A 218,368-nucleotide genomic window follows, 5' to 3' on the forward strand; every position below is an offset into this window, starting at 1 on the left:
AAAATGATTTTTGGTGATAACTTAATCTTGCTGCTTTTTTTCTCATTCAGATTTTTCTTGTTCTTGTTCATCTGGTTCTGTGGACCAAGTGCTAATATCCTGCTTGCCCTGTGCATCCTTGTATAACTTGAAAAAAATCCCCTGCTGTGTTTTTGCATGCAAGATCAAAAACAGATATTTGCTGAAATATGTGGTGATATGAACTGTGCATTGGAGGTTAATTTGTGCCTCTAGATTTGTTTCTTTCTCTTTTACTTTCCTTCTTGTTATTTAGGGTTTTTTTAATATTTGCCTCAATTTTCATTCATTTCTCTTCTGTTCTCACACACACACTGTGGTTCCCCTTGAATTCTGATGATGGAATGGAATTGGATCTCTGTGCAAAACCAAAATATTATTACATTAAGTTATTTTTAGGTTCCCCAGAACTCTTGAAATAAATATATATTACCCTGTACGGTAAAATGGAAATTGAAGATGAAAAGAATGACAGTAAAACAGTATTAGTACATATTAGTAGTTTAGTATCAAACTTTTCCAGCAAAAGGGTATTTTGCCTGGGCAAAGACTACAGGATGTTGGCCAAATACCTTCAGTTAACATCAAAATGTTTCAAATTCTTTCATAGCAATTAGAGCAGATTGGCCTCAGTTATCATTAACAGTAAATTTAAATTAATCTAAAGTTACTCTATCCATTTACTGTCTGGTAGCTTTTATGTGTGTATAAGCACTGGTTATCCATGGTTTAAAGATCCATAAAGTTCCATATGGGATGCTTTGCTGTTGTGCTGAGTCACTACCAGTAGTCCAAAACATTCAAAAAGGACACGTGTGCTTTCCTGATTTCCACGTTCCATATAAGTTTTTTAAAATGAACTGTTTTGGATTCTTTTTGTCTGCCAAAAGGTGAGGTTCTCATTTAATCAGAAGACTCCAGGGTGATCTTAAATTACCCACACTTTGTGCTGCTTTATCATAACTGTTTTCATCTTCAATCTCCATTTTCCCATGCACTGTAGAACATATTATTTCAGAGGTCTGAGGAAATAAGAAGCCTGAGGAATTAAAAGGAGTAAGAAAAACTGCATGTCTTGTAAGACCCTACTTCAAAAAGTGATTAGGGGCTCCTCTGTCCACCAGATAATGTGTGCTAGGAGATCATGTCATTCATCTGCTTCCTTAGCTAATGTTTTATGGGTCTGTGCTATCTGCCTGCTTAGGTATAAACAAATGAGTAAAATCCAAAAAAGCAGATGAGGTGTGTAATACCTCTAAGAAAGACACAAATCCATTTGTGTGTGATTTGCCAAGCAATTCAAAGATCCACAGGGGGAAAAAAAAATCAAAATAAGCAATAAAAAGGAAATCTTCAAGTTGATGGTAAATGCAAGGCATGACTTAAAATCAGAAAGCCCAGCTGAACTAGACTTCTTCCCTGCCTGCCCACCCCCAAAGGTATGGAAGCCAGCAAAAAATATTTATGAGGAAAAGTAAATTTAGAGCAAGAAGGAGTAAAAAGACAAAATCCACCAAGGTGCCAAGTTATCTCGTTCTGTTGACATGAGAAAGAAGTAATACTGTTTCATTGACAAGAACCTCATGCCCTGAAAGATTTACAGATTCTCTTCCAGCTCATCTTAGAGCTGAATTATGTCATACATGCTCCTGGTCCAGCTCTCAGTGTCACTTGACAAGGTCAGAGTTTCCACTTGCTTTTCTTATTGAAAGAAGTTTCTGACTCTTACGTTTGTGAAAAAAAACATGACCCATGAGTAAGTGATGCAGTGTGAGCTTATGCCTGCAGACAATCTGAAATTCTGTTCGAAGGGAGGAGGAAGATTTGCCTATCGATTTCCTGGCTGCACAAGCTGTATGATTTGCCTCCCTCCCTCTCTAGAGCTCACTGCAGGTCAGGTAGTGCAGATACTGCAGGGATACAGAGGCTCTTCTACATACCTTGCAATTGGATTGAAGCCCTCTCTCACAGTCTCTGTGTAAGAAAAGCATTCATGTGAATGCACAGTAGGCATAGGGCACCCACCCAAAGGGATACCCTGTTAGTAACAGGGCAAGCAGAGTTTCCTTCCAATTCCTGCAGGGAACAAGAGGATCTCTCTTTCTGCGGTAGGGGGAAGGAAGGAGCTCCATGCTGCAGCTGCTGCACCGGGCAGGTCTACTTTATGGCTATCCCAAGCAGAGTGTGGCATTTAAGGCACTGGGTAGGGCCATTGATAGTGACAATGTCACATAAGGCTTAGGGTCCTGGATTGCCTAAATCTGGGGCCATCTCCTTCGCTGATCTCCAGACTACACACTGGACCTGGACAGCTGGTTTGCACTAAGTTCAACCTCTTGATTTGTTACCAAAATGTTGTTGGGTTCCCTTCTGTTCCTTTTCCCACTTCCCTTCTACTGCACACAAGGGACTTCCAGTCCATATGCAGTATCATGTCAAGCAGGTGGAAGGGAGACTGGCTGAGTGAGAAACCAGGAGTATCTGTCCTGCTACGCACTCTGATAAAATACAAACTACATGGCTAGTAGTGATACTATGCTTTATCTCTTCCTAATGTTTTGTCTTTTGCTGGGAATCAGCATTAAAATGTATTACAAAGTTTTACCTCAAGTACTGACAAATATTTAGTGTTGCTGTCAGTGTTATGGATCAGTTTCATATGATGATGACACATTTTAAGACTCCTATTCTCACTGTCACATGACTTTGTGTCCCTACATTTTAGTAATTTCAGAGCAGTGTATCACCACTCTACTAGCTCATTTTGTGCTGTGTTCAGCAGCACATATTTATGACATGGTGAGTGAAGAATGAAGTTTTAACTCGTGTCCTTAACTAACCCTTAAGTGAGGGGATTAACTGCCTGCCACATTCTTTTACTAAGTATTAATCACTTAACATTATTTTCATTTTTTAAAAAAGGCTTTTGTTTTTTTAATATGTCAGTACACAATTTTGTTTGAAATCATGGGGTTTTGGGGGCTGGTAAGATATTGGTCTAACCATTACTGTTGTTGGACTGACAAGGGACCTGTCATATTACTTTTTGTGTGAAGGAAAAACTATGTGTTGATGGGCTACAGTTCAGTTGTCAAGGTTCGCTCTTTCTTCACAAACCTGTCTTCCTGACTGCGGTAGAGTTAAAAAAAATAATTATAAGTTTTTCAAAGGATCACCCACATACACATGGTATGAGAGTTCTTTGTTGGTTTCATTTTATTTGTACATGACTCACTCTTGGCAAAATGAGTGAGCCTCATGAGCCTGTAAAAATTCTGTTTGGATTAAATGATTTGCATTAAATGATTTATAACTGCAAGAAGGGTTTAATATTCCCTGTAATTCCTTAAGGAAAAACAAACCTATCTTATTCTTTCAAGTAGCTATTGGTTTCACGCCTGCTACTTCAGACGCCATCTTCCTGGCTCAGGTTGATAGCTGTTAATGAGACAGGAGGTATTTTTTCTTCCTTTCGCTTCCCGTCTCATGAATTAGAGATCAGTCGTGGGGCTACACTGCCATCCTTTTCCCAGCACATCCTTCCGCTTGACCGAAAGCGGGCAAACGCGCGGCCTCCCGAAACAGCCTTGCTTGTTACGAGCACGCGACGACTAGCTCCGTGCCCTGGTTTCGGCCGGGCGGAGGCCGGGCAGCGACGCTCTACGAGACCAGCGTCCCACCGCTGTGTAGGCCGGAGCCTGTCACCCTCGCCTGCCCGTCGCGCACCGATCGTGGCCCAGGTAGCTGCGGAGGCCCGGGCCGAGCAGGCCCCGCGCGGTGCCAGGCGGGCAGGCCTGCACCCCTCCGAGGGGTGCCCCTCCGGGGAGGCGCACGGGTAAAAAACCCCGGAGAGCGCAGCAGGATGCGCGAGGCGCAGCCAAAACGCCCTTTGACCGCGTGCTTGCGCGAAGCGGCGGCTGGCCTGGGCACCCGCTTCCCGAGGCTCAGGCGCAGCCTCCAGGCGCGCGGGAAAGTGACTGCGAGGGGCTGCCGGCCTTCGGCCTCCGCTTATGCGGGCCCCCCCCGGTGCCCCGCCGCGAGGAGGCTTCGTGGCCGCGCTGGCTGAAGCCACCGACACGCGGTTTCGACGCCGGCGGCTCTGAAGCGTTGCGGGTCTCCCCGCGGAGGCGGCTCGTGGCCGGCCCTCTCGGCCCGCCGGGGGGGGGGGGGGGGGGCGGCCGCGGCGGGGTGTCCCGGCGCGGCGCCGCCGCCCCGGCCGCCTGCCGGGAGGATGCTGCCCCCGGGCGCGGAGCCGCGAGTCCCGCCGCCCGGGCCCTCCGCGGAGCCGGGGGTGACTCGGCGGCGGCGCCTCCGGGCCCGCCCTGCCCCCAGCGCCGCCCGCGGGGCCGCCCGGCGGCGGGGGGATCCCGGCCGCGCGGAGCTACAAGTGGCTGCGGCGGGGCCGGGGGCGGTTTCGGCTCCGCCGCGGTTCCCCCCCCGCGCCGCCCGCCTCCCGGCGACCCTCTCCCCGCCGCGGAGGCAGCGCGGGCGCGTTGCGTAACGCGGCAACGCCGAGGCGGGTCGCGGCGCGGCGGCCGGAGGTGAGCGGCGGGAGGCGGCGGAGGGCGGCGGAGGGTGGCGCGGGCGGGGGGAATCCAGGTCACGTCCGCAGCCAGACGGCGGCGGGGAGGCGGGAGCGGCGCGGCGAGAGGAACGGCGCCGCTCGCCGCGCGGTAAGCGACCCGCGGGCCGGGGCGCGGGGCCGCGCGGAGCCGCGGCGGCGCCGCCCGGCCGCCCGCGGAGAGGTGCGGGCTGTCGTCGTCCTCGGGGGGCTGCGGGCGCAGCGGCGGCGCTCCTCGCTTCCCGGCCACTAACTGTATTTAGCCGCTCGCCGCCGCGGTGCGCGGGCGCGGCCCCTTGCGCGGGGTCCGGTCTCGGTTTCCGCGGTGCTTGGCAGTTCCCACGGCCCAGGCGATGTCGGGGAGGTGGGGGGCGGAAAGCGCGGAGGGGGGGGGACGGCGTGTTTGCAAGGTGGTGTGTGTTTGCTGGCGTCTTGTTGCTATTATTATTATTATTATTGTTGTTGTTATTGTTGCAACATAGGTGGTGTTTCTCTGTTAAAAGTTTAGCCATTGAAGTTTTATCTGACTTTCTAAAGCAGCAGACAACATGGGGGAAAAAATATTCCTGAAGTCAAAAGCCAAATGCGTTAATTGTTAACTATAAATAGAGAAGAAAGCTTGAAAGCTGATGTGGGTGGGTTGATGAGGGAGAGCGTGAGTAAAAAAGAAAAGGGAAAAAAAGAAAAACCCCAATATTAAGATGCCATTTACTGGTAGAAATGGTAACACCTGTTCTGGTGAGGTATAGTAACGTAGTAGATCGGTGGTCCCCCGACACCTTGTTTGCCCTTCTGTGATCAAGTTAGTGTAAGGAGCAACACAGCTTTAAAACGTTCTAATAAATACTAATTCTGACTCAGAAGGGTGAAGGAGACTTTCTACAGCATCCACATTTTCCTTTTATTTTTATTTTTAACATAACACAAAATCCATACATACGAACTGGGCCATCTGCTAGTTGCAGCAATATATTTAGCTTTTATTTATGAAACTAGTCTGTCGTAAATATGAGTTTGCATAATTGATAGACTGTGGATCTTTTTATAAAATAATTTGCTTTCCTTTTACAGTTCAGTACTGCTTATGTGTTGAGACAATTTACTAGATTTTTCTGGTTCCTGTTTTGCCAGCTCTAGCTTCCGAATAAGCATTTGAGGGGAAAAAAACAGAGCAAAGGGATTGTTGTCTATAAGAAACTTCCATAGTAAAACAAGTAATTTTCAGCTGTAATCAATACAGTTCCAGTAGTTAGTATTGCCTTATGATTAGAGGTTTCGGTTGTCTCTCTTACTTTGGAATGTAAATAATAGAAATATTTAAATGCATAGGAATTTTTTTTAAGTGACCCTATTGTTAAAGGAAGCTGGACTAAAACACTGGAAAGTGCAACCCTTCATTTTTTTGTAGAACGGCTGTTTAATGGACAATAACAACAAAAGTTTTGTGAAACTGGATATGCATACTTCCTTCCTCACAAGTTTTTTTTTTTTTTTTTCTTTTTCTTTTTCTCTCCTCCCTGATAACTGGCTCAAAATCACCCTTCATAGTAATCCTGGGACCCTTAAGTTAGTTTCTGCTTTCCTTCAATTTATTTGAATTGGTGACCTTTGGATGAAATTGTGTGTTCCATTGTTACTTGCTAAAGATGGACTGATTTAGTGCTGAGATCCCTGATGTGAAACCGAGGTCACTTCAGCTTGATGGTCCCGATGAAATTTAAACATTCAATGGCTCTGTGTTGGAAAAGAGAGGTTTTAATTGTGGTATACATCGGCTTTTAACTTTACAGATTCTGATGTTCAGAGCTGAACCAAAGTCTGTTAAAAGTCAATGGAAAATCTCCCATTGATTTTAGTGGTTTTGGATCGTGTCTTATATGAACTAGCGTTGAGCACATCATGGCTGCGCTATTTTAAAGTGTTCAGTGCTTTTGGAATTCTTTGCATATCCAAGTCGTTATGTAAAGTCAAATTTATTGTGCTTTATACTTCTCCTGTGTGGGAACATTCTTTTGCTGAATAGAAAGTGATGTTGGTGTTTTTGTTCATTCTACTATAGGATACTGCATTAATTTTATTATACGATCATTTCCTGTTATGTGAGGACAATGTGTATGCTTTTTCCAAATTCCCCATAAAATGACATTTTAGAAGAAGTGAATCTGCTTTCACTGAAGGTTGCTTACCCTGAAGGCAGGTTTCTTCAGGTATTTTTCAAAGAGCTTATGATAGTGGGTCATCTGAAGCAGTGAGACATGCTTTCTCTGATGTTTATTGTACCTCCCCCTGTTCAGTATATTTTGTTTGCTGCCTTTTTTTTTCTTTTTTTAAGGTGAAAGAGGAGCAAGTTGTTAGTGATAACAGATACTGGTATTCCATAAACAAGCTTGCAGAATAAAGCATACCTGTGGTAGGCATATATCCTCTTGGCTTCCCTGTTGTTGATGATGAGTAAGATTTTTTTTCTTCTTGGCTATATGTAAAAACCCAGCCAAGAGAAATATAGGGAGGAGAAAGATTACTAAACTTAAATCATGGAAGTTTGTCATGGTTTATTGTCTAGCGTAGCCTGTCTTTAAATTTGATTTTATCTGGAGGGAAATCAAGAGATGAAACCTCAAAAAAGCCACCTGATCCGAGGCAGGGCATCCTCCAGCAAGAATCTCATTTGCTACAGGAAGGGTGAGACTAGGAATTTTGGCTCCTTGAAAAAGGAAATTCTGTAGCTCATTATCTCTTCTGCATCGTATGTGTTGGTTTACTGATTTGGGGTTTGCTTATTACTAAAAGTTGAAGAAGGCAAAAGAGGCATGAATATGAAACAAGCCTAAGTAAATAGCCCAGGATGAGGGAAGGCGTTATAAGGAAGGCAGTACAACTTTTATGAGCCCTCATGTCTTGGATTTCCTTCTAGGACTTGAAGTTCTAATTCTTCCAGCAAAACTAATTCACCCTTTAATAGGAGATCTCTGTCGTGGCAGAAGGTAGTACCATATTGCCATATACGGAGTAGTACTGCAGGGAGAATTTGGCCTCTGGAGGAAGGGAAGAAATAGTGCTGGGGGAGCTGTTCCACCTGCCCACGTGGAATGAGGCAGGCGCATGTGGAATCTTGCTTTTGCCTTCGTTTGTAGAGAATATGGTCAGGATCTAAATTTATGGATTTTACTGTCAGACTGGGTCTAAGGACCAATCAGAAAAGATTTTCTTAAAATTTCCACAGTGCATCTTTTTTTCTCCTCCTTTCCAAATCTTAGAAATGCTTACCTATGCAGTCCTCGATTCTCTCCTGCATGGCCCCATTCAAATAAATAAATGCTGTACTGTAACTCTTCACACTTATGACGACAGAATTCTGCTAAGTCATGAAGGTACTCCATATTGTATCTGCTTAACTGAAGTACGGCCTCCATATGTCTGAGTAAGTCTGTACTGTATAATACAGTAAAGGTATGTTAGTCCAGGAGTCTGCTTGGATTAATTTGTCCCATTAAATAAAGTAGGATAATCAACATTGCCATTAGTGTGACAATATTGCTTCTGATGCTTTTTGAACTTGTCATTGTGCAGTGGAGAAATAATTTGTGTCCTCTTTGGGATGGGTTGGGACTTTGCATATTTTACAGGGATAACTAAACAAGTAACACATGTATTACAAGAGCCTTTGTTATGAAAATCAAGGGCAGACTATAAATAAACTTAATTTCTATGTAAAGATTAAAGAATGGTATTTCTTCAATTGCCTGTTGTTCCATCAGTTGCATGTGGTCCAAGAGGACATTTTGAATAAATTAATTGAATCTTGCATAAGTTGTTTCTCTCATTTAATTCACAACATGTGAATGAGATTGTTTCCATTACTCATTACAGCTACTTTACTTTAAAAATCTTATGGTAGGGGGCAATGAAAGTAAGAAGATTGGTTGAAAAGTCGGTTCTCTTAACCTTTTCAATTTATGGTCACTCTGCCAAGATGCATGTAACAGCCTGCAACTAGACACGATGGAACTGTAAGCAAATAAAATGCTTTTTTTTAAATTACGGAAATTAAATTATATATCCAGTTCTGAATGGTCTTTGATCATAAAGACCTCACTTTATTTGACCTACTGTAGCTTATTAGGAATTAAAGTTCCTGTGCAACATAAAACAATAAATTAGACAAAGAATAAAGGAATAAACTGCAGTTTAAAAAAATCATTATTTATCCATGTGTCTTAATATGCATAATTGTAATAATTTTTACTGATAAACTAAAATGGCAAACACCCTTATGTTATAATTAGGTTATATGCATGAAAGCAGTGTGATTATTCTAGATTACAGAACTGTACTGTGTCCTCTGGTGAACCTAACCCCAAAAATTAGGGTTCTGTTTTCCACTGGAAGAACTAGAGGGACTGATTGTCAAGCCATGTAATAGGAAGGTAGAAAGCAGGGTAAGAAGATGAGTGTCTTCTAAAATGAATTTAAAGTCAAAATGTAAGTAAGTCTTTCATTTGCTGGATAAGTAGGGAGTAGGTTAGTAAGCGTAGAACCAAATCGCTTATAAATATGTGTACAGAAGGCATACTTTTTTTTCTTGGAAAAAAGATTGTTAATTTTGTTCGCCTGTTGAATATTTTTGTCTAGTTTAACACTGATGTTTGAATGCCCCATGGATTATTTCATGGGAGTTGGTAGCCCTAGAAATGAACTGTAATCCACAGGTTGAATACAGAGGTATGGCACAACTTTACTTGACTGTGAAATATGCTTCAAAACAGCTTTGATCTAGGAAAATAAAGGAGCTCTTTGAAGAAAATCAGAAATAGTTTTCAACTAGATAAGTAGTTGGATCACTGGGCAGTCAGTAACTGATATATTAGTTAATGACACGCATGCAGATGAGCCATTTTTAACATAGTCACAAGAAAAATGTATTTCTTTGGGTAAAAACAGCTGCTTTCATCACCATTGCAAGACTGCTGCTTTGAGCCATGTGTCGTGTTTGCCTTCATTATCCACAACTGTGGAGTATTCTCGAGCTCTGGGCCTTTTCCTTTATCATGTTTCCTGGATTTGCAGACCTTCAGATCTCACTTCCGTTATCTTGCCTGTGCACATTGCTCTCCCTCAGTGTAACTCCTCACCTCTCACCCGTGACTTTGCATTATTTCCCCTGACTCAACTATGCCAGCTACTGTACTATGTGCTCCATCCAAGCTATACTTTAGCTTGTGTGAAATGCTGCTGCTTTTAGGTTTCATACCTATATTAAATTCAAAATATTTTTTCTTTAGTATTGCTTTTTCCTCTGGCCTTTAATACAGTCCTGTCATTCCTGGTCTATTTGCCCACTTCCTTGCAACTCTTTATGGGCAGGATTGTCTTCATGTGACAGCCTACCATCTGTTTTCTAGTTTTAGATTAAAATAAATTTATTTCCATAGTTTATTATTTTACTCCTGGATTTAACTTTTTATTTAATTTTTATATACCATACCTGTTTTAAAAGAAATCAGATGCATTTGTATGTAAGGTGCTTCGAATTAATTAGGAACTGTAGCATTTCTGTGTAAGTCTTAGAATAACTTTGTTCATAGTTTCAGAAAATGCAGTTGTTAATCTTGAGTCATCTTTTTTTTAAATGAGGTGTCTTATTTTCCATACTGCATTTATTCTACTATATAAAAATAAGGTAACGCACATTATCCAATTAGATAAACAGGTAAGATTCTGTACTGAGTTGTATCAGTGTAATTCCAGAATATACAAGCACATGCACAAATGCATTAAAAGAGTGTTAGCCTATAAAACATTCATGACAAATTTCAGTTTTAAAGCAAAATAATTGCTTGCATTAAATATTAAAGTATAATTTTATTTCTACAAATATATGGAAAATTGTAACTGAAACACAAAGTACTTCATGTGCAGTGTTAAGCTACATGATATTTATGCTGCACTGTTTTGTTGATGTGACTTACTGAAATGATTGGGTTATTGAAGTGCTTGCTGAATGTGACTGCAATAAAACAGCTTAGCTGGGCCAGATGACTTGAATCATCTGTTTAACTGTGTAAGTTGCTGATTATTAAGGCTATGATGTCAAATACTGAGGAGATGATATACCAGAGTTCAGGTTGCTTATGCAGTATTGATGAAGGTATCTTCCTGTATATGCAGATAAATTAAGGTTTAGAGTCCATATATGCTACTGCTTCACTTTTCAGGGTGCTTAGCATTATGTAATACTAGCTGTGTTTGAAAACTGTATCTCCTTTCAACTTTGTTTGAAACTATGAAACTTCTGAACATCAGATCCCAGTGAATATGGTTGGTTATGTAGGGTATGTGGAGCATGTCGTCACTGATTGTAAATTGTATTAATGTAATAATTTATCACTGATCATTGTGAATTTTGATCTGAAAATCACTTAGGAGCTCTGCAGCAAGAAGGGAGCACATCTGATTCTCCAACTCAGCATTTGGCTGTCTTAAACTGTGCAATTCTTTCCCCCGCCATCCCTCAACCAAAGTCCTCTACTTGAGATACTTCATACTTTCCACCTTTGCCAGAAATAGGACAGGGATCCTAGAGACATTTTCATTTCTTGAAGAGTCCTGTGCATGGAGGAGCCATCCTCCACCTGGTTTCCCGGAGGATCTCCTTTTGGTGGCCCTGGTTGCTGACTCTGGCAGATGTTGCAGGCAGCTGCTATGCTCCTGCTGTTTGCAGAGTGGATTGCACTGTGATTGGAGTTGTCTGCTGCCTGGTCCCTTCCGGCAGCAATCGTCTTGCCCCCGGAAGGGATAAATCAGTGACAAGTTCTGCTTGCCATTGTGTTGATGAGACCCTTTGCTCTTGTTTTCTCATCCTTTTGCATTTCTGAGTGGGTTTTGTTTTGTTTGTCCCCAATCCCCTAACCTTTTTCATCTCCCCTCCCTTTGCAGTTATGTTGCGTATGTATGCAACCACTGGCATGCTTTGTGGAGACTTTGGTGAAAAACTGATCTGATAGCCCCCCAAAATGTATGAAGTCTTCTTTCTTGCCAAGTCGGTTGCTGCACAAGATGTCACCATGATGGCAGCTGTCTTCGTTTCCATTGAACTGTGGGAGAACCCAGACACTACTTTGTTAGTCAGACCTCTGCTGCCGTTTGCCTCTGGGGAAGCCCTTTTCCTTTCATCCTTTGCCCAGGGAAAATGAATCTCTCTGCCCTGTTGTCACTCTCCTGGTAGGATGTAAGGAATGTGCTTGCAGCCACTCTGGCCTTAACTTTTCCAATCAGTGGATGGTGGGAATGTGTTCTGTGAGGCTGAAGAATCTTTTACTGTGATCCTTTCAGGAGGCCTTGTATCAAAGCACTCTGAAATTTTGTGAAGGTAAAAGTGCTTTTTCTGCTTGGAAACCAGGCATGGAGGAAAATGCAGCGATTTGTAGCAGGGAAGTGCTGAATTCCCTAATTCCCAAGCGAGGGAGGAGGGTCCTGATAGTATCCTCCCTATGGAGTTGTTTTCCTCCTGTTCTCTCCTGACCTACCTCCAGCTAGATGGATATCTTAAGCCAAAGTGATTAGCCATACTTGGGAGAGGGACGGTTAGGCTGAGGTGCTTCCCTTCTCCTGCTACTTCCTCTGCTCCTTTCCGCTGCCTTATTTTCTCTTTAGAGTGTATTGCGCATTTCTTATATGGGCGTACAGGTGTTTGTCTGTAACCCCCATTTTGTGGAGCAGCTCTAAATGCTGTAAATGTTGATGGTGTGCGATCAAACCAGCTATGACTGAACCTGCTGTGGTTATGGAGTGTTTCAAAGCTTCCCCCTTCCAGTCTAATAATACATACATTGTGGTCAAGCCCTTCGTTTGCCTTTTTCATTTCATTTAGTGCCCAGTGGCCAGCCTTTGGGAGTACTCTTGTTGGCATTTGGTGGGGCACTTTCATAGCTCCAAACCAGGTGACATGAAACAGATGGAGCCTTGCCAGCCCACCTGGGCCAAGGTTCTGGTCCAATGGCTGAAAAAGGAGGAGCAAGCAGGCTTTCTCCAAACTGCCCCAACTGAGCCTTGATGTGACAGTCCGCTGCTCACTCTTGGCCTCTCCTCCTTCGCCCCAGATGTCATCCAGTTTGCCTGACAGGAGTGTGGAGGCCGCGGGGCGAGGACACCATAGCCAGCTGGCTGGCAAGGCTCTGAATTTCTGCAGGTTCACTGAGCTTTCCTGGGTGAGCAGGCAGACAGGGCTGCACTTGTTTGTGCAGCCAAGACCATACCTCTGGCCTTCAGGCTCTGCATTGGCTTCTTTACAGTGCCTGTTACCTGGCATGGAAGTGATATGTCTGTTTTCAGACGATTTGAGATCTTTTGAAATGCCTAATAGCTGAGAAATTCAAGAATCTGAAACAAAAAAAATTTTTTTTTCCCAAAAATTATAATATTTTCTGTGGAGCACAAATAAACTTTGGTAGCCCTCCCCCTCCCATTTTTCCACTTCTGATCAGATTTTTGCAGGGACAACAGAAGATTAATCCTTGGCATAAGGGCCTCACATGCCAAACTACCAGTTCTGCTCCAAGGAATAGGAGAGCTAGAGTAGTTCAAAGCAGAACAGTCTGAAATTTTGCATATAAAAAGAAGAAGCTATTTTATCTGGCTACTTCTGCAGAAACAGCTAGGCCATTTTTGACTGAAATTTCCTGAAAAAGTTCATTTTGAGATGGGCAATCAGATATGGGATTTTTCACTTTGCATGGTTAGAGATGAGTGAAGTAATAAGTAATTTAAGATAAGGTCATGTAATGGGAAGTGAGCACACTTTAAAAACAGGCTGGGCTACCAGGCTGGCCCATAATAAATCCAGGGGAGTTGATACAATTCTGAATTCATACCAAAGTAGCAGAGAGCAAATCTTACTTTTCTCTACACAAACAACTTAAGCTGCACTGTAACTTCAAAAAGTGCCCTGTACACATCTTTCATGCATGCAAAGAAGTTGCCAGCTTGCTTAAAACCAGAACCATGCTCTGGACTTTGCACATATGGAGCCAGTGCTCAAGACCAAAGCCTTTGATCCTGCATGCAGAGTCAGATGGGCAGAAAAAGGAGCCAGGACTTGACTGCTATTTAGAAGCCGTTTTCTGATCATGCTCTGCTCACAGGAATGTGAGCGTAAAAAGCCACATTTACATAAGCAAACTACTCTCTGAACTCTTGCCCTCTGCTCTCCTCAACCTTTGCTGCCCAGCTTTGCTTCCAGAGCTTTTCCAGAGATCCCTTTCTTGGGTTGCCTGTGCCTCTCTCCAGAGAGAAACCGAAATTCTGAAGGCCAGAAAATGGTGGAATTGTGGCCACAAAACCTGCGATCTGGCAGGCCATCTTCCCTGCCCTGTTACTGCACTTTCTCGTGAGGCAGCCCCATGGGACCGGCATGGACATGGGCTGGTGGCGAAGGCATGTACCAGGCATCTCCTTACTTTTACTTGTAGCTTGAGACCATCTGCAAATGGCAGGTGAAAATTCATGCCCATAAGTTCACATCAATTTAACCCATGTTCTGCAGCAACACTGCAGGCTGACTTTCTTCTAAGGCGCTTTTTTTTTTTTAAGAGTATTTTTTATATAATTTATTTCCCTAATTTAAAAAGATTATCGGCAAAACTTGTCAGCAGTTTAGCTTGGAGACAGAAGGCAAAGGGGAAGTGGCTTATTGACATAATATGGCTTGCTGTCCAGGCAGGCATAACGTGCAATGAGACGCAAGGTTTGGACTCAGTGTTGGGATGTTCAACTCCACGCCAAGTTAGAACTTGAGCTCAATCTCTTAAAAACATGTCTGTGTAGATATAGCCGTAGTCAGTTTTGATGATCATAACACTACAGCTGAATGAATTAATTGACGGTGCAAGAAAGGTATTTAAAGGCAGACCTTAAACACTCCTAAGTCCAGACCTACAAGGTCAAATCTACAATCTCAATCTTTCTGTGTTTTGTTGCTGTTTCCCGATGCATCATTTCTAATCTCGTCAATATTTCTTTAAGCCTTACTCCTTTAAATAGCTTTGGATGAGTGGAATATCCCATACTGTTGTGAAGATCTCCTGAAATTAGTGAAAACTCTTTGTGAACATGGGACAGCTGAAAGAAGTAAATGCACTGTGTACCCTACACAGTGCTAAGCAAATCCGTGTTTGAAAAATAATAGTAATAGAGTATTACTGGGATCCTACAGTGTTTGCTCTCTAAAGTAGTCTAATCTAAAAGAGCTTGAAACAATTTGAAAATTAGGATTGTGAAAACCTTGATAGATTTTTTTTTTTCTTTTTTAAGAGAAAAAAGTTTTTAAAACCAGAAAAAGCAGCATCCAGGAATTTGGACCAGCATTTGAGAGATTCAACTTGGCAGATGTGGCAAGGCTTTAGAAGGAATAGGACTAAGATTTGGCCTATTGCTGTGTGAAGGTTAAGAGCTGCAATCTCTGTTCGGAGATCCAGATTTCACAACATTTGAGTGATGGTGTAATAGGAAGAAGGGTGTGGGCAAAACTACAGAGTGACATATGAGTAATTCAAGACCTCACCTGTTTTCCCATCTGGAAAGCAGGGCTAACTGGGGAAAGCAGATGGGCAGATCAGAAGTTGCAGTTTAAACGCTTCCTTTTGCTGAGCTGAGTTTTTAAGAGAGCTTTGTCTGTATTGAGGATAATCTTTAGGGATTCGTGATTATTGTACGCTTTTTATTTCTGAATGGGTATTTTTTAATTGAGTCTAGAAAAAGTGATGTTTGGTGTTATTTGTTTTATATACAGTATCAGAATAGCAAATTTAAGCTACTAGGAAGATACAGTGAGCAGATGCCAGCAGTCTTTGTGATACTTTACTGTTTACTTACCTGGGATGTGTTTTATTTAGTAATGATCCTCATAGTGAATAACTTATCTTTTAATAATATCAAAGGGGTGGAACTACTGTCTCATTTCAGTGTTAAAAAATCTACCTGAGTATCAGAGACGCATCACTTTAAATATTGCCCCAAAGTGAAACATCAGGAAAAAAAGTAATAGTCCCAACAATGTTTTTTAAAATCAGTGTTACATATCTTCAAACAATACACATTTTCCTGCAATGTTTGAAAATCAGGATTTGGGATCCCAAAATGAAACTTAGTATAGTCCAGCTGAGATTGTCTTCAGTTGTTCTTATTGCTTGAGAAATGCAAAAATAAAGCTAGGTGATATAAGTGGAATGAAGCTTAATATTTTCCAAAGTTCAACAGTTCTGTGAGCAAAATGATCTGCTTAAAATTATTTCCATCTCAAAAATACATTGTATTTATGGTACTAAATCTGGAAGTTATCAGTGTACCCAGCCATCTGCATCTGTATATATGTCAAGCCTAATATCTTGATTTAAGGATTAAAATTTATACTGAGCTTTTCTTTGTTTTTCTTCAGACTTTTGCTGTATCACCTGTTTTTTCTATTGTAGAATGGAATCTCATTAGTGAATTTGGTTGGATTTCCCGTTTACTGATATCTTTGTGAAAACTTAGTATAAACATGTGAATCCTTTTCTTATAAGTTTATATGTCACTTAGTCAGTGGTATTAGTGTTTAAAGAAATTAATGCTCTTCCCTTTTTAATCCAAACTAATGTCTTCTAATCAATGTTACAGAATTCAACAAATATAAGAAAAACTACTGAATTAATATACTGTACTCATTCGTTATTTCTAGATGTGAAACACAGCACCTATTTTTATTTATTTTCAGTATTTTATGGATCAATAGCAGAATTTCTGGTAGCATGTATTATATTTTTTGAGTTAATAAAGTTCATTTTCTGTCAAAACTTACTTTCCGATTCATGTTTCTCCTGCAGTACTCCCTGTCAATTAAGAATAATTTTATCAGTTTGGTTAACATAAAAAAGTTGGGACATTATTAGGGTATCTTGGCCTTGATGTTTCTGTAAGAGGTTAAATGTTTTGAACTGGCTGTGTTGTCAGCAGAATCTGGTCTTCTCCTAGAACAGGTAGGACAAATATGTGTTTAGCTCAAAAAAATAAATTGGAGGAAGTAATCAGTAAAGCAAAGAGAGGTGTAGTAATAGTAAGGAAAAAAAAAGAATAACCACACACACAAAACCCCCAAATGAAGCAATGCATTGTCATGCAGAACACTGTCTCTTTGCTGATATGATTTATGGCTCTAAGTAGAGGTCATTACATCACTGTGCAGAGATCAGTTTTTCACAGCATTGTACCATCTTCCTATGGCCCATACATGACCAGTCCTAGAACACTATGTTTCTTTCTGTCTACTCCTCGTAGTTTACTGTTTTTTTGTTTTTTTGTTTGTTTGTTTTACCTAGAAGAGATTAAATAAGAGAGTTCAGGGAGGAGTCAGAAAAATAATAAAGGGAGTGAAGGGAATGACATTAGCAAAGACTGAAAGCTATCTATATAAGTATATTGAGGGTGCATGTCTAAATTGTCTGCTAATAGTTGTAAAGAGGAACTGCAAAAAGTGAAAAGATTTTTTTTTTTTTTTTGAATCTTAATAAAATAATCTCTTACTAGGAGGAATCGAATGAAGATTTTGGTCTGTATGTGAGAGGTGTTATTGCTTTGGAAGTGATGAACAGGAAACCTTTAAATCTGAGTTGTTTAAAGTACCAGCAGCTGTGTAATATGGAATGATACTATGTTGATAGTATGAGGGATAGGTAACTTTTGAAGTCCCCTCTGGTATGATTATTTTTGGTAATTGTGATATGTTCTGTTTTTATGTGATGAACACTAGGCCTTTGACCTAATTTAATTGTAGAATAACAACATTGAGAAGATCGACAATTTATAACATGAAAAGAAATAAAGGAAAATACATTAAAGTATTTCCTATTTTTAATGTCATTTTTCTTAATGAGACAGTTGAAATAATACAAAATAAAATATAGCAAAACCAGGATTCTATTCTATTTGCCTGATTTACGTACATATAATCTTAAAAGTGCCATGTGTCATTTTAGTTTTTATTTTATTTTTTCTTTGAGCTTAAGACTGTGGCAGTGAAAATGAAGTGAAGTAGAAGTGTTCAGATTGCACTGGTCTTTTCTTCCTTTTTCTTTTCTTTATGGCAGGATTTTAAGTGTTGAGGATTGTTAGGGAAGACCCGTCATCTTTTCTATAATGATCATTGGCAACTAAAGCTATTAAGTGCCTTTTCAGTAACCTTAACAATCATCAGTCAGCCAAAAAATGACTAGTATCTCTTAGAATTGTAGGTTACATTGCATGTGACCCTGATACATGAGTGTAAGTGTCTGTAATTTAAGAAACTTGTAGGACAGGTTGTGTGATCCATTCTGTCAATGGCCATTTAGATAGCTGCCTGCTTCTTTTCTGAAAAGGCTATTTAAAAAGTTAACACAATTTTTAGAAACTTGTGATTTAAAATTCCATTATCTCAAAAACCTGAACTGTGAATAACAGTATGTAGGTTGTAGATTAGTCAAAGGATGAGAGATTGTGTCAAAACCAATACGGTAGGAGAAATACATAGGGAAGAAAGGGAAAAAAGCACCGCTCTCCCTCATTAGGACTACGAGATGGGGTGTATGTTCCCCTAGCTGCTCAGTGCAACAGCCATGCAGCCCTTTCTGTATGGTGGCCGTATCTAGCCTTGGACAGAGATGTCATTCATAGCTGCGATGATAAAATTTCAGTGCTCTGACCAACTTCCCAAAGAAATCTGAAGCAAGTATTTCATACTCACGAATTTTTCAAATATATCCTGGCTTTGTTAACATAGAATTTAGCATGTCAAGAGCATTAGTCCTAACATTTGGACAACTTTCATTTCCACTGTCATTCTTTGTCTTTTTCCAATATAGCTATGCTCATAAACAAATCAGGTTAATTGCGTGGTTCTCCTATCTTCAAATAATTCAAAGCAGGCAAAATTGGTTTTCTTTATATTCATAAAAAGATTGTCCTTTTTTTTTTTTTTCCTAAGAGTCCAGATTTATTCTGTTTTTAGTCTTCACAAGCAGACACTTCAGAAGGTTAGATGAAAAGGTGGAGTTACAGCAGAATGTTTATGACCTTTAACGCTTGCAGTTGTTCCGAGCCACCACTCTAATACCTGCAAACTTGCCGCAGGAATCACTAGCTTCCCTTTCATTTTTCTTCTAAAACCGCTGATGAGTTTTGCAGATGTTTGGGATGCTGTTCAGCATGTCTGGGAGCAAACTGTTCCAGGCAAACTCCTTACAGACAAACGGCATTTTGAATGGATATGATATAAGTCTATTTTAATAATTTACATTCTCCCTTTGTGCCAGAGTAAGTTTTGGAGCCCAACTGTGAAATTAGAAAAATCCAAGGGAGCATTAGAAATAAAATGTATATGTAAAGAAGCAATAATGAAGGGGAGAGTATTTCACCACAATCAGTGTTTGTCTGGAGATGAATTCCCCAAGAGTAAATTCTTAAAGTATAAAACAGTATATGTGCTAGGAAGTCTTCTGATAACATATATTACAAATGAAATGTGTAATTGCATGTGATAATTACAATGTTTGATTTACAGTACAGTTGGGCTTTTCTGCCCAATTACCAATACGTAGAGTTTCAACATTCAATATTGCTTATAAATATAGTGTAGTAACCCATGAAAAATGACTGAATTGTGATGACATGCTTGTGCTGTGGCATCCAAATAAAACCCCACTCTTCCATTTGTTCCTCTCTCTATTTAAGGTGGTATTCACCTGCCTTGGTCATACACAGAATTCACAATAATGCCCCTTTCAAGGAAGAGACTTGAATAACTTGAGTTTCTTAGTAGGAGATCATGGAAAATGTGCCTGTCTTTCTCTTTCCTCACTAACTTGGGACTGTGAACTCCAGTACGAGACAGGCAAACTTTAAAACAAAAAATAGAAACTGTTTCAAGGGATGACTGTGTGCCTGGAATAAGGCTATAAGATTCTTGAGAAGAAATTTTTCCTTTGCTTAAATTGTAAGTTTAGAGGTTAGAAGTCTCAATTTCCCATGACTCCTGGAACATGTGAATTCAGGAGGAGAAAAGAGAATTGAATGAGCTCAGTGTATTATATTAGTTATGGTGCTAATTCTGCTTCCCACTAACTTCAGCATGCCTTGCATGCCTGTGGAAGTGTAGTGCATCAACAGTATGTAAGGATAGAAGCTCCTAAAGTATTTCTCTCTTGAATACCATCAGATATTACAGGAAAAGCAAACACTCTGCATTTGGATCTTAAAAGGCAACAAGGGAGAGCCTACATTAGGAATTTGCAATTCTGTTATATTAGGATTATTTGCATGTCTGTAAATGATGCTTTACAAACATATGAAAAGAGATACAGCCTTTCCAAGATCTTCTAATGTATTTTAATTTGATTATAGTTATTTTCCATAGCATTCCTAATTTTTAACACTTAAATATGAAAAAATGCACATAAGTGATTCAAATTTCAGTCCTGCCTGTTTACCCTTGTTAGAAATTATTCTTTAACTCTGTATGTTTGCTTTTTTAAGGATATCATGATTCATTATTTACTCATGGGTAATCATCTTTAGTAAACAGTGCATCTTGTGAGAGCTAATACAGAGCTTCATGTGTATCAGTTAGAAAGAGACCCTTAGATTCAAAAGTTCCTGCCAGCTGTCACCCCCACAGCTAATATCAACTCATAATATTGAGCTAGTCACAAAATACCAAAAAAAAAGAGATTGTGTTTGGAGAAACATAAAAGCTTGCAAATAAAACTCAATAACATGCATAACTTCAGGTCTCCAGCAAGATGTATCAAGGCATATAATACTACAGATTTATATTTGATATTTTAGTAGTATGTTTGGTTGATATTTTATACTTCTTTCCCATTATTTTATGCAGTTTTTGCTTTCTTTAACAAGGAAATACTTGAATCCTGTCTTTGTTCTGTTATGAAGAAAAAATATCCTTTGCCTCTACTACCAGTTACTTTCTTTAAACTGATATTTTAGGTTTGTGAATCATTCCCTTCTTGACTAAGTGATGCTTCTCTGATTTTGTCTGCTATTTATAAAAAAAGTGAAAAGATTTAACTCATGAATTTTGCATATAGACTACAGGCTTACTCTTTGGGGCCAAATTCTGTCCCTAGTTACAAGTCAATGTCTCTAGTTAGTTGTCTGAGTCAATGCAGCATTATGAATGTATTTCAGAGCAGTACTGAAACTTAAATGTTTTGTTTCTATCATACTTAGGGGGGCAGGAATTAAGGAGATCATAGATAAACTGATCATAAAAATAGATAGGAAATAGAGGTTCATTTTCCAGTTCAACATGCTGCTGCCAGTACTGAAGCAAGAGTAAAACCATTACTCACTGCCCTACGGGTGCTGCACCCTGCAATGAATGAGTACCATATTTTTAAATATCTAGTAACATTATGAAAAACTGAAGTCAAAGCAGAAGTTCAGATCTTAATTAGTGAAACTGCCTTTCCTTCTTCAGTGTTGTGAGCCAGAAAAATCTGATTACGTATTAAACTTTCAAAACAGATTTTTTTCTTTTCTTTTCACTCCTTAATATCAGCCCATGAAACAAAGAGTGAGGGAAGGTGTAGTACTGGAAGCAACTTTAAGTGCATTAATTGGCTGGTTTCAGGTTAACTATGTCCCTCCAAAGTTTTACATTTAGAGCAGCCTTTACCCCTATATTCTTTCAGCCTCCAAGATTTTCTGTACTTTGAAGTTAAAAACCAAGTTAACCTTTGACCAAGAATTTCAAAATCACCTCATGGAAAGCCCATCCCTTTTATGCTGCCTGATAAATGAAAAACTCTCCTCTGCTTAGAGAACTCAAAAAAGCCTCTGCAGAAAAGACTTGAGGCTTTATTAATTCTGAATTGCAGCTTATCTGGATAGTCCTTTTTAGGAGAAGACATCCCAGTAAAGTATTTTGAAGCTTTTCCTTGCTTTTTGACCTCTAGAATAAAAAAAAAGGCAAAAATAATTAGAAAACGTTAGTAGTGCTACTGTGATATTAGTACCTTATCCACCATTGGAGCCTGTCTGGTAAGTAAGAGATTGTTCTCAGCCTGATTATCTTGAGACCTGTCTGAAATAAAGAAAGCAAAACCAAGGAAAACAGAAATACAACCCCCCGTGTTTTATAAGCTTTAATGAGGAAAATGATTCCGTTTGTACTGAGACAATTTCAGGTTGATTTGCTTCCCATTGTTTGTCTCATTCAGCATCTGTTTTCTGAAAAGAGGCAGTGTGTCAGCCACTGCTCATTTGAGGTAGCCCGCTCAATCCAGTGGACACCGTCAGTCTTCTCAGCTGCTTTACAACATTTTGATGGAAGGCAGAGAACATTTTCTGGCATACGGATATACCCAAACATTTTATATTTGAAATTCCAGTTGCTGATCTCTGCGTGAACATCATGAGATTTCTAAAAAAAAAAAAAAAAAAAAAAAAAAAAAAAAAAATTGTTAGTAGCTTAATGGATTTATGTCTTTCTCATCTAATGTTTTTCCAAAGTGTCTTTGACATTAGAGAGTTCACAGACACACTTTTATGCTCTGATCTGTTTACAAGACTTTTTCTGTGTAAGGGAAGAGCTGGGAATCTATATCGCATCGTTAAGCCCCCACTCTTAGTGAGCCGGCAAAGCTTCCAATCCCATGTTACATTTATCTCAGTGCTCTTAAGATGGAGCTTGACCTGGAGGGGGCTGTCAGGTGCGCACAGTAACATTGGCCACATTGTTTAGAAAATGTGCAGTTCTTGTACAAGAGGAGGAGATTTTCAGGCTGAATGACAGTCTACAAAACTGGCCAGTTGTTTAGTTCCTTTCATGCAACCTTGGGTAGCCTGGTCAAGCTTTGCAGCGCCGCCTTTGCTTGTATGCTCTATGCTGATGCCTCAGGTGGAAAAAGCCAGAGCTTTCTTTGAATGATCTGGCTTTGAGAGCGTCAGAGTAGGATGTTTTTAGTTCCCCTTGAAGAGGTGACAGTACACCTTGAGGGAAAATTTTGTCTAATAGAGGCAGTGTTCCTTATTATGGGGTAATCAGCGTGAGAAGACAGACACAACACAAACTACCACTTACTGTAAGAAGTGGTTAGAGAGGTCTTTTAAGAGAAGTGCTAAACATGTTTGGCATATATACACAATAAAGTGTCTCCTGTAAGACTCATTCTTCTTGTGTTGCCTAATCAATCCATCTAGAGCACATTGTTTTTGAAGGTTTGATTTCTTTATGTTTTGTATCTCCTTTTGATACTCAGATGTCTGACTGATGAGGTGTTTTGATGCTATGTGCTGTATTTATAGCCCTTATGAACTTGTCTTGCAAAATCACTAGATTTTAATCACTTGCTGCTTTGTGTACTGAATCCTAAATATGCAGACTTGTTGGCACTTACAGAGCTTTATTTGTCTATCAAAAAATAGTGAAAAATAAGTCTATCAAAGCTGGCTATCTTAAAAGGGTTAGGATTAAGATATCAGATTTACCCTGTGGCAGCACAGCAGTGGATAATAGTAGATAGATGGACGGATTGGGAAAGAATTAACTCTTAAGTCTTGGGGTTATAAAACCAAGGGTCTAAACTAACTTTTTGCCAGAACAGGTCTGTCATTATCTGTTCTGTCATTTCTGAGGGCAGTCCCTGATCTCTGTGATCCCACTGCTGAATGCCATTTTGGAAATCTTTTCAAATGTAGTTGCTGCTGCTAAGATTGCGTGCAGGTAAATGGAGTATGTTTGTGGTTTAGTGAAGGCGTTGATTCAGGCTCTCGGAAACAATGCTCAGTTTGCATTTGTGAAGTTATCTCTGCAGCCATGGTGTTAAGAATCACACTGGTTAGGATTTCTAAATGTGCCCCAAAATGGTAGGGACTGAGCACCACTGAAATTTAAGGCGAGGCAGGCACCTAACTTCCTAGGATGCAGCTGTAGATACTCTCATGTTCTGTGTGATGCCTGGGCTTTATGATCATTATAAAATTTTTGATGTCTCTAACAACTATTTCCTGGCTTTTTCACTTTTCTTTCTCTTTTTCTTTCTCTTTTCTTTTTCTTTCTCTTTTCTTTTTCTTTCTCTTTTCTTTTTCTTTCTCTTTTCTTTTTCTTTCTCTTTTCTTTTTCTTTCTCTTTTCTTTTTCTTTCTCTTTTCTTTTTCTTTCTCTTTTCTTTTTCTTTCTCTTTTCTTTTTCTTTCTCTTTTCTTTTTCTTTCTCTTTTCTTTTTCTTTCTCTTTTCTTTTTCTTTCTCTTTTCTTTTTCTTTCTCTTTTCTTTTTCTTTCTCTTTTCTTTTTCTTTCTCTTTTCTTTTTCTTTCTCTTTTCTTTTTCTTTCTCTTTTTCACTTTAATTTTGAGAAGGAAATATTAGGGGATTATACTGGTAAAACTTAATGATCTTGCTTGATTTCTGAAACCTCAGCATTTCTTTTTAGAATTCCATATTTATCTTTTAAATTATGTTCTGTGGAAAGTTTAAAAAGTGCTTGGAGAGGTTACTAGGCTTAGAATATGAGCAATGTTAACTAAAACAATAGTTCCTATTGAAGCCTGCTGAATTGATATCTGTGTGGCAACATAAACATGCAGCAGCAGTTCTGGAAAGGAGCTCAAGAATCTGATACCTCTCATCTCTTTGTTACTAAAATATCTTAAATATGGTGAAAAAGCTGAGAAGGCACCTTATCCACTTTGTTGGAGACGGACAGTATACTGTATAAAAGCAAAAGTTTAGCTTGGGGTTTACATAACAGAAAGGGGAAAATGTCACTGCAGATTATACTAGTTGCACTAAATGCTTGTCTGTTAAAAGCAATTTATTTTTTTCCTGCTGTGCTGGCATATAGAGCTGCTGTCTTCTGTGCTGTAGTGTTAAACCAACACATTTTCAGCTATGTTGAATTCTTCTTTCAGAAAATCTATTTCTGTCAGTCACTGTATGGAACTTGCTAGGAAATCCTAATATGAAAGTTCTGTGTCATGGAAGCAGTCTGCTTTCCCACCAATCTCTGCTTTTTATTGTCTTTTAAATGAACATCAAATTTTGTGCTGTGCAACAGAAGCAACTATATGTAAACTCAGGGCAAAGCAGAATTTAAGAGTTTTATGTCAATACTTCAAGCCTTGTCCAGGGAAAAAACTGCTACTTATGATAGTTTTGCTGGGTAAATTTTTTTTTTTTTAAGATTTTGACCATTAGCCCTTCAGTGCTAGTATTCAGTGCTAGGAATATGATGTGTTTGATATTTAATCTCCTGGATGCTCAGTGCTTGAAATGGGCTAATATGGCATACCATCATTTCAAAGACGTAGACAAGACTTCTATTATCATTATTTTGATTTTTCTTCTAATATACAGGCAGAAGCTGATTAATTGTAAGAAATCTAAAATACAGTAATTTCTCCAATTTAAGAAATAATGTTATTTTGTGTGGCTTTGTGCATTTTTTTTTAACTTATCAGTTGAAAATCTTTGTTTTATTTTAGGCAAAAAAAAAAAGTAAGCTGCTTTTTTTTTCGAATTACAGTGCTACTCTGATAATAGTTACAGGGATTTAATTTTTGCAGGTTTTTTGATACTAGGTACAGGATCTTAAATTTTCAAAAGTGACTCATGATTTGGCCTAAGTCCATCTTTGAGTGTGTAACCTAAAACATCTGAAAGATGGTGTTCAGTTCTTACTGGAAGCAAGGTTCCATTAAAGATATCTCAGTTTGTGAGCAAAATGCCTGGGCATCTAAAATCACCACTCATTTGTGCAAATGTAGCTTGATAGGCTTCCCTTTCAGGCTGTGACTAAAAGTTTTTCATTATTTGAAAAAATTAAGAACAAACAAATTCTTACATATATTTATGATTACATAGTATAATGTGATGTGAGCGTAGTATAATTAATGATAAAATATACTGTATTGTAAAACAATTGTGCGATTGCCTGTATTCTTGCAAAGGGAAGGGAAAAGGAGTTACTGATGGCTAAACAGTGTGTTAGATTTAGCTAATCTGTATGCTACAGTCAGACAGATGGTAGAGCTGCATAGTTTTAAACTATTATGTTCTTGGTTTCCTAAACTCTAGACAATTCCAGACTGGATAATAGGATTTTTACAATTTTCTCTTTACAGTCCTTACAGCATTGAATAATTTAGTGGCTGTTTCTCCTTTTTGCTTTTCATTAGTGTTAAAGCTGCTACAAACAGGTGATTAGTCAACAACAAACACGAGTTTGTCAGTAAATGATTCATCAAGGCTGAAGCAGGGGGAGGCAACAGGAAAGACGCTGCTGAATGGAATGACATAAAAGAAATGGGTAATTCTTACAGAGTAAAATGTCGACCCTAGCAAGGGTCCTCAAAACAGCAGCACTGAGATCAAACATGCACTTGAATGACAATTTCTCTGTTGATAGGAGAAAGTAGAGCACTGTGTGTATGCCTGCAAAGGAGACATTTTTCAGAATTTGCCATCAGTAAATAACTTGGAGGACAGTCTGAATCAGTACATTGTCACCAAAGTACAGCTATGAAGATAATCAATTCACAGACATTAGCTCTTTGATGTGCTTCATTCAGAAGCAGTGTGTTTCTCTTCAGTGCTAAACCAATGGTAAAAATAATTTGAAGATTTTAAATAAAAAGGTCTGATTTTTTTTTTAATAGATGACACTATCACAACCATCTTTTGTATTTACAACATCACTTTCAGCATAGCATAAAATGAGCAATTTAAAAATGATTTAGGAGTTCACCATGAATATATTATATTGTGTGTGACAGGTTTACAGTTTATTATAGTTTTGAGTGAAGAAATCAGGTAAAAATTACAAGAAGAGCTAAAGTAATTCCATGTAGCATAGCAGAAGTTTATGACAATAACCTGATGATAACCGTCAGCATTCAGTAGAAGACGTGTTCATAGTTAGTCATTTTGATTCTTCACCGGTGAGGAAACCACAAAATATTCTGTCCAAGTTGTTAAAGATGCCATCCAAAATGCGGTCCAAGATTTTGATTAAAACAGAGTATGCTTTTTGCACATTGAGATGTTATGGCTGGATCTAATTAACGATGAACAATTGGAACCACAGGAGAACAAAATAAAGTAATGATTCAGATAAGTTATAGAACTTTTCCATTGCATAGTCCATATGACTTATCCCAAATACCAAGGTCATAGATTGAGTCTGAAATAAGAAAACAATGTCAAAATATTATCTAGAACAAAAGCTCTTCTAGTTTTTAAAAGGAAGAATGCAGATTTCTACTCCATTGTACCTTAGCTGCAATATTCAGCTGCTTTGTTGTATTTTACTTCTGATGCATTCCTCAGAAAAGGATTTCTTCCTTATAACCGGGAAGCAAAGCATAGTATGAGAGCCTTTTCTGGATGAATTAGAGAGAAGAAAGTAGGGTATTTTGTGACTAATACTGCCTGTGGACATGGAATCATGTATCAAAAGCGATCAGGTTAGAAGACTACAAAACTCTGCCTCTTCCCCATATTCTCTCTGAGTTTCTTGACTGCCCCTCTCCCATAGTGGTGGGCTTTGCACATATCTTTCCCCTTCAACTCCACTGCTGACTTGGAAGAGGAATGGAAGCGATGCTCCCCATTTCTCCTTCCTGTCAAACCATGGTCACTCAGTCCCCTGTGCACCGGGTTGGCTGTGTGTTCCTCATGCCATGTCCTTTCTCCTGGAGTATTCCCGTTGCGCTGCCCTCCCGCATCCCTGTCTAATTCGGGGATCCATGCCAGCAAGCAAGACATTATAATTAGTATTAAAAAAATGTTCTACATGGGAGACATATTACTCAGGGTATTAACATCTGTTGCATTGGATCTGGATTTCTTTTTCCTGTCAAACTTACAGTACTGCCTGTTGTCATTCAAACAAAAAATAATAAATCAGTGAATTTTTAGTCACATACAGCATTAGTAATTGTTTCTGAGTGTGAAGGGTAACCTTAAAAATCCAGTACATGCTCTGCATGATACTGCCCACCAGTAATTAATTACTTACAAAGTTTAGACTGTGATATTGCATCATTGATCTTAGAGATGATGTTTGGGAAAGTAATTCTAGTTTTATCTACTGTAGCTTCCTGAATAACTAACAATCAGTTTCTCACATGTTCAGTTAGTTTAACATAAGTCAGTAGGATCTCAGGATAACTTTATACAGAAGTTTTTGACTTTGTGATTCCTTGCTCAATATTTTATTGTGAAGAGATGTAGAAGTCTTCCTGACTTACCAAGAACAGAAATTGTAGTAGCCATTGATAACTAAATAAAGTAGCCATCAAGAGCTAAATAAAGGCTGTGCACCATACGGTAGAATAACTTCTCAGTTAGATTCTGCTCATAAAAGATATCTAAGTTAAACTTAGCATCATCTTTAGTTGAGACAGTGGGATGCTTGAAGTCATCTTTGCCTTTGCATTTCTGTCATGTTGGGAAAAGCTGGCAGGCAGCTCTGCCCCGGCATGCTTTGGAGCACCCTCAACCACCACTGGCTGGTACTGGGCACTTGGGGGATACTGTGCTGCAGGACGGCTCTCGGGAATGGAGGCAGCTCCTGTCCCCAGGAGGCTGCTTGTGCTGCGGATCAAACACTGGCTGCATCCCCCATGGCTGCATCCCACTCCTGCCCTGCAGCGTGCCTTTCCGGTCCGGACGGATCAGCGCCGAGGCAAGACTAGTATGCTTGGTTTTGGTGTTGTGTTAGTCTGCCAAAGCGTTGTTGTTCGTGTGTTTATGGCTCTTAGTCTCAGTGGACGTTTTGGCCGGGAGCAGGCTCACTGATAAGCCGATCTCTTGTTAACATGTGTTAGACCAGGCTGGTCCTGCTGGGTGCGGAGGAAGGCACCACCTTTTGGTCTCCGTTCCCAGTTTGCTGCCAAGACTTGCTGAAGCCGATGTGCTTTGGCTGGTTGCTGGAGTGCATCATCCACCTTTAGTGTGGTTTGCTGCTTTGGGCTCAAAGTTTGCTCTGCTCTTTTATCACCATTTGCTAATTGTAAAACAGGTATATGCTACTGAATTCAACCTACATAGGAGACCTTGGCAGAGACTGCAGACATCCTTTATGGATGACACTCATTCAAAATTCCTTTTATGATAACAGGGTATAAAGGGGTCCTTAGGGTAAATGATGATAATGCTCAGAGGATTTCTTTAAAAAATGGTTTTGCATATAGAATTTCTTTTAATGCATCCTTATGCATAAACCCTCTCAATATAATTACATCTTTGTAAATCCCTGTTATTTGTTCTCTATTTGTAACAAAGGATTTGTCTATTGAGTTACAACTGCAAATATCTCAAAAGCCCAGCGGCTGAGCATTATCTGTGATATGTTGAAAAGAAACGAGTAAACACCATTGTCTTTCTAAAAATACAGAAATGTAAATTAAGCTTTTTATGGAGTATCTAAAATGTGGAAAATACCATTTTCTGCTTTTGTTATTAAAATCTTTTGAACATGTGACTATGAATATTTACAATTTTAAATTCAGCTACTCTGACAGTTTTTCTTTTCTGATCTCTTTTGCTAGAAATAAACATAAAAAGGCAAATGCAACAGAATAGCTTTGATATATTACTATGTAGTTACTAAAGAAATGTCTAAATCTGTCAGTTTGTCTCTTGCTCAGAGTTTAGCCCAGTTCCACCTTTCAGAAAACCAGGAACTTCAGCCTGCTTGACCTTAGCTCCAGAAAACAAAACAAATACAACTTCTCAAGGCTTTTATCCTGTTAGATTAGCAAGCACATGTCCATAAACAATATTTTGAATTTAGTCGTAGTTGGTTACCACTAGCAAATGTTATTATTGTCACTAGCAATGTTTACCACTGTCGCTTCACAAATCATGAAGAAAAGTTAGACAGCTGCAGAGACTAATTAAACATTAAAAGTGATGGTAATAGTTTAAATAGTCAGGTGGTAAAACCTAAGGTTTAAAGGACCTATTTGTCCTGAGCAGGAGGAAAGGGTTATGTGCACTGAAGAAAAGTACTGTCACAGAGGGCTGATAGAGATCTTCAGATGCTCCCAAACCATCCTTTGAACTCTTGCCTTTCAGGGAAGATTTATACTGTGCATGGGGAAATGTTTTCCAAAGCCCTTCTTAGAAATACTTGTTTCTAATTCATTATCTGTTTGTTAAACAGGCAGCTAAAGCTGCCATTTGCAAAACACTTCCCAGTAGAATTGCCAGCCTGATGATTACATAATGTTGTTGTACAATACTGCTTAAAATCTTTACTGGCCAGTTAACAAAAAGAAATGACTCTCCTTTTTAAGCTTGCTTTGCACCTGACTTTGAAATGCCAGATTCCAATTCTATTGATTCTTATGGTATTTTTCATAGCTTTCCAGATGTGTGCAGAGCATAAGGACATATTTCTTGCTCAGATCATGCAGCCTGTGGCCACCCTTCTGAACTGGGCTTAATTGCATTGGGACTCTACTGGGGCATGTGTTATACAGCTGTTTAAAAATAAAATTGGGAGAAAGAAATGTAACAAACAAAAAAGCTCTGTGGGATCTTAAAACTAAAGATAAAGCAGCTAATAATCATGGTAAACTATTCCACAGTACTTTTTTTTTTTTTTTGCTTTTTCATTATATAAATGTATTAAATCTCTACTTTTATAGAACTTTTTTTTTTTGCTTTAATTTTGGATGGGAATCACCACAATAGCTGCGTTCCAATGTGTAGGTGTTATGGGTGTTGTCCACCATTCCAAGGAAAACATGGAATCATGAACTTTGTTATTAGACAACATATTTGGGGGGGGGGGGAAGCAAGCATTCTGGATCTATCACAAATTGGTGGAGGCTGCCAGGCTTTAAGCTTTGGGATGTGTTGGGTTGGGACTGATATCCTGGAAAAGACAGTATATCAAAGTCTGTCACGGTTCATTCCAGGACTAAATGATGACTTTCTCTGGCTGGGGATATTGTGCAGTGAATTTACTGTTTATTAGTTCTTGAGGATGCTAGCCATCTTCATTCTCCTGTTCCACAGAAAACAGACTAAGGGAGAATAAGACAGCTGTAATCATTTTCTTTGCAGTGGGGTGATTATAAGCAGAAAAATGTGTGCTTTCTGATAAAGGGTTTGATGGTCCAAGTCTTAGCTCTGCTGTAGAGTATGTTTACTCCAACTTGCAGACAATGATTAAAATCATGCATCTGGTGTAAAACTAGGGATGAAATTCATCTTGGCTGTCTCGACTTGTCTGCTCTGTAGGTTACTCTTCAATAAGCTGATGAGAAAGACAGGCCCCTCCCGGGTGCTGCTTGTACCACCAATCTCAGGAAGTGATAAGTTCCACCAATAACCACAGTATATGGCTAAAGACATGTGGGATGAATTCCCCTTTCTCCTGAAAACTTTGTATTTTACCACCTTCATCCACTGTATTTAAAGCTTGGATGTACTCCCAGATTTGAATATTGTTAGTTTTTCATCTCATCTTGGGCAATGCTCAGAAAAGTGGTGAACACAGATAGTTTAAAAATATGTATGAAGGCTGGTTTTCAACAGCCTGATGCCTTTGGTAATGGGTTCTTGATCTTAGGTCAGGTTTCCAATGCCTGAAGTCAGTGGAAGGTTTTGCATTGACTTCAGTGGGAATCATTGCATTGATTTCAGCAGCACTGGGCAGGGCCTTACAGAGATGATATTCTCATGTATCTCTAGAGGAAAAAGAAAATTGGTTCTAGGGCATATGGTTATACTAGCCACAGAGAGAATGGCTGCCTTTTTCTGAGATCTGCTTAGCTCTGTTGAATTTAATGAAATCCTTACATTAGAATAATACATTACCTTTTCTTTTTAATATCACAAATAATGAGATATTTAAAGAGTAGAGAATTGAGTTTGTGGATTTAAAACAATTAGTTTTGGTACATCTTGTATTTTAAAAGTAATCCAATTTGTCTTTTTTTTAGTCAAGGAAAATTTGTCCTATAATGGCATTAACATATATAATGTCATTTAAACATTTAAAAATCTGCTCTAATAGAACTTGAAGGGCTAATAGCCAAAATATCTTTTAATCTTGTAATTTCTTCATTAAAACCAAAGTTTGTAATGGAAATGCTGGCAAAACAGAACTGTCTGTGGACCCACTGTTTACTGGAGACAATAATAGCTTCTAGACAGCTTATTCTTAACATTTTCACGTCTTTACCATTAAAGCAGCTGTGAGTTCTTAGCTGCTTAGAATGGTTATAGACAACACACAACAGTAGAAATGATGATTTATTTTTTTTTTACCTCATTATTCCATATTCATGTTCTGAACAGTTAGATCAAGCTACCTGGTTGAAAGCTAAGACTTCTTTAGAATCAGAAGAAGACTAGCTTGCAAAAAGTCATTAAACTTTATGATTTCTGTGATAGCCAGTCATCAAGAGCAAGAATAAATAATGACTGAAGAAAGAGGAATGTGCCTGCACACTCAGCCCTTTCTTTGGGAAAGGGACAAGCTTGAAACAGTGGCTTTATGACTGTTGATGCTGTTAGGGTAGCAGAATATGGACCCTGTGTTCTTCTTGCAGTTGGCAATTATGCGTAGGCATATATGGCTGTGGGTGGGGTTGTATTCAGTTTTTCGGCAATGATGGTTAATTTTAATCTGTATGTATGCCTTATATGGAGCTATTTTATGTGTTTTCTGCCTTCCAGCTATGATCTTGTCTTTGCTGCCCAATCTAAACATGGGCTTTCTTCTAGCCTTTTATCCTGCAGATAGCATATAGCAGCATCATAATTATGATTAGCATTGCACTAGTAGTAAACATTCTTTAGATGCATCTGTAGGTTCCAAGGAGCTTAGACTATATACATATGCATATCTACAGCCTAGGAATACCAGTATAGACTGAGTCACACTAAGGAAGCACCAAACAGTTCAAGGCATGTTGCGTGCAGTTTGAGAAATGAAAATCTGTGTCACAGTTTAGACTTTGGCATGCTGCAGCCATGACTTTTCACTCTTCATGGTACAACTTGCTAACTACTGCAAGTGCTGGAACTGTGAGTCAAAAATGGTGGGATGGGAAGATTCAAATTACTTTTCCGAGCAAGCAGAGTTCCTTGCATCTTGAGGAAGAACTTTGCTGAGGGAGGTCAGTGAGATTTTGCCTGCTGTTTTTTTCAGAAGTTTTCACGGATGTGCATTTTAATTCTTATTGGGAGCTGCTAAACAGCAGATCTGAAAGCTAAATTTAATGGAGTGGCTTCAAGAGTGAAGTTATTGCCTGGTCAGAGTTCTTGTCCCCCCAACCCTTTCTTTTCTGTTGCTGATGGAATAAGTATTCCATGGACTTTCCAGGCTCAGTTGGCTTTCTGTGATCTTTTGCGATAAAGAAAATGGCAGTCGCTTTGCTCAGTTAGTCTCCCCGTGGACCTCTGAACATCAGAGACTCCTACAGGGACTGCAAAAGTAGGCTGAAGCAAATTCTAGGATGAGAGTGAATCTGTCTGGAAGACTGAAGTGATTGGCATCTTCTGCTAACTTTAAGAATTATTGCACTAATTGTTTCTTTCTAACTTGAGAGGTCTGTGAGGGATTTCAGAAACCTAGAAGTAATTTTTAATAGGATGAATGGGATTTTGTTGGAGAACAAAATATGTGTAAGAGGAAGAGTAGTGCCCTCATCCCTGCATGTGACACCAGTTCAAAGACCTAAGGAGAATATGTTGTTTATATATAAATTATGTGGAGTGCCCCTCAATACCTTTTCTCCTCAAGTGTACTGGGTAAGTGCTAAATCATTTGGAAAGAACTTGTTTTAGCTATTTGGGTGTATTCATTATAGTGACCAAAGCCATGTTTTGGTTAATGCTGAGATATGCTGCCATAGCTGTAACTTTGCAGTATCTGCTAAACAACATGCAGCAAAAAAAGATGAAATAATAATGACTGAAATGAGAAGGAGCCCTTTCATGTATACAGCTCTGTGCAGTCAAGAATTTTCTAAGTCTGGTAAAGGAGGAAAACTTTATATTCATCTATTCTTCTGTCTAATCAATTTGGCAGAATTAGTTTTCTGCAGTTCCACTGGAGTCAGTGGTGATATATGGAGTCTTTTCTGAGAAAACTCATGAACAGCATCAGTAGCCAAGTGCCTTGAAAAAAAATTTGTCAGCAAGGTTTTTTAGTGTTAGTTTCAGTATTTATGAGATTGATTCATAAGGAGTTCTGAAAAAGATTAAACTTGCAAAAAGATTTATAATTTTTCTTATCTGAATTGAGAGGATTATGTTAAATAACTCATTGAAGTTATGGAGCCTTTTGTCCTGGAGTGTGGACAGTTGTCTGCTTAGTTAGACTCAAATGTATTGATGGGCTTTTGAGGCAGTCTACTAGAATCCCTCCAGAGTGCATCCAAAGTTAATACATTTGATGACAAGCAACAAGTACAGTTTTTACTGTAAAGAGGTATATACTTAGAAATATGACATATCTGAATATTGCCAAGAAATCTGTCTTCCTTTTTTGTAGAGATCTTCCCCTCCATCTGAAGTAATACTGCCATTAAGCATGGAAACAGTGTAGACACTTAACAGGAAATGTGACTTTTTAAAATGTGCTTAAAATAAGGAGCCCACATGAAATTCTTTGCCATAGTGTCAGAGGAACATAAGACAGGAAGTCTCCTGCAGGAGCAGCTGAACAGTAGGTGCCTCACTTATCCAGGGTGCTCTCGAGCATGCTGGAGTGAAGGTTATTTCCACTTGGATAGAAGCCTGATCATCTGAAGAGGGAGAGAAGCTTCCTGCTACCTGATAGGGGAGCAGTAACAGGCCCTTCTTTCTCTAGGACATGGTCCTCTTGGCCAAATGTCTTCTGAGACGGTCAAGCTAGGCAGGCTGAGGGCCCCGTAAGAACATATGGTGAGAGGTGTGCATGGCCCTCATTATAGGTTGCCTGTTATCAACAGCTAGATCAGATAAGGTAAACTTATGCAAACCATTCCTTTAAGTGTGTTAGGATTTTTTATTTTTTTTTCTGGGAGACATTAAACTTGCCAAAGTCATCTTTCATTCTTCTTTTAAAAGTACGTAGGATGAGTTAAATATGCTTCAAAGCAGCCTGTGCTGTGAGTGTTTCTAGCATAGAAATACTTTGCTTCAAAAGCTGTGGATCTTGACAGAAGTCCAGACTTTTAGTCTTCTTCAGACTTGCCTCTGTACCTGTTTGTGGTTAAAACAAGCTGTTCTGTAAGATATTCCTTTCCCTGCCCACAGAGAAGCTTTCTGGTCTTGTAAACTTTGTGCTATGGACCACTGTAGTATTGGGACAGGTAAATAATAAAGAATCAAAGACATAATACGTCCTCAGTTGCACTCTGGCTAGCTTCAGTGGATGTTTTGCCTGGGAAAGGTAAGAAGGATTAGGCTCGTACTGTAATAAATTCCATTCAATCCTATTGAAACCCTGGGTAGCATCCAGTGATACAGTAACTACTGGTTCTGTCACTTGGTTCCTGTAATGTATGCAAATCCTCTCTTAAATTCTCCCTAGTGGATGACCCAGACCTAAAGCCAGATTGGTAAGTGTGAAGTAATCTGGTACCGATGCATGCTTTAATAGCTGATTATCAGGAAGGGTTGTACAAAATCAAACCCATTAATTTTTATATGTTTTACTGAGTAATAAAATGACCTTATAGAATTCCTCTTCATTTATAGGTGTACATGTGCAGATACTCAGCTGTGGTAAATCAAACATTTTAAATCTCAGCTCTGATGAGCTGATTCATAAAAACGAGATCTCATGCCTTTTGTCAAAATGAATGTTTAATCTAATGAATTTCTGTACTTCAGGAGTGTCTCTTATTAAGCTTACTTGTTCTGTTTCTGGGACAGGGTCATTTTACAGGTCTCTTACAAAATACCAGGTAAACATGCTCAAAATTAAGGAAAGAGGCAGTTTTACTCTTCACTTAAGCTTTGCTTGCTTTGGATTGACAGATTTACAGCCATTCTTTGAAAACTCCTCTGCCTCCCCGGGCAAGTAGTATTTTTGCTGTAGAGCTGAAAATTCATGTCTTCAACCATTGCATTGATCATATGCTTTGAGGCCAGGTTTTTAATTTAGCCTTGAGAAAGATGAACAAGTTCTGTTCTTGTTTTCCCTTTATCTGGGAAATTCTAACCATATTGATTGATGGCTAATGAAGTGTACAAAAAGTGCTAGAGGCTGAGATGCTTTATTTATGACTCAGCATGATTTTGTGTTTCAACAAAAATTGATAATAATTGCCAAATTCCATTAGATTTGGCTTTTTGTTTTCCATTTTATGCTGTATATTATGCTCATGTAGAAAATGAAATGAGATAAAGTGTGATTCTCTTCTTGCATGTCTTAGTGGGGAAAAATTCCCATTTATTTCAAAGTTACTGGAATCCAGTTCCCAATTGTAATACTGATGCCCATGAATAGTTCTCTTCAGTTACAAAGGACTGAGCAAAACTCACAAAAAACTGAAAGGTTAGTTATATTAATATTTTTGAAAGCCTCAGAATTCATCAGTTATTCTGAGTCACGTTGGAACTTTTTCAGAATAGTATTAAAGCTCGTTTGTTTTTCACAAGTCAGGATGTCCATTGATAAGCTATCAATGGTAAATGTGTCATTTGGAATGGATTAGTTGAGGCAGATGTTTCATGAAATGGCTTGATGTCTTCATTCTTCTACATTTGCCATTGACCCTTGCTGTCTTGGGATGGAACAGAAACTAGTTTCTTTAAAAAAAACAAACAAGCAAGCAACAACAAAAAAAAACCCACATTTCAGGCTGGGACAGTCTCTGAATGTGCATATTGCAATGCAAATGCTATCTTATAATAAAAATTATCAAGTGTCAAATCAAAGTAAAAGAACTACAAATAGTGATCATAAAATACCACTTGCATTGAAAAGAAACCTGTAAAGTGTGCCTGATCAGCCTGCAGTTCAGGTGATACTGGATACAGTCAACTGGATACATTGTTTGTATTGATCTTCCCAAAGCATTTGAATATTTGTTTGGGAACCATGGCTAGTTAAGAGAAATAAATAAATAAATAATAAATGTCTCCATTCCAGGATGTGAAGAATGATTAAAGTAATGGAAATTCATTTCAGTTATGTAACAGAACCATAGTTTTTATGTGTAAATTGAAGTAGAACTGAAATAATTTCAGAAAGTACTTATTACCAAATGGATCTTTAATACAGATTTCTTTACTCTTTTCAGTGAAAGAACTGAAAATGAAGCTCTAATAAGGTAAGGCTTCTTTATTCCACTTTAGTAAAATATTAAGGTTAATTACAGATAATTTTAACGAATATGCTCAGCATTTCAGAGTAGATACTGGATAGTATGGGTCAGTATGTTAAAACACAAATTAAAAAGGAAAGGAGACACTATTGCAGGAATGAGTGTAATAGTATTTGACTATTTTTTATTGCTGCTAAGTTATTTTTTCCTTTATGCCAGTGTTTAATCTTTTAATTAAAATAAGATAACTGCATAGATTTGGAAAATTCTAATGTCTTCTGAAGAATTTAGAGAGAATTATTTTTTCAACAGACATTATAGTTTTCATTACTCAGGCAATTAAAATGGTTACTTAAAAGAAGTTTCTTGCAGTTTGAAAATGAAATATTAGAGTATATGCTGATAAAATAAGTGACTTTGTATCCAAAAAGTTTTGGGGTTTTGAGATGTGGAAATGAGCGATTATGAATTATAGAGTTAAATCTCTGTTTCTAGAGAAGGATTCTCTCCTTAGAGTGAACATCTTTTCTTCTATGTAACATGAGTCAGGTTACATTCTGGAAATAGGTTTTGTATGCATCTGCTAGATAAGCAAAAAGGCAAAAAAGGTCTTTCTGTATGTTATCAGATAGAAGAAGGATTTTTTTTATCTTTTTATTTCTGTGGTCACTAGTGAGGATGCAGAGATTCATGTGCTGTGTTAGAGGATATAGAAAACTGTACACTTATGACATTGAGCAGCAATGTCAAGTCACATATAACTATGTGTATGATAGCAAGTTGTTCTGACAGGCAGCTGCAGTATGAACTTGTTCAGAGCATAACAGAAATATCCGGTTACTTTTCAGGCACTATTTTTCAGGTAATAGTTTTAATAGCCATTCATGGTGTATTGGGAAGGGAGATGTTGTTAGTTACTGTTTTCTTTTCCTCCTGTATTTGCCTGTCTTGTTTTTTATCAGCAGTTAAACTAAAAGCTTTCAGAGTTGTTAGCTGGATTCATTGTATCTATGTCAAGTCAAACTTCTTCCAAATAGAAGTGTCATTAAAAGGTAGGATTTTTAAAGCTGCTGACATCTTAAACCAGTAAAAGTTGATATACCTACATGAAGTGTGATCCTGATTTGCAGAAGGATGTCCTTGGAAGAGGGAGACTAAGAAAAAAATCAGTTAAGCTATGCAAAATTTAAACTGTTTGAAACCACAAGTGACTAGAAATGTGAAATATTAATGAAAAAAACAGAAGAGTTGGAAAAAGTAATGAGGTGTTATATGACATTATTTGTTATGGAAAATTTTAAAGCGGTGTTATAAATGTAAATAGCAGATGCTAGCTTTGGATTTTCTTTCTCTGTATTAGTAAATGGAGAATATGTGTGCGTGCATGTGCATGTATTTGCAGGTGCAAAGGCATGTACATATATGATGTATCTCAGAGACAGCAAGATGCTACTGTTCCGCACCAAATTCATGCAAAAGACTGAAAGCCCTTTTAGAAAGTACAGTCAGTTAAAGAACTTTATGTTTTGAGAATCACGTGGGTAGTACAGGAATATAGTAAATGCCAGAAGAAATTCTAGTTCTGAGCAGTCTGTGTACACTGATCTCATCAGCTTCCATGATCCAGTGAGGACACAAGCTCCCCTCCCATCTCCTGACCAGGATTCAGCCATACAAGAACTGGGCAAATGTTGCAAAAACGAATTAAGCTTGCTCTGCTTGTAGTTGATCATCTAACACAAGAGAGCCTTATGTGGTGCCTCTGAATGCTACAGTAATATAAATGCCTAAGTAACGTGACTAAGTAATATAGCATGACAGCAGTAGTGGAAACTTGCAGATTCTGCTTCCCAGAGTCACAACTGGAAGTAGTTTAGGGTACATATTGCTCACTCCTGGATTTCTGCCTTGGCAGTGCTTGCAAAAGCACTGGTTCGTTCTGGTAACAGGATTTTTATGTGATTTTAGTACAAATAGTAGAAAACCACCTGCCAGAAGCCATTGATTTCTTTGTGTTAACTAACGTATTTGGTAACTACCAGTCTGGTTTGAGCTTGAATTTATCAGTTAAGTTAAAAATGAAAGTCCCCAGATTGCAGTGGTATTTCTCTGAAATGTTCAGGTCTTACGAAGGGATTACTGCTATGAAAGCTAGAAAAAATTGTTAAAGAACATCTTTAATGCCTCCTCCTTATATTTGAATTGACTTTTCACTTCAAGTGTACATAGCCAAAATCTATCTACAATACCACCAGCAGCTGCTGTACGTTGGATTCAGGAATCTCTGTTTTGATTTGCCAAGTAGGCAAACTATTTATCTCAAGTAAGAGAATTTTGAGGTGTGATGTGGTTAGTATCTAAAAATATCTATATAAGGAGATAGGATAGGACTCCAACAGACAAAAACACAGCGAGATAAGCAAGACAAGTTCATGTTGGAAATACGGTACCATAGGGGTAATTAACCATTGGAAACACTTAGAAAGGAATGTGGTAGATCACTTAGAGTAATTAAATCAAGATTAGATCTCTTTCTGAAATATCTCCTAGTAGAGTTACAAGTTCTTGTGCTTTGTAAAGAAATTGCTGCGTGAGGTATTGTATATTATGGCCTGTGCCAGGCAGGAAGTCAGACCAGATTATCATAATAGTTCCTTCAGGCCTTTTAAATCCACATATCCCCGAACAAAGGCTCTTATGTGGTACAGGCAGGCACAGAATTTCCAAAATCACAGCTGAAGCAGGTCACTCTTGTTTTAGTGGTGACTTACCAAGATCCACTGAAAGGTTGAAAAGTCCTTGAGCAGGTCCTTGAAGAAACTCTGTGGTAGGTATAATGCTGCTGATTTTGCAGGCTTTGCGTGCTGCACTGATGCATAATAGTAATGAGCTGATTTCTGTTAAAATTTGATCAGTCTACACACACACTTTTCTGCATAAATGTTCTAATATTTGTCCTGACTTACTTAGTTGCTTGCATTTTCTATTAAGGTCCCTGAAAAGTAACAATTTATATATGATCTTTATTGACTCCTCTGCGTGATATAATTAAAATTCTGAATGAATTTGGATTTTTTCTGGTTATTCTGTGAGCATAATGCCATCTTTAACATAGGAGTTTATGTAGTCAAATGTTATATCTGAAATCTTGGTATCTATATGAGTAGGAAGGGTAGGGTAAATTTTTAGCAGATTATGTAGAATTCCTAATGTAAAATAATTGCTTTCCCCAAAACTGAAGAAGAACAACTTGTATGTTTGCTCTGAGGCCTCCATGAGATACTGACAGCGTGTGGAGGACACTAGTCTTTTAGCTCTTATTGCTAGAGGGAAGTGCATCCTGGTTTTACTGGATAAAAGATAGTGGATCCTTTAATAGAAAATACAGAAAAATGGTTGTTCAAAAAAGTACTTTTATGTGCGTTAAGAAGCACAAAACACTATTGAACAAGAATAGCCCTGACTCCTTTCTGTTATTTTGGTAAGCTCATTATTAATTTTAATATCTGAAATTAATCAGGAGTTACCATGCAAAATCTTGCAAATCTTGCAAATAGAAAAATCCATCAAATTGAGATCAGAATTAATGGCATCCTACTGTACCTATATCACATAGCATCTGTTTCAGGAATTCAGAATGTAACTCCGCAGTAATAATGGCAGGAGCAACAGCTAAGAGTCTGTGTTGGCCATATGTACGCATAAAATAATTATTCAGGAGAATTTTCATCCCTAATTCTGTCTGTTTTAAAAAACCTGTGAAAAAGCTATGCTGTAAAACCTTCTGAAACTAGAGGTATATAGGGGAATTCCAAGGGGAGCCGAGGCAGATCAGAAGATTTTTTTGTTCATGCTCCAAAATATATCATCCCTGCCCTACTGATCGAGTCTAGGCACTGTATACCTAACTTGCCATTCCTGTATTCTGACTGTCTGTGCTGCTCTGCCTTCCTGGAATGACTGTCCCAGAACCACATCTAAAACATATGTACGGATTATTATATTATATACATACAGATCACACAAATGTGGTGAATATTTATTTTCTGGTACTTTAGATGTCACTGTTTGGTAAAGGTTGGCTTTGACACCTGCAGTTTAAACTAGAATTAGGCAAATTATTAGACTAAGACAATAGAAGAATAAAAATGGGGAAGAGAAATGCCATTGTAAGGTGGCTGAGATAAAATGGATCTGTGTCTCTGTGTATAGAGGCCACAGCTGCTTTCATGGACAGCTGAGCAAAAGAGAGGTTAGAGGGGGCAAGAGACTGGAAAAGGATAAAAACAGTGAATTAATGTTGCTAGTAGATATGGGGTATGGTGAAGTAGAAAGGAGAGAAGGATTTTATTAGTCAGGTATCAAACAAATTTGGCTAATTGCTGTACAATAACACTTGTTTGTGATGTTTTTTACTATGAAGTTTCTTACCCACAATCTCTCTTGAAAATATATGTTACATACCTAGGATTTTCACAAATTATTGATGATCACAGTACTAGCTGTGGAGAATATTTCAAAACAAACTCTAGGATGTCTTTATTTCACATATTTCTGCTACCACAGTGTCACTCTTAATGGATACTTCAGTTCTGAAAGGAGTGCTTTCTTTCTTCGTGCCATGGAAGAAAATTGCTGTTTCCAGTAGCAAATGTGTTTGAGGCAACAAATTGCTGCTGTTTTCTTCTGTGGGAAAGCTCATGTTTAAGTGATTTAATGTGAAGGAAAATAGCCTTCCATACCACAGAAGAAACTCCTCTACTGGACAGTGGTACATGAGGCTGCAAAAGTAGTTTTGGTTTTCACTGAGAGCTGCAGGGGCATCTCTTTCAATGCAAGCCATGCTGTAAAAGCGCTGCAAAGGGCAACAAGAAGAAGGTGCCCCGTGGTCTGGGCAGTTCTTTTGACTCGTTTCAAGTGCATTGCAAGTCCAATATCTATACTGAAGAACGGTGCTGGCATCAAAAGCTCAGTTTGTTAGTGTTTACAAGCTATTGAGTCTTGTTTCCTGAACTTTGTTTACTTAATAACCTCTCTACAAGAATCTACAATTTTGTGTGGGTAGCGTACTGTTCTTGTACAAGAAATAAATATACCTTTTTTTCAATTCACACGCTAGATTAGAGCACAGTTAGGGTGAAGAAACACTCTGATGCTTATACTGTACTTGAAACGTCTGCTCAAATAAGAGTTAAGCATGCTGTGCTCACTGTTACATAATCCTGCAAAAAGTGTTGATTCAGGGAAATTGTAATGTGGTGAGAGAACCAGATCATCTGGAATGTTCTCCCTTGCTTAATGGAAATATGGCTCTTTGTGACTGGTACACTTAAAAAATAGCAGATTGTGTATATATACTCATTGACTGAGTCCAACTTGAACGTCACGATGATGTTAAAATCCCAGGGCATCTGGGTCCTGATGTTTGTTACAGTTCAGGCCCAGGAGGACAGATGTGACTTAGGGAGCAGTAGACTGGTACATGCTGCTGCTACCAGGAGGGATTTGCATCCGGACGGTGTTTTATTTTTATCTTTAGAATACTGCTTGTGAAAAATTGCCAGGTTAGCCAGAGAGATAAATTGCTGCCAGCGAAGGGACAGCCGTTCGTTTGAATACATCTGCTTCAGCTTTCTGCGTGAGCCGGCCCAGTGAACGGAGCGGGCTCCTAAACTCTAGCTATGGTGAAGAGAGACACGATGGAAGGGTTGGTTACTTGCCTAATTCTTCTGCCTGTGTCTTTTCGCACAGTAGCCCCTCTGTTTCTGCCCTGAGGGATCCTGCTTACTGCAGAGTTTTGGAGACTACTGCACCCAGCTACTTGCACTAGCTAAAGCCTTCCCACAAAAAATATGGGATTGTAAAAGTGTATGAGAATGTGGCACATGCTATGAAATGCCTATTGTAATATACACCTAATTACAGACGTACGGCTAAGAAGGTAAATTAGAGGTTGGGAAAGTCAGTGTTCACTGAGTATCATTAGTCCCATCCTCTGTAAGCAACACACACCCTTTCTCTGCCTTTTTTTAAGGGTCTGAGACTCCAGAGAAAGTCTGTCTTGAAGCTGCTGCGGATCTAAATGGTGTTGGCTAGATTTGCTTTCAGGTCATTTTCATTCAGCAGCATCCCCAGAGCAAGCTTTGGTTCTGTTGTTTCAGTTTCCTCGTCTGTGGCTTGAATCCAGTGCTCTTTCTTTAACTGCATTCTATATATACTTGTCCTTTGAGTCGTACAGCCCTCCCCTCTCCAAGTTTAGGATCTCGGTTGTTTGTGCTGTTGTGTGGGAGACTCAGTGTGAATTATTTAATTTTGTGAATTGAGGTAAACCGACAGTAAAAACGTATGCTGCAGCACAGAATGTTCTCTAATCACTTATTTGACAAGTGCAGTTTAATTATTTAGCATATCTTGTAAAAGTAATGAAGTCCTCGTAACATGAGACTTAACACTCTGCTATTAAATTTTCCCTGAGAGGTGGGAACAGACTGCTGTATTTTTGTGTGCAAATTGAGAGTGTGCAAACTAATGAGATTCAGCTAAGAATACGTAAAAGGTGCTGGAACCTTTTACTGCTTCTTAATAGTTTTGCTAGTAGGTAGTAAAACCAAAAGCACCCCACAATTAGACAAGATTCTGCCTGTGTTGGCAAACCAGAAGATACTGTCTGATGCTTTGCCAAAATCAAAACAGTTTTCTTGGGCCAGCTGTATTTTTATTGATTGTTTAACTTAGTAAGAGGAAAAGCCATAAGTCACAGGCTTGCTGAAGAGGTATCATTCAAAATAATTTTCTGTAACATGATAGATTTCATGTTTCTACAAAATAAATATTTAATCAGCACTAATATTTTTAGTTCCCTTAGGCAGCTAGAGATTTTGAAGTTCTAACTTTTTTTCAAGGAAGTGCTAAATAAGTATTATGCAATCTAGCAGGAAGTTCAAAGTAAAATGCCTGTATATCCCAGAGTTTTTAAAAGGAACTTTAGGTACACAGACAGCCAGGACTGATGGCTGATTTTGGTTACTGACAGAGAAACAGTGTATTTCTAAATTAAAAAGGAACCTCCCCCAAAAGGAAAAGAACCCCAAAAGATCAACATAAACCAAACTGCAAGCCAGCATGCCTTTTTGGTTGATTTGGGTTGTATAATAAACCAGATTTTTTCCCCAACTATTATATATATATATATTTTATATATATATAATTTTTTTAAAAAAACAAAGGATACATAGCCTCAAATGTTTTTCTTTTCAATTACAAAGCTGCCTCATCATGTCGATTCAGTGTGTGAAGTAGAAGTTCTAGTGACCTTTGATAGTCACACTTACAGTTTAGTTTCTAATTCCTCAATCTTATGTCATATACTGGGTTCGTTATTTAGAGGCTTCACTTGCATATTACATAAGGATACTGTACAGAGGGAGAATTTCTAATCCGAGCTGTTCTGCAAAGAGCAGCAGCAGAATTTGGCCCCATGAGAGCACAAGCTCTTGGAGGGCTGCTGGGTACTGATGAATTTGGGGTACGGTTGGGTGGGTCACAGGCTGCTTTCTACAAAAGCTTCAGCTTCCATGGTCTTCATCAGATGGAATAGTAGACAAGGACGCAGCTTTGTAAAGAAATTGCTGCGTCCTCCTGTGTTTTTACTTGGGATGGGTGTTTTTACTTGGAATGATTTTGTTTGCAGTACTGTATTTTTCCCCAAAATGTGTATCTGAACTACAGACTGAGGGTCTTTATGATGTGTTCCCTTTCTGCTCATCTGCAGAATGATAAACTGTAGTATATTCAAGAATCAGTAAGAGCTCTTCCTATATAACATGATGGGTGGGTCTGTATTTGTAGTGAATCAGTCTCGAGACAGTCATCGTGTTTGCATTTAGGAAAACTTTCAAGACACATCTGTTCATTAATGCTCTCTCTTGATCTGTTGGAAACTCATTCCCTTCCTTCTAGTCATTAGTGTCTTTCACTCCCTTTCAGCAAATTAATTTAAAAACCAATCATCCCTTTTTTGATTTAATAATCACAGGAAAAAAAAACTAAATAAGGGTAAAATAATAAAATTACAGGGGGGAAAATTGAGCATTGTAAACTTACACTTTAAGTGCCAGTGTGCATCATAGAAGAGCAGCATGCTTTTATGAAACTCACCCAGAAACCAAAGAAAATGTTTGCCACATTTGGCTGTCACCACAGAAAGAACGTTGAATTTTTGCTGAGTATTAGAGAATCAAGTTAAAGCATGTCTTAGTTCTTTACTTACATGTGTACTACTGAGAGAGAGTCCTACTGAGCAGTTTTGACAAGTTTTGATATCCCTGACCTCCTTTCCTAAGGAAGGAAGGGATATCCTTCCATGCTAACCATATATACCACTAGTCTTACCCCCTAATTGGGGCTGATTCAGAGACCCTTATCTCCAACAATTGCTGAGTGGATTTGTAAACTCTAAGGACATATGGGATAGTAAAAAAATTCATTGTAGACTCATTAGTGTAGAGCCACTTCTGTGCAAATATAGTAACAGAACTAACCCATCAAGATTTCCTAATAAGTAGCCACAATGCGGATGTATATTAATCCTTACTTTCTTGAGATACAGGAGGTTGTATTTTTCTGGCAAAAATTCCATTGCTGAAAATCAGTGGGAAATCACTGGGATTTATGGGAAGAGCTCCAACTCAGCTGGCAGGAGAAGATAAGTGAAAATGGCAAGGAGTGCTACCTTTCCTAGGCAGCCGGTCCTCTACACCTGCTGGAATGGGAAAATGGCAGGTTGACCTTGATGGATTCCCATTTTGCTTGAGTAGATTCGATGTTCTGTGTCTTCAAAGGTTACTTGAAGGTAAAACTTTCACGTATATAAAAATACAGAGGTCAAACATGAGATACTGTGAAATGTATTAACATGAATAATTCTGTTTAAATTTTATTATTCACTGCTTCCTTGAAATAAAATTAAAACAGAACCTGCACTGCTTCTTTATTCTTGTGGAATCCTTAATTGGTTCTGATTGGCATAGGAACATACTCATTTTATCAAAGTATTTTAGATCCTCTTAACTGCTTCTGTTTTCTTTCGAATGTCAGTATAGTTTGTTTAAGCCAATTCTTAAGTTAAATGGAAATTGAACAAACAGAAGCTATTTGAAGCTTCAGAATGATTGTACACTTATATTTATGTAATCAGATAGAGCCGCATAGCTGACCAGAAAACAGTCCTTAGTGGCTATTCAGAATTCCAGTTTTTCTTTCAGTTCAACAGCTTTTTAAACTTCCCTCTAGTCTTATGCATCATTTTATATGATTTAACTGAAATCCTGAGAAGAGAGAGGAAAATGAACCACGGACATGGAGAAATGTGCAAGGACAGATTAAGAGTGAGGTTTCACATAGGAGAATGAAGGAAGCAGTGCTTGTAATAACAGTGGTCGATATGCATCGGTTGGTGCTACTTGGAATGGTAAATTGGCGTATAGGAAATACTGTATTGACTGGAAAAGAATGGATGTCAGGAAAGATGAGATTTATTGGATTACAAGTGTCTTCCTCAAGGACAGCAAGTGGCATAATTTTCCAAAGAAAGTGTCCCTATTCTTTTGAAATTGGAAAACTTTATGGAGTAAATACTAGAAAATATAAAAACAAAATCTGCACTGCTAGAGGTATGCCCTGCCTGAGCAAAAGCCTTTTATACCTCTGTTTTCTGACTTGCTTGAAACAACTCCATGAGCCTGATTCAGACTTGGGATAAAATCATAAGGAATGTTTTCTCTCTCCCCCCCCCCCTTTTTTTTTTCTTTCCCCCTAAGTGTTGTTATACTGCAGTTTGGCTCTGTCCACATAGGCTGGAGCAAGCTGTGTTGTAACTTGCTTTAGCCGCCACTGAATTTAACAGCTTTTGGCTGTGTAGCTCATGCCTTAGGAGAACTCTTGCTCATCTGTTCCCTGAGCCAAAGGAAAACTTCTCCAGTTGCTTTCCCAGTGTTTTCTCTGGCTAGAACACATAGTTACTAATTGCTAGGTGAAGATATATTATCTTTAATCATCTTGCATTTTTTTATTTTCTGTTTGTCCTGTTGACATGTTTTGAGACATCCACTTTGACTAGAATGGTGAAAGAGCCCTTCCAAAGTAGGTTCTTTTTTTTTTACTTTGCAACCCATACGATTAAATTCTTCCATTGATGGGGAAATTTTTTTTTTCTTGATGTAAATGTGTGGCAGTTAGTTGAATGCTGTGGTACTCAGTCACATTTCCCTATTAAATGTATTTCCTCAAATATTATTTCTTAACAAAAGGATTTATCTTTGGAATCTTGTTCAGAAACTATTTTATATGGGTTTCTTAGCCCTTCACTATTAGCTGTTAAGCAATCAGATCCTACTGGCATTTAATCTGTTGCTAGAAATAAGTCTACTGGCAACTTCTTAAATAGACTGTCAATAAACATTTGGATTATATTTTGCAAGTATCACTTGCAGATATTTGCCTATTTGTTAAATTTCAACTTCCACTTCAGGTTAGATGAAACATAAACAATTATTTAGCACCTCTGGCTATGAATTAGTCTAAAAAGCAAGTCAAAGCAACACTGGCAAATCAGGGGAGGATTTCTAAAGTTTTAGAAGGAACAGGGAAGGCTTACACTTCACTTCATCTCCATGAATTGTATATCAAGTATGGATGTAGGCTTTTACTCTAATATATCCTTTTTTTTTTTCTCTCTAATATATCTTTTTAAAAATATTTATGATAGCACTGGTCAGGGTCAGGACTGTGCCGTGTTCTACACTGTTAAGGGAAAGAATGACTCTAATTCAAAGCCAAGTAAAAGTTTCCTATTTTTTGCCATTGTCTGTGGATCCAAATCCATGTGGTACTTTGCAACAGAGGTCATACATAAATGTGATCTGCTAGAAAGGTGTTAATAGATTTTTCTCTAACTAGCTCAGGTAAGGCTAATGCAGTTAGGTGAGGTGTAAGACTTGCTGTACCTCAAACCTGAGTGGTAATACACTGTCGAGTCTCAGGGACATTTCCTGGCAAGAAGTGTCTAGCAGTTTCAGATTTCGTGGTGGTTTTATGATGATTTGAAGAACAAAACCTTCAAACTAATTTTCACTTATGTTCTAAAGCAGTTTTAGGCAGAGGTCTGCCAAGGTCAGTAGGCCAGAATGCAGCAACATACTTAGGCAACTTAGCAGGGGAAGTATATACTGGGTTGTATATTTGGTCTGCTTCTTTTTAGAGAAATCACTATGGAAATTATGAGAGAAAATTAATTAGTTATAAATTGTATAGTGTTTATAGTGGATCAGTGTTCCAAAATCTTAGCAACAGTGAAAGAGATTTCATGGCTCTCATGAACTATAGATCCGCAGGAATAATTAGATTATTCAGCCCATAAACTGTCCATTTGTGTCTTTGAAAATCTCCCCTATTATTAACAATTTAATTTGCTGCCTAAATCCTTATTTATGTGAAAAAACTCAGTATACTCTTTCTGGTTGTGTCTGTGTGATTTTTATAGCAGTTTTGCTGGATTTTAAATTTTGGAGATAAACAAAACATTCTGGCACTCTGCTTTCCTGCATTTCCTTGTTTGTTTGTTTTTTAATCTATGCCTTGCATTGACGGTGCAACTGATATACTTTACATTTTTAAAACAAAGTGCTATTTTTAGTATATAATAAAAAAGTTTGGATGACACTTTACTTTGTACCCCCTTTCTTGCACATCCACTTGTCCTTTGAAGATCAGTCCTTATTATTTGTCCTACAAAATCTGTTTTCTTTCAAGGTGAAAAAACAACAAAGTGCAGTTTAGATTGTATGATCCTACTCCTTAATCTGGTTTTAGTCCTTGCTTGATGGGAATAATCAAGGGCTGTTTTTAGTGCTTTGATCTGCAAAAGATAACCTTGTTAAGTTATTAAACTACATTTTCTTTTTAGCCATGTGTTTCTGCAATCATTTGCAATTTTGGAGAAATCTCCAATAATATGTTCTGTATCTGAGGTTTATGTAAACTTGTTTTTCTCCTATTTCATATGCATCAGGAGTTATATCATAGTACCTAGCCTCCTACCAGAAAATGAAGACTACACATACTGGGCTTTATTGATCTCTGACATGAAATTCATAATGATACTTCTTTCATTTTTTTCTGTTTAGGTATGGGTCCATTTTCCTTTAAGTTCTAGTAAACCTCATGTACAAGTGTTCCTTTTCTTTACAGTAACTATCTTGTTTTTCTTTCACTGGTTTTTACATGATTTTTCTTGCAATTTCCAAGACTTATTTGCGGTTGTCAGTGGACTAAACTTCTTGTAGCGAAAGGATATGAAGGAAGTTTTCTGCCTTTGGTCACAACTGAAACCTTTCACCTAGGTGAGCTTAGTTTAGACTGGGTAGATAACTGCCTTTCAGATGTGGCCAAAAATATAAAAACTCAGTGGTTGGAGGAAGCCAGCACTTAAAGAAAACTGGGAGTATGGATGGGTTTCATCTGGGCTGTTTTTTTTTCCTTAAAAGCGGAGACAAGGAAGGGTGTGCAGTGATGCAGCACTGAATGAAGAATAGCAGAGAAGACACTAAGGCGGGATGCAGGAACAGAGGGAGATTTACTTACTTCAGTGTTACCTGATAGAATTTACTTTTATATGGAAATGCCACCTGACAAAGCCAAGTGCTACAGATGCAGCTAGAGGCAGAGAGGCACTGAAGATGTGATGGAAGAGAAGAAGCCATCTAGGTGGCCAGACTGCACAGCTGTATATAAAAATACCAGCTGGAAGGGAGAGGTCTTGGAGAAAGCTGACCACAGATATATGTGGCTAAAACGACAGCACAGCGGCAGACACTAATTGTTGGGGGAGAAATGAAGTGAAGACAAGTTTGTTAGAGAACTCAGAGGAGAAAAACGCAGAAAGAGATGACAGCAAGGAAGAAAGGGGGCACCAGAAAAAAGGAAGGTGAGATGGAGATAACTATAGACTTGAGACTGAAGAGGAACAAGGATGATATTAAAAAAATGGGGAGAGAGAATAGTTAGAAGATAGTTGGGCTGCAGCAGGAGAAAAAGAAATAAATATGAAGATCTGAGATTCCTAACAATACGAGGAGGAGGCAGATGTGTGTGTCTGAAGCCTCCTTTTCCTGAAGTGGAAAGACAGATCTGTTAGCAGAGCTTAGCTAGAGGAAAGAATGGTGTTTTGTTTTCCAGAAGCAAAGAAACCCCATACAGACATAGAGCTGGAAAAGATCCCGAGGAAGAAACTTCAGACAAAGATCTCTGTATCCCTGCTGGAACAAAATGAAGGTTAATATGTCAAGCTAGAGACCAGCTCTCAAAGAAGCTGTGGCTGTTGTGGTATCAGTAGAATTGTTTTGATCCCTAAGAAGGAAGGTGAAAGAGTGACAAGCTAATGAAGATCAAGAAATAGCTATGAAGAACTTAGGGTCATTCAGAGATTAAGAGGCCTTCACACAAGGGCCGTGTCTGTACTAGTAAATTAAATGGTACTAGAAAGCATTCCCCCCCCCCCCCCGAAATCAATCGCCTCTACTGTTGACTCTCCCTGGCATAGCATTGGCTTGTATCTACCAGAATTCACCTGAACTATTCCTGGATAAAGTTTGAGAGTTACCCTGGGACTACTCCCAGTAATCAGCTTGGAATCAGCCACCCTGTTTTGGAGGGTAAGAGAGTTTAAGAGGATGGCACCAGTGCCAGCTGGCCTCAGCAGTCCTGGGCATGTTTATTTTGCTAACAAAAATATAGCTGTAACGGGATCCCTTCAGTAGATGCAATTTGTGGAAATTTTGGACACTGCCTGTCCTGGGTGCAAGCTATGACAGCCAGTAAAATCATATTTATGATTTCATATTTCATATTTTATATTTATGAAATATAATTTCTTCTTAAAGGAGTTACTGAGCTGAGATGTGGAGAGGCTATCTCAGGTTTAGTTTTAGTATAGTATGAGGCCACTATAGAAGATACAGTTATAGAAAAGAAGCTTGGACCAAGTACTCATTTAATTGTTTCTGTTTAAATTTAATACAGGCATAAGGGGAAAAAAATAAGGCTCTTTCTTACAGAAGGGCAGGCCATGAAATTAGGAAAACAAGTTAGTGAGGTTGGTAGGTAGCGAGGTTGGCTGGATTAAAAAGCCTAGACATTTAAAAGCAGAGAGAATATTTTTAGGAACATCAAAAATTTGTATCAAAAACAAGGGAAAGCTTTAGACCTAATTGGGTAAGTAGCCATCAATGTAATGTGATCCCTTAAAAGATAAACATGAGCATAAAATTGAATAGAATAAGGTGAAGATAGTGGGACTGTGAAAATTCTGCAGTCAGAAAAATATGCAAAATGAAATTTAATGTGTTGCACTGTATGTAATTCTGGGCACTGAACTCAAGAAAGATAGATTCATACTACAACAGGGGCAGGAAAGAATTTTTGAGAGCCTGTATGTTAGCTGAATAGACTGGAGAGCTTGGCTTGTTTAGCCCAGCAAAGTAAAAACTGAGAGATGATAAGATAGCTCTTGATAAATACATCAGGGAGGGGACTGCTAGAGAGGAAAGCTGCCTAATTAAGCTAAACCGTGTTGACACATGAACAAAGCTAAGAGTAACAAATTTCTGTTTTAGCAGAAAGCAGTCAATTGACTCTGAAACTAAGCTAAATTAGCCAGATTATTAGGGAAGCAGCATGCATCTCAGTTGGTGTTTCCTAAATGGATTCATAAATGAGATCTGTTTGTAACCAGAAGCAGAGACGGTGTTCTCTGGGGAACTTCAGAGACACACGAGAGGAATTGCACTTTCCTTTCAAATGTCCTCATTTCTAAAGAGCCAAATACAACATCTTTGGACTGGAATGTACAGGGTAGTTCAGTGGTTCTCTTCTAGCATATAATCAGTCTTTCACCAGTCATCCCACTCATGTAGATCCTTTCTACTTCAACTCTGTCCTTTAGATTTGCTCTGTAATGAGTTGATATTGTATAGGTTCTTAATGGCTTTGCTATCACAGGTGCTGTGCAGGTGTCCTGAATGACATCAGGTGTTCAGCTCTTGGAGAAGGCAAGCCCGCAAGTGAGCTCTTCTGAAAGAGTGTATCTCCAGGCATAGTAAGTTGTATCAGTGTTGCATTAGTTTTTTCACAGTGTAATGAGTTGCTGGAGTAGGATTTCATGAAGAGCATTCAAAATATGGATCAGTGCAAGATTGTGAAATGTTTTGTTTGTGCATGGCTGAACTTGAATGTGAGGTGATAATAATACCCCCAAATTCTGGCAGAAATAAATTTTAATGTATTTTTTTGTTTTTGTTGGCCTTTACATATTTCTATAAATACTGTGCAGTTGAATGAATACCAGACTGATGAATGTGGAAGCCTGCCTGTCAGTGTTTCAAAGGGAAAGCTTAAAAATATAAATAGTCTTAAAATTATAAATAGTCAAATCTCCATACTGTATTTATCACTGACCACTTTCTTTTTCCTTCCATTGCTTCTCCCATTTTATTTTTAGTGATGCTTGCTTAAAATAGTTCTTTGCTTTCCTGTTGGCGATTAGATGGCCACTTTGGAATCCAAGTAATTTTTAAGCCAGATGGTGTTAAAAAAGAGTTCCTTACTTGGGCAACGTGAATTTGAAGTCTTGTCTGTGCAGGCCTTCTTTAGTAAAGCAAATCATCAACATAAAATGAAGCACTTCTCATCCCAGCTTTGTTCAGTTGATTTCACATACGTATTCCTGGACTGGTTTCAGAATGTGACTGACTGTGTCTGACTGATTGTTCAGCACCTCTGGTGTTTTTTTTTTTTTTGGGGGGGGGGGGTGTTTGTTTTTTATGGTGATGTTATTTTGCATACCTCACGTAAGCCTATAGTTGGTTTTAGCTAAATTGCTGGAATTAATATTCTGTGCAGATTTTAATATGTTGGTGGCCACAGCATTTTTTGTTAATTCCATAATTTCTAGAATACACATGTGCTTGTGTTGACATCAACTCAACAAGAAATCTCAGAAAATATACACAGGTTAAAATTTTGATGGCCCATGGGCCTAAGTTTAACTTCATTGTTACAAATGCGGTCTACTGGCCACTAATCATTTGTGTTGTTACATCTTTTTTCTGTGTGTGTGTGTGTGTGTGTGTGTTTGTGTGTAAATATGTAATTTTAAAGTAGGGGTAAATCCAGCAAGAGCCACACTGCTCTTTGGTCAGGCTTGCAGGCCAAAGCTAATCTTCCAATGTTACTTGTTCATAGAGACAGCTAATGCATCGCATTCAGATTCAAGAAGGGTAAATAAGTCTCAGGAGGGACAAGGTGGTTATCTGTACACTGCTTCAACCATTGCTGTGCTTCCAGCAAGGCTGCCTCGTTCTGAAACTACTCATCCCTACTCATTTGTCGAGACTTTAAGAGGATGGGAATGTGGCCACCATACAAGATAGCATATTTGAAAAGGGCAAGAGAAAAGGAGAAAGAAGGAAAGAGGGAGTGGGGTGTAAGGCAGGAGAAAGGTTGAAAAGCTGATAGTAACTCTGGTGCTATGTTTATAGCCTTGAAACCACCAGCTGCCTATCCCAGTGTGTTCAGAAGTCCTGGGATTTCGCATACTCTGCAAACAACAGGCTGATCAGTGTGTCTGCTGGCAAACCTCCTGGGAAACAATCCCACCAGTTTTAGTACAAGCTCTCACAGGGCCATGTCTGTCTGAAGGGTTTCCACAGCATTTCTGCCTCAAAACAGCAGGGCAAGATGAGAGGGGTCTAAGGTTCCCACAGGAGCATCTACTGAGCCCTATGGCTGTGAGGGGACTGTGACCAGGCAGTGCAGAGATGCAGTTATTAAGGCAAATAAGGTCACAGGTGGTATCTCTCACTCCATGCTTTGGTTTCAGCCTTTATTAAAATGCTGCCATGGGAAGGAGGAGGAAGGAAGCAAGGTGGGAAGTCTTGCCGTCTTCTAAGCATGGCAGAGAGCTAGGAAGCAAGTGGGCTGCTCTGTGCCCGCATCAACAGCAGCAACAGGCTCCCTGTCACTTGGGTAGCAGCAGTGATTCCCTCTCATACCAAGAGAGATAAATGACCTCTCACATCACCTCGTCCCCAGCAGCCAAGAGGTATCTGTATGGATGAAAGAGCTGGACCCACTGCTCGATTCAGTCATGCCAAGCCAAGCAAAGGCTTGTGGATGGTGTTGGCAGCGCACCAGGAGCAGTGGATCTGGGAGTTAAAAGCCATTATGAGGAGAGCTGATGTTGCTGTCCCTGAGAAGTGTTGTCTCCACCTGAACCTTGGCTACTGTCGTCACCCCGGCGAGGCCACTTGTACCGTGAACATCTCACAGCTGCAGAGAGGCAGAGAAAGGAGCAGGAATGTGTTCTGCAGCTGCGTGTGAAAGGTGCGGGGTGCATTGCCTTTAGTCACTTAGGAAATCCCTGAAATAGCCAGCTGCTGCTCATATTCTAAAGCTGTTTTCCTTCCTTTGTCAGGGGGGAATATTTTTCCTGCCAGTAGGCCCTCATAAAGATGCCTCGACTTTACATCTGAGCAGATAGCTAATGCGTCCTAGCAATGACAGGTAAATGGTCTGTGCTCATGTGGCTCCCAGACTTGGGGAATCTTTGAATCACTTAATCATCGATCTTTATATTTATGCTTTAAGGCATGCCAGCATCTGCAAGCTTTTTGTTAGTTTTAAATGCGATTTGTATAGTTTTATTTTTATACAGTGCCTTGGGATGCTTACTCTAGCAGGCTCTTAAAATAGGTATAACTTAATATGCTGTTCAGACTTCTCATTAATCTGCTTGTCTTCACTCTTACCCAGAGGTAAAATACAAAGCCTACAGAGTGAGGAGTCTGGAATAAAATGATAGAAAATGGGACTCTGAAATAAAGACATTTAGCAGAGAGGACTCGGACTAGCAGTTGAGGAAACAGAACAGGATGTTCAGAAAGTCCAAGCCCTTTGGCATGAATCTGGGAGCTTGGAACATAAGCAGGACTACAGTGAATCTGTGAAACAGTGTTTGTCTTCCTAAACTAAATGCTGGAAAATGTCCATTTCTCACTTCTCCTTTGCCAGCACACTGATATCTATTGTAGCACTCATCTTCCGTCTTCTTTATTTTCAAAGAAATATTTGATTTTTATTTAGAAGTTATTTGTGTTTCCCACTTTCTTGTGGTACTAATATATGATCTTGTGACTATGAGACTAAAATTTGGAGCCTTAGTGTTTGTTCCTGCTGTGCCACACATTTTCATGATGTTTTTGTTTTGACTGCAGCAGTGGGTTTGAATGACTGCACTTTGACTTTACTCCACCAAGGCTGTGTCTACCTAGGTAAATTAATCAGGGCCAGGACTCGTATTTGAGCACTCTCTTATGATTGTCCATATTGTTTAATTTCTAGCACACCCCGTGACATGGTTTTGGCCCGTACCAACTAGCACACTCCCAGATGACACCTATGGCATGATTCAGGAGATGGCATGGGCGAGGGACTGTTCTCAACAGGCGTTACTGAAAAGGTAACCGTGTTTTGGAGGGGAAAAGAGTTTAGTCATATGGATATGAGCTGGGCTGTGCCATTTTCTCCTGGGTCCTGGTGCATTTTATGTACTAGGCCTGTCTTGCTCAGGCTTAGCACCTGAGATGCTGAAATAGAAGCTTTTGCTTCCTAACTGCGTTACTAGCACTGTTATAAGCAACAACATAAAGCCACCTTTTCCTCCCCGTGGGCCATCTGCTCACAGGTTGCTTACAGCACCACTTACATTGGGCTATGATCTTTTCTGTCTGAATATGGGGCACAGTTCAGGTTGTATGTCATGCTAGGAATACAGGAAAAACAAATGCTATGAACTTGAGTGAGCTTTCTAGAGATCTTCTGTGATGTGGCTAATTTGCAAGCAGAGACACCACAGTAGCTCAGAAACCCTGTGTTGTCACCGGCCCACAACAAGTTAGATAAGTAATTACTCGTCTGGTACATATGTATTTACTTATCACACAGGGTCACAGTAATTGCACACACAGATCATACATTTGCTTGCACACATGGATTTTTTGAACATCACACCTGTAGTTCATTTTTCTGGCTTAGTTAGGAGCACTTCATGTGAAAACAGGTAATGTTTGCTTGCCTCTGAGAATAGCTGTGAGACTTCTAATTTTTAAAACCATTTGCAATACTCTGTTGGAAAGCATTGTTTAATTTTGGAGCACTGCTGAGGCTTGGGCTCAATGTGGTCTTGTAAAAATTGGTTGTACGTGATATGCCTGTTTGTGGTGTGTAATATTCTTCATAATCCTTTGTTGCCTCCTTTCTGACTTTGTTTTCTGTTGCCTGAGTTTTTAGTTGCAAATGGAGAAGTTAGTGAAACCAGAGTCTTCCCCAGTCAGTCACTGTTAATATTATGTGGGTCATTTATCACTAGTTGCTGTAGGCTGTACAGACTTGTTTTTGTCTTGAAAACAATAGGATTGGCTGCACAGTGAACATGTATTTAGTGTCAAGATTTAAGCTTCTGATCTGTTTTTTGGTACCTCTGAAGCAGCAATGCAGGAAACCACTGCTGAGTCATCAAGACTAACCAATATAGCTTTTCTTTATCATGACACTTTGTGTACAGTGCTGTTATTGTGGGGATTAGAAACAGTGAGCAAAAGGAATTTTGTTTTGTCAGTGCAAAGTGAAACAATGTTTTTACAAGAAGGTTTGGTGAGCAGTTTTCTTCTGAGACTAGCAAGGGCCGTGATGATAGCAGTCATGCAGAAATTGTTAAGAAAAAGAAAAGCCCTTAGAGAGGTGCAGAACCAGATATATATATAAATTGTGTTTACAGTTGTGTATGCCAGCGTAGGGACTGCTCTCAGTATTTATTAGCTGAAGAGCCTGAAAAGTCAGTCTGGAAGGGATCATGCTGACTACAAGTTTCTCTAGCCTTTGGTGGTGCCAGCTGCAAAAATAGGCAAATCTGGCTGCAGCGAAGGGGTGTGATTGGGCAGCTCCAATGCAACTGCTGCCCCATGGGCTCTTCTGAGCCTTTGGCTGGGAGCCATGAAATGCATCTCCCTGGGGAGGAGGACTGTTGCAAACAGACCTTGCCCTTCCCTGCCAGTGAATTCTTTTGATAGTAGGCTGGCACCAGAATACCTGCAATTATTCATCATAAAGCTGCAGTGATTTCCCCTCTTTGAGATCAGTATAGGATTCACATTGTTTTCATCGATTGATATCTCAGGTATTCTCTTTTAAAAGGTCTCGTTGTAGCAGCCACTCGTTAGTGGTGGCACTGTGCTAGGCCGAAGGCCAAGTAAAAACATATTTCTCAATTTCTCACTCTTCTGTGGCCTAAACCAAGTACTAACAGCTCCCCATTGACTTTGGTGGCTGTTGATTGGATCAGGCCACTCAGTTGTAGGAGTTAGAGGACTGGAGAAGTAGCTCATATTTTTACTAGTCTAGCTTTCCTAAAGAGCAGAAGTAGAAGCACTGAAAGGTCCCCTGCACTCCCCCTGCTCAAAAGGATACCTTTGAAATAGGATGTGTGTTCACAGGTGAAGAGGTTAACTGTAATAAAATAAGCCTTTCCAATACTTTGGAGCACTTTCTCTTTTCTCACGGAATTATGGTTCTTGGTAGTCTGGTCAACTCACTGTGTAGAAGATGGCTTTGCTAATGCCAGCGAGAAGAGTCTGATCATCTGATGATGGAAAGTGTTTTGCTGTAAGTTAGGAGTTAGAAAATTAAAATTGCTTTAAATATACCATCCTTTTACAGTTTGTTAATTAATCCCTTCAAAAGATTAATTGAATTTAATCTTTCTTGTTCATTTTATTTACTTTATATAGGGAGGGGAAAATGTTGGGATCGTTGAGGGAATAAGAAGTCTCAATAAGAGCCAGTCCTTTCTGCAGCCAGAAATTGGACTGCAGCAAGTGCAGGTAGACCAGAGCTAGCTCACATGAACTAACACTTAAATTGTTGCTGAAGGAAATGCCAGGTCAGTGGGTAGCCCATACTGGAGCTCATACTGCTGTATTACTTGCTGCTTTAGCAAGATTAAAATCAGTGCTGCTGTGCCTACCTAGCTCCTTTGTGAATGTAATGGAAAAAATACTTGAGAAATCCTCAACTCACAGAAAACAATGGGAAGTTCACACTGTTCTCGCTGGGCTGATTTTTGGCCTTTTCTGCACTTCCCTGCAGGACAAAGAGCTGTCTTGCCTCAGTTTCATCAGTGTTGTTCAGGCATCGGTTGTTCAGCCCACTACTCCACCTGCTTCCCTTTTCTTGCACAAGTGCCAAAAATCACAGATGTGGAAATCTTGGACACTGGAATTTTTTTTTGCAGTGTTCATGACAAAAAGGCAGTTGGCCTCAAAGATCAGAGGCGTCTTAAAATAAGGTAAAACTCTTAAGTATATCCCTTTTCATAAAGCCAATTGTTTATTCAGAAGACTGCAGTGAAGTGCTGTACCCTCAGCTGGAACAGCCATTCCTCCTCTGCAATGACATCCGGCTGCTGTTTAGAGATGGTATGGTAGTTTGAGCCACTTCGGCTCATTAGCTAGGATTTTCTTCAGTTGCTGAGCTTTATCTTGTTTTCTGTAGCCTGTCCCCTTAAAAATATGGTAGCTGTCAGTAGAAAAACAACTGAAATAAAAGGTCAGGTTTGTTTTCTGTTTTTAGGTACTATGGTTCTATAACAAAGGGCATAGATTTTTATTCAAACAAATAATTTGCAACAGCTGGAAGGGAAGGGGAACAGCCATGAGCTGCAAATGAAATTACTGCAATATAAGTCTGTGTTCGCTGCCGGAGAATCATCCCCTGCAACCCAGCAGTGGTGCAGAGATTTCAGGGATTATGTTCGGATTAAATGTCAACAAGAGCTGCTCCTTGGCAGGATGCCAGGAAGGTCATATGAGGAAAGTCCCAAACTTGCACTTAAGTAAATTGTGTTCTGCTTAATACAGTTAATATGCTGCAAATCTTAACACAGCTAATGACTTGCGTTAAGCAAGCTCATCATAACTCAATCTTTTAATTTAGGTTGGGGATTTTTTCTACTTTACAGTATCTAAGAATTCACCAGCAATTTTATTTGGGGATTATGCCTCTACTGTAGAATTTTTTTTCTTGGAAACATGGCGTAAGAAATGTTAGTCTAAAACTTCTCCAGCTCTTTGGCATGTTCATTTTCAAGCTGTACATAAAGGGACTGATAATCTGCTGGTACTTTTGCAAGGGTTATTATTACACAGAAACATCCCTGTTATTTCTAAAATTACGTCCTAAATGCGACAAGCGTATGACACTTATGGGGGGGATAGTTTATTATTGAGAGGATGGGATGAAAAAACAGATACAAATTATATAGTTTGGAATTGTTCTTTCTGTTTATTTATCCATGTTTGGTCTGTGCTAGTCTATATTGAATTAAGAATGTATTTTTTTTTGATCTAATTTAATTTCCTTTGCAATGGATTAAATTTAAGTACAACAGGACCTTCTTACTCTGAAGGGTATTTACATGTGGAGTTATAAGGCCTTAGCTATACCACTTGAAGTGAACACTGTCTTAATCTATTTGTCATCTCTGAAAGCTGAAACTATTTTAAAATTGATTTTACTAATTCCCCTTACTACTCTTCCATGTGATCCTACTGCTGCAAACTATTTAGGCTATATGATACTTTTTTTATGTTCCATTTCACTTACTCCCTAGCTCTGAATTCTGCCCTACTGTGGGTGCGTACCTTCTGTTGGTTTCATGGGCATCAGGTTTTATTGTGAGACTTTTGGAGAGACTTTCTTGAATGTGACCGATACGCTGAATCAGCTCAGAGCTGTTGGAACAGTTTTGCCAGTGTGCTTCAGTATACGCTGCATTGCACCAGGTTTGCCTCATGTAAACAGGAGCAAAGCTCAGAGTCATTGGCAAAAGCAGCTGATGTTTCTGTGGATTCAGGATTCCACCTTTCATTTCTGATTGTATATGCATCCCATATTTGTAAACCTAATTTTATTTATACTTCTTGCACATAAATATATACTTATACACATGTGTGTATGTATATATCTGTAAATATATGTGCGTTTATGTGCATGCTTAAGTTTTTTCCCCTTCCTTCTCTTCTTTTTTCCTATCTTTCCTGCTGCAGTGAGGCAGTAGGGAGGGAAAAACTGTTTTAGCCAACTGTGGCCAACATTGGCATGGGAGGATCTACAAAATGATGAGGAGTATCTTAAGGATGGAATTTGGGAGATAACAATTAGAACTGTTAGATTCTGGAAAAACTTTCCAATAATGATAGTGGGATCAAAAAATCAGACTGAAAAGTATTACAGCCATGGCTGGCTGCAGTAGCAGCAACTAGGCTGGGCGACCCATGCTTCTGTTAGAAAGGTGCTTCTGAGTTTTGCACTTAAAACAGATTCTATCATTTTGTTATTCATGAAGGATATGGCATGCATCCCTCAACTTTCCAACACTTCTTTAAAGTACAGATCAAAAAAATTATAATTTACAAGTCCTTTAGTTAGTATGAATGAATAAGGTAAATTAATACATTATTTTTTAACAAAGTTAATGCCTTACATTGTACTGTTTATTTGTTCTGAATTACGAAATTAATAGGATTTTTTCCATTACTTTCAGTAGACCTTTAATTAGACTATAGTCAGTGGAATCCTACCATCCTGCAGCCTGAGACATGCAGTAATAAGTCAAATCTTATTTGCTTATTTGTATGAAAGTAATATGACAACAAATAGAGTCTGTTAGCATGCATTATCTTTTGTACTGTAAAATATGCAAATGTTCCAATGATTATAGTTCTAGCTCAGTGATATTTTAAAAACATGATACAGTGTGTTTCTCTGATAAATTGAGTTAAAGAAAAGCAGCTTCATGTTTACATAATGCTTTTACAAAACACTCCTTTTATTTCAAAATAGAATGTGTGTTCTGTTTAGGAATGTGTTGATAATAAATCTTCATTTACCTTATTAAGAAACACTAGTGTGTTCTGTTAGATTCAGAAGATCTTTAAAAAAAAAAAAAAAAAGCACTTTCTGGACTCCTGTTTGTTTTAACGGCTGGCTGCAACAGCAGGACTCTGGGCCCATGGTTTCGTAGTTAAGGTGCTGCTGAGATGTGCAGTTAAAACAAATGCAATTGTTTTGTTGTTTATAAAGAGTGCAGCGTGTCTCCCTTGCTGGGCATCTCAGTGCAGCGGTGGATGTGCGTGACCGTGTGTGCCGGCCACCCAGCTGCAGGTGGGAGCTGGGCCTGGGCTGCTTGGGGTGTAGGTTGGTGCTGGGCGTGCGTCTTAGAGGGAGTGCTTAGGACTGCATGGGATTGCATCCACTGTATCCTGTATTATCTCAAGTGTTTTATCCTAATGTGAAAAATGAAGTATGCTAGGGAGCAGTATGTATGCCTCCCCCTTTCCCAAAAAAGGGAAAGATATATTTAAACACATGTAACGATAGAAGAATTAATTTCCACTTAACTACGATTCCATCCAGACTGTCTCTAGAGTTTCTCTTCACAAAACCAGGTAGTGTTACTAAGCACCTCTTTGCTGGGTGAAATAGCCAGGTGTGCCTTGTGTGTAAGCAAATGGTTGTAGCCTGAAACATTGTTTGAGATGCTTCATGAGTCAGATGATTCACGACTGCAGTAACGAGATTATTCATTGTAGGCTCTTCATTGTGACAGTGGTCCTTTGTTTTAAGTCTGCATTGCATATGTATTATACTTCCGATTGCAAATTGCTTCTCCTGCTACAAAACAGCATTGCAGCAGGGAATAAAAAGTGAAGGTCAGTGCTGTTAAATTCAGGATGTTACTCAGTGCTGGAAATAATTAGGAAGGTTCATAGTTGAGTTAAGCTTTAATCATGACTTCCATTGAGATGCTGCTGCTTCCTATTGTTTCTGGGGACTTTTTTTTTTCCTTGAGCTGCTGATTAGCACTGGGTAAATACTGCTAAGAGCACTTGGTCATTCATGACCAATTAAGAGGTGTTCTCTCTTGACAGTGGTGATCCTTTATGTGCACAACTTTTTGTTTAAGGACAGGAAGAAGAAAAACCCCAAAGTTCTTCAGTGTTTTGATTCAACTTCATTTTAACATTTACTTAAAATCTTAGGTTTTTATAAAATGGTGCTTGTTTCCATAAAATAACCACTATTAAGTCCCTGCGTTACAAGGTGATTATCTGCTACTGCAAGGTGGTTCCTTTTGTGGTGAAACCATGCCCAGTGTGTTTTAACCTTTGGTAACGTTTTCCACTTCCATGTGATTAGGATTTGTGTACTGTACAAAGTGGTGGTCAAGCTGTAACCAAAAGGAGTTGTGCCCTCAGACCTTTCCTTCGAGGGGAGTATTCCTATGTAATTCTTTCTCTGCTTCATGTGAAGCACCTGCTGGGACATTAGTCCTCATCAAGGCAGGATGGGCAGGAGCTGGCACTAGCACCTTGCTCATCTTACAGGATCCCTCCCACAAAGTTTGCAGGTTGTTTGGGGTTGTCCTGTGTCCGCTGTGCAGAGGGGAGGCAAACTTTGCCACTGTGGGAAGGATTATGGCGAGTCCCTGATGACAGCTGTAGACAGTATTTCTCCCTCCTGAAGTGCTGCTTGTGAGAAAGGTAGAGGCCAGCGTGTGGGGCTGACAATTAAGATGGGATCACCGGAGGCATTTTCTGCAGTAAAAGTCTAAAATAACTGTGTTTTTGATGGAGGGTGTTGGCAGCTTGTAAAGAAAACATGGAACAAGCTTAGTTCCTGAAAAGCATGACTGCAGCTGAAGTCATCCTTTTGTTTTTAATTCTCTGATGCCAGGTTTTATTCTTGGAATTGAAATTTCCTTCTGTTTTCATTTGAAACCTTACTGTTTGATGTAAGGTGAACAAGTCTTTAAAAAAAAAAAATCCTGTGCAAGCATTACATGAACTCTGTCTTATGTTTGGGCATGTGTGTTTTTTTTGTTTTTAATATTACTTAATATATTTCTACAGAAGAAGATTGTTTAGGTTATCTATTTTAGCTAAGAATTTCCAGCCCAAATATAATTTGAATTCCAGGTCATTTTGTTCCAAGCTAGTGTAATATTTATGCACTCACTTTCAATGATTAAAAAAAAGCAGTTAATTGTTTGACATGAAGAATAAAGAGTTCTCTTCTGTATTATCTGAGGAGTTATGACAGATTTCTTTTGAATGTGTAGCATTCAAATTATACATCAGTAAAGTAACATTTCATTATGTTATCTGTCTGCACTTCTGTGAGCAATTTCATTATTTTAATAGAAATTCACCGTCATCTGGATGGCACTTTTTTATATTTATTGTAATAATTGTATACATATGATTGTGTAGTTGACTAGAGACCTACATTTTTTGCAGCCAATTTTCTGCACTATTACTCTTGATATGCTTGCAAGGTAACCAAACATAAAAGTTGAATTTCTACCATACGTTTTGGTGATCTCTGAAAGTATTCAAATTTTAATTCAGATTTCAGCCATTTTTGTAGTAGTTGACAAAAATTCTTTCATTATCATCACTGAGATAATCAAATTCAGTATATTGAAATGGTGATCAATTTTTTGAGAGTTATTCATTTGAGAATGACATGAAATGAGAACAGGACTTCAATGTTAGTATTTGCCACAAACAGTTAAATGTCAGTAGTTACTGTTTACTTCTTTTGCACATCTAGATCAGGACTGTTCAGATTGTAGGCTTTCATCTAGATCTGGACCATGACTAAATTTGACCTTGCTCTTGCCACAGGAAGTTTCTCAGGTGCTGCTGGAAATGTGGCACTTCTTGCTGATTTTCCAGTGTCTTGGGGAGCAGATTCCCCATTCCTATTTGTCAAGATTGTGTGCAGCTCCTGGCTGGCCAAGAAGCAGCAGATCCGGTGCACTACAAGTAGCTGAATAAACCTTAGTAAACAGAGTAATTCAGATTAATATAGTGTTATCTTGTTGTTTAGGATAAAAGATTGTCTTTGAATGGAAGACAAAAAAAAAATCTAACCTGCATGATCATGTTGTCAGTGAACTTCTTGATATGACAGCCTTGTTTAAAAAAAAAAAAAAAAACCTGGTGTTTTTCAGAAGAAAGAAAATTTCTGTGAAAGCATATGAAACCTTTGTTGTTATGATCCGAAGTCAGTTGCCTAGTTTAATAGGTGTTAATTTTTTTTTCTATGCCATGTTTGAGGAAACCCTAAGGATCTTATGTTGAATGTAAGTATGATGGATGCCACAAAATATATTGCGAATCAGCGATATTGACTTCTGATATTTTGTAGACCATTTGTAAAAGTGCAAAGTGAGTAATAATTACATTGTGACTGTAATGATACTTATAAGCTAGAGCTAGGGGAAGATCTCCGTGGAATTGCTAAGCCTTACATTTCAGTTGCCTTATTTTTTATTACATTTTGAGGAATTCACAGATATCTCTATTATATTTTTAGTGTTACAGCAAATGCCAGATTTTAAACTCCATTCAGCAGGACCACTGTAACACAATTATTGAATGTTCACAACAGAGGAAAAATATTGAAAAGAAAACCCTTCCATTTCCAGTTTCCTAGGAACTCTTGAAAGAAACAGTGACAAGAAAATATTTTTTTAAATCCTTTGACAGTGCCATTCAAAAATGAAATAATTCGTTATCTTGCTTATTACTCAAGCACTTCTAGGTAATGGTAATCTTAAACTCAGGATTATTCATTGCTAAATTTATTAATAACTCTACAATTGTATTGTCTCATTGTACTTCTCTAAAACAATCTACATATTTTATATATTTTTGAAATGCAAGGCAGTCTTCACAGGTTTTCTCTTTTACTATCACACCGTGCCTCATTTTTTGATTTATCATATAGAAACTGACATGAAATTTAAAAACAGTGCCTGATCAGGTAAGAGGAAGGAGGAGAACAGATAAATTATCCTTAAAAACGAAAGGCACAATAAAGTCCAAAACCTAGTTAAGTTCTTGACTGAACTTTGAAACATTTATCTAGATCAGCTCTTTCCTCTGTGAGCACTGTAAAAAAGAAAATCTAGAATTATCTGTCCCAAGGTTGAAGCATATCATCACTGGTGAAAAATCTATCTGTGGACCATTCATTGGTCTATATGTAACATGCTTAATCATCTTATAGTTTAATTCCCACTGTTTAATCAACTACATCAAAGAAATCATCAGCACAATCAAAACTGCTTGACAGGTTCACCCAAGAGATTGTGCTTTGAAATGGGCTATGAAACGTGAGTTTCCTTCTTTTGATGCTTTCTCTTTGAGATGCTCCATGTGAGATAGAGCAGTGCAAGTTGCCACCATTCCTGATCTTTCTGCAAGATTTCAGCCTGGCAGCTTTTATCAGGACTGTCTGAGGCCCAAATATGTAAAGGAAAAATAGGTATGAAGTACCTATGAAAAGGAACTTTAAAATATTTTTAAAAAACATTGAGTATAATGTTTTCACTACATGCTGCACTTCCATAGTCGTGCACATTTGGGTAGTACTCTTGCAGTTAGTGATTTTTGTTAGAATGAAGAAGGTGCCTGTGATGAAAGTACAGCATAAGAGTAAGCTGTAAATACTCATTATGTATTTATGTATAGTAGTTTATTTGTATCAAAATTTGCTCCTTAAGATCTTAATAAATGCTGAGGAAGGAGGGACCTTGTTTTTCATGTGGTGGAATAAAATAAAGCACCACCACTAAAAGTTTTCAGTACACTTTTAAAAGAGTTTCCTTACAAGCCTGTTTTTAGCAGTGCTTTACCCAAAAGTGTCTTTTCCACTTTTGTCACTTTTTATCAGCATCCAGCAATAATTATACTTCAAGAGTATCTTCATTTCTTTCCTATCTTCTCCTGGGTTTGGGGGTATTCATTTGGGGGTGCTCTCTCCCATGCATAGAGACATCAAAATACTTGTCCACCCAAGTGTTTGTTTTCAAGACTTTCCCTGAAACAGGATTTTTCTATTACTTCAGTTAGTGCTAAATAACAAAACATTTTCTTGCTTAGTTGGAATGGAAATGTATTACCAGGCTCATGAACTTCTACAGAGAATTGTAATTGCTCAATCCTCAATGTAACAATATGGTCAACACACTTTTTGGATACTTAGCATCATTGTTCTCTATTACCATAAGAATTTGGAACACATATGGTGAAGGCCATTACAGCACACTATTATTAGGATGCATTTCCCTGTATATCTCTGTCTGAACAATTCTGACTTTGGACAGAGTGCTGGTACAATAGTGTTTTTGTACCATACTCATGAAATGTTAAAACAAAGCTATATACCTGAAGAGGGATTGCTCCAACTGCTGTATATTTGAGTTTTGCCAGGAGACAGTGTTATTAAGTGTTCTGCATGTATGTACATTTCCTAATAACTCAATTTTATAAGGAATTTTTGGCTTAGTGTGAGTGCTTGGCAGCAGAGCTGGAGTGACTGACCTTCAAAGCTGAAGAAGACCTTTTTAATCTATTTGGTTAATTATATGGACATTTGATTATATTGATGCTTTCAATCTTCTGTAGACAGTAAGGATGGCCTGAATCAAAACTTTAGTTGTCAGAATGTTTCACAACAGTGAGTAAAAGCAACCTGAATGCATTTTTTTAACTTCTTTTGTCTTGATTTCTTTTAATAAACTACTGTACTTGGAAAGATTACTGTCCAGTCCATTTGATGTAACTCCAAAGTGCATCAATGAAGGCGGATACCTTGGTGGGCAGCGTCACAAAAATCTTTTGGAAGCATCCTTTCATCTAGTGATGGTGTGTGGAATCCCACAGCGATCACCTTCACTAAATGCTACCATCAGTTTCCTAACAGAAGGCTTATCAACATCAAATCTGAATCATGAAGCTTGCTTTCGATTTATTGCAGTCTCATGTTTTGGAATGTTACTAAGGTCTCAGTGCCAATGCGTTGATGGCTAGTGATATTTGAGATGTCACAGAGGTTGTCTGACTTGGCTTCCAGCAGTGGCTCTCAAAGGATATCTCTGAAGGGAGATAACCCCAAAAGAGGGTTGGGCTGATACCTCATAACAGAGTAGCAGTGGGGTAAGCCTTTTGTTATTTTAAATTCATGTGTCAATTTTTGCTTTTGTTTCCATTTCAGATTTTTGTTTCCACTCTTTCATATTACAAATAAGTGATTTAAATGTTCCTTTAAAAGGGGACGAGATTGAGAGCAAAAATACCAGGTGCTTCTCACAAAAAATGAATCTTGGACCTAGTCTTGTTCAAGAATGGCCAAGTGGCCAAAACTTAATAGTTGTTGAGGTTTTTTTCCTTTGTCTTTTGACATGGAGATTAGCAAATGATAGAATGTTTTTTATTTTGTCTGACGGTCTCCCTATTATAAAATTGAAGACTTATTAGGATAATTCACGGAAGCTTGCAATGCATTTTCTCTTGGATGAAAACCAGAGGGTTCCAGCATGGTCGTTCTGGCACAGTTGATATATTTTACAAAACAGGTGTCTGCATGTGTATAATACATCTAGTTGTGCTGGTAAATCTGAACAGATAATTTAAGAGTATGTATTTATAGAGAGCAAGACTAGTCATTTACTATGTCAATAAAACAAAATATAAGCAACATTTCTGTAATGTGTATAATGTGCAGTAATTCTGTAATGTAATGGCTCCATTGTGTGAGCCATTTTTTTTAAATTTCTGTTCAAGATGTACTTTGATCCAGATGTTTGTATATTTTCTTTTGTCACTAGCTGTCTTTCAGTTAACCTCTGCAAACATGATTCTCTTCTTGCTTGTAGTGTTGTCAGCCAGTCAGATAAACAGCTATAATCTATGACAAGGGGTATAAAATTAATGAGAACATGGAGAACTGAATCATACACTTTAAAAATAGGTAGTCGACTAAAATCATCAATTGTTGCCACATAATCTTGTGCTGCACAAAGAATGTGCATTTGGGGGTTCTGTCAAGTATAACTGATCCACATAGATCTTCTATATCTATATTTTCATACAGAAACAAGGTTTCTTTGCAATAGTTCATGAAGCTGTAGACATATGTATGAATGTACCTACAGTACTGAATTCATGTAAGAATTGGTGGAAAATGAGGATACACATTTTTTGGTAGCAGTAGGCTCATATCACTGAATATGAGATGTATGTAATGGAACCTCAGTGCTATGAACACCTACAGCAAAGGCAGGAAATGCCTGTACCAGCAGGGTCACATTGCCAGGGTCACTTTACCATATGATGTTCCAGTCTATTCTTTGAAATCAAGAAAACTTTTTAATCCAGGCCTTATAATTTATATCAAACTGTTGCTAGTAAGTTACTAAGATTTATTGATGTCTCAGGTATTATGGAAATCTTAGAGAAATGGGCTGGCTGTTTTACTGCAGTAAGATTCATCATTAGCATTGTGATTATTTTTTTTTAATACATTTTCTTATATGTTTTTAAAGTCTCAATCCTTATTTCAGATAGATGCTCCCTGGGATTACAATTATAATTATAGTCATATTCATTTGGAGTCCCATGACGCCTGAGTTTAGGAGCATAAATTCCCCACATCGTCCATCTGAGATGCCAGATGAAAGTGAGGGGGGTTTTCAGTGCATTGTCTGAAAAAGTAGATGTATGAATTCTTTTCAAACTGGGAATATCCACTGTGAGTAAAGCCTTCTCATATGTGCCCTAATGCTGTCACAGTCAGTCAGTCCTAGAATCTAGTTTTCTTAGCTGTATGTTGTAGAGAGTCTGCAGTTCTAAATTCAAGCCTGCAGAAAACACAAAGCTTTGATACACATACAAAATACTGTGAGAATAATCCATGTGTTGTGCTTTGATTCAGCTGTAATTATGTTTCATGACCAAGAAGTGGAAGGGAGTGTGATTTGCACAGTGTTCTAGTCTGACATGTTTTTTCATATATTTTCACTTTACAACAATATTGGAGCTCTTCTACTGTGTACTGCAGATCTTTCCTAGATGAGGGTAACAATGATGGCAGCAAGAAAACCATGATATTGATGACAGTGTTCGTAAAAGAGTTATGTGATAATCCACCCTAAATCAAATGATGATGTATGATAAACAAATACCTACCACAAAGAAGAAAGCATCAAGATGTCTATACTTTGGTGAAAAAGTGAAATGCCCATTCACTGGTATGCTGCATTTCCCTTGGTTGTCATATGCATAGATTGAAAATAATTGCACCTAAATCAGTGAAATCTTATTACAGCTCTGCAAAGGATGGGAATTATCACCCTGCAACTTGTTTACTGGAGACCTGACAGTACAAATTCTGAGGGGACAGTATGTTGTGGTCTCACCATATTTGGCATTAATGTGAACAGTTAAGGAACTAAAACAAAATAAAAAATGTTTTTAGCAATTAGTTACAGAACTGGCTGGAAAGAAGAGATTTCATGTGACTCAGATTCTTGCATCCCATGTTCTCAGGTTACCAGTCTTTGGACATATGCTGGTTATAGGTCTGAGAACAAATGCCAGCTTAAGCTAAACACTGGCATGAAGATAATATTTGTCTGATGGCTTCAACCTTTCCTGCTGATTGCAGGATGTAATATATTTAGATAAGGAATTATTTTTCATTGTTTTTATGTATGTTTGTACGTACAGAATGATGTAGACTTTTATAAATAAAATATGCATAAATCAAATTATGTGCAAATTTTTGTGTATGTTTTCAGTTTTTGTAAAAATCTGAAGCTTAAATATATCAAGATTCCATCTTACTGTAACATTTTTCATGCTCAATTAATGTTAAACTTTATACTTACTACCAATTCAATGTGTAGAATAAAAGAAACATGCTTAAACATTCTGTCTACCATTTCTATCCTCAGAAAATTCTGAGTTTTAATTGCCTGACTCAGCCAATATGTAATGACCCAGCATTTCTGCTGCTAAAGAAAAAGAATGATTTGTTGTGCAGAAGTTGATGGTGCTAATCGCCCCACCCAGAACTGTTTTCCGGCATCTCTGCTTATTTGGTGGGACATGTGGTGCTGATGCGGGCGTAGGTGACCCAGCCTCTGTACTCAAATGCCTGAATTTGCTGCAATAAATCCCAACAGCATGCGAATATGTGTGTGATACGTGGTGGATGTAAACTGAATGTTATGCTTGTAGTTTCCTGGACTTTATTTGAATGAAAATGTGAAGCTTTTTTTTACACCTTTCAAAGTGAAAATGAGAGGAATGAATGAAGAATTGGACCAGAGCTGGATTAATTGTTCTAACACCAATTTTTGAGTGAGGTAGATGTATGAAAATTGGATTGAAATTACCCTGCTTTTGATTTCGAATTGGAGGAATTTTTAGATGCCAAAACTAAGAGAAACAGAGGATCAAAAGTTACCATCTGGTTCACTGAGAACATTCCTGTGCTTTTGGCAACACCGACTGCATATATTCCCTATAATAAGATGATCAATATAAAAAACAATTTGTCACCATGTATTATCTGTTTTGCTTTCATGGTACAACCTCTAGGCTGCAGGTACATGTCACCTGTAAAACAGTGACAAAGACAGCAAGTATGACAGCAGTTTAAGGAAGGAATAAAACAGATTTTATTGATGGTATCTCCAGTTTTCAGAAAGAATCACACCAGAATTTGACACTGTAAAATACATGAAGTATTAGCAAGACCCTTCACAGTAGCCTTGATTTGTGATTTTTTTTTCAATAATGATTCACGCTTTCATACCAGAAGAGAAAGAAGCTAATTAAGTTCTATTCAAATACACATGAAATTTGCTATAAATAAAATCTTGTAATAAGTGCTACTTTAGGTTATGTTATTCATGTATCAGCTTCAGAAGAAAATTCCAATTATAACCCTAGCATGACAAGTGGTTTATGTTATGTTCATAGCACAGATAGCATAATAGTTTTCCTACTCTTGATAGATTGGTAATTTACTGAATAGTGGCATGAGATACTGTTTTGTTTTATGGCTAAGAACACAGCACAGTTCTAATGCTCAGTATTTTTCAGACAGAAATGGTTTGTATGCTGTCTGTGTTTTATCAAGGTCTAGTGCTATATTTAAATATGTGTTTTACCTTACTGATTTGTCAGCTTTTCATAACCATTTTCTGAATTTTCTCAAATACTCCCCTATCCCAAATCACTCGATCTATGTTGTAGTTCCTCAGACACCAAGTCCTGACAGCTACCTGTCCTGTATGATGATTAATGCTTTTATTCTCTTACAGAAAATGTAGTTAGAGGACAATGACTTAGCTTTTGGGTTGACATACTCTTCAAGCTTACTGCAATACTCTTTTCTTTTTATCTGCTGCCGTCATTTTATCCAGGTATTATAAATGCCTCTTATTTCTCTCCAGCTAAACTGCCAGCTCTCTCAAAGATGGAATACTGCGCCTGTTAGCCATATAAAAACTTGTTGTCTAGGAGGGGAAAAGAGGAGTTATTCTTCTTAGTCAGCTTAGTGTGGGAATTTGAAGAGGCAGAATGTAATTAATTATCAAGCTTGAATTTTGGCCGAGGTACTGCTAAATTAAGAGTTACAATTTATGAATTAATTTCATCCTTATGATGAGAGGAAGAGCAGGAAGGAGACATGAGAGTGGGATTTTAGGTTAAACTGGAGAATTTGGACTCTTGCTGTGTAATGTTTCAGTTACCATTTTAAGCTGTACTGCTTTATGTGACTGTGATGGGAGGACAGGGTGGGTTAAAGAGGATAACACAGGTTCGAATCAAATTATCTGCAGGAAAAAAAAAAGGTTAATTATACATAAATCAACCTCACAAAAAACAACCAGAGCATGAAAGAGCTACAGTGCATGCCCTCTGCCTTTCACAGACTGTTTCCAATTCACTTGGTGCTTTGTGTTGCTTTTCTGAGGCAATTCTTTTCACTTTATGTTTATCAACACACATTTTGTCATAGTTTGTTGATGGTAACTTTTGGGCCAGATCTAGCAAGTCTTTAATGGACTGTTTAACAACTAGATCAAACATAAATCAAGTATAAATTACTTTATATTTTATTTGATTCTAGAGTTAATTTTTGTAGGGAAGAAAGAGGCATCAGTGGCATGTATCAGTACTGCATACATCCAGAATTGCAGGGGAGGAGAAGTTACGCGTCTGTCCAGGGCCACTCTTCTGCCACGTTATGGGGAACATACAGCGCATCAGGCAGCACTCAGGGGAGTAGTTCAATGCAGTGGGGGAAACAGGACTAGGGAGTGGAGGATCTGCCAAATATAACTCTTGGTGTTGTAGAAAGTAAGTTGTTCTGTTCCTTTTCATCATCAAAATATTTCAAATATTATTTCATAGATTACTTTAAAATTATGGAATAAAATTATTCAAGGTCTTATTTTTCTGACTCTCTCTATCTTGTTTTTATGTATTTGTCTTCTGAGATGCATCATATGCAAAGTCCCAATATGTTTCTGTTCTTAAATGTAAGAAAAACAGTAATTCACAGAGAATTAGATTAGTTTTTCTTCTGTCTCTAAGGAAGTGCTTGTATTCTGAAAAGGTTGTATCACTGTGCTGTGTAATGATTCTGCAGTCCTTGTGAAACGAGATGTACTTTGTCCTTTTAAAATTAGAACTACTTAAGAGACACCGCAATTATTCCCAAATTGCAAATCATCTTTCTCCTGAGAGAAGGTGATTTTCCTTGCTGAAAGAAAGTTGGCATTAATAAGCTCATAATCAATGATAGCAGCATTTGTCATAATGGGTATTGAAGTTTGTATCTCTGAGAGTAAATGATAATGTAAGGGGTAGGAACAAAAGAAGGGTAGAACTGCACAGCCAGTGTTCCTTTTCATATTCTGTCTTTTAGAGTAAATCATTGTATAACCAGCTAGTTGTGTAAAATGTATTTCCCTTTGTCACTGCTGCAAAAAGAACAGTTAAACTACATATAAAGTGAACTGAAGATTGAAAAATGCTTTTATCACCAGTAGTTAATTTTTTAATCAATGTATTTCTATTGCATTTCTAATACATTTCTATGTGTAATTGGTGGGTACAACCCTAAGCCCACAGTCGTAGAAAGTCTTCTGCTCTGTTTCGTTATGCTTTGATTTAGGACCATAGTATGAACAATGCTTACTCTTTATTGAGCAACAAACAAGAAAGGTCAATCATTTACCTTTCTTGTCTTTGTTGCTCAATAAAAACTTGATATTCCTTTATGGCTGCTGCTTAAAAATCAGAATTAAACTACAGAAATCAGTGAAAACTTTTAGAAATTCTCCTGCTCTGAGGCAGAGCATTTATCCCATTTCTCAGCATGCAGAGAACAACGATTCAGGACTTCTGTGTTTTTGCTGCTCCTTTCTGCATGGTGACTTGGGGTATGCCTGCCTGACAGTAACTGCTGTGACTGCGCTATGCAGTGCAAACATGCTCAAGCTAAGTTTAAACTATGTAGGCCTGCAATGGGTAATTTAAATGCAGAGCCACAGAACTCGGTGTAGACTCATTTACCCTGCTTTTCAGGTAAATTTTGCCCACGCTGACTCTGCGCTACTATAGTTACACAGTAAGTGGCTAAATTAAGTGTGCCTGCACTGTGCTATGCAGTGGCTATAGTGTAAACAGACTGTTTGTCTTTCGAAAGCTTTTGTTTTAACATTTTGTTCTTGATTCTGATTGGTAGTTCCAGGGTCCTCTCCCCCAGGTCTTTTTTAAATGAAATTGTCTATAGCTGGATTTGTAGAGACACAGGGAAGATTTTCAAAGACACAAATGACAAGTAAACAAACACCTGTTTCCCTTTAAAAAATTTGGTGAGAGTTATCCACTTGATTGTCATTTGAGGTACTTCAAAATCTTATTTCTCAATTTTCATGTAGGTTTCTAATCATGGAAATAGGGTAAGTTTATACACACTTTAAAAAAAGGAATCTTTGCCTGATAAATAGAGGTATTCGATAGTCTTATTTCTGTCTGCAGTTATGGATACTTAGACCCTAAAGTAGAGGATACTTGCATGGAGGTGCCTAAATATTTAAGAGCTATTGTAGTCCCTAACTGAGAACATTACCTTTGCATTGTCCATTTCTGAGTTACCATGTTACATTACCCTTTTCAGTGCAGTTCACTTCCAATTCAGTGTTATACACACCCAAACACACACAACACACTGAGTTTGCAAAGTCAAGGACTACTCCACCCATGTCGCTCTCCAGCTGTTTCTTCTCATAAGCTCATTATCCAAGTCACTTTACCCAACTAATTAAATCCCTCTTTGTTTTGTGTCCTCACCAGTGGATCCGACTCTCCATCTTCTGCATGAGTGGTCTGTATGAGCCAGGAATACCTTCTCTCTCCCTCTCCCTCTCCCTCTCCCTCCCCTCTTTCCAGTGCTAACCCTGTACTCATCCAGTCCTTTCCTCCTCTCTGGTCTGGCTCTTGTTCCTCCTGCTTGGAAAATCCAGCTGGTTTTCCAACATATGGGTGCACCCCTGGGAACATGGGTAAGGCTGACTGCTGTTCCTGGCTGCAGCACCTGAACTGCGTCCCAGGCTGCAGCACTAGGAGCACCAGCTCCAGGGAAAGCAGCTCCAGTTCATCTTCTGTGGTGAGGCTGATGCCCCACAGGCTGGGCAGCCCTGGGGTGGAGGGACTGTGCTTAGTGAGAACAGGCTTCTTGGAGGCCTTAAACTTGCTGTTTAGCACGTCTGATTAAGACTGTGAAGGTTTGACATGTCCCCAGATATGAACAGGTTTTACCTGGCCTGGCAAAAGGCACTTTCCTGACCAAAAAGCATCTTTTCCCTGTTAAAAAACAGAAGGATATTTGAACTTCTTAAAGGAGAGGCTGCCATGTATTATTTTCTCACTGTAAAACAAGGACTTTATTTCCTGGCCATTATCTTGGAAACCCTTGAACAGTTTGGGTTCATGTACAAAAAAAATAAAATAGCCTGAGGCACATATCCAACATGGAAGGTTTCAGCCCAAACAATTAGTCTGGCAAAATTATAAGCAAGTGGAAACTGGATCCTATGGGAAGTTTTGGATAACCCTTATTAAGATGCTGTGTTACAGCTCCCACCTATGTGTACTGAATTTGCAAGAAAACCTTCTTTTAGACGTGGATGAAAATTGCACACACACTTAGCTGGTGCACTCTGCTGAAGTGCATGTCGCTTAATTAAATATTTCACTTAGGTGCATAAGAATCACTCTATATGACTGCAGCTAATTGCATATGTTGTTAAACTTGTTAATTGCTTATCAACTAATTGCCTAGCTTGAATTTTATGACAGTAAACTGAGAACCAAATGCTCAGTGTCCTCTATAACTATTACTACTAGACATATTAGCATAATTAGAAAATTTTTGTCCATCCTCAAAGATGTACAGTAAATTTTTTAGATAAAAGGTCACTAATTGAAATGTTGTATTGCAATTAATGATTCAGGAAAGCCTTCAGTCTTCGTTCTTCTAATACCTGATTTTGGTTACTTCCATATTGCTCCAGCTTATTTATTTTGATGGGCTCACGTTGTACCATCATGCTGAGTCTGATGTTCAGCCTTTCTGGGTCAGAAAGGCTGAAACTTCCTGGAGAAATAGGGAGTAGGTGAGAAGGAGGGTGTTGTGCAGAGATCAGTGATCTTGATTTTCAGAGGAACTGTTTGCAGGAATGCCTTAGGCTCGGAGGAATGCTTATCTCAGGAGATCGCTATAGCTGCACTCTGGGAGGTGTACCTGTTTATGGGAAGAGCCTTCTCACGATGTCATAGCAAGAGCTGTAAAAATTTGGGTGGACTAACTGAACCCAGAGAATCATTGCACAGCATTAAACAATTTAATTTGTGAGTTAGAGTCCAGGGATCTCTTCTGCTTAGTCCCTTGGTAGGCCTGGTAGATAGTTGTTGGGGAAGGAATTAAAGAAAAAAAATAAGCAAAGCATTTTGAAATTCAATGTCTGTGCATGGCACATACGATCAAAGTGTGCTGGAAACCTTTTGCAAGAGAACAGATGTGCAGTTAGAATAGTGATTTGTTGTTTGGACAGTTTCTTGAAGGGACTTGTAGGGAAGAAGAAAGATGGTTCACTGAACCTTGAGATGATCAATGATCACTACGAGAATGATGGTTACTTTTCTGGTTTTACTCACTGTCCTGGTACACGATCTTTCTGGTTTGGCCCAGTTTTTTCTCCTCTGCCAGTCTTCTCAAGGTGGGCAGAGCTCAAGACCATTTTGCCTTACTACAATGGCACCATGCATTGTGGTCAGTCTTAGAGTAAGAAGAAATGCTGGGAGAAGGAACAAGAAGGAGATGGTGGTGGGGAGGAGAGGAGGGAGAGTACAGTGGTAGAGGGAAACAGAAAAGATTGTACATTAGGGGGAAAAGCTGGTTCTCATGTGGATTGAGATCTGCACTATATGTGCTGATGTGCTGATCATGGTGATCATGGTCAGTGACCTCATCCATGTGCAGGTCTGGATATTGCAGTGGTGAAGGTTTGCCAACAAAAGACTGACTCTGGAGGAAAGTGAAGGCTTACTATTTTTGGCAGAGAATCTGTGCTCCTTGTGGAGTCACTTGGAGACTTGTGAAGATCATGAATCTTACAGTCTTTTCCCTTACAGAGCTTTAAAGGTGGATGGCAGATGGAGTAAGTTTATCCTGTAGTTATTTCATTCCCTAGCTAAGCCTGCTTTCTATTTGTGCCTGGGTGAGCTCATTCATTTGCATTCCCATATTTCTCTCTCTCTTTCTTTCTTTCTTTCCTTCTTTCTTCTTTTTTTTTTTTTTGGTCCAGATTGTCTTTTATTATAGACCCTCCCCCAAATCCAATATCAGACTTTTAAATCTGTTTAGACACAGAGACAGTAGTGATAATACCTCTTTCACATGCAGGCTAATCCATGTTCCCGTAGAAGGCATCGTGACAGTCTAGATCAGAGATTTCAGTCAAAGCTTAAATGTCTGTCTCTGCAGGTGCTCTCAGCCCTATGTAGGGCTGTCTAGACATCTTAGGACTTGATGACTAGCTCAGCCCTCCATACAGGGAAAGATGTGCTAACGGGAACCAAACGGATTGCTTTTTCTTGGCAGTATTATTCAGCCCTGCTCAGAATGTGCCAAGGCCTCATAAAATCTTAAGCTTGTTCTTAGCATAGTTCTGGGATGGCAGTGGTTGTTATTTTTGTTTAGAATTACTGATTTTAAGTTCCTTTAATAGTCTTCCTTATAACATTCCTTGTTAGAGCTTATTGTAGTTACTCATGAAACTTTCACGTAATATCCACAGTTCTGCAGTAAAGGTAGAACCGTAGATCCCTATAGATAGAGCATTTTCCCACAAATTCTTTACCCCATCTGTTTTCAAATTAGATGATGATGGTGGAAGGAGAAAGAATAGCACAATAAAACTCTTCTGTTGCATTACTTATGATTCTCGTTGTGGGGGTACAAGTCTTTAGTCAATTAAATCCCCCCCCCCCCCGAATTCTTAAATGTCTTTGTGCTGTTACATGTATCTGGTGTCATTTTATCAGCTAAAATAACTAGACAGGTTTTGCATAATTTTTAGATATATACTAGATAAGCAAATAATAACAGAAAACATGAAAGTATTGTTCAAATTAAGAATTAAAAGTTGATGTAACCTGGATTTGAGCCACATGAGTCTTCATAATTTAGATCATGCAGTGGGGAAAATAACGGAAAGGAAACCCAAGTATATTTTTAAGTACCTTCCAGATACTACACCCAATTGCTTTGGATAGATCAGAATATTATCTAAAATTTTGTATTTCTTTTTGTGATCATCCTTTTCATTATTACTGAGGCAGTCAGGATAATATACAATCTGTGAGCTGTCATTTTTCCTGCTAGCTGTAAAAAAGTTGTTCTGGTAATTTGTTCTGGAGCAGGTGAGTGTGACTGTTCTTATTGTAGTCCTATTTTTCATTTCAAATAGAGATATTAATCTGGCAAGCTGTACTTGATTTGTGTTTCAAAAAAAAAAAAAAAGGGGGCCGGTAGGATATCTGTAGCCCAAATAGCAATAAAAGATATTAGCTTCTTTAATAACAAGTCATCCCTTCTTCTCAGTGTGGTTAATTCCACTACTTTTTTTTTCCTTTTCAACTCCATTGAGGGTTGGTATCCTGAGAAGACCTCCCTTCCTAGCACGTTGTATCTGACCTCCCAACAGTAGTACTTGTTTACCTAGAGGGATAATTGTTTTCTGGAAAGCATCCAGCTGATAACTTACTTTTTCATTAGACCCCTTTTCCTATTAGTTATCTCCTGTCAGTTGATCTGTGTCATTTGATAAAACTAATTAGGTAATAAAAGACTGTTCCTGAACTCCTCCCTTAAATTTTGGCATGGTGAAATGTACTTCTTGGCACGTTGGTCTTCCCTCATAAAGACGCCTTCAGTTGACAAACAACATTAATCCAAAAAAAAAAAAAACAACAAGCCAGTTCATGCATCCTCTCTTGATATATCCCTTTGCCAGAACAAAATAGTTCCTAGCAAATTATTTGTACCAAAGATAGTGACATAACACTGGCTCTGTTTTAGAGTTTTGCAAATGTTTGCAGAGCATCTCAGGAGGCCAGACTAAAAATACTCAATGAAACCATTCAGCATTCTACTAAAAGCATTTTGTTTCCTAGGACTTTGCTCCCTCCAGAAAATAACCTCCCACAGTTGCATTACATTTATTAGAAAGTGATGCTGCTATAAGGTAGGAGCATCACATTTTATATTTTATATAAAAATTTAACTTAATTTTCAGGTTTCTTCTTTAGACTATGTACTTGTTTTGGTAAAAAGGAAGGAAAGTGTATTACTAACTTCTGTCTAAAATACACTTGTCCCATGAGTAAGAGGCTAATCAGATTTTCCTTCATAAAAGTTTTTGGTTTGAGAGTTTGAGGTGTCATGGTATACAACATTTCAATAGATAACAAAGAGTTGCCATATTGCCAATGGCCTCTGCTAAATCCTAGTGAGCTTGAAATTGCGTGAGGACCCTGCTGGAATTTCTTCTTGATTGTTTCATGTGTGCAGCTCAGGAAAAGGATGGTCTGAAAGCTTGTAAGATATTCTTGTTCACCTCAACTGATTCTCAGAAAATCAGGCTAATTGTGGCACGGTACTGGTGTTGGCTTCCAATGTTCTGCTAAGATGTGGGCTCCATAAACATTAGTTTGTTTGTGGTGCTCCTGTGGAGGAGAATTATGTCCAGGTCCACAAGGGTCCAAACACGCAGCTCTTTTGAGATTTTCTGAATTTTTTGGGAGACTGTTGTCCAGGTTTCAAATATTTTAGAAACTTAGGGATCAGTTTACACAGGATGCCCAAAGATGGGCATCTAGCACCTTCCAAGGTACCCCAGTGTATTCAAGATAACCACATGTCCTGGCTGATGGTACACATGACCTACCAAGACTCACACAGGGGCCAGAGCAGCAGGTGGAGGCAAGGCAGGATACCTGAGGTCGTGTGTGGACAACAACTCAACCCCTTACCTGGTCTTGCTTCCTTTCTCAGCATGATTTCAGCTTGGAGCAAATGCACTGAAGCTGGTAAAGTAAGATTGACAGAAGGATCTTGTCAGAATCTGATCTGTATTTTACACTCAGAAGTGTCATTGCTCTTAAAACAGTGGCTTCGACGTGTTCATTATTCAGTGATAAATGCGCTAGCATTTTGGTTAGGACTGAAGAAAAGTTTTGATATTAGTTGCATTTTTACTGTGTGCTACACTCACTTCCATGTCAGAATCACATACCATGAGGGATGTTCAGTATCTTTTCTGCTTGCAGAAATTTGGAGTATTACATCTTCAGGGAAGCAAACGCCACAAAGTAGCAACATAGGAAATTTTAAAATCAGTGGTATGATAAACTCAGTACCACAGCATATTTATAGGTGAATCGTGATAAATTATGGGAAAGACAGTCAGATGCAATTATAGCGATAAGAAGTGAATATTTAAAAAAAAAATGAAGTTTATACTTTAGTTTGTCCTAATTAGGTTTGGAAAAAGTTTTAACTTGTTTTCTGCCCCTGGATATTTTCTTGTATCTGCTCTAGATGCAATTACAGCAAAGTCTGTTTCAGGTACATTTAGCTTGGATGCGTAAAATGGTTATTATCCCATGAAGCTGCTGCTCTTCCTATCAGGAACACTCCTGAGCTGTTGTATTTTATAGTTTACTGTATTGATGTAAGCTCAAACTTTGGACTATTTTGACTAATGTACCTTCTGTCTCAAGAGCAGATTTCATTTTGCATTTTTAGTATTAAATGTAAAAATTTTCAAAGCAAGTGCCTGTTACCACTGCTAATGAATTGAAACCACGGACTAGTCTGCCATCATGTCTAATCTGATAATTTCTTCCTAGTCCAAAGAAGCTGTGGAAATCCAGGCAACCAAGCCTCTTCATCCTGTGTGACTTCATTTAATATACAGTTCATTTGCACTTCGGGTACTTATGCAGCCTTCCTGGGTGAAATTCAGTGCCCTGAAAAGACCCTGTAAAAGGCTCGTTCAGATTGTTCAAGCGCTTTGTAAGTGGTGTATCAGTGAATTATCTTGCATGGCATGAACTGTGTCTTACTGTGAAGAATTTCTCCAGGATTATAAATTTGCTAAGGGATAGCGTTGAGAGTCTCTGTATTTATAGGCATACCTGTAGCGCGTGGCAGTGTGACATCCAATGCCTCCACCAAGAGTGGAGCCAGAATCGCTCCCCTGGCTGGGCTGCGAGCTGCCTGCCCGTGGGGGGAGCGAGGAGGTGCAGCAGTGCCGGAGAGGTGCTCCTGCCAGCCAGGATATGGGCTGTTTCTGGCCTGAAACCAAAACAAGGGCACAGATAGGGAGCAGAGGAGGCTACAGCCTGGTTTTGAATGGAGTTGCTGTTGGTTTCTCTGCCTCAGCTCAAAGTTTAGCTGTGGCCTAAAAGCTCTGCAGTGATTTCAGTGTCTAGTCCACGGCAAGGGAGCAAGTCTGTGCAGCTTTTACAACTGATTATCCTGGAGTCCTGTCCTAGGTCAGGCAAAAATACACAAAGAGGTGCAGTGTAGGAGCCCTGCTGTGGATATCGCACCAGGAGACAGCATAGCATTTCTGCTGCTTTTTTGTCTGGGCAGGACAAGAGAGCTCCCCTACCTGCGGCCAGTTTGTGCTGCTGATAGAGTTACAGCTGATTAGATGAGCAAACCTCTTCGTGCTGAGGAAGCTGACATATGAAGGCAGTGCCCTTCAATAAAATGTGTCCTTTTAATTGCATATTAAAACCATGCTATTAATGTATTGTGATTCAAACCATTAACATCCATATTTTCTCTCCAGTCTTTTATATCATATAAGGTCCACAAACACTATCTATATTCATAAATAGGAGTGCATAGCTGTAGGTGTTATTAGTGAACAAGGACAGCTGCTTCCTTCTTAGCTAGCAGCCTTGCAGCTTCTTCTCACAATTTCACAAGGTGTCCCTTACACAGTGTGTAAGCAGTTGCAGTGGCTTCTGTAGGGTTTCTTCTGCAGTAAGGATTGCTGTTGTGCCATAAGATTCTTTCAAAGTAAGACCAAAATGTGCTTAGGTAAGGTAATTATTGTAATTTTTTCTGAATGAACAACTCGGAGAAATGCCTAAACCTGTTAGGAAGCTTTGCAGGGAAAAAAATGACTGATTTCACTCTTGTGCTAATGTAAGCTTTGCTGACAGTTCAGCAGTGGATGACATTTTACAGTGCTTTCATCTGATGCTAAAAAAAAGCTTTCTGATGTATGTCAAAGTTACATAGAATATAAATAACAGCTAAGATTAAACATACCTTTTGCAAAGAAAAATTAAAATTGGAAGGACAAATACTAAATCAAGGTGAGAATGAGTTATTTGTAACAGTGACTTTTCTTACATGCAAAATTTAAGATAGAAGGGGAAAAGGGATAAAAGCTAAATAATAGCTAGCACTAGTAAACAACATTTGTTTTATGGCCCTTTGAAGAAAGGGGCATAGGAACTTTAGTGAATTCTGTAAGATCCATAAGAGGAAGGGATGGTCATGCTCGGTTTACAGATACTGCAGCTGAAGCAAACTTAAGTAACTGTCCATGAGAGAGCCGAAATGAAATCTGACTCAGGTATTCCTGGTCTCTAGCCTTGTTCTCAGACTGCTGAACTGTCAGTGCAGACTGAGACCAAAGTATCAGGGAGGTCATAAAGTTCTCAAATTTTAACTCTTTTAGCAACATTGATTCTTTATTTGTAACAGGCATCATTTGTACCACAGATGCATGGAAATGGTTTTAACATGTTTTCTTCCAAAAATAATTTATTTTTAGAAACTGCAGAGTTTTTCCCTGTTCCTACCATTTCCTGTGGTTTTACTCTGGGGCGTGATACATTAAGAAGGCTACTTGTGTGATTAAGGTATGAGAACAGAAATGGTGAATCGTGGGTTTTAATTTCAGCTCTGGGTTTACAGATAGAAGTCAGTATGTGAGGATCAGTCCTGCAGATATATGAAGAACTCTTTTTGTGTTAATTTCCTCTTCTGTAAAAGAACATTTATCATATTAGAAATATGTAAAAGTGAGGTTATGTTGAGGTTTGTAAAGCACTGTGGGATCCTGTGTGAAGGGGTCCATAAAAGTGACGTTAAATCAGTGAGAATGTAGGAATGGTGCCTTCACCTATAGTAACCAGCGAGAGAATTAAGCTAAACAGGAACAAGCCATTCTGGAATGAGTGTTGACACATGGAGTTAATTGAGAACAATTAAGCCTGTGTGTAGACAAGATCTACATAGCTCATTTGAACTGAGTGGTATTATGTGAGTAAGGAGTGCAGTATTAGGTCCATTGTTTATAGATTTACCTAATGCTTTAAACTATTTGGATGAATGGTGTTACACGAATGTAAGTCATAATTATTATTTAATTATGACCACATGTTTACTTTGAACTTAGTCCTATACATAATGTATAGAAGAGCCAGGATAGTATTGCAGCTTCACTGTGTAAGCTACTGTTTGCCAAGCAGCATTTCGCTAATGGTTCTCTTTTCATATGTTGAAAATGTCTCTCTAAAACCATGAAGTGGCACAGGTTATGATGTGTAATAGGCAAATAGCTTTAAATAAAAGTACCTTCAGCTAGAACATTTTGAAGCGGATGTATCTGCTAACTGATTAGAATTAATACTATTAGATGTGTTTGTACATAATTTCAAAACATCTGAGATGCCAGTGTTTCATTCTGGTAATATGCAGAGCACAGAAAGCAAATCTCATAGTATGATTCTTGGGACCAGGAGTGCTACAGAATTTCTATAATTCATGTGTTGAAACTTGCATTTACATTTAAAGGTTTAAAATGTTATAAAATTTCAGACTCTTTAATCTATTTTTTTCACTTCTAACCAAAATGAAGTTATTCCTTCTTTAACTCCATGTTTTGAGATTTTCCTTTGCTCAGATTTTCTATTTCAGATACTGTGGAAAGCTTGCAGATAAGTTTGTGGGTGGCTAAAGATATAAGCAGGGAAAATGGCTTAGTGGGGTTTTTATGTTTTTATTTTTTTAAGGAACATGATAAGAAATATGATTTTGAAGGGTGTAGAGTATATCCTTAGGTTGCAAGAGATGGGATCCTATTCTATGCTTTTTACTAAGTTAATGCTTTTTTTTTAAACAACTAGAGAGAATGGAGAATTGTAGCATGTTCTTTTAGAATGCTTTTAGTGCTTTGAATTGAGATATCTCAGTCTCTTCATGCCTGATATTTTATAGTGACTGTCAGTATGTGAAATAGACCCCTTTTAAGCACAGAAAGAATAAATGGGCTTGCATGAGGGACAACCTGGCTGTTTCAAGACATAAGAGAGTCTTTCCTTTGGTCAGTCATTTCTTCCTTCCTAAATCCTGTACCGTGACTGCAGCTCACATTTTTCCCATTGTTTAAGGCTGTTGTTTTACTCTGCAGACCAAGCTACCCCCTGCCTGTAGGTAGGCTGCTTTGGGAACCCTGCTCACCAGCATGTAGAAGGCCTATGAGTCTCCTAGCTGTGTCAGGCTTGAGGTAACTTGACACTTACTACACATGCTCATCAAAAAAGCATGCGTTTCTTCTGTGTTTCAGGCTTTTTGTGTTTTGGTGGGCAGCATGGATTCAGGATTTTGTCCTGAATGCCCATTCATTTTGTGGGGAGATGACTTTTCCCATGCATTAAAAAAATTAAAATACTCGATCATTTAGAATAAATGCGTGTTTTCTGAAGGAAAAGGGGAGAGGTACTGACTCCTGTAGGAGAGAAAAAACTTTTTAAAAAGTCATAGGTGTTCAAGGTTTGCCTAGACTTTCTTTCACATGAAAAGACGTTCTGTTCTAGGTAACTATTTCTAGTTGAAAAAAAAGTATTTTGGTAGAGGTACTTCACGTTTTATTTGAAAAGGTTTCTGAAAGGAAGTTTGGTTATAAGAAACCATCTCACCCCTTTAATTTATTATTTTGATGTAGAAATGAAGGTAAAAATAATTTGTGACTGCAGTTTCGCTGTGAGGGCTTGAGTTGCTAACCAAGGCTTAAGCATTCCTCTGCCATACTCTGTGTTTTTCCAGCTCTGCCATATGACTGAATGTTTGAATACTGTAGTGTCAACAGCTCCTTGTATTTTCACTTGATACAGTTGAGCAAAAGCTTTGACATTCAGCTGAAATATTTGAGGAGCCATTACCAACATAATTCTGCTTCTTAAGTAAATCTCATCTTGGTGCTTGAAATCTAAATGGATTAATATTTTTAATGTCTTGTTTACAATGCTGCCTATGAAAGCCTGTATTTGTCTACTTGCCAGCCTTCCTTCTTGGCCAGAAACCATTCTGGCTTGAATCTCCAAGCTGGGCTTCCATCCATTTTCCTTGAGTCTCGCTGGTTCCCTCCCTTTTCTTCAGGGGTTCTCTGGAAGATTGTCAGAAGGGCTTTAATTTTTTGAGCAAGTCAGATTTTTTTTTGACTCCCAAATATTTCTACCCTGGCCCTGAATTTCACAGTTTGCCAACTGACCACAGACAACTTGCCCTGGTGTTGTTACAAGAAACACATCTTTTTTCAGGTTTTGATGAAAACAAACATAAAAACAAACTAGTGTTAACTTTGCCAGTGGACAGAAAAAAAAAAGCTTAAAAAAAATAAGTTTGCACTGCGTTTGTCTTGACGTGGTGCTAAGCAGCCCTGATGCAGTAAGGGTGAGGTAGCAGATATCTCATAATATGGTTTATAGATTATATTATACTGCAGTATTTTGCAAGCAGAGCCATGCTAGCTGGGGCTGCAAAAATAAATAAGTAAATTAATAATGACCTCTAGGTACTGTTGCTGTACCAGCAGATTCCCGGGGATAGATACAGCAGTGCCATCAGATGGGCAGCTCTTGGGAGCTGGGGAGGAAAGGTAGCTACACTAAGGAAAAACCTTCTGACAGCAGACTCTGCAGTCTGATAGCGCTGCCTTGGATAAAGTTGCTGAGAGTCTTCAAGGGTAGACAAGCCTGTAAATGAGAATCAGGAAACTTGCTGAGCACTATGTAAGCCAAAATGCTAAAGCAAAAAGAGAGTGAGTTGTTAGAAAGTAGAAAAGAGGGGTGTGTGATATCAGATCACATTACAGTGCAATTATGCATCTGTAGGTATGGTGAGCCCTCACTTCTGAGCAGGCCAGCAAATCCTCGCTAGTGGTTATTTTGATATGTGATACTCCGGTGCTAATCTGAGAAGTCAACTGCAAAACCAAAAAAAAAACAGCAACAGCAACAGCCTTTAGCTGACTCGGGAGCATTTGGCAGTGTCCGCCGCCTTCTTAGAAATGGAGAGTGGATATGTGCTAGCCCAGTGACAGGATGAATGGTTCGTGTGAGCGCTAGCAGGGACCTTCCCACCATCTCCTGAGTTTGGTACATACGGAGGGAAGAGATGGTGTGTCCTTGCAGGAATCCTGAGACCTCTAATGAAGCAGCCCCCTAACAGCAGCTAAAAATCCTCCTTGAAGGGAGGCCTGGAAGGAGATTTGCTGCCCGGTCTGGTGTGCGAGTGGGTGCCGTGGGGCTGCCCCAGCAGCCAGGGGTGATGCGGGGTCCCTGCCGTGCCCGTCGCCCCCCGCCCCGGCGTGCGCAGGAGCCCCACTACCGAGGCGCAGCTCCCCTGCCCCGTGACATCCGCACATCCCCTCCCTCGTGAGACAAATAACCGGCCTCTTCGAGCCTCCCTTGGCGTGTGTTCACCTGGAGATCTGATGTGTGGGTGGGAGGAGATAGCCGAAAGCCCCTCGCTGCTCTCCCTGAGGGACTGCAGGCAAGGGACAGCCTTGTCTTAGGAGCGAGTGAGTGAATGTATGCTTGCGTGCATATAAGATGCTGATTTCTAAAGAGGTTTTAATTTGTGATTCTTAACCTCCCGTTGCTTTTTCAAAACATGGCATTACTCATAATGGAATGGATTGACAAGCTGAAATGATCTAGACAAACATTCATTACAGATATAGAAGTTTTTTGTGTCCTTAATGTTTTATAGTCTAGCACATCTGGCATTTAAAAATTATAATAGCACTATAGAGGTGTAAAGAGCAATGATAAGAGGAAGGGAAATTTGGATTTAATCTGTGAAACAGCCAAGTGTTTAGCCACCCTTTATAAATTATTAATCTTTTCTCTGCTGTTCAGAAATTATTTGGAGTCGTGCATTCTCAGCATTTAAAAAAAAATCGTCTTGCCTTTTTTCAGATGTCAGAATTATAAGACTAATGTGCAAACACGAGTGTGTTAGTCAGGAAATATGCCAGTGGAGGTGGCTGCATGAGTGAGTCTGTAGGTAAACAGAAATAAAGTTAATTGGCAGTTTTCTTGTACGGCTGGGTAGCTGAAGTCCTTCTCACTGAAAGAAATTTTCTTTTCCCGTTCTCCTTCAACGTTCTCTTGGAAGGATTGTCTCAAGGGAAATGAGTGAGTCAGAAAATATGCCAAGTTCATGTCACGGCTGTTTCGGCATTTCTTTCTCTTGGTGGCCTCCAGGAGCTTTATTGGCAAGTGTTTTTAAAGGAAATGTTGGCACAGGAAGGCCTTATTGTTTATGTCATGAAAGTCTCTTGGCGTCTTCTGCCTTGTTATTTTCTCCCTTAAATGGGGAAATTAGGAGTGGGAGGGGGGGACTGAGAAAGGAGAAGACGAAAGAAAAAGAGTATTAACTGCCAGCCTGTGGAGGGTTGCTACCAAAACTGTCCTCTCTTCACAAGAATGTATCTTGGTGAGTACTTTCTCTTCTTTTTCTCTGTTGCTGTTTTGCAGGCTCTGTTTCAGCCAATGAACTGATATCTAAATGTACGTTTCCTCTTCAGGCTTTTCAAGATGTGGTATTTAGAAAGCTTTTTCAAAGACAAAGGCCAATGGTTTTCTGGTGGGCTTTCCTCTGCCAGCACAAGAGCAGGTCAGGCAGAGACAGGCAGATGCGCAGCTGAGCTGGAGTCAGAGCATTGCCTCCTCCTCGCACTCAGAGCAAAGTCCGGTGATGGGTCACCAAGGATGTTTTGCTAAATTCTTTGCACTTCTGTGCAAGTTTTGCATACAAAATGTGGTGTGATTCACAGAAAAAATTTTGAAACTTCTGTGAAATAGATTTGGTGGGTATGGACAGGAACAATAGCGAGAAGCTGACAGGGTCTGAAATGCTGCCTGTTGAATACCAAAGCTAAAAGCAAAATCATTCATTTAAATGTATACGCATTCTTAAAACAGAACCCCCCCCCCACAATATTTATTCATATGCACTTAGACAATTTTGGCATAACATAAAAGCACACAAAAAAAGACTAATGTCCAGTGCAGCAATAAAAGTTACTATAATCTGTTATCTTCAAATTAGGTAAGAACGTTGTGTAGTCTCTGAAGATGCTATTAAAGACAAATGTTAACATTTCAAAGAATGTATTAATATTTAACATTTTGTGATTTGGAAAGTGAAAAATTAACTTTGCGCTTGTGATATGTCATGCCAAAAAGTCTGTTTCCATCCCAGGTTTATTTTTATCTGTGATATTGCCTCTCTGATTTTTACTTGTGGTGCTCAAAGATTTAGAATGAGAAATTCTTCCCATTTAACACTATGAAGATATGTCTTGAGGTACCAAAAGAACAAAACCCAATTTCTTCTGGATTTGTTAGCAGCAACAAAAAAATTTAAGGCAAACGCTTATTTTTGTGAGCTGAATATAGAAAAACTGACATCTAAGCTACATTTTTTTGTACCCAGTTAAACTAAGGATTGTCTGCTGTGGGATTAAATATCTATTTCAAGATTGTGATGCAGTTTTTGTGATGTCTCTTCAAACACTAAGTATTTGTTGGTACATAATACGTCTTTTTATTGTGGCATCTTACATGCATTTTGGTGATGCTTTTTTGGAATGTTCGTTTTCAAAGGAAAAAGAGACGAATACTCTTGGCTCTTAAAACCTACATTGTTTCATTTTTCAACTCATTCATGTGTTTTTGTTTTCTGTCCTACCTATTTGTGGGCCTATGCAAAACTCTGTAGTGTTTAATAGTTCGATTTGTGGAAGCTTTTCCCTCACCTCCCCCTCCCTTCCATTTTTGCACTTTGATCTGTTCAGATCTTGTCTTTGCTTTCTTTAAAGATAGATAGATAGATATAGATATAGATATATAAAATAAAATGAAGCAGATTATTTTAGAATAAAAGTTCTTGTGTTACATGCATCTCTAGACCTGAATATTCTTAGAGCTTGTTATTTTTTCAGATTTGGGATCTTGTTCAGACTGTTATAGGAAAAGTAAATGGCCGGCAGTATTAGAATTCAGGGAACTAGAACCTGGATTATGTTTGCAAAACATCTCTAGGAACAGTGGCTATGGCTCTTATATCCCTGCCCTCAAATATTTTTACCAAGATTGATCCAAAGGAATTGTTTTATAAAATTATAACTATAAAAAAAAGTCTGGGAAAATTACCCCTTCCTGTAAGCACTAGCTCATTTATTTGTAATTTCTTTAGATGAATGGGAATCTGTAGCTATATAGTCACTTTTAAAAGGACTTTCTAATTAGGTATCATAGAATAAAACATAAGATTTTCCCATTTTTCTGTTTATCTATGCATATGTCTATAGCTATGAAAATATTTGAATAGTCATAAGCATCTCGAAAGATCAGCACAGTAATATTTATTGGAATAGTACTACAATTTTTTTTCTGGGTTAGGATCATATGCCTTTCTCTGTTCTAGCTGTGAGAAGCCTTTGTGTTTTATTTTTTGTATCTCATTTCATAACATGAGAAACACCAAACCATAAATCAGGGTGTGAATAACTGTACTTTGGCCTTTGTCTACTATTCTGTTTACCAGTCAGCCAAAATTCTTCAGACGTTACAATAAAAACACAATATTAAATCATCAAACTATACCTACAGCTCCAGCGTCAAATACAGCATGACAACATTGTTTCATTACTATGTGGGAGCACGAAGAGAAATACATTAGAGCTCTGTAAATAGAGCTGGTTAGAAGTGTTACAATGACATTTTAAATGGAAAATTACAATTTTCTAAACATGAAGAATTCAATTCAAACCATTCTGAGTTGGATAAACCCTTGCTAAATCCAAGGAATATTTTCCAGATGACCCTGGTCTCATCCCTACCAAACAGCTCCATAGTTCGGTGCTTGGACGCGCTCTCCGCCTGCCCCAGTGCTGTGGGAGGCAGCAGCCGAGGAGAGTTTTTAAGACTTCTGTGGCCCCATCAAATTGTGCTACCCAACATACACAAGATAGAGGGGAGAGGGAGGGAAGGTGAGAGTGGAGTGACCTACTGCCACTCTGAGAGACCTTATTTCCTTGGGAAACTGCATCGAAAATATCCTTCTCCTCTGTCCCCCAGAGCTTTGAAATCCCTTATGTGCTTGGAAGCCTTTGTTTCAGGCTCCTTGGTTGATATTAGGATTGTTTGCTTCCTTTGTAGTGAAGTCTAAGAAAGCTACCTTCATCATTTCAAGAGCTTTCTCCCCTTTTCCCCCCGCATTCATTTTTATTGCATTGGAGAAGGAAGTAAAGAAAAAATGTGCACAGGTAATAATGGTCCTGTAAAAATTTTTGCCATAATTCATAACTGTTCATTCTCTGACAGCCAGAAAATCCACTGTTTCATGTGTGTAAAGAGCTGATCAGAATGATGAATGTTTTCAAATCACAGTTACAGTTTAGCACTGCAGGGTGGAAGGACTGGGAACAGCAAACAGATCAGAAGTTAGGACTGTGTTTTGGATCATGCAGGCTGAACAGCATGGCTGAACAGCGAGAAGTCAAACCTCACAAGTCAACTTCGATTTTCTGAAGGAGGCAATGATTTTGTGAAAAAATGTGATCCAGTTACTATAACCTACTTGGTTTTCCAAAGTTTTCAGTAGGATTCTTTCCTGGAGGCTCATGAAGAATTGAAGTTGCTATGGTATGAAAGGGAAGCTCCTCTCGTGAATTAGTAAGTGGTTAAAAGTTGGAAAACAATGGGAAATAAATGGTCAAGTTTTACAATGAAGGGAAGTCACCAATGGAGTCCCAGAGGCATCTGTCCAAGAGTCTGGCTTGCTCAGCGTATGGAAAAGGGGGTTAAAATTGAGGTGATAAAGCCTGCTGACAATACTAAATTATTGGGAGTGGTAAAAAGTCAACTAGGAAGAGTTGCAGAAGGATCTCACAATACTGAGTGTGACTGAGTAATAAAATGGCAGAAGAAATTCAGTGACAATAAATGTTAAGGTTTTTACATGGAGGAGAATTACAGTGATGATGGACTAGCAAGCACTCAGGAAAAAAGATGCTAGTGTTGAATAGATGGTTTTATAAAGATAACAGCTGCATGCCCGTGAGAGGTCAAAAACAAACACTGGGAATTTATAGGAAGGGAATAGAGAAAAAAGCCAGAAGATATCACATTTTCTATGTCTCACTCTATCACTGACTGTATTCAAGTGATGGGATTTTTGTCTGTTCTGACCTGCGGGATCTTTATGTCTGTAATGTTGGAGCATATGGAACAGCTTTCAGTAAAGCAGCCTCTGGTAAAGGTGCTTAGGAAAACAAAAAATTTTGCCCTCCTTAACTAGATGCATCTTGCTCTGGCATGATCTAGAACCCCTGTGATAGTGAAGATCAGATGAAATAGACTCTGAATTTCTTTTTGTGCTTTTATTGTTGCGATATTAATGTCTATCAATATTTTAACACTTTGATGGAAGGTTCTAGCAGCTAATCTTATTGGTAATTAAGAAAGAAAAATATATCTGAAAAATATAAACAATGTCTGAAACCTCATGCTGGAAAGAATTACGAATGTGAATAGCTTTATGTAGAACAGAAGTCCTCCTTAGTAAATGAGGACAGTTCATCTGGGGAAAGTTAGCGTACTTTGCTGTAGCATGCGTGTCTTCCATTGTGTTTTTATTCCAGGACGTGCTGGTCTCAAAGGACTTTCTGAATGGGTGGATTCAGATGTATGTGCGCACAACTGTTATACTTATCAGATCCTGTATTTATTCCTGTAACTGAGCAATTTTACCCAGGAAAACCTGTGATTGTAGCCATTAAGTGCCAGTATCATGTCCATAAACATGTAAAATTAACTAAGTCGCCATAGATACTTTGCAGGTACAATAATTGCTCACATATTTACATACATCTCAGTTGTTCTCTTAGTTACAAACTTGCACATTAAGTGCAAGCAATGAAATGCATACTCCACTTAATTTTCACTTTTCCCTCTCCATCCATCTGAAGATTTCAGATGTTTTATAGAAGAAAAATATTCTAATCATGCCTTTATGAGGTGATCGGTCTCCGAATCATTTCATTTATAGTTGTATGTTGTTAAAAAAGCCCAATTTCTGACAAAAATTTTTGCAAAATTCTCTGTATCACAAAAGCTAGGGATTATGCTGACCAAACTGTACTTCATAATTCTGAAGTTGCATTCACATAACCTGAAAGATTATTATTGCTTCACTGATACAAAAAAGATAAGTTACGATAATGTTATTTTAATGTTCATTTAATAGTTATAGAAAGTAATTTTACAAATTACTTATATGCTCCAATTTAAATAGAAGAAGATTGGAGTTCATGAAAGATAGAATAATCTTTTGACTGATAATCAGTGTGTTTTTTCTTGGAAAAAGTATAAATGCTAAGATTGCCACTATAAAAATAGCTTGTGCATAATGAAAGATAATGTTATTTCTATTTTACTTTATTTCTCATTTTTCTCTCTGACGTTTTGAATGAAGTCTTAGTCTGTAGAACTAATATCATAGGTAAAACAGAAAGATAAACTTTGTCTTTAGGAGCTAGTTTCGTTACTTAATTGGGCATTACTCAGAGCAGATCCATTTTTAGCATGTTACATCTGCATACTGACCTTTTCTGTGCTGTGAATGAAAACTGGTGCTATGATATGCTCATTATTCCCATAAAATACATTTCAGACTTCATTTTGAATATATTCTTATGTGAGCAATAATGGTATCTAATTCATTACAATAATAAAAAGGTGGCATTTACCTTCTAGATAGCTGAAAAATTATCATTTCAAAGCTAAGTCTTACTTTCAGAAACACTGACTGCTTGCATCCTCCCTCTGACTTCAGTAGCTGTCAAAAAAGCGCAGAGCCTTTGAAAGTTGAATCATCTTATTCAATGTAGATCTAGGCATCAGGTTTAAAATAAGGGGGTGCCTAAGTGTTTTTGTTTGTATATATTGACTAAAGGGACACCACTAAAAATTCATTTGGAATAATGTCAGATATAAACTTGAGATAGAGTAGCTGTTCCAGATGAACAATACAAATAGGCACTTTGATTCCTCCATCAGTGTGATCTCAGCATTGTTTAATTTAAACCTGAAAGCCATATTCCAAAGGAAAGTATCCAGAATGGTTAATGTGTAGATGGCCCTTGGCAATGACTGAAAAACATGCACATCACTACATAGTTCTGCTGAGGTTCCAGGCGGAGTACTCGGTCCGGGTTTGGGCATGGTATTTTAAGAGAGATACTGAGCAATAGGAGAGAGTCTAGATGAAAATAAGAAGAAAAATTAAAGGCTTAGGAACCTTGAGCTTTGAGTAAAGGTTTAGTGAAGTGTAGCTGCTTAGTTTTGCAAAAAGGAGACTGGAAAAAACATGATAATAGTTTTCAAGAAGTGTACAGGAGGTAGCTCTGAAAGGGAGGGAAATTCAACATTCTTTGGATGAAACAAGACACCAAGAGTTTCATTTGCAACAAGAGAACTTGATATTGGGAAAAACGTTCTCACTGAAGGCAGAGGTGGGACACGCTTAGAGCAGGTGTGATCGTATGAAACAAGCATAACTGGGCCTGGATTTACAGGAGACGTACACCAACTAGCAATTCTCCTTTAGTCACGCTCAGTGAAGCCTACACTTTGTGTCATGCAAGACATGCTATACTCATCCCAGTAGGTATCCTACAGCATACCAGAATTTATATAAAACCCTAAAAGATGAAAACCCTTTCAAACTTTCCTGTCCTTCACTACTTCAGCCTGCCTCAAAACCATTTATCACAAACCCTGCTCACAAATCACAGAAATTATAGTCGTATCCATCCTGCTAGTGTGTCCATGTGGACAAACTGAGTAAATCCACTGCCAGATTGGAGCTAATGCTTACATTGAGAAAATGAACTTCAGACTCATTGAAATACTGAGAGCCCACTGAAGCTGTAATTGTCTTTAATACAAAGCTTAAAGGTTGTTTCATTTGTATGTACAAATTTGTGAAAATGCATGCAAATTTTACTATTTCAGAGAGAATATTCAGTGTTTAACCTTCCGCTGTACTTTTTTGGAAGGAGAAGGAAAGCTTTCTGTCCTTCACACTTGAATGTTCATTCTGAATGACTTTTGCTGTACAATCTACCATGGCACCTCATTTAATTAGCACTTGCTGCTTTTCTTCTTCAAAAGAGAATTGTAATAGTGGCAGACTTTGTGTCTTAACTACCATGAGATGTAGATGGGAAAGACTTCTGTAACATTTATAGCTTATCAGCTTGCGGCAGTGTGGTTGCCCATGGTTCTTGCTGAACAGCGAATGATATAGTGCAGAGTATTGGCAAGATTAACAGACCCAGACTTTTTTAACAGCAGGCTGACTTGTAATAGCAATATAGAAAAGGAATAAGAGTGTTAGCACATACTCAGTAATGTAGCATTGTATTGAAATTAAACTCTTTTGCAACCAGCTGTAGAAATATGCAAAACCCAAAGGTTTATATTTGCAGATCAGAATTAATCCAAGTGATTAGGGATTGAGCATTGCTAAAACACTGAAGCCCTAAAGGGGGGGGGAGTTCATCATTGACCTTATTTTGGGAAAGTATTCCCATTTGAGAAAAAGGAGCAGAATATACTTTTCTCCAAAAATGTTCCCAACTCTCTTGGAAACATCCAACGATATTATTTCTAACTTAGAGTCCTTGACAGTGCTTTTGTGGCATCTTTAACTTTCATCCTGGTTGAATGTAAAATATGTTTGGTTTTTGACAAAAATGATTATCGTATAAAAATGCTGAATTAAATAATAGTAATTCTGATGTCTTCTGATCAATGAATTCCTCTTAAGTTTTCTTCCTTATTGGTGAAATTATTTTCTATATGCCATTTGTTTTGAAAGCTACTGACACTTGCTATGGTTTCTGACTAAGAATTTGCTAATACCGGATTTTCATTTAAAGTTTCTGATTTGGAGATACAAACAACTCTAAGGATGTGTAATCTTTTGGGAAATCTCTAAATGGTGAGGACACAGATAGACTCATTTGAGGTGAATCACACATTATAACCATTCAAGTCATACTTCAGCAACTGAAGTGCTTAAAAACACCCACTGATTTCTTTCTGTTTCCTGACTCTTAAGATGAAGCTTTTGGAGACTATGTGAAGGAGGGATGAAGAAAGATTACCAAACTGAATATAGGCTTTACCTGCATTCTTTCAAAGAGCTGAGCTCTTGCACACCATTTGGAGGGACCAGTGACTTTATTTGGAGCTCAAAACACTGAATACATAAGAGGAGTTCTTTGCTGGTAAATACAAGAAGGTTTTGCCTTGTAAACATATTCTAGAGAGTCTGACAACTGGTTCTGGGATGGTTGATAGGGGTCCCTATGGCATCTGCAAATGGACCCGCTCAAATTGCCCAGAGTGAGAAATGCCTTGGAAAGAAGTGGAAGCTGAGTCCCACCCCAAAGCTAGGTAGGAGTGAGTTTGAGCTAAGCATCAGTCCTTCTGCATGTCAGAATTAATATCTACAATGTCATTTCTGCAACAAGCCAATTCAGGTCAGTGTCTCTCTTACAAAAACAGGAGGAAATGCCCTATGCACAGCAGAACGGAGGTTGAGCGCTGAGACATTCGTATTCTAGTCTTTCATCCTCTCTCTGATTTGAACTCTGGCTTTGTGCCTCTTTGATAGGTCGGTGGCTGGGTCCATGGTGGGGGTTTCTCAGTATTCCTGTCAAAGCTGTTCTTCATTTTATATAACATATTTAAATATTCCCTGGAATCACTGAGAGAAAAATGTCAGTGTCTTCTCTTACGGGAGAAATCTATGCCATGTGGAATTGAAATCGGCCTAGGATTGTTTTACATGGATTTAAATAACAGAACAAAACATAACCAAATATCCTTCAGCTGTGAAGGAATATTGAGAGAAACAAATATTTCCCAGCACCAAGTGAGGCTCATTTGGTGAATATACAAAAAAGATTTCTTCAGGAGGTGAATTGCTTTGTCACACAAATTTTGTCAGAAGGAAGAATATTTCAAAACAACTGAAACTTTTAAATAATGTGTACTCATATCCTGGTAAAATTTAAAATGAAGCCCCTTATCTCAATCAGTGCATTTAAGCTGTGAGATGGTGTACGAGGAAGGGTTAGGGAACTGCAGATGAGCACTGTACTCCATCTTCTCCTGGGCGGTATAGGCAGTTTTCTTCTGTCAGCTGCTGCCTACCTTGCTTGCTGTCTTGAACTAGTTCTGCTTTTCAGAGAAAGAACATATACAGTGGGTAGAAGTTCTCTTGACTTAAATGAGAACAGGATCAGGCTATGATTCAGGATCGAACTTGCCAATTTTTACTTCTGCAAAGCTGGAGTATTTCAGTTGGGAATCTGGTCTTTACAGACCCGTCTAAAGCAGGAAACTGGATGGTCACTGTGAAGAGGAGCTTCAGTTGTGATCACTCCTGGAGTGTGGTCGTGTGCAGGTACAGAATGTCATATGTGGGTTCCAAATGAGATCCAAGTTTCACATAAAAAATCTGGGGAGGTATGATTACCGCTTCTAGGAATTATGGAAAGGTGTTCTCCCATATATTCAGCTTTTTTTTTATTTAATGAAATCAGTGCAGCCTCTTTCCATCTGATTTCATTGATTTAAAAATCTATTGGGGATTCAATAAATTCTAATAAGAAACAAAATTTATTTTACCTGCATGTCAGAAGTTCTCCCCAAAGTGCAGTCATAAAAGATGTGTGCAGGGTGTTTTGCTTTATTTTACTTGTAAATAAGATTTTTGATCCTGAATGTAGGTTGATTCACTTCCAAACTGTTGGCTACTTCAGTGATGCACAAATCCCTTAGAATCCTGGCAAATGGAGCTTTTTCTTCAGCAGCTTAAAATTTTATTCCTATTAAAAATGCAGTATATATAAAATAACCCTCTCCATGAGAGAGTGTTAAAAAAAAAAGTATTGTATTGTTAAATATTCTAGTGGGCTGCTAAACCAAACAACAAAAATGCTGGCAATGGCTAAGATTGAAAATCCCAGATTCTGGTTAGGAGTGTCTGGATTCTCCAGTGTTACACTGCTTGTGCAACTATTTGCATTTGTAGCATTTAACAGTGCTTTGCTGTGTTACAAATGTAAATGCGATACGAATGCAGGATGTGCTATTTAGTGGAGATTTAACCGCAGTCCCTGAGAAAATGGAACAGTTTTTCATAAACACCCTGTAATGAGTAAGAAGCAGTAGATCTCGTGAATTTTTCTGGGCTTACAGTCACTGTAAGTGTCTTGGTGTGGAGACAGTCAGACGACTTCTTGCAAGCTGGTCTCTGGATTTTATTAAGTCTTCTCCTCAGTGAACAAGGCTCTTTTTCCTTCCTTCTCTATCTCCACTTGATAATTCTAGGAGTTGCCTTTTATTTTTGAGGATATTGACTCTTGTAGACAAACTCTCTTTCTTCTCTTCTCGCTTCATATTTGAAGCAAAAATTGAGAAGCCCAGCTGGCATCTGAAGGCAGCGCACCTATCTGCCGTAGATCTAAGCCTTTGTTATTTCACTGATTGGCATCAGTAGTCTACGTTTGGAGTTAGGGATCTGTGTTTCTGTATTTCTGTCTCTGAGGATAAGGCACTACATATACTTTTTAAGGATGAGTATGTGTGCAGTATGTAAAGATAGTAATACCTACAAGGAGAAACCATGTCTGGATTAATCTAACTGAAAAAAAGATCTAATAGTTATTTTAAATAAGTAAAAAAACCCGAAATGGAAAGACTTCTTGTTTTCACCTAATCCCTATTGTTGTAAAAATGACTTTCAATGTAAGAATGCAATAACTTTGTGCAGTATTTTTATGAAAAAGATGTGCAGTTCCATTTTTCTACCCATTCTGCTGCTCACTGAAATTGAAGGAGTTAACTCCTTCATTGTGACAAGGCAGGCAGTGAAGTGACTTCTGGTGATTCTGCCAGCGTACATATGTTGAGTAGAGGAGATGACACAGTGTTCCTAGGAGAGGAATTCCTGCTGGCAGTGCGTGCCGTAGGAAGAGGCTGGGAAGATGCTGTTGCCATCAGGCCTGGATTGGGATGCTCGATCCATCTGCCTTGGATATTCTTCTGCTGGCCAGGGAAAACACCGTCCTGCCTGGCCCTCCCAACTACGCAAGCAGGCCGACACACAGGGTGTGATTGGAACAACAGATTTGGATTATTGTCCTGATTTAGGCTGCGGTGATCAAGGGCAGTGCTGCCTGATAGGTGTTCCTGGACAGCCCCAGTTACATCATTTGCACCTCCCACACCTTTTTCCTACAGATACCTTCTGCCATTCCTTGACTCCCCTCTTTGCTGCCCTTGTACCTCCCTTTATCTGCCCTAGTCTCCTCCCAAATAAACAACCCTCCCCTACTTACTCTTTCACCCTTGATCCCAGTTTTTCTACATCCATACCCAAATTTAGTATTTCTCATACTGTTACCCAGGTAATTTTGGCCTTATGTAACATTACTACATCCTGCTGGCCTTGCAAGATTGTGCAGAGGGTCCCCCTGACTCCCCTTCTGTCAGCTGTGACATTGGGCCATTTCTCACATAACTCCCCTTTAATCGTCCGTGAAATCCAGCCGTTCCTCACGGTGTTCTCTGTAACTTTTGTTGGCCTCTCCCATTGGTAGCCATCACGTCTGGCAACATCTCATGTCAAGTCCATAGTTTTTCCCACCGATTTGGCAAGATGTCAAAGGGGAGCTGAGCCTAGGGTATTTGGCAAGCAGTCTGTTTTGTCCCTAAATGTATGCCCCTAAATGATGTACTCCTGTGGACAAATACTTCGGGCCCGGTTTTGAAAAAGCCTTGTCATTGCCAGTTTTATCTCTTCCAAAGGGTGAATCTCCAACAAAGGACCGAACTCTTCCTACCTGGTGAAGGAAGTACAGTAAATAAGAGGATGAAGCGAAGGAATAAACTCAGACTAGCAGACAGAAAGGCTTTCCTTTGTAATATATGACGGCCTGGCTACTTGCCCAGAAAGACTGTATAAAGTAAGGTAAAAGTTGTATAAAGGTTGCAGGAGTGACAGTCCCAGTAGACTTCATTGAGTCTACTCAATAAAAATTAGTGCACATAAAGAGGTAAGTACAGAATTTGGCACAAGAAGTTATTCTTTGTGTCCAAATTCATGCAAGAGGAACATGGTACAAAATAGTTGACATCAATAGAAAGACTCCCTCTGCTTCAGTGGACTTTAGAGCAGACCCTTATCTTTTTTCTTATTATCTTAATGCTGGCAGAATGACTAATACAGACAAATTTTCTAATACTGACAAAGACCAAAGACATCTTAAATCTGTGCTGGAGAAACAAATAGAATATTTATTTCTACAGCTGTGTAAGGTTCTCATGAATTGTAGCACATAATTCTGTATAAATATAATATAAAGATGAATATATAATATAAAGATGAATAAAACTGAAATGAAGAAATACACATAAAACATAGTAAAAGGATATGTGATTAAAAAAAAGAAAACTGGAAGGGACACGCATATTTTGGCTGTAACTATTGACCACAATAGCTCAGAAATATAACCCAGTGTAGCTGTGAATTCCAGCAAATGGATTGATTATAGTGATGTCAGATTGTTCAGGAGATTGCTGTAGTACTAAAACGTTTCCAGTGATCCAGTATTCTCAGCGTCAAGCACTCAGGAATCGTGAGTCAGGTCATTACTGGGGACTCCAAAAATGAGATTGGTTTTAGTGTCTTGGGTTTGGTGTTTTTTGTTTTTTGGTTTTTTTGGGGGGGTGTCACATTTAGGTGATGTGTTTTGAATGTAGAGAAGGTGAATGCTGAGATTCACTTGTATGAGTGTGGGAGGAAGGGCTTCTTGAAATTAGCTAAAAACACGAGACTCATAATATTTTGAGGAGAATTGATTACAGGGAGGCTCACCTGCTCTTTTATTCTGAATTTTTAAGTCTTTTTTGTTTGAATTTATTGCCTGTATGTGAGTAAGGACAATACTGCAATAGGTACCCTGGGCTATAAAGCTGTATTTTTTTTGCCTCTTTGTAAAATCCTAATAGTATGCACATCTCACTTCTGAGAGATCTACAAAGAAGTATAAAAAATAAACTTTTTAAAGATATAAAAAAGATTTGTGAAACAGAACGAGGTTTAATTTGGTTAGAGTATCTCAAAGAACTTTTTGTATAAGGTTCTACAGCAACTTCACAGATATTAAGCAATTAATCACCCTGTAGAAGCTACTACATTTTGTGCTTATCTTATATCAAACTGTTTATCATTCAGACCAAAGTCTCTTAGCTAGTAAATGGCAGAACAAGACATTATGTCTGTGAATCCTCTTCTGAGAAGGTTTTCCCATAAAAGCTATCAAGGAGTAAGTTTTCCAAATCACAAAATTCCTTCAGCACGGTTGGTTACAAATACCTTCCATGGATTAAAGGGACAATGTGAAGTGCTTTCTCACTCTGTCAATATCTTCAGGGTTTCTTTAATGAATGTACTTATCTGCTTTTCACAGTAAACATGTTCGGTTTTGATTCCCATAAGGCAACAGCTCAGAAACCTCCATAAAGTTTTTTTTTTCCACAGAAATTCCACTACAAGCTTTTGCAATCTCCACATATTGTATCTTGGCACAAAATAGTACTTCTGCTTATGATTTGCATCATTAAATATCAGATTGGCTGCTGGTTGTGTTTGTAGGATACAACAAGAAATAGCCTGTTAAATCTGGCTGGTTGGTAAAATGGGTGTTTGTTGAATCATTGTGCTACTGTGTTCCCACATCATAAAGAAAACAGAGTCTCATAAAGCTTTTAAGCTGTAAAATAGAATTAAAGTTAATGGCAAAAAATATGCCTGAGTGTTGTAAATAAATTAAGAATAACTTTGATGACATCTAGAAAAGGGATCCCCAAAACACTGAGTAGACCAGAAATGCGATCTATAAAACCGTTTTGAAGCAAAAAATGCGTGCTAAGTGTATATAATATTAATAATAGTAATTCTGATGGCCTATCTGTAGATCTTAGTAGCATACTGTAAGAACTTAGGTGAGTATTATTATCTCCACTCTATGGATGAAGAAGCAGGGGTACTGTAAGAATAAATACGTTTTTAACACAGAACATGAGGCGGTGCTGACTCCAATTCCCATTCCAACTCCCAGCTTTAATTATTTTTCTATGAGCTTCATTTGTTTCTCTTCATTAGCCAGAACTTGTTCCTTCAGCAGAAGGTAATTTGGATAACACTGAATATAGATTAGATCCATATATTAATACTTACAAAACTGATTAATTCTAAAATTGCTCTGATAGCTTAGCCCCTCCATATCACTGGATGGGAAGATGTCTACATCCATAATTTAGATTGGTTTACAGCTTTTAACACTTTTGATATTTTACTGCTTGATCTCCAAGATGTTGTGGAGAGTGACAGAAAAAGGATGTCTCTGATGCTTTTTTTTAGCACGTTTCCAGATAAGAATGATGGGAAATACATGGGCTATCACTCGTGGATCATTTATTTCCGCTGGTCTTTTCCATATATCCGTGTGATGCTGCTGAGATAAATCACTAGAAGCTGCAGTGTCAGCATTGCAGAGCAGACATCCCGTTCTGCATCTCTTTCTGATGTAAGTGACATAATAGTGGTCTTTGAGGGTCTGTCTAAAATCAAACTGAATATTAGTTAAGTTGAGATGACGCTAAATGGAAGAATGAAATCCACTGAAAAAGTAGCAATTTCTATCATGTCTTGTGGTAGGGAGTCATTTTGCTTGCAAACCTCCTTTTTTCATTTTTTTTGTTTGTTTGTTTTGTGGTTTTTTTTTTTGTCTACATTTTCAGGGCAATTTTTCCCTGACATAATCAGAGGAAAAACTCATCTGATAACTTGACTTGGATAATCCTCACTTTTGCATCTTCCATGCCCTACTAATGCAATGTATTTACATAGAACTTTAGAATGGAAACTCTAAAATGCTTTGAATATATCCAATATGCTGCAGCACTGGGAGCATGCTCCTTTTTAGTGCTTATCTTGCTGCTGGGGCTCTGTACACAGGTCAGATTCGATGTCTTGCTGCTAACTGTCAAAGTCATCTGTGTCAGGTGTCTAAGACAGAGTTTTCTCTGAATGGTGATTTTCTCTCTTAGCAGCTGCATTCCTCAAGGTTTTATTCTTCAAATGGCAGATTCACAAGAGCAGTAGACAAAGACTGAGTAATAGGGCTGTGACTTTGGAGTTTGGTATGGGAGCAGGCTAGAATGCTCACAGGTCTGATTTCCTTGAGAATGAAATGTAATGTTCAATTTTCTTGTTTCACATTCATACAAAAAAACCTAGAAACTATAAACAGAAGGAGAGAAGAGAATAGGGCAAAATGAAAAGAGAGAGAAAAAGCAGGAGAGAAGAAAGAATTGTGTTAAAAAAAAAAAAAAAAGCATAGTCCCTCCCACTAACTCAGCAGAGGAAAGAAACTCAGATTGATATCCTGTTGGGACTTCAGTTGTATAGCCGTCATGAAGCACTGGGATATTATGGTATTGAGAGTTCAATAAACTTAATAAAGGGAGCATGAGGACACGAGGAAGATGCTGTTTCCATACTTCCTGCTCTGTGCCCTCTCAGGAATCCTAAAATTACTGCTTTGATGAATACATTCTTAGGTCCCAATAATATCTATCAGAGGTTGAATGCAGCTAAGGGTGAAACTGGAAGAATTTGAGGGTACCAAACTGGTAACTGGCAAAGCAGGAAAAGCAGAAGGGCTGCAAATGCCAAATGCAAACCTGAGGTGAAGCAAGTGGTGTGGAGTGGGGCTTATACTTGAATTTTCCCTGCCTTGTTCTTTCCTGGCTGTTCTCCCAAAGGCTTGGGCCTGTTTGTGTGTCGTCTCCAGCATGGATCCCTGTCTCTGTGCAGCTTCATATAGGTCACACCCAAAACTGTCTGCTTCTTCATTCATTATACTTCAGTAATTTGGTTTTCTCTATCAGTCTAAACTTCTAGAATTCTTGCTCACATCCACATCATCATAAGATGGCTGTATTAGTGTTAACACCACCACTCTTAAGCATATTCAGAATACAGCTATTAGGAATATCTTTCTGAGTCATAATTCAATTCCATTACTGCATCTTTCCCCCTCTTCCCCTTTTTCTAATCAAAGGTAAACTTTCTGATTTCATTGTTCAGCTCTGCACAACAGGTTTATCCATTTATTGAGCTTTTGATGGCTTCTCTCTGACAGGCAGTGCTGTCTCTGAAGGCCGTCCAGAAACTCCTCATTAAAAATTTAAAAGTCACCACTTTGCCTCCCTTTCTCCTTTGCATCATTCTGCAATATCTTGTCTTCTTCCTCTGCACCTGCAGGTGCTGGCAAAGTGGATGCAGAGATCAGGTGCTCTGCTGAAACATGGTACAAAGAGGAACAAGGATGGGGGTGTCAGGTGAAGTCTCTACGCATGCTGCCTGCAAAGGTTCAGGTTTACTTGGATCAGTCATCAGTATGAATGCAGCAGTAGAAATCTGGCAGCAACAAAATGCAGCAGTGCGTACCAGGATCTTCCAAGTGTGCACCATGCCTTCATAGCTCATAACTGATGGTAAAGACACATAGATGACATAGCAAGCAGAAAAGTTTTAATTGCAGCTTCCTAAGTGGGTTTTAAGGGTTATCCAGGTGTTCTTTGTAAATGCCAATAATTTCATACACTTATTCTTTTCTAGTAGGAGCAGGGAAGAAAATATTTAACATCTAGGCCAATCTCGGATTCTAGCACTATTCATGTATTCTCACAATAAAGTCTACCTGGGAAGTTCAGCTTGCTAAATCTGTCGACTTTCATACATGTGGACCTTATCTGTTAGTTTATTTGACCCATAGTTGTGCTTAGGATAGCCCAGGTATGGCCTTGGGTTCTTGTTGGAAATATAGTCTTATATCCAATGTACCAATACCAGATTCTTGACTTTATTCAATACTAAAGTGAAGACTGACTTCCCCAAATTATATTGGCATTGGAAGGAGGGGGCAGAATCCCATGATGGGAGACGGGGATGCGGGAGGAGGAGGGCTGTGGGATCCCCTCCGTGCAGCAGCAGGCAGCTGGGAGATCATTGCTGCCGTCCCGCGTGCTGGAAAAGCCTGGATGGCTCATCCTGCACCATGGCCATGCTGCCCCAAAGCCTGTCAGAAAGGGAGCCCTGCAGCTGCCCTGGCACGCGCTGGCTGACTCTGTACAGGAATGAACCTGCTGTGCTATGGATAACAAAATCCTCAGCTTTTATGGTGTTTTATATGAACATATTAAAATGTAGTAACTCTTAGCCCTGCATTTATAACTTCACCTCCTCCCCCTGTGTCCCATGCGTACGCCTTCTCTGTTTTCTTTATTTGAAGTTCAACTATTAATATAGAGTTGTGTTGCATTTCACAGTGTTTTACGATATAGCAGACTGAGCATTTTGGTGATAGGCATTTTCTAGAACTCTTAGCATAATTATTCCTTTATTAAAATCATTTCAAGAAACAAAATAATGCCTCATGTGATCTAATATTCAAGAAATAAAAAAAATGCTTCTCATATTTGCAGTAAACTTTGTTCCATTACACTCTTAGACCTTAAAATCAAATCACCTAAGGAAAGCAGTTTAACTTTTCTTTATCGCAAGCAATTTCAGCAGTTTTGCAGAGAGCCACCTGTAACTCAGTTTCAACAGCTCCCCATTCATGACCCCATACAACCATACCAGGAATAATAAAACCTAAATAAACCCTACTTACTAGCAATTAAAGTGATTTAATTTAAAATAAAATGACAAATGCATAATGGGTTAATTACAAAGTAAGTAATTAGCAAATAGGATGGAAAATGTTGAAAGGTTGTGGACTTTTGTTGTTTGCTTGGGAGAGGGAGTGAAATCATCAGTGATTAAACTTTTTCTTTTAATTTCTATGCCTGATTCTACTACTGTTGGATGTAAATGAGGCAGCAAACAAGAAAAGAGGTTTAAAAAAAAAAAAGAATCACTCCTTTATCAGAAATACTGAAAGGCCATTGTTAACACTGAGGCTGTGTGATCTGTTTCCAATCTGCACCTGAAAGTATGTTTGCATCCATAATCCTTCTGCTTAACATTAGGATATGTGCCTCTTTAAAGAAAGAAAAAAGGTGCTCTTTCTTATCTTCCACCCTGAGCACTGGGGCCCGAGTGAGGTCAGTAAAAATGATAGGAGAATGACAGAGTTAGAGCACACCTCCTAGCAAGCTGTGCCTGCATTGCGGAGTAAAGGAGTAAATTATTTAGTTGGGAATATGCCATAATGTGTTTATTCTCAAAAATTGAGGCTAGATGGGAACAGGACTTTGAACAGGGTAACTTTTGAGCTGTGAAAATCCTCAGCTGAGATCCAGTTAACTTTATGCAGTGCTGGACGTATATATAGAGCCATTACAGAGGGTGCAAGCAATTTTCTGTCAAAATAAGCAAAATAGGGGCTTTTACTTCATTTTCACAAGTATTATTCTTTCTCTCCATGACTCCTGTCCGCCCAAAACCATAAGCAAATGGACATTTAGATCATTTTAATACAGTCATATTTTATGACCACCAGCTTACTGCCAGGTTACTTGAAACTCCTTATTTATTTATAATAGTAATAAATATATTTATGTATGTATAAAACATGTGTTTTGTATTTTCACATTGCAGAGGGAATGTTTGCAGAAAGTTTTCTCCAACTTGAGCCTAATTGTTAGTGGAGTCATTGAATTTTTCTTTTGAAAAATAAGCTTTTGGGTAAACCTCAGAAATAGCAATATGAGCTTCTCCATTTCAAAATATCAATTAAAACCAGGCAGGAATTCTCCTTTTTAAATATAGCTGCCCTCTAACCTAATTACATGTCCACCAGTAACCATTAGCATAATTTAACTGAATTTCCTATAACAGTCACATTCTTCCATCATCCCTTGTTCTCTTTTGAATGTGGTTATCATGTGCTCGCTTTCCTGTCCCTTAGCCAAGCCATACTTAACTCTCAACTGATATATCTGTCGGTCCAGCCCCATAAGCATTTAACTTTACTTGTCTGTCACTTCTATTATTGATACTTTTTTTGTGTCTATGGTACACAGAACTTCATACAATATTGCAGGTATGCCCTCATTATGCCTTAAGGGATATCTGCCTTACTGGTTGATATCATGACTGAACTTACCTATCTAGAAATGCACTGTCCTCTTTCGGTGCATATCATGTTGTCAACTTTTGTCTAATGCCCATTTCATTTGAGCTGCTTCTGCGCTGGCGGGTAAGTACGCAGGACCACTGGTTTGACTTGAAAAAGGATCTGGGCAGATTCTTAGCTATTCTTTGTCCCTCTACCATAGGTTTTGCTGACTAGGGATACATATTTCCGAAAACAAGCAACTTCTTGTTCTTGCCCTGTTACCTTAATTTTGTTGACAATAAGCTTCTTCAAAGTTTTGCCCCCACCAGAATTAGAGATGATTTTAAGCCATACATTTCAGTTCTGGAATTTGTGCTGACAATTTCAGAATTTGATAGTATTATGATTCTGCTATCAGTTTTAGGGCAAGTAGGTTCAGGTATGGAAAATTATCAAGTCAGTCAATATGCAAAGCCTATGAGGCTACATCCGTAGTTATAACACCATTTCTCTTTTCTTTTTGGATGTTATTTGCAAAGTTCTGTATATTTGCATACTGGAGCTCAAAGCCTGAAATATAGACAATGATTTTTCTGTATTTAGAATGTCTTTTTGAAAACAAAGTGCTGACTCTCTAAAGCTCTGGTTAAGAAAAGCATAACGCCTAAAGCTGCATTAATCCTGCTGTTCATATCCAAGCCCCTGAAAATAGCTCAAAACAAATGCCAGTACCAATCTTTAGGTAATACTTATCCCCATTCAATAGAGTGACATTTGTAGTTTGGAACACATTCATTTCTGCTTCACTTATTTTTTAGGCACAACATATATAAGATACATTGACAAAAATAATTCTTGTTAACAAGATTCAGCCATGTGCCTCCCTCCTGACATTTAGAAAACATTATTTTTCTTAATCCATTTCATGATGAGGGTAGAAAATCACCACTTTCAATAAAAGTCTTTGAAATATGGTATCTTTGGGATTATCTTATGTTATTCAGTTTTACCCGGATTTACTGGGTAATTCAAGACAACCTTCATCTAATACAGACTTTGCAATGAGTAATAAAAGAAATTAGAATGGAAGATAAACTGTCCCTTGTTGAAATTTCAATGAGAGCTAATGTTTCCTGGGTTGACAGAACAAAACAGAAAAACAAGAAAAGTTTTACGTCAAAGCAGTTGTCTGAATGAAACTCCCATATGCTGGAGAATGAACATGTAAGCCGTGAAGTGTCTCTAAGGCCCTTCAAAAAACACAGGAATAGTCACTTAAATAAGAGCTCTTTTATATTACCCCCTTTGCTTTGCCATCATCATTAGCCCTCCAGGATCCTTGTTCAGTTGGATATTTATGCAAGTATGTAAAGGTCTTTCTGAATTAAGGCCTAAATCTCTAACGGTAAACATCTCTTAATGTGCAGTTACAGATCAGCTACTCTCTTGTAAATCTGGCTAGTTTTCATTATATGGCTTTATGTTAAGAGAGTCCCTGAAGGAGAATATTTGAGATTAATGCTCCAAATATGCCATTTTGCTTTAACATGATATAAACTGATGTGTGAAGTTATCATCACCCCACTATGCAACAACAGCAAAAGCAGGTGGAGAGTGTCTGCGCTTTGTGTAATTCTTTTATGCCATAGGAAGACATTAATGTAGCTTGAAAAACTCCTTGATCGCTGGAGTAACCTCATGGGACATTAGCTCCTGTGAGAGGACAAATTTTAATAGAGCTGGTCTGCAAAAGCAAAACACGGATTATCAAAATAGTGGCTAAGTGGTGCTGCTTCCAGTTTTGTGCTCCTCTTATGCCCTCCTGTGTACACATATAGTAGGCTGAAGTAAAGTGCTAGGAAGCGGAGATAGCTGGTGTTTCAGCAAGGGTGGAAGCAAAGCAGAGAGAAGGCTGCAGTCCACTTGTCTGATAGTTTTAAACTGCATATAAACAGATTTTTTTAGGGCCTATACATCTAAGGTCAAGAGCTCCACACAGTGATAATCAATGATAAGTGATCTGAGATACTCTGTAAACAAGATACCATTATTCATTTCTGTAAATACTGGGCAAGAGAAGCATTACTTACTCGGTTTTCTGCTTGGTATCCAGGTGGTTTAAAGATAATGTTAAAGTCCTCCTCTGCTATGCTAGATGCTTCATATGAGAACTGTTTTTAGTGTGTTAAGACCACTGGGAGAGTGACAAAAACACTAAAACTGTTTTGCAGCCTTTTCTTTTTGGCTAAGACAAAATTACTTGTAATATTTTCCAGTAATTTATAAAAGAATACATTTATCCCAAAACAATAAAACATTAGGTTCTGATGAAATCATGAAAACAGCTTCTATCTTGCTGAATTACAACCCTACTTTTTGTGATGCTGTGGAACACCTACATTTTTTGTAGATGTGTTCAGCAGGGCAGCTTTACCATCCAGCCAGTTCTGCAAACCATATGTCCAAACTGAAGTCTCACCAGTGTGGTGCTATAGAAGGAATTATTTTGTCCATCTAAATTAATCTAAACTGTTCACCCTGCAGTTCTGCTTATTAAAACCTAAGTGCTTTCAAAAATTTGTAAAGCAACAAGGTTACAGTTATAACTTGTTGGGCTTATTGTTTGCATATAATACTTTTCTGGCTTTTGAACTGTGAAATAGCTGCTGAAACCTTCACAGAGCTGAACACCTATCGCATTATGGTCTGATCCTGACTGATGCAGAGCATCCATAATCTTGACTTATTTGTGCTCAGCAATTCTTAGGGTATTTTAGAAGTGAGTTAAAATAGGAAATTCTGAGCCTGAAAGGTAAAATCAGTACCGTGTCCTAAACAGTACATGTTCAGGGTCATTACTCTGTGTGAAGAGGAAGGAATAGGATTAGACAGAACTGCTGAATATGCATATTATAAAATTAATTAATTCTTTGCCTTTATGATAAGGTGCTTCAGGAGAGGACGCATAAAATGTTTAAATAGATAATGCACTGTATTTTTGATCTTATACTTTATTGCACCATCTTACATCCTCATGAGTTGAGCAAGCCCAGCGATACAAAGTATGAATCAAAGTTCACTTCTGAGCTTGTGCCTACAAGCTAGTTGTGATGCAGCCTTTTCATTAAATGTATTTAGAAACTGGATAGGTTTTTATTTCTCATATGAGGCATGGTTGTTCAATATGTTTTATAAGGGAGAGAATACTGCTTGCTCATTATATAGGTATCATGTACCATAAGCTATGGTCTAACACATTTTCCACTGAATATGTATTGGCACAAAACCCTCTGTATAACTCAGCTCCAAAATGTTACTTTTGCTTTGCTGTTGAATATTGAAAACAAATTTAAAAGTTCAGTTACAAATCAATACAGCCCATAGCCCGGCTTGTCATTTTTTGTGATGTGGAGTTGCCAGTTCAGATTTTCTCACTAAAAATGGAAGTTAAAGCGAGAGTAACATTTGTGGAGGGAGTTTACAGAACAAAATGTTCAGATGACACATCAAATAATTCGCCACCACAAAGCCAAGATGACCCCCAAGAAAAATAAAAGTGCCATGGCCCATGCCAAAACAAAGCATGAGGGGATCATGTCCTGGAGCAGGCAGTCGAAACACGCTGGAACATTCCCCTGCGCTTCCCAAGTGCCCAATTGCGAAACTGCAAGAGCTGCTTTTCCAAAGGGACGTGGTACAGCTGACTTTAGAAGGGGGATTGCTGGGCTCAGTGGGGAAACAGTCGGGCTCGAGCAGGATCCCCTGAACTGGAATTGCTCTTACGAGGTCACCCTGCTATGCAAGAGTGTGTCCGGTCTGAAGGTTGTGGTGTCCTGCGTCACGTCCTCGTAAAGGTCAAGGTGTTACAGCCAAAAACTGTTGACTGGGGCACCACCTCTGAGCATTGCTGGTGTTATTACTGGGATATTTGAGATTTAGTGAAGATTTTGTTCTCCTCTCACTGGCTGGCTTTCTATTTGTTTTTCCTGTAAGACACAATCTTGTGTCTGTGGGATCCATCCAATGTCCACAGATACAGTAGTAATGCCACCCATTCGTGAACTTACTTCCAAAAATGAAGAAATTAGCATAACAGAGTTTAAGATATTAAATTGTTTCAATTGATTTGTTTTTCTCTCCACTTTTTGAACCTCTGGAGGAGACCCACCTGCCTATAATTTGACTTCAGGTGTAAGCCTCTAGTGGCATTTTCAGATTCAAAATTCAGTCTAAGATGTGTTCAGAAAAACATGAATCTCCCAGTCAGAAAGGGGTTCCACTCACTTCTCCTAAACTGTTTTCTCCCACTCCAGTTGTCACTATTTATCATTCTATTTACTCTCTTCACATCTCTGCTTCCCTCACTGCGTCCCGTTGTCTTCACAGTCTCCAAACCATAAATGTACTCCACTCTGTCCTTCTACGTAGCATCTTTCCCAGCAAACCCCTGCAGATCTTCACCTCATTTCTGCCCCTTTCCAGTTTTCTTACCCTTTTTAATCTCCCCAGTACTCTGTGCTATCCAACTTTTGTCCCCTTATGCTCTGTTTTCCCTGGGTGTCTTTGCAGAGCTTCTCTCGCTGCTCATGGGGTTTGTCAGCCAGCTCCTGGCTGCTGCCGCTTCTCGGGCCCACAGCAGTGTCCTGCTCGGTCCTGGACATGCTGGCAGCCTTCCTCTCCCGTGTGCCGTCGCATTCTTCCTGCCCGCTCGTGGTCTCAGCAGGAGGCCCTTCCCCTTGAAGGCAGCCCAGTTCCAGTCGCATTAGAAACAGCGAGCATTAGCCTGCCAAAACTAGCTGCCACTGCTTAAATCTGAAGCAATGGAGTAAGGATGAAAACCCTCTCAGTCCTCATCCCCCAAGCACTGTAGCCCTTTTATATATTCATTATTTTAGTCAGTGCATTTGTATGTAGGCGGAGGCACTTGGTGAGAGTGGGTGAACGCTTCACCACATTGATTAATGTTAATTGGTTAATCACCTTTCGTTATGAAAAAAGAAAGTGTGTGCAATAATTGGCAATATGGCTTAACAGCATGCCTAGACTGGAGACCAAAGCCTGAGAATTAATTCCAAATATGGCCATCTCAGGCCGGTGGAGATTAAAATACCAAAGATGTGCCTTTTTTGATTTTTGGTCAAATAGGAGTATTCTTTTCCTGATATGTGACTGTATATCTGAAACAAAATTCAGGATATCTGCATTGAGAGAATAGAGTAAATATTTTGCTGCTTTCTTTTGAGGTATCCAGTATGAATGTGAGGGCTATGTTGTTAAAAAAAATAAAAAATAAAATAAGGCTGAACTCTAGTGACTGAAAACAGCATGCTACCCCTTCGGCTGCCTCTGCTCTCTGGTGGGGAGATCACGTGGAGAGCTGGGATACCAACCTCTGGGGTGGCCCTAAATGGTCTGAACTTGTGACTCGGAACCATGAGACCCTTGGCTAGCTCTTTGTGGACAAACAAGAGTGCTCAGCGCATAAAGGATCATCTAATGAAGACTGCTTTCTGTGTTGTTAGCAAAGCTTAAACATAAAAATTGTGTCACTTGTGGAAAGAAAGAAAGTTATTCTGTAAAGTCCAGGAAGGCTCCCATAAATTCTTGGCCTGATGTGGTAGAGGCCAAGACTGTGACTCATCTGCCTCGTTCCCATTTGTGTCCATTCACATACTTTTTAGTTGCAGGCACTGAAAAAGAATCCAATTTTATCCTGCATCTTCCATATTTATGCAGCCTTCTGGAGGAAACTGCTATAATTAATGTAGATACCACATAGAATTCTTCCTTGCTTAAAGTAGCACACAATGCTGGGTCCTCAGAAGACATTCAAGGTTTTGGATACTGGAATGGTAAATAGTTCTGTACTTCCACAGTGTTTCCATCAATGTGCTACATCCTTAGAAAGAAAAATAGGAAATAACTTTACTTCTGGCATATGAAGTGCAGGAGAAAAGAGTCATTTTAAAACATTTCCCATGCATTTGGAAAGACTATTCCAATCATTGTCAGGTACAAAGCAGGTATTACAGATGGGCTCGTTTGCCATGTTTATATTGGCAGTTGCTAGACTGACCGACTATTGGAGATCTCATCTTGCTAGGTGCTCTCCATTTACGTAGCAAAAATAATACCTGCTCCAGTAAACTGATTTGTAGACAGATGTGAGGAGAATAAGAGGATGTACACTCTCCGCTTTAAACTGTGGGACAGAGGAAGACTGTGCCAAAGTCAGATATCTTAGTATAATGCTTTAAACAAAAGACTATCTTTTCCGTCAGACATTTCATAATTAGTTTTTTACACAAGTGACAACTTCCTTCATGCCAAATCCTGGTCTCACTGGGAAAAATGGCAAAACTCCCAGGATAGCTAGAATTTTTCTCTTTGTACAGAATTCATTGAGGAACTTTGTATTTCTCCTTTTTTCTACTTCTTTTAATAAGTTGGCATATAAACAATAATTTTAGGATTAGTAAGTAATTATTTACAGGAGAAACAATTTTTATTTAAAACACTCAATTGTTTACTTCAGGAGTACTTATGTGTCACTGAGTCACCAAACCACAATTAAATTCTGGGAAATGGCTCATTGCTGAAGTTCTTTGGGTCCTGTGACATGGTAGGATGGATCAGATTCTGATTTTAATTGGTGTCCTGATCTAAATTTGTATCCTCTTTAATCTTTTGATTGACAGACCGTAAAGGAGTTTGGAGTACCACAAGATGTCAGGTGCAAAAGAAAAAAGTTGTTGGCGGCTCTGTTGTGCTGTTTGTGCATAGCAAACATCAAGCAGAGTGTCTGCTTTTCTCCTAAGAGTTTAAGGAGATGCTCCCTTTTCTGAGAAGAGCCCAGAGTCCCGGGTAGTTTGCTTGGAAGGAAAGCCAAAGAGAAAACGCACAGTCAAACATGTAAGCTGGAGGATATTTTACCAGTTCCTGCTATAAAATTTTCAGTTGATTTTACTTTGCATTTGCTTTACAATTACAGTAAGCATTAAGGGTTTTGGAGTTTTGGAGATGCGGGCTTTTTTTTTTTTTTTTTTTTTTTTTGAATCAATCACGAAGCAATTTTGAATCTTGCAATAGCAATTAATTTAGTTTAAAGATTTACCGGATAAGCCAAGTTAATGTAATGAGGCATAAAATGTTGAAAAAGATACAGCATAAATTACAGTGAAGATAATAGAGCCGTTAAGGCAGAAGGTCTAAATTTGCATGGGGAAAAAAAAACCCGCTGCTGTTCAGCTCGCTGGTCAGCCAGGGACGATGCGCAGCGCTGTGATTTTCCTCCTCGGGGTTAAACCAGAGCGGAAGGCTCAAGGAAGAGGGGGAGCCGCTTCGCCCCCGGCCGCCCCCGCGCTCCGGCGGCGCCGCCCGCGGCCGCCAGGGGGCGCGGCTCTGCTCTGCTCTGCGCGGCGCGGCTCTGCTCTGCTGTGCTGTGCTCTGCTCTGCTGTGCTGTGCTCTGCTCTGCGCGGCGCTGCTCTGCCCTGCGCGGCGCTGCTCTGCTCTGCTCTGCGCGGCGCTGCTCTGCTCTGCGCGGCGCTGCTCTGGGCGGCGGATGGACCCGCGCGATTTGACGCCGCGTTTCTGCCGAAACCTTGCAATGTGTCCGTCCCTTCGCCTTGTGGAGAGCAGCGATAAAGCGTGAGGTGGCGGGCGTATGTGTGCCTACGCGAGGGAAACCTAGGTTTTTTCCCCTCAGCAGGATTTTTCTCTGCTTTGCTAACGCGGTGACGGAGTTGGTTGATGAGCTTAGGTGAAATTGCAAGAGTGCGCCCCAGATACATTAATTATATGGTGCATGTGTTTGCTCTAACTCACCTGCTTTCTAATTCTGGTTTCATAGTCTGTGCCTAAATAGAGCAGATGCTCATGATGTCCTTTTAGCCTGCTGTTGATGGAAGATATTTCAAGGACAAGAAATGCTCCTAAAGAAACAGCAATTAAGTGGAAATATGAACTTGGCTGGGTTGCTGGGTGTACAGAAGGAACCCAAAAAAAGATCAAAATATGGTTCATGAACATAAAATGTTGATTAGGACAATGTAAGAGAGACTTTATTTCCCCTATAAAAAGTCATTTACATGTTAACATTAAAAGATAGATTTTTCCTGATAATCAGAAGAGCTTGATTCTGATCTCATGCCAGTTTTACACTGCCGTTAGGGGGTCAATTTTAAGCCCAGAGTTTCTTATTTTAAAAATTCTAATGAGATCTTTTCTCTATTTTGGAATAATACCTGTAGGATTGTCTCTGTTTGAATTGGGTTGTCTATGTTTAAACCAGAGAGAGAAGCAGGATGATCAAGCTGGGAAGCGTTCTGGGGGGAATAAGATTCCTGAAAGAGGGCGTGCTGCTTGTGGTACCCTTGGTTGAAAAGTGGTGTGGCTAATATAAATACAGATATTGCAGAACAAAGATGCTGTGACTGGTATCAGTGATTTTTCTCCCCAACACAAAATTACCTTGCAGGGCTTCAGTCTTTGCTGCTAATCAGAAAGAAGTACAATCAGTATGTCAGTATGTATGAATGTACATCTGAAAGAGGGAGGCAATCCAAATATTAAAACCATGACTTCAGGATACCAAATTCAGTTCCTTACAGCTACTGTTATTTCTTTAATAAAATGGAAGATGCCATTGTTCAGAAGCTGAGTTATAAGTACATATAAATCAGTTTGCTACACAAATGAGTAAAATGACTGACTTGCATTTCAGAACTTTGTAGATGTTAATAGACTTCTGTGCTTCAAATGATTGAAGAAGAATCAGTATAACTGTAGGCAGAGGATTTCTAATTCCTCTGAATCCTCTTTTCTTAATGAATCTGAGAATAATGCACATGTATCATTAGAAACAGTGAGATAAAAAAGAATTTGTTCCTGAAGTTACATATTAGACCTAAAGGAACTTTTACAGAAAATTAGGGGAAAGTGTTCCATGAAGTGAGCAGAAGCAGTTTTTCCACATCAGCAGCTGTCAGCTGTACAAGCTCATTCTTTTTGACCTTGCCTCCAAAGCCCTGGTATCCACAGATCTTCCAGTCCAATAGGATTTTGGACCTAACTTGCATTCATTGCCCTATGCAATGCAACAAGGTGCATTGAATTTAATATAATGTGTTGTGACATCAACATGGACTGTGGTGTTCAGGATCCAAAACATTCCCTCCTGTTTAAAAGTTAACATTATTAACATAATTATTATACATACTTGCATTTATGGATGTGTTACATGGGGTGTTTTTTTTCCTTTTCTTGGCAGGTGACATTGGTGACAGAAGAAGAACAAGAATGATTACTTATCCATAACTCCCAGCAGTATGTCAGGTAACCATATTTCCTAAGAGCATCTCTACAATATTTCTTGCTTTTTTGGAGGGTTTATTATTCAAAATTTACTGCAAAATGGTGCTTTTAAAAAGTTCTGATTTCACTGGTGCTGGGAACTGAAGTCTTCCCTCTATGCAGAGTACATAGATAGGAGGCATGCAGTAATCTTCCCCTACATTTTTCCCCTGAAACTCCTATCCTCCCTGGGTTTCCTTCAGCAACAGTGCTGTATTTTATTCTAAATGCACATTTCAACTTCAACTTTTCCTGTTAGAACTGCCAGAACAGTGACAGTTTCTGCTGACTAGGTTAGCATAAGTTATTTTGTAACATGGACACATTCCCTGAGGTTCAAAGTGAGACAGTCAGATTCACTTTTTATTGATTGCTAAGCACTCTCCAGATAATAATTGACCAGGTCTGTAGGTAGGCTGAAGATCCAGAGTTAAAAGGACGCTTAACTATTTTAAGTCCTATTTACCATCTCATCCCTTTCAGTTGTAAAGTACTGGAAAGCTATACATGAATTAGCTGTTTCAAAAAGATATATAGGCTAGTCCAAGAACAGGATGTCCACAAAGATTTGGTTGTTATGTGGAGATGATATAGAAAACCAGAGAATTTCAGATTTCTGCAATAGTTTTCAATATTCATCAAATCACATAAGAAAAAGAATTGTTCTGCTGATATTGTTTGTCAATGGCATTTAGCTGTTGAAATATGTATAAATAGATCCTTTTAAAAGCCTATTTGTAAAATGCAGCATGTGTTACATAGGGAAAGTCATAACAAACAAGCCTCAGTTCCTGGTGTTATGCTCAAGGGACAGTTTATTTTTACTCTCTGGGCAGTTCAAATATCCTTTCTCCTACCCTAGAGAGCTCCCATCCCATTGTCTGGTGTTGGCCAGCAAAGGTTAAAAGCTGTATCCACCAACAAGGCTGCAATTTTACTTTTGGGGTTCTGAATGTAAGGTGGAGAGTAACATTTAATGAACGTATGGAGGAAAAACAGAATATTGTTTAAATACATGCTTTAGTAGTACAACATATTGTTTGCGTATGTGTTTAATTTCCATGCAAAGGTGGATCGTCTGAGTATTCTTCTTGTGGCTTCTTTGCCATTCTTTGAAGCAGAGTTTGGGCACAGATGGCAAGACGAGGGCAGAGGGCACCACAGCTTCTGGTGAAATTAAGTTACCTTGTCCTTGATTGGTGTGTCAGGCTCGGGATCAGCATCACCGCCACCTCAGAACTGGGAGGTAATTTGTATCCTGAGGCTAGGATAGGCAAGGTCCACTGGAAAGTTTTTGCATTCTTCTGTAGTCATTCTTGGCATGATAATTTAATTAAACAAATACCTGTTTTTGCAAGAAGTTGTGGCATTGACATATAACTCTCAGTCTCTCCAGCTCGCTCACGTGCTCTGTTCGGTCTCATGTCACAGTTTTGTTTTTTGACCTTTTATTACAGGGCTTAAATTTGCTATGGTTTTTGTGGGCGTGTTTAGTAGCTTATGCTGCGTGATGGCAAATGATGGGGTCTAAAATGCAGTATACCCGCTTTACCTTCGCCTAACCTGTACAGGTTGTAGCGCCAGACCCATCCTCCTGGCCTTCCCCTTGCATGGCAGCTGAGCTCAGTGGAGACAAAGCCTAATCGGAAGTGCCTACATTTTCAGCATTTCTTTAGAGAGGAGTGGGCAGAACAAATATGTGCAAAGAAAACAATTGCCAGACAAAAAAAAAAAGCTCATTGAAGAAGAAAAGTGTTGGTGCAGCTGGAGATGCCCAGGGCTTTCTATTAGAAACAGTTTATATTTTCTGTTTCCCCTTATAGGGATGAAATTTCCTACATGAGTGCGAATGCAAAAAGAAATATGGATGACATAAAAATCTTTCAGACTTCTGGCTGTGTAATTACCACAGGGCAGAGCCAGATAGGACTCCTTTCCTAATGAATGAAAATAAAAACTTAGATTCTGTTACTGAGTCACTGGAATATGAAAGCAGAATCTCATCCAAAACTAATCCAGTTGCCTAAAATAATAGGCTGTATTATACTGGTTTTTTGGTAGGTCATTTCTCTGTGCATATGTTACATTTTTATTGCAGTAAGAATTTTTCTTCTGTAGGCACTGCCCAAAGCCTCCAGTTTCTAGTGCAGTCTGGAAGAGTTCTGTCTGAATGAAGGTTGTAGAATTTGGCCTGGGGGTACTAGGCTTTACTACATTTTACAGTTGCCATAGGAGAAATATTTTGAATGTTTTGACATCTCAACTTCAAAAACACACTTTGATTATTTCGTAGCCCACATCTGTGAGTGTATATGCCTTTGGCTTTAATAAAGAAAGAGTTCAAAATTTCCAAAATGATATTGGGAACTTCAAACTTTTCTGTATTCAATTCAGGTGACATGGAAGGATTTCAGAAAAGTAAAAACCCATTATAAATGTGTACATTTAAAAATAAAAAGTTAAATAAATGCACTAGGTACAATATTTTTATGCAAAAAAGTAAACTCAAAGACCAGTGTTAACAAAGTCCAAACTACCATCACTTTTTCTTAGAATGCAGTCAAAATAAAGTTAACACAGAAATGCAAATGGGGCTAATGAACCCCTAATATTGTGTACTTGATTGGCTTTAGAAGCTGACAAGTGAAAAGGTGGACTTACAGGTTTTGCAGTCTCTGTGCTCATCAATATACTTTTGCAACCATGCTAGTTATAAATGTCCAGGCTTGCCTAACCTCTTTGATGTACACGTAACTCAGATGATGACCAAACATTCAGATAAAGTAATGATTCAGGAGGGGAGAGCTGGGCATAATATGTCTTGCAGTTGAGACAGACACGTTCTGTTCTCGTAAGCTTGGTACAGCCATAAATAAATAGTTTTCAGACTACTGATCACACACGCATAAAGCAAATCTGAAAGTTCAGCTTTCCTATTTTGAAGCCTAATTTCTTTAAACATTTTGCTTCTTTTATGATCGACTCAGTAGTAAATCTGATGCTTCTAAAGAACAACAAGAGAAATGCATTTAGGGAGTGTGAAATATACTTTATGTATATGGAAGTAACTAGAAAATGCTCAGTTGGATGCTAGCATTCCCATAGTCCATCATCAGCTTTACAGTTAGCATCAGAAATTGCAGTGAATGGAGTCCTGGAGAAAGATTATAAGCGTTTTAAAAATTAGTCCTATTTCGGCAGTAACTACAGGTCTGTCTGCCATACATTTGTACAATAGAATAGGAAATTTAAAAAGTTGGAAAGTAATGTTTTCCCATTGAGATGATACAGTACTTTCAAAGAAATAAATATACAGCATATCTTATAACAAAATTCTTGCTGTTTAAATATTGTAGTGAAGCTTCTGGCTGTAGCATCGTCGTTCACTGGCACTAATCTACAACTGAAGGCTTCTGTGTGTCTATTTACTCCAAGACACAGGACAAGCCCTGAGACAGGCCTCCATCTTACTTCACTTACTGGAGTGAAAACTGGAGACGGAATTCAAGAATGGGTTCTAAAACTTCAGAAAATAAATAGTATTTGCAGAATATCATAGATCTCGATAATGTCACCTTCATGGTCTGTGAAAACAGAGTGTAGAATAATGGTCTCAGCGAAATCCAGAGCAACTCTTGCACTTCAGTGAGGCCAGGATTTTACCCTGAATGTGTTTTGGTTTCATAATCGACCCCAACATTGTGCTTCTACACTCAAATATTCACACTGTTCTATTTGATAATGACTGTAAAGTTAGATCAAGATAGGAATTATAATAAAATTAAGTGCTTACTTTAAGGAATATAATTTAAATGTCATAAATGCATATTTTCAGTAAGTGGAATTTAATATGCAGTATTTCTTTTAACAGGTAACTCATTTAGAGAAGAAAATTAATCAGCTTTTATGCAAACAAATGCATTTGAAAAACAATATTTCCCAGGGGCTTGCATGTAATTTCCAACAACTGGGAAAAATAATAAAGTAGGATAGAAGAGGATCTCTTTTTGAGTCTTTTCACTGTAATGCTCACTAACCTGTAAATATGCCATTAGTTCAGATGGAAAATAGTTTTGTTGTGTGACATCAGATGAGAAATGATTTCTCCTAAATTTCTATAATGATTTTCCTAGGGTAATTTAATTTGGCATACACCACTGTCTGACAGCGCAAACTGTCCCACACTTCTTGTCCAAAAGACCACGATAAAATCCCATTAACTCAAATGTATTGTTTCTTTTAAGTAATAGACTTTTTAGAAGGACAGTAAATACTTTAATATAAGGTTTTGTTATGCCAGGATTCAGCAGCTTTGTAATGAGCTTTTGGGGATTTTCAAAAGGTTAACAAGATTTATATTGTGGGATGTTTTTGCATGAAGCTATGAATCACTCCATGATGGCTCTTATTACTTAGAAGCATATTTCTGAATATGCAGTTAAAAATATCACACTTAGTAAGTTCTAGGTTACAGACATTCTGGTTTAATTTTAACTTTTTTGTTTCAAACTTTAATGTTTTACGTGATTTTAAGAAGTGCCATATAAATACAAAAGTTTCAAAAGGAAAGTAGTCTGTATAACATTTTGTAATGTTTCAACGTTTTATACAATTCTCTAATAATATGTTGGGATTTTCTTTCACTTCATGAAAAAAAAAAGGTTCTCTGAAATCATTATTTCTTTGGGAGAAACAGGGTGGTGTTTCAGTTTGGTACTTACAGCTCAAGAATACCTGCTGCATTTTCCAGAAAAGATGCACACGTTTTTCAAAGAAATAGTATCTGGTTAGGTTTCACTGTGAATGGAGCAAACAGACATGTATTTTTTTTAGTTTTGCAGCATCTGGTAGCCATTTTTTTAAGTATGTTTCATTCTGTTAGTGTTGGTATTTTTTCCTTTTCCATTGCTTTCAATTAACAACCAGTATATTTGGTCCATTTCTATAATCCTTTTCTGTAGTGGAAAGGAAAGCTTAAGGAAATTGTAGTGGAAGAGCCACTTCTTTTAAAGTTAGGTTTGAAAACCAGAGATGCTTCTTTTGGGAAACTTGTCTTTCTGAAATATAATTTCTGATGGGAGCAGATTGTTAAGTGTTAGAAATTTTGAGTTCCATTCTTAGACTGTATAACACTGTGTTTTACTGCTGCCATAGGTTAGAGTGAGTGCACAGTGCTGTTAATATAACTCATACGTGTTAATTTTGCATGAAAAAACTGTAAAAATAGTTAACAAACAAACAAACAAACAAAATGTCCTTGTGTTTTTCCGAAGTTTTCTCCACTAGCCTATAAAACAAAACACTTTCCTTTGCTAAGCTTACCCTTGGATCTGCAGCCTGCCATTTTATATTATTCCTAAGCCTGGCTACGAACTGCTGCCCAGTTCTTCTGATACCTCAGAGCAATGAGCTCACACTTCTTGTCCTTTATATATAGTTGTATATAGAGAGAGGACAGTGATTTCTGGGGCCGATGAAAGCTGACGATGAACTGTGGGAGTGCTACTATCCAATCAAGCATTTTCTAGTTATTTCCATGCAAATAAAATATATTTTACACTCCCTAAATGGATTTCTCTTGTTCTTCAGAAGCATCAGATTTACTACTGAGTTGATCATAAAAGAAGGGAACGTTTTAAAGAAAGGTTTAAAGAAATTAGGCTTCAAAATAGGAAAGCTGAACTTTCAGATTTGCTTTGTGTGTGTGTTATCAGTAGCTTGAAAACCATTTATTTTAGGGCTGTACCAAGCTTCAGTTTATTACAGGTTCTAAAGAATCCTCTCCTCACATTGCCGTTGGTCTTTCTGAAGATGTCTGTGATTGCATTATTTGGGTAAACTTCATCATCACTAGCTGTTTTTTGGCTTTCACAAACTCATTATATCTTTGTCAAGACTGCTAGTTTTAGTACCTCTTTTTTACTTGACCATTGCTCAAGCCTCAGTTCTTGAACAGGAGTTTTTGGTAGTGCTATTTCAAGATGCAGGATTTCTTTGAGCAATTCTAGAACAAAAATGGCTTAAATTATTTAATCTTCTTGAAAAAACAATGAGCTTCAATTATGTGCACATCTACCCAGGATTTGCTGTTAGTAAATGGTGGCTAAATACATTATCCATTCCTCCCTGGGTGGAGTTTGAAGGTCCAGCGTGAGGAAGGACCATCCAAACTGATCTGAGAATCAAGACTTTACAAAAACTATGGCAGTTATTTGAAAGGCAACTTTGTTTCCCAAATGGTTGCACTATAATTTATACATTTTTAGGATCTTTTTTATGAAATTTTGATCCAGTAATCTGGAAATAATGCTTTGCCTTATCACTTAATTTGTTTTAGTAGGTTCCTGGGTATTAAAAGAATTACCTAACATAACATGAAGAGAGTAATAATGCATCGCTATCCATAAGGACATCAGGTTAACCTTGGTTAAGAGGCTGGTTAACCTTGGTTAAGAGGGAGGTGGTTCTTCACATAAAAGGGAGGCAGATATTGGAGCTTGTTGCCAAAGGATGTTGTGGTTGCAAGAAGTTTACATGGTAGGAGCCTGGAGTGTCATTTTAAAGAAGGATCGTTTGGGTCTTACTACTGTGTAGATAGGCTACATGGGTTCAGGAAATCCCTTGGGTTGAAAATAGTTGGCGGTTGGCAGACTGTTGGGGAACTCTTACATGTGCTTGCTGTGTCCTTCCTCTTCCCCTGGCATGCACCGATGGTCACTGCTGGGGCATAGTAACCGAGCTGGCTGTTCGGTTTGAACGGCACGGGCGTTCTTGTGTCCTCAGGTGTACGCTGCTCCCCAAGAAACCTCCCTCCCATGCGTCGTGTACAACTAGGAGAGGGTCAAATACCTTTCAAGTGTATGTATTGTGTAATGCCACTTTCCCAGTTCCATTGTATATCCAAACATCTTACTGCTTTTTCCCATATACCTTTGGTCATTCATTTCTTTTTCTTCTAGTATTTTTATCAGCTCTGTAGCTGTCACAAGCTTCCATATCCAGGTACAGAACTCCTGTTCATTTCTCTAGCTAGAAGGTTTCAGATAGTGCTTTATATACCAAAACCCTGAACCATTTGCTTAGAAGCTGCCTCTGGTTACCTTGCAGATGAGCTGTCACATTCCTCTAGATAGTCTTTTCTTGATTAAATTTTTTTTTTCTTACATTTAGAAACTTGAGTGCAATGTCAAGCCCAGATTCCTGATGAGATAAATAAGTGTCTAGTATTTCTTTAATAGTTAATAGAAATATGATGTGTTTTTAAAAAGCAGTTTCAATGGTTCATACTGAACCATCGTTTATGTTATCTGGCAGCAAGAACCAGTATAAAGCTATTGCACTGTATAGTGCAAGTTTGTTAATATTATCTTTTTTATGTATTAAGAACCTTTTACATTTAATATCTGTGCACCATTTTTCATAATGATTTAAGCTTTGTCCAAAAGATTATTTGAATACATTGAAATATACTTCAGTATATTTAAAACTATATTCTAAAATGTAATATTTAAACATTTTATAATATTGCCACAATTAAAGGGAGATTTTCCTGTCATGGGTTAAATAATCCTGGTGCTGTTTGCTTCCACAGACATAAGCACACACATCTTTCTGAAATACCAGAAACGACATAGTGGTTTCAGTAGACATCACTAGTTCCACATTCTCACTCAAGTCTTTTGTCTCTCATTGTGCACTTTTGTCATATAGCACCTGTTACTTTTACATTTTAAAATTTGAGGATATAAATCACATGTTCTCAAAGGTTTTTTTAGCACATTATATGAAATCACGGTTTGGATATCTGTAAATAAGAATCTGGCCAGTCTGTATTAGCTCCATCCATCCATGCTCCATCCTCCTCCTTACTGAAGCAAACACAAGCCTGATTTAAAAGTTAGGAAACTCCATTGAGAAATGTTTCCATGTTTGATAAAGAAGAAGAAGAAAATATATTGGTGTTGTTCTGGAGAAAAGAGAAGGGGAAGGGGGGAGAGGAGGGCAGGAGAGTAGAGAAGAAGAGAAGCAAAATGAAGGAAAGAAAAGAAAATGCTCTGAACTGCAACACTAATGAGAAGGGTAACCTTAGCCTCGTCTGGCACAGATAGTTTTCTGGCACAGATAGTTTTATCATTCCAAGCATAAACACACATGTAACTCACTCGCTTTTACTGATAGTTACTTTGCATGCTCTAAAATGCTTGTACAAAACATGAATCAGGTTCTAATTTTACTGGCTGGGAGGTGATTGCAGCTTTTTTATTTTTTTGTATTAAGTTGTTAAGTAAAAATCATGTAGTGTTATTGGACTGGTCCATACAAAGCTGGGCTGCTTGATCAACCTACTATGCACTCCTCAGTCATAATCCTGATTGCATTTGCCTTAGCTGATCTCTTAGAAACCAACCCACTTCGATGTCCTTAGATGCTTGTATACTTCAATGTTTAAAAAATAGTAAAAATGCTTGCACTTGCTGCTCAGTTTGCAGTACATTTCAAATATTAGAAGAGGTAAACCTGTATAAAAAAGTCACTTTTCTCAGTCTTTTGTTTTCCAATCAAGTCAGTTAGTGACAATTTAGAGACTGCTAATATACTCATCTACGGCTGTTATTTTGATCAGCTACAAGCTGAAATTCTTGAAGGGTGTGAGCAGTTTTGGAAAGTAAAACAACTGTTTGTTGTGAGAGGAGATGTCTTTGTAAATGTAGAAATGGCAATCCTGTGACGTCCCAGAACTGGTGATTTACCTGTTGCCTCAGGGCTAAATGATGGCCTGTTGCTGAGGGTGAAAAAGAAAGAAAGAAATGCTTGCGCTCCCCAAAAATGTGTGAGCAGTGTAGACTGTGTGGAGCGGGAAGCATGATACTCTGATACTGCAGCTTTCACTGCCGATGCATCTAGTTGGCAAACTGGAGCTAGCGCTGTATAAAGCAATAATAATAGTAATGGTAATACAAATGCCACTCTTGCGCGTACCAAGCCAGATCCTGAAGATGGGACAAAGGGTGTAGCTCTCAGGGTACATCAGGCAGGATGTAATCCAGTGCCCCTAGGTGCCTTCACCCTAGGTTAAGGTGAGTACGTTGAACGGGCACTCTCTTAGTGCTCTTCTCGGTACTTTCCTGCGCACCCTGAGTTTTTGTCAGGGTCGAAGTTGGGGATAGCTGCACAGCTCACTGCAGTAAGAGCCCCGTCCTCCTGGCAGCTAGGACTCGCTGCTCTCGAGATGTGCTGCAGAAGGGAGAGGCTTTTCCTATCGCCTCTACCACAGCTGGCAGATAGAGGAGCGGAAAGAAATGCATGTGACTGTTTGAGATGGAAACCAATGAATTATTCTGCTGCTTTTGCAGGCGTTTGTGTACTGCTGCTCAGATAACACTGCATCTCTGAGGGCAGACCATCCCTCATGTTCACCCATTAGGAGTCTTAGCTTGGTCTGTAATGAACAGTTTCTGAGGATTTTTCCTTGCCTGTCCTTTTAGGTTAGCTCGATTGGCCCTTCGTTGCTTAAACTTTGCTTCTTCTCTAAAACAGCCTTACCTTTAGAGGCACTCTGATGGGAACCTGAGAAAGTCTTTTGAAATGTTGGCTGCTCAGGTGTCGGTTGCTGCCACAATATCCTACTTAAATACCTCTGAAATTACTTGATGATTCCTTTACTTAGGTTGACAAGAAAAAGCTCTAGACCCTTCTTATTAGTCCCTCTTTACTCTGAAACGGGGCCTGTGGTTTTAGTCGTAATTCACCCAGGAGGCTGTCCTGCTTTCACCCTTGATTATGGCCATTTTAAGAGTAGCTAGAGGGAGAGAGAGATACTTCTCTCACAATTAGGGAGCTCAGACAAAATTAAATTAGCATACTTTATTAAGGATAAAATCAAAAAACCAGAAGCAGATGTAAAAGATTTAAACTGCATTCTCTGTTGCAAAAAATCTTTTGAAAAATTCAAGTGAGATTTGTTGAAAGAAAAGGAGTAGAATAAATAATGTCATCCTGTAGTGAAACTGTAATTTAACATCTTAACAAGCTGAATGGTAATTTAGGTTATACATATGTGCTGTAGCACAGAAATACAGGAAAAGAAGACAAAATATGAGATCCCTCCGTGGTAGTTCCTTAATACTTACTCTCCATCTAGCAAAATTTGAATGCAGAATGTCCCTGCGGACTTAAGAGAATTTATGAAGTAGAAGCTTGTAAAATTAAATAAACTGCAGCTAAGATAGGAATCAAAGTAGTGAGACAAATTTCAAAGGGAACTAAAAGGAAAGGAAAGCTAAAGCTGCTTGACCCTGGGTTAGCCGTTGTGCAGCGCTGCCTGGGCAAATTCCAAGGGATAGAAGCTGTAATAGCAACAGGTTATTCTCATCACTTAAATGTGCCCATTACCATATTTAAAAATCCCTGAGATGCTTTGCAAACAGAAATAGGAAAATATGTTTTCATTTTCTTTTTTAAATTAAGTTTTAGAGTTCCTTGCTACATGTAAAAATCTGTATGCATTTTGTGACTATCTCTCTTAATCTTTAGGGAACACAAGTTTTACCATTGTGTGTAACTGTGTTTTTAAATGTACATTTTTTAATTTAAATCAAAGCTAAAGCAAATCCTCATGATATAGGCTAAAAAGACAGCATAGATATTCTTTAATATCAAAGATAAAGTTGGGGAAAAGATGTAGCAATCTATGCCTAACAAGACTGAACAGTCTGGATTATGAGTCACTGATCTCATTTCCAGGATGAAAAGCAAGAACTGTGTAAATTATTTAACTGAGTTTTTTTTTCACAGAGTAGAGGCTTAAGTGGGGTCAGTGGTCTTTTCAAGAAATTGGCAAAGCATAAGATATCTGTATTTATGAGAGAAGCATAGACATGCCTATATATATGTGTGTGTGTGTGTGTGTATGTGTGTATATATATATATATGTTGCACATGCTAGGATCCCAAATTTATATAAATATATTATCCATAAATATATTATCCATGCAGGGAGATAACTAGAAAGTGGAAGTAACTGAAGGGCACATTATCTGAGGTTATAGAAATCCTAGGAGGGCTGGGTTGTGGTGCGCGATTCCTGTCCATGCCAAACAGAGGGAGACGGCCACGTTCGGTTTGGATCTTACAGGGAAGTTCCATTCAGCTCCCAGAGGGTCTTACCAGAACTATCCAGTCTTTCCCTCTAAGTTTAAACTTATTTTGAGGTCTACCAGATCTAAAAGTGTTCAAATTAGGAAAACAGAAAATTTTCTATTTCATTATTTTCCTTTTAAAAAAATTTTTCCTAGTATTTTCTGGTTTGCTTTCACTATTCTCTTTTAAATCTGATTATCCTCCTACAGATGATATTCTCTTGCCGTATTACCACAGTTAAAGTCACTTTTTAATCTTACTAATAAAAACAAGTTTGAACTAAGACCAGATCTATAGAGCCAGAAGTAAGGAGGTAAGAACAAATTCTTTAGTAATCTCAAGTGCCTTATGCACCGAAGGCTGTGTTGCCAGATAGTTTCCTATTCAAATTCATGTTATTGATGTCCAACTGAGATACAGAGGGTAGAAGGAATGGACCTTAGATTTCAAGCATCAAGTGAGCTTAAACTACAAGCAGAAAGAAAAGCATGGATTTACATTTGAAATTAAATATGATATTTAGAAAAACTATGTATGTGAACAGGGATTAAGATACAATAACAGTATTTAATACTGACCATAATTAAATCTTCAGAATATGTCCTATATTAGCAATGTTCCACTTAATGGAAGTCTTAAGACAAAACTTTTAAAACTAGCAATAGTATGATAGTTCTGGTAACTGAATTCCAAACTTATTTTTAAACATTTTTATCAGAAAATTACTGACTTGGTATGCATTTATTTGCTAATATGAATATCAGTGACTTTACTAAGTGAAATTTATGTAAAATTTACTCTTAGGTCCCTCAAAAATAGCAGAATCTTACAATGATTTTAACCACAATGGATATCAGTCATCAAATGACTGGAATTTGACATTTTCTGCATGCAAGTTATAAAACAATATTTTATTTGAATTTGGATGCATATAATCTAAAATAAAATAATTTCTTTAAATGTGGAATATCATCTGTGAAGTGGCATTTCTATAACATTTAGTTTTGCTGCCCCAAGAATAGAATATGGGCTGTATTTAGATTTATGGATTTATCAACTGATGCTATTTCAGAGCCTTCTGTATAAAAGAATAAATAAATTTACCTAAGCTTTTTGACTAGTTAGATCAAATCATGCTGCTTTAGTGGTGTTATCTACAGAGGACCTGAATGTCCAAGCTCCTGTGATAAAATGCGTGTCTCTGATACTGCCCTATGAGCACCACTAGAGAAAGGCAGGAGGTATCACAAGCGTGACGGCTAAGCATGCCCACATAAGAATGTAACACTTAGGTAACAGAGTGTCCCTCAGGTCAGCCTACAATAAGAGCAAAGTCAAACAAGGCTGAATCCTTGATGTTTTGCGTTTTAAGTATCTGAAAATTGTTCACGACCAGCCTCGACCTACAAGACCTCAAATGATCATATGAGCGAGGCAATAAATGGGTGGTAACTTCCCCTGGGGCCCATGTGCTAGTTGTGGTGTTGGGAAAGTTACATCTAGCGTTAACCTGTCCACATAGAGCTGCCTACTCGTTCAGGCTTCAGAGATGCGGAAATTTTATATTTAATGGTACCGAAGAGAAACTGTGGTTGCTGAAGGGGCATGGCTGAAAGGCTTGGCATCGTACCAGTGCGGTCCGGTGGAGATGCATGGGAATACCATGGCACCGGGACAACTGGGGAACCACTTGCTTTCCAAAACACCACACCTGAGCAAGATTTTGGCAATGCCAACAGTCTGTAACCCTGCAGTATTTGCCAAACCTCCAGAAAGTGGCCTCCTGTCCCGGGACAGACTGATTCACCTGCCTGACAGAAATCAGAAGTGGAATGTAGTGGGCATAGCAGAAAAACATTTGTGTTGGAAAAGGCGTTCCAAAATTGATGATATCCCAAGGAGCAGACAGCAGCTTTCACGATGTCTACATGCTTCAGCTTGGACGAGCACAATTTTACAGCCAGGCCATACAAAAGCAAACTTTCAAGTCATGTCAAGTGCCCGGGAATACCAGACAGAGAAAAAAAAGTGTAAAGGTAACCAGCATTATTATACAGAGCATAGCAAATATTGTGTTAGGAAAGAAAAAAAAAAGGCCGTTATATCTGTGTTTATGGTCAGGGTTTTGGCCACTGGTAAAAGCATTATTGTGTGGGGGATGTTTTCTTGTTATAGCTTTTTTTTTTACAGCAGGATTAATTACAATTTTTAGCATTTCTGTTTATAGGAGTTAATAGCTTTTTAAAAGTCCTGATGACAATGTGATAAGTACTTAATAGGGTTTTCAGTGTGATATATAACACAAAACCATTTCTATTCCTGTAGACCTTTAAAAATTTTTTTCTCTCTCTCTCTTTTATGGTCTTGATAAGCTCATCAAAAATCCTTGCTTTTGAATCTGGACTTCTTAAATAAAGTATATCCTTGATATACTAAAAATGCAGACAGAGTAAAGCATTCTTTTAGTACTTTCAGGAAGCTCCTCTCTCACCTGTGACTATGTTGTTTTGCTTTTCCTTCTTTGTTATTATTAATCATCACTCAAAGCCTTAATAAGTGTCCATATAGAACACATATAAATGAAACTTTATGTTCTGAATATTCTCTACCTCAGTAGTCAGGAGAATTGACCATTTTCTTTCTAATACGTTTTTTGTTTGTTCATGTCAGAGTAGCACTGAAAAAAATTCATTTTAAGAATCACAGTTGCTTAGGTGTTAGCACAAATTTAGTGTTGAAGTCATTTTTATTCCATTTGAAACTGGGATAAATAGTTCTTCATTGTTCTTTGCCCCCCAAAATAAATACTGCATATTGGGAGGGAAGGACTAAAAGTTGTTTTCTTTTACTTAAGTCTTGCATCACTCCAGGAAAACAGATTACAGTGTCAGGAAGGATATCACCTCATGAAAAAGTTAAACTGGTCTAAGTACCTGATTTCTTTAGATTTAGTTGCTCTTTACCTCAGAGTGCCTCTTTGCTAACAGATGTCAGGTGTTGATCACTTTAACGTCTTACAAGGCTGTCCAGACAGTTCCACCCAAGAGTCTGTTAATCAGGTTGTGTCGAGCTACGTTAGCTAGCTTTCGGCTGTTTTATTTTTGAACAAATGGAACTTTTTCCCTTAAAGTTCCCACGTGGGGCTCGGGGAGGGAGCAACTTGGAAAAAGTACATATTTTAAGTATTGGCAGTTACTTCTCGAGAGATAAGCCATCTAATTACCGGCTGTCTGCTAACAGGGTCTTCCAGTTATGAGCCATGGGGGGACTTAACAAATTGGGTTGTCTGGGTCACAGGTCTATAATCGTGCTTGCCAATATTTGTTCAGAGATGGTCTTAAAAGTTGTCAAACACGATTCAAGGATTTGTTAGCCAGTTTGTTGGCAAACCTCTCAAGGAACAAATTCTTTCTGACAAGACACTGCTACCTACATATGTCGTGAATGATAGGAAATAGTGAAGGAAAAAGGCAAGATAAAACCCTGGAAGATTCACGCTCATGAAAGAGCAAATTCTGTTCTCTGTAAACCAAATTTATTCAAGGTGTCAAATATTATAAGGGAGGGCTGGGTTTGTAGTGAATCTGAACATTTAAATATAAACTATGACACTCTCTGTTATCCAAACAGACTAATGAGTCTGAAGTGTTTAAATAAAAGGCACATCACACTGGCATTTTATGAGTCACATGCAGATTTAGTGGAATGTCATAACCAAGGTACAGCAGGCTTTGCGGGAGAAGCAGGTTTAGAGAAGGGACTAACTCTCACATGTTGAGAAAAGCAGCATGCTGTTGTATAAACAAGACCTTCCTCAGGGTTACACTAGAGACAGCTAGTTTGACGTTTGCTGCATCTGTTTCAAACCCAAAGAAATGATTTTATGCCAGAAAGCTTTGCCTTTTTTTTTCCCTCAGCTGTAGCACTTGCTATAATAAACATATTATAGACAAAATGCCAATTTTTAACATCTTTGATTCCACTGAGAAATACTCCACGATCTGTCAAATGCTGTTGTAACTTTACTGCAGTAGAATTGCATAAATATAATTACTTCATAATTTAGGCACAATTAGAGTTTTTCAAAATAAGATGAATATTATATAGAGATGATTTTCTGTTCTTATACATGTTTGGTGTTATTTTGAAATTTCTTTCTTAGTTGAGTTTTCTCTCTTAGTTTAATCTATAACACTGTGCTATCCATGAGGGTCAGAGCTGATGTGATAAGCTGGTATCTAGATTCCTCAAACAAGTTTTTGCATGACTCATTGGATTATTTTGGAAGGATCATTTTGAGTCTGTTCTGATCGCAAGGCATAAAGTAAATGAGTAAGGTAATGCAAATATATACACTGACAGGAGATGGTAACTCATTATATCATATGGACATGGAGATAGCTATATCTGACAAATGATATGTATTGCAAAAGCCACATTAATACTTCTGCTGAGAGGCTGTTACAGTTTTCAGTGTATTGTCTTTATGATGCCCAGAGATATAGACTGTCTGGGATGCATTGCATATTATGTGGTCTGAGTGCTAAAAGTGCAAATTTGCCTTCTTCTTGAAGATCAATGATCTAATAATGTTTTTCCCCATAGCCTTCATGAGAAGTGGCAGACGGAGTGCATGCAAAGAGAAAGACTATAAATAGGAAAAATAAGAATTATTTTGTAACATGTAAAAATACGAGTGTACACAGTTGCTGGAAATCCTTGCAACTGCATGTTCAAATGTGCAAAACTCTTTTTGACTAAATACTGTATTTTTTCTCCATCTGTATGTATAAAGTGTAGACACAATCAACATAAAATCCTTCCATTTAGTCCTTCGAGCACTCTGCTCTGTCCTGTATAATTTGAATGCTCTGTAATACCTCCCACAGATAGATATTGCAGCACCTTTTAAAAGCAGAACATAGGGGCCTTACCTGCAACATTGACGAAGCCAATGCCATAGACCAGAGGTGCACAATTTAGAAACAGCTGGGAGAATATAACTCTTCTGGGTCATATGCCATTTGCACAGTTGCACAAGTAGCAGATGTACACAACAGGAGTAGATTGTGTGGAGTAACACTACTTTCATGTGTGTCAGTGATCTGGGTTGTTCGAGGTATTGTGTCGAGAGGATCATCCAAATAGGAATACTGCTTTTTCTTAAAATTTCTGTGGGTTAGTTTTGTTATTTTTTTAATCTAGTTAAGTCACAAAAGAAGTTCAGCTTTGTGGGATGTTTGATTGTTTGCAATCAAAAATTTTAATCAGAGATTTTAAAACACGAGTCCAGGAAGAAGTGTATGTGCTATTATAAAGCAGTCTCCCTGCAGAAGTCTGGTTTCAAGTATTCAAGTCCTGACTGTAGTTCTGCTTCACTGGCTTCATTGCACTCACTGCTGATTTACACCGAGGTGGGTATTTCAAAACGTTTGGGGGATATTCAGAACTCCTGTTTAGCAAATAACCTTCTGTTCTTATAAAACAATAAACTGAAACCTCAGGCAGTGAAGGATGCAACCTTTGGATCCTCTTCTGCCTCCGTATCAGAATTTCTGTTTCATCACCGGCCTGTTTGTCCGCACCTGAAGTTTTATTCTGCCAGTGATTGATTTCCACATATTAGCACAGTCAAGTACTTGGGAACCACTGAAATTCCAAATGTGATACTGCAGTAGTGAAAGCAATGAAAGCTCAACATGGCATAATTCAAAGACTCCAATATTCAAGTCAGAATACAAGACTGAAACAAATTTTGTATATATTACTTTCTAGTCCGGTTTTGGACTTTAGGTGAAGATCCCATCTGACTGTCTTTTACCAGATGGTTTAATTCAAAGTGCTACAGGAAAGGGACCTGCAGGATTGGACCTTAAGAGATTCCACTAAAAATGTTCTAGGAATTTTTCAGTTTTAATAATGATGTTAAATCTTTGCAGTGTTTTTTGAACTGATTTGTTTCCAAGGGAACAACAATCTGCAGTGCTATAAACCTCTTTTGATGTTGGCGCATTATAGGTTAGAAAACCTCCTTCCCTGGCAGTGTTTATCATTCATTTTTTGTCAAAAAAGGCTCTCATCCACTTTGCTTTCTCATTCTCCTCAGTTTCTTGTAGTTTAATTTCCTTGTAACATTACAGTAATTCAGAGAAAAGTAGTACATATGACACATGTCTAAGCATTATTGACATAGGATTAGAAAACAAACAGTGTTTGAAGAATTGATCTTAGAACCAAAAAAAATTCACAGGCAATCCCATATCGTGATATCATCTCCGCCAGTGCCATGCTGGCTGCGACTGCTCTGTCTTCATATATTCTCAATTCTGTTTAGTTTTTGGATAACAAAAGTAAATCAAGTAAGTGGGAAAAAGAACCAGAGGAGAGAAAATTCTTAGGAATTTTGCCTCATCTGGCAGAACAAATCCACAAGGGGAAAAAGATCTGCTGAAAATTTCCAGCTTGGTTCCCAAAAGCTGTTTTGGGCAGTGTTGAGCACCCTGCCCTCGAAGCAGCCGGGCACTTTCTGGGGCAGCTCAGTGCTGCACAGGGAAGGGCTATACCCGATAGACGTGGCTTTCGGTGAGGCTCCAGGTCCAGCTCGACGCGGGCAGGGCAGCTTCCCCGCAGGCACCAGACACCACGGCTGCTCACTGATCTCCACTGCAGCCTGGCTCTCCCTGGCTCTGTCTATTTCTGTTCCTCTTCCCTAGCTCTGGGCTCCATTAGTCTGCAAGATGTTCTTCATCAAATGGGCGATGTCATGTCTTTGTCATGTACCGCGTAAGTCTTCTCGAACATTGACCCCAGGGTACATCTACCATGGTGAATTTAGAGTCCTCTCATTGCTTGCAGTTGCCTTTCCAGCACTGGTGTCACCCTGGAGACTGGCATAGACCAAACTAGCTATTTTGCCCGAAGGTCGTGTATTCCTTTTTATTCTTCAATAAAAAAGGGTCTTAAACCAAATAAAAAACTGTAATGTGCTAGGCAATTGTGATCTGCTAAGTGAAAGTCAAATTTCTTGGATTAGACCACCTCCTGGTAAAAACATGTGGGTATTCTGCTCTGCTAACCTGTAAAATACTGCCTCGCCTTTATGCAGGATCTCACATAAATTCCTGTTAGCTGCAGTGGAGATCATTTTGTGGTAAATGAAAACTCCACGTATTGTACATGTTGAATGTTTACTTTCTGGGGAGTTTGGAGAATTAAACTCAGCGCGTTATGATTTTGTAGGTATTACATTTGTATGTACTACGGTATTACCAACCAGTCACATAAATAGGTAGGGTTTGGGGGGTTCTATGTAAACAAGTATTGCAAAGTTTCTTAGGAAATCTATGTAAGTTCAAATCTTATTCTCACAGAAGTAAACTGTGATAAAAGCATAACATTAATTTAAAGTATTTGTGAACTTATAAATCTTAAACAGAGAATGCACTTCTAAAAGCATTTCTGACAAATATTTGTCAATACTTTCTGACATGTGTTTTCAGTTTGTTATGATGACTTTTTTACATAAGGCTTTTTCTTCTCCTGGAAAATAAAAGAAAATAGGCTTTTTATCTCTGGACATATGAATAAATGTAGCTGATAAAAATGTAGTGCACAAGCAAATCACCATAGTTATAAAGGTTCTCAATAACTGAGCACTTACCTTGAGACACAGGCATGATTTTTATGAAGTGCTGAGCATCTGTTCTTGAAAAATCAGATCTTGCCTAAGACATGCTTTTTATCTCAGACAAAACTACTGTTTGGAAAATCTAGATCATAGACTTGAACTAAAATGAAAATTAACTTCTAATGTGTGCTTTATCACAATATATTTCACAATGTTATCTGTTGAGTAAGATCTTTGGTAAAAACAGCACTGAGAATGAAGGTTCATTTGTGTTTTACTTCTGAGATTTCAGTAAAAACTCTCTAAGTAATCTTAATGGAGTAAGTCGTTACTTTAAATGATGAGAGTGTTACTACACTCTCGGTGTGGTAAACTTCCAGAATGAACTTCCAGTTCATTCTGGAGATAACTTCATTGACTTCAGTAGAACTGATCTCAATAGAGATCATTTTGACTTAACAAATGCATTATTATTTTGTGAGTTACTAAGGGTGTGTTTTAGAGATGCTTCTTTTATAGTTAGGAAAACAAAAATAATCCAAGAGTAAAATGCAACTTCTCTGATGCTCAGAAGCAGTTACCCTGAGATCTCCTAACCTATATGCTGCATACTAATTGTCAATGCTCATTATTTAAAAAGGTTAGTTATGGTTGTGCATTGGAAAAAGGGAGAACATTTGTTTTTGGGCTCTTTAGAATAGTCTGAAATATTTAGTAATACCAGCTAGGGAGAAATATGTACATGTTCAGTGCTGATTCTTATGTGTTTCACAGAATTTTGAGGACCATTTGAGTTTATGTTCAGCTAGGTTGCTGGAGGTATACTTAAAAGTCTAGATGAAAAGGGGCCAACGTACAGGCAGTTTTGGCAATCTTGTGTATTGTTTAAAATGAGTGAAAGAACAAAATTAAGACTTCATTATTAAATCAGTAATTCTGCTTTCTAATAATAAGAACAGACATTAAAGAGTGATAACATCTTGTTACTGATTTCACAGGAGTTTTATCGTATTTATGCTGTGCCGCAAAAAACCCATACTTTAGCTAGTAAAAAAAAGGCAGCTAGTGTAGTATTGAAAAATCCTTTAGAAAAAAAATAATGGGTGATCAAACACAATGTATGAACCACATTAATGTTTGGGGTGTGTTAAGCAATTACAGGATCATATAGTATTTGTTTTAATGGCATTGAAATGTACATAGCTCATATGTGAGCCAAACTAAGCAAGAAAACCTCCTTCCTGTGCTCAGGTTGTTGTTGCAAAAAATACTTTTAGAAAAGTACTTCATTACTGAAACATAAAAGATCATGAAACAAAATAGCAAAACAATTAGTTTATTGGTAATAGTTAAGCAGTGTCCTTTTTGCTGATTAAGTCAAATTATTTTGAAGTTTCCCACCTGTTGAACTAAATAGAAATTATCTCCCCAAATCACTGAAGTTTAAAAAAGCTGCTTTCCTGTAAATGCATTAACAGGCAGTAGGGAGGATATGTGTGGAAGACTGGGGAGATTCATGCATGTAGTTCTATAAAACAAAATCAATAAAGTCGATGACAGATTAAGTTGCTAAATTTTGTAAAACTAGACTACTGTTTGGGTCATCAACACAGCGCTATTGGATTTTCTATGGTTCAATGCTGAAAAACAGCATTATTGATTTTAGGATTTTCAGTGTATCCCCTCTGGGAGTTCTTAAGCAGTCTTTATAATGCTTCACACTTAAGTTGACAACTACAGTGACATAACTGTGTCCTCGCCTTAGTAATCATTTTCTAATCATATTGCAAAAGGCTGGAAATGGTTTATAAAACAATTATTGCAGACAAACAGTGGAACAGGAGGTTGTCGGGACGCTGCTCCTTTGTCTGGTGGCTGTTGCTACCTGCCTGCCATCTTCCTGTGGAATTAACTTACAGTCACAGATTAAGACCTTTGACTGTCATAAATCTGCTTCCCAATATGTTTGACTGGCAGGGGAGTTCACAAGCCATCCCGATATAAATAGGATTTTAGCACATCAGGTGCTGCTCCAAAGTAGAACTGGCTGTTTTGCAGTCGACTTTGGTGGTGTTGTATATTCATTGCTCCTTTCCCATTCCATGTGTATGCATGCCTGTGTGTGTGTGTGTGTGTGTGTGTGTGTGTGTGTGTGTAAAGTAGGAGCTGAGATAGGGTAACAAAATGAACTGCTGTATGCAAGAAATATGTGAAGTGCACCCAGCTGCTGGGAGCAATTGCTACATGCAGTCCAGTAATTATTGCACATATATCGAAGATAATCAGGGTTACAGCAGTTGTGATGCTCAGGTCCTGCACAGTAACAACATATATATGGAACAGGCCTGGGCGGTGAATCAGCCTTATACCTGTAGTTACCCTGGAAACGTGTTTAAAAGCGAGTACTCTGACATGGACATGGCCCTGAATCAGTACAACCAACCTGAATATTTCACCGAAGAAAAACCTACTTTTTCTCAAGTGCAGTCGCCATCGTACTCTCAGAAGAAAGGTAGGGGCAATTTATTTAAATACCAAAAAAACCTATGTTTTTGTTTTTGTTTTGCTTTAAACTTGCAGTTGCATCAGTTGGCTCAGATACATCTTTGAATGTGAAGGCTGCCTGTTCAAAATTGAAAGCAGCAGTAACATAGGTTGCTAGGTGATTGTAAGGTTTTCTGTGAACAATGAGGATTTCCAAGCACTTTTTCTTAATCTATAAAAGACATTTGCAAATATATTGCTTGTTTTCTGCTTTTTGTGGCTATTGAGTTCATTTACTGTACATCTAGATAAAAAAGTTTCTCTTCTGAAATGTCGTCAGTATATATTCTTCAGCTTTAATCTGTGTTTTCTACTTACATACAAACAATTTGTGTGAGTCCTCATTATCACTAAATGTGAATTCTCTTTACTCAGTAACTCAGCCTCAGGCAAAATATTTTGAAAATAGAACTGCAATTATGTATGGGAAAAAGGTTACATTTAATAGAGTTACTCTCTTTTAAATGAAAACTGTGTCGTTTCTGATTATGCAAAGCAAAAAAGACAGGACATTCAAGAATATAGCTATGCAATAAAGATTCTTCTGGAGCCGAAAAGTTCATCTAATCAATATGTTTGTGAGAGCTAATTAGAGTGTAGTATCTGTTCCCTTAGAATTAAATCATTGCTTGTTTTCAGAATTTCTTCCTCTGCTTTCAAGTAAGCAGCGCAGGTATCACTTCTCAAAAAGAGCCCAAAATGCTAACAACCACTTGAAAATGTTTTCAGTGTTACTTGTTCTGAAGTCAGACAAGTGAACTGGCACATGTAGAGCATATATTCTCCATAAAAGTATATTCCTTTAAAGTCACTTAAATAAAGAACAAAAATACAGAGTCTGTTCTACCTATATAATATCATTTTTCTATTAAGACCAAATTTCCTGTATGCAGTTATTCAGAAACAAAATGAATCCGATTTAACTAGCTAGATAGAGAACGACACCATTTACTGTTTTTAAAGTGGCTTTGTAGTCAAGAGTAGCCTGTTTAAACATATTAATAACACGGAAAACTGAAATATTTTCCTTTGTGCAGGAAATATTCATTAACACCTGGTGCAATAAAACTGTACGTTCAGTAGAAAGTGTCTTGATTTGATACTTTGAACAGTATTTCATAATAAAGGAAATATCAGAAAAATAATCCTGCACTAGGAAGCTGTAGAGAACATGATTAAGTTGTAGACTAAATGTAGTTGTGCATAATGTGCATTTTTGTATTTTGTAGCATTCTAAAGTCTTTTTTAGGCTAATTTTATATTATTGTGTTTTAACCAATAAATTTATAACTCTTCATAGACTTTTCCCATGTGTCATTTTGATAAAAAACTGCTACACAGGATTAACTTAAAGAAGATAGAGGCTTACTATTGCAAAGACTATTGCAAAGGAATATATATTTCATAATGTGAAAGAATCTTAAATGATAATTGCTGTACCTAGGTCAGAGCTTTAAATGAGTTATTTCAGTACTCAGACATCTGATACATTTAATGCCCTGTTTACAGTTTTCTGCTTGTTTTGTTGAAAGAATACAGGGTTATTTTTAAAAATTGCTTATCTGCTCATGTTTTCTACTACCTCAGTTTCACTTCAAATTTGCAGAGAATTTTGTTGGAAGCAGTTGCTCGAGCACACTGTTAATTGATCTTTCACAGAGACTGAGCAAGGTTCTTTCAGCCTCTTTACAGCTGTGATTACTGTGATAATCAATAAAAAGTTGCGTCCCTTCTGTCAAACCTTTGCAAATGCTGAATTTGTTAAGCAGAATAAATCTAAAGTGTGTGATGTGCATCTTCTCTCTCTCTCTCTTTTTTTTTTTAATTTCCATCTTTTAACCAAGCTATCATAAAACTAATGAATCTTTTAATCCTGTCCCAAGAACAGAAGACTCTGTACAGGGCATGTGTGCCTATATTGATCCAAATTGATTTGGGGGGGGGAAGAGGGAGTTTTTTAGAGAAGCCTTGGTAATAGCCCATTGAAGCAAAATTAAGTCCCTGAGCAGGTGTCCATGAGGAGTCTTGATTGTTGCAATTGGTATTTCTGTTAGTCCCCTGAAACTTGTAATAATCTCAATGCCATTCATGCTGTTCAAATCAGATTGTACTTTACAGTAACACATGGAGGTTCTTCGTGTCAAAACTTCTAGTTTCTAAATGGTCAAAATCTTCTTTAGTTTCCCCTCTGGGAAGATAAAAACATCATTTTATGTGCTGAGAAAAGCTAATGTTTATGAAGGGGAGTTTAATTACTTCTGTATCTATATGTCACTTTGAGAGAATTAAGGAAATAACGAGAACCGAAGACCCAGATGATGTGAGTGTTGCTAAAGGGAAAAAAACAGTACCTAGAAAGTATAGCCAGATGTTCAAAAATATAAGAAAACACTTAAGCTGCTCCAGATATAACTGTACACTAAAAAATATTATTTCTTGATTTTCAGTTACAAATTCTGATGAAAGACTTGAATATTCAAGGGAAAAAACTATGCTCCAGAAAAGCAGGGATGGAAGTGTGGTTTTAGTTTTGCATCTTGTTGTTCTGCATCTTCTGTGCTGTACTATACACTATTAAAAGACAGGAGCACAACATTCATACAAGAGCTTACTATTTTATTAAGGAAGTATCTCTGGATCCTGATCCTAACTTAAAAAAATGACAGCCAGATATACTTTGTCTTCTGCATGAGGCTGTCAAATCTAGTGGGCAGAACAGGGCTGATGGTCATGAGAAGGGGGTGCTGTTCCTGGGTGTGTCCCAGAGAGCTTGCACCTGTGTTTTTTCCCCGCACTGCCTCGCAGTGAGCTTGCAGTGGGGTGCGCTGGAAGAATGGTGCTCCTTCGGAGGAGCCCGTGACCTGTTTGCCTTGCATAGATGCTGAGTGCTGGACAAAAGTGTCCTTTCATCTCCTTGTGCCGTCAGTATGGGGAGGAAGAGTACCCAAGGACACTGCAGTCCAGAAACTACTGAAGAAACAGTTACAGAGGTCCAGAAACCTCGGTATCCCTCTACTGGGTATGTGTGCAGAGTTGTCGCCATTTGGACAACATAGGAAGTAGGTCTGCAAAATTAAGGCTTTGGCTGGAGGTCGCTTCCCTTTGTATAGCCATTTCACAGACAGAGTTAACTGTAAAATGCGCACTGATGTCTATAAAATTAGGCTTTACCCCCAGGCTCTATGGAGGTGGACCTCCCTAAGTAACTAAAAGCTGCCCCCAGAAGTAAGAGTTTGCAGGTTTCCTGAGTCACGCTACGGCAGTGCAAGATACTCAAACCTATTTATCTCTTTTTTTCCCTAGATTTAAGGTGAGGTTAAGGCCGTGTTTTTAAGGGCCCTTGGTATGGTAGGTGAATGGGGCTTTGAAACTTATTATTGTTATTATTGTTATTATTATTATTATTGTAATTGTAATTGTCATTATTATTTTCCCTTATATTTTCTCAGACAATTTACATGCAGCTAAGAATACATAGTGTATAATTGCTAAGGTATGCTAGTGAATTAGTCCAAGCTGAGTTCTCAGCAGTGTGAAAACATTAGAGTATTTTCTGAATAGCTAAGAAAATACAACATGGAGTTTATGTCAAAATGTCTTCTTATCAGAGCAGTGAGTGTAAATTGAGCATATACTCAAATATATATATATATATATATATATATATACATACACTCATATATACAAAGGAAACTGATTATTTGTCATCTTTGACCTTTGCAGAAGTGTAGCCCCCAGTAGGGTAACAGTTACCTTTTGTCTTAAAAAATGATTATTTTTTGTAGAAGGTGCTTTTGACTACCCATTTAAGGAGATAGCTGTAATCGTCTTATTCAGCAAATCAACATGCATTTGGAGTTATATCTGTTTCATTTTTAATAAAAATTTTGCCAGTGGAAAAAGTGTTTTCAGCTCCTTTACTGTAGCCATTGTAGAAACAAATGAAGGATGGGAGAGTGAGCAAGGTCCTACTTGGCTTTTGCATCAGCAATAAAACTGATGTTCAATAAGACTTAGATTTCTAAGTGAGTAAGTTACTTGTGATACTAAGGCATGTTCTCTGAAAATATTTAAATACTTTTGAAAATGTTATGTCCAAAAAGCAGAATCCTTGATATTGGTCATGAATGAATGAGAAAAATCGCATGGTCTGACTCTTGAGCATTACCTACAGTAGTGTATTTTGTGCAGGTAATGGATGAAGTACACTAGAGATCACAGCAGTTTAAATGATAATGCAGGTTGGGCTAAAATGTTTTCAAGAACATTTGTGCCAAATGCAGCATCCCAGTAAGGATTCTGACTCAGCCCAAGGATTTTGGGTTAACACAGAAAAGTCAGAGTGGGAAAAGCAGCTCTAAAGTGTTCTAAATCCTGTCTTTGCAGAATTTCTTGCCAAATTTTAGTTATTTCATAAATCAAAGAAAGTCAAAAATCAAAACTGTGGACAAGTAGTCAGCTAACAAGAAATGTGTGAATCTGTTTAACAACATTCTGCATGCTTCCAGACTTGATGGAGAAAAAACAATTTTTCTCAGTGGGAGTAATCCTATCACTGTTTTTGTATTGGAAAGATTTATTACAAAAAGATTAAATTAATGTTCTAATGTAGCAAAATCAGTGGCAAAGGAACAAGAATGGAGTATACTTTTTCTGACTCAGCTCTGTGCTTTGTCCAATAAAGCACTATTTAAACTTTTTTACTATGTATTTTTAAACAAATGTATCAAGGATGACATCCGGATGATTCTTGTAATTTTTTTATAGTTTGCAATGAGTTACGGTGTGTCTATTAAATCAGTAGAACAACAGTATGAATTTTCTTTTCAGTTCTAATACAGTTCAGAATTCTCAAAGTAGTAATTAATTTATTTTTTTTTCCATTTTCATACTCCCATGTATAGCAAACAGTACCAGCTTACTGATTAAATCCTAAACTTCTTATTTTATTGACGTCTGTAGTCATGCAAGTCATACAAGATAGGGAAAGAAGGATTTCAGGATATATCTTTAGTACATTACCCTGTGCCAAAGCACAATAAAAATGTGCCAAAATACTGAATAATGGTCTTAAAACACAAGTGTTCCTGTGAAATAGCAAAAATGCCATTTTCTGATTGCAATAAGTCTAAGTTGTATCAGAAACAAGCTGATAAGTAACATCTGGTACGTAGACATAATTTTTTTGAGTCCATGTCACACGCCCCTATTCTGTAGTCAGATACAGTTTGGGTCCCAGAATTTTTTAAGGTGTGGTTTAATCCCTAAACTAATATTACAGTGTCCGATACATTCGTGCAGGTCTGGATATGTAACATCCCTGCGACAGTACTTTGCAATAACATAACTGCAATTTGTTATTCAGTTTTCTCAAACTTTCTTTTTAAGTGTGTGCCAGGTTCAGAATGAAAAACAGTATCATTTTTCAGGAAAACATTTGCTTGTGAGTTGCAGAGTACTTTTTGTGTAGGGCAGAAAGCTCGCAGTGGGGAGGAGGGAATTTGGGAAGAGTCGGCATGGCCACTTTACAAGACCACCTTTAAAAGACGCCGTCCCTTGTAACCGCAGCACAACCTGTCTGCACAACAGGCAGTCGGCCTAAACAGAAGGGATAGCAGGGACGGAAACACACCACTTTTTATCCTGCACCTTTGAAAAGGAATGTAATTTCTCAAGAGATGTGGATGATCAAGTCTCTTGAGTCTTGCAGGTTTTGAGGAGACAGATTTACTAAGAGATTTTTGAATTGTTTTCATTTAGTTTTTCTTGGGCCTTCTTGGGCAGGGGGTGGTGGGGGGAGGATAAATAACAACTGATTTTCTCTTTTGTGTCCCTCCAGTCTATTACACTGTCTGGGGTCACATATACTGCTTTAAGGTATCGTTCCTACACATGGTAATTTGAGAATATAGGCATGCAGTAGTAATGAAACAAGCTGCCTCAGATCAGTTAGTAGATCTTGTTCGGTCCGTATGGCTGCTGGGACCTATTCACTGTGCATTTTCCTTTAGAAAGGCATTGTTTTTTGCCATACTTCTACAAAGAGTGTTAAAGAGTTAAAGTGTAAAAGCTGTTGTGGTTCACTATCAGGACGGGTTATAATGGATTATACTACATAAGACTTCTTGGATGGGGGCAACTGGTCCTGCTGAGTACTTAGGCTTGCCAAGACAGTCAGATTAGACAGGCTGGCAGGTTGGAGTCTGGAGAGCCAGGGAGTTACCTCGGACTGCAGGGGAAACACCAGGCACGCCAAGGGCAAGGTCACTTCTTGGTGCTCCCCATTCAAAGCAAAGATCAGGAGTGGGTATCAAGATGAACAAGGTCAAGTCATACCTGACAGATAAAAAGTTAACTGTGAGGATCATACTGTATGCACCAAATGATAGTCCCAGAGGATGACAGACCACAGCACACATGGGCTCAGACCCAGTTCGGTGGGGTCAGTGTTGCTTTTGAGTGGTTCCTCTTAACCAGTTACTTAGTAGTTTCTGACGAAGAAAAACAGGATGAGATATCAACACCAGAAGTAGGAACCCACCCAATGTTTCCATGGGATTTGTCATCAGATATTCTTTAGTGCTAGAGCACCCGGGTTACTCTGTCCAGACAGCCTCTGCTTCTTCCAGTAGGAGCTTGTATATTTGGTCCAGAATTATTAAACACATCCGTGATGTTCAAGTATTTGCTGACATGATAGGCAAGCCTCTGTTAGTCTACAAATCCTTTGTTTTCCCCCCAGAGCTGCAGGGAGTGAGAGAAGAGGTCTGTTTCTTTGCTTCATCCTCAAACTCAGTTCATTCAGCCTCCTTCTGCTCTTTGACTAAATGCAGCACATACCTCTGCTGCCATCCATGACTTCCCCAAGAGTCTGCATCGTGCTATTCATAGCTTCCATGCTGGCATCACATTCAGAAAAGTACCATTGAATGTTTCTCTACTACTACTGTTTCAAACACTGAATAGTAGCAAAAATTGTGTATCTGCAAGTCTGGAAGCCAAAATTGCACTGAATTTAAGCACAGGTCAGATTGGATAGTTGTAACAATTAGAAAATATTTATAGTGGAAGTTAAGGTTTGCAAGAATCGAATGTGGGTCCCATTATTCCCCTTGGCCTGACGTCTGTTTGCCTGAAGCATGTATCTTTTTAAAACTCTGCTGAAGGTCCAATTTTTCTATTTCCTAGTAGTTTCTGATGCCATTAGCTGCTGGAGGGAGGCTTAAAAATGAACAAAAGTGTGAATATCACTCTCAGGTTTTTAATAGAAAGGTAAAATGTTTATTGCACACTTTTATTGTCAGTGATTTCTTGGGATAAGAATTTTTTGTCCATGTTGCCTGTTGAATCAGTGAAGGAGTTCACAGTATGTGCTTACCTTGTGATGTGGGCATGGTCCTCCAAAGGTAATGAACATCATATTTCACATTTAAGTAACTTAAAAATATATCACTTAATACTTCTGATATAGCAAAATTGGGAATGTGGTGTCATTTAGGGATGCCATTTTTAATTTCTGACTAGGGCTGCCTATGGGAGATTTGTCTTCTCTGCCAGACTGGAAACTTTTCTGGGTTGAACGAAGTCATGAAACCCCAAGAGGGATAGGGACGCCAGTGGTCACGTGTGCAGTCTACTGTCAATATTTAAGGAGGCAGTTTAAACAAGTGATGTCCTGCTCCTCCAGTAAAACAAAGCTGCCATTACATGAGCAGTGCTAACCAGATTATATACTTAATGAAATATCAAAGCATTTAATTCAGAAGTAACTCTTGAGGAAGCAAGCAAGGGATACTGAATTTTAGAGGATAGAACCTATGCTATGTTAAGGCTGGGTTTCATGACACCAGCAATAACAAGAAACCCTTAATCTTTATGAGAAATTCAGTGGAAGATTCTGCTTCCCTTTGCTGCTTCTGCTGCCTCCGGCATCAGCTGTGTGAGGCAGGTGTGAGCAAGAAGGGGGCAGGACAGAGATAACTGCCACCGCTAATCCTCCCCTGGCACAAAGTCCTTTAGGAGCCAGTGATGTAAATTGGAGTAGAAACCCTGCTGTCTCTCCTCCCCCAAGGTCACAGAACCAGCTCCATGTGCCCACCAATCTTTGTGCAAGCACAACTTGTTTGTAATGGAGAAACACAACCTAAATGTAAATCCAGTCTTTTGCCATATCATAGACTGATACCGTATGTCAGTAAGATCTCCGCCAGTTCCCCCACTCGCCTTTCAGATTTCAGGAGCTTTAGCAAAGCTGAGACACAGGCATCTGGGCATGCCTTCAGAGTGCTCCTGCTTCCCAAAGTTACGTAAGGGGGTATTTGTGCCTATCTAATTTTAGGTCCTCTTAATTATGCTCAAACTGGACATCTAAAATTGATAGTACAAGTATTTCCTGCCATCTTTCTCCTTTACTTACTCCTAATCCACTCATCAACCCCCAGAAAGTTCACTTAATTTAAGCTCAATTAATTTCAAGTATTTTCTCTTTGATTTGGCTGTTCCTTTCTGGAAAACCTCTGTCAAGTGTAGTCCTACAAAGGCATTTTAATTAAGCTGCCAGCTAATGAGCTGCCCCTCTGAGGTGTTAGTCGCAGGAAGATGATGGCCATCCACCTTGCAGCCTCCTTCGACTGCCTCACGCCATGCTAGGGCTTGCTACCGGTTGCTGTCTGTGCAACCATGGCATGCCACGTCTCCAGGCTGTCCTGAGCCTTGCTGCTCCGAGTGCTGCATGAACACCGCAAGCTTGGTGGCGAGTTTAACACATTGAGCTACAGATGGGTTCAGCAAGCCAAGAGAAGGGACAATGTTACAGCTAGCCACCTCCAAGGGACTCTCCCTCTTTGCATACCTAATAATTGCTCACAGTCGCCTGGTTTGGTAGGAATCTACCCTCCTAAAGCTGCATTGTGCTGGGGGGTTTAAACAAGTAAGTCAAAGGCCAAGAAATCCATTCAAAGCACGGACATGTAAGTCAATTATCGTGCTGCTCGTTTCCTCCTTTTCTGCTTAGAGAGAACTTACTGTTTTCTCTCAGCCCAGGTCCTGTGCAGCAAGGTCTCACAGCAGTTCAGCATCACAGGACAACCTATCCTTTTGTGAATAAATCCCATCAACCATTTCATACCTCATGGTTTCACCTCTCATGGTTGGGATGGAAGATGAAGAAATATTATTTGTAAGCACAATTAATTTTACAAAATCATCATTTTAGTATGGTGCTGTATGAACAATTTAACAAAGCTCTGGGAGCAGTTTTTGCCTCCCAGATAAGTGTGGAAAGGGTTCTTTTCTCTGAGAGGAGAGTTAATTCACAGTTATTTTGCATATCATTTTATGGACCACCAGAAGTACTTACACCAGTGATTACTCAATTACCCTGTGCTTTTTGTCAGGTAAAATAGGAAACTGAAAGCATTTCCTGAATCAGCCCCTTCCCCCTAAACTAGCATGGCTTGGATAAAATAGGCATGGAGGAGAAATGGCCATTTGTCTGATACAAAAAGACATCTGCAAAATACCCTTTGTCTTTTTGTGGATGACATACCTCACCTGGATCCCTGGGAAGGTGATGGAGCAAATAATTCTGGAAATCATTTCCAAGCATATTATGAACAAGTAGATGATAAGGAGTAGTCAGCATGGATTTATGAAGGGGAAACTGCCTTACCAACTTGATAGCCTTCTACGATGAGGTGATTGGCTTGGCAGATGAGGGAGGAGCAGTGGATATTGTTTACCCTGACCTCAGCAAGGCTTTTGACACTGTCTCCCATAACATCCTCACTGGCAAACTGATGAACTATGGGCTAGATAAGTGGTCAGTGAGGTGGACTGAAAACTCACTGAACTGCCAGGCTCAGAGGGTGGTGATCAGTAGCACAAGGTCCAGTTGGAGACCAGTCACTAGTGGTGTCCCCCAGGGGTCAGTCCTGGGACCAGTACCATTAACCTCTTCATCAATGACCTGGATGAAGGGACAGAGTGCATCCTCAGCAAGTTTGCTGATGATACGCAACTGGAAGGAGTGGCTGATACACCAGAGGGCTGTGCTGTCATTCAGGGGGACCTCGATAGGCTGGAAAGATGGGCAGAGAGGAACCACATGAAGTTCAACAAAGGGAAGTGCAGAGGGATGCACCTGGGGAGGAATAACCCTTTGCACCAGTACAGGCTGGGGGCCAACCAGCTGGAGAGCAGCTTTGCAGAGAAGGACCTGGGGACAGCAAGTTGACCATGAGCCAGCAATGTGCCCTTGTGGCAAAGGAGGCCAACAGTATCCTGGGCTGCATTAGGAAGAGCATTGCCAGCAGGTGGAGCGAGGTGATCCTCTCTCTCTCCTCAGCCTTGGTGAGACCACATCTGGAGTGCCGTGTCCAGTGCTGAGCTCCCCAGTACAAGGGAGACATGGACATACTGGAGCAGGTCCAGCAAAGATGACAAAGATGATTAAGGGACTGAAGCATCTCTCATACAAGAAGAGGTTGCAAGAGCTGGGACTGTTTAGCTGGAGAAGAGAAGGCTTAAGGGCGGGGGGATCTTATCAGTGTGTATAAACACCTGATCAGGGGATAGACACAGACTTTTCTCAGTGGTGCCCACTGACAGGACAAGAGGCACAAACTGAAACACAGGAAATTCCATCTGAATCTAAGAAAAAAACTTTTTTTACTGTGAGGGTGGCTGAACACTGTAACAGGTTGCCCAGACACCTCTCTGGAGCAACTCCTCTCTTCTGTGAAGTCTCCATCCTTGGAGATATTGAAAACCCAACTGTGCATAGTCCTGGGCAACCTGCTCTAGGTGACCCTGCTTGAGCCGGGGGGTTGGACTAGATGATCTCCAGAGGTCGCTTCCAACCTCAACCATTCTGTGATTCCGTGGAATATTTACTGTATTTTAATAATCTTACAGGTTATGTAAATAGCTGCTCTTTCCACTATTCCCTGGGGGTGAATCTGGGAATCTTTGTATTGCATCTTTACAGAGATAAAGAGAAGTTATGTATTATAAAATATATAGGAAAGTTATGTATAATAACTCCATTAATACTAAGTTGTCGGAACACTTTCTTTGAAAGCTTTATACTTTACTCTGTTTCGAAGTTCTCTTTAGTTTAGAATTACCTTTTGGTTGCTATCAAAATTGTGTTTTGTTTTTTTCCTCAAATTGAAAATATGTTTATTATATCAGAACAGATGTCATAATGGGAAAAGAACCAAGCATATCCGATGTTTTTCCTTGTAGTAATACTTGATTCCACTTGTTGGGTGTCTGCTAAACCACTTCAGAAGAGAAAATATCATTCTCACACATGCACATACACACACACATATTTGAATGCCCACGTATTTTGCCCTGAATTCAAGCTATATGAAACGGTGCTGTGGAACACACCCAGGGAAGGTATGATTGATCCAGCTTTCACTCTCTGTTGCTGGAGCTTTGCAAACCACACCTGCAGAACTGTTTTGAAGCAAATGAGCTGTCAGTAAATATTTCTTCATAACAGGCCTCTGAGTCACTTTGCAAGCTGGAATCTCATCTTACTGCAGTATACAAGCATCTGAGTTTTTTTGTGAAACAGGAAAGAGAAATATACTGTATGTTTCACTTGTTTATTTTTTTCACATCAAAGCCTTTGAGGCAAAAATAAATATATTTATTTTTCTGAAATATTATTTCATTCACGAGAGAGTAATCATGTTCTGACTGGTCCTTCTTGACCAGTACATGCTGAAACAGTTTGAAAAATGGAAGGTAACACAGACTATGTTTAAATTCATCTGTAACATTGTTTGCGTGAGCTTTTTATTCAGGGAATTCAGCCAGTGGTTCTGCGAGTTCAGAAGTGTGGGGCTGCTAGACAAGATCTGCAGTGGATTTTAATATGATATTTAGTGTTTATATGCCACTTTCTTTTTCTTTCCAGGGTATATACCCAGTTACTTAGACAAGGATGAGCTATGTGTAGTATGTGGGGACAAAGCCACCGGATATCACTATCGCTGCATCACTTGTGAAGGTTGCAAGGTAAATGGCCCGGTGGGGAAGTGGGAATTAGAAATACCTCTCCAGCTCCTTCTCCATTTATACAGACTTCCTGAACTGCACTGTCAAATAAAACAAAGACAAGATTAGAAGCGAATAAGAACATCCAGTACTGATGATAAGCTGTATTTGGCTATGCTGCTGATCTTCATATGCATAAGGAATATAGTTGATTTTTGCAGTGTTTGCTTTGGAAAAGAAGACAAAGAAGTTAGATATTTTTTGTTGTTGTTCAACCGTTAGCTTTCATTTTTCCGTTTTTAAATGTTTCTTTGGCCACGTTCTCAGCCAGTGCTCATCAGCATTCTTCCGGCGACTTCAGTGAAGCTGTTTATGCAATAGTTGAGATTCTGCCTGAGAATTTGTTGTGATTGCTGGTGTTGCTGTGCCTCTCATAGTTACCATGAAAGATCAAAAATAAAAATCCTTTCCACATGTTCATACAATAGTAACATCAAGCACTTTAGAAAGCATTGACATCCAGTTAAAAAACTTTTTTTTAATTATTTGACTTCTTAAACTTAAGCATATTGAAATGTGCTTTTGATCCTAAACTGGCTCTCCAAGCTACATGAAAAAATCAAAGAGATTGCTTTGAGCAAGTAAATAAAAAAAAAAAATTGAGTAACATAGTCAAGCAAATCTTAAATGATTTCACTGCCATAAATTTCCCTGAATAGCCTGAGATCCTGTAAGAAAGCTATTCTTTCCTGCAGGAAAAAAAAGTTTTTCTGAACAAATGGGACCACACACGTTATGCACTGGTGTCATGGGACTAAGCCACAAAAGTCATACTCTGTTCATCCCCAAAGTCTGGAATATTTGAATCTGAGATTTTGGTTTTGGATTGGCTTCAGAATCCCACATCATAGTAATTTTTACATTGAATTAGCTCCTTCAGTTGTACAGCTTTCCCACAGTTAAATTTATGAGATGGACAAAGACCTAAATATCCTATGTATAGCAGGTTTGTGGTAAATTCATAATGGTTTTATACACATGTAAGTATATATGTGTGCATATGAAAAGTATTTATATACAGGGAAAATTCTGGAGCAGAACAAATGATTCTTACACATTTGTATTCCATATACCAGACTGAAACAATACATAAAATGTATGAATATGACTTAATTGAGGTACAACGACAAGAAAGCAATAGTGTGGCATTATGAAATAGCTCTTTCTCCCAATCTCCCAACTAAACAGCTGGCCACCAACTTTTGTGCTAAGGTTTTTGTTAGCTATTATAAAAATACAGCATATAAAATCTACTTATATCTTCAGATACAGTTCTTTTGTCTGATGTACAATTTGAAATAATGCCTAATGCACAAGAAACTGAGCTAATAATTTGCAACAAGGAAATAATTTCTTTCTCCTAGTTATAATTGGCTTCCAAACAGACTCTCTTGTTTTGTTTTGTTTTGTTTTGTTTTTTGTTTTGTTTTGTTTTGTTTTTCTTCGTGCAAATGTATTCACTAGACAAGATGGTTTGACAGCTCTTTTGTGTGGACACTTTCAAACCATGCTTTGGGATATTTGCGTATACGTTTCAAGGTGTATGATTTATCTTCAAGGTTATGTGTAATCAATTCTGGATAAATTAGCATTTACTAGTTGCTTCCACACAAATTATTCAATTTTATAACTACATTAATCAGGGCTGACAGCCAAAAATTTTCTTTGGCGAGTGTTCTCATGAACAAAGCATCCCCTCACATAATTTCTGAAGAATAGATAGTAAGGAATGTGAATGCAATTAAAGCAACATTGAGCTGTGATGTCACTGAAATATTTCTTCAAGTTGTGCTTATTACATCTGTTGCTATATAGATGCAGAGTAAGGGAACTTAAGAAAAGAGAGGTTGCCTTACAATCAAATGTGCTTGCTTTTCTTAGTGGAACTCAGATTTTATACTTTTTTTGTAATTACACTTGCTTTCATTATAGTTTGGAAATCCCATTTCCATACTTTGCTATGTGCACATGTGAAATTTCAAATGGAATATAGGAGTCTGAATCATCTGTTAGAGGAATCAAATGTAGCTGTATGCTTGACTGTAGCTGTGCACACCTATTTATGCATATGCAAACATGGACAGAACACAAAAAGTGAAGGTGGCATATAAATTTGTTTAAAGGCACAAAGATTAAGGCTAAAATTGATAGAGAAGTGGATAATCTGTGATGAAGTGTTTGCACAAGTATAGAGAGAACCCTCCTTATCACGTGGTATCTAGAGATGATCAAAATGTTTTTTACAAAAAGTTTCTGAGAAATATAAAGAAGTGGGAGAATAAAATGTCTGGTCCCAACACAACTGGTGAAGAGCATTACAGTAATAAAGCTAGAGCTACATTAGGTACCATGAAAAGTTTGGAACACAAAAGTTCAGTACCACTTTCTGAGATTCAGCAGAGATTGCTCCATTTCCTGCTATAACAAGAGATTACTCCATGTTCCCGGGCATCCAGAGCCACCTTTGACAGCTTCAGGGAGGAGAGAGGCAGGTCCTGTCTCTAGGATTTCATCTCAGGGATGAGAGTGGATCCAAATCCAGTTGTTGGGTAGATGAGAATATGAGACTTGATCCAAACCCCACATTAGGCTATCCTGCCTTTGATTAGGATGAGGAAGTGGATGAGGCCTTCTACAGACAGCTGGAAGTAGCCTCACAATCCCAGGCCCTGGTTCTCATGGGGGACTTCAACCACCCCGATATCTGCTGGAAAGACAACACAGCTAGGCACAAACAGTCCTGGAGATTCCTGCAGAGCATTGGTGACAACTTCTTGACCCAGGTGGTGGAGGAGCCAACAAGGAGAGGTGTGCTGCTGGACCTCGTACTAACAAACAAAGAAGGACTGGTGGAAGATGTGAAGGTTGGGGGCTGCCTTGGCTGCAGTGACCATGAGATGGTGGAGTTCAGGATCCTGCGAGGAGGCAGCAGGGCACCAAGTAGGATCGCAACCCTGGACTTCAGGAGAGCAAACTTTGTCCTCTTCAGGGACCTACTTGGAGGAATCCCATGGGTGAGGGCCCTGGAAGGAAGGAGTGTTCAAGAGAGTTGGTTAATATTCAAACATCACTTCCTCCAGGCTCAAGAGCGGTGCATCCCTATGAGTAAGAAGTCAAGCAAAGGAGGCAGGAGACCTGCATGGATGAGCAAGGAGCTCCTGGCAAAACTCAACCAGAAGAAGGAAGTCTACAGAAAGTGGAAAGGGGGACAGGCCACTTGGGATGAATATAGGAATGTTGTCAGAGTATGCAGGGATGCGACGAGGAAGGCTAAGGCCCGTTTGGAATTAAATCTGGCTAGAGATGTCAAGGACAACAAGAAGGGCTTCTTCAAATACATCAGCAGCAAGAGGAAGACTAGGGAAAACGTGGGCCCTTTGCTGAATGGGGTGGGTGCCCTGGTGACGAAGGATGCAGAGAAGGCAGAGTTACTGAATGCCTTCTTTGCTTCAGTCTTTACTGCTCAGGCCAGCCCTCAGGAACCCCAGACCCTGGAGGCAAGAGAGAAAGTCTGGAGAGAGGAAGACTTTCCGTTGGTGGAGGAGGAGTGGGTTAGAGATCATTTAAGCAAACTTGACACCCACAAATCCATGGGCCCTGATGGGATGCACCCACGAGTGCTGAGGGAGCTGGCGGATGTTATTGCTAAGCCACTCTCCATCATCTTTGAAAGGTCATGGAGAACAGGAGAGGTGCCCGAGGACTGGAAGAAAGCCAATGTCACCCCAGTCTTCAAAAAGGGCAAGAAGGAGGACCCAGGGAACTACAGGCCAGTCAGCCTCACCTCCATCCCTGGAAAGGTGATGGAGCAGCTCATCCTGGAAGCCATCTCCACGCATGTGGAGGAAAAGAAGGTGATCAGGAATAGTCAGCATGGCTTCACCAAGGGGAAATCATGTTTAACCAATCTGATAGCCTTCTATGATGGGATGACTGGCTGGGTAGATGAGGGGAGAGCAGTGGATGTTGTCTACCTAGACTTCAGCAAGGCTTTTGACACTGTCTCCCATAGCATCCTCATAGACAAGCTCAGGAAGTGTGGGTTAGATGAGTGGACAGTGAGGTGGATTGAGAACTGGCTGAATGGCAGAGCTCAGAGAGTTGTGATCAGTGGTACAGAGTCTAGTTGGAGGCCTGTAGCTAGCGGTGTCCCCCAGGGGTCAGTACTGGGTCCAGTCTTGTTCAACTTCTTCATCAATGACCTGGATGAAGGCACAGAGTGCACACTCAGCAAGTTTGCTGATGATACAAAACTGGGAGGAGTGGCCGATACGCCAGAGGGCTGTGCTGCCATTCAGAGAGACTTGGACAGGCTGGAGAGGTGGGCAGAGAGGAACCTCATGAAATTCAACAAAGGGAAGTGCAGGGTCCTGCACCTGGGGAGGAATAACCCCATGCAGCAGTACAGGTTGGGGGTTGACCTGCTGGAAAGCAGCTCTGCTGAGAAGGACCTGGGAGTGCTGGTGGACACCAAGTTAAGTATGAGGCAGCAATGTGCCCTTGTGGCCAAGAAGGCCAATGGTCTCCTGGGCTGCATCAGAAAGAGTGTTGCCAGCAGGTCGAGGGAAGTGATTCTCCCCCTCTACTCAGCCCTGGTGAGGCCACATCTGGAGTACTGCGTCCAGTTCTGGGCTCCCCAGTACAAGAGGGATGTGGCACTACTGGAGCAAGTGCAGCGAAGGGCCACAAAGATGATTAGGGGACTGGAGCATCTCTCTTATGAGGAAAGGCTGAGAGAGCTTGGCCTGTTTAGCTTGGAGAAGAGAAGGCTGAGAGGAGATCTTATCAATGTGTATAAGTATCTGAAGGGAGGGTGTCGAGAGGATGGGGCCAGACTCTTTTCAGTGGTGCCGAGCGACAGGACGCGAGGCAATGGGCACAAACTGAAACACAGACACTTCCATCTTAACATGAGGAAAAACTTTTTCACTGTGAGGGTGACAGAGCACTGGAACAGGTTGCCCCGAGAGGTGGTGGAGTCTCCTTCTCTGGAGATATTCAAAATGCGCCTGGATGCAATCCTGTGCAATGTGCTCTAGGTGACCCTGGTGGAGCAGGGGGGTTGGACTAGATGATCTCCAGAGGTCCCTTCCAACCTCAGTGATTCTGTGATTCTGTGATTCTGTGATTGGGTTCAGGCCAACAGGTCCCAGTCTTGCAAAGACTTAAGACCAATGCTTTATACAACTCATTTTGAGTTTTCAGGTCTTTTTGTTATTAAGGAAGAAAGAGCTGTACTCCTAGCTCAAGCTGGATGTTTTAAGATAAAATTCTAATGAAGACAGTGCTCTTCATTGTTTTCAAAGGAGTTAGGAAGTCGAGTTTCACAGTGGTCCTGGTAACATGAGCTGGGTCTAAGTGGGCTTAGTATGTCAGGGTGGTCCCAGATTGCTTTGCTGAATGTGGATGGTCTCAAACGAAGGTGAAATCTCAAACTAAAGTTCAGTCTAAAATTTTTTTTTTGCAGCCTATCTTGTTCACATTACTGCGGTCATGAGAAATGATTCAGCTCTCTCTGAAATCAGTGACAAAACTCATTTTGAAATTAGTACCAGGATTAGGTCCATAACTTTCAGAAAGAAATTGTGTTTAATTTCTTTAACTAAGGCCAGATCTGTGGGATGTATAAATCAGTGACTTCAGTGGAGCTACATTAGTTTGCACGATCTGAGGATCTGACCTCAGATCCTACTGCAGTTGGCAGTGATATCTTTATTGGTGATGTTTGTTCTGAATACAGAGGTTGCGGGTAGGTAAATATGAATGACTTCTTCTTCTCAAAAATACAAATCATTTGAAAATTATAGATCTATTATGTTGAACCAAATGCAAAGACTGGGCAAATTGTGTTTGACTGCAAAATTCTTAGTGTTGCCTAGATTTGTTTGGTTGGTTGCCTGGTTATTCAGCTTTGATGGAAACAATGGAGGAGAACTGTTCATTTTTAATCCCTTTAAGTAGCACAGGTTACTTGCACACAGCCATTTTTACTAATTGCAATAACAGAAGCTTCCCATTAATTAAAAGTATGTATATGTCTTTTATATCCCTTGAAATGATTGTGTAATTTAGAAGTGGGCTTGAAATAAACTCTCTAGTCCAGATTAAAAAAAAAAAAAAGTCAAAACATAAGGCTCAAAGGACTTCAGGAAGACATATAGTCAATCCTGTATCTCAAGACAGCATTCCTTATGCCTTTGCTTATCTCAGATGTCTATATATTTTTATTTTTTCATGGAGAGATGTTTCATGAAACAGAAATACCATGCACTAGCAGACTGTTTTGTTCCTTTCCTCTTTGAAAGTTTCATGGAATAAAGTATTTTATCTTGCATATTTAGGTGCATTCATACCAATCCAAAGTGCCTCCCAGTTCAAAAAATTGCACAGTACTAATGCTTTCCAATTTATTTATTTATTGCACTTAGGGGTTTTTTAGAAGAACCATTCAGAAAAACCTCCATCCAACCTATTCCTGTAAATATGAAGGAAAATGTGTGATAGACAAAGTAACAAGAAACCAGTGCCAGGAATGTCGCTTCAAAAAATGTATCTTTGTTGGCATGGCAACAGATTGTAAGTATACTTCTCTCTTTTTTTTCATTTCTCTTTTTGTTTATTTGTTTGCTTAAAGTGCATTGATTGGTGAAGGTTGTTTAAGTAGAGCAGAACTGCTAGCATTTTTTGGTTTTAATAATTTGTACTCCAGAATTATGTTCATTGCATCAAACCACTTTCATAGAGCTATAATCTCTTGTTTACACTTTACCAAACCAGACCTTTGCCCAGCCTTAGCAGCCTGTGCAGCACCAGGAATGTTCACTCTCAGGAGGAGAGGAGGGGGAAATGCATCTGGATGGACACTTTGCTTGAAAAAAACATCTTGTTTAGAAAATTCTGGAGGATGTGAGATTGAATGTCATTGTATGAGTCATCCTGCAGTTGTTTGTTTTATTTTTAGCCATGAAGAAGTTATCTACTGAAAGGAACTCTACTCGCATTCTAAAGAACTAGAACATATGGCTGTAAGATTAACCCTTAGGGGTCTTCTTTTCCTGCCCTTGTGCAGGGATTTACACTAATAACTTCAATTAGTGTAGATGGGAGAAACTCATGTAAATCCCCCTGTGCATTAATGTTAATGATTGTTACCACTGTAATCCTCAGCAGAAAACTGAAAGGAAGACAGACCCAATAAAGAAAAACAACATAAAAATGTTCTAGCTTAACATTTTTAATTGGTAATTTAAGGTATAACAGTGTTTCCTGTATACAGGGAAACAGAAGAAACAATATGATTTCATTTTAGCCAGGCAGAACTTCAGGAGAGGGAATTGGGTAACTCGAGATCGTCAGTTCAACCCCTGCCCCCTCCAACAAATCAGACAATGATTAGCCTCAGCATTTTGGCACCTGTATGGAGTAAGAAGTTGGTCTGGGTCTGATTCTTACCAACACGTATCAGTACTAGAAAGCCACCTCTGTGGATAGCACGTATGGATGTGCCAAAGGAGCTGTCATTGCCTTTTTCTCAGTCCTCCAAAAGCTTTTCTGTATTGGTTTTATTTACTGTGAATAAGCAACTAAAGGCAATGATAGTATACATAATATTTCGAGAAAGGTAAGTCATTCTTTGCAATCTAGGCTTTTGAGAGATTAAAGTTTGGAGAGAGAAATAAGAGAACTATGTCAACTCCAGGCTGTCCCAAAGTACTTCTTTACCAATTAGCTAAGGTGTTTGCAATCAATTAGTGCACCAGGCATAGAAAGAACCAACGATCAGACAAGCCTAAGAGCTTCCTGCCATTTCTGTGTGCTTTTGCCCCTGTTAGTGGTGTTGGATGACAGCAAGCGATTGGCAAAGAGGAAGCTAATAGAAGAAAATCGCGAGAAGAGACGTCGTGAGGAGCTGCAGAAAACAATCGGGCACAAACCAGAGCCAACAGACGAGGAATGGGAGCTGATCAAAGTTGTTACTGAAGCACATGTGGCCACCAATGCACAAGGAAGCCACTGGAAGCAGAAAAGGAAATTTCTGGTAGGCACAGTGGCCTTGTACACTGCTCTCGCTGTCACGTTCTTTTATTTCCTTCAAAGTCCCTTCCTAAGATGGCAACCCCAAAGAGGGTATATCTGCAGGTGTGTCCACGTGTATGAGAAATGGATGATTTCTACTGTTACTGCTTGCTTATTCTTGGCTGAACCTCAATATCTGATCAAACCATGTATTTCAAAAGATAAACAGCATGTTGCTGAGTTAAGGCTTTACCAGCTGGACGCCCTTAATGTGCTATGATTAAAAAAAAGCAGAAAAATAGTTTGCCTGCTGATTAATAAGTGTATCAGTCTGTAATACATACTATGTCTTTTTGTGTACGTATGTATTCAGGGATAGTTGTTTTCATTAGGGACTAACATACAACATATTGTAAATGTTATAAAACAACAGCAAGTTTTAAATGGAAGCTGATATTTTAAGTAATAACTTGTGCTTTTTGTTTTCTCATTCCAAAGTGAGCACATTTCTTAAAATAAATTTGACAAAGAGGAATTAATTTCAGTGAAAGCAGGATGATACATACACTATAGCATTGGGATGGCATACTGTAAGACTGAGGTTTTCTGCTTGTAACTAAGGATCAGAAAATACATGGTGGTGTGTGATGCTCAGCCTTAGAAAAAGATTTATTTGATTTTTCTAAATTGATTTTTAAAGGAAATAAGGGCAGAATACAAAATGCTTAGACAGCACAAAAGAGGGATTGGCAACTGCATGTCAGGAATACAAGGGGGTCTTTAATAGTCTGTGTATACCAAACCAGATAGAGAATGTTCATTTTTTGCAAGCCTAGGTTCCTGCTGCCTAACTCACAATGGGAATCTTGATTTACCATTAAATTGCTAAGAGAAATTTTCTATTCAAACCAGCTGATCCCTTTTATAATATTTTGTTAATTCCAGTGTCAGTGCTCATATTTTTGTATGTGTGGTCACATGTTTGTATTAGCATGCAGGGGGGAAAACCCAGGGGAAAAAGCTTCTTGTTTGCCAGCAAGAAGTAACAGAATTTTTCCAATTTTGTTGCACAGCAAGTTTTCCTTCGTTGCTTTTAACAGGCCAAAAGCTGAAACTTGTTCTTTAACATCAGCTGCAATAATGCATTTTTTTACTTGGACAGGAGTATTGTTCCTTCAGTATCATCTGGTTTGGGATAAAAATCAGGGAGCTGAAGAGCAGGGTTGGGAATGAGGACATGGGCAGAAAGCTGGCAGGGGCAAGGCCACCGTAGCGTGGTGGGTCAGGGACATGCAGGTCTGACTGTGTAGGGAGCGACGCTGGAGGGAAGGAGCACCCAGCACAAGGCTGCCAGGGAGGGCCAGGGGAGATTTGACAATGGGACTCCTGGGAGAGGGGACAGCTGTGGCAGAGAGCAGGGGCTGCAGCTGCAGCGGGCGATTCAGAAACCATCAGGAAATTCCACAGTTGGTTCCTAAACCAGACCAACCCACACTTGGTGCAGCCCTGGCATCGGGGCCCCCTTGGATTTTGCCGTGGTTTGCAGGGAAGCATAAACAACTCATTGATGCCTTGCAGTGGGCACAGCAGGGGAAGGGGAGGCTGGCCTGAAAACCTCTATGGGGGGGGTCTTGGCAGCCACCCAACAGAAGCTGTGGAAGAGTCAGAGGAGGGTCTGCAAGCCCCAGGAGCCGTGGTCAGTCATTAGGCAGCTGAGGCTGGTTCTCCAAGAGCTTCTTTGAGGTTGGGACCTCTTTCCCTGTTGAGGTGAGGTAGGTGGTGAAGGCTTTCCAGCTGCATGCCTGTCTGGAGTGCATTGGTTTTAGCTAGTGATCTTGACTTCTTTGGACTTTCCCAAGAAAATGTTGTTTTCTCTTTTCCTCCCTATCAATGTTCTGCATGGTTGTAAGCATTTGGTCTTCTTGCTTGGAAGTGAGGAAGATTGTTTATCATGAGCACATAGACAATGTAGTTTCATTTCCCAAGGTTCAGGGAGGGGGGAACCTAGAACTGGGATTATTTGAGCTTTTTAACAGGAACCCCTAGATAATTGAGGCCAGTCCTCTTGTTCTTTTACAATTGGTGCTTGTTTTATTAGTGCGGCGCTGAGTTTTTTCCTGGAAGAAGTTAGGTTTGGATTCAGATTGATGACAGAGCTGTGGAAGGGTCTTTTATGAAGTGTTGCTTTAAAAAACTATTGAGCACATGTTTTTATTGTAGACAGCAGTTTCAGCAGCTCCCCTGCTTGAGTGCCCTTATATAAATGTCATGAGCTCCGTCAGTCTTAAAGGCATTCTTCTCTGAGTCTTATGCGGCTTTTAACTTTCTAAAGTGAACAAAATGGAACCTTTACATAGTGTTTGGCAGGCCTTTTATAACTGCAGAGCTGTACTTAGCAAACAGAAGAACAGCTTCAGTATGTGTTCTTTAAAATACATAGTAACACTGACAAACTGTCATAGAATCAGGTGAACAAATCAAAATGCAGCTGGAATAAAAAACACTCATGCATGGATTCTGATCAAGACTTTCATTATGTGTTCCTATTGAAATCCTCAAAATAGGATTTTTGCAATGGAGAAGCCTTGAGCTGAAGTCATGCAGAAGATGATTTTCAACCTAAATTTTATCCGGATGAGTTCAAATTATGTTCAGTTTATCCAGACTAGCTTCAGATTAGCCTTTTCTTAGTCATCAGTTGCTTTAGCCTAGTTCTCAAAATAGGCCTTGGCAATTGCCAGGAGCTCTGTGATATTGGGCAATCTCTCCTCTGGGAGAGATTTGAGAACTTCAAGTAGGTGGGAGAGCCCAATCCTGCAAAGTAAGCATCTTCCAGGCGATGATGAGGCACCTCAGCTCCCTTTGGTTTTAAGGAAACTTGAGACTTCTCAGCACCTGTAAGAAACTAGATTATCCCTATATTTTTTAGCAAAAGTGCACAAGCTACACCCACAAGATATTCAGATACAGGCACAAGCAAGAAACTGCATGTGCACAGAAATGCAGCAGCCCACACAGCATGGGTAGTGGCATGCCAGGCACCCGTTTCTCTGTGCAGTCACCTCTTCCACAAATGCTGTATAAACAGATTCACATTTTGTGGCATAATGGGCTTTACTTAAAAAGTGGATAGTATTATTTCTTAATTTAATAAAAATGTATTGGTGAACTTTAATAGCATATCTTCCCTTGCCAAGCAGGACTTTCTAGATCAAATATTTGATCTAAGGTAGATTGTTCCTTTATATATCTTTCTTTATATCCTTAGCCAGAAGACATTGGACAAGCACCAATAGTCAATGCCCCAGAAGGTGGGAAAGTGGATTTAGAAGCCTTCAGCCAGTTTACAAAAATTATCACACCAGCGATTACAAGAGTGGTGGATTTTGCCAAAAAGTTGCCTATGTTTTGTGAGGTAAGAAAACCATCTTGCATCCCTTCTTTATCTACTGGATGTTAAATTCCATTCAAAATACTGCTGGCACTGAACCATAACAGGCATGACTTTACTAAAAGATCAGTATGTTTAAAATCAGAAAAATTGGAGAATTATAATAGATGAGATTGGAATTATCTGGGTTTTATTTAGTTTTGTTTTTCATGTAACTACTGAATTCCTGATTTTGTTGATCTCTTAAGTCATCATGATTCATTAGGGACTCGAATGTGTCTTTAGAGGTGGCCTTGAACAAAGCCAATGAGCAAAAAGAGTTTGTCTAAAAGTATCTTTGATACATTTCATCAGATCTTCGAACACACAGAGTTCCCTCGGTGCTTCCTGGCTGCTTGGCAGTTCTGATATTGTGGAGATGGATCTATATAATAACAAATGCTTCAAATTCAGGAAAGCATCCCTATCCAGGAATGGCAATTGCCTCATTGTATTCCCTAGGTATGTTTTTCATGAACAGGGAGGGGGTATGCAAAAGAGTCTGTAAAAGTAATGGACTGTCATTCCATGCAGATACTCACATGTAAAATATACAGTACATAGTCCCTTTACTTGGTTGCACATTAGGAATACTCAGGCCCTAGGCTAACCTGTTTACACTGAGGTTATCCCTTTCAGTGGAGGTCCAAACACAATGGCTGATATTTTTCCTGACTTAAACTGTATCCTAACTGCAGCCTGAATGTAACTGAAAATAACTTGTCTTGTGAGTCCCTTAGGATCCACAGCCATGGGAGTTTTAATATGGAAATATCCCCACTCCAGCGTGGAAGGATGCCTGCCTGCGCTCCCACACTGTAGAGCAACACTTGACTCCACTGGTTAAATGCCAAGAGAATGACATTGAAAATGGGAGTAACCCTGCTAAGAAGTTCTTTGGGCTCCCTAACACGGGAACAGCTTTTCCTCCTAATAACTAAACATCAGTCAGGAAAGAAGTTTAAGGCAGCCATAGCATTTTACCCTTTTTTGGCTGACAGCTTTTCTTTAAGGTCAGTCAAAGAGAGCTATTTATGTCAGCTAATGGTCTTTACCTCTTCTGGCACCTACAGAATAAGAGGAGGTAAATATCAATAGTTGGCATAGTGAAACAGCTCTCCCTGGCTAACCTCAGCATTGGCTCTATCAGCCAAGAAAGCATGAAATAGTGGCCAAGCATGAAGATTTTAAAATAGGAAGAATGTATCCATAGATCAAGAGGCCCCTGCAGCACTCAGTGTCTGAGGGAAGCTGTCTCCTCCGATTTGGTGTCTCTCGGTGGGAAGTTGCAGTGACATTCCAAGGTAGTCTTTTTAATTTAGAAAGCTTTGTCAGTCACACACAGACTGCAGTGCCCATCTGACATCTCGTGCCCCTCCTGACTACCATGGGCCCACTTGTGTCAGAGCTGAGCAGAAGGCATGGATGAAGAAATTAAGGAGTTGTTGGGCATGACCTCTGTAGGTTACACAGCTCGGCTAGGACAGGCTTTGTTTACAGCTGAGCCACTTTGTGAACCTGACACCCATGTACAGCGAAGTCTGATGGCAGAGTGAGGGACAACTCATCATGAACACAAAAGAGTAGGACAACTGTCTTCTAAGCTGTCATATAACTCCTGCTGTAGCATAAAGAAAATGATAAATGTTTGCTCCCTTTTGAAGGGGCACATTCCTGATAACTTTATTTAATACATTTATGTTTTTTAATCCATGTTTTTTTCTGAGAAGCAACACTATGCGGACTGTGAATTTGTTTAAGAGGAAAAGCCCTCCTTTCTCCCATAGGATCTGCCCAGCATTCAAACATTATCACAGTTCCTAATTGCCACAGAGGATGTGACTGCTGTAAATCTCTACCAAGGAGAGGCAGAGCAAGGAGCATCCATGGCCAGCTACGTATCTGTGTCTCCTTTTTCTTCTTTCTCTCTTTTTTGCACACATACACAAGCCATCAAAGCACTGTGACTGCCCAGCATAGCTCATGTGTGTCCATTGGCCTTTCATGCAAGGGACATACCCCCAAAGCAAGAATCTAAACATAGAGTAATGGAAAGATCAAAAAAACTTCATTTTCTTCTCAGTATTTCTTCTGTTTCCTTATTGCACTTCCTTCTGCTTAGAAAATGAAGACTGCCTGAGCAGCATTTAATCAGTTTGATGTGGGTTTAGGTGTCGCAGATATCAGTGCTTCCATGTTGGGTAAGGCTATGTAAATAGCCTTCTAGATAGCTCAGCTCAGCTCCGTGGTGCCGAGTTCACACGTGGTGGCTACCAGTACACCCTGCCAAGGTGAACACCTCAGATTACTGCCTTTTGCTTTTGCTCCCTGCAGAGAGAGAAGGACAGACCTATGTGTGGCTGAGGTTAGTCACATTTGTCTACCCCACTCCCGGAAGGTGCCCTGGTCGCACCACTCAGTGATGAGTGTAGGATTGAACTCTGCATAGTCTGGAACAGAGCTGATGTTCAGGCCCCCATCCTTGGTAAATGCTGCTGTTGGTAGATTGAAGCTGAGGCATGGTGTCCATGAAGCTGGTATCCGGTGTATCCTTCAGAATTAGGAAAGAAGGTGAAGGATGGGCATAATCAGCTCACTAGTACCATAAAGAAGTTCTAAGAAAGATTCAAGTAGGAAGAGAAATTCTTTTTGATTTAATGGCTCAGTGAATAAAATAGCTGAACTGTCATGTAATACCTTACTATCATTTGTCTATCTCTTCCCCCATTCTTCTTTCTGCTTATTCTTTCTTCATTTCTCTTTTTTTCTTCCCTTCCCCCTTTCTTCTGCTCATGTCCCTTTTTTCTCTGCAGTTACTCCTTTTTGATATCTCTTCATGGTTGCTTTCACATGTCTTTTTTTTATTATTTCTGGCTCTGTTTCTTTCCCTACTTCAGCCTCAGCAGCCAAACAGTGGTGGTGTCGTTGGCAGCTAGACTGCCACTGTGCTTATGCAGCCCTCCACAGGCTACTGCTGAGCTCAGAGAAAGTGATTTGCCCTGAATAGGATGAGTCATTTTTCTTACGTATCAAACACTTTACACCTGAAGTTGACATTGCTGGAAAAATAGCTGCGTGATTCAATTCCCCTTCTGACTGTGACAGGCTTTGTGCTTAAAAGTTTAACAGGCAACTGCTTTTCACCAGTGTTAGGTAACACTGTGTTAGGTCCAGCATCCGCTCTATATGGTTTTACACCAGATAAATATAATTGCTTTTTGAGTACACAGTTGCCACATAAACTTATAGATAGTTTTTTCATTCTGAATTGCAAATCAAGTAATAAAAACTTCATATGAATCAGAAGTGGATGGATTTTAGCCTCCTTTCAATCTAGGGAGAATTGATTTGCTTTTTCATAAACCTGACCCATTGCTGTTGATCTAATGACAGCCTCAAAATAGTCTTGGTGGTATTTGCTATCATTTAATTACCTACTAAAACATAAAGACATGCTATAAAGATCACATTCTCCTACTGTCCCAGCATCCTGGCAGTACCTTATTAAAGAACCTACATGCATCAGTTCAGACAGCCTACCATTTTTAATGTTATGGAAAAGAGAAGTCTTGCCACATGCCCTGAAGGTTATGACTTATGCACCAGCATAAAAACCGGAACTCTACAACAAAAAGCAATTTTTTATTCCCTGCAGAATTTTCTGTCTGTCTAGTGATAACCAGGGAGATGAGCCTCACAAGGCGAAAATAGCTTAGTAAGTTGACTGTTGTTTGAAATGGACTGTGAGAATTAAGAGTACATGCCCCACTGACTGAGGTATTGGTTCTAGATACAGAATTTTATTTCATTCTTTTTATTTAAAAAGCAGTTCACTCTTACAGACCCTCCCAAGCATCATCTTTCTTTTTCACTGGTCAGGTGAGAAATAAGCATGGCTGGCAATGAGTTTAACTGGGATAACTAGTGCCTTTATCAGCCCCAATTATAGTTTAGTCTATTCTGCCAAGCTGTAAGCTGAGGGAGCTCAGGAGCGGCAGAGAGAAGGGTAAACAGTTGAAAGCAGTGACCACTTCAGCTGTCTCAGATCCACCCCTGATGCAAGACAAAACCCACAGTATATGTCACCACCAACCTGGCAGCTGGCAGTTCTACTTCATCCTTCACACTCTGTGAAATGTTCTGCAAAATGGAAAGCTACTTTCTTAATGTTTATTAGACTTAATTTTATAAAGCTCCCACAGACTAAGGGTTCCCACTTCTGCAAGCTGGGTCACTTCGCTTCCATTTCTGAACCAGCTTGGTTTGCACTGAATATCTTGCCCGGGTCCCCTTCCCCACAACTGTATGACTGCAAGATTTCTGAAGGGCGTGTGGGACATTAATGCCCCAGGAGTTTCTAAAAGTAGGAATGTGAGTCTTGGGAGTTTTGTGACATGCACTGGAACTGGCCGGTCAGCAGGATGTTTGTAGTGTAACTGTACTATGTGATGTAGTGTCCTGGGGTGTTGACTACAACTTCGTCGTCATGGATTTATTATAGTTGTAAAACCAATTCAGTTTGAAAAACACATCTTTTTCTTTGCCATTTATAATTTCTGCAGCTGCCATGTGAAGACCAGATCATCCTTCTGAAAGGCTGCTGTATGGAGATCATGTCACTCCGTGCAGCAGTTCGCTATGACCCTGAGAGTGAGACTTTAACACTAAATGGGGAGATGGCGGTAACAAGGGGCCAGCTGAAAAATGGGGGTCTTGGAGTGGTATCTGATGCCATTTTTGACCTGGGCATGTCTCTCTCATCATTTAATCTGGATGATACCGAGGTTGCCCTTCTTCAGGCTGTTCTGCTCATGTCATCAGGTGAGGACAGAAACCCCACCATTTTGAAACTTATTAGTCTTTGTCACAAACCTCTCCTTAAAACAAATAGAGTATGTTAGATCTTGTTGCACTTACTAGAGTAATGTGGGTGAAATTCTCTGTCAAAATCCTGATACAGCTTAAAATTAGTTTGGTGAACACTAGAAAAAAACTTCAGAGAGATGGGCATAAAAGTGGCTTTGGTCACACACCTTGTTCAAACAGTGTAGTGACTTAGGGAGGAGGCAGGGGTGATCATCAGAAAGAGATCAGTGAAAGAGCTGGTTCTGAGCCAATTTGCCTTGGCTGAAAAATTGATAATTAAACAACAGTCGTCCTCATAGTAAGTTCTCTTTTCCCCTAGGTACTGTCATGCACTGGCTGGGAAGTACAGATCATACACATTTCCATCAATCTCACATGCTTAGTTTGATATACCTTCTTCTTTTCCTACTTAGCAGCACCACTGCTTGCTAACTGGCATTTGAGGGCTGTGCAGTTAGTTTTCCCACACTGGGACCATTTGCAACTGGTCTCTTGGTGAAGTGATACAGCAGCAGCTTAGGCCATTTCATATGATTTCCAAAGGGTTTCTTTCCTGACCTTCTCAGATCCAGTATGTTTTCAAATATGCTTCCACTGACTGTGCCAGCCCAAAGAGGAAATTCCATTCTTGGACAGTGACAGATTTGGCCAAGTTTTGTTTTAAGACCACTTTAAAGACTGGGCGCTGAATAATCCATTGACCAGTGATTTATAGGCTTTAACTGCAGCCAGGACAGTAAGGTTTCCACATTCATCACAACACAGCACTTGACCTTCCCAGTGAAAACATTTTGATTTCTTTTTAGTTTCCTACACAGTGATATATAAACAGGGGTTCAGAAGGCATTTTAGAGGTGCTTTCCTCAAAGTGCCTCCTGAGGACTGACTTGCAGAGGGAACTTTTCCAGCACTCTGCTGGGTGCTGGGTCAGACAAACTGCCAAACCTTTGGCCTTTACTGTTCCTTGCTGCTCCAGAACAATTTCCTTTGCAGCTCCCCTGTGGATCAAAGCTTGACACCTGGTCAGGCTGCAGCTAAACAGACATGAAAGAATTGTAATTTAGATTTCTGACAAGGAAATCTAAATGTTCTGTACTAGTTGTTTTACAGCATGATATAGTTAGAGGCCTCAGCTAAGATCAAGGATTTGTTGTTGCTCTAGTCAGTGTAAGGAAAGACTCCCCAAACAGCTATACTCTAAGCAGGCAAAACAGACAAAGAATGAAGAAAGGATTATCATCCTTTTTAACAAGGATAGTACAGAGGCACAGATAAGTGAGATGTCCAGGGTCAAAAAGTTGTCTGTGGCAGAGCCAGATGTCCCAAGTCTCAATTCTTTTTTCCTAACAACTGGATCATCCTCTCTCTCTTGATTTTTTGATCAGGCATTCATTAAAGTAAACGGGTAATAACAGCAGTTCTGTTCCTTTGTATCTACAGATCGCCCAGGTCTTGTCTGCGTTGAGAGGATAGAAAAGTGCCAAGAGGGTTTCCTCCTGGCATTCGAACACTACATTAATTACAGAAAACACCACGTTGCACACTTTTGGCCAAAACTGCTGATGAAAGTGACAGACCTGCGGATGATCGGAGCCTGCCACGCCAGCCGCTTCCTGCACATGAAGGTGGAATGCCCAACCGAACTCTTCCCTCCGCTCTTCCTGGAGGTGTTTGAGGATTAGAGACTGGAGCACTCCCGCATCCCCATAGCACTACTGGCTGCCATTTCATTCCATTGCCCAGCTCTTCGGACGTTTTGTTTGTTCTTCTTACCTTGTTCTGCTCTGTTTCTTGAGGTGGGGTTGGGTTTTTGTTTCGGGTTGCTTGGGAGCTGTTGTATACACATGGATGAAAACATCCCTTTAATGCGGGTACTTGTGACTATTGCAGTTCATTCCTCCATCCTTTGATGCGAATGCTTAGATAGCTTAACAGTGAAAGTACAAACAGACCAGTCTCATTCACCAGCACTTATGTGGTCACCAGTTCATGTGCATCATTGCTTGGAGAATTTGGGAGATAAATTGAAGTGACAGAAAATAAATTGGCCTCCAAATTAAAGCGGCTATTGGTAATTTGACCCCGGCAATTCTATCTAGTATTTTGCAGGGCACAAGTGACCGTTTCATGAGATGAAATTTCTAGTCTTCATGGTTGTTTCTATTGTAGCAACCGCCATTATGATCTAGGATCTTCGTCATCATCATGATCCCGTCATTATCTGAGGATTGTCCAGCAGCTATGATTTAACTGTGCCCCATAAATCAAATATTTAAAAAATACAGAGTGGTAGAAGGGACTGACTCATTTTCTTTCCATGTGTATAAAAAAAGAAAGTACTATCCTTCAGTTCTTACTACATTTGAACTCCAGGTAACTTCACTGGAAAGTCTTTCAGAGTAAGGAGGGAAATTTGATCCTCTGAGGTGCTTTTCCTGAGTGGAGGGGGTCTGCTTTTTCCAAGGTGTGTGGAGCACTCTGAAGGAGTAGGCTCCTTATCAAGCTAGCAGGAGTTATTCAGGGATGTGGATGATCACAGAATGATGATAAGGAGAATGAAACATTGTGATGACCTCCAGATGGGACAGAAACCAACTGTGTTATTAACAATGCTCAAGACTGTACAGCTTTATCCCAGTAATACAAATAGTGTTGCTTGGCAGTAATGTTTTGTTTTATATATATATAAAAAGTTTATATGCACATATATATATAATTTTATATATATATAATTACAAATCTTCAGCAGATGTCTTAAGCATATTTCTATATTTTTATCTTTGCTCTGTCTCCTTTTCTCACCCTCTCCTCTGTGTGTGTGCGTTTATGTGTGTTGATCACCTAGGTTCTCTCCCTCCTTGGGGTGTGTATGTGTTTTATTTGGCTAGATTCTCTTTTGATTCCTTTAAATAATTTATTTCCATTAACTGCACTAGCAGGAACTGAACTGAGCAATGACAGGATGTCCTGCTGCCGAAATCTGCACACCAGTACTCACAATACTGGAATGTTTGGACCTGTAATGAGGGCATTATAGGTAGAGGTTCTTCTCCGTCATCCATCTCCCTTCAGGGGTGTTCTTCCCTGGAGTTTGTAAACTTGATATTAAACCATTCTCTGAATTTGTGTGATACATCAAAAGCATCTTTCTATTCTTCCTGGGAACTCAAAGACTTTGTTCGCATATTCCACACTTCCTCATATCCCACATTCTGTTGTGTTGTACATTCATTTGTATCCGTTTCTCTGCTATTTATTGATATATTGCCTGGCAAGTCAGCGGGCATGGTTAGGGTGGATGTCTTGACTTTCAGAGCTCATGGCCCACATTTAAACCCTTATGTTTTGCATTTATCTCCTCATGAAAATATGATACTCAGGAACTTATCTCCTAGATGGGACACAATGCGGGGGGGGGGGTGTTAAATTCTTTCCACCTCTGTTTTACTATGTCAGTGACTAAAGCCTTTGAAGGGTTATAGGCTCTGTTTTCAGGGACATGAAATCTCATTCTCCCTGTTCTTTGAAATCATATGCACCTGCAATAAGTTGTAAGCATTGATGTTACTGCACTGTACTGTAACATACTGTTACTGTGTGGGTTTGTGCCCATAATTTTGTGAGAATATAAAACACAGCGGGGTGTTTAGGGTTTTTTGCAGGTAGCAAGGAAGTCAGGCCATTGGAAATTTGCCCTTAAATGTTCGGTGATGTTGAAGAACATCTGTTGTGGGCTGTGTTTGCTCCATCTCCAAGCATATGTTTTAATGACATGTCTCTAGTCAAATCCCTTATACAGCAGTGTGTCTTGTGGACAAGGAGTTGAAAACTTTTTAGCCTTTTGGAACAAGAGGCCAGACAATGTGGTGAACTAGCATGCATTCAGGTCTGCAGAGTCTTGCTCAGATGAGCAGCACCAATAGTCAGCAAAGCATTTTAGCTATCTGATTTGGAAATGGCTTGAGAAGGCACTGACAGCATATATGGAAAGCAAAACCATTGCACAAAACTTAATCAAGTCAGTGAGGATGTCAGATATTTTTGGAATGTTAACTAAAACAGCTGATCCATTACTTGCATCTGTACCAAAAATGGCTGGCAAAAAAGAAAAGAAGTATATGTCTTTTGGAGATTTGTTTCGCCATGGATCTGAGGATCCTGCTGATGCCAGTCTGAGCATCTCACCTGATTACTCCTAAATGTGAGCTTGGATTAGTGTACGATCTTTTGACTGTGTTGCAGAGACAGAGGATAAAAAACATTGTTTTTCTTCTGGGTGTATTCACAATGACCTCACTACAAGGTCCATGGTGCTTTGTCTATTTTTCAGAGCTCCAGTTCTGGGAGTCATGCTGCTACTTGAGAGGTTCAGCTCTGATTAAGATCAGCAATTCTCATCCACTGGGTTATAAAGAAAATCAATAGCCTAAACATTAAATAATGAGATGGGAAATAACTATCCAACAGTGACTTTGCCTAGCTCATAACTATTGGAGCCCTCACTTCTGGTTCTTGAACGCTTAGGATTGACAGGATTGCATTAATCAAAAAATAAAGATCAGAGGTTTAAAAAAATGTGAAAGAGCGACTGGATTGACTTGTGGAAGCTGCAAGAGATGAAAGAACTTGAAATGCCCAGAACAGAACTGCAGTTTTAGACAGTGCTGAGAATTAACCCGTCACACACTGGCTGCTGCAAAAACAGTTGGTGATACAGGAAGCTGCTCCCCCCAGGATCTACCGTGACAAGATACGAAATTTTAAAACACAGCCTGCATAAATGGATGTCTGAATTCAAGCACCTAAGCTCATTTAGGCATCCAAGCTAATGGCCTGACTTCCCAAGATGCTGATGCAGTTTGGAGTTGTGGGTAATCAGGGTTCAGAAAATCGGGCCTACTTCCTTAGAGGACTGCAGATGGGCTGAAGTGCCTAGGGTTTGGCAACCAACTTTGAAAGGTTTGGCAGTGCTTTAAGCAGAAAGGACATATAGCAGCATATTTTTCTAATGTTTTAGATTAAGTTGGAATCTGGCACTGATTAAGAGAGGGGAATTAGTATTCCTCAGCTGAAAACTAAGATCAGGCTCTTAGTTTGACATATTTGATTTACTGACATCTAATGGCCTGACTCTGATCTCCTACCAGTCTTATTTTGTGCGACTTCATTGACTTCCTCAGTACGACTCCTGATTTACGTGATCATGAAAACAAAACTAGAACATGAGGACGCTCCTGCAGACTCTTTCCAGTGGATACTGACCTTAGTCTTGCGAAGACTTGTGGACATACCTGCTTTAATATACCAGTGGTCTCAAGCCATTCTAGGATTGAGTCACTGGATTTACCAGTCTGAGTAGCAGACATCAGTACTGCAATCAGCAGGGTTTGTGGGAACTTGCCTTTTGACTGAAATAACAAACCTGCGCTTTTCAGTGCAGTCCATCTGATGGTGCCACATAACTCTCATTTTTGCTTTGTGGTCTATATGTGGGTTTTATATAGAAGATTCTTCCTATCAAACCTGATTGTCTTCATTCATGTTTTTGCCCTGAATAACATGTGCGTTTAGATATTCATTTCATGTGTAACCTCACTTAAGTTATGATATTTATAATGACATATATAGTGTGTGATAATGATTTTCGTTTACATTCTGCCAAAATGTAGACGTTAGAGTTAGACCTCCAAGGTCCAAAATCATCCTTGAGCAAAGTGCTTGTTTCTTCAGAGACAGGCATCAGAAAGAGGAAAAGCTGTCCAGAAAGAAATATTTGTATCAGAAATCTGCCGAGACAAGGCTGTAGATCACAAACAGAGCATGTCATTGCTAGTGATGTATTTTTATGCTATGGAATTCTAACCTGTATGTGTCATATTGACTTTTTGCTGCATGAATCATAAATTATAAAAATCAGTCTTATGGTTTTGAGATGTAGCCAGCATTCCTAAGGCTAAACCTTTTTCATTGACAGAATCAAAATCCACAACCAAGGAACATACTCCTCTCACTGTGAGAGCAATTGAAGTGTTCAACATTTATCTTTTCACAAAGGCAGAGGCAACAGGACCTCTTAATGTGTCTTGTTATTGTGATCATCTGGAAATGATTGCCAGACGTTTCCTTTTGATATAGCAGTGAAGTGATCCGTATTTAAATTTTATAGAGAGAAATTTTATTCTAGTGTGATAGAGATTTATTTTCCACTTAAAGATTCAAAACAGTGTGAGCACATTTTTTTACTATGGTATATTTTTGCTTTAAAATTAAAAACAACAAAAAAAAGGTTTGGCCTTATCACAAAGTTTTAGTGTGTCGTATAGATGTTAGCAAATGCAAAAAGTATGCATTATTTGTGTGTATTCACATTGACTGATGTCGCCTTCAAAAAGCAATATTGTGCAGGTAATAAGTTGTTTGTGACTGTCCATTGCACAGTTTACCTTCTTTAAAAGCTAATCTTGTTTATGCACAAGACAATCAAATATAAGTCTACATCAGCACCCGGGTGTAGATTAAATTTATGTAAATTACTGAGCACAATGTTAAACATTAAAAGACACTTTATTTAATTATACATTTAATGTTGGTAAAGATAGTATCAGGGCATGAACTAGCTGACATACTGTAATTTCTTTTTCTCCTTTCTTATTTCCTTAGCACTCTTCAGTTTTAATTTGCTCATAAATACATCAAATTAGTCATTCATGATTTTCTTTAAGAGAAGGGTGGTTTGGGTTTTGTTCATTTGTTTTTATGAAGTTAGTTGGGAGCACTTCTTTCTTTGTCTGTGAGGTTTGTGGGTTTTGCTCATTTGGTTTATTTTTTTATATCAGTTTCATGCCCTGAGGTAAGGCAAACATTACACAGTACAGTAAAAAACAAAGTACTTTGGATGATGTATTTTTTTGCAGACAGTGTTAAGTGATATGCTAGATTGGTAATATTTTTTCAGCCTAAAATATATTAAAAAAAAATCTGTGATCACAAATGTTTTAAACTATCTAAAGAGAAAATTTGTATATTTGGGGGAAGAAAATAATTTTTACTTGGCTTTTGTAAGCAAATATTAAAATGTAATTATGAATATAGTGGGCATAGATAACTGTGTAAGCTTGAATTCTAAAAAAAGAAAAAGCTTATAACTGAAAAGTGGTTCTGGTCTCTCTGTTTGCTCCAGAATGTGTAGCCACTTCTGTCCCCCACTTTGAGGATGCTGTAAGGGGGAAAATAGGACCCAGGGCAGAATGGTATATTGCCTCTAACCTAACATTTCTGTCCTTCTGCATCCCTTTCATCACATATCTTATATCTTATCTAATCTTCCTCTGCCCTCCCCTCCCCAGGGCTTCCAGTCAATGGATTTCACTTCCCCGCTGTTCGGATGAGCCAAACTTAATTCACTTCAGTGAACTGACTCATGATTTATGTCTCACTCAATTACATTTTTAAGGGAACGCCTTTTTTTTATTTCTCCTTTCCTACTCTAGACGAGGCTGGTGTGACAGGAGACATAGGCCTCCTCTCTTGTCACCCTTTCTATGTCTCAGTCTATTACCTGTTGGAGAAGGTTTCTTCGTTCAGATAGTCTCCCTATTCTTATATTCCTTGGTAGTTTTGGATTTCCCCAGGTCTCCCATCCCCCTCAGGAAGAAAAGCAAGACCTGGAGCCTGGGAATGCCATAGTGCCTTGGCCCGTTCCACAGGGAAACCTCTTTAACGCTGTTGTTTCATGGTGATTTCCACAGGCATTTTATTGGCCGACTCCAGCTAACACTCTTGGGTGCCTTCCACGTGAGGCACTGAGGGCCCTCAACTAGAGGCTGAGCTTCCTGACCTCCCTCTCGCCGGTGCAGGTGGGAGCGCCTTCCCCGCACAAGGGCTCGTGTCCCTGAGCAGCGCTGTACGTGCACCTCCAGGGTTTGCTCCTGCCGTTGCCCGTGGGAATAGCGCTGGCCTTCAAAGGCCAGAGCTGGCATGTTCAACTCCAGCGCCTACGGGAAAGCATGCAAATCCATGCTCTCCCTCAAATTAAACCCATTAAAGCACTTAAATTCAGGCACCTGAGCGTGCAAGCATTGCCAAAGCCTCCGGAAGGGTTGCAGTGAAGTTGAGAGTGGCGTGGGCTGCTCAGGCCCTGCAGGACCAGCTCGGCAGCGAGAAATTGGTTTGCTGCAGAACAACTTGTTTACTTGACCTAAAGAAGCAATTCTGCTCCCGCGGAGCTCTGTCTATTATATTGGTAGTGACATGAAGAGGCTTCATTGTTTTTAGCAGTGAAATTGTGCTTTTTGAAAAATAGCACGAGGTGCGTGGGGAGGAGCAGAATTCTGGCTTGTTCTATGTGTCTTACTGTGTGCTTTTATCATTGCAAGGAGGGAAATACAAGGTGGTGGGTCCCAGGCCCTGAGCACTGGGCACTGTGCGAGTGAGCGTGGTCTGAACAGTCTGACGAGAGCTGCCTGGTGCCTTTGGAATCTAGCTGGTTTCTAGTAACTCAGCAGGTGGCAGCTGAGGGGACCCAAGAGTATACAGTCTGAGAAATGATTCATGCCTCCACTGTCTAAAGGTTTGAAAAAAATACTAGCGGTCAGCACCCTTCTCCACTTTTCCACCTTACACGATGCTGAATCTCAGAGCAACAGGTCACTTGCGACCAGAGCACAGTGATATCAGAGGAGCTTCACAGTCCCCTATGAACTAGTGAGCATTAAATCCCTGCTTTCATGGAAAAAGCAATGTCCATTATGATACCTAGTGCTGGGAAAAATGGCCAGCCCAGGATGCCGGGCCATGTATTGCCTCTCAGCATATTCCGATTTAACCAGCACTTAGGGAGTGACCACGGGGAAAGAGGAGTCCGCACCTCTCCGGTGCTTCTTGCTTCTCCACAAGCTCTTTCCTGTCGTGTTTGTGAGGTTGCTTGTGTGATTACTCATGGTGATGGCAGACGTCCTGCTTGGAGGCCTCCAGAACAAGGCCCTAAGCACCGTGCCAGGAATCGGGGTGGGGGTATGGACAACGAGCACAAAAGTGCTGAGTGGAGGATGTGAAGCAAGGCAGCTGCGTCTCCATAAAGGTGAGTGGGGCTGTTGAAAAGGGAGAACAGCAAAATGCCATTACCTTTTGAGTCTTGCCTGGTCAGAAGCCCGAGCTCTGCTTTGTAACCTGGAGCTGGGTGATGGAGAGGTGGCCAGTTATCAGACATGTTGGGAATCTCTCCCTTCTTTGGAGAAAACATGAGGCTTTGGAGAAACAGTAGTTTAACAGACAAATTCAAAAAAAAAAAAAAGAAAGAAAGAAAGAAAGAAAGAAAAAGAAAAAAAGCCATGGGAAGCCCTTGTGACTCATTTCTGGCAGCTTTGAGGCATCTGTGGTCAAGCAAAACCCAAAGGCTTGTGGGATCCCTGAGTCAGAGGGACCAAAGGGAGGGGGAAAAAGGCTCCTAGATCACCCTGACCGTGTGATACCTTGGAAAGACACCAAGTCACACACTTGGAAAAGTGATACAAACTCAGTAGCTTGCTGTGCACAACCAGGGTGGACTCTTAGAGGAAAAGCAAGGCAATCTAGACTGCGCTGTGTTTGCAAAACACAGTGGGGGTTGTGTTTTTTGGGATTTTTTTTGAAGAGGGTGTGGGGCAGAGCAAATCAAAAGCAAAACCAGCAACAAGTCCTTTCCCCACAAGTCAGCGGAGTGGGTTTGCAAGAGGCTGTGTGAACGGATGTGGCAGAAAGAGTAGCTTTAGGCAGTGTGCCTCTGCACTGAAATGCTCCCTTTGCAAGAAGGAAAATCAGTTTTGCAAAAAATTGCAGAAAAGCAGTATGTAAAGGGGAGTGGGAGGAAGTGCATAGGTTCTACGCAGCAGCAAGGTCTTTGGCATCTCTCTGCTCAGAGGTAGCAGCAAAAAGAGGAAGAAGTCTTTGCTGGCATAACTACAGAGGCATCTTCACTGCCTGATGCAAGATTTGGAACAAAAATGGGAGCTGGTACATACAGGAGTGCGCATCTAAAGATGTGGTAAGTGTTTGAAGAGCAAAAAGCTATGTTTAGCATAGAGAGCGAAAACTTGCTCTTACTGGAGCTGTAAAAGTCCTTGATATAGATGTTAAAACACATCTTCAGGTAGAGGTCTGAATTGTTTGAGGCAACGAAGTACCTGTTGTCTAGGGCTGAAAACATGCTCAAAGTAAGGTCTCAGAAACAGACTCCCTGCTCCAAAGAGTGAGAGCCCAGAAAAATCAGAAGTCAAAATAGAGACAAAGATCAACAGTGAAGAAAAATACAGCAATACCTGAGGATGGGACAAGTCCTGGCAAGTGGATAAAGCACTAAAAAAATGAGAAGAAGGGGGGAAGGAAACACCGCTATTAGAAGAACCCAAAGAGCAGAACAAGATGCAGGCTCAGGGATGAGAAGTTCAGTGCGCACAGGGATGTTACATGGTCCAGACCTTTCCTAGGTTTGTTTGCTCATGATGAAAACACACATGCTGGCTTTATATGACTCTTCTCTCTGCAGAATTAGCCGCCTTGGGAAACACAATGGGTAATGCAAGCTGGCTTCGTGCTCTGGATCAGTGTTTGCGAAGGCATGATGGCCCAGCTGTGATAACTGCAGGTAATGGACTTTGCAGCTTTGTCAGGCAGCGTGGCTCTAAGCACATGGTCCCTAAGAGCCTGCTTAGCAAGTGCTCTGGTGGTATTGAAAGTGTAGATGCTGAGAGAGGCCAAAGGGTCAGACATTTTCTCTTAGTTTCGCTCTACTTAATCACTACAGGTGAGCATCCTTCAAGCGGGACCATTACTTGCTGCAGAGGGGAGTATTTTGAGTTCTGGTGTGGTCTTAACAACAACAAGAAAAGGGCGGAAAATAATGAAGGGGATCTCAGAAGCCAAAGCCTTTGCATCCAGAAGGCAGCACTATAGATAATGGCAAAATGTGGGACCAAGGCTGCAGTCTTGGTGAAGTTGTTCCTCGTTCTTCTGAGGTGCAGGAGAGATCACAGGTGTTGTCTTTCGTAAAATACACAAAAGTGTACTCTGGGTTTGAAAAGAGCAGCTCTTGGCAAAGCCAAGAGATCCCTCAGAGGCAGTGAACATGAGCAACAGAGACCTTACAAAATGCAAAAGCGTGTAAATGCCGGAGGCCTGAGAAAGAGAGGAGCTGGGACCATCTGGCTGTGTGTTTGTGTCACCAAGAGTCTTGTCAGGTCCTCTTGGGCAGAATCTTGCAATGGAGACAACTGTCCTCTTCAGACACTTGGAGGAGTCCAACTGACAGCAGCCACCAGCATCTGCCCCTTCCTCCTCGCTCTCTGCCAGCGGTGGTTAACGAGTCAACCAGGCACCTTCCTTCACCATCACCTCGGTGCCCTCTGGCTGAGCACAGGAGTGGGATTTATCAGGGCAGCCTTAAGGCCGGCGCGTTTGCTACCTCCCCCTGGCCCTCTTGTGCTCTAGCCACTAAGTTCTGCAGTCTGGAAACCACAACCTGCTGGTAGCTCCTAAAAGGCAAGTGTGAGGGCAGGCCTCCGAGCCTGTGAGTGGAAGCGATGGCTCCAGGCTGGAGAGCCCAGCTGGGTTGGAGTGCCTGTATGGGCCCCAGCGAGAGGGGCCAGGCTGGCCGCCCTCTCCTGTGGGTCAGCCCCTGCTCCGCGTGCAGGCTTGAACTCTTGCTCTGAGACGACCAAGTCTCCCGATGGAGGGTGCAGCAGCGGGGCTGGAGCTCAGTGCTGGTGCCAGCCTGCAGGTACCTGGGGCTGTGCAGGACCTGATCCCCGGTTTCCACACGCACACACACACACACACACACACACAGAAGTAGGAAAGCCTCTGCCAGAAAAGCTGGTTTGCAGAGCAGAGGGGTCATTTGTCCATGTTCTCCCCTTGCCCATCACTCCCACGAAGAGTTCAGCTGAGCTGCTCTTATGCTGTGCGTACATCTGTGCAGCCAGGACCTGCTGTCATCTTTTGGGCAGGATTCATGCCCCTGATGGCTGTGCGCTGTAATCCTCCAACTTGTGCACCGGGAGAAACAGGGCAGCCCAACCATAATTGCTTTTGCAGATGTGCATGACAGGAGCAGTGCTCAAGTCAGCTGGTAAATTCCTGTGGGTTGTACGGAGGGAGACAAAGTCTGTACTGCAGCAAAGAGCCCCAGGCCTTAACCCTTTGGTGCCTGGTTGCCTGCATGGCTTGAGCAGCCTGGAGCTCACATCAGTTTGTGTTTTGGCTGCTGCCTTCCTCCTGCCTAATGAGCAAAAGAGGTAGCTTTGCCTGTCCATGTCTGAACAGCTGCAGTGGTGCTTCCAGGGGCTTGTGGGAGGGTGTCAGAGTAGGACCCAGAGACTGTGGTGTGCAGCAAAAGGCACCTGAGATGGCAAGAAGGGAAGTGACTACACTGGGTATTGGGCTGTGTGTATCAGGTTGTAAGGGGGAGTTAAGCAGGCCTGTTCCGGCCCCGTTTTCCAGCCATGGCAAGAAGGGCTAACCCTGAGGGAAAGAGCTGCTCCAGCCGAGCTTCAGGAGCCTGGATTCAGTCAAAGCAGCAGCTGATGGTGGGCTGGAGGCTCCTGCTATTACTGCCAAGTGACCACTAGCCGAGGCCCTGGACTGATCATGGCTTTGCTGCAGCACTCAGAAGAGCCAGGGCAGGCGCTCCCACAGGGCTCCTGTCAAGGGAAATGTGGCCTCGACCTGCTTGGCCAAAAGGAGAGCAGAGGGACACAGTGGGTAGCTAATGAGTGTTGTGCTACGCACTGCCAAGTACCTGTGCCTGCCGACAGCTTGGCTAAGGGAAGCCAGCAGAGACTGGCTGCCTCATTCGCAGCCAGGCATGAAGGCTGAAATACCAAGCTCCAGCGGGAGGAGCTAAGCAGAGGTGTCCAAGCTGCCACAGCTGGAGGAACAGCGAGAGGGAATGCGAAAGGCCACCACCAGTTCCAAGAGCGTGTCTCAGCATGACCAATACTATTTGTGGACATCCTCTTGCTAGGTGTCTATGGTTGGAGGTAGCCAGCATCCCTGTGTTTGAGAAGAGACGGAGCACAAAGAGATGAGAAATCAGCTTCGCCAGGGTGTTGAGATGCTCCGATTCCTTGTGAGATGCTTCTGGCTGTGCTTGGAGGGTCTGACTTCTGTCTCAGTGCTGGGAAACTGTGGTGGTAGCAGGACTTCAGTTTGGCCTCCTGAGTCCCAGAGAGCACACCAAAACTGCTGGCATCTATCTCAAGCCCAAACTGGGCTTGTTGCTGTCTGTCCCCCAGTGCTGGGGCTGGCCCTGAGGCTCTCCCTCAGGACAGAGCTCCTGAGGAGGCTTTGCTGTGGCACAGGCAGGTCTCCCAGAGGGGCAGCTCCTCTTCATAACTGCCTGGACAGTGAGCAAGGTCCTTTTCCATTCAGTCTGAGGCAGCTTGGTCCATCGCCCTCACATCGTCTCAGTCCTAACCACCGTTCTCTTCCAGAGTTGAGTCGTGTCAGGAGAGGGCGGGTTTCTCTGCCACTGCAGAGTCAGTGCCTCTCCTGCAGGATGGTGAGAGACCATTTGCCTTCTTGGCCCCTGGCACCCAAGGAGTCTCTCCACCAGGCAGTCTTCAAGAGCACGATGAACTGGTGCCTATGGCAGCTCCAGGCTCTGTCGAGCACTTTGCAGGAGAAATGGCAGTTTGCACCTCTCTGAGGGAATGCTGCTCTCTCCCTGGTACATCCTCCCACTTCCTCCACCCCAAACTTTTTGCATTGCAGCAGGACAAACAGGGCCTCCACTCCCTTAAACATCCTTTGAGGGCAGGTCCCGGCATCAATACTGTATACACTGCTCTATTTGGATACAGCACGTGTACAGAAGAAATGTCCCCCAGAGCTTTCCCTGGAAGTTGTTCTGACAGCAGAGGCGGGATGGGGGAGAACAGTACAGACTTCTTCCTGCGACGCCAAGAGCTATAGAGCTGGAGAGACAATCACAAAAGTCTGCATGGGGGGAATAGGTGGCAACGACAAAGACAGAGCTGATGCCTCTGAATCCTGTGTTTAAAGCACAGAGCAAAGTATTCTTTGCCATGAGTCTACAGTGTTAAAATGGGCATCTGGTTCTTGTTATAACCCCACATTCACTTGCCTGTGCTTCATTCAGAAGTATCCTGTTGCTGACATTTGCAAGTTGTGAATATTGTTGCTGAGACCCCCCCAGGGAGAAAAGAAGTGTGAAGGAAAAGCTGTTGGAGGCCAGAGTGGGAGGGGATTTTGCTCCCTGCAGAATTTGTGTTTGCACGATGACTTTGCACTTGGCACAGGGCTAAAAACCCAAGCTGGGCTGATCCATTTCCGATCCAAGCCACAAAAACCCTGCACTGAAAGACAGGTGAAGACTTCTTCTGATTCCCCCTGGAATCAAAGCCCTTCTGGGTCTGACGGGTGTTGGGTGCCAGGGACTACTTCAGAGCCCAGGCTGCCATGCAGTGAGAGCAAGTGAACATCCATGGTGAAATCACCACGTGCCTTTAGCAGCCTGCAGGCATGCAGCATGGTGAGCCAGGAGCCTTTACAGGCACCCGCCAGCAGTGACATAGGAACTTGGCTGCTGAACTGAATTCAGTGTGGAAGGGGCACACAGTGACCACTCAGGGTATGAGGCATGGTATTCTTCTTAATTTCATTTTTATTTAAAGTTCTGTTAAAAAAATCAATACTGAAATTAAATTATCATCCAGTGTTAATTATATCTTGCCACATTTTTATCTGCTCTGATCTGATCTGATTTGCCTCTAGTCCTGGCTTCAGACATTTGAGCGCACCTACACACTCTATTATTCCCACGCACTTTTTTTTTCCTGAAGTGGGGATGATAGCGTTTTTTTAACTTCAGAACACAGCTAACAATCTTCCCCCTTTTTTCTTTTTTGGTGGGAAAGAAGGTGGTAATTAGAATCTTAATCAGGAAGTGCCTAGACAAGATAGATGTCTAGGATAGGACAAGAGGCTGGGCAGACAAGCCAGGTTTCAGAATCCCAGTCATAAGCCAGCAGCTTCAGTGATACATTTCTACTCCACTTGTGCAACAGCCAACCCCAGTAATATTTTCAGGGACACTTTCATGGTTTCTGATTTCACTAAGAAAGTAGAGAAGAAATTTTTCCTTTTTCTGGGCTTCCAAAGAGACTTAGAAGAGGTCTGACTTCCACAGGGAAGCTGCTCTCAGCTCTTGAGGTTTGTAACAGTTGGCACGAGAAGGGAAGAATCTCTCTTTGTGCTGTGTCTACTGCAGAGGAAATGCTCTCCTCCTGCTCGATGCAAATTTTACGCAGAGAGATTGATCGATTGGGGGACACTTGCCTGCTGACCATTTAGCTTTCACTCCTGCATCTTATGTGCATGCTGATGCCTGGGCATTTTCTTTCTCAGCAAAGGGTAGTAACTCTTGCACTTGGATGGGAGGTCCGGTGCCAAGGTTTGTAAGAGAGCAGGCTATTCTGGGTGTGTGCTAGCACTCTCTACAGAATGGAAAACTTCTTCAGTCTAGAAGTACTGTAATTACAAAAACCTCTATTCTTTGTGAGAAGTAGTAGAGTTTTCTTGTTGCTTTTGCAAAAACTCAAAGGAAGTACAAGTGTGGATGTTACTGAGCCCTACTTTTCTGCTGACACCAATCTGTAATTTGTGCCTAGTTCAGGTGCCTGTTCAAACCATGTGTCTGGAAATTGAGGCAGAATATTTGGACCTCAGTTGTTCAAATGTTCTTCTCATATGGAATCATTGCTGTGTTATGCTGTGAATGTTGATTTTGCAGTGATGTAGCATAAGCGATAGTTCTTTTTGACAGACATACCAATATATTGATGCCAGAAAACTTTAGTCATCTAAAACCTCCCTGCTGAGAAATGCAGCCTGGCTGTGAGTCCTGATGCACTCGGCTTCCTGGCAGAGCTTCCATAAAGTCCAGGATGATTTTAGTCTGATTCTGTCCAGATTTCTTTGGGCCATTCAGTGGTTCTTGCAGAACACGGATTGCAGGCTGCTTGAAAATCATGTAATTTTTTAAGGTTCCAGGCAGATGACTATGCCCTGGCCTGCCTTTAAGCTAACTGAACAAGACATGAGAAACTGCTGGGCATGACATGAGCAATTCCCAGACATGACAGCTACCAATGTGGGAGGTCAACAAAAGTTACACATAGTGCCGTGAGGAGTGGATGGATTTCACAGATGGTTAAAAGTAAGTTATGTGAGAAATGATCAAACTTCACAGACAACTGAAGAGGAGTGTTGGGGACTTTCTTGGGAGTGGAATCCTGCAAGGCCAACAGTGCCTAGGTAACCATACCGGTAATACCATATAAGGCCAGGATTACCTATGTAATGTTATCAGAAATACCAAATTTGGGTGTGGATGCAGCCAAATTGGGATCAAAGGGGAAAAATAATAAGGTAAGGGTAGTTTATTTGAGAGACGAGTGGGGTGGAGAAAGGGACGGTCAAGACATGGGAGAAGCGATAGTAGATGCAAATTATGTAATCGGGGCTGTCCTTGGGTACCTGTCAGACAGCCCTGCCCTTTATCACTGCAGCCTGGAGCAGAACGATAAACTAAACCTGCTCTTCTGACCATACCACGCATGTCTGACTTGTTTCCACAATCAGGAGATCTGGAGTGCATTCCCTTTCTAGCAAGGAACACCCAGGATGGACAAATGGAGCATCCCAGTATCACCATGTTGGTATCTGTTCCAGGCCTGATGACATCAACTCCTCCCTGTCAGTCTAATATCAGCCTAGCTGGATTCGCAATACAAATGTTGGTTACACGCTTCATAACAGGCTGATGGCTTTGTTGTGAAATGCTGTGTGTCTAATGAATCACCTTGGAAGGTTTCTTGTTACTCAGCCAAGATGTAATGGGGAGAGCAATGACAGTCTCTAGACACAGACTGCAGGATGCAGGCTGATCTTGTCCTTTTGAGGACTCTAGGCACAGAAGTGCAGTGAGAAGCTCAGGGAGTTTTTACACTGTTTCCTTTGGATCTTCGTTTGTGACTGCACACTGGACTGGTTGGAACATTATGTTTCAAACTGGGTTAGACAGAAAGTAGCATTTCCAACCAAATTAAATGCTTGGTAAAAAACACTTCTTCTTTCCTGCAACCATCTTGATTCTGCAACTCAGGCACTCTTCTTCAGAAACAACACTGCAGTTTTCCCTGGGACTGCAGCATGGGGCACGAAAACAGGGGAACAAACACTTCCAGCTGGAGCAGACCAAAAATGATATTTGGAAATAGAACCACAGGAGCTCACGAAGCTCGTAGATAATTCTCTCTCTCGCCAGACTCCCTCTCGCGGGCCTTCTCATCTGCCCTCATTGCACTATGCCAGAGACTGTTGCAGGAGCTCCAAGGTCAATGACTCCAGCCTGTGCAGGAGAAAGGGGACACACAGCACCCGCTCCACTGGCTTCTAGGAAGCATCGCTGGCATTTCTGACAGAGTAAACAGAGAGGGGAGGGGAACTGAAAGCCTCCAAACTACTTTGCCTAAACTACCCAAAAAGTCACAAAGAGAAGAAAAATTCAAGGTAACCTAAAGTAGGGCAAACTCCAGGACAAGGAGCTTGCCAGACTGTATGACAACCAGGATTCAGAAATTGTCTGCTCTGACTTACACTTCTGCTTCTTCTCAGCAGTCTTTAGATTTCATGAGTTTAGCTAGGAACACTGTAGTTTAAATGGAGGAGCTTTGCCCAAGTCAGTAGCAAAAAGTACTGGAGAGCTGGAAACTCCTTAAAACAAAAAAACAGGAAACATCCTACACCACAGGAATCCTGAATGTTCAGTTTATACAGGATTCACTGATTGGAAAATGCTAAATATTGACTGTAGGGTTATAAAAATCATAAATGTTCCTTAAAAAAGCACATGAAGAGATTTTTTTTTTTTTTTTCAGGAAATGTGAGGTTGTCCAGCTAAAAAGTATGATTCGCCCATCAGTGGGGGAACTCTGAAATTCTGTGACTATGCAAAAAGCCTAGCATAAGTGTTAAAAGATTCACTGGTTCAAGAGCTCTATTGAATACTTTGTGTAGCCTCTAAAGCTTAAAAAGGGATGGTGAAGCTATGCCATTAAGGCTGGAAAATGTCCGTTTACTTTTTTCAAATACCAGACAGTCCCTTGGGAGATGAGGACAGACCTTAAATGCCTGCAGCAGCCTGAGCCATTCCTGTACCCAATCTGGATGTACCTCAGAGCTAAGCTAACACCAGGCTGGTGCTCGTGAAGGGCAGAAGCAAGCCCTTCTCTCAGACCAAGGCTGGGTGTCCACCTTGCCAGGAAGCTGATCTTGAACCTAGGGCTCTGATCTTCAGGAGCAGAGATGCTCTCGCTCACTTCTTGCACAGCCCTGAGGACAAGGATCTGGCATTGCGCTGACTGGGAGAAATGCCTTCATCCACCTCCTGGGGCCAGGCAGGCGCAGCCAGCTGCCAACAAGATTTGCATTTGGCCCAAAGCCTGGGGTCAAGACCAGCAGTGGGAACAAGAACAGCAGGAGGGTTAGGGGTGGCTGCCACACTTTGTTCCTTCCTGGGTGTTATAAGACACACAAAGTTAGGATGAGGGCCAGGGCCTGCAAGGCTGCCTTCTGCTACGTGCTTGGGAGGTAGGTGCACTGTTCCCTGCCAGAGCCTAAGGCATATCCTCTCAGGGCAACCAGCCCTTTGGCTCCCGAGCTCTGCAAACCCCCCCAACTGCGCCAGCCCAGCTCCCCTTTGACTGCAGGGGTCTGCAGCACACAGCTATTCATGAACTCTCCTGCCCCTTGGAGAGCTCACCCAAACTCAAAGCTCAACTCCACCTCACAGCCTGACAACACTGATGTCATCCCATCACTGCACCTGAGAGAGACAGAGAAGAGAACGAGACAGAGAAGGTCCTGAGCGCCTGCATCACCTCCATCTTAACCAAACTTTAATCTCAAATTGCCACCACAGCACAAACACTTTCCGCCGAACCCCGGCCCAAGACAAACAGGAGACACCTCCAGCCTGCATCTCAGTACTGTCGGCCTCCCTGGACTCCAGGGCCAACTCTGGGACTGTTCCTCCTGTCCTGGGCCTGGGTGCTTAATCCTGTCCTCAGCCCCAGCCATACATCAGAGGAAGCAAAACAATGAACTTGCTAGCTGAGAATACTAATTCCCACCCGGCCTGTGCTGTCCCAGGGCCTCTTTCCTGGTGTTCTGGGTACACAGAACCAATGCTCCATCTTCCAGCATTAACAAAGCCCTTCTGTACATAGGAAATTTGCTGCTTTATTTCAGGAGGTCTCATTTCTTCTGCTTGGGCTTTGTTATTTTTTACCAATAACTTCATTCTGCCTTTCTACAAAACATGTCATGTTCATTAACATGCAGTTTTAACTCTCTCTTTTTCCATTTGTTTTCCTTGCAGGGTGATAATACTGTAGTTTTTACAGTCACATAAAAGTCCTGTGGCTGCCTGTAGTAATAAATTAAGATATTCATCAAGTATGGTTTGTTTTTTTGATGTTTTCATTCACCTTGAAAGAGTGGGATTTTATGCAGAAATAATTGAGGAAATTAACTATCTAGGCAATCTTAGGTAGAACTTAATAATGTCCTTATATGCTGTGTATTTAAAACCAATAAAGCAGTAACACAAGAGGTTTCTGTTCTTGCTCATTTTTTTGTAAAATAGGTAGAAGCAGTTACAAGTAGACTCTGCCAGGCTTGCCAGTATCACAAGGACATGAAAATCTCAACTGTCACGTGATCCAGTGGGTTGCGGAAGGAGATGCACTTCCAAGTGGGCATGAGAGCTGTGAGTCTAGCCATACAACACGTGGGACTGGAATGCTATTATGTCACTGGGCATTTTATCTTCTAACCTGATTTTTTTCAAACAGAGACCCTTCTACCCAGCAAATGCTAAGCTGCAGCCCTAAGCTGTGGCTTCTCTCCTATTCTGTTATTCTGCCTGCCAGATATACCCACCAACAGACTGCAAACTAGGCCAACCAGCCTTTTCTGAAATGTGGGGTCACGAGCTAGAAAGGAGTTCTCTTCACCTTGTTCTCAATATATTTTTGAAGAAAAATACTAGGCTGGAGCCAACCAACAGAGCCTATTCCCGGTGGATGAGATCTGAGAGGTCTAAAGAATATATGGAAAGAAGTGGTAAGACTTCATTTATATGCCAGTCAATGCACCTCCCCAGAAGTGGACTTGCCTTCTAGCCTTATTCCTCTGGCTTGGAACAACTCAATACAAAGGAAAACTAGGTAATGCCAGAGAGCACATATGCTCTCAGTAATAACCCCTGATCATTGAAGAGCAGGATGGCAGAGAGAGATGTAAGTTCTGTGAACTCTGTTACAGCAATTACAATAAACGTAACACAGAATCAGAAACAGGAGGAGCTTCTACTTTTAACACTTCTTTAATTATAATGTCCCATACATACGGACAGGAAAGGAAAGAAACACACTGTGAGGAAAGAGTTGCTAATCTCAGCAGAGTATAGGGAAGGTGTTTATAGTTTGGCACCCTCTCATTTTTTCCTTAGGATGCGCTGCGTTTTACACTAGAAATAAATTAGGCACCTTTCTCAATTTTATTCAGAGAACTTAAGAGAGAGATGGAAAAATGGCAGAAATTTTAAAGAGTATATCATCAGTAAAAAGATTGCACAGTTTAGCATTAAAAATTTGAACTTCTTTAAACTGTACAAAAGCAAAAAGTGACAGCTTTTGGTTGCCTCTCACAGGTTGACACATACATTACCAAATGTACGTATACTACGTTTCTATTCTATTCCAACAAAAGGCAATAGCTTTTGCTTCAGATGACAAGACATTTATTTCTCCTATGCCAGAGTAATTAAAAGCAAAGCTGTAAAAATTCTGATTTCTCAAAAGATTTAAGTTTCCTCATCCCTGACTTTCTTTCTCCAAGGTACCATTTATAAATCTTGACCATTCATAAGGGACACTCCATTTACAGAGTGATCTGGCTCCACCAAGTGGCGATTGCTGTGATTGCTGGTCTGCAACCGGAGCTAAGATGGCACAAATGGGTACTGAATACTACACCAAGTCAAAAACACTGGCATTTCATTGGAGAGTTTTCAACTTCAATAATTCATACCTCTTAAACAGAATATTTCGTTGTGGCATAGATGATAAATGAAGGTGCTGAAAAGGACTTCTTATTTGCCTCATTTCTGTTGGATAATGCTGAAAATTTGTTTTACAGAAGTGTCAAAACTAACTACAGCAGTAATACCTATGGGACAAATCGTGGTAGGGTGGAAGGGTGGCAGAAAAGCAAACTGTTCCCCACAGATTACCTTCACAGCCTTTCAGATTCCAGCAGGTATGTAGTTCTAGAAAGTGCGATGGGAACATGAGGAGAGTGCAGAAATGGCTGTGTGGTCTTTATCATACAGAGGTCTGAAGGAATTTCCATTGGAAGGCTCAAAACAAAGTAGAGAAGCTTGCTGACATGTAGCCCTGAGACAGGATGTTCTGTCTATCTATTCTGCATAACCATTTTGGGGAAAAAAAAGGGTATCTTGAAAGAAGAGTGAGGAGGCTGAAAGCTGGGGACAAATTATACACAGCCAGGCCGTGAAGCTTTGGACGCTGTCTGCAGCAGCTTTATGAACCCATTCAGAGACCCTATGCTTATCTTTTATAAGTGTGGAAGGGTGTGAAAAAGTAGATGTGCTGAAACCTGGAACTGTTATGGTCAGATGTTAGCATCTGAAGCTTTTTCATTATCTCTGGTTTCCTAGTCAGCTGAATATTTTTCCATACACAGTAGGGCTCCCTTTAGCACCATTAGTATTTGTATTGTTGTCATTTTGGGTGAGGAAGGCTATGGAGGAGTCGAAGCAGGTTGTATTTCTTTAGGTCAGAGTTCTACTTCAGTGAATTATTAGCAAAGAGACAAAATTGATTAGCAGCATTTACCAAAGGTATGCTGGCTAGCTGTGAAATTAACTGTTGCAAACCTATGCGCACAGATATGTGTGGGTGGACACACACACACCCCCCAACACAGAGCATGTACAGGCTTTTAGAGAGAAAGTTAACATCTTGGGTATTATAGTTCTCTCTGTTATGCTCCCCAGCTACAGTGGAGCATATGGGAATGTATGCATGGTGATGCAGATCATGCTTATTTGTGTGTTCTCAGTTACATGTCCCTTTGAAAAGACTGGATGAGGTGAAAGAGAATGGGAAATTACTCAGCATGCTCAAGGGGAAGAAAGTCAGAGAGACCACAAGAAAGAGCGGACAGCCTGGCTCCAGAAAGGATGGAAAGAACTTCCTGGATGGGGCTAGACAGCAATTGCTGCTACTCAGAAAGTCACTGAGCTGGCTGGAGCCAAGGATCCACCCACAAAAAGTTGGTCAGCAGGGTGAGAACTGTGTATAAATCCTGTTCTGATTTCACTAGTTGCTATCAAAAAAATACAGAAATGCAACTGTTCAGATAAAGTGTAGCTTCTTTTTAGTTTAGAATTTTTTTGGTCTTTTGGGGGAGATCACTGCAAGATGAAGGTTTGAGGCGTTTCCACACCAAAGCTGTACTCTGCTCTGCATCCTGTCACAGGAGGGAATGGACAACTTTGCAGACCAATAGCAGCTGCTACTGTCCTAGATTCTGGTATTATTCTGAGGAAGGGCAAGGGTCTATGAATGAGATAACAAGGAAAATCACCTTTGGGTTTGAATTGATTTCTTTTGAAGATCATAGAGAGAAACTTTTTCCTGAAGTTACATTTTTGCTTAGATTAGTTGTTATCTTGTCTAAATCTATCTTATTGTGTTAAAAAAAAAAAAAGCAAAGAGAAAGGATGAGAGGGTTTTTTTGAATTTTTTGAATTTTGTCCCTCTGAAGAACAGGAAGTTTTATCTTGTTTCTTTCCCAGGCTTAGTCCAGAGGCCTGTCCTTGGCATTCTTAGACATTATTTATTTTCAGTTACAGCCTTGTGGCGTGTTCATAGTGGGAAAGGCAATCCTTGGAATTTCAAGCAATACAATAAGACTAACAATGTCACATTCCATTGGCCCATAAAAAGACATTTGTCCTAAGGTTAAAAATCCTAATTATACAAAATTGAAAGCTGAGTGATGAGGAAATAGCATCCAATATTCCAAAATAGAAGCAGAGTTGTTTTTCTCATATGACGCCAACATGCACACAGAGCACTGTTATTAATTCTTCCTGTCCTTCATTGTGCTATATGAGTGTCTTGAGGAGCCAAAAAAAGATTGTACAGTACTGCTACGAGGCCTCAAATATTTGTATTTAATGTATACATATGGAGTAAGCATGTTTAAAGAGAAAGCTAAAAGGAAAAAGAGGAGTGCTAACCCCAGGTTTGCTCACATAAATCAAGACTGTTTCCACCAATGTCACAGTACTTCCAGTGGAGCTATATAAGAGCAGGAGCTGCTAGCACTCTGCTCCCCCAGCATCCAGGTTTTCTGCATGTGATCATTATATGGTTAATATTCAGCTCTCAGATCATGATAGGCATTACCATGACAGTTCTACACTAACATACTCTGTTGTACCTATGTATGAGTCTCTTTCCATTATGTCAGATATCATCATCATGATGATTCACCATGCAGATCAGAGAGCAGATTTTTGTCTCTTTATACTGCTGTTCTATTAGTGTCTTTGAGCTACTTATTCAGCAGAAAAAAATGGGGAATAATTAGAGGAAAGCCACAAATTTATAAAAACACAATAAAGAAAATCAGTTTTGATAATGATCATCCCATTCAAGAGCTACTGAATAAAAAAGAAATGATACAATTATTTTGGCCATTTCCTTACTTAAAGCTACCTGAAGACTGAGAACTATTGGTATGTCTTGCTTCAGTCATGTGGGGACAGCAGTGGGGTGTTCCTGGGCTGGGGGGAGCCTGCTTTGAGTCGAAGGGTATTGGGAATGCTGTGTTTGTTTGCTTGCTTCTGACTGCATGCTTTATTACTGCTGTGTAATGGAGAAAGCCAGGAGTCTAGTCAACTGACATATGATTTAATCAAATTAAGATATATACTCAATAGAAAATTTCAGAAAAAGTGAAGTGCTAGTATACATTTTATTGACTCATGTTTCCCTCTTTGTTCACTATATCTGCATGGTATCAGTGTTACTAATTCGTACACGTACTTTCGTAGTAGTGCTATGGGATTAAAAGCTTCTTTTACAATTCTAGATTTTATCTGAATCTAGAATGAAAGATTTCTGTGGCAACTTAGACCAGTATATGTTAACATATTAATAACAAATTATGCTTGTAGTAGAAGAGACAGCTGTATCTGACCTATATAATAACCAGTGCATATATTTCCTTCTCTGGAATTTCCCCCATAAATAGATGAAAATATTTATTAATCTTTTGCCTACTTACATATAACAAACTGGTGAATAATTGAAAGGATTTTAGAATAAATTTGTACATCAAAAAGACATTGATACAATTAATGTAGCTATGATGATTTAGAGCATATGAATTTTACCTTAATGAGACATGTGGTCTCATGCTTCAATTAACGCATGCTTGTTTGCTTTTATTGTGTATGTATTGTTTCAATTGTTAGTATTTTAAAGTATTTCATTGAAAGAAAAAATATAAAAAGTCTAAAAAGATCCATAAATATTTTAGCCATAGAAACGGAAATGATATCCCAGAACTCCAAAGCACAACAGTCCTGTGTGCCAGTCTCTCCTTCCATCCAAAGGAGGGAAACGTGTACAAGAGCCCCTTCCAGCTAAGGACAGGAACAGAGTGGACACGTTGCAGTATAATTATATTTGATACTACACATAATAGTGTATGATGTTTACTTTTTTTCTCACACTGTGCCCCTTACTGCATTTATCATAGTTTTCAAACCATTTCTTGTTTTGATCAAAGGAGTCGTCTATTGGTCACATCCAGTACCCTGACCAAGCTGAGTACCCTGATGTTTCTACACCATTGCTGTGTTTGCCTAATGCAGGATCTGGCCATGGGGAAGCTGCAGCCAAGGTGGGGTATCTTCGTTGGGTTTCTGGAACACACCCAGCTGCCTGCATCAATAAAAGCTTGCTAGGGGTCATCAGAGTATCGCTGCTCTTCTGCCTTGGTCATTGCCTGCATGATCAGTAGGCATCATCAAAATGAGTTGACAAAACCAGATACAGTAGGTCTAACCAGTTGACCTTACAAAGCTGTATAAGTTGTTCCTGTTATTGAAATCAGCAGGAATCTTTAAACCATTTTTCAGGAAGGGCTGGGTTATCAATTCATCTTACAAGCATCCAATAAAAACATTAAAGTCCCATTTACTTGAAGACTTTGTTCATAGAAACACCCACAGCAACTAATTAACGCTGCATAGGGTATTACATATCTGGCTGCTTGCTTAGATGGGAAAGATGACACCTTTCTGATTTACAAGCCCTTTGCTTAGACCTCTAGCAGAATGTGCTGGATAACAGCATGCAACACCACACGCAGAATGGACATCTAATGAGCATCCAGAACTCTCATTGAACCACAGGTCCCGTTCTTTTAATTTAATTTAATTATATGATATAACTCTTTCCATGCTCACAAGGAAGCCTCAAGCCTGAGCTGAGGGCACATCTTTTAATCCTCCACCAACTCCAATCACTGTAACAACTGTCTTGCCACATGAATATATCTACTAGCAATAAAATAATCTAGACAGAATGGAGCATCAAGCTTCATAAAGAAAGATGCTAAATTGCTTACAGTAAAGAGTCATTTGAGCTAGAAAGATTCACTGCTAGGGATCAGACATTATAAACAGTACCAAATAATACAAAGGATGTAGCTTGCAGATAAGCTAATACAGTAACAAAGAAATACAAATGTTTAAGATATGAGTAATGTAGAAAGGAGCACAATCTGGTAACAGTTAAAAGGAAGAGGAGATTATCAGAACACAGAATTTAGACATTTAGAAACAAAGGATGATCTAGGGAAACTTCTCAAAAGTGTTTCTCTGAGAGCTGTAACAAACTTTGTGGGTTTCAAAGCAACAGTAAGAAAAAAGTGATGAGAGATTATTTTATCTTCACACAAGTATGCTCACAAAGAAAAAGAGCAAGTAACCACGACTGGTTTTTGGATGGTGAAGAAGAAAGCATTCTTTTTCAGTCAAACACAGCTCACTTAATGTATTCGTGTCAAGCAAATGAAATGGCTAATAGCTAAAAGACCTTATCGGCATTGCTGTAAACCACTAATTGCTAGTTGGCCAAATGCAAAATGTGTTAGCCATAAGTGAGGCAAAGTTTATAGAGAAAAGTATTATTTTGGTTAGACCAACTGCTGTTTGATTGGGGGGGGGGAGAAAGCTGAGTCTAATTATTAATCAATTAGATAATTTTAGAGATAGCTGTTTGGAAGAGATCAGATAAAATTGTTAGTCCCTATTGAATGGAGAGGTATGACTAACTACTGAGGTAAAAAAAAGTGAGAGGTTTGTAGGATGTTAGTATAAGGATAATTGTACAATATCATAAAACCAGCACTCTGTTGAGCATGTGATCAATATCCAGTAGAGCTCTTTTTTCCCAAGCTTCCCAAGGAACTATTGGGGAGGGGAGAGGTTGAGGTTTGTTTGGAGGAAGGTTGGTAGTGTTTGTAAGAGCTAGGAAGGGTACACAGCGGGCCAGAAAGGAGCAAAAAAAAGAAACTAAAATGTTGTTTTGGGTTTGTGTGACATTACAAACTAAAAAAAAGGCTCTAATATTATCTAATTTGCTCATCATTTTTCGTGTTGGATCCTAAAGAAATCATGACTCTTTGTGGTATCACCTCATAGCTCAAAAAGAGTTCTTCACACTGGATAATGAAAAATGTTTCCACAGCGGTTTATTTAATAGAAGAAAACCTAATCCCAGCTTTATCAATGCAAATCAACAGTAAGTTAAATAAATAAAATAAATAAACCAATTTACACCACTGTAAAAGTTATGCAGATAAAGCCAGCTGTTTTGAGCTAGAGAAACGAAAAATACAGACTCTTCCAAGCAGAGGGTAAGCATGAATGGATATGTACCATGACTATGGTTTCCATTCACAGTCTATAAAAGTTTTTCCAGTTTGAATTCAGCTTGCCGCATCATATCTGAGTTGTAAGGAATATAATTAAACAAGTACAAAGAAAACAGCATAAATTCTAACACATCTTTTAGGAAAAAAATACAGTAGCTTGAAGGACATGCTCACTTCTGAAGTATAAGACTACAAATTATCTATGCCACAGTTAATGAGTTTTTCTTACTTGATTTTTCCTATTCTAAATCAGAATTTAATCAAAATTCAACAATCCATGCTCAAGAATAAGCATGGGATATACTAATCAGCTGGATCAGTTGAAGGCCAAGGAAGTAACAAGTTAGAAGTGGAACAGAGAGTGATAATTACGATGTCATTAAAACATAAGGTGAGGAAAATAAGCATCCATACTTTTGTAATCTAGCTATGGTCTAAAATTTGTATGTGCTACAGACTTGCTTCAGCTACTTAATCACAGTAAGATTTATTTTGCTGACAAAACCAGTGAATTTTTTTTTACCAGTTCTTGAAAATAATTCCACTGTTATAAAACAAGTATGTTCTGTCTTTATTAACCTGTATTTACATCTGAAAATTCTATTACAGTAAACTTAATTTTCTGACTGGAAAAGAGAAGAATCAGTGTGGTAGAAATAGTTCATTGCTGCAAAATATATTGTTATTCATTAAATTCTGACTTTTTTTTCCTTGAAGGACTTCCACAATGTGCTGCTGGAGATGGTGAAATACTGGGAAATGAGATGGAAGCTGATAGTAACAGAAATGAGCCTGCTCATTTTATTATTTCAGAAGTCTGCCAGCAGTCTGACAATGACATTTCCTTAATGAAAATGGCTCCAGACAAAGGTAAACAAATCTAAGTAGAAATTAGATATAGTTTTTAAAACATAATTACTGCTTTTGAAGTAATTGTGAAGTAATTTTCACTTATTATCATAATGAGTATACATTAATGTCAGTAAAGGATAAAGCTTTGGAATGAAGATGCCTAGCAGAATAGAAGAAATAGAAGATGCTGTTGCTTATATATCTGCAGCCTACTTTCATTATACAACAGCCAGTTCAACAGTCAACTACTGTTCAGTGGTGTACTAGTGTTTATGTAATCAACAACAGTTCCAAAGCAAGAGATTTAGAAAACCGACTCAAAACCAGGTGTGGTCTGCAGCTGAAATTCCAAAACTGCAGTGGTTTGGAGGAATTTTTAATCTGTAGTCCATTTATAAGTTGCATTCTGGAAGCTGAGTTAAATAGATGTTACCTTAGTTGCTACACCTTGGGTCATTCAAGTCTTTCTAGAAAACTTAATTTCAGCCTAATAGTTGAAAAGTTCCAAATCTGTACAAAACTTTTCCTTTTTTTTTTTTTTCTTCAATTATAAATGTTACATCAGATTTTTTTCTTCAGGACAAGGTAGTGTCAGAGCTGGAAGATGATCTTCAAGTGAAGAAGAGAGGCCAGTTGACAGTGTTGCCAAAAAGAACGTTCATCACTGTTCAGAAGTGAGAACTCCTGAAGTACTTAGCACACGTGACTTGGACCATTCAGAGACACCTAATTCAACAAGAGGGTTTCCTAAATGGGAGGAAATGAGAATTGAGGAAAGTCTAGAGAATTGTACTGTAGGAAATATGATTCCAGTATTTTTCAAGATGTACTTAGGAAGAGGAAAAAGAGGCAATCAGAAGTACAAGTTGAGAGATCTTAAGAGGATCAACATAAATACTTAATTTTACTTGAATGGAAAGCTGTCTATAGGAGCTACAGCTGAGAGTTACTTCATATCTGGCCCTTTCATACATATTTTCTTTTAAGATCCATATTTGCCTGAATTGTCCTAAGTGAATATTAATATAGCATGCCTTACTTATTTGAACAAGAGAACATTTTGAGCCACTTTGTGTTGCCAACGCTGCTTCATCACTGCAGGGTTGGAAAATAGTATTACAAAAGAATTCAAGTAGAAACAGACTTCCTGTGTTGCCACATGATTTGTTTCGCAGTCTATTACCTGTTGGAGAAGGTTTCTTCGTTCAGATAGTCCCCCTATTCTTATATTCCTTGGTAGTTTTGGATTTCCCCAGGTCTCCCGTCCCCCTCAGGAAGAAAAGCAAGACCTGGAACCTGGGAATGCCATAGTGCCTTGGCCCGTTCCACAGGGAAACCTCTTTAACGCTGTTGTTTCATGGTGATTTCCACAGGCATTTTATTGGCCGACTCCAGCTAACACTCTTGGGTGCCTTCCACGTGAGGCACTGAGGGCCCTCAACTAGAGGCTGAGCTTCCTGACCTCCCTCTCGCCGGTGCAGGTGGGAGCGCCTTCCCCGCACAAGGGCTCGTGTCCCTGAGCAGCGCTGTACGTGCACCTCCAGGGTTTGCTCCTGCCGTTGCCCGTGGGAATAGCGCTGGCCTTCAAAGGCCAGAGCTGGCATGTTCAACTCCAGCGCCTACGGGAAAGCATGCAAATCCATGCTCTCCCTCAAATTAAACCCATTAAAGCACTTAAATTCAGGCACCTGAGCGTGCAAGCATTGCCAAAGCCTCCGGAAGGGTTGCAGTGAAGTTGAGAGTGGCGTGGGCTGCTCAGGCCCTGCAGGACCAGCTCGGCAGCGAGAAATTGGTTTGCTGCAGAACAACTTGTTTACTTGACCTAAAGAAGCAATTCTGCTCCCGCGGAGCTCTGTCTATTATATTGGTAGTGACATGAAGAGGCTTCATTGTTTTTAGCAGTGAAATTGTGCTTTTTGAAAAATAGCACGAGGTGCGTGGGGAGGAGCAGAATTCTGGCTTGTTCTATGTGTCTTACTGTGTGCTTTTATCATTGCAAGGAGGGAAATACAAGGTGGTGGGTCCCAGGCCCTGAGCACTGGGCACTGTGCGAGTGAGCGTGGTCTGAACAGTCTGACGAGAGCTGCCTGGTGCCTTTGGAATCTAGCTGGTTTCTAGTAACTCAGCAGGTGGCAGCTGAGGGGACCCAAGAGTATACAGTCTGAGAAATGATTCATGCCTCCACTGTCTAAAGGTTTGAAAAAAATACTAGCGGTCAGCACCCTTCTCCACTTTTCCACCTTACACGATGCTGAATCTCAGAGCAACAGGTCACTTGCGACCAGAGCACAGTGATATCAGAGGAGCTTCACAGTCCCCTATGAACTAGTGAGCATTAAATCCCTGCTTTCATGGAAAAAGCAATGTCCATTATGATACCTAGTGCTGGGAAAAATGGCCAGCCCAGGATGCCGGGCCATGTATTGCCTCTCAGCATATTCCGATTTAACCAGCACTTAGGGAGTGACCACGGGGAAAGAGGAGTCCGCACCTCTCCGGTGCTTCTTGCTTCTCCACAAGCTCTTTCCTGTCGTGTTTGTGAGGTTGCTTGTGTGATTACTCATGGTGATGGCAGACGTCCTGCTTGGAGGCCTCCAGAACAAGGCCCTAAGCACCGTGCCAGGAATCGGGGTGGGGGTATGGACAACGAGCACAAAAGTGCTGAGTGGAGGATGTGAAGCAAGGCAGCTGCGTCTCCATAAAGGTGAGTGGGGCTGTTGAAAAGGGAGAACAGCAAAATGCCATTACCTTTTGAGTCTTGCCTGGTCAGAAGCCCGAGCTCTGCTTTGTAACCTGGAGCTGGGTGATGGAGAGGTGGCCAGTTATCAGACATGTTGGGAATCTCTCCCTTCTTTGGAGAAAACATGAGGCTTTGGAGAAACAGTAGTTTAACAGACAAATTCAAAAAAAAAAAAAAGAAAGAAAGAAAGAAAGAAAGAAAAAGAAAAAAAGCCATGGGAAGCCCTTGTGACTCATTTCTGGCAGCTTTGAGGCATCTGTGGTCAAGCAAAACCCAAAGGCTTGTGGGATCCCTGAGTCAGAGGGACCAAAGGGAGGGGGAAAAAGGCTCCTAGATCACCCTGACCGTGTGATACCTTGGAAAGACACCAAGTCACACACTTGGAAAAGTGATACAAACTCAGTAGCTTGCTGTGCACAACCAGGGTGGACTCTTAGAGGAAAAGCAAGGCAATCTAGACTGCGCTGTGTTTGCAAAACACAGTGGGGGTTGTGTTTTTTGGGATTTTTTTTGAAGAGGGTGTGGGGCAGAGCAAATCAAAAGCAAAACCAGCAACAAGTCCTTTCCCCACAAGTCAGCGGAGTGGGTTTGCAAGAGGCTGTGTGAACGGATGTGGCAGAAAGAGTAGCTTTAGGCAGTGTGCCTCTGCACTGAAATGCTCCCTTTGCAAGAAGGAAAATCAGTTTTGCAAAAAATTGCAGAAAAGCAGTATGTAAAGGGGAGTGGGAGGAAGTGCATAGGTTCTACGCAGCAGCAAGGTCTTTGGCATCTCTCTGCTCAGAGGTAGCAGCAAAAAGAGGAAGAAGTCTTTGCTGGCATAACTACAGAGGCATCTTCACTGCCTGATGCAAGATTTGGAACAAAAATGGGAGCTGGTACATACAGGAGTGCGCATCTAAAGATGTGGTAAGTGTTTGAAGAGCAAAAAGCTATGTTTAGCATAGAGAGCGAAAACTTGCTCTTACTGGAGCTGTAAAAGTCCTTGATATAGATGTTAAAACACATCTTCAGGTAGAGGTCTGAATTGTTTGAGGCAACGAAGTACCTGTTGTCTAGGGCTGAAAACATGCTCAAAGTAAGGTCTCAGAAACAGACTCCCTGCTCCAAAGAGTGAGAGCCCAGAAAAATCAGAAGTCAAAATAGAGACAAAGATCAACAGTGAAGAAAAATACAGCAATACCTGAGGATGGGACAAGTCCTGGCAAGTGGATAAAGCACTAAAAAAATGAGAAGAAGGGGGGAAGGAAACACCGCTATTAGAAGAACCCAAAGAGCAGAACAAGATGCAGGCTCAGGGATGAGAAGTTCAGTGCGCACAGGGATGTTACATGGTCCAGACCTTTCCTAGGTTTGTTTGCTCATGATGAAAACACACATGCTGGCTTTATATGACTCTTCTCTCTGCAGAATTAGCCGCCTTGGGAAACACAATGGGTAATGCAAGCTGGCTTCGTGCTCTGGATCAGTGTTTGCGAAGGCATGATGGCCCAGCTGTGATAACTGCAGGTAATGGACTTTGCAGCTTTGTCAGGCAGCGTGGCTCTAAGCACATGGTCCCTAAGAGCCTGCTTAGCAAGTGCTCTGGTGGTATTGAAAGTGTAGATGCTGAGAGAGGCCAAAGGGTCAGACATTTTCTCTTAGTTTCGCTCTACTTAATCACTACAGGTGAGCATCCTTCAAGCGGGACCATTACTTGCTGCAGAGGGGAGTATTTTGAGTTCTGGTGTGGTCTTAACAACAACAAGAAAAGGGCGGAAAATAATGAAGGGGATCTCAGAAGCCAAAGCCTTTGCATCCAGAAGGCAGCACTATAGATAATGGCAAAATGTGGGACCAAGGCTGCAGTCTTGGTGAAGTTGTTCCTCGTTCTTCTGAGGTGCAGGAGAGATCACAGGTGTTGTCTTTCGTAAAATACACAAAAGTGTACTCTGGGTTTGAAAAGAGCAGCTCTTGGCAAAGCCAAGAGATCCCTCAGAGGCAGTGAACATGAGCAACAGAGACCTTACAAAATGCAAAAGCGTGTAAATGCCGGAGGCCTGAGAAAGAGAGGAGCTGGGACCATCTGGCTGTGTGTTTGTGTCACCAAGAGTCTTGTCAGGTCCTCTTGGGCAGAATCTTGCAATGGAGACAACTGTCCTCTTCAGACACTTGGAGGAGTCCAACTGACAGCAGCCACCAGCATCTGCCCCTTCCTCCTCGCTCTCTGCCAGCGGTGGTTAACGAGTCAACCAGGCACCTTCCTTCACCATCACCTCGGTGCCCTCTGGCTGAGCACAGGAGTGGGATTTATCAGGGCAGCCTTAAGGCCGGCGCGTTTGCTACCTCCCCCTGGCCCTCTTGTGCTCTAGCCACTAAGTTCTGCAGTCTGGAAACCACAACCTGCTGGTAGCTCCTAAAAGGCAAGTGTGAGGGCAGGCCTCCGAGCCTGTGAGTGGAAGCGATGGCTCCAGGCTGGAGAGCCCAGCTGGGTTGGAGTGCCTGTATGGGCCCCAGCGAGAGGGGCCAGGCTGGCCGCCCTCTCCTGTGGGTCAGCCCCTGCTCCGCGTGCAGGCTTGAACTCTTGCTCTGAGACGACCAAGTCTCCCGATGGAGGGTGCAGCAGCGGGGCTGGAGCTCAGTGCTGGTGCCAGCCTGCAGGTACCTGGGGCTGTGCAGGACCTGATCCCCGGTTTCCACACGCACACACACACACACACACACACACAGAAGTAGGAAAGCCTCTGCCAGAAAAGCTGGTTTGCAGAGCAGAGGGGTCATTTGTCCATGTTCTCCCCTTGCCCATCACTCCCACGAAGAGTTCAGCTGAGCTGCTCTTATGCTGTGCGTACATCTGTGCAGCCAGGACCTGCTGTCATCTTTTGGGCAGGATTCATGCCCCTGATGGCTGTGCGCTGTAATCCTCCAACTTGTGCACCGGGAGAAACAGGGCAGCCCAACCATAATTGCTTTTGCAGATGTGCATGACAGGAGCAGTGCTCAAGTCAGCTGGTAAATTCCTGTGGGTTGTACGGAGGGAGACAAAGTCTGTACTGCAGCAAAGAGCCCCAGGCCTTAACCCTTTGGTGCCTGGTTGCCTGCATGGCTTGAGCAGCCTGGAGCTCACATCAGTTTGTGTTTTGGCTGCTGCCTTCCTCCTGCCTAATGAGCAAAAGAGGCAGCTTTGCCTGTCCATGTCTGAACAGCTGCAGTGGTGCTTCCAGGGGCTTGTGGGAGGGTGTCAGAGTAGGACCCAGAGACTGTGGTGTGCAGCAAAAGGCACCTGAGATGGCAAGAAGGGAAGTGACTACACTGGGTATTGGGCTGTGTGTATCAGGTTGTAAGGGGGAGTTAAGCAGGCCTGTTCCGGCCCCGTTTTCCAGCCATGGCAAGAAGGGCTAACCCTGAGGGAAAGAGCTGCTCCAGCCGAGCTTCAGGAGCCTGGATTCAGTCAAAGCAGCAGCTGATGGTGGGCTGGAGGCTCCTGCTATTACTGCCAAGTGACCACTAGCCGAGGCCCTGGACTGATCATGGCTTTGCTGCAGCACTCAGAAGAGCCAGGGCAGGCGCTCCCACAGGGCTCCTGTCAAGGGAAATGTGGCCTCGACCTGCTTGGCCAAAAGGAGAGCAGAGGGACACAGTGGGTAGCTAATGAGTGTTGTGCTACGCACTGCCAAGTACCTGTGCCTGCCGACAGCTTGGCTAAGGGAAGCCAGCAGAGACTGGCTGCCTCATTCGCAGCCAGGCATGAAGGCTGAAATACCAAGCTCCAGCGGGAGGAGCTAAGCAGAGGTGTCCAAGCTGCCACAGCTGGAGGAACAGCGAGAGGGAATGCGAAAGGCCACCACCAGTTCCAAGAGCGTGTCTCAGCATGACAAATACTATTTGTGGACATCCTCTTGCTAGGTGTCTACGGTTGGAGGTAGCCAGCATCCCTGTGTTTGAGAAGAGACGGAGCACAAAGAGATGAGAAATCAGCTTCGCCAGGGTGTTGAGATGCTCCGATTCCTTGTGAGATGCTTCTGGCTGTGCTTGGAGGGTCTGACTTCTGTCTCAGTGCTGGGAAACTGTGGTGGTAGCAGGACTTCAGTTTGGCCTCCTGAGTCCCAGAGAGCACACCAAAACTGCTGGCATCTATCTCAAGCCCAAACTGGGCTTGTTGCTGTCTGTCCCCCAGTGCTGGGGCTGGCCCTGAGGCTCTCCCTCAGGACAGAGCTCCTGAGGAGGCTTTGCTGTGGCACAGGCAGGTCTCCCAGAGGGGCAGCTCCTCTTCATAACTGCCTGGACAGTGAGCAAGGTCCTTTTCCATTCAGTCCGAGGCAGCTTGGTCCATCGCCCTCACATCGTCTCAGTCCTAACCACCGTTCTCTTCCAGAGTTGAGTCGTGTCAGGAGAGGGCGGGTTTCTCTGCCACTGCAGAGTCAGTGCCTCTCCTGCAGGATGGTGAGAGACCATTTGCCTTCTTGGCCCCTGGCACCCAAGGAGTCTCTCCACCAGGCAGTCTTCAAGAGCACGATGAACTGGTGCCTATGGCAGCTCCAGGCTCTGTCGAGCACTTTGCAGGAGAAATGGCAGTTTGCACCTCTCTGAGGGAATGCTGCTCTCTCCCTGGTACATCCTCCCACTTCCTCCACCCCAAACTTTTTGCATTGCAGCAGGACAAACAGGGCCTCCACTCCCTTAAACATCCTTTGAGGGCAGGTCCCGGCATCAATACTGTATACACTGCTCTATTTGGATACAGCACGTGTACAGAAGAAATGTCCCCCAGAGCTTTCCCTGGAAGTTGTTCTGACAGCAGAGGCGGGATGGGGGAGAACAGTACAGACTTCTTCCTGCGACGCCAAGAGCTATAGAGCTGGAGAGACAATCACAAAAGTCTGCATGGGGGGAATAGGTGGCAACGACAAAGACAGAGCTGATGCCTCTGAATCCTGTGTTTAAAGCACAGAGCAAAGTATTCTTTGCCATGAGTCTACAGTGTTAAAATGGGCATCTGGTTCTTGTTATAACCCCACATTCACTTGCCTGTGCTTCATTCAGAAGTATCCTGTTGCTGACATTTGCAAGTTGTGAATATTGTTGCTGAGACCCCCCCAGGGAGAAAAGAAGTGTGAAGGAAAAGCTGTTGGAGGCCAGAGTGGGAGGGGATTTTGCTCCCTGCAGAATTTGTGTTTGCACGATGACTTTGCACTTGGCACAGGGCTAAAAACCCAAGCTGGGCTGATCCATTTCCGATCCAAGCCACAAAAACCCTGCACTGAAAGACAGGTGAAGACTTCTTCTGATTCCCCCTGGAATCAAAGCCCTTCTGGGTCTGACGGGTGTTGGGTGCCAGGGACTACTTCAGAGCCCAGGCTGCCATGCAGTGAGAGCAAGTGAACATCCATGGTGAAATCACCACGTGCCTTTAGCAGCCTGCAGGCATGCAGCATGGTGAGCCAGGAGCCTTTACAGGCACCCGCCAGCAGTGACATAGGAACTTGGCTGCTGAACTGAATTCAGTGTGGAAGGGGCACACAGTGACCACTCAGGGTATGAGGCATGGTATTCTTCTTAATTTCATTTTTATTTAAAGTTCTGTTAAAAAAATCAATACTGAAATTAAATTATCATCCAGTGTTAATTATATCTTGCCACATTTTTATCTGCTCTGATCTGATCTGATTTGCCTCTAGTCCTGGCTTCAGACATTTGAGCGCACCTACACACTCTATTATTCCCACGCACTTTTTTTTTCCTGAAGTGGGGATGATAGCGTTTTTTTAACTTCAGAACACAGCTAACAATCTTCCCCCTTTTTTCTTTTTTGGTGGGAAAGAAGGTGGTAATTAGAATCTTAATCAGGAAGTGCCTAGACAAGATAGATGTCTAGGATAGGACAAGAGGCTGGGCAGACAAGCCAGGTTTCAGAATCCCAGTCATAAGCCAGCAGCTTCAGTGATACATTTCTACTCCACTTGTGCAACAGCCAACCCCAGTAATATTTTCAGGGACACTTTCATGGTTTCTGATTTCACTAAGAAAGTAGAGAAGAAATTTTTCCTTTTTCTGGGCTTCCAAAGAGACTTAGAAGAGGTCTGACTTCCACAGGGAAGCTGCTCTCAGCTCTTGAGGTTTGTAACAGTTGGCACGAGAAGGGAAGAATCTCTCTTTGTGCTGTGTCTACTGCAGAGGAAATGCTCTCCTCCTGCTCGATGCAAATTTTATGCAGAGAGATTGATCGATTGGGGGACACTTGCCTGCTGACCATTTAGCTTTCACTCCTGCATCTTATGTGCATGCTGATGCCTGGGCATTTTCTTTCTCAGCAAAGGGTAGTAACTCTTGCACTTGGATGGGAGGTCCGGTGCCAAGGTTTGTAAGAGAGCAGGCTATTCTGGGTGTGTGCTAGCACTCTCTACAGAATGGAAAACTTCTTCAGTCTAGAAGTACTGTAATTACAAAAACCTCTATTCTTTGTGAGAAGTAGTAGAGTTTTCTTGTTGCTTTTGCAAAAACTCAAAGGAAGTACAAGTGTGGATGTTACTGAGCCCTACTTTTCTGCTGACACCAATCTGTAATTTGTGCCTAGTTCAGGTGCCTGTTCAAACCATGTGTCTGGAAATTGAGGCAGAATATTTGGACCTCAGTTGTTCAAATGTTCTTCTCATATGGAATCATTGCTGTGTTATGCTGTGAATGTTGATTTTGCAGTGATGTAGCATAAGCGATAGTTCTTTTTGACAGACATACCAATATATTGATGCCAGAAAACTTTAGTCATCTAAAACCTCCCTGCTGAGAAATGCAGCCTGGCTGTGAGTCCTGATGCACTCGGCTTCCTGGCAGAGCTTCCATAAAGTCCAGGATGATTTTAGTCTGATTCTGTCCAGATTTCTTTGGGCCATTCAGTGGTTCTTGCAGAACACGGATTGCAGGCTGCTTGAAAATCATGTAATTTTTTAAGGTTCCAGGCAGATGACTATGCCCTGGCCTGCCTTTAAGCTAACTGAACAAGACATGAGAAACTGCTGGGCATGACATGAGCAATTCCCAGACATGACAGCTACCAATGTGGGAGGTCAACAAAAGTTACACATAGTGCCGTGAGGAGTGGATGGATTTCACAGATGGTTAAAAGTAAGTTATGTGAGAAATGATCAAACTTCACAGACAACTGAAGAGGAGTGTTGGGGACTTTCTTGGGAGTGGAATCCTGCAAGGCCAACAGTGCCTAGGTAACCATACCGGTAATACCATATAAGGCCAGGATTACCTATGTAATGTTATCAGAAATACCAAATTTGGGTGTGGATGCAGCCAAATTGGGATCAAAGGGGAAAAATAATAAGGTAAGGGTAGTTTATTTGAGAGACGAGTGGGGTGGAGAAAGGGACGGTCAAGACATGGGAGAAGCGATAGTAGATGCAAATTATGTAATCGGGGCTGTCCTTGGGTACCTGTCAGACAGCCCTGCCCTTTATCACTGCAGCCTGGAGCAGAACGATAAACTAAACCTGCTCTTCTGACCATACCACGCATGTCTGACTTGTTTCCACAATCAGGAGATCTGGAGTGCATTCCCTTTCTAGCAAGGAACACCCAGGATGGACAAATGGAGCATCCCAGTATCACCATGTTGGTATCTGTTCCAGGCCTGATGACATCAACTCCTCCCTGTCAGTCTAATATCAGCCTAGCTGGATTCGCAATACAAATGTTGGTTACACGCTTCATAACAGGCTGATGGCTTTGTTGTGAAATGCTGTGTGTCTAATGAATCACCTTGGAAGGTTTCTTGTTACTCAGCCAAGATGTAATGGGGAGAGCAATGACAGTCTCTAGACACAGACTGCAGGATGCAGGCTGATCTTGTCCTTTTGAGGACTCTAGGCACAGAAGTGCAGTGAGAAGCTCAGGGAGTTTTTACACTGTTTCCTTTGGATCTTCGTTTGTGACTGCACACTGGACTGGTTGGAACATTATGTTTCAAACTGGGTTAGACAGAAAGTAGCATTTCCAACCAAATTAAATGCTTGGTAAAAAACACTTCTTCTTTCCTGCAACCATCTTGATTCTGCAACTCAGGCACTCTTCTTCAGAAACAACACTGCAGTTTTCCCTGGGACTGCAGCATGGGGCACGAAAACAGGGGAACAAACACTTCCAGCTGGAGCAGACCAAAAATGATATTTGGAAATAGAACCACAGGAGCTCACGAAGCTCGTAGATAATTCTCTCTCTCGCCAGACTCCCTCTCGCGGGCCTTCTCATCTGCCCTCATTGCACTATGCCAGAGACTGTTGCAGGAGCTCCAAGGTCAATGACTCCAGCCTGTGCAGGAGAAAGGGGACACACAGCACCCGCTCCACTGGCTTCTAGGAAGCATCGCTGGCATTTCTGACAGAGTAAACAGAGAGGGGAGGGGAACTGAAAGCCTCCAAACTACTTTGCCTAAACTACCCAAAAAGTCACAAAGAGAAGAAAAATTCAAGGTAACCTAAAGTAGGGCAAACTCCAGGACAAGGAGCTTGCCAGACTGTATGACAACCAGGATTCAGAAATTGTCTGCTCTGACTTACACTTCTGCTTCTTCTCAGCAGTCTTTAGATTTCATGAGTTTAGCTAGGAACACTGTAGTTTAAATGGAGGAGCTTTGCCCAAGTCAGTAGCAAAAAGTATTGGAGAATTAGAAAAACTTGAAACTCCTCCACCAAAGAGGTTTTGAACCACTTCAGCTGAGCATTTCAGTCATGCAGCATTTCATGTGCTTGGTATGTGTTCATCACTGCACCCTGTATCCTTCCAAGGTGCATAGCACTCATGTCTAGAGAACTAGTCTTGTCCACTGCCTCACTTACCTGTTTTATCTACACCTTTAAGTGCAGTGTAGAACAGACTGGTCTCTTCCATATGCACCATAGTGAATGTCATCCTTTGGATATAACATTTTTAGCGAAACTCTCTAAAATCACCTGAATCAGATTTGCATGTTCAAATGAATTTCTCTGGATGGTGGTTTAAATGCAGCTCACTTTATTGGGCTCTTCTAAGCTTTCTGACAGGGTATTTAACAGCTGCACACACAAAGCATTTCTAGGTTTTGCATGTCTCCTATTGTGAAACACTTGCCATGATGAAACAGTGTCACCTGAAGACTCAAGGACTGAGCCTATGGGGTATTAATAAAATTAAAAGAACAAAGCAGGGAATTAGAGTCTCAGGGAGGGCAAGACCTTTCCTTCTGGCACATGCAGATATTCTGCAAGTAAGGTATGTTGTTCTGTCAGAGGAACAGCAATGGTGAAATAAAAAAGGCCTTTGTTTTCCAGGCCAAGAAGGGTCTAGCCCTTGCTCTCCAGCCACTTTGTAACAGGTGTCATTTCTGCAACAGACAGAAGCATCTTGAACCCCTCCAGCTCTCCAATCCCAATATGCTCCAGCCTTACTGGCATGTCTCACTGCCAGGAACCAGCCGTGTGGAACAGTGTTTTGCTTCCGCAGGCCAAGTGATATAAATTCCACAGATGTTTTGCTTGTGACTTCGTGGGCTGTTTCATTAACAAACATGCACAAATGCTGAGGAAGAAATGCTTATAGTGAAAGTTTTAGGTTCAGGATGAACTTTTCATTATAGTAAGTGATGGCTGACAGTGCTGGCAGGATGAAGTCTATGGATTGATCTCAGAATGAGTTCTTTATGCTGCCATTCAGGAGCCTGGATAAATTGTTGTCACTTGTCTTAGCTCAGGAAAAGATTAGGTTCCTTAAGAGACTGGCATCTTCGTGCGTGATGTGAGACAACACAAGGGGATGGAGGATGCCAAAATATTACAGTAGGGTATCAACTGGTAACTGAATGGGTGACAGCATAGAACAGCTCTCTGCTCACTACTAGTGTCCCGTAAAGGGCAGTGAATTGAATTCTGCCCTGCAAGTACCAGGAAGATGGGGGGAGCATAAGCATTATGAATAAATGAAGAAGGGAAATGAAAACCATAAGAATTAAAAATTATTCTATTTTTCATCCCAGTTTCTTAAGATTCATGCAGTCATGCTCTGTGTGTGCGCATGTTTCTCTCTTTTCTTTTTTTGTGTAGCTCCATCCTTTTGACCCCTCCCATCAATAACTTCATTCTTGATGGTTTCTAGAGGAAAAGAAATCTCAAGGATACCTGCAAGAGGCCTCAAAGTAAAGGAGAAGCCCTTTTCCTCTTACTAGGGTATAGGATGAGTTCAGTGCTTGTTTGACTGGAAGGCTTCTACATGGGATGGAGAGAAAACGTGAGAGAGTGAATGCCCATACTGCAGGAAATTCTTCAGTTAAAGGTTACATGAAGTTATTACCGAATCATTATCAAAATGCTCACCACTTTTTGCAGCTCATGATATATTCTTTTTATCAAACATGAAATTTATTCTTTATCAGTAATTAATAAGGTCAGATAAAATGCACATAATTTAGTTCCTAAGGCTTTTGGACTGAAAAGGTGAAGGTATAAGCTTGTGGAGTAGATAAGGGAAGGTGAAGAGGAAGAAGAGGCTAAAAAGTTATTTTAAGGCTTCAGGCCTCATACTAAATTTGTTATTTACATTCCTTCTTGATAAGGTTGATGTGAGTTGTTTACATTACTTACGGGTGCCACACCCCAGTGTTACAAGGACTGCCAGGGACATTTAGAAAAAGAGGGCTTCATAGATGAACTACACCTCCAAAGGTTCAAACTATTAGCAACAGGGTATGCTAAGGGGCATGTGATCTATGGGCCCTTGCAGCTGTGTGGTGGTTTTGAAGGATGTGGGGCATCCAAGTGGTAGACTTTGGAGTCTGAAGAGTGATTTGGATGCTTTTCAACTCTATCTAAATATTATTCTTGCACAGTTTTGTGTTTTCAAAAGGTTCAGAGAGGCAGTTTATCTTTGAAGAGCTTTAAAACTGAACTGTATTTTTTTTCTTAATTTACCCCATCTCTCAAAGTGTTCTAGATATTCTGCAGATAGGTAAGAAGGCCAGGGGCATGGTTCAGCAATCTTTAGTCACATTAGGAGTCTCAACAGTAAGGTTTACTCTTCTCTGAGAGATTTATGATCTCCTTAGGGAAGGAGTAGCTAAAGAAAGGAATACAATAAAATGATGGTGTAGGAAAGTTTAGCTGTGTGTCCCCCAGCCAGCATCTTCTGGCTTGATCTTTCTTCGCTGTTAATTTTTATATTTATATTTGGCGTCCTTCTTAAGTGCTTCTCATCACAATGGAAGCACAAATCATGTTAATTAATGAGAGCAGCAGCCAAAAAAAGGAGCTAGCACTTCTTTGCCATAATCAAGGGCTCTTGAAGAACTTGTACTTGGCATTGTTTTGGCTGAACAAAAATTAGAGGCATAATCGCTATTAGATTTGATTGACTTGATCTCTCTTTCTATTACACTGATGAAAAGTATATGGCAGAAACGCTTAGCCTTATACAACTATATTGTCACATACACATATTACGAAATAGCCAAGCATCATTTCCTTGGTATGGTCATCTATTGCTGAGGACACTGAAATGTCTGAGGCAGTCCACAATGGCTTTAGGATGACAGAGAAAAAAATCTTCCTGTTGATGTAAAATCTCTGCCATGCACAGAATGAAGATATGCTGTGAATCACGGCAGCACAGCTGGAAAACCCGTACATGCAAAACCTTTGATGACTTCTCATACTCATCTGCAATCTGCAATGAGTATGAATTTAGATAACCTTCTTTCTAATCCCAGATAGCAACTCCTGCTGCTCCCTTTGGGATGCTGCCCTCACTGGCCATGCACCAGCAGTAGCTGGGCATTGCTAGGTTTGAACAGACAAAAACACTTCTTCAGGCTTGAGTAGACACTAGTGCAGCATATACCCACCTCAGCAGAGAAGGGTGAAGTAGGCAAAGGCCTGTGTGAAGGCTGCCTTGTGTGCCTTTAAATTCTTAATCTTTCAGTCATCCAGTGGTTGGTTCCCAGCCAAACCTTTTCTTTTGGAGCCAAGTCTGACAGTGAATGAGAAATAGCAACTTTACTACCAAAGCCTATTCAGTTCCCTCCCCGTCTTCTGTTGAGAGATGTTGAAAATGTCTGGCTAGATACATGCCTTCATTCACCACCAACAGCAAAGCAGTGTGGCTGTCTTAGCATAGACACATAGCTGTCCTGGTAAGAATAAGACAATTCTTAGAGTTCCAAAGTCCACCTCAAGTGGGAAGGCAGCACTTTGCAGACTGCAGTGCAGGCTGACAGCAGTGGAGTGTCCATGCTGCCACAGCATGTGGTCTGCAGACGGTGTCTGAGATTTCTGGCTATCTTCTTGTGCTCACCCGAGGAACAAATGGCTGAGCCACAGAGACACCCACCCAGCCCAGTCATACCAGTGCTCACAGTGCAGAAGCATTAACATCCCACAGGATGCCGCTGAAACTCAGGGCACACCACTATACCACAGTGTGCTGCTGAAGTGGATGCACTGCCATGCACCCACCCCACAGCCGGACTTGTGTCAGACCTTCCAGTCTCACAAACTGAGCATGCCTCATTGGCCAAAGCCCTGAGATTCAGTCACTAAACCCCAGACTGTTTGAGTCCAACAATTTATTGTTGACAGGCCCTTTAAATCTTCTGGTTAGTACATTCCCAGCCCTATCGATGTTGACATCTTATCTGCAGAGGGACCTTGCTCACCCCCTGTTCTGCTGCACTGAAACTAGTCTCCTAGTGACCCCCTCAGTTTGTGGTTGTTAAAGTTGGGCTGAATGCAAAGAATCAGGTTAACCATAAATGGCTCAGGGACAAGGGACTGTAGTTTCCTGGATATCCCTGTTTTTTAAGAGAATTGCTGCATGTCAGCAGAGGTATGGAAGGTGATCGATTGCTGGGGCTTACCCCATTGCACATGTGAGCAACAGCACGGTAGTGTAAGAGGCAGCAGAGGAGCAAGGGAGTAGAGGTTGTATTGATTCTGGGCCTGAGTCAGCCCTAGAAATGCTGTCGCCACAATTACAGAGTAAGTAGGCTGAGCTGCTTTGCACAGGACCTATGCCATATCTCTTCACCCATGGCACAGTTCATCTGTAGCCTGGATAAACCACCTTTGGAAGGTGGGGTGGCGTGACTGTGCCGATTTAGACCAAATTAGGTAAATATTAGCTTTTCAAATCTTTGTGAATCATTTTGGAGCTTCTGAGTCATCTTTATATGTAGCCGAAAATTGTATTCTGAATGTCCTAGGGTGAGAAGGTGGGGGGTCAATCTTTTTGACTTTACGATGCACACACTAAAAATCTTTGGGTGGCCAAGAGCCACAGGAGATGTACCACAGAGATCCATAAGTAGAGGTAGTAATTCTGTGGCAGGAGAGTACAGCAGGTCTCCGCATGTGGGATAAAGGGGAGCAGAAGGTATGGCAGGGTCTCAAAGAGTTCTGCTTTGAAAGCTCCTCTTGGCTTTTTTTCTTCTGCAGCTGAAGGCTCCAGTTATCCAGCAGTACCAACACCAGAACAGCCCTGTGTCAGACATATGGTATATTGCCATGGAAGCCATCTTTGAACTGCAGGCCCAAGGGACAATGCTGGAGTCACAGGGTGTAGAGCACAGACTTTCCTATCTGCTACTGCTATTCATCTCCAATCTGAATTAGGATTATATGTAAGCAAAGAAGAAAGTAAACTGGGTTTCCCCTGCAGCAAAAGATCAATATAGTCTGAAGAATTTAGATGCAAGAGTTGTCCCGAGGAACCACTTACAAAATTTTCTTTAAAAGTTTGCCATCATCCAGAGATACTGTCTTGGCATGAGTTAAATTCAGCAAAACTGGATTCTTGCCCTCCCACCTGAATAGATAATCTCAGAGATCCCTAGTACAACTAGTTCCTAGATCCTTAGCAGATCAAGTAGTCTGGTGTTGAGTCAATAGTTAGAGAAACCAAGGCACTCCAAACTCTTGATTCAGCATAAAAATAGTACCTGAAACAGCTGGGTCTATGGCAACACTGAGCTGTCAATCATATACTATTCCATTCTTGGTATCCTGGATTTCTTGGTCTTATGATAAGTCATCCCTTGACTCTCTTCCCATCCTCAGTCACTTTGTCTTTAATAAAATACCATTTGTTGCTAATATATTGGGCTTCCCAAACACAAGGCAGACTCAGTGCAAACACAAATCTTGCCTCTGTTGCTAACTTTGCCTGTGTTGTGGGGGTGGTGGGATGGGAGAGACTGCAGGGAGACTGAGTTCATTAAGGACAGGAAAATGGAGCTGATCAGCAACAAGCAGACAAGTGGGAGTAGGAGGGAGAAAGCTTCAGCAGCCCTGAGTCAGGCAACATGAATTGGGCGAGGTGGCCAGACAGGTAGGACACAACAGGGATGTGTGTGTGGGTTTGAGGCTGGTTGCACACCTGCCAGCTGGACACCAAAGGGTTTTTGGCAGGCAGGTGAGCAGTGGGCTATGCACAGCTGCTCAGGGAAGCAGTGGATAGATGACCAGAGGTGGTAGAAGATCAAAGCAGAGGTCTCCGCTCTTTGAACAGCAAGTGGGTAGAGCAGGAACAAAGTAAGCAGCAGAAGACAAGATGTAGTTACTTTACTTAGCAAGGATGGGAAGTATTGCTGGATGTGAGACAGCACAGCTGAGACTTGAGGGTTGAAGCAGCGTAACTAAGCTCATCTTTTCAGTTACCTACAGTCCTACCACAGAAGGACCAAAAGGAGCCCGAGGGAGGTGGAACAGCACCCTCTGGAGTTAGGGCAGCACACAAGCATGTAAGGAGCTGCTGTTCATGACAGCAGCAAAAATAATATGTAGGGCTGGCTCTGCAGCTCTGATCAGTTGTGCTTGAAGCTCTGTTTACGTCTTCCTACACAACCAAACGAGCTGTGATTAACAAATGCAGGCCATTTCTAGCATGACAGACTACACTTTCTGCTAATTAAAAAAAGAGAGTGGAGAGGAAAAAAGTTGCTCAGCTCCTTCCCTCCATGTCTGTTCTCTGTCTTTGCTTTCTTCTGACTCTCTCTTGCTGGTGCTCCTCATGCCCTGTCTCCCCGCAATGACAGAAAGGCTGTGTGATTCTACTAGGACAGTTTCATCTTGCAGGAAAAACATCAGCCCCTGGGAAATTTAAGAGCTGCTAACACTGCAAGGTCGTGCCTACATGCCTGCAATTGATGTTCTCCATCAGGTCCCAGCTCCTGGAATCATGTTAGAGTGTGTGTGTGTGTGTGTGTATGTGTGTGCGCTCATGTGCATGTGCAGAGGGTGGGGAATCACTGTGTTTAAACAAGAAAAAGATAAGTTGTGAGTCCTAGTTTGAGAGAAAGAAGAAGAAAGTCCAAAAAAGGCAGACAATAACACAGCTAAAATTATAACAATAACGAAAAAAAAGGAAAATTAAGGGTATCTGGCATTACTATTGTCAGGCCCCCAGCCGGGAGGAAGCATCGGGGCAGGTGTTGAGCCCCATTCGGTGAAGGGCTGCTCTCTCTTAAGGCTCTTGGGTCCACGCTCTTTCTCGTGTTGGAAGAAACGCTGGGCGTGAGAGGCAGTGTTGGGCAGGAGTGGCGGGCTGAGGTGGAGGGCAGACAGGGAACTCAGTTGCACATACAGGCTCTAAAGCCACGGCTCCCCTCCAGACCCCAGCAGCAAGAGGGGGTTCAGTAGCCTGTGCTCATTATTTCCATCTTTTAATTCCTTCCTGCTCTGCTGCCCCTGTCCAGGGCCCATGTCAGCCGCTTGGTGCCTGTTTGGTGCACTGACACTCTCCCCTTTCCCTGGCTGCGACGCAGGCGCTGCGGTGAGAAATGGCTGCACATCGCTGAGCAGCTGGAAGCAGTTATTAACAGAATTTGGCATCTGAGCTGAACTCTGAATGCATCTGGGTGGCTTGAATTGTTCTTAATTATATTTTTGTTTTATTGTTTTCATTTCGAGGTCTGCTCTTCCACTAGCCTCAGTATATCTCTGTGCTGTACATTTTCTTTTCTTCCAGCCTGAGGTAATTGCTCCTTGTCGTGCTGTGTTTGCCATTTTAATTTTTTATCATCTCTGTTACTTTCTTTTCCTTTCCCCTTTTGATTATTTGGTTATGCCATTCCCATTTGCCCTGACATTTCAATAAATTCACTGCTACATTATCTTTGTCCCTAGAGCTGAAGTTTATCCTTCTCTTCTAATGTCTCTGTCTCAAAGCTGGATATAAACTGTTTATTTTTCCTAACAGCTTTCCTTTTGGGCTGAGGAGCAAACATTAGCAGGAAAAAAAGCCCTGCCTGCAGACTGCAGCTCACTGCTGGTAATCCTGGTGTCAGAGTGCCCCCTTCCAGAAATACTGGGGAATAACAAGGCTCCTCTCAGTTTCGAAAACACTGTTAACAAAAAACAGGAAGGACGCTGTGGCTCTGTGTTTGACCGTAAGTTAATGCCCATGTATGTAGATGAGACTCGCTAAAAGGACGATGGTGAAAATGGTGCATCATGAAGCAAAGTTTTTTGGAATCTACATTTTAGGATTAGAGGTTCAGGGTCTGCCGGGGTTTTGCCGTTGTTGCTCTTTCTCAGGTATTTGCATTTTCCTCTGTCACACTCACTTTTGGACCACCACCTAGCAGCTGGCAGAAAGGGGCTGCCAGGGCAGCCTGAGTCTGAGCGGCGAGCCTCACTGTGCATGGGGCAAAGCGGGCTTTTTGGCAGTGCTGTCGCAGCTAGCGCCTGGGGCACAGCTGGGCAGAGGCAGGCGGCCTACCTGCTGGCAGGTATTTTATCCTTTGCAGGAGCTTATTCAGCCCTGAGCAGCTAGTTCCTGTTCGGTCTAGACTTTGGGCTTTGGCAGGCGTTGACAAGTCTTGCTCCATGGTTAAAGACGTCAGTGCTGCAGGCTGGCCGGTTCACCCGCTCAGGGAGGGAACGGCGTCAGCGCATGCAATGAGTGGGACAGGTTTGCAGCCTCAGCCTCAGCCACTTCGGAGCAACATCCGGCAGCTTAGTCTAAACTGGTGGATGAAGACAGGTTGCAGCTAAATTGCTGGCCTTTGTACTGACCCGGTGGAGGCACACTCAGCTTCTGGAGCCCAGTGTCTCTGCTGCGGGGGCAGCAACATCTGGAAGAGATGCTGAACAGATAGCTGGCGGGGAGAGAGGAGGCAGATGGAAGGAGTACAATGGTCTCTTAGCCTGCCATGTGAAGGCTCAACAGTGTTTATTCTGCCAGCATTCTCTGAAACAAGGTCCTAACAAGTGGTTTGGTTTCTGTAGCATTGAAATGACCAAGAACTTGAGCTGTGGTTTGATGTGTGAATTCAGGCCAGCAGCCCCCTGTATATAGCACTTTCTCAGGCTTTATTGGGACATTTACCCCTTCAAAGACAGAACACAGACATTGAACCAGACATTTTTAATAAGAACTACTCTCAACACGGGGGAGGCTGTGGTCATACCTGTATTAAGAGGAAATGTAACAGAAACACACTGTCCTTGGTTCTTTCCAGGGAGGTACAAACCAAAATGGTTCATTCAGAACCATAACAACAGCAGGGATAGGGGGAGGTTAGCAAATCCCAACCCACTTTTTTTTGTGTTGTTCTTATTGTGATTAGCCTTCATTCATGTAGGAGAAACATCATTTCCAAGTCTTTCTCTTTTAGACTGTAATTCCTAGTGTATTAATAAGTTGAGCCATTGGAGTTTGCTCTCTGTTACGTCTTTTCTCACAGAGGAGAGAAACCCCCAACCTGGTAGCTGCTTGTTGTTGGTTCCAGTACTGGAAGGTATCTTGGCAATATGTAGCAGCTCTTCAACACTTTGGAAAGTATAAAGGCTCCTGTAAAGGCTCTCTCAGCACTTAAATAACATTGTTGAATGAGAGCCCACAGCATTCACGTGATAAGCATTGTGTTACGCAGAAAGGGAAGTTAAGGCAGTGCACGGGTACATGACGTGCCCAAGAGCATAGAGCAAGTCAAGGACAGAACAAAGAACACAACCCAGCTGTTTTATTCTAGGCCTCACCTTTATAAGACAAGTTTATCGTTTCAGGCCATAGCAGCAACCACATTGGGAATGAGACCCATGACTACGTGCTCACCCTAGGTCAGGTCTTCCCGCTCTGTGACTGGCAAGTCAGGGCAACACTGCAGGTGGCTCCAAGGCTCTGATGCTGCTCCCCGAGGTAGCAACACACCAGTGCGGAGCCCAAGTGTGCACTAATGTGTCCGTAACGCGGCTGAGTTGGGAGAGAACCAATGGAAATACAGCTGCATCCCAGCGGGACAAGGCTGGAGTTAATCTCTCCTCCATGGAAACCTCAGCAGTCAGTAGACATCAGGTGGTTTGCAAAGTGCAAGGTATTATAGTTAGGTCACTTGTCTGAACTAGCAGCAGAGCCTAAATTATGCAGGTTTCGAAGACAAGAGGCACTTACTGCTATCAGTAAATAGGTGATAACGAGTGTCCGTATTTGGTTGCATACATATGTGGACAAGCAAGCAAAGCTGTGTCCTGGTATGGAGGGTACTGTAGTTTTATTTTATTTCTAATGAAATGCTAGGACTAAGCAAGGTAGCTGTTGCTGGACTAAGGCAAACTTAGCCCTGCTGTAATTCTGATAGTACTGAGTGTTTCTGGCCATTTTTGGCAGGATGGGGTAGAGAAGCAGAGCAAATGCTTGGTGTAGCAACTACCAGAGGTTTGTGCTGAGCATGTTGAAGGCCAAGCCACAACCAGAGAGGCACATCACAGGCAAGCATAACATGGACATTAGAGCTTGTGAGGACTTAACTCTTCAGCTCCGGAATTATTTTTGAAGATTCTGACCTGGTTACATACTTCCAGAAACCTGGAGGCTGGGAAGGAGCAAAGACAGGGAACTTCCCCATGATTTGAAAATAATTACTAGTTGCGGTGGTAATCACCTGACCTTATTATCCCCACCCATCCCATGTTTGTCTTGTCCTCCAACCCTCTGAACGTGAATGACACTTTTTTGTCTTGGTGCAAGTACATTAGAAGGTTTTCCAGGGCCAGATTTAGGTTCTTTTATAATTTTGCACCAGGCTTGTGGTGCCACAGGGTGGCTGAAGGAAGCAAACAGCCCCCAGCACAGGAGCAAAGCTGAGCTCTGCCCTGCTCTTGGTAGCCTGCTGGTTATGCCACAGATTTTGAGACTGCAGGTGCCAGGTAATTCCTGGCAATGCTGCAGCCAGCCTCCTGCCTATTTGCACCACCCTACTTTAATGCAGACCACCCACGTTCATGCAAGGCACCTCTGTAAGAACAGCCCTATGCAGAATTCCCACAAAGTTAGCTTCTTCCAAATTTTTATTTATAGTGGAGTTAAAAAGTGACACCCCTGCCCCCCCACACTTCATCTTAAATACCAAGGTAGGAACATCTTGTGTAGTGAAGCACCTATAAGAAAAACTGTACTTTTATGCCCAAATTTACCACAGAACTTGCTGTGTGCAGATAAACGAAAAAAAAAAGCAGCCATTAAGTAACAGAACTGGGTTTCAGGCTATGTCGTTATTTTAGCACTGACTCTTTGCTAGGCACACAGCAAATGACTGCAAGTCAATAATTATGACTAAATTCCCCTGGTAAAATGCAAGAACTAGCATTTGTGTGTTTGCTGATGCATTAAGCCAGCAGTTTCGCTTATACTCTTACAAAGAGACTAGCAGGACAGATGCTCCCCTGCAGACGTTACAAGGGTCAGTTTGGCCATGTGCCAAATCAGCAACAAGAGGAAGCCTGTGAGCAGGCGTGCAGGGGCAAACGCACACTATGCAATTGGAAACAAGGCTGCCAAACTGCGCGCACACACACACACACACACACACACACACATGCACACACGCACACACCACTAAACACCATGCGAGGAGGTTAGGGCCATTGCTACCAGGCAAGAATAAACAGGTGAAAAGAGAGAAGCCTCCATGCAGCAGGGACCCATCTCTGCTCTAGGTAAGCCCCCTATGGATCCAGTCTAAGAAGTGCTAGTTCAGACTCTGTGGAAACATATTGTTAAATAAATTGTGTCATCTGCCACTAGGGACCCTGGTGCACATGTTAAGTGGCCTTTTATCCGTGTGCTTTCTCTTTCCCAGCATGTTGTGCAGATGAGAAGTTGGCCATCAGGCTGTCGTATTTGTGCACAGACCCGGGTCGCTTCCTGGGGCTTCTGCACCTGCATTTGGGCCAAAGTGGCAGAGGGAGGGATCTGAGAGCAGCTGAGAGTCTCCTAGAGATCCTCCCATACTCTGGGCTATGCAGCAACCAAGCCAGCCTCCAGCCTAAGGCAGATGCAACCTTCAGCTGTGCTTTCAAGGCCCCTCGAGACCCAGACAAAAGCTCTGCAGCTTTCTGTGCATATCTCCAGCTGCCAAATAACCCAGGCCAGGAGCAGGGACTGTCTGCTAGCAGTTCTGCGTTGGCTTGGCTGAGCTTATAGGCTAAGGTTGTTGTGAAGGGGGCCGGCTTGACTAGTGTAGCTAGGCTGCTGAAGCTGCCAGTGGCATAAAATGGGGCACCAGTGTCAGCCTCATTTTATAAAGCATCACCACTTCTAATGCGTCACACAGTTTTGAATAGCTCCATTAGGTAAATGAAAAACAGGACAGCAATTACCTAGCCTTGTAACTAATTGAGGGCTGCCTGCCTGCCGGTGGTCTACAGAGTATCACACACGAAGGAAAAGAGCTGTTGTACCACAGTAACCCGGGAGGCCTCTGTAGATGTGCTTCATTTTGAGCTGCAACTTCTGGGTCAAGTGGGCTTTTAACACATCCTATTTGCCTCTCTACCTTTGTACCACCAGGTAAGTAGGCCCTGATGTATTTGCATGAAAATAATTTAGGACATGATTTTCTCAAGCTGAGATACTGGGGGTAGGCAGAGAGAAGGGAGTTTCAAAACTAGATTCCCCCAATTTTAAGCATGTAACTCAACCCACAGTCACCTGAGATCCCTTCCCCAGCCAGGCACAGAGGTTCTTCTACAGCTGGGAAGAGCAGGGAAGACACTAATCAAGGATTTGCCAAACTGCCCTCTGCCACTCAGTCTGTTGCCAAAGGTGGGCATCTCTTGGCTCTGTAAATACCGGGATGTTCCTCTCCCCCTTCCGTTTACCTTTTCTGTAATCAGTGCTCTGCCCTTCAGTTGTTAATGTTTATTCCCTCCCACCCCACATACAGCCAGTGGTTCACCAAATCGGAGGATGAGATAACTGCCCACACCTTCATCAGTTTATACTTTCACGCAGCTACACTAACACCTTTATTTTCCTTGCACAATGCACTGTTTCCTTGTAGAGTGCACTACAGAGACGAGGCATTCTGGTGAGGACAAGATCCCTATTCAGTCTAGCCAGCTTCACACAACCAGTTAAAAACAATTCTCATTCCTGTCCCCAAAACATCAATTCCAAACCATGAGTGCAGGGCTGTGAAGCGAAAGGGGGGGAATGGAATCATGTTTTGACTTGGAAGCTTTTTTCTCCCCCATTTGCTGTGGTGAGGCTCTCGCAGCCAGAGAGGGAAAAATTACTCGCCATCTGCCCAGTGCATCATGGCTAAAACCCGCAAAGGGCTTTCCTGAAGGAGCCTCCCGGGCCCCGGAATGGCTCAGGGCTGTGCCTCACAGTGCTGCTCATCTGGGGTGCAGACTTGGCCCCAACATTGTAAGGGAAGGCACGTGCAAAAATGCTACCAGATGCAAAGAAGATGGAAAGAAGTTTTTTGCTGGTGTTCTTCCAGTGGTGACAGTCATAATTTTGGGGGGGGGGTTGTTTTTTTAAACACCAATAGATACAACATTTTCTGAAGAAGCTTCTCTTATTTCCTGAAATAGTAAACATTTCAAACTAGGAAATTAAATTGGAAAAATCAACCATAACTTTGCCTTTGCCTGCTATTTGTCTGGCTGACTTTCTTATAACCTTGCTTCAAGACTGTCTATGCTGAAATCTAAATTGTATGCATTTTTCCAGTTACAAGATTATTTTCTTGAAATGTAATGAAGGTGTTTGAATTACTACCTATTTTAATGAAGCAACCCCCACCTCCCCTCCAAAAAAAGCCTGTTGCTAACTGTAATAAAGTGCACCAGAAAAAAACAATTCATCCACCTGGCAAAAAGGATCAGTATTACACTAAGAGTGAAATACAGGCTCTCAGCCACTGTAAATCAGTGCAGCCTCAATGACTGTACAGCAACTGATATTCTGATCTATTATTGCTGTTTCTGATCTATTATTGCTGTTTTGCTCATCTCTGCATATGGTGTCCTCCCCCTTTCACAAAAATACAGAGATACAGAAAAATACAAAGAACACAGAAATGCCATTTAGCTTGCTGACATAATGCCCATATTTAATCTTTTAAAACAAGAATAAAATCAAGAATAAAAATTTCATTTAAGTCATACAGTACATTATATTAATCTTTCAGCAATGACCCAATCTACAGTACTCAAATGCCTGGCATGAAGTCTATTATCTCAGCATTTAACAAGTGTATAACCAGTGACACAGTAAAAGAAGAGCTCACGATACATGGCTA

General features: G+C 40.3%; 1 protein-coding gene across 3 annotated transcripts; it reads left to right on the forward strand.

Annotated features, from left to right (window-relative positions):
- The first annotated feature begins 4,648 nt into the window (after positions 1-4,648).
- Positions 4,649-168,270, forward strand: THRB (thyroid hormone receptor beta). 3 transcript variants are annotated; one of them, XM_067292469.1, is made up of 10 exons: positions 4,649-4,691; positions 36,863-36,892; positions 115,361-115,425; positions 148,686-148,786; positions 155,254-155,401; positions 155,603-155,731; positions 156,658-156,863; positions 160,110-160,256; positions 164,834-165,092; positions 166,578-168,270. In XM_067292469.1, exons 3-10 carry the CDS (start codon positions 115,419-115,421, stop codon positions 166,817-166,819), a joined length of 1,239 nt encoding a protein of 412 aa, XP_067148570.1. In that variant the 5' UTR covers positions 4,649-4,691; positions 36,863-36,892; positions 115,361-115,418; the 3' UTR covers positions 166,820-168,270. The 3 variants fall into 3 exon arrangements, with proteins under 3 accessions (XP_067148570.1, XP_067148571.1, XP_067148572.1); XM_067292470.1 differs by lacking the exon at positions 155,603-155,731; XM_067292471.1 differs by lacking the exon at positions 148,686-148,786.
- Positions 168,271-218,368: the final 50,098 nt, after the last annotated feature.

This window comes from Apteryx mantelli, chromosome 2 (genome assembly GCF_036417845.1).
Source record: "Apteryx mantelli isolate bAptMan1 chromosome 2, bAptMan1.hap1, whole genome shotgun sequence".
Taxonomy (NCBI): Eukaryota; Metazoa; Chordata; class Aves; order Apterygiformes; family Apterygidae; genus Apteryx; species Apteryx mantelli.

Excerpts from the sequence above, each read along its gene's own strand:
- THRB (XM_067292469.1), top strand. Across the intron at positions 155,732-156,657 it reads TTTAGAAAATTCTGGAGGAT|TGGTGTTGGATGACAGCAAG; the intron begins GTGAGATTGAAT and ends TGCCCCTGTTAG. Across the intron at positions 156,864-160,109 it reads AGCAGAAAAGGAAATTTCTG|CCAGAAGACATTGGACAAGC; the intron begins GTAGGCACAGTG and ends TTATATCCTTAG.